This window comes from Bombina bombina, chromosome 4 (genome assembly GCF_027579735.1).
Source record: "Bombina bombina isolate aBomBom1 chromosome 4, aBomBom1.pri, whole genome shotgun sequence".
NCBI lineage: Eukaryota > Metazoa > Chordata > Amphibia > Anura > Bombinatoridae > Bombina > Bombina bombina.
Window position 1 is genome coordinate 104103546 of NC_069502.1, and position 288358 is coordinate 104391903.

The following is a 288358-nucleotide window of genomic DNA, read 5'->3' on the forward strand; positions in this document are numbered from 1 at the left end:
TTATGAGTGTAACTGTACTTTTCAATGTATTTTTGATGTATTTTGTGACAATTTTTTGTTTTGCGAAACAGTTTACCAGAACTCTGAGGTTGCGCTATCCCAACGCGCGTTAACTTCAATTGTGCTCAAGTGATCGTGTTTACTTTCAACTTGTAATAAGAGCGCTATATCCGACACACACAAACAGCCGCGATAAGCCCAATATCGATTGCATGTAACTGTTAGCGTCTCGTAATCTGGCCCATAATGTATAAAATAAAATTGTTATTAGAAGTGATTAATTATATTAAATGTGTGTTTTTTATTGTTTACAAAACTTCCAATCTTAATCTCTGATACCCAGTTGTTAACACATTCTAATAGCGAGGCACAGCACACATGAGATATGGCTTAGGCGCCCTGGTAAATCCAACCGCAGGGGAAAAATCAACATCTGAAACACCTGGAGGAAGCTGAAATGTGAATTTTTGCAGCAGCCTTGTGAAAATCAGAAAGAGCTCTGTTTTGGCAAAATTTTCTCCAACGCATGATCTCCGACCTACAAAATAATAGTAAAAATAATAATAATAATAATATTGTGTTTATATCACTTTACCCTTCATGTTTTTATGCAAACATACGTTAAACAGACCGGAAAGTCAAAATGAAATTTTCATGATTCAGATAGAGCATGTAATTTTATATAACTTTCCTATTTTCTTCTATATCAAATTTGCATCGTTCTCTTTGTATCCTATGTTGAAAAGCATAACAAGGTAGGCTCAAAATCAACAATACACTACTGTAGGAAAGCTGTTTATTGGTGGCTGCGCATACAGTATATACCTCTTGTTATTCGCTCATCCAAAGTGTAAAGCTAGCTCCCTGTAATGCATTGCTGCACCTTCAACAAAGGATACTAAAAGAATGAAGAAAATTGGATAATTGTAAACCGGAAAGTTATTTAAAGCGATATGCTCTATCTGAATCATGAAAGAATAATGTTGGGTTGTACGTGCATTTAAGGGTTGTCAAATGAATATTTTGCTTTATATATAAATGAACCAAAGTCTATTAAAGAGTCATCAGTAAGAATGATTTTTTTTCTCTTTTATATATGTATGTTCAGGGGTGTTGCATCCCATGCTTTAAAAGAAAGAAGATGTAACATAGCTTATATACAAAGGTGTTATGGTAAGTTATTCAGACATGCTGTGAAATAATCACACATATTGCAGTATTCTGTTATAATTACATATTTTACATCAAAACTAAACTAAAAAAAAATCCTCATAGAATGTTTTATTAATTATAGTAAAATACTGTACAAGTGCAATGTACATGTAGAATGAAGTTTGAGTGCATACAGCTTACTTATATGCTGAAATCTGCAAATCTAGCCACATTATAAAGTAATTGCTTAGATCAGTGCAGGATTTGATTTATATCTGGTCCCTGATTTCCTATAGCAAAGGAAATGAGGCAAACATACACAACATGCTTGGTGGTTCACTAGTCTGCTCTTGGATTTTTATAATATAATTGTTATATAACTGTTTTACAAACATTTATTTTGTATAAAGACATTTTGTGATGTGTTGTTTAATTGCCAATATTACAAATATAAACATGACACAAATTGTATATACTTTTAACAGTCAATCCTCTGAATGGTCTAATCCGTCATTTTCTGAATTATGAGCAATATGGGTGTACCTTATTAAAAAATATATAGACATCAACATTTAAAGGAATAATTAATAGCTGAAATGTACCCTTTATACCTCCTAGGAAATATAGATATAAGTGAAGACAAGTCCTTGGTTTTTTTAACCTATTATTCCCAAGTTGATTATCTCACATGAAAATCCCATATATTTTGGTGGTGAACCCCTGGACAGAAGATCTGAGGTGAGAGATAATAATATAAGTCTTTGTTACAAGTTTGCTTGTTGGTGTTAGGTGACAGATATGTTTTTAGGTAATTTAGCTAGAGTGACATGTCATAAATAAATTTATATTGCTCTCCTTTTCTTTATTTGTGAGCTGTGTCATTGTTACTTGTAATAGCTGTCTACACTTAGCAGACATCTGTACCTGTTAAGGAGAAGTTAAAAATATATAATATATATATATAGTTCCTCACATATCTTTTTGAGGATTTTGAAGATAGTGGACACCGTGGGGTAGATTTATCAAATGTCCGCCTAACATTGCTAAATGTGAAAGCTGATGAAATGTTTGTGCAATGACGCCCCCTGCAGATGACCGCTGCTTCTTAACTTAAGTTTCAGGCATCCACCACATGATAAATCTATTGAGAATCTGTTTGCACGGCTTTACAATAAACAGGCAACAGACCATTACACACCTGCTTGAGTGTGTAGTGCCCCTCCTTTCTCTTGTGCGACCAATCGCATTAGAGAAGAGCCTGTTATTCACCCCAAGTGAGTGTTTTCGGGGTGATTTCAATCCGCATACTCAGTGGTGGGGGAGACCACTGCTTCTTACATTACGGTAGGGCCCAAAAGCAGTATATGCTGCTTAATACAGGTTGTTTTGCTGGAAGACAATGCATCCTCTAAGTCTAATAGCTCCATGACCATGATGCTGCAGTGTTTAGAAATAATCATAAGGATGACTAGAGAGTAGGGATGGGTGAATGTTTCTAAAAATTCAAAATTTAAAACAAATTTTTATACATTCGTTCGTTCAAATCAAATTTGAATGTTTATATAACATTCTAACATTCTATTTTCAAATTTTCAAATTTTTCATTAAAATTTGAAAATATTCATTAGAATAATAGAATGTTTAGCTATGTATTCATTCAATTTCAAAATGTAATATTCGAATTCGAATGTGACATTCAAATTCGAAATAGCATTTCTATTCTACAACTGTGTTTAATAAATGTAATATTCTAAATTGAATTTGACATTCAAATTCAAATGTGACATTTGAATTCAAAATAGTATTTCTAGTCTAATACTGTGTTTTTTAAATGTAATTTTCGAATTTGAATGTGACATTCAAAATTGAAATAGTATTTCTAGTTTACAACTGTGTTTAATAAATGTGATATTTGTTTCTAATGTGATATTCAATTTGAATGTGATATTCAATTCGAATGTGACATTCAAATTCAAAATAATATTTCTAGTCTAATACTGTGTTTTATAAATGTAATATTCAAATTCGAATGTGATATTCAATTCAAATGGGATATTCAATTTGAATGTGACATTCTAGTCTACAATTGTGTTTTATAAATGTAATATTCAAATTCGAAAGTGACATTCGAATTCGAATGTGACATTCGAATTTGAATGTGACATACGAAAACTGTAAATAATATTTTAAAATCAAATTTTTAAGAATATTTGTTCTTATCAATATTCTATTATGTAAATCGAATTTCTACAATAACATTTGTTCTAACATTCGAATTTGAATATAAACACATTCGCCCATCCCTACTAGAGAGAAGCTCATCATATTATTGTTGTGCAGTTGCAAACTAATCATTGACTGTAGCTTTGCTTTGCAGTTTGTGTGTTGTTCAAAATGTTATTGTAACATTATTGTGATCTCTTCAAATAAAGTTTGCTATCTTTAGAATGTGATATGTGATCATTAACTAGAGATCAAGTACTATGTTAAGCACACTGTCTAATTATTGCAAAATGTGTGTGATATTCTATTTCCCATGACTAACTTTTGCATAAATCTTTGTGTCTCTATTGACCAAGATGATGATTCCTCATAGGATATAAAAGAATTGTCTTTGTCAACGCATTTCATTAAAAAATATTTATATATAAGGATGGGCTACATACCTGCTGAAAAAGGTATAAATGCATCGTTTTTTACAAAATTTCCCTCAGAGTCAAGAAAGTGTTGAGGATAAAACTCGTCTGGCTTTTCAAAGTAATCCTTGTCTTTTAATGCGGATGTCAACATAAGAAGAACGTTAGTTCCCTATAAAAAAGAAATGACATAAATGAGCACGTAACAATGTTTTACTTTTTAATGTAATGAAAGATGATTGTCTGTTTTATAAATATATCAGCATGGCTGGACAAATATCTATACAGTTTTTGGGCCACGTTTAGAAAGATCAGGCAGGTAGGAGCCTTCATCTTCTAACCTAACTATGCGACATTACGTCTAGCGGGCAGCAATTTGCTGCCTGCATTTACCATTGCACACCATCGCAAGTGTTCAACCCGACCCCTGCTCATGCTCAGCCATTTGTGCGCGACCAGGGGCTGTCAATCTTGATGGTCGAAAATGTCCCGGGGGATCATCATAGCAATGTCTAAAGAAGCAGCGTTCTGATGATAGCTACTTAAAAAAAAACAAAATTTATGCTTACCTGATAAATTTATTTCTATTGTGGTGTATCCAGTCCACGGGTTCATCCATTACTTGTGGGATATTCTCCTTCCCAACAGGAAGCTGCAAGAGGACACCCACAGCAGAGCTGTCTATATAGCTCCTCCCCTAACTGCCACTCCCAGTCATTCGACCGAAGACAAGCAAGAAAAAGGAGAAACTATTGGGTGCAGTGGTGACTGTAGTTTAAAAATAAAAAACACCTGCCTTAAAGTGACAGGGCAGGCCGTGGACTGGATACACCACAAGAGAAAGAAATTTATCAGGTAAGCATAAATTTTGTTTTCTCTTGTAAGGTGTATCCAGTCCACGGGTTCATCCATTACTTGTGGGATACCAATACCAAAGCTTTAGGACACGGATGAAGGGAGGGACAAGGCAGGCACTTAAACGGAAGGCACCACTGCCTGCAAGACCTTTCTCCCAAAAATAGCCTCCGAGGAAGCAAAAGTATCAAATTTGTAGAATTTAGAAAAAGTATGAAGCGAAGACCAAGTCGCCGCCTTACAAATCTGTTCAACAGAGGCCTCATGTTTAAAAGCCCATGTGGAAGCTACGCCTCTAGTAGAATGAGTTTTGAGGAGGCTGCTGGCCAGCAGTCTCATAAGCTAAATGGATTATGCTTCTCAGCCAAAAAGAAAGAGAAGTTGCCGAAGCCTTTTGGCCTATCCTCTTTCCAGAGTAGACGACAAACAATGCAGATGTTTGACGAAAATCCTTAGTAGCTTGCAAATACAACTTTAAAGCACGAACCACGTCAAGATTGTGTAAAAGACGTTCCTTCTTTGAAGAAGGATTAGGACACAGTTTCCTGATTGATATTCCTATTACATACTACCTTAGGAAGAAACCCAGGTTTGGTACGCAAAACTACCTTTTCTGCATGGAAGATCAGATAAGGGGAATCACACTGCAAGGCAGATAACTCTGAAACTCTTCGAGCTGAAGAGATAGCTACTAAAAACAGAACTTTCCAAGATAAAAGCTTGATATCTATGGAATGCAAAGGTTCAAACGGAACCCCTTGAAGAACTTTAAGAACTAAATTTAAACTCCATGGTGGAGCAACAGGTTTAAACACAGGCCTGATTCTAACCAAAGCCTGACAAAACGCCTGAACATCTGGAACATCAGCCAGGCGCTTGTGCAAAAGAATAGACAGAGCAGAAATCTGTCCCTTTAAGGAACTAGCCGATAATCCCTTTTCCAATGCTTCTTGGAGAAAAGATATTATCCTAGGAATCCTGACCTTACTTCACGAGTAACCCTTGGATTCACACCAATGAAGATATTTACACCATATCTTATGATAGATTTTCCTGGTGACAGGCTTTCAAGTCTGAATCAAGGTATCAATGACCGACTCGGAGAAACCATGTTTTGATAAAATCAAGCGTTCAATCTCCAAGCAGTCAGATGCAGAGAAATTAGATTTGGATGTTTGAATGGACCTTGGAGTAGAAGGTCCTGCCTCAGAGGCAGAGTCCATGGTGGAGAGGATGACATGTCCACCAGATCCGCACACCAAGTCCTGCGTGGCCACGCAGGCGCTATCAAAATCACTGAAGCTCTCTCCTACTTGATCTTGGCAATCAGACGAGGGAGGAGAGGAAACGGTGGAAACACATAAGCCAGGTTGAAGGACCAGGGCACTGCTAGAGCATCTATCAGTGCTGCCTGGGGATCCCTTGACCCGTAACAAGGAAGCTTGGTGTTCTGACGAGACGCCATCAGATCCAGTTCTGGTTTGCCCCAAAGTTGAATCAGCTGGGCAAATACCTCCAGATGGAGCGCCCACTCCCCCGGATGGAAAATCCGCCTCCCAGTTCTCTACACTTGGGATATGGATAGCTGAGAGATGGCAAGAGTGAACCTCTGCCCATAGAATTATCTTGGAAACCTCCATCATTGCCAGGGGACTCCTTGTTCCCCCCTGATGGTTGATATAGGCTACAGTCGTGATATTGTCCGACTGAAATCTAATGAACTTGGCCGCAGCTAGTTGAGGCCAAGCCTGAAGAACATTGAATATCGCTCTTGGTTCCAGAATGTTTATCGGAAGGAGGGCTTCCTCCTGAGTCCACGAACACTGAGCCTTCAGGGAGTTCCAGACTGGCATCTGTCATCACTATAGTCCACTCTGGCCTGCAGAAACTCATTCCCCTGGACAGATGGACCCAAGATAACCACCAGAGAAGAGAATCCCTGGTCTCTTGATCCAGATTTAACAGAGGAGACAAATCTGTGTAGTCCCCATTCCACTGGTTGAGCATGCAAAGTTGCAGTGGTCTGAGATGTAGGCGGGCAAACGGAACTATGTCCATTGCCGCTACCATTAGGCCGATCATTTCCATACACTGAGCCACTGATGGCCGAGAAGTGGAATGAAGAGCACGGCAAGAAGTTAGAAGTTTTGATATCCTGACTTCTGTCAGATAAAATTTCATTTCTACTGAATCTATCAGAGTTCCTAGGAAGGAAACTCTTGTGAGAGGAGAGAGAGAACTCTTTTCTATGTTCACTTTCCACCCGTGAGACCTCAGAAAGGCCAGAACAATGTCCGTATGGGACTTGGCGATTTGAAAAGTTGACGCCTGAATCAGAATGTTGTCTAGGTAAGGGGCTACCGCTATGCCGCCAGAAGGGACCCTAGAACCTTCGTAAATATTCTTGGTGCCGTGGCTAACCAGAAGGGAAGAGCCACAAACTGATAATGCCTGTCTAGGAAGGCGAACCTGAGGAACTGATGATGATCTCTGTGAATCGGAATGTGGAGATAAGCATCCTTTAAGTCCACGGTAATCATATATTGACCCTCCTGGATCATAGGGAGGATGGTTCGGATTGTCTCCATCTTGAAGGATGGGACCCTGAGAAATTTGTTTAGGATCTTGAGACCCAAGATAGGTCTGAAAGTTCCCTATTTTTTGGGAACTATAAACAGGTTTGAATAAAAACCCAGCCCCTGTTCCTCTCTTGGAACTGGGTGGATCACTCCCATAACCAGTAGGTCTTGAACGCAACGTAAGAATGCCTCTCTTTTGATCTGGTTTACAGATAGTTGTGAGAGATGAAATCTCCCCTTTGGAGATGAACCTTTGAATTCCAGAAGATATCCCTGGGAAACAATCCTGGATGTCTCTTGCCCAAGCCTGGGCGAAGAGAGAAAGTCTGCCCCCTACTAGATCTGGTCCCGGATCGGGGGCTACTCCTTCATGCTGCCTTAGAGGCAGCTGCAGGTTTCTTGGCCTGCTTCCCCTTGTTCCAAGCCTGGTTAGGTCTCCAGACTGGTTTGGACTGGGCAAAATTTCCCTCTTGTTTTGCATTAGAGGAAACTGAGGCTGTGCCACTCTTGAAGTTTCGAAAGGAACGAAAATTATTCTGTTTGGTCCTCTTATTGGACCTATCCTGAGGAAGGGCATGACCTTTTCCTCCAGAAATATCAGAAATGATCTCCTTCAGACCGGGCCCGAATAGGGTCTGTCCCTTGAAGGGGATGTTAAGAAGCTTAGACTTTGAAGTAACATCTGCTGACCAGGACTTAAGCCATAGCGCCCTACGCGCCAAAATGGCAAAACCTGAATTCTTAGCCGTTACTTTGGTTAACTGAAAAACGGCATCAGAAATAAAGGAATTAGCTAACTTAAGAGCTTTAATCCTGTCTAGAATGTCGTCTAGCGGAGTCTCCACCTGCAGAGCCTCCTCAAGAGACTCGAACAAAAAGCCGCTGCAGCAGTAACTGGGGCTATGCATGCAAGAGGCTGGAAGGCTGGAGAATAAAACCTTGATGAATAAAAATTTTCTTAAGGAGACCCTCCAATTTTTTATCCATAGGATCTAGGAAAGCACAACTGTCCTCGATGGGGATAGTTGTACGCTTAGCTAGGGTAGAGACTGCTCCCTCCACCTTAGGGACCGTCTGCACTGCAAAGTATTTGTCCATTTTACACAATTTCTCTGGAACCACAATGGGGTCACAATCATCCAGAGTCGCTAAAACCTCCCTAAGCAATAAGCGGAGGTGTTCAAGCTTAAATTTAAATGCTGTCATTTCAGAATCAGACTGAAGCAACGCCTTCCCTGAGTCTGAAATGTCACCCACAGATAGAAGCTCACCTGCCTCGGCTTCTGAGTATTGTGAGGGTATATCGGACACAGGCATTAAAGCGTCAGAAAGCTCTGTATTAGTTCTAGCCCCAGAGCTGTCTCGCTTTCCTTGTAACCCTGGCAGTTTGGAAAATACCTCTGTGAGGGTAGCATTTATAACTGCCACCATGTCCTATAAGGTAAAAGTATTAGACGCGCTAGATGTACTTGGGGTCACTTGAGCGGGAGTTATAGGTTCTGACAAATGGGGAGAGCTAGATGGCATAATCTCCCTTTTTTCAGTCAGAGAATCCCCTGGAGATAAATCTTTAAGCGCCATAATATGGTCTTTATAGTTTATAGAAATTTCAGTACATTTGGTACACATTCTAAGAGGGGGTTCCACCATGGCTTCTAAACATATTGAACAAGGAGTTTCCTCTATGTCAGACATGTTTAACAGACTAGTAATGAGACAAGCAAGCTTGGAAAACACTTTAATGAAGGTGAAACAGCAATTAAACAAAAACGTTACTGTGCCTTTAAGAGACAAAAACTAACACTTAAACTGCAAAACAGTGTAAAAATATAGTAAAGTCTTTAAAATTTTTACAGTGTGTGTAAGGGACTAAAGCAACATTGCACCCACTTGCAAATGGATGATTAACCCCTTAGGCCCCAAACCGGATTTAAAAACATTAAAAAACTTTACAATACAGTTAAGCACCCTGCCACAGCTCTGCTGAGGCTCCTACCTGCCCTCAAGTACGATTTTGTGCAGAAATAAACCCCTTTATAATGGTCCTCAGGTGCCAGAGGACTCCTCTAGGGAAGCTGGATGTCTCAGTCTGAATTAAAACTGCGCATTTAGAGTGCTAAAATAGGCCCCTCCCACCATGTACTGGATGCCAGAGGGGCCTTAAGAAAATACTCCTAGGAGTATCTGATTAGCCATGTGGAAACTAGGCCCCAAATAAAGAGTTATCTCCCTCAGAGAAAAAACGTCCTATTTTTGAATTCATCTAAACGTTTAACTGTCACTAAGTAATAAGAGTATTACCCTGTTTTGTAAGCATGATCCTAGTTGCTGTTAAATCACTGCATCAGGCTTACCTCAAATACACAAGGCTCTGTCAGCATTTACTAGAACTCATTCCTCTCTCTAGAAATAAATATACTGAACATACCTCAAAGCAGGTACTCTGCAGACCGTTCCCCCAACTGAAGTTGTCCCATACTCTTCAGTTATGTGTGAGAACAGCAATGGACCTTAGTTATAAACCGCTAAGATCATCAACCTCCAGGCAGAACTCTTCTTCTAATTTCTGCCTGAGAGTAAAACAGTACAACGCTGGTACCGTTTAAAAACAACAAACTTTTGATCGAAGGTATAAGTCACCACATATCTCTTGATACTTCCTATCTTGTCGAGAGCTGCAAGACAATGACTGGGGGTGGCAGTTAGGGGAGGAGCTATATAGACAGCTCTGCTGTGGGTGTCCTCTTGCAGCTTCCTGTTGGGAAGGAGAATATCCCACAAGTAATGGATGAACCCGTGGACTGGATACACCTTACAAGAGAAAGACAGTCTAGTCAAAATTAAACTTTCATGATTCAGATAGGGTATGCAATTGTAAACAACTTTCCAATTTACTTTTATCATAAAATTTGCTTTGTTTATTTGGTATTCTTTGCTGCAAGCTAAACCTATGCAGACTCAAATTGATGTTTAAACTGTTAAAAACCACCTTTTATCTCAGTGCATTTTGACAGTTTTTCACAGTTAGATAGAGCTAGTTCATTTGTTTCATATATAGATAACATTGTGCTTACTCCCGTGGAGTTATTTAACAGTCAGCACTGATTGGTTAAAATGCATGTCTGTCAAAGGACTGAGATAAGGGGGAAGTCTGCAATGGCTTAGATACAAGGTAATCACAGAGGTAAAAATTGTATTAATATAAAAGTGTTGGTTGTGCAAAACTGGGGAATGGGTAATAAAGGGATTATCTATCTTTTTAAACAATAACAATTCTGGAGTAGACTGTCCCTTTAACTCTAGGCTCACTCTGGGCTCTGAAGAGCATTTGAGAGCTACATTAAGTAGAGCCCTTTGTTTGTTTACAGTATGTCTTTATATATTTATTTAGCCAGTAAGTAAGTGCCATAGCATATTTCATATTAAAACAACTATACATTTAGGGCCCGATTAAGTGGAGCAGTATTCAGTGATCCTGCTTTAGCGCTAATAACGCTTAAAAGAAACTTGTATACCATGCTCGTGTTACAAGTTAAAAGTAAAAAGTTAGGGAGCGAGAGAAAACTAACGTGTGCTAACTATAGGAGGCCCATTTATCAATCTCCAAATGAAGCTTGAAGGCCTTTGTTTCTGGCGAGTCTTCAGACTCGCCAGAAACAGCAGTTATGAAGTAGACCACTGCTTCACAACCCTGTCTGCCTGCTCAGAGCAGGCGGACAGGAATCGATACAATTCATCCCGATCAAGTATGATCGGGTTGATTGACACCTCCCTGCTAGCAGCCCATTGGCCGTGAGTCTGCAGGGGGCGGCGTTGCACCAGCAGCTCTTGTGAGCTGCTGGTGCAATGCTGAATACGGAGGACGTATTGCTCTCCGCATTCAGTGATGTCTGTTGGACCTGATCCGCACTGTCAGATCAGGTCCGCCAGACATATGATAAATAGGCCTCCATAACTTAAGATATCATGACCAAATTAAATTCTTCTTCCCATAAAGTTTAATGGAGAGAGCAACTTAACACTTATTGTGTAAAAAATGTTCTGCAAAATGGTAACTACAGATACAAATATAAAGAGCTAAATATTAAAAATGTAAACTATGCATAAAAAAGATACACAATGCTATAAACAGTTGTATATGTGTCATAAAGCCACTTACACATTGTTTCTTTTATGATTGTTGCTATTTTACACGTGTATTTGCAGTTTTGATTTATTACTGTGTTGCAATATATTAAAGTAATGGTTCTCTTGCTATCACTAGCACTCTCCCACCTTGAGGGAGATCTGGGGGCTCCCACCCACTCCTACCCTGGCGATCGGGCCTGTATAATGACAGGCTTTGCCAGTGCTTCACGTTTTGCATGGTGACGTCACGCGCAATGATGTGATGATATCAGCGCGCAACTTTATTTATACTTAACAATGTTAAGTATAGGAGGGAGCAGGGGCATGCTGATTAGAAGCCTGTATCTCAGACATCTAAGCAGCTACAGACCCCCAAGACCCACCATTGGAAAGGTAATCGCCTGAAAAAAAAAGTTAAATAAAATTTGTTCAAAAAATAAAAAAACCCTTAAGAAATCTTAGCACCCAGGTGGGAAAGTGCTTAGCACTCAAATGGTTAAAATTGCATGCTCTATCTGAATCATTTAATAAAAAATCTGGGTTTTTGTTTCCCTTTAAGTATCGGCTGCCTAATAGCTGATTTATGCTGCAAGTTTATAAAAACCATTGGAGATCCCCCCAACCTGCTCCTCTCCTTAACATGTTTCGCCGGATCCCCGGCTTTATTAAAAGGTGAGGAGCCGCGTCCACAACGGCTTTTTATGTCTTTTCCACGCCTCTTCATATTGTTTTTTGGCAAATCAAATATCATGAATAACGGCACCATCTGTTGTGTGACAGCTCTCATCTTTTTGTCATATTTTACCTTATTATTCAGAGGAATTTCTGTATTGATATTATCATCTATATATAGAAGTAAGCTGAAAAACTGTGCATATACAATAAGTAAGTTCTATAGAAGGCTTTGTACGCTTGATGACACTGATATTGGTTTGTTAATCTCTGATGAGATAAAACTATATTATTATTTTTATTATTTTCAAATTCAATATATTATCCACTAGAGCCAATTGCAGTTCTATATGAGTGATATTCATTATTTATATACAACAGTGTCTATTATTCATTTAATTATGATGAATAGTGAATCATAGTGATGTTTCCTATATAGCTTAAAAATAGTGATGCTAAAGATTTAAATATAATGTATAAATTATAAACCAGTGAAGCAACCATGTGCAAAAAATTATATGTGTGGAGTTAAAAGATAAATAATTGGAGTTCACAGTGTCTATATTGTGTGCAAGAGTGTCTTAGTGAATTGATCTAAATGGTCTTTACATATATATTTTATTGTCATGGCAGTAGTGAAGTGCAAGGATGTGTGTATAATTGTGAATTATATAGTATCTTAGTAATACATTTTAAGGGTAAGATTCCCAACTTCAACAAGGTTTGTGGGGTTACCATAACCATGGTGATCAGAAATGATTCATTTGTGCAGAAATAGTATATTGAATACGCTTGATAGCCCAGCACCACTGTCAGATGCAAGCCAAAAAAGGGTGCTGTAGTCCCTTGATAATTACACATCCACAAAAGGCACCTTGTAGCAAATAAAAGTCTTTATTTCCACATACTTGGGTTAAGACAGAGGCCTCTAGTTATCAAGCCGTCAACCGCAAATACGCTGGAATTCCGCAGCGTATTTGTGGGGAGGCTGATTCGCCGTAGTTATCAAGCCCTACAGCCCGGCAAAAGTAGAATCTAGTGATGTAACATACGATCCGCCGCACTTAGTCCGACACAGATCAATGGAAACGTCACTACAGATGTTCCGAACGCAAGTTCGGCACAATCTGACTACTTTTGGTAGTTATCAAATACCTACCAGGTACGCTCGCCACTATTCCGGGCCAGCGTACCTGGTTTTCAATCCAGGGCGGCGGATCCCATAGGAATCAATGGGAGTCTGACAGCAGTGAGAGCTTATGTTCACTGTTGCCCGATATCCCATTGATTCCTATGGGAAGTGTCTGCACCTAACACCCTAACATGTACCCCGAGTCTAAACACCCCTAATCTGCCCCCCTGACCTCGCCGCACCTAAATAAACTTATTACCCCCTAAACCGCCGTTCCCGGACCCCGCCGCCACTATAATAAACGTATTACCCCCCTAAACCGCCGCTCCCGGACCCCGCCGCCACTATAATAAACTTATTAACCCCTAAACTGCAGCTCCCGGACCCGCCGCCACTATAAAAAACGTATTAACCCCTAAACTGCCGCTCCCGGACCCCACCGCCACTATAATAAACTTATTAACCCCTAAACCGCCGCTCCCGGACCCCACCGCCACTATAATAAACTTATTAACCCTTAAACCGCCTCTCCCGGACCCCGCCGCCACTATAATAAACTTATTAACCCCTAAACTGCCGCTCCCGGACCCCGCCACCACCTACATTATACCTATTAACCCCTAATCTGCCATCCCCTATAACGCCACCACCTACATAAAGTTATTAACCCCTATCCTGCCTATTCCGGACCTCACCACAAATAAATTAATTGTTTAACCCCTAAACCGCCGCACCCGGAGCCCTCCACCACCTACATTACATTTATTAACCCCTATCCTGTCCCCCCTACACTGCCACCACCTTCAGTACATTTATTAACCCCTAATCTACCCCCCCCTACACTGCCACCACTAAATTAAATTAATTAACCCCAAAACCTAAGTCTAACCTAACCCTAACGCCCCCCTAACTTAAATATTATTTAAAGTTATCTATAAAAATATTCATATCATTAAATAAATTAATCCTATTTAAAACTAAATACTTACCTATAAAATAAACCCTAAGATAGCTACAATATAATTAATAATTACATTGTAGCTAATTTTAGGGTTTATTTTTATTTTACAGGCAACTTTGTATTTATTTTAACTAAGTACAATAGCTATTAAATATTTAATAACTATTTAATAGCTACCTAGTTAAATAATTACAGAATTACCTGTAAAATAAATCCTAACCTAAGTTACAAATACACCTAACACTACACTATCAATAAATTAATTAAATTAATAAACTACAATGATCTAAAATAAAATACAATTAAATAAACTAAACTATATTCCAAAAAAAACCCACTATATTACAAAAAAATATTACAAGAATTTTAATCTAATTACACCTAATCGAAGCCCCCTAATAAAATAAAAATGCCCCCCAAAAAAATAAAATTCCCTACCCTAAACTAAATTACAAAAGTAATCAGCTCTTTTACCAGCCCTTAAAAGGGCTTTTTGCGGGGCATTGCCCCAAAGTAATCAGCTCTTTTACCTGTAAAAAAAAAAGCAATACAATACCCCCCCAACATTACAACCCACCACCCACACACCCCTACTCTAAAACCCACCCGATCCCCCCTTAAAAAAAACTAACACTACCCCATTGAAGATCACCCTACCTTGAGCCGTGTTCACCCAGCCGGGCACCACTGGTCATCCGATGGGGCAGAAGAGGACATCCGGACCGGCAGAAGTCTTCATCCGATCGGGGCAGAAGAGGTCCTCCAAGCGGCAGATGTCTTCATCCAAGCGGCATCTTTTATCTTCAATCAACCGGAGCAGAGCCATCTTGAATCCAGCCGACGCGGAGCCATCCTCTTCTTCCGATGTCCTAACAGCGAATGAAGGTTCCTTTAAATGACGTCATCCAAGATGGCGTCCCTCGAATTCCGATTGGCTGATAGGATTCTATCAGCCAATCGGAATTAAGGTAGGAAAAATCCGATTGGCTGATATAATCAGCCAACCGGATTGAAGTTCAATCTGATTGGCTGATTGAATCAGCCAATAGAATTAATGTTGCATTTCCTAGTCTTATTGTTTTAATCCCAAAACAGGGAAATTCTGATGTTCTTGCTTGATGAAATTTGAGAAAATGTTAAGCCACAGTAGTAAGATTTTTCTTGTCTTTTAGATCTTTACAGTCATTTCTAATGTTACTCAGATGTTCTAGCATTCTCACTCTCAATTTCCTGGAAGTCATACCAATATAGAAAAGATTGCATTTGCATGATACTCCATAGATTATTGCCTCTGTTTCAATTCACATGGAATTCAATATTGTGTTATTTCCCAAATCTATCTGTTATTATTTTCATGGGTAGCATGTGTTTACAGATTGAGCAATTTCTGCATTTAAAATTACCAGATGATAACGAATTATGTATCTTTTTGTTTTTAACAAAGATTTTTTTGTCCTCCTGTATCCCACCTGTATTGTATCTCTAATAATCTTATTCAGAATTGGGTCAAATATTAAAATTCCTAAGTGCTTATTTAAAATAATTTAGTTTGAGGTGAGTACGTAAGGATCAATCTTGTTGCTCCATCTTTATTTTTTTTATTTTTTCTGTAGTAGTTTTTTCCTATCTGTATTTTTGCCCTCTGTTGTGCCTTTTTTATTATCCAATTACTGTATCCCCTTTGCTTCAGTTTGTTCTGAAGTTCATCAGCTCTTTTTTTATAGGTTTGGGTGTCTGTCCTCTATTGGTAATGATTTTAATGTATGTGGGGAGTGTGTGCTAGAGTAATGCAAAATACTGTTTGTGGCTGTCTTTTTTCTGTATATGTCTGAGTCAATTTCATCTTTAGAAACTCGGGATATCTTTATATCCAGGAACGTTACAGTATTTAGATCCATTTCCCATGTTAATTTTATGTTTAAGTTGTTGGTGTTTAGTATAGTAAGGAATTCTTCCAGTTGATTATTTGGGCCCTCCCATAGGAAAAATTCACCATTAAAGGGGCAGTATACACTCATTTTCAAATAACTGCATGTAATAGACACTACTATAAAGAATAAGATGCACAGAAACTGTTTAAAAACTTACTGAGAAGCTCTCATTTTAGCTCTGTTGAAAGGGTAGCTGGAAAGCCCACTGCAAGTGGGAAATAAGACACTCCACCCCTCCCCCTTCTTTTGTATATGAAAAGACCCTTTAAACAAACAGGAGCAAGCTGGAGAAGGTAGCTGACGGTATTCTCATAAAACTTTGGGGCTTGGTTAGAAGTCAAAAGAAAATCAGAGAAAATCAGAGCAAAGTTATTTAAAAATAAGCAAAAAATGAGTGTATAATGTCCCTTTAATATATTTAACCATAAGGGGATATGGTTAGTATATGTCACATTTTTGTTTGATAAGACTACCTGTTGTTCCCATCAACCTAGAAAGAGGTTGGCATACGTTGGGGCACAAGCTGTACCCATTGCTGTACTTCTTATCTAGAGGTAGAATTGCTGATCAAAGATGAAGTAGTTATGGTTGAGCACGAAGTTCAAAATTTTGATTATAAATCATCATGGAGCATATATTCCATTGAAGATGTTAATAGGGAAATTTTTCCTTCATTAGTTTTACATTTTCAAGTAGTATTTCCATTGTGTCTTTTATGAAAGTTGGTAATTGGTCACATATTCTTTGAGTCTAAATTCAATGGCCTCTATTTATCAAGCTGTCAACCGCAAATACACTGGAATTCCGCAGCGTGTTTGTGGCGAGCCTGATTCGCCGTAGTTATCAAACCCTACAGACCGGCAAAAGTAGAATATAGTGACGTAACATACGATCCGGCGGATTGAGTCTGACACAGATCGATGCTTACGTCACTACAGATGTTCTGAACGCAAGTTCGGCGCAATCTGACTACTTTTGGTAGTTATCAAAAAACTAGCAGGTACGCTCACCACTATTCCGGCCCAGCATACCTGGTTTGCGGCAGATGCCATAGGAATCAATGGGAGTCTGACAGCAGCGAAAGCTCATGATCGCTGCTGCCCGATATCCCATTGATTCCTATGGTAGTTTCTACACCTAACACTCTAACATCTACCCCGAGTCTAAACACCCCTAATCTGCCCCCCCTACACCGCCGCAACTAAATAAAGTGTTTAACCCCTAAACCCCCACTCCCAGAGCCCGCCGTCACCTACATTATACTTATTAACCCCTAATCTGCCCCCCCTATACCGCTGCAACTATAATAAATGTATTAACCCCTAAACCACAGCTCCCGGACCCCGCCGCCACCTACATTAAATTTATAAACCCCTAAACCTAAGTCTAACCCTAACCCTAACACCCCCTAACTTAAAGATAATTTAAATAAATCTAAATAAATATTCCTAGCATTAAATAAATTATTCCTATTTAAAACTAAATACTTACCTATAAAATAAACCCTAAGCTAGCTACAATATAACTGATAGTTACATTGTAGCTAGCTTAGGATTTATTTTTATTTTACAGGCAAGTTTGTAATTATTTTAACTAGGTAGAATAGTTATTAAATAGTTATTAACTATTTAATAACTACCTAGTTAAAATAAAGACAAAAGTACCTGTAAAATAAATCCTAACCTAAGTTACAATTAAACCTAACACTACACTATCATTAAATTAATTACCTAAATTAAAGGGACACTGAACCCAATTTGTTTTCTTTCGTGATTCAGATAGAGCAGGCAATTTTAAGCAACTTTCTAATTTACTCCTATTATCAATTTTTCTTCATTCTCTTGCTATCTTTATTTGAAAAAGAAGGCATCTAAGCTATATTTTTTTGGTTCAAAACTCTCGACAGCACTTTTTATTGGTGGATGAATTTATCCACTAATCAGCAAGGACAACCCAGGTTGTTCACCAAAAATGGGCTGGCATCTAAACTTAAATTCTTGCATTTCAAATAAAGATACCAAGAGAATAAAGAAAATTTGATAATAGGAGTAAATTAGAAAGTTGCTTAAAATTTCATGCTGTATCTGAATCACGAAAGAAAAAGTTTTTTATAATATTTACACCTAATCTAATCCCCCTAATAAAATAAAAAAGTCTCCCAAAATAATAAAAATCCCTACCCTATACTAAATTACAAATAGACCTTAAAAGGGCCTTTTGCGGGGCATTGCCCCAAAGTAATCAGCTCTATTACCTGTAAAAAAATACAACCCCCCCCAACATTACAACCCACAACCCACACACCCAACCCTACTCTAAAACCCACCCAATCCCCCCTTAATAAAAAATAACAATACCCCCTTGAAGATCACCCTACCTTGAGACGTCTTCATCCAGCCAGGCACAAGTGGTCCTCCAGAAGGGCAGAAGTCTTCATCCAGGCGGCATCTTCTATCTTCATCCATCTGGCGAGGAGCGGCTACATCTTGAAGACATCCGACGTGGAGCATCCATCCAGACCGACGACTACCGACGAATAAATATTCCTTTAAATGACATCATCCAAGATGGCGTCCCTTGAATTCTGATTGGCTGATAGAATTCTATCAGCCAATCGGAATTAAGGTAGGAAAAATCCTATTGGCTGATGCAATCAGCCAATAGGATTGAAGTTCAATCCTATTGGCTGATCCCATCAGCCAATAGGATTGAGCTCGCATTCTATTGGCTGATTGGAACAGCCAATAGAATGCAAGCTCTATCCTATTGGCTGATTGCATCAGCCAATAGAATTTTTCCTACCTTAATTCCGATTGGTTGATAGAATTCTATCAACCAATCAGAATTCAAGGGACGCCATCTTGGATGATGTCATTTAAAGGAATATTCATTTGTCGGGTAGTCGTCGGTCTGGATGGATGCTCCGCATCAGATGTCTTCAAGATGGAGCAGCTCCTCGCCGGATGGATGAAGATAGAGGGTGCCGCCTGGATGAAGACTTCTGCCCCTCTGGAGGTCCTCTTCTGCCCAGATCGGATAAAGACTTTTGCCCCTATGGAGGACCACTTGTGCCCAGCTGGGTGAAGACGTCTCACGGTAGGGTGATCTTCAAGGGGGTAGTGTTAGGTTTATTAAGGGGGGATTGGGTGGGTTTTAGAGTAGGGTTGGGTGTGTGGGTGGTGGGTTGTAATGTTGGGGGGTATTGTATTTTTTTTACAGGTAAAAGAGCTGATTACTTTGGGGCAATGCTCCGCAAAAGGCCCTTTTAAGGGCTATTTGTAATTTAGTATAGAGTAGGGATTTTTATTATTTTGGGGGCTTTTTATTTTATTAGGGGGATTAGATTAGGTGAATTAGTTTAAAATTCTTGTAATTATTTTATTATTTTCTGTAATTTAGTGTTTGTTTGTTTTTTGTACTTTATGTCAGTATATTTATAAGAATCTCAGTAGTGCTCTCCAAATAATATGTCAGTCTATGGCAGGGTTATAATATAATATATTTAATAATTATCCTTTAAAAATAAACCCTCAATCAATATGCATCTACTAGAAACCACAAAATTAATATAAATACCTGAATTCTTTTTATTAGTTAATATCTATGAACACATTGGAATATATTTGTATGGATCAGAATGTGAGTCAATATTATACAAGTTTAAAAACTGTTAAAATATGCTATGCAAAGTTCATACATGTTTACCTTTAGAACTTGCCTTATTCACAATAGGCTTTCATTCAGAGTTGCATTTATAATATCACAGTGAGACTTAAGATAACAGCTACTAATATTCAACAATACAATTAACAGTGCTAATAAACAATAGGACAATAGATATATACTCAGCTATTTAGCTGCAATTGATTCTAATACAATTCTAATTGGGACACTAAAAATTGATAGTTCAGTTACCAAAAAAACTCTTTGTTTCATCTCAGAAGACAGATAAGTAAATTTTTGCAATCAATGAGAAAAGGCAGTCAGCTTGCTCAGAATGATTGTATTTCGAAGTCCCAGCAGTAGTTATCACTCAAAGTTAGCAGCCTGTGTTCTTTCCCTCTCTTGCTTTTACTTATATAAGTTTTCACTTATTTATGAAACCATGTGGGTGCCCTACGGGAGCTGGCCATCCCATTGGTTACCTGGGAAGTCTATTTGGATTGGCCCTTGGCTTGGCATGGTCACCATGGAAACGCATATTTTAACATTTAAGTCCCTTGACTGTCATACTGGATTCTGGCCATCGGGTGGCAGCAGACAACAACACAGCAATACATTTACTATCCAACATTTTTAACAATTAATTATTTCTATGAAATGGTTATTCATTAGACCATAACTTACTGCATCAATCACTCACAATATTAATTATAGATGGGGAAGCATCATATAATTTCTCTGATTATTTCAATATGAAACATCATGTGTCCCCAACATCATGCTATATTAAAGCAAATTAATACTGCTAATTATTCTTAAAATAATTAAATTTATACATCTGTTATATATGTATTCACACAAATACAGCATGTTCTACATCTCCAACAAATTCTGCATGCATCAATCTTGTCTATGGTCCATCTGAAATAAAAATAAGTGTTATTAATCATTTCTTTTTAGGTCCACAAATATTCTTAAAAACATAGAGGCTAAGACGTTTTATGCTTTAAAAAAAAAAAAAAAAAATATATATATATATATATATATATATATATATATATATAGAGAGAGAGAGAGAGAGAGAGAGAGAGAGAGAGAGAGAGAGAGAGAGAGAGAGAGAGAGAGAGAGAGAGAGAGAATAACTCATTGTGTAAACCATTTACAAATCTAAACAAGTTGAGAAACAAACAAAGGTGAGTCATTGTAAACCTCATTTACATGTCTTACCCAGATTCCTTTGCTGCATTGGAAACAGTGTAGTCAGAGAGTTTCTGGGTTTAAAGCAAGTCTTCTGACTTGTTTAGATTTGTAAATGGTTTACACAATGAGTTATTTTCTCTATATTTTGTATTTAGTGGAGGATTTTAAACTCACTTTTCGCCTCCCCATAATTTTAATTGTTGTTGAATTTCCCCCAGAAATGAACTTTACCAAGCAGTGATTTAACCTACTCCCAGCTGATGAGTGGCAATAACCATGAAACAGCTGTCCTGGGATCGGTCTAAATCACTGTACTAACCCTAGCTAAGCATTAAAGCTGTGTAATGCAGCAGTGCTATGGCATAAAGGGAAGTCTGTCTTAAAAAGCAGGCTAAAAGTAAAAAGGTGAGTCATTGTGAACCTCATTTGCATGTCTTACCCAGATTCCTTTGCTGCATTGGAAACAGTGTATTCAGAGAGTTTCTGGTTTTAAAGCAAGTCTTCTGACGTGTTTAGATTTGTAAATGGTTTACACAATGAGTTATTTTCTCTATATTTTGTTGTATTTAGTGGAGGATTTTAAACTTACTTTTTGCCTCCCCATAATTTTAATTGTTGTTATATATATATATATATATATATATATATATATATATATATATATATATGTACACACATTAATTTCTATGCAGTATCTTATATATATATATATATATATATATATATATACATATATATATATATATATATATATATATATATATATTTCAAACATGGGATTATTACAGTTTCCATTCAATTTATTACAGGTTTGAATTTATTTTTCATATATATATATTCAATACAGCAATTACCCATTTTATATAATATGTCCCGGCTCAATATATACATATATGGGTTATTTGAATTATTTCAAACACACACATGAAAAATTTGCATCATTCCTTTTGCAAAAATTATATATTTTTATTTATGCTATACAGGGATGGTAAATGCTAATTTGTCTATTTTCTGCACCTGGATACTTCACAGGGGACAATTTACACATGGCTGTGAACAGTCATTTCTTCAACCAACACTGCTCATCCCTATAAATTTCATTAGGCCTGAAATAAAGTTTCCAGACACTTCGTCCTCACTCACCTCATGGGGCAAGGAGTGCTCTGAAGTTTGCACTTCCTAATTAAGGAGCAAATGTTTTAGTGTCAGAGGGAAACTTTAATTACAATCTGGTATGGGCTTCATTTTCACACCCTAGCTAGAAATGTCTCTTTTGAAATGATCTCTATGAGTGTCCTGTATAATTGAAAGAAGTGGGGGAGGACTGACTATGGGTTCTAAATCAATCCTTTACATCAAAATTGCTATTCTACAGCACATCTGATAAAATAGATGGCCTCATATATACACACATCTTTTTTATATTATTTTCATATATATATATATATATATATATATATATATTAGTATATATACATATATGTAATTGACCTGTACCCTGATATAATTTCCCCTTTCAAATTCAAATATATGTAGGACACATGTATTTGAATTGGATCAAAGTCAGTGGTAATCGGTGAGGATATTGGCCGTATACATCATAGACAGTCTCTTATGCAGAGAGTCCATCATTTTTGAGCCTTCATGCTTATCAGCTAGGCATCTTTAAACTACAGTATGTCTTTAGTGCATTTGGGGATATGACACTTCATTCTCCCTCTATGACATGTAGTTGGGACCTAGGATGACACGCTCGCAATTGATTGATATGAACCCATTTATCTATGAAACTTTCATTTTTGGGGATCCTTATTTTATAGGCCACTGGAGATACTTTGTCAGTAATGACAAAAGGACCTTTCCATGATGGAAGAAATTTCTTCTCTCTAACCTGATCTCTTCCAAAGTTATAAAGATAAACTTTAGCATTTATTTCGTATTGCTTTTTGGATGTTTTGAGATCATAATAGGTTTTAGTGGCAGTTGCGGCTGTTTCTAAATCCATTTGAGCAAATGCAAAGGCATATTGCAGGTGCTTTCTTAGGATCTCCACATATTGATGGGTATTGGCAGCATTTATCAAATTTTGGTCTGATGTACGGTACAGCAGATGCTGAGGTAGAACCATTCTTCTACCAGTCATCAGTTCAAAAGGTGACATCTTGGTAGCACTACTTGGAGTTGCTCTTAATGCCATTAAAACTAGAGGTAGTTTTACATCTCAGTCTTTACCCGTTTCACTCACAAACTTTTTGAGGATTTTAACAATGGATTGGTTGTAACACTCTACACCACCACTTGAGGCAGCTCTATAATCAATATGGAGCTTTCTTTTTACCCCTAATATTTTCCACATTTTGGACATCACTTCGCTAGTGAAGTGGGTTCCCCGATCTGATTCAATTCTTTGGGGTAAACAAAATCTGGAAAATACGTGGTTGATGAGCAATGCTGCACATGTTTCAGCACTATTGTTAGGTGCACTGATGCACTCTACCCATTTAGTGAACAGGCATGTCACGGTTAACATGTATTTGTTATCTCTTGATGACCTTGTTACTGGACCAATAAAATCAATTTGTATATCTGACCATGGCATTACCATCCCCCTTTTTTGGAATGGCGCTCTATGCGTTGGCGCAGTGGGTTGGAACTGTGGACAGATTAAACACCCTTGACAGTAGGTTTGAACATCTTTCAACATGTGTGGCCAAAAAGCGTAGTCACGCAATATTTCATACGTGAGTTTGGCACCACGATGACCAGATGTGGGAGCATCATGGGCATGTTGAAGCATTAGACCTCTGAACTTGGTGGATACTACCCATTGCTGGATGCCAGTTTTGGATGTTCTAATTAACAAACTATCCTGTAACTTGAATTGTGTTCTGGATTTCATTAAGATTCTAAGATCTTCTTTGCCAATACAATCATCTTTTGACATGGGGTTATTTTCAGGATCTTCTATGTGTTTATAGAAGGTGCCTACAACGGGGTCTTCTTTTTGATTAGTTATCAGGTCCTCACTAGGAGAATCCTGACTCCATTGTACCAAGTTAGGTTCACTCTGTTGTTTTGCCTGGTTTCTGGTAATGGCTTCTACCTGAATTGCACCCATTAAGTGGTCAATATTAAGGAGTTCTCCAGTTATGGCTCCTTGTTTGGCTAATGAATCCACAAGATCATTGCCTTCCTTATCTGGGCGTAGAACCCTAGAATGACCCTTGGTATTTTTCCATTGGATGTTTAAATCATTGGATACCACCAGATTATCAATCTCGCAGAACAACTTGCCATGCTTGACTGGTTTTTATTGCTTTTCTGCATGCCATTTCTTTTCCAAGTTGGGAGGTATTCAACAAAACTGTCACGCACATAATTTGAGCAAGTTATGATCACAAATTCATGAATATCATGTTCAATAGCCATTTCAATGGTTTTTAGAACAGCAGTGAGTTCTGCAACTTGACTGGATCTTGGTCCAATGTTGAAACCTATAGATATATTTGGGAATCCATTTGCGCAAGTTATACCAATGCCAGTGACTAGTCTGCGCTCATTATCAATAGTAGCATGGTAAGAACAACCATCAACATATACCCAAGGTAATGTTTGACAATGGTCCTAATTGTACATTTTATATGGGGAAAGCAATTGTTCCTCCAGGAAATCATCTTCTGGCAATTCTTCCCCAGGATCTTTAGCAGTACAGTCATGGAGCTCAGCAAGCCCCTGTGCGACTGGATTCTTTTTATTCTGCTTGTAGCAAATTTCTAAAGGCCAGCCTTGTAAGGAAAGAGTACACGCTGTTATGCGGCTATTTGACAAATTCCCATCTCTTATTCTCTCACTTTGCAAATATAGCAAAGGCTGGTGGGCCGTTTCTACAATAATTTTCTTGCCCTGTACATAGCTGCGGAAATTTTGTAGAGCCCATACAGTAGATAAGAGGGCTTTTTCGCAATCGCTAAATTTTATTTCTACTGGGGATAGAGTTTTGCTTGCATAAGCTATGGCTTTGCTTAAATTTTCATGCTTTTGGTATAAAACAGCACTCATGCTTACATCCGTGTAACCTGTCTCTAAGAAGAAAGGTTTACCACCTTAAGGGTATGCTGAGCAAGGTGCTTGTGTGAGTTTTCTCTTCAGCTCTTTGATGGCTGTCTCTTGAGACTCACTCCAGTGCCATTTCACATCCTTCTTTTGAAGAAGTAGTAGTGGTTTAGCTAACTCTGCATAATTATCAATGAATTTGCGAGAATAATTCGTCATACCCAGGAATGATCTCAATTCCTTTAAGTTAGTTGGGTTTTTAGAATTGACTATAGCTTCCACCTTTTTCTTCTGAGGATTTAGCCCTCCAGAAGTAACTTCATGTCCCAAGAAGTTTACACGAGTGCTGCACCATTGAGCTTTTTGTAGGGATAATTTGACACCTGCCCTTTTAAGTTGGCTGAGGATGTGTTTAAGCTCTGCAATGTGTTTTTCAAATTCTGTGCTTTGGATTAAAACATCATCAACATAAGATAAGGTCCCCCTTTCCAGTGCATCAGGCATAGCCTTATGCATGAATACAGCAAATTCATGTCCAGAATTTATGTATCCAAAAGGGAGTCTCTGAAATGCATATTGGACCTTTTGGAATGAGAATGCCAGCTTATACTGGCCATCCTCATGTACCTTTATGGTCCAATATCCTTGTGCACAATCAATGGCAGTGAATATTTTGTATCCCTGCATTTGTGCTAGGCACTGGTCAATATATGGCACAGGCCAGCCAGACATGTACACTCATTTGTTTAGCTGTCTTAAATCAGCACACAAACGCCATTGTCCATTGGGCTTAAGAACACCTAGAATAGGATTATTATAAGAGCTGTGCACCTGTCTGATAATACCTCTTTCTTCCAAGTTTCTTATGATTTCTGCAAGAGAATCATATGAGGCTAAAGGAAGTCTGTATTGTTTAACAAAGACAGGTGGCGCATTGGGATCTGTTTGGATTCTTGCAATGTGCAAGTCTGTAGTCCCACAGTCATAAGAATCCCTAGCAAAAATATCCTTGTACTTCATCAGGAGTTCTCACAGCTGTTGGCGTTCATCATTGCTTGGACAGCCATTAGCTAAGGATATTTGCTCTTAAACTATTTGCTGAAATCCTGGAAAGATTTCAGGCTGTCCTATTTCATAGACTTCTTCCAACCTAGAGGTGAGATCCCCTTGATTATAGTTTACATTACCCCCATGACTCTGGGTAATGGGGTAATCTTGCTGTTTGATCAGCTGATCAAATATTCGGGAGGCTTCTTCAATTTTACAGATGCCTTCCTCTGAGCTGAAGGGATAAATAGATTGAATTGTAAATAGACCCTCTGGCATAGATGCAAAGGATTGTTCTATTAATTGTTCTTCAGTTAAGTATCCTTCAGGTATTAGCCCAATTACATTATTTTGTATCCAAAAGTGTAATAACTTGATTCCAGTGCGTAGCCTATGGTAGTTCCCTTGGATAATGTTATATCCTGTGGGGTCATGTTATGCACAATAACATGTATTGGAATAGTTCCAATATTCACCAAAGGAGTGTAGGTCATTGTGACACCCAGATTTTGTATTCTATGGGATAGGCAAATTAGTCTTTCAGAAGTTTTTAATTTCTGACCTCTTTTTACCTGTAAGGGTAAAAGAAATTTATCAGCCCCGGCAGGAATTACAACATCATTAGACACCTGCATATTCACAGCATATGACAATTGCTGGTTTGATTTCAGGGCTGCATTTTCATCCTGAAATACTTCAGGGTCCCCCTTTAACCTGCTCCAGAGGCAAGAGTTAATCAAATCTATTTGTATGGTATATCTATGTAAGATATCATTGCCAATGTATATTTGATTATGGAGAGTAGTTAAAACTAAAAAACAGGTGCTTCACTGACTTATTACCTATAGAGACAGATAATAAGCACTTAGCTGTGATGTTATAGCTTTCAAACCTGTCATCCAGGCCATTGACACAGAGTTCTTGGGGAGAAAGATATTTAATCACTTTAGGTTCAGCTATCTGCGCTAATAAACCTTCGCTTATATAGCTAGCTTACTGTTTTAAGTTCAATTTGGCATTCTTGATTTTACCCAAGTCATGCACTTGTATAGGGATAAATAGATCCTCTTTAACTCTCTCAATTCCTGTGAGGTATTGAGCGTGGCCCCCTCCCTTAGGGATTCTATGAACCCCCTTGTGGAGAGATATGGTTAATACATCGCCATCTAAGGAAATATTCACTATCTTTCCAGGCAAAATTTTAAAAGTATTACCATCAGAGCCACTTAAAGGAGTCTGATCATCTATTTGTAAAATAGTGATTTCAGATACAGAGTTATTCCTGAAATGAATCTCCACAGCATCTGGTTTCTCTTCCACCACGTGAGAGTTATGTCGGGGGCGAGATATACCAGATTTCTCATAATTGATAGGCCTTTTAACTTGTGACCAAATTACATTATTTATGCAATCAATTATGGTGCTTAATCGCTTCAGGAGATCACTACCAATAATTAAACGATCAGTTGGCAGACCCACTATAATGACAGGGTGTCTTATGACCCTGTTCCCCAATTTAAATTTTAACCAGGCAGTACCGTAAACTTTTAGGGAGTCACCCCCAACTCCTATTAGAGAACCATCAAATTCTTTTTTTTTTAAGTTTGTGGGGTGTTAGCTCATTTAGCTGTGTGTAGTACCTGTGGGATAAAATAGTTGCCTGAGACCCAGTATCAATTAATCCCATGATAGGGTTGGAGACTGAATCTTGCAGCTCAGCTAATACATAATATCTCCCTGCAGTTTCTACCATTTCACACATAAAATTGGCATTATCATACATCTGTGGGTTTCGCCACGTTTTACCTGAATCCGCCATGTTTTCTATGACAGGGTCGGCTGGATTCTTGTGTACTGCATCTGTGGAAATAAGGTTAAGAGAACACTGCAAAGGAAAAGATTGGTTAATGTTTTCAGGCCGAGGTTGCTCGTCATCACAGCTAAACCGTCCGTTTCTGGTCTGTGGGGAGAGAACATGATTAGTACCATTGACATTTATCATTACATTTTGTATATCTCTCCCCTCCCTTTCAGGTGATACTGCAGTATTTATTACTGTGCCTGTGGTCCACTGCTGACCACTGGATGTACCCCTAAAAAAGTATTGTTCGGTTGCTGAGCTGTAGAAGGTTGACTCATATTAGCAAATTGTTCGCTCAACCGACTTTACTGGGTACAAAGCATATCTACCTGATCATACAAGTTACCTCTACTTCTGGGCCTATCTCTTGGTGCCCCATAATAATGATTCCTGGACCATTGGGTTCCCTCAGAATCAGGGCTGCCATTTCTATTTTGTTATGGTTGCCCCTGAGGTTCAGCTTGTTCAGCATAAGTACTTTGGGGAGCATTATATACTTGGGGTGTCTGGTTACCCTGAGAATATCTTCACCATCTATTGTATCTACCCTTGCGAGGATACAAATTATTTGGTGAGTACTCTCTTTGTGAGTAATTATTCACCTAATTATGTCCCCCACTTTGGTTATAGTCTCTCTGCGCCTCAGCCCGTGTTGGGGAAGGGGTAGAGTTAAACCTCTGTGGAGATGGCCTGTTTTGTCTGGCCACCTCCGCGTAGGTTTTCTTTTTAGACTCCAAATTGAGGAGGTGACACCCTAGTTTCTGCCACAATTTTGGGTTTTGATTCCTTTTTAACCCCCTGTTCACTGGACTGCTGAATAGAGTATAACTTTGTGCTCTCTTTGATCAGCCACTCCAATGAACAGTTCTCATCAAAATCTCTAGCTAAATTAATTTTGATAGGTGTAGGCAGTGCTTCTAAAAATAAATTTACAAATTCTGAGCATTCAAATATGGGATTATCTTCTAATTTTTAATACAGAAAGGAACTTGATGGGACTTTGATTCGCACAATATTTTAAACCATATACAGCTATTTTTGCCACAGTTTTAGTGCGATGTTGCCCAAATTCTTTTCTGCATTGTTGTTTTATTTCACTCCATGAATGAATATTCATATCCTTTAGTGAAGTAAAGAATTTGTGATGTTTACCGTCAAATACCCAGGGCAGAAGTTTAATTTTTAATTTCTCACTTGTAACATTCATTATAGGTAATGCATTTTCAAAGGCCTCTAAGTGATCAATTACAGAGTTTGTTCCCTTGTTGGAGAATACAGGTACGGCACCCTTTAGGAAAGTAATTATTTAATGGGAGTCATACACCTTATTAGACGTGCTTTGGGACTCCTTATTAGAGTTTCCCTCACCCGCACAAGCTGAGTTACAGCAGTTCCCTGGACTTACATCATGAGGTGATTGTCTATTTGGGAAATCTTTTTCTGACCCAATAGGGGTCATTTGTCTACACTCTACACATTTGTTAGCATTATCTGCATTATTCTCACTGTTAATATAGGGGTTTTCATTATGGTGATACGACCTTTTTAAATCACTTACGGCTAGATTTAGAGTTCTGCGGCCAAAGCGGTGCGTTAGCTACGCATGCTTTTTTTCCCCGCACCTTTTAAATACCGCTGGTATTTAGAGTTCACAGAAGGGCTGCGTTAGGCTCCAAAAAAGGAGCGTAAGGCATATTTACCGCAACTGCAACTCTCAATACCAGCGTTGCTTACGGACGCGGTCAGCTTCAAAAACGTGCTCGTGCACGATTCCCCCATAGGAAACAATGGGACAGTTTGAGTTGAAAAAAAACCTAACACCTGCAAAAAAGCAGCGTTCAGCTCCTAACGCAGCCCCATAGTTTTCTATGGTGAAACACTTCCTAAGTCTGCACCTAACACCCTAACATGTACCCCGAGTCTACACACCCCTAGCCTTACACTTATTAACCTCTAATCTGCCGCCCACGCTATCGCTGACCCCTGCATTACACAATTAACCCCTAATCTGCCGCTCCGTACACCGCCGCAACCTACATTATCCCTATGTACCCCTAATCTGCCCCCCACAACGTCGCTGCCAGCTACCTACAATAATTAATCCCTAATCTGCCGACCGGATCTCGCCGTTACTCTAATAAATGGATTAACCCCTAAAGCTAAGTCTAACCCTAACACTAACACCCCCCTAAATTAAATATAATTTAAATCTAACGAAATAAATTAACTCTTATTAAATAAATTATTCCTATTTAAAGCTAAATACTTACCTGTAAAATAAATCCTAATATAGCTACAATATAAATTGTAATTATATTGTAGGTATTTTAGGATTAATATTTATTTTACAGGCAACTTTGTATTTATTTTAACCAGTTACAATAGCTATTAAATAGTTATTAACTATTTAATAGCTGAAATAGTTAAAATAATTACAAAATTACCTGTAAAATAAATCCTAACCTAAGTTACAATTAAACCTAACACTACACTATCAATAAATAAATTAAATAAACTACCTACAATTATCTACAATTAAACCTAACACTACACTATCAATAAATTAATTAAATAAAATACCTACAAATAAATACAATTAAATAAACTAACTAAAGTACAAAAAATAAAAAAATATTTACAAACATTAGAAAAATATTACAACAATTTTAAACTAATTACACCTACTCTTAGCCCCCTAATAAAATAACAAAGACCCCCAAAATAAAAAAATGCCCTACCCTATTCTAAATTAAAAAAGTTCAAAGCTCTTTTACCTTACCAGCCCTGAAAAGGGCCATTTGAGGGGCATGCCCCAAATAATTCAGCTCTTTTGCCTGTAAAAAAAAACATACAATACCCCCCCCAACATTACAACCCACCACCCACATACCCCTAATCTAACCCAAACCCCCCTTATATAAACCTAACACTAAGCCCCTGAAGATCTTCCTACCTTAACTTCAGCATGCCAGGTTCACCGATCCGTCCACCGAAGTCTTGATCCAAGCCTCCAAAATCTTGATCAAAGCCCAAGCGGGGGCTGAAGAGTGACGTCCATCCTCCGGCTGAAGTCTTGATCCAAGCGGGCAGAAGAGGACATCCGGACCGGCAAACATCTTCATCCAAGTCGCATCTTCTATGTTCTTCAATCCGATGACGACCGGCTGAACTTCAAGACCTCCAGCGCGGATCCATCTTCACTGACGACTTCCCGACGAATGACGGTTCCTTTAAGGGACATCATCCAAGATGGCGTCCCTCGTATTCCGATTGGCTGATAGGATTCTATCAGCCAATCGGAATTAAGGTAGGAAAATTCTGATTGGCTGATGGAATCAGCCAATCAGATTCAAGTTCAATCCGATTGGCTGATCCAATCAGCCAATCAGATTGAGATCGCATTCTATTGGCTGTTCCGATCAGCCAATAGAATGCAAGCTCAATCTGATTGAATTTTCCTACCTTAATTCCGATTGGCAAATAGAATCCTATCAGGCAATCGGAATTCGAGGGACGCCATCTTGGATGACGTCCCTTAAAGGAACCGTCATTCGTTGGGAATTCGTCGGTAAAGATGGATTAATCTGCGCTGGAGGTCTTGAAGATCAGCCGGTCATCATCGGATTGAAGAACATAGAAGATGCGGCTTGGATGAAGATGTTTGCCAGTCCGGATGTCCTCTTCTGCCCGCTTGGATCAAGACTTCAGCCGGAAGATGGACGTCACTCTTCAGCCCCCGCTTGGGCTTGGATCAAGATTTCGGAGGCTTGGATCAAGACTTCGGTGGACGGATCGGTGAACCTGGCAGGGTGAAGATAAGGTAGGAAGATCTTCAGGGGCTTAGTGTTAGGTTTATTTAAAGGGGGTTTGGGTTAGATTAGGGGTATGTGGGTGGTGGGTTGTATGTTTTTTTTACAGGCAAAACAGCTGAATTCTTTGGGGCATGCCCCGCAAAGGGCCCTTTTCAGGGCTGGTAAGGTAAAAGAGCTTTTCTATTTTAATTTTAGAATATGGTAGGGCATTTTTTTATTTTGGGGGTCTTTGTTATTTTATTATGGGGCTTAGAGTAGGTGTAATTAGTTTAAAATTGTTGTAATATTTTTCTAATGTTTGTAAATATTTTTTATTTTTTGTAACTTAGTTCTTTTTTATTTTTTGTACTTTAGTTAGTTTATTTAAATGTATTTATTTGTAGGTATTGTATTTAATTAATTTATTGATAGTGTAGTGTTAGGTTTAATTGTAGATAATTGTAGGTAGTTTTTTTAATTTATTTATTGATAGTGTAGTGTTAGGTTTAATTGTAACTTAGGTTAGGATTTATTTTACAGGTAATTTGTAATTATTTTAACTAGGTAACTATTAAATAGTTATTAACTATTTAATAGCTATTGTACCTGGTTAAAATAAATAAAAAGTTGCCTGTAAAATAAATATTAATCCTAAAATAGCTACAATATATTTATAATTTATTTTGTAGCTATATTAGGGTTTATTTTACAGGTAAGTATTTAGCTTTAAATAGGAATAATTTATTTAATAAGAGTTAATTTATTTCATTAGAATAAAATTATATTTAATTTAGGGGGGACTTAGGGTTAGTGTTAGAATTAGCTTTAGGGGTTAAAAAATGTATTATAGTAGCGGTGAGCTCCGGTCGGCAGATTAGGGGTTAATACTTGAAGTTAGGTGCCGGCGATGTTAGGGAGGGCAGATTAGGGGTTAATATTATTCATTATAGGGTTATTGAGGCGGGAGTGAGGCGGATTAGGGGTTAATAACTTTATTATAGTAGCGGTGAGCTCCGGTCGGCAGAATAGGGGTTAATACTTGAAGTTAGGTGTCGGCGATGTTAGGGAGGGCAGATTAGGGGTTAATACTATTTATTATAGGGTTATTGAGGCGGGAGTGAGGCGGATTAGGGGTAATAACTTTATTATAGTAGCGGTGAGCTCCGGTCGGCAGATTAGGGGTTAATACTTGAAGTTAGGTGTCGGCGATGTTAGGGAGGGCAGATTAGGGGTTAATACTATTTATTATAGGGTTATTGAGGCGGGAGTGAGGCGGATTAGGCGTTAATAACTTTATTATAGTAGCGGTGAGCTCCGGTCGGCAGATTAGGGGTTAATAATCGTAGGTAGGTGGCGGCGACGTTGGGGGCGGCAGATTAGGGGTTAATAAATATAATATAGGGGTCGGCGGTGTTAGGGGCAGCAGATTAGGGGTTCATAGGGATAACGTAGGTGGCAGCGGTGTGCGGTCGGCAGATTAGGGGTTAAAAAATTTTAATAGAGTGGCGGCGATGTGGGGGGACCTCGGTTTAGGGGTACATAGGTAGTTTATGGGTGTTAGTGTACTTTAGAGCACAGTAGTTAAGAGCTTTATAAACCGGCGTTAGCCCAGAAAGCTCTTAACTACTGACTTTTTTCTGCGGCTGGAGTTTTGTCGTTAGATTTCTAACGCTCACTTCAGTCAAGACTCTAAATACCGGCGTTAGAAAGATCCCATTGAAAAGATAGGATACGCAAATGGCGTAGGGGGATCTGCGGTATGGAAAAGTCACGGCTGCAAAGTGAGCGTTAGACCCTTTCCTGACTGACTCCAAATACCAGCGGGCGGTAAAAACCAGCGTTAGGAGCCTCTAACGCTGGTTTTGACGGCTACAGCCCAACTCTAAATCTAGGCCTTAGTTCTCTCTGGCTTTGCGCAAGCTGTTTATTTAACTCTTGTATCTGTGTTAGTAAGTCTATGTTATGCTTATCTAAGGTGCTTAGGTTTTTGGCAAACTCATCCATTTTATTTTTGGCTATTTTTAAATCCTCTTCGCATCTGTGTGAGGAATGAATACTACTTTCTAGCTCCTGTATTTGCAATTCTTTGTCTATGACACAAAGCAGCATTTCGTCAATAACGCATATCACAAGGGGCCAAGATTTTAGTATTAGTTCGTCTCGCTTTTTGTGAGCCTTGCATTGATTAATCATTAATAATTCTTGGAATAATTAATTGTTTTCATACCACATATTATTATCAACGGTAATATTTTTAGCCCTAATTTCAAGCATATCCATAAAATCATTTAATTCACCCGCAATATTAAGTCTCTCTTTAATGTGGCCTATAATGTCCTTCTTCAGGACCTGACCTCGAGTAAGGGGTATTGTCAGGGGACCATTTTCAACGCTATGTACAGATTCACTTCTGGCTACAGACATTATCATTTTGGTTTAGTATTTAGTTAAATTAAAACACTAATACAATTTTTACCAATAAAAAGAGAGAGAGAAAAAAATATATATTTTAAAAAAAAATTAATATGAATTTTGAAATATGAAAAAATAATATTTTTATGAATTTTGAAATATGAAAAATTAATATTTTTATGAATTTTGAAATATGAAAAATTAATATTTTTATGAATTTTGAAATATGAAAAATTATTATTTTTATGAATTTTGAAATATGAAAAATTATTATTTTTGATTAATTTTGAAATATGAAAAATTTATATTTTTATTATTTTTTAAAAAAATTAATCTTTAACAATATTTCAAAATGTCAATATCAATCTCGAAATATGAACATCAATATTTCAATCTTTAAAATAAAAATTATATTTTCAAAATATTAATTTCGAAATATTAATTATTTTTTTTTCTCTTTTATAATAATTTCTATTTACTACAAATATATTATATCAATATGATAAATATTAATAATATCTCCTGCAAGTGCCTCCATATAATATGTCAGTATATTTATAAGAATTTCAGTAGTGCTCTCCAAATAATATGTAAGTTTATAGCAGGTTTATAATATAATATATTTAATGATTATCCTTTAAAAATAAACCCTCAATCAATATGCATCTACTAGAAACCACAAAATTAATATAAATACCTGAATTATTTTTATTAGTTAATATCTATGAACACATTGAAACATATTTGTATGGATCAGAATGCAGAGTTCATACACGTTTACCTTTAGAACTAGCCTATTCACAATAGCCTTTCATTCAGAGTTGCATTCATAATATCACAGTGAGATTTAAGATAACAACTACTAATATTCAACAATACAATTAACAATTCTAATACAATTCTAATTTGGACACTAAAAATACATATATTCTTACTGTAAACCGTTACTTTAAAATGTCTTTATTTAAACTGGAACAAATTCTTATTTACTTATAATTAAAACCAATTCTAAGATAGATATATATATATATATATATATATATATATATATATATATATATATATATATATATATTCTATATTTTGCACAGATGAATTATTTATGCATGCAAGATACAAATTTGACACTATACAGGATTATGGATACCAATTTTAAAACACAATTTATTTCTTTAAGCCTGCTACATACAGCAACAATGAATGTTTGTTTTAAATGTTTTGCATACAGAAAGACAAACTAAAAGCTATTCAAGACTATGAAACACAGTTTAAAATACTGAGTGCTCCTTTAAATCTTCTAATTATAATTTAAATATGGTCTTACCAATAACCTTTGTATACTTTATATATATATATATATATATATATATATATATATATATATATGTATACATATATATATATATATATATATATATATATATATATATATATATATATATATATACATTACCAAAATGACCAAAATTGATGGTTCAGTTACCAAAAAACTTGTTTCATCTCAGAATACAGATAAGTACATTTTTGCAATCAAGGAGAAAAGGCAGTCAGCTTGCTCATAATGACTGTATTTCGACGGCCCAGCAGTAGTTATCACTCAAAGTTATCAGCCTGTGTTCTTTACCTCTCTTGCTTTTACTTATATAAGTTTTCACTCATTTATGAAACCATGTGGGTGGCCCTACGGAGCTGACCATCCCATTGGTTACCTGGAAAGTCTATTTGGATTGGCCCTTGGCTTGGCATGGTCACCATGGAAACACATCTTTTAACATTTAAGTCCCTTGACTGTCATACTGGATTCTGGCCATCGGGTGGCAGCAGACAACAACACAGCAATACATTTTCTATCCAACATTTTTAACAATTCATTATTTCTATGAAATGGTTATTCATTAGACCTTAACTTCCTGCATCAATCACTCACAATATAAATTATAGATGGGGCAGCATCATATAATTTCTCTGATTATTTCAATATGAAACACCATGTGTCCCCAACATCATACTATATTAAAGCTAATTAATACTGCTAATTATTCTGAAATTAATTGCATTTATACATCTGTTATATATGTATTCACACAAATACAGCATGTTCTACATCTCCAACATATTCTGCATGCATGAATCTTATCTATGGTCCATCTGAAATAAAAATAAGTGTTATTAATCATTTCTTTTTAGGTCCACAAATATTCTTAAAAACATAGAGGCTAAGATGTTTTATGCTTTCAATATATATATATATATATATATATATATATATATATATATATATATATATATATATATATATATATATATATATATATATAATTTCTATGCAGTATCTTGTATTTATCATCTTTTAGCTCCATCTAGAAAAACAGAAAAACATGTTATTTATATATATATATATATATATATATATATATATATATATATATATATATCAACATGGGATTATTACAGTATTCATTTAATTTATTACAGGTTTGAATTTATTTTTCATATATATATTCAATACAACAATTACCCCTTTAATATAATATGTCCCGGCTCAATATATATACATATATGGGTTATTTGAATTATTTGAAACACACACATGAAAAATTTGCATCATTCCTTTTGCAAAAATTATATATTTTTATTTATGCTATACAGGGATGGTACATGCTAATTTGTCTATTTTCTGCACCTGGATACTTCACAGGGGACAATTTACACATGGCTGTGAACAGTCATTTCTTCAACCAACACTGCTCCTCCCCATAAATTTCATTAGGCCTGAAATAAAGTTTCCAGACACTTCGTCCTCACTCACCGCATGGGGCAAGGAGTGCTCTGAAGTTTGCACTTCCTATTTAAGGAGTAAATGTTTTAGTGTCAGAGGGAAACTTTAATTATAATCTGGTATGGGCTTCATTTTCACACGCTAGCTAGAAATGTCTCTTTTGAAATGATCTCTATGATTGTCCTGTATAATTGAAAGAAGTGGGGGAGGACTGACTATGGGTTCTAAATCAATCTTTTACATCAGAATTGCTATTCTACAGCACATCTGATAAAATAGACGGCCTCATATATACACACATCCTTTTTATATTATTTTCATATATATATATTAGTATATATACATATATGTCATTGACCTGTACCCTGACATTTAGTTAATTTTATTTAATTGTAATTCATTTATTTTAATTTAGGTAATTCATTTAATGATAGTGTAGTGTTAGGTTTAATTGTAACTTAGGTTAGGATTTATTTTACAGGTACTTTTGTATTTATTTTAGCTAGGTAGTAATTAAATAGTTAATAACTATTTAATAACTATTGTACCTAGTAAAAATAAATACAAAGTTGCCTGTAAAATAAAAATAAAATCCTAAAATAGCTGCAATGTAACTATTAGTTATATTGTAGCTATCTTAGGGTTTATTTTATAGGTAAGTATTTAGTTTTAATTAGGAATAATTTATTTAGATTCATTTAAATTATATTTAAGTTAGTGGGTGTTAGGGTTAGCGTTAGACTTAGGTTTAGGGGTTAATACATTTTATATAGTGGCGGCGACGTTGGGGGCGGGAGATTAGGACTTAATAAATTTAATATATGTGGCGGCAGTGTAGGGGGGTCAGATTAGGGGTTAATAAATTTTATGTAGATGGTGGCGGGGTCCGGGAGCAGCGGTTTAGGGGTTAATAACTTTATTATGTTGCGGTGGGCTCTGGGAGTGGCAGTTTAGAGGTTAATACATTTCTTAGAGTTGTGACGGGTCTGGGAGCGGCGGTATAGGGGGTAAAACAGTATAGTATAGTGTGGGTGCTTAGTGACAGGGTAGAAAGAAAGCTGCGAATAAGCCGATGAGCAGCGAGATCGATGACTGTTAGTTAACAACAGTCTGCTGCTCATCGCACCGTACTTGATGCGCAGCTTTTTGACAGCTTTCTTGATAATTTTGGCAAACGTATTCAGGTCTGCGACAGCGATGTTAGGCGATCTTAGGCAAGCGTATTGGTGCCAGCGAATGCTAGAAAGTCGACGGCTTGATAAGTAGGGCCAATGTATTGACTTGCCTTTTCCGTTAAGTTATCAATATCAGAGACTATCGGGTGTCCTAGAGGGATAGTTGGATTATTGTGAATCTTTGGCAATATGTAGAAGGTGGCTGCTTTGGGACAATGTAACAAATTGAGTAATTACCAGATAGTACAAGCACCTTAGGTTCTCTGAGCATGTGCTGTGTTTAAAATGCTGGTGCACGGTGCATACTTAAATACACTTTGAAACAGCTGTAGCTGTTATTAGAAGCATTTTTGCTAAGACATGTATATTACAAAAATGCTTCTATTCAAAACTGAAATGCATCCACATGGATTCCAATTCTACCTGGAGTGTACCTGTAATGGTCATTGTTTATGTTAATTGCTTTTCCCCATTTGTTACCATATTCAATTTGTAAATTGCTTTATTAAAAGGACATTAAACCCTTTGAGATAGTAATATAAAATGATTAATCATATATATAAAAAAGCCTGCAATATACTTTCATTACTTATTTTGTCTCCTTTTCGTGTAATTCAATTCTGAAATTATGAGCTTTTCAAGTCCTTTTAGAAATAGATGCACAGTTATGTTTCACACAGCAATTAGCTGCACACTCTAGTGACCTATATATAACTGTCACTTATTGGCCACAGTAGAGAGGTAACCAAAGTTACAGAATTGTTTTATAGACACTAAAGTTTACACTTATCTTGTCAATATTTAAACAGCTAAAGAAACTTTAAAAAATACATCTACTTGTTATTCTCAGACATATTTTCTTTAAATGCATCATTCTAATTAGTATTTTTTTAGGTCTAGATTACAAGTGGAGTGCTAAATTATCGTGGGGCCGCAGACGTCAAATTTACCCGTTTGCTGGCATTCTATAATTGACCAGCCATTACAAGTGGCTGGTTATTGCTACCGCAAGCTTGAGGTAGCAAATAGCGCTTATAAAATTAACCAGAGATCAGATCTCTAGTTAATTTTATAAATGTGCCCCAAATGCCCCCAAAATAATGATAGCAGCATCTTAATTTTTTAATAAAATAACTGCACTAGGCAATATTTTGGATCTAAAGTTGATGAGAGTAGGGTGTTAGAAAAGAAAAACCAGCACTGAAAAGTGCCTTTACATTGTTGTCTATGGGAACTGTGTGTTCCCAGTAAATATATATGTATATGCTTATATACTGTACATATATATGTATGTGTTTATATGTGTATATACACATATTAACACATACATATATACAGTATGTATACAATCATATACATATATATTTATATTTGCTGCCATCGCTTCTCTGTGCATCTGACAGCATCAGAACAAGGCTCTCATTGAATCCTATGGAAGCCCACTCTCGTGAGTGCAATTTTTCCCAACTCTGCGAACTCGAACTCGCTGACAGCTTTTAATACCAGCACACATTAGCCGCGCTGGTTTTACACAGTGGAGCACAAATATTGCTTTTATGAATCCGGTATTTAGCGCTCCACTTGTAATCTGGCCCTTAGTGTTTAATGCTCCTTTAAGCTTTCTAGAATTGTTCTCATATATTAATTCCTAATTTAGTAACGTGTATTTTGTAAGCTAATCAGTACATTTATACAAGCATACAATAAGAATACAGCTTTGCTTATGTTATTTCATAGATCAGCTATTTTAGCAAAAACATTTAAAAATATAGAAGAGATAACATTGTTACAAACCTTTGGTAGAAAATAACCTTTTAAAACAACATCATGAGTAATCTCACGTGGACTAGGGGTTGGTATAATGCTACTAAATCTTTGAATTTCGTGAATTACAGCGTCAGTATAAGGCATTTTTTTACGGTGTTCCATTTGAGGCTGGGCAGATCCAATCACTTTTTCAATTTCATTTTGTACATTTTCTGTAAGGATAAAATATATTTTGTCATTTTAAGCTATTTATTCAACTCTTTTAAGACAGTATGGGTAAAATAAAGTTTTTTTATAAATTAAAAATATTTGCAACATAAAAACATATTGCCTGAATGTTCTACTGTATGATAAACATGATTAATGGATATCCTTAGTTGTATCTTTGATATTCCCTTACATAATTTTATATTTTATATTTAACACATCTACCAAAAGGCTATTTCATAAATCAATTGCTCTTTCGCTAAAAAAAATATTCTCTTACGTAAAATAGTCATTAGTCGACAAAGAAAACAAGCTGCAACTGAGAAAAAGTTAAAAGTGGTCCACTTTATTGAAAAAATGTAAAAAGCACTATACAAAGGGCAAATCTGACGAGTTTCACGCTGCAACCAGGTGCTTTCTCATAGATAAAATTCAAACATAAGACATTGTGATTTAAAAACCAATTGCACCAATGAAATCCCGACATGTAAAAAAGCAGGTATCTATTGTCACCTTAAAGGTGTAGTTACACTTTATATAACACATGAACTATGCTAAATCCCATGTACAATTGAAGCAGAATAGCAAAACATTTGTGCTGCATCATTTGAAACATAGAAATAAGTTTAACATCAAAGAATATGTTATCTTAGAACAAAACAATCTTTCATTATGATAAAATTATTAATAACATGGAAATGAAAAATTCTACTGTCTGAGAATGCAATACATTTACAACATGAACAACCCTTTTGGCTCTAACATATTATTCTATATGAGGTTTATAGATGATTTGATCTTTATAGTGAAAGAGCCTTTTTCCTTTGAGGATTTCCTAGGTTATATTAATTGCAATGATGTTAATCTTAGATTTACAGGGTAATAAAAAGAAAATACCGTTAACTATTTGGATGTACAATGATCAGGCAATCTATCAACAGCTAGAATCCTGTCAAGCACTTTTTCGCAAAGAGACAGCAGGTAACACTATACTACATGCTGAATCCTGTCACCCCAGACACTTAGTTAGATCTATTCCTAAAATCCAATTCATGAGACTCCACCGTAATGTGAGTACAATACAGAGTTATGAGCAACAAGGTAATGATCTTATAGCTAGATTTACTGCTAGAGGTTATGATAATAAATATTTAATATAAACTTATGAAGAGATAAAACACTGGGAACCACATAAAAATCCCAAAAATGACAGTAAAAGAAAAACATTTTCTCCAGATACTATCGTATTTTCTACTGAATACTCATTGCAGTTTGACAAATTCTCGCCGCCTGGATGAGGACTTTGCCGCCTGGATGAAGATCATTCAAGCGGGACTTCAAAAACTGAAAGTGGATCGTCGGGGGTTAGTGTTAGGTTTTTTAAGGGTTTTTGGGTAGGTTTTTATTTTAGATTAGGGTTTGGGCACTCTTAAAAGAGCTGAATGCCCTTTATGGGCAGCAAAAGTGCTAAATTGTCCTTTTAAGGGCAATGCCAATACAAATGCCCTTTTCAGGGCAATGGGTAGATTAGGTTTTTTTAGTTAGATTTCTTTTATTTTGTGTGTTTGGGTGGGTGGGGGTTTGTAATGTTAAGGAGTGTTTGTTTTTATTTTTTTGCAAAAAAAGCTGTTTAACTTAGGGCAATGCCCTACAAAAGGCCATTTTCAGGGCTCTTGGTAGTTTATTATAGATTCGTTTTTTTGGGGGGGGGTGTTTTTAAAAAAAATGTGTTAGAATAGGAATAATTTTTTTATTTTGGATAATTTGTTTGTTATTTTGTGTAATGTTTTTTATTTCTTTTTGGGGTGGGTTTTTATATTAAGATTAGGGTTTGGGTACTCTTAAAAGAGTTGAATGCCCTTTTAAGGGCAATGCCCATACAAATGCCCTTTTCAGGGCAATGGGTAGATTAGGTTTAACTTTATTTTTATTTTGTGGGGTTGGGGTTTGTATACTGTTAGTGGGTGTTTGATTTTCTTTTTTAGCAAAAGGGCTGTTAACTTTAGGGCAATGCCCTACAAAAGACCCTTTTAAGGGCCCTTGGTAGTTAATTATAGATTAGAGTTTTATTTTGGGTTGGATTTTTTTTAAAACAGAGTATTAGAATAGGAATAATTTTTATTGTTTTGGATAATTTCGTTTGTTATTTCTTGTAATTTTAGTCGGCTAGATTGCAAGTTTTGCGGTAACAGGGGTGCGGTGCTAATGAGCAGTTTATGCTAACCACTCACTTACAGACAGCACTGGTATTATGGGTTTTTACAAACCCGGCGTTAACCGCAAAAAAGTGAGCGTAGAGTAAAATTTTGCTCCCCGTCTCACCTCAATACCAGCGCTGCTTAAGTCAGCGGTGAGCTGGTGTAACGTACTCGTGCACGATTTCCCCATAGGAATCAATGGGGTGACCCGGCTGAAAAAAAACCTAACACCTGCAAAAATGCAGCGTTTAGCTCAGTAATGCAGCCCCATTGATTCCTATGGGGAAATAAAATTTATGTCTACACCTAACACTCTAACATGAACCCTGAGTCTAAACACCCCTAATCTTACACTTATTAACCCCTAATCTGCCACCCCCGACATCGCCGACACCTGCATTATAATTATTAACCCCTAATCTGCCACTCCAGACATCGCCGCCACCTACATTATACTTATTAACCCCTAATCTGCTGCCCCCAACATCGCCACCGCCACCTACATTATATTTATTAACCCCTAATCTGCCGCCCCCAATGTCGCCGCAACCTACCAACATTTATTAACCACTAATCTGTGCCCCCAATATCGCTGCCACTATAATAAACATATTAACCCCTAAACCTAAGTCTAACCCTAACCCTAACAACCTCTAACTTAAATATAATTAAAATAAATCTAAATAAAATAACTATCATTATCTAAATAATTCCTATTTATAACTAAATACTTACCTATAAACCCTATGCTAGCTACAATAAAAACTAATAGTTACATTGTATCTAGCTTAGGTTTTATTTTTATTTTACAGGCAAGTTTGTATTTATTTTAACTAGGTAAAATAGTTACTAAATAGTTATTAACTATTTAATAAACTACCTAGCTAAAATAAATACAAAAGTACCTGTAAAATAAAACCTAACCTAAGTTAAAATTACACCTAACACTACACTATAATTAAATTAATTCCCTAAATTAAATACAATTAAATACAATTAAATAAAATGATCTAAAGTACAAAAAAAAACAAACACTAAATTACAGAAAATAATAAACAAATTACAAGAATTTTAAACTAATTACACCTAATCTAATCCCACTAACAAACTAAAAAAGCCCCCCCAAAATAAAAAGCCCTACCCTACACTAAATTACAAATAGCCCTTAAAAGGGCCTTTTGCGGGGCATTGCCCCAAAGTAATCAGGTCTTTTACCTGTAAAAAATATATAAAAATGCCCCCCCAACATTAAAACCCACCACCCACACAACCAACCCTATTCTAAAACCCACCCAATACTCCCTTAAAAAACCTAACACTAACCCCTTGAAGATCACCTTACCGGGAGAAGTCTTCACCCAACTGGGCTGAAGTCCTCCACGAAGCCGGGAGAAGTGGTCTTCTAGACAGGTAGAAGTGGTACTCCAGACGGGCAGAAGTCTTCATCCAGACGGCATCTTCTATCTTCATCCATCCAGCACGGAGCGGGTCCATCTTCAAGACATCTGACGCGGAGCATCCTCTTCCTTCCGACGGCTAACACTGAATGAATGTTCCTTTAAATGACGTCATCCAAGATGGCATCCCTTGGATTCCGATTGGCTGATAGAATTCTATCAGCCAATCGGAATTAAGGTAGAAAAAAATCCTATTGACTGAGGCAATCATCCAATAGGATTTAAGTTCAATCCTATTGTCTGATTGGATCAGCCAATAGGATTGAGCTGGCATTCTATTGGCTGATTGGAACAGCCAATAGAATGCCAGCTCAATCTATTGGCTGATTGGATCAGCCAATAAGATTGAACTTCAATCCTATTGGCTGATTGCATCAGCCAATAGGATTTTTTTTGCCTTTATTCCGATTGGCTGATTCTATCAGCCAATGGGAATTGAAGGGACTCCAATCTTGGATGATGTCATTTAAAGGAACATTTATTCAGTGTTGGCCGTCGGAAGGAAGAGGATGCTCCACGTCGGATGTCTTGAAGATGGACCCGCTCCACGCCGGATGGATGAAGATAGAAGATGCCGTCCGGATGAAGACTTCTGCCCGTCTGGAGGATCAATTCTCCAGGCTTCGTTGAGGAGTTCGGCCCGGTTGGGTGAAGCCTTCTCCCGGTAAGGTGATCTTCAAGGGGTTAGTGTTAGGTTTTTTTTAAGGGGGTATTGGGTGGGTTTTAGAGTAGGGTTGGTTGTGTGGGTGGTGGGTTTTAATGTTGGGGTGGGCATTTGTAATTTTATTTACAGGTAAAAGAGCTGATAACTTTGGGGCAATGCCCCGCAAAAGGCCCTTTTAAGGACTATTTGTAATTTAGTGTAGGGTAGGGCTTTTTTATTTTGGGGGGGGCTTTTTTATTTTGTTAGTGGGATTAGATTAGGTGTAATTAGTTTAAAAATCTTGTAATTTCTTTATTATTTTCTGTAATTTAGTGATTTTTTTTTTTTGTACTTTAGATCATTTTATTTAATTGTATTTAATTGTATTTCATTTAGAGAATTAATTTAATTATAGTGTAGTGTTAGGTGTAATTGTAACTTAGGTTAGGTTTTATTTTACAGGTACTTTGTATTTATTTTAACTAGGTAGTTTATTAAATAGTTAATAACTATTTAGTAACTATTCTACCTAGTTAAAATAAATACAAACTTGCCTGTAAAATAAAAATAAAACCTAAGCTAGATACAATGTAACTATTAGTTATATTGTAGCTAGCTTAGGGTTTATTTTATAGGTAAGTATTTAGTTTTAAATAGGAATTATTTAGTTAATGATAGTTATTTTATTTAGATTTATTTAAATTATATTTAAGTAAGGGGTGTTAGGGTTAGGGTTAGACTTAGATTTAGGGGTTAATAACTTTAATATAGTGGCGACAAATTAGGGGTTAATAAATGTAAATAGGTGTTGGTGATGTTAGGGTCGGCAGATTAGGGGTTAATAATTTTTAACTAGTGTTTGCCAGACGGGAGTGCGGCGGTTTAAGGGTTAATATATTTATTATAGTGGCGGCGATGTCCTGTTCGGCAGATTAGGGGTTAAAAATTTAATTTTAGTATTTGCGATGTGGGCCTCGGTTTAGGGGTTATTAGGTAGTTTATGGGTGTTAGTGTACTTTTTAGCACTTTAGTTAAGAGTTTTATGCTACGGCGTTGTGGTGTAAAACTCTTAACTACTGACTTTAAAATGCGGTACCAGGCTTGACAGGAGAGGGTGTATCGCTAACTCGTAATACCGGCGCCATGCAAGTCCCATTGAAAAAATAGGATACTCAATTGACGTAAGTGGATTTGCGGTATTTCCGAGTCTGGCCAAAAAAGTGAGCGGTACACCTGTACCTGCAAGACTCGTAATACCAGCGGGCATTAAAAAGCAGCGTTGGGACCGGTCAACGCTGCTTTTTCAGCTACCGCAAAGCTCTCAATCTAGCCGAGTGTTTGTTATTTTTTGTAATGGTAGTTTTTTTTATTTTTTGTAATTTTAGTATTTTTTTATTTTTGTAATGTTAGGTTTTAGTGTAAGGCCGCTTATCTTTTATTTCACAGGTAAGATTGTATTTATTTTAACTAGGTAGTTAGTAAAAAATAAATAACTATTTACTAACCAGTTTACCTAGTTAAAATAAATACAAACTTACCTGTGAAATAAAAACCTAACGCCTAGATTTAGAGTTTGGCGGTAGCCGTCAAAACCAGCGTTAGAGGCTCCTAACGCTGGTTTTTACCGCTCGCTGGTATTTACCGCTCGCTGGTATTTGGAGTCAGTCAGGAAAGGGTCTAACGCTCACTTTGCAGCCACGACTTTTCCATACCGCAGATCCCCCTACGCCAATTGCGTATCCTATCTTTTCAATGGGATCTTTCTAACGCTGGTATTTAGAGTCTTGGCTGAAGTGAGCGTTCGAAATCTAACGACAAAACTCCAGCCACAGAAAAAAGTCAGGAGTTAAGACCTTTTGGGCTAACGCCGGTTCATAAAGCTCTTAACTACTGTGCTCTAAAGTACACTAACACCAATAAACTACCTATGTACCCCTAAACCGAGGTCCCCCCACATCGCCGCCACTCGATTAAATTTTTTTAACCCCTAATCTGCCGACCGCACACTGCCGCCACCTACATTATAGTTATGTACCCCTAATCTGCTGCCCCTAACACCGCCGACCCCTATATTATATTTATTAACCCCTAATCTGCCCCCCTCAACGTCGCCGACACCTACCTACACTTATTAACCCCTAATCTGCCGACCGGACCTCACCGCTACTATAATAAATGTATTAACCCCTAAAGCTAAGTCTAACCCTAACACTAACACCCCCCTAAGTTAAATATAATTTAAATCTAACGAAATAAATTAACTCTTATTAAATAAATTATTCCTATTTAAAGCTAAATACTTACCTGTAAAATAAACCCTAATATAGCTACAATATCAATAATAATTATATTGTAGCTATTTTAGGATTTATATTTATTTTACAGGCAACTTTGTATTTATTTTAACCAGGTACAATAGCTATTAAATAGTTAATAACTATTTAATAGCTGCCTAGTTAAAATAATTACAAAATTACCTGTAAAATAAATCCTAACCTAAGTTACAATTAAACCTAACACTACACTATCAATAAATTAATTACATAAAATACCTACAAATAAATATAATTAAATAAACTAACTAAAGTACAAAAAATAAAAAAGCTAAGTTACAAAAAATAAAAAAATGAATTACAAACATAATAAAAATATTACAAAAATTTTAAGCTAATTACACCTACTCTAAGCCCCCTAATAAAATAACAAAGCCCCCAAAATAAAAAAATGCCCTACCCTATTCTAAAATTAAAATAAAAAAGCTCTTTTACCTTACCAGCCCTTAAAAGGGCCTTTTTGCGGGGCATGCCCCAAAGAATTCAGCTCTTTTGCCTGGAAAAAAAAACATACAATACCCCCCCCAACATTACAACCCACCACCCACATACCCCTAATCTAACCCAAACTCCCCTTAAATAAACCTAACACTAAGCCCCTGAAGATCTTCCTACCTTGTCTTCACCATGCCAGGTATCACCGAACGCTCCAGGCTCCGAAATCTTCATCCAAGCCCAAGTGGGGGCTGGAGATCCATCATCCGGCTGAAGTCTTCTATCAAGCGGCGGCTGAAGAGGTCCAGAAGAGGCTCCAAAGTCTTCATACTATCCACGCAGAAGAGGAGATCCGGACCGGCAACCATCTTCTTCCAAGCGGCATCTTCTATCATCCGATGACAAGCGGCTCCATCGTGAAGACCTCCGGCGCGGATTCATCCTCTTCTTCCGACGACTAGACGACGAATGAAGGTTCCTTTAAGGGACGTCATCCAAGATGGCGTCCCTCGAATTCCGATTGGCTGATAGGATTCTATCAGCCAATCGGAATTAAGGTAGGAAAATTCTGATTGGCTGATGGGATCAGCCAATCAGATTCAAGTTCAATCCGATTGGCTGATCCAATCAGCCAATCAGATTGAGCTCGCATTCTATTGGCTGTTCTGATCAGCCAATAGAATGCGAGCTCAATCTGATTGGCTGATCGGATCAGCCAATTGGATTGAACTTGAATCTGATTGGCTGATTCCATCAGCCAATCAGAATTTTCCTACCTTAATTCCGATTGACTGATAGAAGAGGATGGATCCGAGCCGGAGGTCTTCACGATGGAGCCGCTTGTCATCGGATGATAGAAGATGCCGCTTGGAAGAAGATGGTTGCCGGTCCTGATCTCCTCTTCTGCGCAGATAGGATGAAGACTTTGGAGCCTCTTCTGGACCTCTTCAGCCACCGCTTGATAGAAGACTTCAGCCGGATGATGGATCTCCAGCCCCCCGCTTGGGCTTGGATGAAGTCTTTGGAGCCTGGAGCGATCGGTGATACCTGGCATGGTGGAGACAAGGTAGGAAGATCTTCAGGGGCTTAGTGTTAGGTTTATTTAAGGGGGGTTTGGGTTAGATTAGGGGTATGTGGGTGGTGAGTTGTAATGTTGGGGGGGTATTGTATGTTTTTTTTTACAGGCAAAAGAGTTGAATTATTTGGGGCATGCCCCACAAAAAGGCCCTTTTAAGGGCTGGTGAGGTAAAAGAGCTTTTCTATATTAATTTTAGAATAGGGTAGGGCATTTTTTTATTTTGGGGGGCTTTGTTATCTTATTAGGGGGCTAAGAGTAGGTGTAATTAGCTTAAAATTGTTGTAATATTTTTATTATGTTTGTAATTAATTTTTTTATTTTTTGTAACTTAGCTTTTTTATTTTTTTGTACTTTAGTTAGTTTATTTAATTGTATTTATTTGTAGGTATTTTATGGAATTAATTTATTGATAGTGTAGTATTAGGTTTAATTGTAGATAATTGTAGGTATTTTATTTCATTAATTTATTGATAGTGTAGTGTTAGGTTTAATTGTAACTTAGGTTAGGATTTATTTTACAGTTAATTTTGTAATTATTTTAACTAGGTAGCTATTAAATAGTTATTAACTATTTAATAGCTATTGTACCTGGTTAAATAAAATACAAAGTTGCCTGTAAAATAAATATAAATCCTAAATTAGCTACAATATAATTTTTATTTATATTGTAGCTATATTAGGATTTATTTTACAGGTAAGTATTTATCTTTAAATAGGAATAATTTATTTAATAAGAGTTAATTTATTTCGTTAGATTTAAATTATATTTAACTTAGGGGGGTGTTAGGGTTAGGGTTAGACTTAGCTTTAGGGGTTAATACATTTATTATAGTAGCGGCGAGGTCCGGTCGGCAGATTAGGGGTTAATACTTGAAGTTAGGTGTCAGCGATGTTAGGGAGGGCAGATTAGGGGTTAATACTATTTATTATAGGGTTAGTGAGGCGGATTAGGGGTTAATACATTTATTATAGTAGCGGTGAGGTCCGGTCGGCAGATTAGGGGTAAATTATTGTAGGTAGCTGGTGGCGACATTGTGGGGGGCAGATTAGGGGTTAATAAATATAATATAGGGAACGGCGGTGTTAGGGGCAGCAGATTAGGGGTACATAGGTATAATGTAGGTTGCGGTGGTGTACGGAGCGGCAGATTAGGGGTTAATAATAATATGCAGGGGTCAGTGATAGCGGGGGCGGCAGATTAGGGGTTAATAAGTGTAAGGTTAGGGGTGTTTAGACTCGGGGTTCATGTTAGGGTGTTAGGTGCAGACTTAGGAAGTGTTTCCCCATAGGAAACAATGGGGCTGCGTTAGGAGCTGAACGCTGCTTTTTTGCAGGTGTTAGGTTTTTTTTCAGCTCAAACGGCCCCATTGTTTTCTATGGGGGAATCGTGCACAAGCACGTTTTTGAAGCTGGCCGCGTCCGTAAGCACCGCTGGTATTGAGAGTTGCAGTGGCGGTAAATTATGCTCTACGCTCCCTTTTGCGAGCCTAACGCACTGAAAACCCAGCCATTCTGTGAACTCTAAATACCAGCAGTATTTAAAAGGTGCGGGGAAAAAAAAGCCAGAGTTAGCTACGTGGGTCGTTACCGACAAAACTCTAAATCTAGCCGTAAGCTAGCTACAATATAATTATAGTTATATTGTAGCTAGCTTAGGTTTTTATTTAATTTCACAGGTAAGTATTTAGTTTTAAATAGGTCTTATTTAATTAAGAAATTGTAACTTTAATTTAGGTCCATTTTAATTATTTTAAAGTTAGGGGGTGTTAGGGTTAGGGTTAGATTTAGCGGTTAATAGTTTAATAGTTATAATTTAGTGTTTTGCGATGTGGGGAGCTGTCGGTTTAGGGGTTAATAGGTTTATTTAGTGTTAGTGATGTCGGAGGCCAGAGATTTAGAGGTTAATACCTTTATCTAGTGGCGGAGATGTCGGGGAACGGCGGAATAGGAGTTAATAACTTTAATATAATGGTGGCGATATTGGAAGCGGCAGATTAGGGGTTAATACCTTTATTTCTGTGGCGGCGATATCGGGAGAGATTAGGGGTTAATAACATTATGTAGGTGTCGGCGATGTTGGGGCGGCAGATTAGGGGTTAATAACATTTTGTAGGTGTTGGCGATGTCGGGGGCAGCAGAGGGGTGTTTAGACGGGGGGTTTATGTTAGGGTGTTAGGTTTAAACTTAGCTTTTTTTTCCCCATAGACATCAATGGGGCTGCGTTACAGAGCTTATCATTCAGAGATCGCAGGTGTTAGGTTTTTTTCTAACACTTAGTCCCCATTCATGTCTATGGGGAAAGCGTGCACGAGCACGTCAAAACAGCGCTTGTTTTTTATGAGGTATGGAGCTTAAAAGCTGCATATCGCATGCACAAGCCGGCTGTTTTAAAACTTGTAATGGCTGCACTATGGAGGGTTATATAATGCAACTTTTGTTGTGTTCATTAAAAACCCTCTAGCGTGCATAACTTGTAATCTACCTGAAAGTGCGCAAATAAAAAGACTCTGTCCATTTTGATTATAGACGTGAATTGGAAAGTTGTTAAATATTGTGCGCTATATCTGAACCTTGAAAGATAATTTTTTACTTTAATGTCCCTTTAACCTGCTATGCCAACTCTAAAGTGACATTCGTCAATCCCCCAGGCTTCTCAGCAGCTTGTGCAATGATAAATGCAGGCAGCGTATTGCTTCCCGCCAGCTGAGATGCTGGACAGACAGGGGCAAGATGTCCGTCCTTGTCCGTCAGGCGATTAGTAAATGTAGCCTAATAACTTTATATCATAATAAATAATTGTTTTGCTCTAATCTGGATTTATTAAATATATATAAAAAAAAAAAACTTAAAGGTAACATAATTTTTTTTCTTACTTTGTATTTCTGAGTATTTCATCATAATCAGAAAACCCCAGCGCAGAGTCGTGGATGTTGTCTCCATTCCAGCAAAAAATAAATCACTCACAAGATGCACCAGATTTTCATTGCTGAAAATTTTTCCATGAACCTTGTCTTCCTAAATTTTATATATAAAAAAAATGAAAATGAAACAAATATGCAACACATATTTAAAATATATTTCAGTTAAACAAAACTATCTGCACTTTATTTAAATCCCATAAGGCTTAGATTACAAATATGATTGAACCGATAGTGCAGGGAGCATTGTCTTTAGTGCAACCTTGTGCAAAGAATAACACACCATCTGGTATTATAAATGGATTATTAAATATTTAAAGGGACAGTCTAGTCAAAATTAAACTGTCATGATTCAGATAGGGCATGTAATTTTAAAAAACTTTACAATATACTTTTATCAACAAATTTGCTTTCTTCTCTTGGTATTCTTTGTTGAAAGTTACACTTAGATTCATATGCTAATTTCTAAGCCCTTGAAGGCCGCCTCTTATCTCAGTGCATAGTGACAGTGTTTCTTAGTTAGACAGTGCTTATTCATGTATGTCATATAAATAACATTGTGCTCACTCCTGTGGAGTTATTTATGAGTCAGCACCGATTGGCTTAAATGCAAGTCTGTCAAAATAACTGAGTTAAGAGGGCAGTCTGCAGAGACTTAGATTACAGAGGTAATAAGTATATTAATATAACTGTGTTGGTTATTCAAAACTGGTGAATGAATAATAAAAGGAGTATCTATCTTTTTAAACAATAACAATTATGGAGCATACTGCCCCTTTAACCCCTTAGTGACCAGAGCACTTTTCCATTTTCTGTCCGTTTGGGACCAAGGCTATTTTTACATTTCTGCAGTGTTTGTGTTTAGCTGAAATTTTCCTCTTACTCATTTACTGTACCCACACATATTATATACCGTTTTTCTCGCCATTAAATGGACTTTCTAAAAATACCATTATTTTCATCATATCTTATCATTTACTATAAAAAAAATTATAAAATATGAGGAAAAATGGAAAAAAACACACTTTTTCTAACTTTGAACCCCAAAATCTGTTACATATCTACAACCACCAAAAAACACCCATGCTAAATAGTTTCTAAATTTTGTCCTGAGTTTAGAAATACCCAATGTTTACATCTTCTTTGCTTTTTTTGTAACTTATAGGGCCATAAATACAAGTAGCACTTTGCTATTTTCAAAACATATTTTTTTCAAAATTAGCGCTAGTTACATTGGGACACTGATATCTTTCAGGAATCCCTGAATATCCATTGACATATATATATTTTTTTTTAGAAGACATCCCAAAGTATTGATCTAGGCCCATTTTGGTATATTTCATGCCACCATTTCACCGCCAAATGCGATCAAATACAAAAAATTGTTCACTTTTTCACAAATTTTTTCACAAACTTTCAGTTTCTCACTGAAATTATTTACAAACTGCTTGTGCAATTATGGCATAAATGGTTGTAAATTCTTCTCTGGGATCCCCTTTGTTCAGAAATAGCAGACATATATGGCTTTGGCATTGCTTTTTGGTAATTAGAAGGCCGCTAAATGCCACTGCGCACCACACGTGTATTATGCCCAGCAGTGAAGGGGTTAATTAGGGAGCATGTAAGGAGCTTTTTGGGGTATTTTTAGCTTTAGTGTAGTGTAGTAGACAACCCCAAGTATTGATCTAGGCCCATTTTGGTATATTTCATGCCACCATTTCACCGCCAAATGCGATCAAATTAAAAAAAACATTACATTTTTCACAATTTTAGGTTTGTCACTGAAATCATTTACAAACAGCTTGTGCAATTATGGCACAAATGGTTGTAAATGCTTCTCTGGGATCCCCTTTGTTCAGAAATAGCAGACATATATGACTTTGGCGTTGCTTTTTGGTAATTAGAATGCTGCTAAATGGCGCTGCGCATCACACGTGTATTATGGCTAGCAGTGAAGGGGTTAATTAGGTAGCTTGTAGGGAGCTTGCAGGGTTAATTTTAGCTTTAGTGTAGAGATCAGCCTCCCACCTGAAACATCAGACCCCCTGATCCCTCCCAAACATCTCTCTTCCCTCCCCTACCCCACAAATGTCCCCGCCATCTTAAGTACTGGCAGAAACTCTGCCAGTACTAAAATAAAAGGAAAATTTGTGCATTTTTGTGCATTTTGTTTTAGCATATTTACATATGCTTCTGTGTAGGATCCCCCTTAGCCCCCAACCTCACTGATCCCCCACCCAACAGCTCTCTAACCCTCCCCCTCTGACTTAATGTGCGCCATCTTGGGTACTGGCAGCTGTCTGCCAGTACCCATTTTAGTGAAAATATGTGTTTTTATTAAAAAAAATTCCTTTTTCTGTAGTGTAGCTTCCCCCCCCCCCAATACCAACCCCCCACCCCTTCCAGATCGCTTAAATGCTTTTTTTTTTAAAATGTTTATTTAATTTTTTAATACCCTTTACTCTTTACTTTTTTTCTGTAGTGTAGCGGTTCCCACCCGCTCCCGCCCCGTGCACGCGCCCTCCCGCCACCCACCGTGCACGCGCGCGCGCCCGTGCGCGCCCCCGAAGGCTCCGCCCCCGATCCCGCCCCCCTCCACCTTCCAGATCACACCGATGGCCGCCCACCCGCCTCCCAAGTCGGCTCCCACCCACCAACGATACCGGCCATCGATGTCCGGTGCAGAGAGGGCCACAGAGTGGCTCTCTCTGCATTGGATGGCCAGAAAGTGTTATTGCAGGATGCCTCGATGTCGAGGCATCACTGCAATAACCGGAAAGCAGCTGGAAGCGAGCACCATGCACGGCACATTTGTCAACTTGTCCAATTTCAATGCCGCCACCAAATTACTTCCATTGTCAGAAACCACTTTGCCAATCTCCAGTTGGTGCGGAGTCAGCCACTGATCCACCTGTGCGTTCAGGGCGGACAGAAGTGCTGAACCGGTGTGACTCTCTGCTTTCAGGCAAGTCAACCCCAAGACGGCGTGACACTGCCGTATCCGGGATGTGGAATAGTACCTGCGGAGCTGGGGGGGGTGCCGTTGATGTGGAGCAAAATGCAGCAACAGAAGAGGACTCAGCCGAGGAGGTTATGGAAGAGGATGGAGTAGGAGGAGTAGAGGAGGTGGCAGCAGGCCTGCCTGCAAGTCGTGGCAGGCCTGCTGCCACCTCCTCTACTCCTCCTACTTCCATAACTTGGCAGCCATTAGCAGGTTACCCAATGCACAGTGTTGGTGATATACCTGCCCTGACCATGCTTTGCAGACTAGCTATCAGTGGTCATATGACCCTTGCCCCAATACTGTGTGCCAGACATGCCATTACTTCCTTTCGAGCACAATCGAGTACAGGTTGGGGATTGCCTTTTGTGAAATGAAATTTCGGCCGGGTACCTTCCACTTCAGTGTCCCAATAGCTAAAAAATTTTTGAATGCCTCAGACTCCACCAGCTTGTATGGTTAAAGCTGGCGGGCTAAGAGTTCAGACAAGCCAGCTGTCAGACACCGGGCAAAGGGGTGACTTTGTGACATTGGCTTCTTACGCTCAAACATGTCCTTGACAGACACCTGACTGTGGGCAGATGAGCAGGAAATGCTCTGGAAGAGAGACGGAGTGGCGGATGGTTGAGAGGGGGCAAGGAGGAAAGCAGTGGTTGACGTGACTGAAGATGCTGGACCAGGAGGAGGATGGCAGCTTTGAGTTTGTGTGCTGCTTGTACTCATGTGTTGATCTCATAGGTGTTTGTGATGTGCGATCATGTGCCTTCGCAAAGCAGTTGTACCTAGGTGGGTATTGCACTTCCTACGACTCAGTTTCTTTTGGCACAGGTTGCAAATGGCATCGCTGTTGTCAGAGGCAGACACACACAAAAAATGCCACACTGCTGAGCTCTGCGATGACAGCATTCTGGTGGTGGCAACAGCATGCGTTGATTGGCGTGCTGTCTGGCTGACCCCGGGTGCATGCTGTCTGACTGTGCCACTAGCTCCTTGCGATGACCTCCCTCTGCTTCCAACTCTTCTCCTCCTCCTCCTCTCTGTCTCCCCATCTGAACTTTCCCCCTGTTCTTCTTCTCTTCTAGTGGGTACCCACGTGACATCCACGGACGCATCGTCATCATCAACCACTTCACTTGTATCTGACAAATCAACAAAGGAAGCAGCAGCAGGTACAACATCATCATCATCACACTGTACGTCCATGTCTGTAATGCTGCCTGACTGAGACATATCACTGTTATCTACATCCTCTGTCAATGATGGTTGCGCATCACTCATTTCTTCCAACTGATGTGCAAAAAACTCCTTTGACAGATCAAGTGAAGCGGCTGTGGTGCTAGTGTTGGTGGTGGCGGCAGGCGGGTGAGTGGTGGTAACTTGAGAGGTGCCCAAAGATAGCTGGAGGAGGATGGTGCATAAAGGTTCGGAGTGGAAGCTATAGAAGATTGAGTGTCCTGTGTTAAAAAGTCAACTAAGTCCTCCTCAGAACTTTTTGAGTTCATGGGACGTGGCCTCTGAAAACTGGGCATTATTCTATGGCCAAAGGGAATCACAGCACCACGACTGCACCTGCGGGGTGGCCTGCATCTGCCTTTTTTTTTAAATGTACACTTACACTACTATTAAACAAGATATGAGTGGTGGCACTGGGCAAGTGGGAACAGTATACGCTGTGAGCCTGGCACACACGCTGGCAGGCAGGCAACTGCAATTAGATTACACAAGCAGACTGATGTTTCACAGTCAAAAAAGTTTTTTTTTTTATTATTTACACTACTGTTACACCAGATATGAGTGGTGGCACTGGTCAAGTGGGCCTGGCTGGCACACACGCTAGCAGGCAGGCAACTGCAATTAGATTACACTAGCAGACTGATGTTTCACAGTCAATTTTTTTTTTTTTTTATTATTTACACTACTGTTACACCAGATATGAGTGGTGGCACTGGGCAAGTGGGTCTGGCACACATGCTAGCAGGCAGGCAACTGCAATTAGATTACACTAGCAGACTGATGTTTCACAGTCAAAAAAGTTTTTTTTTTTTTAAATTATTTACACTACTGTTACACCAGATATGAGTGGTGGCACTGGGCAAGTGGGCCGGGCATACACATTGGCAGGCAGGCAACTGCAATTAGATTACACTAGCAGAGTGATGTTTCACAGTCAAAAAAGTTTTTTATTTTTAAATTATTTACACTACTGTTACACCAGATATGAGTGGTGGCACTGGGCAAGTGGGCCGGGCACACACGTTGGCAGACAGGCAACTGCAATTAGATTACACTAGCAGACTGATGTTTCACAGTCAAAAAAGTTTTTTATTTTTAAATTATTTACACTACTTTTACACAAGATATGAGTGGTGGCACTGGGCAAGTGGGCCTGGCACACACGCTAGCAGGCAAGCAACTGCAATTAGATTACACTAGCAGACTGATGTTTCACATTCAAAAAAGTTTTTTTTTTTTTTAATTATTTACACTACTGTTACACCAGATATGAGTGGTGGCACTGGACAAGTGGGCCTGGCACACACGCTGGCAGGCAGGCAACTGCAATTAGATTACACTAGCAGACTGATGTTTCACAGTCAAAAAAGTTTTTTTTTAAATTATTTACACTACTGTTACACCAGATATGAGGGGTGGCACTGGGCAAGTGGGTCTGGCACACACGCTAGCAGGCAGGCAACTGCAATTAGATTACACTAGCAGACTGATGTTTCACAGTCAAAAAGTTTTTTTTTTTATTATTATTTACACTACTGTTACACCAGATATGAGTGGTGGCACTGGGCAAGTGGGTCTGGCCCATACTCTAGCAGGCAGGCAACTGCAATTAGATTACACTAGCAGACGGATGTTTCACAGTCAAAAAGTTTTGTTTTTTTAAATTATTTACACTACTGTTACACCAGATATGAATGGTGGCACTGGGCAAGTGGGCCGGGCATACACATTGGCAGGCAGGCAACTGCTATTAGATTACACTAGCAGACTGATGTTTCACAGTCAAAAAAGTTTTTTATTTTTAAATTATTTACACTAATTTTACACAAGATATGAGTGGTGGCACTGGGCAAGTGGGCCTGGCACACACGCTAGCAGGCAAGCAACTGCAATTAGATTACACTAGCAGACTGATGTTTCACATTCAAAAAAGTTTTTTTTTTTTTTTTAATTATTTACACTACTGTTACACCAGATATGAGTGGTGGCACTGGACAAGTGGGCCTTGCACACACGCTGGCAGGCAGGCAACTGCAATTAGATTACACTAGCAGACTGATGTTTCACAGTCAAAAAAGTTTTTTTTTTAATTATTTACACTACTGTTACACCAGATATGAGGGGTGGCACTGGGCAAGTGGGTCTGGCACACACGCTAGCAGGCAGGCAACTGCAATTAGATTACACTAGCAGACTGATGTTTCACAGTCAAAAAGTTTTTTTTTTATTATTATTTACACTACTGTTACACCAGATATGAGTGGTGGCACTGGGCAAGTGGGTCTGGCACACATGTTAGCAGGCAGGCAACTGCAATTAGATTACACTAGCAGACTGATGTTTCACAGTCAAAAAAGTTTTTTTTTTTTAATTATTTACACTACTGTTACACCAGATATGAGTGGTGGCACTGGGCAAGTGGGCCTGGCCCACACTCTAGCAGGCAGGCAACTGCAATTAGATTACACTAGCAGACGGATGTTTCACAGTCAAAAAGTTTTGTTTTTTTAAATTATTTACACTACTGTTACACCAGATATGAGTGGTGGCACTGGGCAAGTGGGCCGGGCATACACATTGGCAGGCAGGCAACTGCTATTAGATTACACTAGCAGACTGATGTTTCACAGTCAAAAAAGTTTTTTATTTTTAAATTATTTACACTACTGTTACACCAGATATGAGTGGTGGCACTGGGCAAGTGGGCCTGGCACACACGCTAGCAGGCAAGCAACTGCAATTAGATTACACTAGCAGACTGATGTTTCACAGTCAAAAAAGTTTTTTTTTTTAATTATTTACACTACTGTTACACCAGATATGAGTGGTGGCACTGGACAAGTGGGCCTGGCACACACACTGGCAGGCAGGCAGGCAACTGCAATTAGATTACACTAGCAGACTGATGTTTCACAGTCAAAAAAGTTTTTTTTTTAAATTATTTACACTACTGTTACACCAGATATGAGTGGTGGCACCGGGCAAGTGGGCCTGGCACACATGCTAGCAGGCAGGCAACTGCAATTAGATTACAGTAGCAGACTGTTGTTTCACAGTCAAAAAGTTTTTTTTTTTAAATTATTTACACTACTGTTACACCAGATATGAGTGGTGGCACTGGGCAAGTGGGCCGGGCACACACATTGGCAGGCAGGCAACTGCAATTAGAATTACACTAGCAGACTGATGTTTCACAGTCAAAAAACTTTTTTTTAAAATTATTTACACTACTGTTACACCAGATATGAGTGGTGGCACTGGGCAAGTGGGCCTAGCACACACGCTAGCAGGCAGGCAACTGCAATTAGATTACACTAGCAGACTGATGTTTCACAGTCAAAAAAGTTTTTTTTTAAAAATTATTTACACTACTGTTACACCAGATATAAGTGGTGGTACTGGGCAAGTGGGCCGGGCACACACGTTGGCAGGCAGGCAACTGCAATTAGAATTAGACTAGCAGACTGATGTTTCACAGTCAAAAAAGTAATTTTTTTAAAATTTACACTACTGTTACAACAGATATGAGTGGTGGCACTAGTTGGCAAGTGGGCCTGGCACACACGCTGGCAGGCAGGCAATTACAATTAGATTACAATAGCAGACTGATGTTTCACAGTCTAAAACGTTTTTTTTAAAAAAAATTCACACTACTTTTACAACAGATATGAGTGGTGGCATTATTTGGCAAGTGAGCCTGGCACACACGCTGGCAGGCAGGCAACTGCAATTAGATTACACTAGCAGACTGATGTTTCACAGTCAAAAAAGTTTTTTTTTTTTAAATTTACACTACTGTTACAACAGATATGAGTGGTGGCACTAGTTGGCAAGTGTGCCTGGCACACACGCTGGCAGGCAGGCACACACACGCTGGCAGGCAGGCAACTGCAATTAGATTACACTAGCAGACTGATGTTTCACAGTCAAAAAAGTTATTATTTTTTTAAATTTACACTACTGTTACAACAGATATGAGTGGTGGCACTAGTTGGCAAGTGGGCCTGGCACACACAATGGCAGGCAGGCAACTGCAATTAGATTACACTAGCAGACTGATGTTTCACAGTCAAAAAAGTTTTTTTTTTTTTAAATTTACACTACTGTTACAACAGATATGAGTGGTGGCACTAGTTGGCAAGTGGGCCTGGCACACACGCTGGCAGGCAGGCAACTGCAATTAGATTACACTAGCAGACTGATGTTTCACAGTCAAAAAAGTTTTTTTTTTAAAAAATTTCACTACTGTTACAACAGATATGAGTGGTGGCACTAGTTGGCAAGTGGGCCTGGCACACACGCTGGCAGGCAGGCAACTGCTATTAGATTACACTAGCAGACTGATGTTTCACAGTCAAAAAAGTTTTTTTTTTTTTTTAATTTACACTACTGTTACAACAGATATGAGTGGTGGCACTGCAAGTAGGCAACTGCAATTAGATTACACTAGCAGACTGATGTTTCACAGGCAAAATTACACAGGCAAAAAAAAAAAAAAGACTGATGTTCTAGCCCTAAAAAGGGCTTTTTGGGGTGCTGTCCTTACAGCAGAGATCAGATGAGTCCTTCAGGACTGTAGTGGACACTGAATACACTAGCCTAGCTATCAATTTCCCTATAAAATCAGCAGCATCTACACTATCCCTCCTCTCACTAAGAATGCAGGATCAGAAAGAATCTAAAATGGCTGCTGTCCAGGAGCTGGGAGGGTCTGGGATGGAGTGTCTGCTGCTGATTGGCTGAAATGTGTCTGCAGACTGTGAGATACAGGGTCAAAGTTTACTCAATGATGATGAATAGGGGCGGATCGAACATTGCATATGTTTGCCCGCCTTGACGAACGCGAACAAGCTATGTTCGCCGGGAACTATTCGCCGGTGAACTATTTGCGACATCACTATTAATATGTGTATATACACATATAAACACATAAATATATATGTATATATTCATATAAATATATAATTTTATTTTGCTGCCGAATGCTGTGCAATATGCCCTCTGCGCTGCACTAGGTGGATTGCTGTGTCTGATGGCATAAGAAAGAGGCTCCCATTGGAGCCTATGGAAGTGCGCTCTCGTAAGCGATTGGCTCCCAGGCAACGTGAATTCAAGGTCGCATTTGCGTTGTGACTAACTTGTAATACCAGCACACATTTACGTGCGCTGCTATTACTGAGTGGAGCGCCAATATCGTGGTTGAGAAAGCACAATATTATACTTCACTCATAATCTAGGCCTGTATAATTAGTGCTTAGATTTATTTTTTTCTAAAAATAGAATTCAAGGTTAAAATGGCTTGTGTTATATAGGTAGATTTTTTTTCTTTATCACTGCCTGTTTACTTGAGAGTTTATTATTATTATTAATATTTGTAGTAGTAGTATTAAATCAGATGTTAAAGAGAAACAGTGCACTTTGAACTCAATAGGCTTTCTCTTCTATTAGCTGCATCTATGATAAACTACCATAAGATCTATTACAGTCACAAGATAAATTTAAAGGATGGATCATGGTATTTAAAAAACAAAGAACAAAAGGACCAGGCTTTCTATGATTTCTAGTACAACAATAGATTAATAGTCTAGATTAAAAGGACAGTCTACACCAGAATTGTTATTGTTTAAAAAGATAGATAATCCCCTTATTGCTCATTCCTCAATTTTGCATAACCAACACAGTTATATTAATATACTTTTTACCTCTGTGATCAGGGCCGGATTGGGCAGCCGGGATACCGGGAAAAATCCCGGTGGGCCGCCGGCCGACAGCTCAGCTGGGCTGGCTCAGCTGCTGCAGAGACTGAGAGCAGCACATTTTTGATGTGGGCGGCTAATTGATTTTTTTTTGTCCTGATCAGACAGTGCGGCTGTTAGGCTGCCACTAGTTTCCTTTGCTCTGCAGCCCACCACACTGGTTCAAAGTCAAACAAACAAAATATATATATTTTTTTATTTTATTATTTTTTTTTGTGCGCAATTTTTTTTTAAATTATTTCCCGCAATTTTTTACCCGCCCGGCACAGGTGAGTGAGTGACAGGCAGGCAGTGACGTCAGCACCCGCCGTCACGTGACCCACTTGCCACTTATTCTGAGCGTTACACGAGTCGCGACCACAGCCTTCACACACGCGGCTGCAGCACTCACAGTCCAACCAGCCCGCCGCGCCGGCGACACTAAACTCTGCAGAGAGGCTGTCTGAGTCAGATCGCACTGAGTCTGCAGATGGGTGGTAAGTAAGCAGGGTTTGTGCACACAATGCATTGCTTACCACCAGTTACCACTCAGTGACCGCTCACATGTTCCACTCACTATAAACTACCCCGGCATCCTGAGTCCATACTCTGTTACAGTACAGAGTATGGAGGATGCAGCACAGGGGTAGTTTATAGTGAGTGGAACATATCATATACCCTCCAGTTACACCATAAAATACGTGGATGGGAATATCCAGGCAGTAGTGTGTCATGACATTGCGCCTGAGTTGGGGGCATCATGTTTTCTGGGGGGCATGCATAATTTTATTGCAGGGGGGATCTGAGGCATCATTTTATTGCTGGGGGCATCGTTTTTTGCAGGGGGGCTGGGGGCATCATTTTATTGCAGGGGGACTGGGCATCATTTTATTGCTGGGGGCATAATTTTATTGCAGTGGGGCTGGGGGCATCATTTTACTGCAGTGGGGCTGGAGCATCATTTTATTGCAGGGGGGATAGGGGCTTCATTTTATTGCTGGGGGCATCATTTATTGCAGTTGGGATGGGGCATCATTTTATTGCAGGGGGACTGGGGGTTTAATTTTATAGCTGGGGGCATCATTGCAGTGGGGCTGGGGGAATCATTTATTGCTGGGGGCATCATATTTTTGTTGGGGGCATCATTTTATTTCTGTGGGGATGGGGCATTATTTTATTGCTGTGGGGATGGGGCATCATTTTATTGCTGTGGGGATGGGGCATCATTTTATTGCTGGGGGATGGGGCATCATTTTATTGCTGTGGGGATGGGGCATCATTTTATTGCAGGGGGGATGGGGCATCATATTTTTGCTGGGGGCATCATTTTATTGCAGGGGCATCATCTTTGTGCTGGGGAGATGGGGCAATATTTTTGTGCTGGGGGCATCATATTTTTTTATTGTAGGGGGGCTTCATTTTATTGCTAGGGGCATCATTTATTGCAGTGGGGCTGGGGGAATCATTTTATTCCAGTGGGGCTGGGCCTGGGGGCATCATTTTATTTCAGGGGAGATGGTGCATAATTTTTGTGCTGGGGGCATCATATTTTTGTTGGGGGCATCATTTTATTGCAGGGGAGATGGGGCTTCATTTTATTGCAGTGGGAATGGGGGCATCATTTTATTGCACTTTCAGTGTCTGTCAGTCAGTGTGCACTGTGCAGTGAGTGAAATCTGAAGCTGGGACGTCTGGGTGCTGCTGCTGCTACAGCATCAAAGCAAGGGGGGGTACTCTGTGAGTGACCCATACATATGGCATCAAGTCACAGTGTCAAAAGAGGTCAATGTTTTGCTTTTCTAGGCATTTTAATTAGCCACCTAAAAATGCTATACTCTGTGGTGTGTGTATGTTTTGTGCCTGCATGTATGTGTCGGTTTGAATGTGTAGGTTTTGTGTCTGCATGTATGTGTATGTTGTGGTGTGCATCTGTATGCAAGTGTATATAGTGTGTCTGCATGTATGTGTAAGTATGTCTGCAAGTATTTCATTTGTGTATAAACTGCCTGCTTAACTCACAATATTTGTATTTTTTATTATATATATATATATATATCTATATGAGTTGAAGGGGAAAGGTTGGCTGGCTTGGAGGGGGCGTGACTATGTTAGATGGGCGTGGCTATGTTGGAGGGGGCGGGGTTGGGCCTGTCTATACAAATTTCCAGGGCTGGTCTGATTTCCCAGCCCGGCCCTGCCTGTGATTGCCTTGTTTCTAAGCCTCTGCAGATTGCCCCCTTATTTCAGTTCTTTTGACATACTTGCATTTTAGCCAATCAGTGCTAGGTAACTCCACGTGTGTGAGCACAATGTTATCTATATAGTACACATGAACTAACACCCTCTAGTTGTGAAAAACTGTCAAAATGAATTCAGATAAGAGGCGGCCTTCAAGGGCTAATAATGATGATAAAGATGATAAAAGTACATTGGAAAAGTTGTTTAAAATTACATGTCCTATCTGATTCATTAAATTTTATTTTTGACTTGATTGTCCCTTTAAGGACAGACAACTGGTGGCTTGTTGACCACCCATAGCTCTCTGCCCTAGTGTTTGTGACCCCAAAATAAAAGCAGAACTTTGAATATGTGCCAGTTTGTTTGTTTTTTACCACAGAGAAAAGCAGAACTGAAAATGTAGGCTTTGGGGACATCTGTTAGGTGGGTGAACAAGGCATTCACAAAGCAGTTCTCCCACACTTTACCATGTGCAGTATTATTCGGGAAAATTTTTATTTTTTGTTTTGGTTTCATAGCCATAAATGTATATATGGTGCTGTTTAACACTTCTAAATTAGGCTATCACTGGTCTGGACAATTTATGAGTGTATCAAAATCAGCTCAGAAATAGAGCCTTAAAGATTCATTAAAAATAAACTGTTCTATAAAGTCAAAGGTAAAACCCCAATCTGGTTTTAAAAAATCCTGATGGCTGACTTAACCCATTTAATGCAAACTCATACACAATAACAAAGTTACTTGAAGTAGAACAAATAACTAAAAAAAAAACAATAAAATAATTCTCATCACAAATCATCACTAGCTGGACAGATAAAATGAGCAGCGCCTTGAGACCCTTACAGGTGATTAGCCGCGCTTTACAAGTACGCAATAAATGCTACATAGATTTTCACTAAATGTTATTTTCATTTATACTCTCACAGTTATCTCATTTATTTGACCAAATCTAGATTTTTTTTTAAAAATGTGAATCTATGACCTATGACTGCTAACCTAAACCATGCAATAAAATGAAGCTAGAGGTTGCTTGTATGTGATGGTTGTTATTACTATGATGATCGCATAAAAGCGATAAGTTCATTACGTTTTTTTTTACTTGAATGTAGGGACCGGCTTCTTTTAAATATGATGGGTACAATAAGGGATTCTTTAAACTGTCAGAACCCTGAAATAGGTCCAGAGTGAAATAAGGCCCGTGCTGTGAAGTGTTTGCTATACAATACAACAGCAGATGGACAGACACATGACAGCAGGCAATGCCTTTTTTTTTTTAAGTAAGGGGTCTTGTACTGGAGATACCATCTTGCTATGCAGTAGATATATTTAGGGCCAGTTTACAAGTGGAGCGATAAAAGTTCCGCGTGAACGAAAAGGTTTTTTTTGTGGGTGTTTGCACGTGTTGGATTTTTCACTCGTATTACAAGTCCTCAGAGCTCTGGTTAACTGTTTCGTGAAACCAAAAAGTGTCAGAAAACACATCAAAAATACATTTAATAGAACAGTTACCCTCATAATAAAACTATCTAATAAAATATATATATATATATATATATATATATATATTGTACAAAAATAGTTATAAGGGCTCAAAGATATGAGGTCTCAGGTAATTAAGAAAAAAGGTGCCGTTACTCAATGATTTTTGATTGATATATTCTGCTCAGTAACTTTGAGAAAAGCAAATGGACAAGATTATTTACAATGCTTGATGTATTTTGCAGCCACCTCTTGAAAAAAATAGGCTATTTACATGATGATTACAAATATTACCTCTGAGTTGGCAGAGGGTCGGTACTCAGTACCGGTGAGTATCCCCACAAAAAACCCCTGTATATGTATATATATATATATAAATATATATATATATATATATATATACACACATGTATATATAAATAGATAGATAGATAGATAGATAGATATATAGATAGATAGACAGAGAGACAGACAGATAGATAGATATGTTTATATGTGTGTAAATATGTATAGATGTATTTGTAGATATATATATATATATATATATATATATATATATATATAAATATAAACACATGAATACATATGTACACACACACAAACATATATATATATATATATATATATATATATATATATATATATACACATAAATTAGTGCATTGGAGCCCTTTGAAGTTAAGTATTAAAACATGTAAAAATGGAGGTGGAGCTAACCACGGTACTGAGTGGACGCAGCACAACAGAGCTCTCCCTTAACAACGGTGATAATCTGCCCAATATAATGTAAAAATTTAAATTTTCTTAATTATTTTGCCCCCACTGGTCTTCTATGTCTAACTAACACGCTATTTTCACCTGGAGCATTTTTGTCTGCTACAAAGTGACTATACATATGGATCTGGGGCAGTCGAGTGAGACCCGTCCCCCTGGCAGAGAAAGCAGCCCGCATCTGCACCCGAAACTGATTCCGACTCCAGATTCCTCCTTCCCTTCGCTGAAAGAAAGAGCCTCTGAAAGCATCTGAAAATGCGTGAAAATCCGCTATTTTAACTGGCCACCGATACACGGAACTTTGTGCAGAGAGCAGTGCATCACAGACTAATCTTCGGTCCCTACATAGTATATATCCAAGGTACATCTGTTGACTAACACCCTGCTCTGTTGCCAAATTAAAGTTTCTACTGTAGTGTGTCATTTGGAGAGGTAGCATCTTGACAGGAGCCCACATCTAGCATACTAACCCCAGAGATGCTTAACATAAGTACACATGCTACCGGACAGTATTATCGCTCAGGAGGCACTTCTCGAGTATGAACTCAGTCATTAAAATCAGAATAAGGCTCCATTTCTCAGCACTCTCACCCCTAGTCATATCCAGACAACTCAAAAAGAGTGGGCTAATTTAATAGTTGCTTACACCCTATGATCCCAACTAATTCAGGGCAATCTTACACTTAAAGCAACTTTTATTATCTCATATTTTAAGGGGTTGTGATCTGTTTCAAATACCCATACAAAACTCTAGAACACTGATACTCCCTCCCATTTAAGAGCACACCACATCAAGCTCTTAAGTTGATTTGATTTTTAGTCCTTCTCACAATTCAGGCAAATAAAATTATAGTGCTGCACATACCCAAAAGCACTGTTCACAGCGCTTGAAGACCCCCTACTATACCCTTACAAATAATAATCATGGAATCTCTATAAAGTGATCACTCAATCTAGGACTTAGTCAGTCCACTTACTTGTTGGGTTAGACCCTCCTCCTCCCTTTCCCGTGGGCCCATTACCCATGGATCATACCCCTTCTCCTTTTCCCCACTTCGCCGACATGAGGCATCTCCCCAGGAGGGGGACTATACTCTGGAGACCCCATCAGCTAACTACTTGAAGATCATAAGGGGATAACTAATACCACTACCTCCTGCTTATACAGTAGAGATATAAACCGGACTCACCCTAACTCAACCAGCTCAGTCTCCTCTTTGACTGTCAGGTCTGGTTATGCTGTGCTAATCCTCTGGGAAAGGGGTACAGGACATACTCTCCACAGTTTCCATACGCACCAGGGAAACTACAAGTCATCTCTGCTACATCTATATCCCTATTTCAACACAAAGAGATTCCTCTGTGAGAAGATGGCTCATGCCATGAAGAAAAAGCCGAAACACCAAGAAAACCCTAAAAGAACCCTGGCTGATCACTTCAACAGGAAAAATAACTTTGATCCTGAGATTTCAGATGAAGTCTCTAGAGAATCCATCACTTCCTCCAAAGAATAACACAAAGTGGACTATCCACACCCAGATAGATCTCACAATCTTCTATGCTGGACTCCATTAATGCTTTATCAGATAAAATGGACATTCACTACACCTCCCTTAAGCAAGATCTCAAACTATCAGTCAGTGAACTCAAATGAGATATCTCAGCTCTGGGAGAGCGGACAGAAACTCTGAAAAAGAAGCATTAGGATCTGAATGTGGATCACGTGAATCTCCTATCACACACAAGGTCTATCAGAAATTATCTCAGACCTGGAATCCTAACTGGCGGACCTGGAGAACAGGTCACATCGTAACAACATCAGGATCCGTGGTATGCCTGAGGACATTGGCTCTTCAGACCTACCTTAATACATCACTGGCCTTTTCAAAGAACTATTAGGTACTCTATCAGACCTGGAGTTGCTAATTGATAGAACCCATAGGGCTCTCCGTCCCAGGAACAACTCATCAGATAACCCAAGGGACGTTATCATTAGGCTTCATTACTGTACCTTTAAGGAAATAATCCTCAGGGTCTTTTTTGCCAACAAAAATTTGAAGGAGCCCTACCACACGGTCCAAATATTTCCAGACCTCTCCCCCCACACACTAGCCAAGAGAAGGACATTCCAACAATTCACCCAAACTTTGTGCCAACATAGCGTGAAATATAGGTGGGATTTCCGGTAAAGATCTTCTGTCAATATGGTGATCACTCATACGTCATCTCCTCACTGGACCAGGGGATGAAACTCTTTCAATCTTTTGGACTACTTCAATCATCGGACGCACCCAACAAACCTGCTGAGAACCTCAAATCACTTAACACTCAAGCCCCGGAGTGGGATCCACTCCCCAGAAGATCAGCTCTACAATCTAAAAGAAAAGAAGCCATACACCCCAGGGAACAACCCTGAATCCATGCCATTCCACTTTTACTAACTAGGGATTTCGAACTTCACTCTGGACTACTCAGGTTCTCTTCCTGAGTACATGTCATGATGAACATGGTCACTTATCTAAGTCTAAATGTATCCTTTGCATTACAAATATCATTTCTAGTTGGGTTTATAACCTGAGTTACAAATATTTAAAGTTCTTGTTTTGTTAAAGCTTTACTTCTCTATAGGGTCACTTCAGGTACGGCTCATATCACATCTCAGATTTCCCTGGCCTTAATACTAGATCCCCAATATTTGCTAGTACACAACCTGACAAGCTGATAATTAGATATACCCAACCATTCTGTCTCAAATTAGCTATGGGTACCTAGACCCTGGAATCTGCTCACTCTACTGAAAGTGAGGACTTAGACCCAGTTTCAATTATATCCTATTTCCTAGAGTTTGAGACACTGGAAGGATTTTCCTTTTTTTTTTTTCTTTGAAACCTTAATTGTTTCAGACTCATCATTTCCTCAGAGTTTAGAGTGTCAAGACGTTTATTATATTGTTCGTTAGTTCTAAGCCTCATGCTGGTCTGAAACCCATGGTTTAATATACTCTAAAATATTCTTAACGCACTGTTATTTCTATGCTAATATACATTTATATACACATGGAACTTAAGTTTAGTTGAACACGATTCTTTTCGGACTCCTTTCTGCAACTTCACATCCCCCTTGGGCCCCAAGACCTACTCTGATCTAGGTAACATCAGCACAACAGCATACTACTCAGCTCCAAGCATAAATGTTTCTTATAACTCAGGTCTGGGGGCACAGGGATCATAGTTTAAAATCGTTATGATTGTAGACCCATCACTATTTCAGAGTTAATAGGCTTGTGTAATGTATTATGTAGTTTCTTTTGTCTGAGAATTAAGATTTTTATGAGGTTCATGGTCTATTTTAAAAATGTTCAGTAATATTTGTTATTCCAGTGCTAACATTAATGTCCTTACATACGTGATGTAAATGCGGTTGAATCTGTTATATCTTGGTCCCCCATATACCATTATACATCCCTCACGAGAACCTCCCCTATCTCGGCCACACTCCTCCTACAGATAATTGTATACCTGATAACTTAGCCCATCTATCATAATATCTTATATTGATAGAAAAATTGTGTAAATGCGCATAAACAGCACGGGGAAGATTGTAAATATGTTATTTAGGCAAACCGGATTGGTTTAGTATAGTTCTTCTAAATTGGATATAAAGCTGATTTTAGCTATAGTGATCAATACAGACTAAGCATATTGTGTATAAATATAAAATGCTATTTTGAATGGAAATAAAGATAAAAGTCTAAATAGGATAAAAATCAAAAAATAAAAATCAGAATGGCGTTACTTTTGTGGTAAGCAAAATGTTTTTATCAAGACTTGAATGGGTGATTGGAACTAAAAAGTCCTGCGTATCTATAATTCGAGTTCAAACTGGATCCTAAATAGTGATACGTTGTAACATAAAAAGTATCATGCACTATGTAATTATAGGCTGGATTAAATACGGTGTAGCTGTATCAATGGATGTATACTTATCATACTTTCTAATTAAAATATAAACTTTAAAATGATACAGGGTGGAAAATAAACACAATCTTGAGCAAATATATTAATACAATTTATTGCACATATACTCTGAGGACATATAAATAAAACACTATGGTAACCGGTCACTAAGTAAAAAAGTGTGTGGTTAAAAAATCTATAAAAATCTTGGAACAATCTAGTATCCTGGTACGGACACTTCAGGCTAAAACATAAAAATAATATAAAAGATCTAAGATATTGGGGGATATGTAAAATTAAAAAACCATGGCGAGGTGGCGACTATGAACGTCTACTATTAAGAAAAGAAGCTGAATGCATATATGAAATGCAGACGCTATACCCAAAAGGTCTAAATTCAGAGCTAGACCTAGGTCCATTCATTTTAGATTAAAATATCCTGGTCCTGAAAGTTGAAATTATCAACTGGATTATGTTATAAGATAATAAGGAATATTATTTAGGACCAATAACAATTTAACAACCAAGTTGTATAATTTTTGATCCTTTAAATACATGAACCATATCCCAGAAATCACTATACTAATAATATTACTGGTATCAGTCCTCTCTATTACACATAATCAACATTATGTATTATTATGTGTTTCAAAAACAGTTGCACAGAATACAGGCACATGGAGTATCAATTTATAAAATCTTTATATAGATAGCGTTTAGATTTACCTTTACCATTAAGAAATTACAATATTAAATTTGAGAATACTTTAGATAAATGTCGGAGTTAAAAATGTTAAAAATGTTAAAATTGTTAAATATAGACTGTTGCACATTAAACACATCGTAGTTTCATAATTAATAATTTATGCGCAAATTTTCTTTAGTTAAGAGAATGACATTAATTTGCATGCTATCCTTAAAGATGTGGACTATGAGGAAGAATAAACAATGATAATTCCACCTTAAGAGTCACCTATAAATTCCACCTTTAATAAAGAGAAGTTGAAAGTGAGGCTTTTTTCACTGACCAATGAAAATCTACCAATGCATTTATAAAGAAGTAATCTATCATAACTAAACCATCTTGATAAAGCCACCAAGAGTGGCGAAACGCGTTGATGGTGATACAAGAGAAAGAATAACAAATATTTCCAGTTTTTAATACCAACGGGTACGGAGGATTGCGAAGGATACAAGTGGGACTACTTCCACAAGCTGAGCACTCTGCGCAGAGTTAAGAAGCAAGAAGCAAGGATATCGGACGGATCTACTTCATCTAACCTCAGACGTAGCGTGTGATGTCACCAACTAGCCGCAAGCTGTAGAGACACTAGTGCTACCGCAGTAAGTCAGAACCAAAGAACAGGTAAGCACTCCAGAGTGTATCAGCCCGGCAGTGTGGTTAGACTAACACGGTCTGAAAATCAGACTTTTAATTATTTCAAGAAATCGAATGCTCATCACGATTTTGAAAGAACTGGGCACATATAGAAAGAAAAAAGTCTCACCAAAGTTCTACGATAACTTTATCAAACAGAAACGGAAGTTTACTTCCTGTAAAACCTAAAACTTCTCTCATTGGAACATTTATAGGAATTAAACATATAGGTCCCAGAAGGAATTTTATCCAAGATTATTCCAAGATTTTTATAGATTTTTTAACCACACACTTTTTTACTTAGTGACCGGTCACCATAGTGTTTTATTTATATGTCCTCAGAGTATATGTGCAATAAATTGTATTAATATATTTGCTCAAGATTGTGTTTATTTTCCACTCTGTATCATTTTAAAGTTTATATTTTAATTAGAAAGTATGATAAGTATACATCCATTGATACAGCTACACCGTATTTAATCCAGCCTATAATTACATAGTGCATGATACTTTTTATGTTACAACGTATCACTATTTAGGATCCAGTTTGAACTCGAATCATAGATACGCAGGACTTTTTAGTTTTTTACTTTTTGGGAACAGAGTAGTGTTTATGCAGGGGTAAGATTTGCGCACCAATACCCTTTTTTACAATTAAACCTATCATAATATCTTACCCTGGACCCACTTGTCAAACATTTCTCACTCACAACCCCAACATACACCCTCTGTTCAGAGGGTTGGGATTTAAATGCACTTCTCTATCCATATCACCACTTCAACTATAACTGGGGAGACATCCCTCCTCTGGTACCCCTCCCCCACACCCCTTTAACCCATCCACCATCTACGATACTCTCCTTACCCCCCAGTGGTAACCTCCTCCCTATAACCCAAACAAGAATAATCTTAGCATGGCTTAGGCCCACACTTCACCTTAAGTTACCCACTCTATTAATATTCCTACAACTTCACCCAGACACCATATCCCTAGTCTACCTACACCAGCCAGTCCACTCGCCCCGTCTCTGTATAGCACACATAGTCTCTTTAGAGGCTATGCAACTATAATCTCCAGCTCTCTCACCCTCCCCCCTTTTTTTATAAGTGGCTCTTGACCACTTATATACCCCAATTATAACCCCAAAATAGAAGTTTCAACATACCTACTCACACTCCTTGCCCCCACTAAAAACAGGTGCACATACTTAGCAACTATTTTCTAAAACCCACTCAAAATAAAATCAGAGCCTTCTTCACTCCACTTTCATGCCCCTCTTCATCTCTTCCTCTATACAAACAAGGAGAGAAAAAGGGAAAGGAAAAAAATATCTCCGCTTTTTTTTCTTCTCTCCTCTCTCTCTTCTTAGGATGGAAGGTCTCCGCGTGGTCACCCTCAATGCCCAAGGTCTCAACTATCCTACAAAACACAGTCTCTTACTGACCTACTTGCACAAGTCTAAAACAGATATTGGTTTCCTCCAAGAGACCCACTGGATTCTCTCCCCAGGTACCACACACACATACAAAAAGTACGGTAGTGGAAGCTTCTTTTGCATCTAAGTCTAGAGGGGTAGCCATACTTATCAACACGAATGTTAAATATGACCCTATTTATGTGGAATGTGACCCCCAAGTCAGATACATCATACTGATTTGCAAACTTAACAAAACCCTATAAACCTTAGTTAATGCATTTTCACCTAACTCCAAACAATTATGATTCATCAGTAAGTTACTAGGGTCAGTGTCAGCAGTGAAACAAGGGGAACTAATCTTAGGTGGGGATTTCAAACTCATCTGGGATCCCGCCTTGGACAGGACAGACCCCAAGGTATCAGCACCAGAAAGGTAAACTCATTACCTCTCTAGGGCATTTCAGAAACTCTTTACTCAATATGATCTATATGATACGTGGAGAGCATTCCACCCACAAGATAAGGAGTTCACCTTTTATTCATCACCACACAAATCATACACCCGTATTGATTATTTCTTTTCAAGCAGCAGAGCCTTAAACCACATATCCTACACTAAAATCTCCCCAATCTCTTGGTCTGATCATGACACCTTGTCACTATTCCCAGGCCCTCATAGAGGTAACTACTCTCCTCCCCTATGGTGCCTTAAAGATTGTCTAATTGTAAACCCAATGGACAAACTTGAAAGACAAAATGCTTGATTTCAAAAATTTTAATGATAACTCTCAAGCTTCAGTTGAGGTTCTTTGGGCCTCATTGAAGGAGTTTATAAGAGGACACTATATATAGAAAAAGATGCACTCACATGGAAAGCCCAGGGAGCCCCTCTCTCATCTCTCACCTTGCAACTGAGAACGCTGACAACAACTCAATTTAACATACTCCAGTTCTATTAATGATAATATTATAAGCATCACAAAACAAATCCAGACTTCAGAATTCCAAAAAGTACAATCAATGCTAGAGAAATGTAAACTAATCTACAATTATCAAGGCAATAAGGACTCCTCTTTACTTGCAGCGAAACTTAGACACCGGACTGCCAAGTCTAGAATCTATTTCATCAGAAAACAGAATAACCGCGGGTCATCAGGGATTTGAAGTTGGGTAGATTTCTGCGCCCAGATGGCTACACTGCCAGATTCTATAAAACTTTACAACCCTTGATCACCCCTCTCCTATGTAAAGTCTTCAACAAAATAATTTGAAGGGGCTCTTCCCATAAATAATTCTTAGAAGCCTCAATTATTACAATACTAAAACCAGACAAGAACCCAGAAGAATGCGGAAGTTATGGCCCCATTTCCCTTATTAATATAGACACAAAACTGTACGCTAAAATACTTGCTAGGAGACTATCTAGTCTCAATTCCTCCCTGGTCCACCCAGACCAGGTAGGTTTTATCCCACATAGAGAGGGCCCTGATGCTACTAGGCACATCTCGAACATCCTCTCAGCTGCCTCTATTGACAGAGTCCCCCTTATTGCCCTGTCCCTTGATGCCTAAAAGGCTGTTGACATGGTGAGATGGAGTACTTATGGGAGGTCATGAGTGCATTTAATCTCCCTATGAAGTTTATAAATGCAGTCCAAGCCCTCTACACTTGCCCCACCGCAAAGAGCAGAGGAGTAGACTTTCAATCTAACACGCTCAACATATCTAATGGCACTAGACAAAGATGCCCCCTCTCGCCTCTTCTATTTACCTTAGCAATATAACCAATAGCTCAAGTCATTATAATTAACCCCAACATCTCTGGATTCCCTCTGGGAAACTCCCAACAATAAATGTTGCTATATGCGTACAACATCACTCTCTTTCAGACATTTTGGTTTATTGAGTTATTACAAACTCAATATCTCCAAAATGGAAGCCCTGCCACTTAATATAAACCGTTGAGTCTTAGTTCGCTTACAGCATTCCCATAGATTCATATGGAACTCTCAGTCCATCAAAATGAGTCATGACCCTTCTATCACTTTATCGAAAAATTACTCGGACAGACTTTCTGAATTTTAAAGCTTATAAAACTCTTGGGAATTTAAATAAATATCCTGGACGGTGAGAAACAAATGACCCAGAACTTCCAGACAAACTTTAAAAAGTCCTCTATTCCCAATATTATCACATACTACAATGCCGTCTGACTTTCAAACATCCTAAGGGGGAGCACCTCAGAGCGAGTCCCAGCCTGGCATGTACTGGAAATCTCGCTTTTGCCCTCTGGTTTAGGTCTCTCAGACTTACCATGGATACCCTCACATCACTGGAAAGATTTAGGCAGAACTCAACCTATAATCCGTGATGCCTTTCAATTTTGGGACCAGATTAGAGACAATCCTGAGATCGCACCTCATCCCTCCTCAGCCCACACATTAGCCAGTGCCCTTTATTGTCTTGTATTGGCGGACTCTTCCAATCACACATGCCATGGACTTTTATGAATCTGTTGTTTGGATTCTCCATCCCCAATTCTGTACGAAATATCGAGTCCCCCCCCAGTATTCACTTTGAGGCATTCCGACTGAGCTCTATTCTGAGATCATGAAGGGTACCCTAAACACAATCTCAGACCACCAACGAGTTGGGAACTAAAGTGGTCTCAAACTCATTTGGCCAAATGGGCCCTTTCTTATCACTACAGACTCCTTCTTGAACCATATAGCCTACACAAAAGATTTATGGAACTCAATCCCCCATGTGTTGGAGAGATTGTAAACTGATAGGCACTACTTTCCACATTTGATGGTCCTGCCCTAAAATTCACACGACTTGGCAGAAAATACGCAAACTCCTTGATCAACTTCATCTCACTTTACCATACTCTCTTGAAGTATTTTTATTACACATGAACTTAACAAATTTAAGCCCGGCGAGTAAAGTACTAGTAATTTACATATGTATGGCTACCAAACTAGCAATAGCAAGATATTGGAAAACCAAAGATCCCCTATCCTTCACTCAATTCCTCACCACAATACAATATATCAGGCAAATAGAACTCTATCCCCATAGAGTTCTGACAAACTAGACTTCTACCTCGATACATGGGCACCTTGGATGTTGGAGTTCCCGGACTAAACCAGCATTTGGGGTGGAGACGAGAGGAGAGAATGAACATTCTGTTTTTTTTTTTTGTTTGTTTGTTTTTTCCATTCTCCATTCCCCACCTGATCCACCTACCTTCCTATACTTCCTTGCCATGCTCCTAACAAAAGCTATCCCCACACTGCGGGCACTTCAAAACGTGTCACCAAAAACTAACTCAACTACTATTCATTGATTTTTTTACTTATAAGGTAATTTGTTTGGATAAATAAAATGAGGTATCATGTCTCATATCTCATCAAATCCACTTAGATCTTTAACCCAGATCTGCCATTTTAATGGTTTTATGTAACAGAATGTCTTTGTCCAATGTGAATTTCAAATTCATCTGTGAATGTAACTATACTGCATACTTGTGATGGGACACCCTTGCCATTATGCAGTTATTTCATACCTCAAAAAAAACAAAAAACATGTACAAGCATATTTTTAATAAAGTGTTATACTGTGTATTTACTGTAAATATTTCAAATTTTAACGTTCTGCACATAGCAGAATATGTTCAATGTTTTTTCAAGTAAATATATTCCTGTATATATATATATCTGTATATATCTCTACCTGTATATAATCATGTACATATATATATATATATATATATATATATATATATATATACTGTATGTATATATATATATATATATATATTATTATTATTATTATTATTATTATTATTATACTTTATTTATTAAGCGCCAACATATTCCGCAGCGCTGTCCATGGATACAATTCAACAAAAAAAAAAACTTTCACTCTCTGGTCTTTTTAAGAAGAATCTTTTACAGTGAAAAGTAGTGACATTTCGGACATCCCTGAAACATCACTACTTTTCACAGTAAAATAATTTTCTTAAAAAGACCAGAGAGTGCAAGTTTTTTGTTCAGCTGTATTTAAACCTTACTAGCACCCTGGCAGTTGTTGGACTGAGTAAGAGTGTTCTCCTTTGTTATTGTATATATAGAAATATGTATTTATGAATAAATAGAAAATGTTCTTCTATGTGAAGAACATTGGAATGTAAAATATTCCATTAGAGGAACTATAGACTTTGCCTAGACTACATACGGCTTTTCAACAGTTGTTTTCCACTTACTGTGGATACTACGGCTTATACTACAGCTTATGCTGACTGCAAACATCGCGCTCCATATCATACTACTTGAGGAGTTTTTACCTATACTTGTACTTTGCTAAAGACTGTGTCCAAATAAGGGATATATGCTTATTGTGGATTGTTAAGATTAGGCTACAAAGTAACATCCTTATTGTGGATCATCACAAAGGTGCTCATTTTTTGAATAAGTGCTATATACACCCATTGAAGACTTTATTAGGAGTTACATATGACTTTATTAGGAATTACATATATATATATATTTTATTTGAGTTGTGGCCACAACATGCATGTGTGTATTGTGTGATTGACTTTTAATATTATTATTATTATTATTATATTTTTTGAGCCTATTAAATAACTTATATTTATATCTAGCTGCATTTCTGATTTTTTTTATTTATTCATTTTTATTATCATTATTTAGCAGCATGGTACAAAAGGATGTCATTGTTGATACAAAAGTTTAAACAGAAACAAAAGAGGGAGAAACCATCAGTCTCCAAAAGAAAGGAGAACAAACTCCCATATAGTAAAATGAAATAGTAGAGCTAGACTGTTCGTGATAAGTCCATTTGAAAACAGTAGCCCCACTCCATATAAATGCATGGTGATTGACAATGACACCAATGTACAAAACATAACTCAAACAACAACAAAACTATGCCGAAATTTCTTAATTTAAGATCACTTTGTATATATTCTACACATCTAGTGGTATCCCTCGACTTTGTATTTAACTATCAACCTTTGAGAGAAGTGCTAAGCTAAAGAGGTCATTATTAGAGTATTAGGCAGGGGTGGGACCACGTCAGCCATACCTCTCTAAGATAACACTAGGCCTGTCATTCCTCCTAGGTCACTCCTGTAACTTGTGTAAAGCTCCCCCCTTCTATCCTCAGATCATTTTGGATTTCATCCCAGATGAATTTCAAATCATGGAAGAATTCTAACCTATTCGTTTTAAAGAAACCGTATTCTTCCATTCTCAAGGTATCTGTCATGTGAGAGTGCCAGTCCTTTAGGGTCGGGCAGATTTGAAATTTCCAGAGCCTAGCGACTAAGGACCTAGCAGAATTCAATGCCAACTGAATTAGTCGTGTTCTTAATTTACATTTACATTTAGGTAACAGATTCAGTAGGGCCGTTGTTGGGTCTAGCTGATAGGAATCCCCCCGCCCCATTATGACTTGTAGGATATTCTGTATGCCCTGCCAAAAAGGTGACAATTTAGGACATGCCCACCATATGTGTGTCATCGTCCCCCTTTCCCCACAACCCCTCCAACAAAGGTCTGACGAGGCAGGGAAAATGCATTTAAGTCTGGTAGGTGTCAAGTACCACCTAGTCAGGAGTTTGCAATTTGTCTCTAAAAATCTAGCTGAGGATGAAGATTTGTATTATTAAAAATTTTAACCCACTCTGCTTCTGTGATAGTCTTATTCAATTCCCTATGCCAGCTTTCTATATAATCAGGAAGTTTCGAGCTCTGTGCATTAACTAGGAGTCTCTTAGCCCATGATAAGGTGTGATGTGCTGAACTTGTCATAGCGCATGTCTGTTCAAAGGGTGTGAGATTTCTTGTAAGTGACTGTTTGAGAGGGTGGGTATGGAGAAAATGGTGAACTTGGTTATATTTTAGCCACCTAACAAAAACTCCACCTAGGATGTCTGTAAGGTCTAACCTGTTTTTGAGTTTGCCCTCACTGAGTAAATTAAATAGGGGAACCGTGTAACCCATCTCCCAATTATTCAGGTTATTCCTGTCAAACATTACCCCCCCCTAATAGCTCAGCATTCGGGGAAATTGGGGACATGGGTGATCTGAGTGTTGATATTCCTGGGAATCTCTTTATCAAAGTGTCCCATAATTCGAACACATGGTGTAAAAGTGGGTATGCCTTCAACCATGGGGGTCGATTCTGCCCTGCTATCCAACATAAAGCTCCCGGAGAGGGGGAGTGAAGTATATGTGAATTTATTGGAATCCAAGCCTTAGCGTCCCTATTTCTGTGCCACTCTATGATTCTCTGTAAGCCCGTGGCATGATAATAGGTTTCTATCTTAGGCAGACCCAACCCTCCCTCTCTGGCTGACCTGTACATAGTTGCCTTCTTAACTCTGGGTTTTATGCTACCCCAAACGAAGGAATCTAAGACATGTTGTATCTGAGTAAGGAGGCCCTGTGGTAGGGTGATAGGGACAGCTTGAATCGTGTACAGCAATCTAGGGAGTACATTCATTTTCAAAATTTGGAGTCTACCCCACCATGAAAAGGGACGGTCCTTCCAAGTCTTTAAATCTGTCGATATAGTATTAAGTAGATTAGTGAAGTTAAGCTCCCGGAGGGCTTTCATGTTTGGAGCAATATACATCCCCAAATATTTGATCGCTTGTGGTTGGTGTTTAAGAGTGCAGGACTGTAACAGGGTCTGAAATTCTTGAGGTGGGAGGGAGATATTTAAGATTTCTGACTTTTGTTCATTAATCCTGAAATTGGAAAAGTCACCAAATTGTTTGAGAACTTTCAGGACCTCAGGGACAGATGTCTGGGGTGATGATAACGTGAACAGGACATTGTCTGCGTATAGCGAGAGTTTACAATCTAAAGGGCCTACTTTAATGCCGGAAACCAGCGGATTATTTCTTATTTTCTGTGCTAAGACTTCCATGCTGATTATGAATAAGATAGGGGAAAGCGGACAACCCTGCCTTGTGCCATTGTGGATAATGAAGGGATCGGACATCATATTATTTACTCTAACCTTTGCTGATGGTGCATGATAAAGGCTCTGAATTCTACGAAGCATACCCTCCCCCAGACCCACCTCCCTAAGTGTAGCAAATAAAAAATCCCAGTTTAGGCGATCAAACGCTTTCTCAGCGTCTGTGGAAATAACCACCATATCCGTGTTTGTATGTTTAGCGTGATCTATTAATTGAAGTGATCTGATGGTGTTATCCCTGGCCTCTCGACCAGGCATAAAGCCAGCCTGATCAGAGTGGATAATCTGTGGGAGTATTCGGTTCAACCTATTAGCCAGTATTTTTGTAAAGATTTTTAAATCAGTGTTCAATAAAGAGATGGGCCTGTAATTACCGGGATGCGTGGGGGGTTTACCTGGTTTGGGAATAACTGAAATCTGGGCTTCTAAGTATTCCGGGGGGAGATGTCCTTCCTTATCTATATACCTATATAAATCTAATAGATGTGGCGCTAAGATATCCTTATATGTTTTGTAATATTTGTTTGAAAACCCGTCTGGTCCAGGACTTTTATGTGATGGAAGGTCATTAATAACTTTCAGTATTTCATGTAGTTTGATCGGTTCGTCTAAGCTCTCTTTGTCCTCTCTTTGAATCTTACTCAAATCTGCACTTTGAATATAAGTGTCTAAAAATTCTGCTTGCGTTACCCGCTCATTACAGGGGAGATTGTAAAGATTCCCATAGTAGGTCATGAATGATTTAGCTATCAGATTTGAGTCCGACGTTTCCGTGTCGTCTGCTGTTATATTGAGAATGTAGTTGTGTAATGTTTTGGCTTTAAGGCCCTAGGGAGCAGGGTACCAGATTTGTTACCTCCATGGAAGTATATCTTCCTAAGATATAAAGCCTTTACGCATGCCTCCTTATGTAAGTAGTTTTTTAGCTGGGATCGTGATGTGGCTAGCGCCTGCAAAAGATCCTGTCTCTGGGGATTACTTTTATGTGAATTTTCGTCAATTTGTACTTTCTGTAGTAGTGTTTTGTATTGTGCTAGCGAAGAACGCTTTTTAATAGCTTTCTGTTTCAGCAACGACCCCCTGAGAACAGCCTTATGTGCGAACCAAGTCATTGGAGTGTACGTCGTGGAGTTGCAGTTTAGCTGAAAGTACTCTGTCAAAGCTTGCTGGGTTTGTTGTACAACTAGTGGGTCATGTAGCATAGCCTCATCCAGTCTCCAGTGAAACGGGTGTATTGGTACCGAGGGCCAGGTCAGAGTCAACGATATTGAGGAGTGGTCAGACCATGTTATTGGAGAAATATCAGCGTCTGTAACTAATGGCATATTACTATGGTTAATAAACCAATAGTCTATGCGTGAGTATGATTTGGCTGGATTAGAATAAAATGAATAGTTGCGTGCGGTGGGGTGACGTGTGCGCCAGGTGTCCAAAAGGGTGAGGCCCCTTAATGTGTTAAGAATTAGATTTCTAGTTTTAGACGTAGTGATACTTGTGAACAATCTAAAGTCGGGAACAATGCTACATTTAGATCTCCCCCTAACAGGAGTGTGCCTTTTTGGATCTCTAGGAGTTTGTTACTGACTGTCGTCAAAAAGTGAGCTTGTCCTGTGTTGGGTGCGTATACGTTAGCCAGGGTAATTGGTCTATTAAACAACATACCCACTAGTATTATATAGCGACCTTCCCTATCCACCAATTTCTCCAACAGCTGGAAGTGTGTATTTTTATTGAATAATATTCCCACCCCATTCTTTTTCTCTGTGTTAGAGTGAAGGTACGAAGTGGGGAAGTCTCTAGATTTGAATGTAGGTTCTTTGTTGGTGACAAAATGGGTTTCTTGAACAAAAATAATGTTAGCTTTTTCTTTTCTCCCCCAATTAAGCGCTATGGATCAACTCGGGTCTAGATCTGCTGATGATGTTTTGATGCGTCATCTCTAGATCTTTTCTTTGCCGCTTTCGTCCATTGAGGTTTTGGCGCTGCTGAATTTCTTTGTGAGTCAGAAATATCCGAAGGTTCCAATGAAGGGAGGGTAGGTTTTGGTATGCCCAGTGTTTGGCAAAAGTGGTCCAGATCTTCTAGTGTCCTGTATGTTGCAAGTTTGTTGTTCTTCAGTACTCTCAAACTGAAGGGGAATCCCCATCTGTAGGGTAGACCGTGATCTCTCAGATGAAGCGTGAGGAATCTTATTTCTTTGCGGTTTTGTAAGGTGATAGGGCTGAGGTCTGCGTAAAATTGAAGCGTGTCACCATCCAAAGTGAAGGATTGTTGTTTTCTTGTAGCATTTAATATTGCTTCTTTATCGGTGTATCTGTGAAACCTCAGGATTATATCCCTTGGAGGCTCTCCATCCCGTGGCTTGGGTCTTAAAGCTCTGTGCGCCCTGTCAATCGCTACATCAGGTAGCTGCTGATTATTCAATAGTTGTTTGAAGATGTTTTGTAGATGTGAGGGGAGAGTGTCGCTCGTGATTTTTTCAGAGACACCCCGAATGCGTAGATTTTGTCTCCTACCCCTGTTGTCGAGGTCTTCTAGCTTGGATTGGAGATATTCAATGTATGATTCCTGGGTCTCCATTTTCCTGTTGATTAGGTCCATGTTGGATGTAGTCTCTTCCTCTAATTCTTCCAAATAGGCCACTCTGCCTCCCAGATCCGCAACTTCTTTCTTTATTTCTGTTAAACCCTCTTTCAGCATCTTGCTGACCTTTTTAAAAAAAGAGGAGAGGTCTGCTTTGGTCGGGAGATCCTTAAGGTCAGCTTTAGTTATAGGTGATTCTCTGTCAGGAGGAATTGGATCCTGTTGCTCTTCTTGAGACATTTGTGAATTATCATCTTCCTCCACAGTTGGAGAGTGTATAGCTTTAAAGAATGTGTTCATCTTTGAACTAGAAGTAGCATGTGGCTTTGTACCCTTGTCCACCCTGGGGACTCTCCTGGATGCCATAGTGTGATGCAGATAAACAGTAGCTATACCAGGTTATAGAGAGAGGTGTGGAGTTCAGTCAGGGCATATATATAGTATGATGTTGCAGACTTTAAATTGCAATGAGATTAATGCAAAAAAAACACACAAAATACAAAAAACGATTCAGGTAATAATCCCCTATCAAATGACAGTCTCTGTGTTTATAAGCAGATTCTTCCTGTTGCTGAGATTATCTATGCTGTGCTTCAAATGGGGTTTCTGATACAGTCATGCAGGGGCCCAGTAAGTGTGCTTATTAAGTTGTTAAATGCAGCAAACACCAAGCCTTTTAACACATCAGTTAGGGTTTCTATACACCAATATTTGATCTTCTGTAGCTAAACAGGATTGTAAGGGCCTGAGGCTGTAAATTTAGGCAGGGCCTTAATAGCTACAGGGTTTCCCTGGCAATTCAGCAGGGGCCCGTTTTTAAAGGCTTTTATTTCAGCTTTTTATCCCCCCCCAAAAAAAAAACAATTCAGGTAATAATCCCCTATCAACTGACAGTCTCTGTGTTTATAAGCAGATTCCTCCTGTTGCTGAGATTATCTATGCTGTGCTTCAAATGGGGTTTCTGATACAGTCATGCAGGGGCCCAGTAAGTGTGCTTATTAAGGTGTTAAATGCAGCAAACACCAAGCCTTTTAACACATCAGTTAGGGTTTCTATACACCAATCTTTGATTTTCTGTAGCTAAACAGGATTGTAAGGGCCTGAGGCTGTAAATTTAGGCAGGGCCTTAATAGCTACAGGGTTTCCCTGGCAATTCAGCAGGGGCCCGTTTTTAAAAGGCTTTTATTTCAGCTTTTTATCCCTTAAACATATGTTCATGTCCTCTGTCTACCTGTAAATGACCTCTGCTGGCTCTTCTGCCCCTCTGATGGCTGCTCTGATCATTAGATAGTCCAGTTAGTTGTGATGTTAAGAATAGCTGGTATGGGGTTTACAGGCAAAACAGCAGGGGTGCATCATGATAGAAGGCTCTAACTCAGTCAAAACAGCTCCTTTCTGCATAAAAAATATGCAATCTTGTTAACCATTCTCTCCCCTTACTTCTCACTTGGTTCTGTCAGTCCAAACATGTCTGGACCAGCGATAATCTCCCTCAATGCCAGGTCAAATGTGGAGCTTCAGCAGGAAACATCCATGTCAGTTCATGGCTAGCTCCGCCTCTTTCGCATTTCTGATTTTTTATAGAATTGTGTATTGATAAACTAATTTCCCTTTTTAGCTTTTATTAGCGCCACTCTCCCTTTCTTTTTATTTTATATTTTAGCCTAACCGTGTTTGGGAGAATCACGGTCTATTTTTGAGTGTGCATAAAGGGTGTATAAGAGTCCAGGATAGCACCCCCTTTTCTGCTATTTAGTAGATGTGTTCCAATTAAATATTAATTTTGGAACCATATTTTACTAGTGATACTCAACTGATGTAAGAGGTACATTTCTATATTATTGAGAATGATTATAATGATAGTGATGATATGATGAAGAACAAAAACTCAATGACTATAGCATAGTGTTTAGTATAATTCTATTTTACTAATATAATGTGATAATGTCTTATTAAGAGAATATTGGGTTGAAATTAAGAGATTTTCTATGTAATTCTCTATACTACAAGATGTCACTAAATGTGAAAATATGTTTCTCTTTGTATTATTTAAAAACATTTAAGAAATAGGTGTTATTTCTTATACTAATAATGTATATAGTTCAATGTATCCATAATGGTACATATACCCATTTACCTAATTGTGTTTAAATATGTGGGGGAAAAGAGACTTTATAAATAAGGGAAGACAATAATAATAATGTTTTTAGAACTTAATTAAAGAAAATAAGTGATAAATAAATGCTCAAGAATGGTTGATAATCCCTAAGTAATTCTATCCTATATGTCTATAATAACTCCCCAAGTTATCCGGAACAAAAAATGTAAAAATATGATGTGGTATTTCAAACTGCAATAAGGAGATGAATGTGATGTTATAAAAAAGCTAATTGATACACCACTTATATAAATCTGACCACAATGCTATACAAAACAATTATATCTGTAAAAATAGAGATGTTGCTATATAAGCCATCCTCCAAGTCATTTATAAAAAAATATTAAAAAAGAATAGGGCCCAGTGCTGAGCCTTGGGGGACTCCACTGATTACTTTTGTTCAAACTGATTATGTGCCATCTACTACTACTTGTTGCTCCCTGTCTTTTATCCACTTATGTATCCATGAGTAGGGTGACCATATTGCCGCTTTAAAAAGGGACATATATGAAAAATACATATGTCAGGGTTCTTATACAAAACATTTATTTAAACAGCCCTGAAAACAGCCCTGCCATATGTATTTTTCATATGTGTCCCTTTTTAAAGTGGCAATATGGTCACCCTATCCATGAGCTAACATTTCCAGCTATTCCCAGTTTCTTTAACTTTGGTGTATTCCATCTGTCCCCTAATTAAAAAGAAGAATTTCTCCTTTTTCTAATAAGGAGTCTCATCTTCTACTGAGAAAAAACAGAGGGGGGGTAATAACCAACTTTCTCTACATTAACACCTTTTGCTTATTTTTGGGTTATTATTTTGTCCCACAAAACCTGGGCTAGATTACAAGTGGCACTCTAAAGTTAGCACAGGTCGCAATAAGCAATATTGTGACTATATTAACTTGCACATATATTACAAGTTAAATGAAAACACGTTCGTTCAAACACAAAATAAATTTGCACTCTTCGGTTTAGCGCAACTGAAGACTTTGTGCAAAGGGTAGGGGTTAAAAAAACATAATTTATGTAAGAACTTACCTGATAAATTCATTTCTTTCATATTAGCAAGAGTCCATGAGCTAGTGACGTATGGGATATACATTCCTACCAGGAGGGGCAAAGTTTCCCAAACCTCAAAATGCCTATAAATACACCCCTCACCACACCCACAAATCAGTTTAACGCATAGCCAAGAAGTGGGGTGATAAGACAAAAGTGCGAAAGCATAAAAAATAAGGAATTGGAACAATTGTGCTTTATACAAAAAAATCATAACCACCACAAAAAAGGGTGGGCCTCATGGACTCTTGCTAATATGAAAGAAATTAATTTATCAGGTAAGTTCTTACATAAATTATGTTTTCTTTCATGTAATTAGCAAGACTCCATGAGCTAGTGACGTATGGGATAATGAATACCCAAGATGTGGATCTTCCACGCAAGAGTCACTAGAGAGGGTGGGATAAAATAAAGACAGCCAATTCCGCTGAAAATAATCCACACCCAAAATAAAGTTTAAATCTTATAATGAAAAAAACTGAAATTATAAGCAGAAGAATCAAACTGAAACAGCTGCCTGAAGTACTTTTCTACCAAAAACTGCTTCAGAAGAAGAAAACACATCAAAAATGGTAGAATTTAGTAAAAGTATGCAAAGACCAAGTTGCTGCTTTGCAAATCTGATCAACCGAAGCTTCATTCCTAAACGCCCAGGAAGTAGAAACTGACCTAGTTGAATGAGCTGTAATCCTTTGAGGCGGAGTTTTACCCGACTCGACATAAGCATGATGAATCAAAGACTTTAACCAAGACGCCAAAGAAATGGCAGAGGCCTTCTGACCTTTCCTAGAACCGGAAAAGATAACAAATAGACTAGAAGTCTTTCGGAAATTTTTAGTAGCTTCAACATAATATTTCAAAGCTCTAACTACATCCAAAGAATGCAACGAATTCTTAGGATTAGGACACAATGAAGGAACCACAATTTCTCTACTAATGTTGTTAGAATTCACAACCTTAGGTAAAAATTAAAAGAAGTTCGCAACACCGCCTTATCCTGATGAAAAATCAGAAAAGGAGACTCACAAGAAAGAGCAGATAAATCAGAAACTCTTCTAGCAGAAGAGATGGCCAAAAGAAACAAAACTTTCCAAGAAAGTAATTTAATGTCCAGCGAATGCATAGGTTCAAACGGAGGAGCTTGAAGAGCCCCCAGAACCAAATTCAAACTCCAAGGAGGAGAAATTGACTTTGTAACAGGTTTTATACGAACCAAAGCTTGTACAAAACAATGAATATCAGGAAGACTAGCAATCTTTCTGTGAAAAAGAACAGAAAGAGCAGAGATTTGTCCTTTCAAGGAACTTGCAGACAAACCTTTATCCAAACCATCCTGAAGAAACTGTAAAATTCTAGGAATTCTAAAAGAATGCCAAGAAAAATGATGAGAAAAACACCAAGAAATGTAAATCTTCCAGACTCGATAATATATCTTCCTAGATACAGATTTACGAGCCTGTAACATAGTATTAATCAGAGAGTCAGAGAAACCTCTATGACTGAGAATCAAGCGTTCAATCTCCATACCTTCAAATTTAAGGATTTGAGATCCTGATGGAAAAAAAGGACCTTGTGATAGAAGGTCTGGTCTTAACGGAAGAGTCCACGGTTGGCAAGTGGCCATCCGGACAAGAACCGCATACCAAAACCTGTGAGGCCATGCTGGAGCCACCAGCAGAACAAACGAGCACTCCTTTAGAATCTTGGAAATTACTCTTGGAAGAAGAACTAGAGGCGGAAAGATATAGGCAGGATGATACTTCCAAGGAAGTGACAATGCATCCACTGCCTCCGCCTGAGGATCCCTGGATCTGGACAGATACCTGGGAAGCTTCTTGTTTATATGAGAAGCCATCAGATCTATTTCTGGAAGTCCCCACATTTGAACAATCTGAAGAAATACCTCTGGGTGAAGAGACCATTCGCCCGGATGTAACGTTTGGCGACTGAGATAATACGCTTCCCAATTGTCTATACCTGGGATATGAACTGCAGAAATTAGACAAGAGCTGGATTCCGCCCATACCAGAATTACGAGACACTTCTTTCATAGCCAGAGGACTGTGAGTCCCTCCTTGATGATTGACATATGCCACAGTTGTGACATTGTCCGTCTGAAAACAAATGAAGAGGCCATGACTGAAGAGCTCTGAAAATTGCACGGAGTTCCAAAATATTGATTGGTAATCTCACCTCCTGAGATTCCCAAACCCCTTGTGCTGTCAGAGACCCCCAAACAGCTCCCCAACCTGTCAGACTTGCATCTGTTGAAATCACAGTCCAGGTTGGAAGAACAAAAAGAAGCCCCCTGAACTAAACGATGGTGGTCTGTCCACCACGTCAGAGAGTGTCGTACAATCGGTTTCAAAGATATTAATTGAGATATCTTTGTATAATCCCTGCACCACTGGTTCAGCATACAGAGCTGAAGAAGTCGCATGTGAAAACGAGCAAAGGGGACCGCGTCCAATGCAGCAGTCATAAGACCTAGAATTTCCATGCATAAGGCTACCGAAGGGAAAGTTTGAGACTGAAGGTTTCGACAAGCTGAAACCAATTTCAAACGTCTCTTGTCTGTCAGAGACAGAGTCAAGGACACTGAATCTATCAGGAAACCTAAAAAGGTTACCCTTGTCTGAGGAATCAACAAACTTTTTGGTAAATTGATCCTCCAACCATGTTCTAGAAGAAAACAACACTCATAAAAGACTGGAAAGGTTCTTTCTAGTAAAAATGAGCAAAGGGAATTGAATCCAATGCTGAGGCCATAAAACCTAAAACTTCTGTGCATATATAGAATTTGAAGGAAATAATAGAGACTAAAGGTACCGACAGATGGAACCCAATAGAATTATCCCTTTGTCTGATAGAGACAAAGACAGTGACACAAACTATCTGGAAACCTAAAAAAGGTGACCCTTGTTTGAGGAATCAAGAGCTTTCGAAAAAAAGATCCTCTAACTATGTCCTGAAGAACAAGTGAATCATATGAGATTCCGCATTATCAGAAAATAATCTGAATGAAAACAGAAAAATGATAATATGCATTTATTGTATCTAAGGAAAACAAATAATGCTATCAATGACCATAAAAAGGCATAATAGTTTGAATAAAACTCCAAACCCGGTTCCTAAAAAAGGAACTGGAAGAAATACCCCAGAAGATTCCAGGTCTGAGCAGCGCTTGAACCCCATGGGTGCCTAGCCATGCTTCAACAGTATCCAAAATATATTGGACAGAAACACACTTAAAGAAAGTGTTAGCCTTACTGGAATAAAATCAAAGAAATTTGGACAAAATAGAACCAAATAAATTTCAAAGAAGTCTTAACCTGCCCCTTACCAGCCAAGCTGGAATACGGCATGTACATTGCAATATTAGGGAGCTGATTTTGAACCCCAATTAAAAACATGTTACTTGGGAAAGAACTCAGGAATTCGTTCCTTAATAAGAACAACCAAACTAGTATAAGCTTAAAGTTTTAGTCTTAGAACTCAATCTTGAAGCCCAGAGTAACAGTTAAGAATTTAATCCAATTATAAAACAAATAATTGATTATCTTAGAACAAAAGAAATATGGATTTTTTAAAAATCACAAAATTCTTCTAGCTAAAATAGCTAAAAACATAGATTAACCCTCATTTGCGAAAATATTCAATAAAATGAAGACACAAATGAAATTATTAGCATGATAGTCCAGTTAAAAGGACCAGTCAATCCAGTGGACTTGCATAATCAATAAATGCAAAACAACAAGACAAATGCAACAGCACCTAGTCTAGTAAATGTTGTCCCTTAACAATGCTAAAATAAATCATAATCTGATACTTGATCTTAAAGTAAACAGAAAAAATGAAGCAATTGCAATATCCAAATAAATTACAGGACCAAGAAAAGTACCTGAAACTAAATAATTTTCCATAAATAAGATACAACTATCTAAAGGAAAATAAATACTATTTTGCTATAGAAATAATAGCATAATTAGTAGAAGTAGAGATAGCCCCAATAAATTGGAGAACCCTCCAAATTGAATTTAACTGCTGGCAAAGAATATAGTTTAAAACCTTTGAAGAAGGAATAAAAGAAAATTCTCAGCCTATTCCATTCCCTAGAATGGGGAATTGGAAAGAAAAAACCTCTGAAAACACAGAAGAAATAAATAGGCAGAAATAGTGTCAGCTAGTCTTAAAGAACTAGTTACCTTAATATCCAAAATAATCAACACCTTTTCAACAAAGAACAAATGTACTTTAATAATATGTCAATATCTGATGAAGAAAATTTCTGAAAGAGAAAAAACATCATCAGAGAAGGATAAATCAGTATGTTGTTGGTCATTTGAAACTTCAATAATTAAAAAAGAAGTGAAAAAGACCTAAAATTTTTATTAGAAGGCACGAAGTCAGACAAAGCCTTTAAAATAGAATCAGAAAAATATTTCTTATAAATCTTCTAAATATTTCTTGTACATAAGATGTAAGAATGGAAATATATAAAGCATAAACACTAATGGATTCTGCATGTAAAAGTATATCATAATAACTTATTACAAACCATAGCTAAAGATAAACATTTATAACATTTAAAATAAATGAACTTAGCTTTGGTAGAACTGAAACTCAGTTAAGCGTTTTTCCAGAAGTGGCTTCTGATCCAGGGTCAATCTGAGACATCTTGCAATATGTAATAGAAAAAACAACATATAAAGCAAAAAAGATCAAATTCCTTAAATGACAGTTTCAGGAATTGGAAAAAAAATGCCAATGAACAAGCTTCTACCAACCAGAAGCAATAAATAATGAGACTTAAATATTGTGGAAACAACAATGACGCTCAAATTATTTAGCGCCAAAAAATCCGCCCACATTATTTGGCGCCTAAATGCTTTTGGCGCCAAAAATGGCGCCACATCCGGTAACGCCGACATTTTTGGCACAAAAAACGTCAAAAAAATCACGCAACTTCCGGCGACACGTATGATGCCGGAAATAACAAGAAAATTTTTGCGCCAAGAAAGTCCGCGCCAAGAATGACGCAATAAAATGAAGCATTTTCAGCCCCCGCGAGCCTAACAGCCCACAGGAAAAAAGTCAAATTTTAAGGTAAGAAAAAATTATTTATTCATATGCATTATCCCAAATATGAAACTGACTGTCTGAAATAAGGAACGTTGAACATCCTGAATCAAGGCAAATAAATGTTTAAACACATATATTTAGAACTTTATAAAAAAGTGCCCAACCATAGCTTAGAGTGTCACAGAAAATAAGACTTACTTACCCCAGGACATTCATCTACATATAGTAGAAAGCCAAACCAGTACTGAAACGAGAATCAGTAGAGGTAATGGTATATATAAGAGTATATCGTCGATCTGAAAAGGGAGGTAAGAGATGAATCTCTACGACCGATAACAGAGAACCTATGAAATAGACCCCGTAGAAGGAGATAATTGAATTCAAATAGGCAATACTCTCTTCACATCCCTCTGACATTCACTGCACGCTGAGAGGAAAACTGGGCTCCAACCTGTTGCAGAGCGCATATCAACGTAGAATCTAGCACAAACTTAGTTCACCACCTCCACAGGAGGCAAAGTTTGTAAAACTGATTTGTGGGTGTGGTGAGGGGTGTATTTATAGGCATTTTGAGGTTTGGGAAACTTTGCCCCTCCTGGTAGGAATGTATATCCCATACGTCACTAGCTCATGGACTCTTGCTAATTACATGAAAGAAACAACATGTACTATGTAAAGAACATTGGCATGTAAAATATTTATAAGTACCTTCGGGTTTAGCGCTGTAGGTCTAATGTGGTGTCAGGTAAGCGTTAGGTGTCCAGCTTGTAATACGAGTGCTAACCCGCCCTCGTTAAAAGTTTACTTCCAGTGTTGTTTGCGTGCACGCAAAAAATATATTTAGTGAACCATTTATAATCTGGCCCACAGTAAGTAAAAACATTTTTCTTGGGATACCCTTTATTTCTTAAGATTGGTAATGTAATGTTTTGGCTATCTATAGAGTGTTAAATACATCTACGTGAGCAAAACATAATTTTACTATACCTCTTGTTTAACAAGAAATACATCAACAAGGTTCCTCTGGTCATTAGCATCCAGTTGCTCCTTTTGTTTTGCAAAGGTCTCTCTAATAAAATTATGATACTCATTCATATTTTTCTTAATTGTTTTGTGAACTCCAGGTATCCAGCGAAACAGGGATGGGTATGTGTTGTATAACTGGAAATAAGCAAAAAGGAGAAACAATTAGAGGCATACTTAAAAACATTTGAATCATCCACATAACATTTTATTGTAAAACAAATCAATTATGCTGTTCTTAAAAAGTTGTTGTTTGGTAGCTATCCATCTCTCCCAGGGCCCGATAATCTAAAGCTATGGCGACATTATCGATGATGTCTCGCCATTACTCCAAGGTTCTTTTAAGAATTTAAGAAGACAGTTTTTACCTTGAGTGCTGTGTTTATATAGCTATGAAGGGCTCAAATAGAATGCTCAAAAAGATCATACATGATTTCCCTCCAGCCAGCAAGTTTTTGATAATCAAGCTCCCAGTCTGAGACTTGAATTTATTTATTTAGAAAAAGACAATTTAAAAAGTCACAAATACAGGAATACTCCGCTTTACAGCGCTTCACTACTGTAGTGCTAATACTGAGCTTAAAGGGACATGAAACCCATTTTTTTTCTTTCGTGATTTAGAAAGAGCATGTCATTTTAAACCACCTCCTAATTTACTTCTATTATCTAATTTGCTTCATTTTCTTGATATCACTTGCTGAAAAGCATATCTAGATATACTCAGTAGCTGCTGATTGGTTGCTGCACATAGAGGCCTTGTGTGATTGGCTCACACATGTGCATTGCTATTTCTTCAACAAAGGATATCTAAATAATTGAGCAAATTAGATAATAGAAGTAAATTGGAAAGTTGTTTAAAATTGCATGCCCTATCTGAATCATGAAAGTTTAATTTTGACTAGACTGTCCCTTTAAGTCCATCCTCCAAGCATTTTGAAACAGTATTGTACTCATAGTGAGATTGCAAGAAAGGAGACTGGCGCCATTTTGTTATGTGCAGTTTGGTCTGTTTACAGCATTACACTGCACTCTGTGGGGCCTATCTATCAAGCTCCGTATGGAGCTTGACTCCCCGTGCAGGCTCGCCAGAAACTCCAGTTATGAAGCAGCGGCTGCTCCATAACCCTGTCCGCCTGCTCTGATGAGGCAGACAGGAATCGTCGGAATTCAACCCGATCGAGTACGATCGGGTTGATTGACACCCCCTACTGGCGGCCGATTGGCCGCGAGTCTGCAGGGGCGGCGTTGCACCAGCAGCTCACAAGAGCTGCTGGTGCAATGCTGAATACGGAGGGCGTATTGCTCTCCGCATTCAGCGATGTCTGTCGGACCTGATCTGCACTGTCGGATCAGGTCTGACAGACATATGATGAATAGGCCTCTGTGTCTCAGTTTCATAGTCGGGCAAATTTTACTATAGTAATTATCACTGAATTTTGGATATTTTAATTTTTTTCATATTGTAATTGAGTGCTGTACTGTACTGTGCTAGAGTTAAACTAAACTTAGTGCTATTGCACAGAAAGAAGCAGAATGCTGCTATGATAAAACGTTCATTTTATTGGATATTATAAAACTTGATGCAAACATGCAGTAACAAGTGCTTAAAACAGCTGTTCATGTCATAAACAGGCCAGTCTGACGCGTTTCGGCTGTTTCGCCTTATTCATAGACTCAATATTCTGAATTTACCTATGGAGCTATATAAGCCCCCTCACAATCTCATTGGTTGCCTGTAGACATGAATAAACTCTCTCCTCCCCTTTAGCTCGTCCGTCATTGATTGTGTGTACTCCCATTTTCTACATATCCTCCCTATCTATTCGACTACAAGTGATGAATATAATGATACTATGACAGAATCAGTTCACTTTTATTGACATACATGACTAGTGACAAAAATATATTTAATTCATCTGTCTATGTGTGTGTGCACAAACCGGGGTCACGCCTCCTGTACTTAGGCTACTAAGGCTGTAAAAAGTCTACGCTGTGGACTAAATGCTGCTTCACGCAAAGTGTCCACTTACCCCCCATGAAATACACACACACACTCACACAGATCTCTTTGAAAGTATCTATTCATCGATCACATTCTAGAACATCATCTACTCATACTCATTATTTCAATAGCCATTGTCATCATAGAATACCACAGTGTCTCACTCTCATGATCTTGTTTGTCTACCAATGACTACTGTCTGAACTATGTATGTCAGTTCCATGTGCTATACTTAATTTATTAAACCATTTCACTTAATCATGATTGATATTTAGGCTATATTTGCCAACATCAATACTGCAGTATATTCAGGCATCTTAAATAGTATAATTTATCTACCCTCTGTGCTCAACTACACAATTTCTGTGGGGATCAACTATGATGCCTGCGGAATGTTTAAAAATATAAGTTTGGGATGTAGACTAAAGGCTGCTAAACTCAAGATAGGGGAAATTAATATTTCAATCATGTCACCCCCGAATATGATACTGATCTTCTGTCATTATATCTGGTTCTGAGTGTCCCTATATTTGTAAGTACTAATCGGGCATTATAGATATATCCTCACTTTTCCCAGAAATTAATGATATCATCTGTTATATTCATACCGGCTGGTCTTCGTGTATTGAGTGTAAAGATCCAATAAGCCTCCCTACGGAAGAGCTCTTGAACCCTATCATCCCCTCTCGGTTTTTTCTTGATTACGTCAATAATCATCCACCTGAAGGTGCTGACATTACCCTGATGATCAAAGAGAAAGTGTTTGGCAACCCCAGTAGTGGTCTTGTCTTTCTCTATGTCATTGAGGTGCTCCCGGATTCTAGCTCGGGCCTCTCTCGAGGTACACCCTACATACTGTAGATTACAATGGGTACATTGTACCATATAGATGACAAATTCTGTTCTGCAGTTTTTGCACATCTTACAATTATAGACCTTTTGTGTAGAAGCTGACTGAAATACCTTCGTAATAGATGTGTAGCTGCAAGCTGTGCAGCTTCTAGTGCCACACTTGTAGTGACCCTTACAGGTTAACCAACTGCTGTCTTTCTTGGGTTTATTTAGCATACTTGGAGAGATCATATTACCAATTGTAACATTTCTTCTCGATACAAATCTGCAACCTTTCTCAATGATATTTTTCAAGATATCATCTCCTCGTAGGATCTGCAGATTATTTTTAATGATATTACAGACCTTGTTATACTGGCTAGTATAAGTGGTTACAAATGTGATCTCACTTCTATCTTCCTTTCTAAGTGATTTAGGCTGCAGTAATGTTTCTCTGGGTATGCTTTCAACATCCCTTAAGGCCCTCACAATTGGGCCCTCCAGATAACCCCTTTCTCTCAATTTCTGAATCAGTATGTTACTCTCTTTTTCATAATCTGAAGTATCTGAGCAGTTGCGCTTAGCTCTAATGAGCTGTCCTTTCGCCACGCCATAATGCATATGGTGTGGATGGCAACTTCTAGCGTGGATCAAAGAATTCGCTGAAATGGGCTTGATAGAGCACTGTCTTTACGTTCCCAGCAATGGTGTCACCTATTAAGGTGACATCCAAAAAGTCCACCTTCTCTATATCAAAACAAAACGTAAATGACAGACCTACATCATTGCTGTTAAGGTATTTGACAAACTGTTCACTGGTTTCTCTACTCCCTGCCCAGACGAACAAAAGGTCGTCTATATAACGTTTATAACCCACTAACCACTCACCGAAGGGGTTCGTATCTGCAAAGATGTGGGATAGTTCCCACCAGCCCATGAACAAATTGGCATAGGCTGGTGCGAACTTGGCTCCCATCGCCGTCCCACGTCTCTGCAGATAGAAATGGTCCCCAAAGGTAAAGTAGTTGTGGTGCAGCAAGAATTCGATGACACGTAGAATGTAATACTTTAGCTCTGATGTATAATCACTCAGCAAATCAAGCATATATTTTACAGCATTTAAACCCTTATTGTGTGGGATGGCGGAATATAATCCTACCACATCTACTGTCAGCCAGCAATACTCTTGCTGCCAAGTGATTTCTCCCATACACTTTAACAAATGTTGGGTGTCCCGTAAGAAAGTTGGTAACTTCCATACTAAGGGTTGAAGCAAAGATTCAATCCAATTGGATACATTTTCGAAAAGGGAGCCGATCCCAGATACGATCGGTCTCCCCTTAACATTCTCAATGGACTTGTGCACCTTTGGTAAGTGATGAAAAATGGGTATCACTGGTTCTTTAACATATAAGTACTCAAAGGTGCACAAGTCCATTACACCTTCCTCCAATCCGTCATCTAAAAGATCTCTAAGTTCTGATTGAAATCTTATCGTTGGATCACAGGGCAAGCTCAAATAAACCTCCATATCCCCCAGCTGTCTTTTTGCTTCTTGTATGTAATTCATTTCTGACATGACAACTATGGTGCCGCCCTTGTCGGCATTTTTAATGACTATGCCCTGTCTGTCTTTCAATCTCTGCAGTCCTATCTGTTCTGCATGTGTGAGATTATGTCTTTGCTTGCCACTTTCTGATTTTAATTTAATAAGATCCTCCTCCACCCTTTTGTGGAAGCTCTCCAATGCCTCACCTCTGAAATGGGAGGGATAAAATTTGGATCTAGTTTTAAAACCAGTGTGGCTACCTTTCTCTGTAATGGTGTCCCTACTTTCTTTCTCCAATTGGCTTAATGTCAGTAAATCAATTGCGTCTTTATATAAAAACAGTCATTCATGATGTGTCTTTCATTGGACTTCAGGGCATTATCACTCCCTGGGCTCTCTTCAGAAAAATAGAATTTCTTTAACGTTAGTGAACGAACAAATTTATTCACATCCATGAGAGTGTCAAATACCCTGAAGTCCGCTGATGGAACAAAATGAAGTCCCAGTTCTAAGACCTTTGTTTCTTCTGTGGTCAACTCAATACTTGCAAGATTAATTACCCTCATATGTTGTATTTGTTTCTTTTCCCTCTCCTCAGTGTGTATTGTTTGCGTCTGACTTGAGGATCTTTGCCTCTTCCTCTTCCCCTTCCTGCTCCTGCTGTCCCTCCCCCTTGTCCCCTGTCCTCTGCCTCGCAAAAAACCTGAGCCTCCACGGGTATTGAGGTTGGTGTGGGTTGTGAGTCTAGGGCTTTGGAGTACCTGTTCAATCTATTCCCTCCTCTACCCCTGTTCTTAAGGATTCCCACAGTCCCAACCGGGTTAGGGTAAAGGGAGCTGTCACTGGCACTCACAGTAATGGATGGCAAACTCTCATTAAATGTACCAGAGGGGCTTTCTTCCTCAGATGAGCCCCCACTGGTTGCATAGTCAATAAAGTCTCTAATCTCATTTTCTTCACTTGAGTCGGTATCCACAAAAGTCACTTGTTTCTTGCCTACTTCTGGTAACTGCCCTTTCTTGTTGTTGTATCTCCTGAATAGTCTCATCCTCCTTGGGTTTTGTGAATTCCATTGATACACTCGGTTATTAGTATAGTCCTCTGTGTCTCTGACAAACTTGCGGTATTTCTGTCTGTCTATATCTTTCTTGAAATTGTCTATTGTCTGTCTGAGTATTGAGTCAAGTTGTTCATACTTCTCATGATCAATGAATTTATTTAAATCCCTCTGTATGTCCTTTATCTGACTCCTAGTTTCTTCTAACTTGTAAGTCAAGTTGTTCATACTTCTCATGATCAATGAATTTATTTAAATCCCTCTGTATGTCCTTTATCTGAAGTCAAGTTGTTCATACTTCTCATGATCACCACAGAGGACTATACTAATAACCGGGTGTATCAATGGAATTCACAAAACCCAAGGAGGATGAGACTATTCAGGAGATACAACAACAAGAAAGGGAATACACCTGGAGCAAAAGGGCAGTTACCAGAAGTAGGCAAGAAACAAGTGACTTTTGTGGATACCGACTCAAGTGAAGAAAATGAGATTAGAGACTTTATTGACTATGCAACCAGTGGGGGCTCATCTGAGGAAGAAAGCCCCTCTGGTACATTTAATGAGAGTTTGCCATCCATTACTGTGAGTGCCAGTGACAGCTCCCTTTACGCTAACCCGGTTGGGACTGTGGGAATCCTTAAGAACAGGGGTAGAGGAGGGAATAGATTGAACAGGTACTCCAATGCCCTAGACTCACAACCCACACCAACCTCAATACCCGTGGAGGCTCAGGTTTTTTGCGAGGCAGAGGACAGGGGACAAGGGGGAGGGACAGCAGGAGCAGGAAGGGGAAGAGGAAGAGGCAAAGATCCTCAAGTCAGACGCGAACAATACACACTGAGGAGAGGGAAAAGAAACAAATACAACATATGAGGGTAATTAATCTTGCAAGTATTGAGTTGACCACAGATGAAACAAAGGTCTTAGAACTGGGACTTAATTTTGTTCCATCAGCGGACTTCAGGGTATTTGACACTCTCATGGATGTGAATAAATTTGTTCGTTCACTAACGTTAAAGAAATTCTATTTTTCTGAAGAGAGCCCAGGGAGTGATAATGCCCTGAAGTCCAATGAAAGACACATCATGAATGACTGTTTTTTATATAAAGACGCAATTGATTTACTGACATTAAGCCAATTGGAGAAAGAAAGTAGGGACACCATTACAGAGAAAGGTAGCCACACTGGTTTTAAAACTAGATCCAAATTTTATCCCACCCATTTCAGAGGTGAGGCATTGGAGAGCTTCCACAAAAGGGTGGAGGAGGATCTTATTAAATTAAAATCAGAAAGTGGCAAGCAAAGACATAATCTCACACATGCAGAACAGATAGGACTGCAGAGATTGAAAGACAGACAGGGCATAGTCATTAAAAATGCCGACAAGGGCGGCACCATAGTTGTCATGTCAGAAATGAATTACATACAAGAAGCAAAAAGACAGCTGGGGGATATGGAGGTTTATTTGAGCTTGCCCTGTGATCCAACGATAAGATTTCAATCAAAACTTAGAGATCTTTTAGATGACGGATTGGAGGAAGGTGTAATGGACTTGTGCACCTTTGAGTACTTATATGTTAAAGAACCAGTGATACCCATTTTTCATCACTTACCAAAGGTGCACAAGTCCATTGAGAATGTTAAGGGGAGACCGATCGTATCTGGGATCGGCTCCCTTTTTGAAAATGTATCCAATTGGATTGAATCTTTGCTTCAACCCTTAGTATGGAAGTTACCAACTTTCTTACGGGACACCCAACATTTGTTAAAGTGTATGGGAGAAATCAGTTGGCAGCAAGAGTATTGCTGGCTGACAGTAGATGTGGTAGGATTATATTCCGCCATCCCACACAATAAGGGTTAAAAATGCTGTAAAATATATGCTTGATTTGCTGAGTGATTATACATCAGAGCTAAAGAATTACATTCTACGTGTCATCGAATTCTTGCTGAACCACAACTACTTTACCTTTGGGGACCATTTCTATCTGCAGAGACGTGGGACGGCGATGGGAGCCAAGTTCGCACCAGCCTATGCCAATTTGTTCATGGGCTGGTGGGAACTATCCCACGTCTTTGCAGATACGAACCCCTTCGGTGAGTGGTTAGTGGGTTATAAACGTTATATAGACGACCTTTTGTTCGTCTGGGCAGGGAGTAGAGAAACCAGTGAACAGTTTGTCAAATACCTTAACAGCAATGATGTAGGTCTGTCATCTACGTTTTGTTTTGATATAGAGAAGGTGGACTTTTTGGATGTCACCTTAATAGGTGACACCATTGCTGGGAACGTAAAGACAGTGCTCTACACCAAGCCCATTTCAGCGAATTCTTTGATCCACGCTAGAAGTTGCCATCCACACCATATGCATTATGGCGTGGCAAATGGACAGCTCATTACAGCTAAGCGCAACTGCTCAGATACTTCAGATTATGAAAAAGAGAGTAACATACTGATTCAGAAATTGAGAGAAAGGGGTTAACCGGAGGGCCCAATTGTGAGGGCCTTAAGGGATGTTGAAAGCATACCCAGAGAAACATTACTACAGCCTAAATCACTTAGAAAGGAAGATAGAAGTGAGATCACATTTGTAACCACTTATACTAGCCAGTATAACAAGGTCTGTAATATCATTAAAAAGAATCTGCAGATTCTACGAGGAGATGATATCTTGAAAAATATCATTGAGAAAGGTTGCAGATTTGTATCGAGAAGAAATGTTACAATTGGTAATATGATCTCTCCAAGTATGCTAAAGAAACCCAAGAAAGACAGCAGTTGGTTAACCTGTAAGGGTCACTACAAGTGTGGCACTAGAAGCTGCACAGCTTGCAGCTACACATCTATTACGAAGGTATTTCAGTCAGCTTCTACACAAAAGGTCTATAATTGTAAGATGTGCACAAACTGCAGAACAGAATTTGTCATCTATATGGTACAATGTACCCATTGTAATCTACAGTATGTAGGGTGTACCTCGAGAGAGGCCCGAGCTAGAATCCGGGAGCACCTCAATGACATAGAGAAAGACAAGACCACTACTGGGGTTGCCAAACACTTTCTCTTTGATCATCAGGGTAATGTCAGAACCTTCAGGTAGATGATTATTGACGTAATCAAGAAAAAACCGAGAGGGGGTGATAGGGTTCAAGAGCTCTTCCATAGGGAAGCTTATTGGATCTTTACACTCAATACACGAAGACCAGCCGGTATGAATATAACAGATGATATCATTAATTTCTGGGAAAAGTGAGGATATATCTATAATGCCCGATTAGTACTTACAAATATAGGGACACTCAGAACCAGATATAATGACAGAAGATCAGTATCATATTCGGGGGTGACATGATTGAAATATTAATTTCCCCTATATTGAGTTTAGCAGCCTTTAGTCTACATCCCAAACTTATATTTTTTAAACATTCAGCAGGCATCATAGTTGATCCCCACAGAAATTGTGTAGTTGAGCACAGAGGGTAGATAAATTATACTATTTAAGATGCCTGAATATACTGCAGTATTGATGTTGGCAAATATAGCCTAAATATCAATCATGATTAAGTGAAATGGTTTAATAAATTAAGTATAGCACATGGAACTGACATACATAGTTCAGACAGTAGTCATTGGTAGACAAACAAGATCATGAGAGTGAGACACTGTGGTATTCTATGATGACAATGGCTATTGAAATAATGAGTATGAGTAGATTATGTTCTAGAATGTGATCGATGAATAGATACTTTCAAAGAGATCTGTGTGAGTGTGTGTGTATTTCATGGGGGGTAAGTGGACACTTTGCGTGAAGCAGCATTTAGTCCACAGCGTAGACTTTTTACAGCCTTAGTAGCCTAAGGAGGCGTGACCCCGGTTTGTGCACACACACATAGACAGATGAATTAAATATATTTTTGTCACTAGTCATGTATGTCAATAAAAGTGAACTGATTCTGTCATAGTATCATTATATTCATCACTTGTAGTCGAATAGATAGGGAGGATATGTAGAAAATATGAGTACACACAATCAATGACGGACGAGCTAAAGGGGAGGAGAGAATTTATTCATGTCTACAGGCAACCAATGAGATTGTGAGGGGGCTTATATAGCTCCACAGGTAAATTCAGAATATTGAGTCTATGAATAAGGCGAAACAGCCGAAACGCGTCAGACTGGCCTGTTTATGACATGAACAGCTGTTTTAAGCACTTGTTACTGCATGTTTGCATCAAGTTTTATAATATCCAATAAAATGAACGTTTTATCATAGCAGCATTCTGCTTCTTTCTGTACTACTAGGAGAGGGCCGTTGTCTGCTGCAATTGGGCTTGCAGCCCTTATCACCCATTGGAGCTCCGGAGGCCTTACACTTACTTTACTGCCAGGATCGGTGAGGGGATTTGAAGTTTTCACATAGCCGGCATTTGGTCCAACAGGTAAACCAAGTCTGTCTCACCATTGGTCAGACAAGTTCACTTGTCGAGTGACGTCAGACGCCATCGGAGGAATCCCACGCCCTGGAAGCGTGGTGTAGCGAAGAGCCGAGGCTAAGGACTGACCGCGAACAGACGGGTGAGACTTTGGAAACAGCCGGAGAAGGTGAGACCATTGCCTAATATTTGTTTACTCACCGTTAGCAGTTCGGATTGGGGAGTCAGCGGAGCACTACATACTTTGATTCATTAGTGCTATTGCACACCAAATATATGTTAGTTCAAATATGCTTTCCAGTTTTTAAAAACACTGGCAATTGAAAAGAAAGTGAAAATCGCCTTGCAGTTTTTGCTTTAGTTTTAAAAAATAACTAAGCAGCAACAATGTTACTAACAATCTCTAATGAACATTTCTTCCTGGAGCTTCACAGCTGCTTAAATGAAAAATCTCAAATTTAGCCATTTAGTATAATGATCAGACATAAGATAGATTGCTTAAAATTGCTTAAAATAGCTTGCTCTGTCTAAATCATGATAGTTTAATTTTGACCTAACTGTCCCTTTAAGTCCCAACTGCCCCTCTGTGCTTATTTATATGTACAATAAAAGATAAATGTACCTAACTAAATCACTTTGGGCTAGATGTCGAGCAACAGATTAACGCTTCCACTTGATTGTTAACTTCGGTTCAGAGGCTTTTTATATGCATTGGGTTGTGCTTGTATTAGTTAAAAGTAAAAAGTTTGCGCACAAACGCTAACCTGACGTGTGCAAAAAGTGGAACTTAGAATATTGTGACCATGTTAACGTATTCCCCCATAGACTTCATTAGAGTGTGAAAAGTGGAAAAGAACCTAACGCCCATGCTGGCGCGCAAAGCGATTGCGTTTGTGCTAAGCCAATTGTGCTAACCCAACATGAAATTTGAATATTTTGCATTCCAATGTTCTTTACATAGTAGAAAATGTTCTATTTATTCTTAAATAAATATTTCTATATATATAGCTGGTGTTTTTTTGTAAATATCTATCATATATCTATCTATCTATCTATATGGTTATATATTGGCTATATATTGGCATGTGAAATATTTACAGTACATACAGAGTATAACACTTTATTAAATATGAATATTGCATTGCATTTTTAGTTACTTGACTGCATAGGGCTACAATGCACGTATATATGTTTATATACAGTATGTATAAATATGTATTTGTGCATTTATATTTGTATACAGGGAGTGCAGAATTATTAGGCAAGTTGTATTTTTGAGGATTAATTTTATTATTGAACAACAACCATGTTCTCAATGAACCCAAAAAACTCATTAATATCAAAGCTGAATAGTTTTGGAAGTAGTTTTTAGTTTGTTTTTAGTTATAGCTATTTTAGGGGGATATCTGTGTGTGCAGGTGACTATTACTGTGCATAATTATTAGGCAACTTAACAAAAAACAAATATATACCCATTTCAATTATTTATTTTTACCAGTGAAACCAATATAACATCTCAACATTCACAAATATACATTTCTGACATTCAAAAACAAAACAAAAACAAATCAGTGACCAATATAGCCACCTTTCTTTGAAAGGACACTCAAAAGCCTGCCATCCATGGATTCTGTCAGTGTTTTGATCTGTTCACCATCAACATTGCGTGCAGCAGCAACCACAGCCTCCCAGACACTGTTCAGAGAGGTGTACTGTTTTCCCTCATTGTAAATCTCACATTTGATGATGGACCACAGGTTCTCAATGGGGTTCAGATCAGGTGAACAAGGAGGCCATGTCATTAGATTTTCTTCTTTTATACCCTTTCTTGCCAGCCACGCTGTGGAGTACTTGGATGCGTGTGATGGAGCATTGTCCTGCATGAAAATCATGTTTTTCTTGAAGGATGCAGACTTCTTCCTGTACCACTGCTTGAAGAAGGTGTCTTCCAGAAACTGTCAGTAGGACTGGGAGTTGAGCTTGACTCCATCCTCAACCCGAAAAGGCCCCACAAGCTCATCTTTGATGATACCAGCCCAAACCAGTACTCCACCTCCACCTTGCTGGCGTCTGAGTCGGACTGGAGCTCTCTGCCCTTTACCAATCCAGCCACGGGCCCATCCATCTGGCCCATCAAGACTCACTCTCATTTCATCAGTCCATAAAACCTTAGAAAAATCAGTCTTGAGATATTTCTTGGCCCAGTCTTGACGTTTCAGCTTGTGTGTCTTGTTCAGTGGTGGTCGTCTTTCAGCCTTTCTTACCTTGGCCATGTCTCTGAGTATTGCACACCTTGTGCTTTTGGGCACTCCAGTGATGTTGCAGCTCTGAAATATGGCCAAACTGGTGGCAAGTGGCATCTTGGCAGCTGCACGCTTGACTTTTCTCAGTTCATGGGCAGTTATTTTGCGCCTTGGTTTTTCCACACGCTTCTTGCGACCCTGTTGACTATTTTGAATGAAACGCTTGATTGTTCTATGATCAGGCTTCAGAAGCTTTGCAATTTTAAGAGTGCTGCATCCCTCTGCAAGATATCTCACTATTTTTTACTTTTCTGAGCCTGTCAAGTCCTTCTTTTCACCCATTTTGCCAAAGGAAAGGAAGTTGCCTAATAATTATGCACACCTGATATAGGGTGTTGATGTCATTAGACCACACCCCTTCTCATTACAGAGATGCACATCACCTAATATGCTTAATATGTAGTAGGCTTTCGAGCCTATACAGCTTGGAGTAAGACAACATGCATAAAGAGGATGATGTGGTCAAAATACTCATTTGCCTAATAATTCTGCACTCCCTGTATATCTCTGTAAATACATATATACACATATAAATACATAAGTAAACAAATAAAAACACATATATGTGCACACATTTTTTTTTTACATATTTAGACATCTATCTATGTTAAATCCCTTTTGTTTCTTCTAACACCTAAGATCTCATATCTTTGAGCCTTTATAACTTTTTATGCCATTTTTAAAAAAAATATTTTTTTAGATAGTGTTATCATGAGTGTAATTTCACTTTTAATTTTTATGTGTTTTATGCAACTTTTTAGTCTTGCGTAACAGTTAACCAGAGCTCTAAAGTTGCGCTATCACAACGTGCAAAAAATTCAATTGCGCTTCAACTTGTAATATGAACGCTACTTCCTACACGCAGAAAGAGCCGCAATAAACCCCTTTTCAACTTGCGTGCAACTGTTAGCACACCACTTTTACTCTAGCCCTATATAAGCTGTTTAAGGACCATAAGGTTCATAATTTATATTGAAATCACACCGGAAAAACAGACTACAGTAGAAATCGTAATAAAAATACATTGCACATGGAAAAAACAACTTATAATATGAAATTCAAAGCATATTATTATCCCTATTATGAAATTAGTTTCCCCATCTCTGCTAGTGGGCAGAACAAATAGTGATGTTGCGAACTGTTCGCCGGAGAACAGTTCACTGCGAACATAGCTTGTTCGCATTCGCCGCTGCGGGCGAACATATGCGATGTTCGATCCGCCCCCTATGTGTCATTATTGAGGAAACTTTGACCCTGTATGTCACAGCCTTCTGACACATTAGAGCCAATCAGCAGCAGACACTCCCTCACAGACCCTCCCAGCTCCTTGGCAGCAGCCATTTTAGACTCATTACGATCTTGCTTTCTTAGTGAGAGGAGCTTTTAGTGTTGCTGCTGCTGACATAATAGTGAAATAGATAGCTAGGCTAGTGTATTTAGTGTCCACTACAGTCCTGAAGGACTCATCTAATCTCTGCTGTAAGGACAGCACCCCAAAAAGCCCTTTTTAGGGCTATAACTTCAGTCGTTTTTTTTTTTTTCTTTGTATTTTTATTTGCATTTGACTGGCTTTCAGCCTGTGTGTGAGGCTCACAGCATATACTGTGATTAGTGCCACCACTGATATCTGCTTAACATTAGTTTAAATTTAACCAACAAAACTTTGAAATTATTTTGCTAGTGTAATCTAATTTAATTTTCTATCAGGCCTGTGTCTCAGGCTCACACAGCATATACTGTGGTTCATTGCTCTTTGCCAGCCACCACTCATATCTGCTTAACATTTTTTTAAATTTAAAAAAAAAAACCTTTAAATCATTTTGCTAGTGTAATCTAATTTCATTTTCTATCAGGCCTGTGTGTTTCTGACTTACAGAGCATACTGTGGTTAATTGCTGCCCTACATAGCAGCCACCACTCATATATGCTTAACATTATTTTAAATTTAAAATAAAAACATTTAAATCATTTTGCTAGTGTAATCTAATTTCATTTTCTATCAGGCCTGTGGGTTTCTGACTTACAGAGCATACTGTGGTTAATTGCTGCCCTACCTAGCAGCCACGACTCATATCTGCTTAACATTATTTTAAATTTTTCAAAAAAATCTTTAAATCATTTTGCTAGTGTAATCTAATTTCATTTTCTATCAGGCCTGTGTGTTTCTGACTTACAGAGCATACTGTGGTTAATTGCTGCCCTACCTAGCAGCCACCACTCATATCTACTTAACATTATTTTAAATTTAAAATAAAAATCTTTAAATCATTTTGCTAGTGTAATCTAATTTCATTTTCTATCAGGCCTGTGTGTTTCTGACTTACAGAGCATACTGTGGTTAATTGCTGCACTACCTAGCAGCCACCACTCATATCTGCTTAACATTATTTTAAATTTAAAATAAAAACCTTTAAATCATTTTGCTAGTGTAATCTAATTTCATTTTCTATCAGGCCTGTGTGTTTCTGACTTACACAGCATACTGTTGTTAATTGCTGCCCTACCTAGCAGCCACGACTCATATCTGCTTAACATTATTTTACATTTTTCAAAAAAAAAAGTTTAAATCATTTTGCTAGTGTAATCTAATTTCATTTTCTATCAGGCCTGTGTGTTTCTGGCTTACTCAGCATACTGTGGTTAATTGCTGTCCTAGAAGCAGCCAGCCACCACTCATATCTGCTTAACATTATTTTAAATTTTAAAAAAAAACTTTTTAATCATTTTGCTAGTCTAATCTAATTTCATTTTCTATCAGGCCTGTGTGTTTCTAACTTACAGAGCATACTGTGGTTAATTGCTGCCCTACCTAGCAGCCACGACTCATATCTGCTTAACATTTTTTTAAATTTAAGAAAAAAACCTTTAAATCATTTTGCTAGTGTAATCTAATTTCATTTTCTATCAGGCCTGTGTGTTTCTGACTTACACAGCATACTGTGATTAATTGCTGCCCTACCTAGCAGCCACCACTCATATCTGCTTAACATTATTTTAAATTTAAAATAAAAATGTTTAAATCATTTTGCTAGTGTAATCTAATTTCATTTTCTATCAGGCCTGTGTGTTTCTGACTTACAGAGCATACTGTGGTTAATTGCTGCCCTACCTAGCAGCCACCACTCATATCTGCTTAACATTATTTTAAATTTAAAATAAAAACTTTTAAATCATTTTGCTAGTGTAATCTAATTTCATTTTCTATCAGGCCTGTGTGTTTCTGACTTACAGAGCATACTGTGGTTAATTGCTGCCCTACATAGCAGCCACCACTCATATATGCTTAACATTATTTTAAATTTAAAATAAAAACATTTAAATCATTTTGCTAGTGTAATCTAATTTCATTTTCTATCAGGCCTGTGGGTTTCTGACTTACAGAGCATACTGTGGTTAATTGCTGCCCTACCTAGCAGCCACGACTCATATCTGCTTAACATTATTTTAAATTTAAAATAAAAACTTTTAAATCATTTTGCTAGTGTAATCTAATTTCATTTTTTATCAGGCCTGTGTGTTTCTGACTTACACAGCATACTGTTGTTAATTGCTGCCCTACCTAGCAGCCACGACTCATATCTGCTTAACATTATTTTAAATTTTTCAAAAAAATCTTTAAATCATTTTGCTAGTGTAATCTAATTTCATTTTCTATCAGGCCTGTGTGTTTCTGACTTACAGAGCATACTGTGGTTAATTGCTGCCCTACCTAGCAGCCACCACTCATATCTACTTAACATTATTTTAAATTTAAAATAAAAACCTTTAAATCATTTTGCTAGTGTAATCTAATTTCATTTTCTATCAGGCCTGTGTGTTTCTGACTTACACAGCATACTGTTGTTAATTGCTGCCCTACCTAGCAGCCACAACTCATATCTGCTTAACATTATTTTAAATTTTTTAAAAAAAATCTTTAAATCATTTTGCTAGTGTAATCTAATTTCATTTTCTATCAGGCCTGTGTGTTTCTGACTTACAGAGCATACTGTGGTTAATTGCTGCACTACCTAGCAGCCACCACTCATATCTGCTTAACATTATTTTAAATTTAAAATAAAAACCTTTAAATCATTTTGCTAGTGTAATCTAATTTCATTTTCTATCAGGCCTGTGTGTTTCTGACTTACACAGCATACTGTTGTTAATTGCTGCCCTACCTAGCAGCCACGACTCATATCTGCTTAACATTATTTTAAATTTTTTAAAAAAAAAAGTTTAAATCATTTTGCTAGTGTAATCTAATTTCATTTTCTATCAGGCCTGTGTGTTTCTGGCTTACTCAGCATACTGTGGTTAATTGCTGTCCTAGAAGCAGCCAGCCACCACTCATATCTGCTTAACATTATTTTAAATTAAAAAAAAAAACTTTTTAATCATTTTGCTAGTCTAATCTAATTTCATTTTCTATCAGGCCTGTGTGTTTCTGACTTACAGAGCATACTGTGGTTAATCGCTGCCCTACCTAGCAGCCACGACTCATATCTGCTTAACATTTTTTTAAATTTAAGAAAAAAACCTTTAAATCATTTTGCTAGTGTAATCTAATTTAATTTTCTATCAGGCCTGTGTGTTTCTGACTTACACAGCATACTGTGATTAATTGCTGCCCTACCTAGCAGCCACCACTCATATCTGCTTAACATTATTTTAAATTTAAAATAAAAATGTTTAAATCATTTTGCTAGTGTAATATAATTTCATTTTCTATCAGGCCTGTGTGTTTCTGACTTACAGAGCATACTGTGGTTAATTGCTGCCCTACCTAGCAGCCACCACTCATATCTGCTTAACATTATTTTAAATTTAAAATAAAAACTTTTAAATCATTTTGCTAGTGTAATCTAATTTCATTTTCTATCAGGCCTGTGTGTTTCTGACTTACAGAGCATACTATGGTTAATTGCTGCCCTACCTAGCAGCCACGACTCATATCTGCTTAACATTTTTTTAAATTTAAGAAAAAAACCTTTAAATCATTTTGCTAGTGTAATCTAATTTCATTTTCTATCAGGCCTGTGTGTTTCTGACTTACACAGCATACTGTGGTTAATTGCTGCCCTACCTAGCAGCCACGACACATATCTGCTTAACATTATTTTAAATTTTTTTAAAAAAACGTTTAAATCATTTTGCTTGTGTAATCTTATTTAATTTTCTATCAGGCCTGTGTGTTTCTGGCTTACTCAGCATACTGTGGTTAATTGCTGTCCTAGCAGCAGCCAGCCACCACTCATATCTGCTTAACATTATTTTAAATTTAAAAAAAAAACTTTTAAATCATTGTACTAGTGTAATCTAATTTCATTTTCTATCAGGCCTGTGTGTTTCTGATTTACAGAGCATACTGTGGTTAATTGCTGCCCTACCTAGCAACCACGACTCATATCTGCTTAACATTTTTTTAAATTTAAAAAAAAAAACCTTGAAATCATTTTGCTAGTGTAATCTAATTTCATTTTCTATCAGGCCTGTCTGTATCTGACTTACACAGCATACTGTGGTTAATTGCTGCCCTACCTAGCAGCCACCACTCATATCTGTTTAACATTATTTTAAATTTAAAATAAAAAAAATTTAAATCATTTTGCTAGTGTAATCTAATTTAATTTTCTATCAGGCCTGTGTGTTTCTGACTTACACAGCATACTGTGGTTAATCGGTGCCCTACCTAGCAGCCACAACTCATATTTGCTTAACATTATCTTAATTTTTTTTAAAAAAAAGTTTAAATCATTTTGCTAGTGTAATCTAATTTCATTTTCTATCAGGCCTGTGTGTTTCTGGTTTATTCAGCATACTGCAGTTAATTGCTGTCCTAGCAGCAGCCAGCCACCACTCATATCTGCTTAACATTATTTTAAATTTAATTTTTTTTTTTTTAAATCATTTTGCTAGTGTAATCTAATTTCATTTTCTATCAGGTCTGTGTGTTTCTGACTTACACAGCATACTGTGGTTAATTGCTGCCCTACCTAGCAGCCATGTTTTGTTATTATACTTTGTCAGGGTAATCATGCAGGCCATATAGACCTCCCTTGATAGGGGGAGTAACAGGGATTAAAGTGCTAAGAATAGTATTACTTAACACAACCTAGTTACCATGGGTCCCAGACCGCATGTTTAATTATTATACTTTGTTAGGATAATTATATATCTAACAAATCTATCTATTTATCTTCTATCGATTCTATCTAACTATCAATCTATGTATATCTATCTATCCTATCTATTTATCTTGTGTACGGACTGTTTTGAGACAGCCACTTGTGTTTTTTACAAATTTGAAGTAGGAGGACAGACCAATCACAGGGATTAAACTGCTAAGAATAGTACTACTTAAGAAAACCTAGTTATACCAGTACCACCATGGGTCCCAGACCGCAAGTTTAGTTGTTATACTTTGTCAGGGTAATCATGCAGGCCATATAGACCTCCCCCGATAGGGGGAGTTACAGGGATGAAAATGCTAAGAATAGTACTACTTAACACAACCTAGTTACCATGGGTCCCAGACCGCATGTTTTGTTGTTATACTTTGTCAGGGTAATCATGCAGGCCATATAGACCTCCCTTGATAGGGGGAGTAACAGGGATTAAAGTGCTAAGAATAGTACAACTTAACACAACCTAGTTAACATTAACAGTGGTTCCCAGACCGCATGTCTTGTTGTTATATTTTGTCAGGATAATCAGGCAGGCCATATAGACCTCACCCGATAGGGGGAATAACAGGGATTAAAGTGCTAAGAATAGTACTACTTAACACAACCTAGTTACCATGGGTCCCAGACTGCATGTTTCGTTATTATACTTTGTCAGGGTAATCATGCAGGCCATATAGACCTCCCTTGATAGGGAGAGTAACAGGGATTAAAGTGCTAAGAATAGTACAACTTAACACAAACTAGTTAACAGTGGTTCCCAGACCGCATGTCTTGTTGTTATATTTTGTCAGGATAATCAGGCAGGCCATATAGACCTCCCCCGATAGGGGGAGTAACAGGGATTAAAGTTCTAAGAATAGTACTACTTAACACAACCTAGTTACCATGGGTCCCACACCGCATGTTTTGTTGTTATACTTTGTCAGGGTAATCATGCAGGCCATATAGACCTCCCCCGATAGGGGGAGTAAGAGGGATTAAACTGCTAAGAACAGCACTACTTAACACAACCTAGTTACCATGGGTCCCAGACCGCCTGTCTTGTTGTTATACTTTGTCAGGGTAATCATGCAGGCCATATAGACCTCCCTTGATAGGGGGAGTAACAGGGATTAAAGTGCTAAGAATAGTATTACTTAACACAACCTAGTTACCATGGGTCCCAGACCGCATGTTTAATTATTATACTTTGTTAGGATAATTATATATCTAACAAATCTATCTATTTATCTTCTATCGATTCTATCTAACTATCAATCTATGTATATCTATCTATCCTATCTATTTATCTTGTGTACGGACTGTTTTGAGACAGCCACTTGTGTTTTTTACAAATTTGAATTAGGAGGACAGACCAATCACAGGGATTAAACTGCTAAGAATAGTACTACTTAAGAAAACCTAGTTATACCAGTACCACCATGGGTCCCAGACCGCAAGTTTGGTTGTTATACTTTGTCAGGGTAATCATGCAGGCCATATAGACCTCCCCCGATAGGGGGAGTTACAGGGATGAAAATGCTAAGAATAGTACTACTTAACACAACCTAGTTACCATGGGTCCCAGACCGCATGTTTTGTTGTTATACTTTGTCAGGGTAATCATGCAGGCCATATAGACCTCCCTTGATAGGGGGAGTAACAGGGATTAAAGTGCTAAGAATAGTACAACTTAACACAACCTAGTTAACATTAACAGTGGTTCCCAGACCGCATGTCTTGTTGTTATATTTTGTCAGGATAATCAGGCAGGCCATATAGACCTCACCCGATAGGGGGAATAACAGGGATTAAAGTGCTAAGAATAGTACTACTTAACACAACCTAGTTACCATGGGTCCCAGACTGCATGTTTCGTTATTATACTTTGTCAGGGTAATCATGCAGGCCATATAGACCTCCCTTGATAGGGAGAGTAACAGGGATTAAAGTGCTAAGAATAGTACAACTTAACACAAACTAGTTAACAGTGGTTCCCAGACCGCATGTCTTGTTGTTATATTTTGTCAGGATAATCAGGCAGGCCATATAGACCTCCCCCGATAGGGGGAGTAACAGGGATTAAAGTTCTAAGAATAGTACTACTTAACACAACCTAGTTACCATGGGTCCCACACCGCATGTTTTGTTGTTATACTTTGTCAGGGTAATCATGCAGGCCATATAGACCTCCCCCGATAGGGGGAGTAAGAGGGATTAAACTGCTAAGAACAGTACTACTTAACACAACCTAGTTACCATGGGTCCCAGACCGCCTGTCTTGTTGTTATACTTTGTCAGGGTAATCATGCAGGCCATATAGACCTCCCTTGATAGGGGGAGTAACAGGGATTAAAGTGCTAAGAATAGTATTACTTAACACAACCTAGTTACCATGGGTCCCAGACCGCATGTTTAATTATTATACTTTGTTAGGATAATTATATATCTAACAAATCTATCTATTTATCTTCTATCGATTCTATCTAACTATCAATCTATGTATATCTATCTATCCTATCTATTTATCTTGTGTACGGACTGTTTTGAGACAGCCACTTGTGTTTTTTACAAATTTGAATTAGGAGGACAGACCAATCACAGGGATTAAACTGCTAAGAATAGTACTACTTAAGAAAACCTAGTTATACCAGTACCACCATGGGTCCCAGACCGCAAGTTTGGTTGTTATACTTTGTCAGGGTAATCATGCAGGCCATATAGACCTCCCCCGATAGGGGGAGTTACAGGGATGAAAATGCTAAGAATAGTACTACTTAACACAACCTAGTTACCATGGGTCCCAGACCGCATGTTTTGTTGTTATACTTTGTCAGGGTAATCATGCAGGCCATATAGACCTCCCTTGATAGGGGGAGTAACAGGGATTAAAGTGCTAAGAATAGTACAACTTAACACAACCTAGTTAACATTAACAGTGGTTCCCAGACCGCATGTCTTGTTGTTATATTTTGTCAGGATAATCAGGCAGGCCATATAGACCTCACCCGATAGGGGGAATAACAGGGATTAAAGTGCTAAGAATAGTACTACTTAACACAACCTAGTTACCATGGGTCCCAGACTGCATGTTTCGTTATTATACTTTGTCAGGGTAATCATGCAGGCCATATAGACCTCCCTTGATAGGGAGAGTAACAGGGATTAAAGTGCTAAGAATAGTACAACTTAACACAAACTAGTTAACAGTGGTTCCCAGACCGCATGTCTTGTTGTTATATTTTGTCAGGATAATCAGGCTGGCCATATAGACCTCCCCCGATAGGGGGAGTAACAGGGATTAAAGTTCTAAGAATAGTACTACTTAACACAACCTAGTTACCATGGGTCCCACACCGCATGTTTTGTTGTTATACTTTGTCAGGGTAATCATGCAGGCCATATAGACCTCCCCCGATAGGGGGAGTAACAGGGATTAAACTGCTAAGAACAGCACTACTTAACACAACCTAGTTACCATGGGTCCCAGACCGCATGTCTTGTTGTTATATTTTGTCAGGGTAATCATGCAGGCCATATAGACCTCCCTTGATAGGGGGAGTAACAGGGATTAAAGTGCTAAGAATAGTATTACTTAACACAACCTAGTTACCATGGGTCCCAGACCGCATGTTTAATTATTATACTTTGTTAGGATAATTATATATCTAACAAATCTATCTATTTATCTTCTATCGATTCTATCTAACTATCAATCTATGTATATCTATCTATCCTATCTATTTATCTTGTGTACGGACTGTTTTGAGACAGCCACTTGTGTTTTTTACAAATTTGAATTAGGAGGACAGACCAATCACAGGGATTAAACTGCTAAGAATAGTACTACTTAAGAAAACCTAGTTATACCAGTACCACCATGGGTCCCAGACCGCAAGTTTGGTTGTTATACTTTGTCAGGGTAATCATGCAGGCCATATAGACCTCCCCCGATAGGGGGAGTTACAGGGATGAAAATGCTAAGAATAGTACTACTTAACACAACCTAGTTACCATGGGTCCCAGACCGCATGTTTTGTTGTTATACTTTGTCAGGGTAATCATGCAGGCCATATAGACCTCCCTTGATAGGGGGAGTAACAGGGATTAAAGTGCTAAGAATAGTACAACTTAACACAACCTAGTTAACATTAACAGTGGTTCCCAGACCGCATGTCTTGTTGTTATATTTTGTCAGGATAATCAGGCAGGCCATATAGACCTCACCCGATAGGGGGAATAACAGGGATTAAAGTGCTAAGAATAGTACTACTTAACACAACCTAGTTACCATGGGTCCCACACCGCATGTTTTGTTGTTATACTTTGTCAGGGTAATCATGCAGGCCATATAGACCTCCCCCGATAGGGGGAGTAAGAGGGATTAAACTGCTAAGAACAGCACTACTTAACACAACCTAGTTACCATGGGTCCCAGACCGCCTGTCTTGTTGTTATACTTTGTCAGGGTAATCATGCAGGCCATATAGACCTCCCTTGATAGGGGGAGTAACAGGGATTAAAGTGCTAAGAATAGTATTACTTAACACAACCTAGTTACCATGGGTCCCAGACCGCGTGTCTTGTTGTTATACTTTGTCATGGTAATCATGCAGGCCATATAGACCTCCCCCGATAGGAGGAGTTACAGGGATGAAAGTGCTAAGAATTGTACTACTTAACACAACCTAGTTACCATGGGTCCCAGACCGCATGTTTTGTTGTTATACTTTGTCAGGGTAATCATGCAGGCCATATAGACCTCCCCCGATAGGGGGAGTAAGAGGGATTAAACTGCTAAGAACAGCACTACTTAACACAACCTAGTTACCATGGGTCCCAGACCGCGTGTCTTGTTGTTATACTTTGTCAGGGTAATCATGCAGGCCATATAGACCTCCCCCGATAGGGGGAGTAACAGGGATTAAAGTGTTAAGAAAAGTACTACTTAACACAACCTAGTTACCATGGGTCCCAGACCGCGTGTCTTGTTGTTATACTTTGTCATGGTAATCATGCAGGCCATATAGACCTCCCCCGATAGGAGGAGTTACAGGGATGAAAGTGCTAAGAATAGTACTACTTAACACAACCTAGTTACCATGGGTCCCAGACCGCATGTTTAATTATTATACTTTGTCAGGGTAATTATATATCTATCAAATCTATCTATTTATCTTCTATCGATTCTATCTAACTATCAATCTATGTATATCTATCTATCAAATCTATCTATCTCGTGTCCGGACTGTTTTGAGACAGCCACTTGTGTTTTTGACAAATTTGAAGTAGGAGGACAGACCAATCATCTTCTTCCATCTCCCTGTTCCAAAAATGCAGGTAGCCCATTTGAACCTGACACATATTGCGATAAAAGTTGTGAACACCTGATTGCAACGTATTAATCGGAGGTGTGCATATGATGCAAGGAGTGTAAGAGGTTCACAGACAATTCAGTAACTGATTGTTGATACCGATCTGCTATGTTTATATCTTCTAACGGTTAGTGTTTTACAAGAAATTGATTCACAATACTTCAACGAGCACTTCTCTAGCACTGCTGGCTTATGATTGGTGTTTGAAACAGTTGTTAGATCCAATCATACCGCAACCGGCAATTACGCCCATCACATACCGCTTCACATTGGCTACTGACTGGGCGGTTTGTCATGCCGGACAGGGATTGGCTAAGAACTTACACACATGCACTACTTAAGAGGGTGGCACCCGGGCCTCGGCTTGAAGATCACATTGAGAAAGGCTGAATAATACAGCCGAAACGCGTTTGTGCTTGCAGTAAGCACTTTGTTGTGCACTATTTGTTGGTTTTAACACTGTCCCTAGTCCCTGACACCTGAAGCCGAGGGAGCTGCTATCGGCCAGGAAACAGGGGGGCTAGGTGTACAGTTTTAGTGTGGGTACTTTATCAAGGTTTATCCTTGTTTTTACTTTGGTCTTTATTAAAAATTGAATTTTTTAACCCTTACGTATTTAGGGAAGAGTGCTAATTAAACCCTAAACCTTTTTGGTTCTCTTACCAATTTCCCAGTGTATGTATATATATTTAGGGTCAGCATCGGATTACATATCTATCTATTCCTAATTCAACTATTTCTAGTGCCAGTTTCTTAATCTGTATAATTATCTATTGATCTATGTAATTTGCATCTATCAAATGTATATTGCATCTATTGATCTATGTAATTTGTATCGATCATATGTATATTGCATCGATTGAGCTATGTAATCTATGTATCTATCTATCAAATCTATCTATCTCGTGGTTGTGCAAATTGACTGTTTGCGGTTGTTTGTGGTGCGTTACACTTGGAGTTTGGTCTGTCACTGTGAAGCGGGCGTAACCCTTACACTACCTGATCGATACGACATCATAACTGATGTTTTAAAGCACGTTATTGCAAACAATTTATTAATGTTAGGTGATTTAGGCCATTTATGGGTTAAAAGCAGACTCTGCATCAACTATGTAATTTTCCATGGGAGTTTTGACATGGATCCCCCTCCAGCATGCCACAGTCCAGGCGTTAGTACCCTTGAAAAAACTTTTCCATCATTATTGTGGCCAGAAAGAGTCCTTGTGGGTTTTAAAGTTCGCCTGCCTATTTAAGTCAATGGCGGTTTGCCCGGTTCGCCCGTTCGCGAACATTTGCGGAAGTTCGCGACATCACTAAGAACAAATGCATTCCATGGATGTAGCTAAAATTTCTCTGTTAGGTCTATATCTTCCTCCTGCGGTTGTGCCAAAATACTCAAAACAATTATTACCCTAATTTAATTTAAAAACACACCCATAAGAAAAGAGAGGAGGTTGTGAGATAATATACAGTGAAAGCAGAATCATCTGAAACATATGTGCAATATACAGTACATGTATATTAAAATAAATGTTTCTATACAAAAACTGAAATGCATCCATGTGGAATCCATGTGGAATCCAGTTTTGGCTGTAATGTACCTTTAAAGTATGTATGAATGTTTTTGAATCTTTAAGAGAAGCATTTTTTGTAATATACTTTTATTAGCATTAGCAAACAATCGGCTAGATTACGAGTTTTGCGTTATGTCACATAACGCTGCTTTTTCACTACCACTGCTATTACGAGTCTTGCATGTATAGTTGTACCACACACTTTTTTGGCCGTAACGCAACGTAACTACCGCACCTTTCAAATGGGACTTCCATAGCACCGTTATTACGAGTTTTGCCTTGGAGGGCAAAAACTGAGCGGTACAGCCTATACTGACAAGATTCGTACCGCTATCTAAAGTCAATAGTTATGGGTTTTGCGCTACAAAGCTGTAGCATAACACTCATAACTAAAGTATTACAAAGTACACTAACACCTTTAAACTACCTATGAACCCCTAAACCAAGACCCTACCGCATCGCCGCCACTATAATAAACATATTAACCCCTAAACCGCAGCACTCCAGCATCGCAAACACTAGTTAAATATTATTAACCCCTAATCTGCCGCCCCCAACGTCACCGCCGTCACTATACTAAAGTTATTAACCCCTAAACCTAATCCTAAGTCTAACCCTAACCCTAACTTTAATATAAATTAATTAAATCTAAATACAACTTACTATCATTACCTAATAGTGATGTCGCGAATAGTTCGCCGGCGAATAGTTCGCCGGCGAACATAGCTTGTTCGCGTTCGCCGCGGCGGGTGAACATATGCGATGTTCGGTCCGCCCCCTATTCGTCATCATTTAGTAAACTTTGACCCTGTACCTCACAGTCAGTAGACACATTCCAGCCAATCAGCAGCAGACCCTCCCTCCCAGACCCTCCCACCTCCTGGACAGCATCCATTTTAGATTCATTTGGAAGCTGCATTCTTAGTGAGAGGAGGGACAGTGTAGCTGCTGCTGATTTAATAGGGAAATCAATAGCTAGGCTAGTGTATTCAGTGTCCACTACAGTCCTGAAGGACTCATCTGATCTCTGCTGTAAGGACAGCACCCCAAAAAGCCCTTTTTAGGGCTAGAACATCAGTCTGCTTTTTTTTTTTTCCTGTGTAATCTAATTGCAGTTGCCTGCCTGCCAGCGTGTGTGTCAGGCTCACAGCGTATACTGTGCCCACTTGCCCAGTGCCACCACTCATACCTGTTGTAACAGTAGTGTACATTTAAAAAAAAAAAACACTTTTTTGACTGTGAAATAATAGCAGTCAGTTTCCTTCACATGTGTGCATTTCAGTGACTGCCAGGGCACAGTGTCACACCAGTGCAACTCATATCTGGTGTAACAGTAGTGTACATTAACCCCTTAATGACCACAGCACTTTTCAATTTTCTGTCCGTTTGGGACCAGGGCTATTTTTACATTTCTGCAGTGTTTGTGTTTAGCTGTAATTTTCCTCTTACTCGTTTACTGTACCCACACATATTATATACAGTTTTTCTCGCCATTAAATGGACTTTTTAAAGATACCATTATTTTCATCATATCCTATGATTTACTATTAAAAAAATTATAAAATATGAGTAAAAAATGGAAAAAAAAACACTTTTTCTAACTTTGACCCCCAAAATCTGTTACTCATCTACAACCACCAAAAAACACCCATGCTAAATAGTTTATAAATTTTGTCCTGAGTTTAGAAATACCCAATTTTTACATGTTTTTTGCTTTTTTTGCAAGTTATAGGGCCATAAATACAAGTAGCACTTTGCTACTTTTTTCAAAATTAGCGCTAGTTACATTGGAACACTGATATCTGTCAGGAATCCCTGAATAGTCATTGACATGTATATATATTTTTTTAGAAGACATCCCAAAGTATTGATCTAGGCCCATTTTGGTATATTTCATGCCACCATTTCACCACCAAATGCGATCAAATAAAAAAAATTGTTCACTTTTTCACAAATTTTTTCACAAACTTTAGGTTTCTCACTGTAATTATTTACAAATAGCTTGTGCAATTATGGCATAAATGGTTGTACATTTTTCTCTGAGATCCCCTTTGTTCAGAAATAGCAGACATATATGGCTTTGACGTTGCTTTTTGATAATTAGAAGGCCGCTAAAGGCCACTGCGCACCACACGTGTATTATGTCCAGCAGTGAAGGGGTTAATTAGGGAGCATGTAGGGAGCTTTTTGGGGTAATTTTAGCTTTAGTGTAGTGTAGTAGACAACCCAAAGTATTGATCTAGGCCCATCTTGGTATATTTCATGCCACCATTTCACCGCCAAATGCGATCAAATTAAAAAAAAACGTTACATTTTTCCAAATTTTAGGTTTCTCACTGAAATCATTTACAAACATTTTGTGCAATTATGGCACAAATGGTTGTAAATGCTTCTCTGGGATCCCCTTTTTTCAAAAATAGCAGACATATATGGCTTTGGCATTGTTTTTTTGGTAATTAGAAGGCCTCTAAATGCCGCTGCGCACCACACGTGTATTATGCTCAGCAGTGCAGGGGTTAATTAGGGAGCTTGTAGGGTTAATTTTAGCTTTAGTGTAGTGTAGTAGACAACCCCAAGTATTGATCTAGGCCCATTTTGGTATATTTCATGCCACCATTTCACAGCCAAATGCGATCAAATTTAAAAAAATAGTCAACTTTTTCACAAACTTTAGGTTTCTCACTGAAATTATTTACAAACAGCTTGTGCAATTATGGCACAAATGGTTGTAAATGCTTCTCTGGGATCCCCTTTGTTCAGAAATAGAAGACATATATGGCTTTGGAGTTGCTTTTTGGTAGTTAAAAGGCCACTAAATGCAACTGCGCACAACACATTAATTATGCCCAGCAGTGAAGGGGTTAATTAGGTAGCTTTAGTGTAGAGATCAGCTTCCCACCTGACACATCAGACCCCCCCTCCCAAAGAGCTCTCTTCCCTCCCCCACCCCACAATTTTCCCCGCCATCTTAAGTACTGGCAGAAAGTCTGCCAGTACTAAAATAAAAGGTATCTTTTTTTATATATATATGTTTTTAGCATATTTACATATGCTGTTGTATAGGATCCCCCCTTAGCCCCCAACCTCCCTACAACCTCCCTAATCCCCCCCAAAACAGCTTCCTAACCCTCCCCCTCTGCCTTATTGGGGGCAATATTGTGTACTAGCAGCTGTCTGCCAGTACCCAGTTTGCAAATAAAATGTATTTTTTATTTTTTTTATTTCATTTTTCTGTAGTGTAGCTTCCCCCCCCCAAGACCAATCCCCCACCCGCTCCCAGATCACTTATAAAACCATTTTTTTCTGTAGTGTAGCGGTTCCCACCCGCTCCCTCCCCGTGCATGCGCCCGCCCGCCTCCTCCCGTGCACGCGCGCGCTTCTGTCACTGTGAATTGGGCGTAACCCTTACACTACCTGATCGATACATCATACCTGATGTTTTAAAGCACGTTATTCCAAACAATTTAGGAATGTTAGGTGATTTATGCCCTTTATGGATTAAAACCAGACTGCATCAACTATGTAATTTTCCATGGGAGTTTTGCCATGGATCCCCCTCCGGCATGCCACAGTCCAGGTGTTAGTCCCCTTGAAAAAACTTTTCCATCACTATTGTGGCCAGAAAGAGTCCCTGTGGGTTTTAAAATTTGCATGCCTATTGAAGTCAATGGCGGTTCGGCCGGTTCACCCGTTCGCAAACATTTGTGGAAGTTCGCGTTCGCAGTTCGCAAACCCAAATTTTTATGTTCGCGACATCACTATTACCTAACTAATTCCTATTTAAAATTAAATACTTCCCTGTGAAATAAACCCTAAGCTAGCTGCAATATAACTAATGGTTACATTATAGCTATCTTAGGTTTTATTTTTATTTCACAGCTAAGTTTGTATTTATTTTAACTGGGTAGACTAGTTAGTAAATCATTATTAACTATTTACTAACTATCTAGTTAAAATAAATAAAAATGTACCTGTAAATTAAAATCTAACCTGAGTTAAACTAACACCTAACATTAATTAAATACAATTAACTAAATTACAAAAAAAAAAATAAACACTAAATTACACAAAATAAAAAAGAAATGATCAAATATTTAAACTAATTACACCTAATCTAATAGCCCTATCAAAATATAAAAGCCCCCCAAAAATAAAAAAACCCTAGCCTAAACTAAACTGCCAATAGCCCTTAAAAGGGCCTTTTGCAGGGCATTGCCCCAAAGAAATCAGCTCTTTTACCTGTAAAAAACAAACAACCCCCCAACAGTAAAACCCACCAATCCACCACCCACACAATCAAACCCCCCCGAATAAAATCCTATCTAAAAAACCTAAGCTCCCCATTGCCCTTAAAAGGGCACATGGATGGGCATTGCCCTTAAAAGGGCATTTAGCTCTTTTTCATTTCCCAAAACCCTAATCTAAAAATAAAACCCACCCAATAAACCTTTAATAAAACCTAACACTAACCCCTGTAGATCCACTTACAGTTTTTGAAGACAGGACATCCATCCTCATGAAGCCGGGAGAAGTCTTCATCCAAGCGGGCAGATGTCCTCAACGAAGCCGGGAGAAGTCTTCATCCAAGCGGCAAGAAGTCATCCTCCAGGCGAGAAGAAGTCTTCATCCAGACGGTATCTTCTATCTTCATCCTTCTGACATGGAGCAGCTCCTTCTTCAAGACATCCGGCGTGGAGCATCCTCTTCTTTCGCTGGATCTTGAAGAATGAAGGTTCTTTTAAATGACGTCATCCAAGATGGCATTCTTGAATTCTGATTGGCTGATAGAATTCTATCAGCCAATCAGAATTAACCCTTTGAGTGCTAATGACGACTCTGAGCCGTCACAGAGTTTCCCAATTTGGTGCTAATGACTGCTCAGAGCCGTCACTAGCACTCTCCCACCTTGATTGAGATCTGGCGGCTCCCACCCGCTCCTACCCCGGTGATCGTGCCTGTAGAGTGACAGGCATTGCCGGGGTATCATGTTTTGCATGGTGACTTCACGCACAATGACGTGATGATGCCTCCGCGCAACTTTATTTATACTTAACAATGTTAAGTATGGGAGCAGGGGGCATGCTGCTTAGAAGCCTGTTTCTCAGGCATCTAAGCAGCTACAGACTCCCAAGACTCACCATTGGTAAGGTAATCAGGTGGGAAAGTGATTAGCACTCAAAGGGTTAAAGGGTAAAAAGTCCTATTGGCTGATGCAATCAGTCAATAGAATGTGAGCTCAATCCTATTCGCTGATTGGTTCGGCCAATAGGATTGAAGCTCAATCCTATTGGCTGATTGCATCAGCCAATAGGATGTTTTACCCTTTAATTCCGATTGGCTGAATTCTATCAGCCAATTGGAATTCAAGAGACGCCATCTTGGATGACGTCATTTAAATAAACCTTCATTCTTCAAGATACAGTGAAAGAAGAGGATGCTCCATGCCGGATGTCTTGAAGATGGAGCCGCTGAAGGATGAAGATAGAAGATGCCGTCTGGATGCCGACTTCGGCCCACCTGGAGGACGACTTCTTGCCACTTGGATGAAGACTTCTCCCGGCTTCGTTGAGAACATCTGCCCGCTTGGATGAAGACTTCTCCCGGCTTGATGAGGATGGGTGTCCGGTCTTCAAAAACTGTAAGTGGATCTTCGGGGGTTAGTGCTAGGTTTTATTAAGGGTTTATTGGGTGTGGTTTATTTTTAGATTAGGGTTTTGGGCACAGAAAAGAGCTAAATGCCCTTTTAAGGGCAATGCCCATCCAAATGCCCTTTTCAGGGCAATGGGGAGCTTAGGTTTTTTAGATAGGATTTTATTTGGGGGGTTTGGTTGTGTGGGTGGTGGGATTTACTGTTTGGGGGGTTGTTTGTATTTTTTTCACAGGTAAAAGAGCTGATTTATTTGGGGCAATGCCCCGCAAAAGGCCCTTTGAAGGGCTATTGGCAACTTAGTTTAGGCTAGGGTTTTTTATTTTGGGGGGGCTTTTTTATTTTGATAGGGCTATTAGATTAGGTGTAATTAGTTTAAACATTTGATAATTTCTTTTTCATTTTGTGTAATTTATTGTTTATTTTTTTTTGTAATTTAGTTAATTGTATTTAATTAATGTCATTTATTTAATTTTAGTGTAATGTTAGGTGTTAGTGTAGCTCAGGTTAGGCTTTATTTTACAGGTAAATTTGTATTTATTTTAACTAGATAGTTAGTAAATAGTTATTAACTATTTACTAACTAGTCTACCTAGTTAAAATAAATACAAACTTAGCTGTGAAATAAAAATAAAACCTAAGATAGCTACAATGTAACTTTTAGTTATATTGTAGCTAGCTTACACCTAGATTACGAGTTTTGTATTAGAGGCTGTGCAATGCTAACAAGCAGTTTATGCTCACTGCTCATTTACAGAAAGCGCTGGTATTACAGGTTTTTACAACCCAGACAAGAAGTGAGCGTTGAGTAAAATTTTGCTCCTTACCGCACTCCAATACCAGCGCTGACCCATTGATTCCTATGGGGAAATACATTTTATGTCTACACCTAACACCCTAACATGAACCCCGAGTCTAAACACCCCTAATCTTACACTTATTAACCCCTAATCTGCCACCCCTGACATCGCCGCAACCTACATTATATTATTAACACCTAATATGCCGCTCCGGACACTGCCACCACCTACATTATACTTATGAACCCCTAATCTGCTGCCCCCAACATCGCCGCCACCTACCTACATTTATTAACCCCTAATCTGCCGCCCCAAATGTCGCCGCCACTATATTAAAGTTATTAACCCCTAAACCTAAGTCTAACCCTAAATCTAACACCCCCTAACTTAAATACAATTTAAATAAATATAAATAAAATTACTATCATAAACTACATTATTCCTATTTAAAACTAAATACTTACCTATAAAATAAACCCTAAGCTAGCTACAATATAACTAATAGTTACATTTTATCTAGCTTAGGATTTATTTTTATTTTACAGGCAAGTTTGTATTTATTTTAACTAGGTACAATATTTATTAACTAGTTATTAACTATTTAATAACTACCTAGTAAAAAAAAATACAAAAGTACCTGTAAAATAAAACCTAACCTAAGTTGCAATTACACCTAACACTACACTACAATTAAATTATTTCCCTAAATTAAATACAATTAAATACAATTCAATTATCTAAAGTACAAAAAAACAAACATTAAATTACAGAAAATAATAAGCAAATTACAATATTTTTAAAGTATTTACACCTAATCGAATCCCCATAAATAAATAAAAAAGCCCCCCAAAATAAAAAAGCCCTACCCTACACTAAATTACAAATAGCCCTTAAAATGGCCTTTTGTGGGGCATTACCCCAAAGTAATTAGCTCTTTTACCTGTAAAAAAAAAGTACAAATCCCCCCCAACATTAAAACCCACCACCCACACAACCAACCCTACTCTAAAACCCACCCAATACCCCCTAAAAAAAACTAACACTAACCCCTTGAAGATCACCTTACCGGGAGAAGTCTTCATCCAACCGGGCCGAAGTCCTCAACGAAGCTGGGAGAAGTCTTCATCCAAGCCGGGCGAAGTGGTCCTCCAGACGGGCAGAAGTCTTCATCCAGACGGCATCTTCTATCTTCATCCATCCGGCGTGGAGCGGGTCAATCTTCAAGACATCCGACGCGGAGCATCCTCTTCAATCGACGGCTAACACAGAATGAAGGTACCTTAAAGTGACGTCATCCATGATGACTTCCCTTCAATTCCGATTGGCCAATCAGAATTAAGGTAGAAAAGGATGATGATGGCTTGGATGAAGACTTCTCCCGGCTTCCTTGAGGACTTCGGCCCGATTAGATGAAGGTGATCTTCAAGGGGTTAGTGTTAGGTTTTTTTAAGGGGGTATTGGGTGGGTTTTAGAGTAGGGTTGGTTGTGTGGGTGGTGGGTTTTAATGTTGGGGGGGATTTGTAAATCTTTTTACAGGTAAAAGAGCTGATTACTTTGGGGCAATGCCTCGCAAAAGGCCCTTTTAAGGGCTATTTGTAATTTAGTGTAGGGTAGGGCTTTTTTTATTTTGGGGGGCTTTTTTATTTTGTTACGGGGATTAGTATAGGTGTAATTAGTTTAAAAATATTGTAATTTGTTTATTATTTTCTGTAATTTAGTGTTTTTTTGTACTTTAGATAATTTAATTTAATTGTATTTACTTGTATTTAATTTTGGGAAATAATTTAATTGTAGTGTAGTGTTAGGTGTAATTGTAACTTTATTATTATATTTAAGTTAGTGGGTGTTGGGTTTAGGGTTAGACTTAGGTTTTGGGGTTAATAACTTTAATACAGTGGCGGCGACGTTGGGGGCTGCAGATTAGGGGTTAATAAATGTAGGTAGGTGGTGGCGATGTTATTGCCGGCAGATTAGGGGTTAATAATATTAAACTAATGTTTGCAATGCGGGAGTGCGGCGGTTTAGGGGTTAATATATTTATTATAGTGGCGGCGATGTCCGGTGGTTAAAATATTTAAATTTTAGTGTTTGCGATGTAGGGGGGCCTCGGTTTAGGGGTTAATAGGTAGTTTATGGGTGTTAGTGTACTTTTTAGCACTTTAGTTAAGAGTTTTATGCTACAGCTTTGTAGTGTAAAACTCTTAACTACTGACTTTAAAATGCAGTACCAGTGTTGACAGGAGAGGGTCTACCGCTCACTTTTTGGCAGACTCGTAATACCGGCGCTATGCAAGTCCCATTGAAAAAATAGGATAAGCAATTTACGTAAGTGTATTTGCAGTATTTCCAAGTCTGGCCAAAAAAGTGAGCGGTACACCTGTACCTTCAAGACTCGTAATACCAGCGGGTGCTAAAAAGCAGCGTTGGGACTGGCCAACGCTACTTTTTAAGCCTAACGCACAACTCGTAATCTAGCCGTTAGTGTTTATTTTACAGGTAATTATTTAGTTTTAAATAGGAATTAGTTAGGTAATGATAGTAAGTTTTATTTAGATTTGTTTTAATTATATTAAAGTTAGGGTTAGGGTTAGACTTAGGTTTAGGTTTAGGGGTTAATATATTTATTTAGTGTTAGCGATGTGGGAGGCCAGAGGTTTAGGGGTTAATAAGTATAATGTAGGTGTCGGCGATGTCAGGGGCAGCAGATTAGGGGTGTTTAGTCTCGGGGTTTATGTTAGGGTGTTAGGTTTAAACATTAATTTTCTTTCCTCTTAGGAATTAATGGGGCTGAGTTACAGAGCTTTACGCTCCTTTATTGCAGGTGCTAGGCTTTTTTTTAGCCAGCCCTCCCCCATTGATGTCTATGGGGAAATCGTGCACGAGCACGTAAAACCAGCTCAAAGCAGCACTGGTATTTGTGCAAGTTATTACTGAGCCGCTCATAACGCAAAACTTGTAATCTGGCCGAATGATTGTAGTAAGTTGTTACTGTTTTTCAGCGGCATATTCACATATGCTGTGAGTGCCCTGTGCACCTATACTTAAACATCACGCATGCTCAGAGAGCTGACAGTTTTGTGTATTTTGTGTGTGTCATGTAAGTCTCTGCTGACTCTCTCATAGTGTTTGAATGCTAGAGCATTATTGAAACATAGAAATAATGTTTACTAGAAGCCTGTTTGCTAAAGAATCTACATTGAAAAAAATGCTACTATACAAAACAGAACTGCACACATGCACATTTCAGTTTTGACTTTTCCATCCCTTTAATTTTTAAGTGTGCCACTGCTCCCTGTAACTTCTCTTTCTCCAGTAAAGTTTCCTTTTTCAACAATCCCCATTACATTTTATGGTAGACATCTCGCAACTTGTAGGGAAAACCTTTTTAGAGAATCCCCTGAGGGCAGACCCTTTGAATGTTCTCATAATTCCTTATATTTTTCATTATTCGAAGTCTGTATTATTGAACATAAGTATCAGATAGGCTTGAGAAAGACTAATATGATAAGGGTGGGATAATATGGGCAAAGGAACTGTAGGGATGCTTAGCAAAGTTCACTTTTTATTTCTCTGAGGTCTAAAACAGTAAATGTATAATAAAGAACTAGTTAGAAACCTGTTTGCTATCAGTATAAATACATTAACAAATTCAGTATGATTATATTCTCAATCAACAGAAAAAAATAAATGATCTCAAGAATGCATATTCTAATTATAATTTGATAAGGCAACAGACCTATCACAGTAAAGAATCAAGTTCAAAGCTTTAGAAAAAAAATGGATCGTGTGACGGAAGGGGCGGAGTCACAATTGGGTGAATTGTGTAGTGGCTCTCGTAGGATAGAGCACTGCCCTGTTTGAGATACCACGCTGCCAATATTTCCTTGGAGCCATTTTCGCTGAGGACGGCTTCCAGATCCTCTTGCTCCCAGCTGGAGCAGTTTGCTGGCAGCGCACCACAACTACTGGGGAAGCAGCTGTTGTTCCGGTCCCCCCATTGGAGTTTGAGGGCCTTTGACCCAGGCCAGTCTGGCTATCATCTGAGTCCCTCAGAGCTGGTAGACCAGCTAAGGTGGTACTACCAAACCCCAAGCAATAACCAGAATGCCTAGACCTACATTTACTGGTCCAGGCGGCCTGCCAAGCATAAAGACAACACGGAAAATATTGGCAGATGGAGGACAGCTAAGCCTGTAAGGCCAGAGCGTGACGAAACGTTGGACCGCCTAGGTGATGGGAGTCCCGAGGAAAAACGGAGGGCACGCAACTACGAGATCCATCTTTTTCACAGAGGACTGTGAGGGTGCATAGACGGAGCAACAAGGTGCGAGTATCTGGCGGGGTGATCTTCTGAAGCCGGCCATTAGACATATTCACAGCCACCTATAGGAAGCCTGCACGCAGCCACACTGGTAATTAACCTGGTCCAGGCCATTGAAAGACCGTGCTTGCAACCAGGGTGTACCACCTGCTCCATCACATATGGTAGAGCTGGAGATTCAGCAGCGGTAAGGCCCTTGAGGAAACAAGAGGGCTCCAGGCATCTCGACATCACATACATGTGTTTGTGTGCACAAGTTATTCCAGCACACACTTGTGGTCTTTGGTGCTTAAAGAAACATGCACGCTGATGCACGCAGATTCAAGGTACTTTTGATATCTTTTCCTAACAAAATATGTGAGATGGGAACCTGAAAAGGCTTTTTAGTGCACCTGTGTATTTTTGAGGCTATTACTCGCTAATTAAGAGGCTGAAACTATATATAGACAAACAACCTTTTTCTTTATATAAAGACGCCGCTCGTGGGGTACACAGAGGATGGCACAAGTCTTGTTCAAAGAGAAGGAAAACTTAATGATATATTTTTTGGCGGAGTGTGCAAATCTGGAGTAATTCAGGGTAAAAGGCCACACTCCTTTCTGGTATAGACTTGGTGGATAGTGATGTCGCGAACCTAAAAATTTAGGTTCGCGAACGGCGGACTCGAACTTCCACAAAAGTTTGCGAACCGGCGAACCGGGCAAACCGCCATTGACTTCAATAGGCAGGCGAACTATAAAACCCACAAGGACTCTTTCTGGCCACAATAGTGATGGAAAAGTTGTTTCAAGGGGACTAACACCTGGACTGGGGCATGCCGGAGGGGGATCCATGGCAAAACTCCCACTGAAAATTACATAGTTGATGCAGAGTCTGGTTTTAACCTATAAACGGCCTAAATCACCTAACATTCCTAAATTGTTTGGAATAATGTGCTTTAAAACATCAGGTATGATGTTGTATCGATCAGGTAGTGTAAGGGTTATGCCCGCTTCACAGTGACAGACCAAACTCCCCGTGTAACGCACCACAAACAACCGCAAACAGTCCATTTGCACAACCACAAGATAGATAGATTTGATAGATAGATACATTGAAGGCAACTTCAATTAAATTACACTAGCAGACTGATGTTTCTCAGTCAAAAAAGTTTTTATTTTAAATATTTACAATACTGTTATAACAAATATGATTGGTGGCACTAGTTGGCAAGTGGGCCTGGCACACACGCTGGCAGGCAGGCAACTGCAATTAGATTACACTAGATGACTGATGTTTCTCAGTCAAAAAAGTTTTTATTTTAAATATTTACAATACTGTTAGAACAAATATGATTGGTGGCACTAGTTGGCAAGTGGGCCTGGCACACACGCTGGCAGGCAGGCAACTACAATTCAATTGCACTAGCAGACTGATGATTCACAGTCAAAAAAGTTTTTATTTAAAATATTTACACTACTTTTATAACAAATATGATTTGTGGCACTAGTTGGAAAGTGGGCCCGGCAAACACGCTGGCAGACAGGTAACTGCAATTAAATAACAATAGCAGACTGATGTAAAAGTTTGTTTTTAAAAAAGTTACACTAATGTTACAACAGATAGGAGTTATGGCACTCAGGATAGAAGTAGGCACAGTATGTGCTGGCAGCCTGACACACAGGCTGGCACTAGTGGCAGGCTGGCCTGGCAACTAAAATTAAATAACACTAGAAGACTGATGTAAAAGTTTTTTTTTTTTTACAAAATTTAAACTAATGTTACACCAGATAGGAGTGGTGGACTGGCACTGAGGATGGAAGTAGGCACAGTATATGCTGGCAGCCTGACACACAGGCTGGCACTAATGGCAGCCAAGCTGGCCTGGCAACTAAAATTAAATAACACTAGAAGAGGGCTGATGTAAAAAAAAATATTTTTTTTTAAATTTACACTAATGTTACACCAGATATAAGTGGTGGAAAAAAGAGCTATTAATCACACTATATGATGTGGGCCTGACACACAGGCCTGATGGAAAATGAAATTAGATTACACTAGCAAAATTATTTAAAAGTTTAATGTTAAGCAGATATGAGTGGTGGCTGCTGGCACAGCAATTAACCAGGCCTGATAGAAAATTAAATTAGATTACACCAGCAAAATGATTTAAAAGTTTTGTTGTTTAAATTTACACTAATGTTAAGCAGATATGAGTGGTGGCTGGCACAGAGCAATTAACCACAGTATATGCTGTGTGAGCCTGAGACACAGGCCTGATAGAAAATGAAATTAGATTACACTAGCAAAATTATTTAAAAGTTTTGTTGGTTAAATTTACACTAATGTTAAGCAGATATCAGTGGTGGCACTAATCACAGTATATGCTGTGAGCCTCACACACAGGCTGAAAGCCAGGCAAATGCAAATAAAATTACAAATAAAAAAAAACAAAAAAAAAAACGACTGAAGTTATAGCCCTAAAAAGGGCTTTTTGGGGTGCTGTCCTTACAGCAGAGATTAGATCAGTCCTTCAGGACTGTAGTGGACACTAAATACACTAGCCTAGCTATCTATTTCCCTATAATATCAGCAGCAGCAACACTAAAGCTCCTCTCACTAAGAAAGCAAGATCGTAATGAATCTAAAATGGCTGTTGCCAAGGAGCTGGGATGGTCTGTGAGGGAGTGTCTGCTGCTGATTGGCTCAAATGTGTCAGAAGGCTGTGCGATACAGGGTCAAAGTTTCCTCAATGATGACACATAGAAGCGGATTGAACATCGCATATGTTCGACCGCAGTGGCAAACGCGAACAAGCTATGTTCGCCGGGAACTGTTCTCCGGCGAACAGTTCGCGACATCACTATTGGTGGATTATAATGCTGTATTAAGAAAGCAGGTTTTTGTTCTTCTGTAAGGTCAACATTCCTGAAGCTAGGGGCCTGTATGCAAGCCTAGCCACAGTGTCTGTAAACTAGATTACCAGAAGGGCCCTTTTTTATGGAGGACGGCTGAAATCCTTATGACTGAGGACTTATTTGTAATAGACATTTCGGGTGAATTGATGTATTTATTTTAATACTATCGCCTGTATAAGGTGTCCTGAGTTTATAAGTTGAAACAATATCTCCTAAAGAGTATTGTATAGATTCAGTCCATGTTGTTGTCTAAACTAGAAATTGGCCAGTAGCCAAACTGAGATGGGGGAAGGGTATAGGAAGTGAATTAAGCATAATATTCATAATACCTAAGACCTTCCCTGTTCTTTTGACCTCTCTCCTGGCTATTCTAGCTACTAAGTAAAAGCTCTTGTCTAAATGTGGATGCAGGTATAAGGTGTATAGAGTATATAAGTCAAAACTATATCTGGTAACCCATTTTGTCTAGTTAGCTACCCAGGAGAGTTGGTCTAAACTATAAATCTGGTAGCTAATTTGAGCTGTGAGAATTAGAGTAGAAATGAACCAAATGTCATAATAGCATAGCCAAGGTAATACCGGTAGTTGGTGTTTAGATTATAGAAGAAAAACTACACTTGTTAAAACTTAACTGTTTATGCAGTGTTTCAGACTATGGGTTCTATTTATCAAGCTGTCAACCACAAATATGCTGGAATTCTGCAGCGTATTTGTGGCGAGCCTGATTCGCCGTAGTTATCAAACCCTACAGACCTGCAAAAATAGAATATAGTGACGTAACATATGATCCGCCAGACTCAGCCCGACACAGATTGATGGTTACGTCACTACAGATGTTCCGAACGCAAGTTCGGCGCAATCTGACTACTTTTGGTAGTTATCAAAAAAATAGCATGTACGCTCGCCACTATTCCGGCCCAGCGTACCTGGTTTTCAATCCGCCGCACTGGAGGCAGCGGATGCCATAGGAATCAATGGGAGTCTGACAACAGCGAAAGCTTATGTTCACTGCTGCCCAATATCCCATTGATTCCTATGGGAATGTTTACACCTAACACCCTAACATGTACCCCGAGTCTAAACACCCCTAATCTGCCCCCCTACACCGCCGCCACCTACATTATATACTTTGTATTTATTTTAACTAGGTACAATAGTTATTAAATAGTTAAAAACTATTTAATAACTACCTAGCTAAAATAAATACAAAAGTACCTGTAAAATAAAACCTAACCTAAGTTACAATTACACCTAACACTACACTATAATTAAATTAATTACCGAAATTAACTACAATTCATTACAATTAAATTAAATTAACTAAAGAACAAAGAAAAACAAACACTAAATTACAGAAAATAATAAAATAATTATAAGAATTTTAAACTAATTACACCTAATCTAATCCCCCTAATAATATAAAAAAGCCCCCCAATATAATAAAAATCACTAACCTACACTAAATTACAAATAGCCCTTAAAAGGGCCTTTTGTGAGGCATTGCCCCAAAGTAATCAGCTCTTTTACCTCTAAAAAAAAATACAATACCCCCCCAACATTACAACCCACCACCCACACACCCAACCCTACTCTAAAACCCACCAAATCCCCCCTTAATAAAACCTAACACTAACCCCTTGAAGATCACCCTACCTTGAGACATCTTCACTCAACAGGGCAGAAATGGTCCTCCAGACGGCCAGTAGTCTTCATCCTATCCGGGCAGAAGAGGACCTCCAGGCGGACAGAAGTCTTCATCCAGGCCACATCTTCTATCTTCATTCATCCTGAGCGGAGCGGGTCCATCTTCAAGACATCCGACGCGGAGCATCCTTCCAGGCCAATGACTACCCGATTAATGAATATTCCTTTAAATGACGTCATCCAAGATGGCGTCCCTTAAATTCCGATTGGCTGATAGAATTCTATCAGCCAATCGGAATTAAGGTAGGAAAAATCCTATTGGCTGATGCAATCAGCCAATAGGATTGAGCTCGCATTCTATTGGTTGTTCCAATCAGCCAATAGAATGCAAGCTCAATCCTATTGGCTGATTGAATCAGCCAATAATATTGAACTTCAATCCTATTGGCTGATTGCATCAGCCAATAGGATTTTTCCTACCTTAATTCTGATTGGCTGATAGAATTCTATCAGCCAATCGGAATTCAAGGGATGCCATCTTGGATTACGTCATTTAAAGGAATATTCATTCGTCGGGTAGTCGTCGACCTGGAAGGATGCTCCACGTCGGATGTCTTGAAGATGGACTCGCTCCGCCCCAGATGGATGAAGATAGAAGATGCCGCCTGGATAAAGACTTCTTACCGTCTGGAGGTCCGCTTCTGCCCGGATAGGATGAAGACTTCTGGCCATCTGGAGGACCACTTCTGCCCGGTTGGGTGAAGACGTCTTAAGGTACGGTGATCTTCAAGGGGTTAGTGTTTGTTTTTTTTGGTACTTTAGATAATTTTATTTAATTTTATTTAATTGTATTTAATTATATTTAGTTTAGGTAATTAATTTAATTATAGTGTAGTGTTAGGTGTAATTGTAACTTAGGTTAGGTTTTATTTTACAGGTATATTTGTATTTATTTTAGCTAGGTAGTTTATTAAATAGTTAATAACTAATAACTATTGTACCTCGTTAAAATAAATACAAACTTGCCTGCAAAATAAAAATAAATCCTAAAATAGCTACAATGTAACTATTAGTTATATTGTAGCTATCTTAGGGTTTATTTTATAGGTAAGTATTTATTTTTAAATAGGAATAATTTATTTAATGATAGGAATATTTATTTAGATTCATTTAAATTATATTTAAGTTAGGGGGTGTTAGGGTTAGGGTTAGACTTAGGAATAGGGGTTAATAAATTTAATATAGTGGCGGCGGCATAGGGGGGGAGATTAGGGGTTAATAAATATAATGTAGGTGGCGGCAGGGTCTGTGAGTGGGGGTTTAGGGGTTAATACATATAATGTAGGTGGCGGCAGGGTCCGTGCGCAGCGGTTTAGGGATTAATACATATAATGTATGTGGCGGTGGTCTCCGGGAGCGGCAGTTTAGGGGTTAAACACTTTAATAGAGTTGTGGTGGGCTCCAGGAGCGGCGGTTTAGGGGTTAAACACTTTATTAGAGTTGCGGTGGGCTCCGGGAGTGGTGGTTTAGGGGTCAATAACTTTATTTAGGTGCGGCGGGTCCAGGAGTGGCGGTATAGGGGGTAAAACAGTGTAGTATAGTGTGGGTGCTTAGAAACAGGGTACCAAGGAAGCTGCGCATAAGCCGAAGAGCAGCGAGATCGATGACTGTTTGTTAACAACAGTCTGCTGCTCATCGCTCCGTACTTGGTGCGTGGCTTTTTGACAGCTTTCTTGATAATTTGGAGAACATATTCAGGTCTGCGGCAGCGATGCTAGGCGATCTTAGGCGAGCGTATTGGTGTCATTGAATGCAAGAAAGTCGACGGCTTGATAACTAGAGGTCAATATGTGAGCTCAGCAGTCAAGATGAATTAGGAGAGCAGTACACATAGTAAACAGAACGTAATAATTGCATAGCTAATGGCCCCTGTATTCTGTTTGAATACCCTTCTTGCCCATCTTCGGTAATGTAAAGTAAAGTATTTATTTAAAGGTTGATGTATAAACAATGGCCTAGATTATGAGTTTTGCGTTAGCCTTAAAAAGCAGCGTTGGCCAGTCCTAATGCTGCTTTTTAACGCCCGCTGGTATTACGAGTCTTGAAGTTACAGGTGTACTGCTCACTTTTTTGGACAGACTCATAAATACCGCAAATCCACTTACGTCAATTGCGTATCCTATATTTTCAATGGGACTTGCATAGCGCCGGTATTACGAGTCTTCCAAAAAGTGAGCAGTAGACCCTCTCCTGTTAAGCCTGGTACCGCATTTTAAAGTCAGTAGTTAATAGTTTTACACTGCAACGCCATAGCATAAAACTCTTAACTAAAGTGCTAAAAAGTACACTAACACCCATAAACTACCTATTAACCCCTAAACCGAGGCCCCCCTACATCGCAAACACTAAAATAAAATTTTAACCCCTAATCTGCCGAACCGGACATCGCCGTCACTATAATAAATATATTAACCCCTAAACCGCTGCACTCCCACATCGCAAACATTAGTTAAATATTATTAACCCCTAATCTGCCGTCCCTAACATCGCCGACACCTACCTACATTTATTAACTCCTAATCTGCCGTCCCCAACATCGGCCCCACTATATTAAAGTTATTAACCCCTAAATCTAAGTCTAACCCTAACACCCCCTAACTTAAATATAATTTAAATAAATATAAATAAAATTACTATCATTAACCCCTTAAGGACAAGGCCATTTTTCAATTTCTTTCCCTTAAGGACCAGGGCTATTTTTACATTTCTGCGCTGTTTGTGTTTAGCTGCAATTTTCCTCTTACTCATTTACTGTACCCACACATATTATATACCGTTTTTTTCGCAATTAAATGGACTTTATAAAGATACCATTATTTTTATCATATCTTAGAATTTACCTTAAAAAAATTATAAAATATAATGACAAAATGGAAAAAAACACACTTTTTCTAACTTTGACCCCCAAAATCTGTTACACATCTACAACCACCAAAAAACAACCATGCTAAATAGTTTATAAATGTTGTCATGAGTTTAGAAATACCCAATATTTACATGTTCTTTGCTTTTTTTGCAAGTTAAAGGGCAATAAGTACAAATAGCACTTTGCTATTTTCAAACCATTTTTTTTTCAAAATTAGCGCTAGATACATTGGAACACTGATATCTGTCTGGAATCCCTGAATACCCCTTGACATGTATATATTTTTTTAGTAGACATCCCAAAGTATTGATCTAGGCCCATTTTGGTATATTTCATGCCACCATTTCACCGCCAAATGCGATCAAATAAAAAAAAATCATTCACTTTTTCACAACCTTTTTCACAAATATTAGGTTTGTCACTGAAACTATTTACAAACAACTTGTGCAATTATGGCACAAATGGTTGTAAATGCTTCTCTGGGATCCCCTTTGTTCAGAAATAGCAGACATATATGGCTTTGGTGCTGCTTTTTGGTAATTAGAAGGCTGCTAAATGCCGCTGCGCACCACATTTGCATTAGGCCCAGCAGTGAAGGGGTTAATTAGGTAGCTTGTAGAGAGCTTGTAGGGTTATTTTTAGCTTTAGGGTAGTGTAGTAGAGAAACCAAAGTATTGATCTAGGCCAATTTTTATAAATTTCATGCCACCATTTCACCGCCAAATGCGGTCAAATAATTTTTTTTTTTAACTTTTTTACTAACTTTGGGTTTCTCACTGAAATTATTTACAAACAGCTTGTGTAATTATGGCACAAATGGTTGTTAATGCTTCTCTGGGATCCCCTTTGTTCAGAAATAGCAAACATATATGGCTTTGGTATTGCTTTTTGGTAATCAGAAGGCCGCTAAATGCCGCTGCGCACCAAACTTGTATTATGCCCAGCAGTGACGGGGTTAATTAGGTAGCTTGTAGGGAGCTTTAAGGGTTAATTTTAGCTTTAGTGTAGAAATCAGCCTCCACCTGACACATCCCATCCCCTGATCCCTACCAAACAGCTCTCTTCCCTCCCCCACCCCACAATTGTCCCCGCCATCTTAAGTACTGGCAGAAAGTCTGCCAGTACTAAAATAAAAGTTTTATTTAGTTTTTTTTTATTATTTAAAAAAAAAAATCATATTCTGCTGTGTAGGATCCCCCCACTAATAGTTACATTGTAGCTAGCTTAGTGTTTATTTTTATTTTACATGCAACTTTGTATTTATTTTAATTAGGTACAATAGTTAATAAATAGTTATTAACTATTTAATAACTACCTAGTTAAAATAAAGACAAATCTACCTGTAAACCTGTAAACCTAAGTTACAATTACACCCAACACTACACTACAATTAAACTACACTACAATTAAACTACACTACACTAAATTACAAATAGCCCTTAAAAGGCAGGGCAATGCCCCAAAGTAATCAGCTCTTTTACCTGAAAAAAAAATTAAAATCCCCCCCAACATTAAAACCCACCACCCACACAACCAACCCTACTCTAAAACCCACCCAATCCCCCCTTAAAAAACCTAACACTAACCCCCTGAAGATCACCTTACCGGGAGACTTCTTCACACAACCGGGTCGAAGTCCTCAACGAAGCCGGGAGAAGTCTTCATCCAAGTCGGGTGAAGTGGTCCTCCAGACGGGCAGAAGTCTTCATCCAGACGGCATCTTCTATCTTTATCCATCCAGCGCAGAGTGGGTCCATCTTCAAGACATCCGACGCGGAGCATCCTCTTCAAATGACGGCTAAACACAGAATGACGTCATCCAAGATGGCATCCCTTCAATTCTGATTAGCTGATAGAATTCTATCAGCCAATCAGAATTAAGGTAGAAAAAATCCTATTGGCTGATGCAATCAGCCAATAGGATTGAAGTTCAATCATATTGGCTAATCCAATCAGTCAATAGGATTGAGCTGGCATTCTAATGGCTGTTCCAATCAGCCAATAGAATGCTAGTTCAATCCTATTGGCTGATTGCATCAGCCAATATGATTTTTTCTATTGAAGGGACGCCATCTTGAATGACATCATTTAAAGGAACCTTCATTCTGTGTTTAGCCGTCGTTTGAAGAGGATGCTCCGCGTAAGATGTCTTGAAGGTGGACCTGCTCCACGCCGGATGGATGAAGATAGAAGATGCTGTCTGGATGAAGACTTCTGCCCGTCTAGAGGACCACTTCGTCCGGCTTGGATGAAGACTTGTCCCGGCTTCGTTGAGGACTTTGGCCCTGTTTGGTGAAGACATCTCCCAGTAAGGTGATATTCAGGGGGTTAGTGTTAGGTTTTTTTAAGGGGGGATTGGGTGGGTTTTAGAGTAGGGTTGGTTGTGTGGGTGGTGGGTTTTAATGTTGGGGGAGGGGAATGTAATTTTTTTTCAGGTAAAAGAGCTGGTAACTTTGGGGCAATGCCCCGGAAAAGGCCCTTTTAAGGGCTATTTGTAATTTAGTGTAGGGTAGGGCTTTTTTATTTTGGGGGGGCTTTTTTATTTTGTTATGGGGATTAGATTAGGTGTAATTAGTTTAAAAATCTTGTAATTTCTTTATTATTTTATGTAATTTAGTGGGGGGGTTTTGTACTTTAGATAATTTCATATAATTGTAATTAATTGCATTTAATTTAGGTAATTAATTTAATTGTATTGTAGTGTTAGGTGTAATTGTAACTTAGTTTAGGTTTTATTTTACATGTAAATTTGTCTTTATTTTAACTAGGTAGTTATTAAATAATTAATAACTATTTAATAACTATTGTACCTAGTTAAAATAAATACAAAGTTGCCTGTAAAATAAAAATAAACCCTAAGCTAGATACAATGTAACTATTAGTTATATTGTAGCTACCTTAGGGTTTATTTTATAGGTAAGTATTTCGTTTTAAATAGAAATTATTTAGTTAATTGTAGTAATTTTATTTAGATTTATTTAAATTATATTTAAGTTAGGGGGGTTAGGGTTAGACTTAGGTTTAGGGGTTCATAAGTATAATGTAAGTGGCGGCGGTGCCCAGAGCGGCAGATTAGGGGTTAATAAGTGTAAGATTAGGGGTGTTTAGACTCGGGGTTCATGTTAGGGGGTTAGGTGTAGACATAACTTTTATTTCCTCATAGGAATCAATCAGGCTGCGTTAGGAGCTTTACGCTGCTTTATTGCAGGTGTAAGGTTTTTTTTTTAGACGGCTTTCCCCCATTGATTCCTATGGGGAAATCGTGCATTAGCACGTTTAGCCAGCTCACCGCTAACGTAAGCAGCGCTGGTATTGAGGCGAGATGTGGAGCAAAATTTTGCTCTTCGCTCACTTTTTTGCGGTTAACACCGGGTTTCTAAAAACCCATAATACCAGCACTGTCTGTAAGTGAGCGGTGAGCATAAACTGTTTGTTAGCACCGCACAGCTTCTAACGCAAAACTCGTAATCTAAGTGAATGTGTCTAGATTAAATAAACTGAAAACACACGTGTATAAACTTTTTGTATAGGCAAGTTTTTAGACTAATCTTGCAATCTGGCCCAGTAAATCTGGCAAAATGGCCCAGTACACAACTTGAAACTGGAGATTCCTTTAAGATGAGTTGTGTTTAACAAGTGCAAAGTTAAAGATTTTCCTCTCTATTGGACACAGCTACTTTAGCTATTAATTAAGGCGCCTGTTTAAAGAATGCTGCCTGCATATTGTGTCTGGATCATACAAGCTGATACTATGGGGGATAGTTATCAAGCCGTCAACCTGAAATACGCTGGAATTCCGCAGTGTAATTGTGGCAAGCTTGATTCGACCTAGTTATCAAAGCCTACAGACCGGCAAAAGTTTAAATCTGTGACATAACATACGATCCGCCGGTCTCAATCCAAAACAGATCGATGCTTGCGTCATTACAGATGTTCCGAATACACATTCAACACCATTTGACAATTTTCAAAAGTTATCAAATAGTTAACCGGTATGGTCGCGGCTATTCCGGCCCAGCGTACCTGCTTTTCAATCCGCCACCCTGGAGGCCGCAGATGCCATAGGAATCAATGGGAGTCTGAAAGCAGTGAAAGCTTATGTTCACTGCTGCCAGATATCCCATTGATTTATATGGTAGAAAACCAGTAACGTTTACACCTAACACCCTAACATAAATCCCAAGTCTAAACACCCCTAATCTGCCGCCCCGACATCGCCGTCACTAAATAAAATGCATTAAACCCTATCCCTCCGCTCCCAGACCCCCCCGCAACTAAATAAAAGTATTAACAACTATACTGACGCTCCCAGACCCCACCACAACTAAATAAAGTATTAACAACTAAACCCTAGGCCTCCCACATCATTACCACTAACTAAACCTATTAACCCCTAAACCGCCAGCCCCCATATCGCCATTAACTAAATTAAGCTATTAACCCCTTAACCTAACAACCCGCTAACTTTACATTAAAATTACAACATCACTATCATAATAAATTTAAACTTACCTTTAGAATTAAAAGAAACTATATAAAATTATTAATTAACCTACCTTTACTATTATCCTACAATTAAATTAAACTATTTTAAACTATAAATTAACCTTACCTAACTATTATACTACAAATACATTAAACTACCAATTAAATTAACTATATTACATATTTAAAAACCTAACCCTAATCAAATTATTTAAAACTACAATTAAAAATGTCTAAATTACAAAAAATAAATAAACACAGTCAGCTAGATTACGAGTTTTGCGTTATGGCTGGCTCGGTAATAACTTGTACGTTATTGTCACCGCTCACCTTTAATAGCGCTGCTATTACAGGTTTGCAAAAACCCGGCAATATGGCTGCATTGAGCTCCATACCACACACAAATACCAGCACTGCTTTGAGCTGCTGTTATGTGCTGGTGCACGATTTCCCCATAGACATCAATGGGGAGAGCCAGCTAAAAAAAAGCCTAACACCTGCAATAACAGAGCGTAAAGCTCCGTAACGCAGCCCCATTGATGTCTATGGGGAAACAAAATCTATGTTTACACCTAACACCCTAACATAAACCCCAAGTCTAAACACCCCTAATCTGCCGCTCCCGGCATCGCGACACCTACATTATACTTATTAACCCCTAATCTGCCACCCCTAATGTTGCCGCCCCCTACCTACACTTATTAAACCCTAATTTGCCACCCCCAATGTCGCCGCCACCTATATAAATTTATTAACCCCTAATCTGCTGCCCCAACGTTGCCGCTGCCACTATACTAAAGTCATTAACCCCTAAACCTCTGGCCTCCAACATCACTAACACTAAATAAATATATTAACCCCTAAACCTAACCCTAAGTCTAACCCTAACCCTAAAACCCCTAACTTTAATATAATTAAAATAAATCTAAATAAAACTTACTATCATTACCTAAATAATTCCTATTTAAAACAAAATACTTACCTATAAAATAAACCCTAAGCTAGCTACAATATAACTAATAGTTAAATTGTAGCTATCTTAGGTTTTATTTTTATTTCACAGGTAAGTTTTTATTTACTAACTACCTAGTTAAAATAAATACAAATTTACCTGTAAAATAAAACCTAACCAGAGTTCACTAAAACCTAACATTACAATAAAATTAAATAAATTAAATTACAAAAAATAATAAACACTAAATTGCACAAAATAAAAAAAGAAATTATAAAAAATAAAAACAAATTACTCCTAATCTAATAGCCCTATCAAAATAAAAAAGCCCCCCAAAATAAAAAAAAAACAGCCTACACTAAACTGCCAATAGCCCTTAAAAGGGCCTTTTTTGTGGGGCATTGCCCCAAAGAAATGAGCTCTTTTACCTGTTAAAAAAAAATACAAACAACCCCCCAACAGTAAAACCCACCACCCACACAACCAAACCCCCCAAATAAAATCTAAATAAACCTAAGCTTCCCATTCCCCTGAAAAAAGGGCATTTGGATGGGCATTGCCCTTAAAAGGGCATTTAGCTCTTTTACGGTGCCCAAAGTCCCTAATCTAAAAATAAAACCCACCCAATAAACCCTTAATAAAACCTAACACTAACACCCAAATATCCACTTACAGTTTTTTAAGACCGGACATCCATCCTCATCCAGCCGGGAGAAGTCTTCATCCAAGCGGGCAGAAGTCCTCAATGAAGCCGGCAGAAGTCTTCATCCAAGCGGCAAGAAGTCGTCCTCCAGGCGGGCATTAGTCTTCTTCCAGACGGCATCTTCTATCTTCATCCTTCCGACGTGGAGCGGCTCCATCTTCAAGACATCCAGTGCGGAGCATCCTCTTCGTACGGTCCCAGCCGTACACTTAAGTTCCCTTTAAGGGAAGTCATCCAAGATGGAGTCCCTTGAATTCCGATTGGTTGATAGAATTCTACTTGCCAATCGTAATTAAAAGGTAAAAAATCAGCCAATAGGATTGAGCTTGCATTCTACTGGCTGTCCCAATCAGTAATCACTAAGTAATAAGTAATAAATATTTACTAACTAATCAACATAGTTAAAATAAATGCAAACTTACCTGTGAAATAAAAATAAAACATAAGATAGATACAATATAACTATTAGTTATATTGTAGCTAGCTTAGGTTTTATTTTACGGGTATTTATTTAGTTTTAAATAGGAATAATTTAGGTATTAATTGTAATTTTGATTTTGAATTATTTTAATTAGGTTAAAGTTACTGGTATTAGGGTTATGTTAGGGTTAGACTTAGGGTTAGGTTTAGGGGTTAATAAGTTTATTATAGTGGCAACTATAATTTTATTTTAGTGTTTGCGATGCGGGAGGGCCTCGGTTTAAGGGTTATTAGGTAGTTTATGGGTGTTAGTGTACTTTGTAACACTTTAGTTATGAGTTTTATGCTACAGCTTTGTAGCGTAAAACCCATAACTACTGACTTTCAGGTGGCGGTACAGATTTTGTAGTTATGGGCTGTACCGCTCACTTTTTGTCCGGACAGGCAAAACTTGTAATACCGGCGCTATGGAAGTCCCATTGAAAAATGACTTTTTGAAAGGTGCGTTAGTTACGTTGGGTTAGAGCTGCTCAAATCCTATTGGCTGATTGGAACAGCCAATAGGATTTTAGCAGTTCTAATCCTATTGGCTGATTGGAACCTTTCAGTCAATAGGAATGCAAGGGATGCAATCTTGAATGACGTCACTTGCATTCAAGATCCAGTTTACGGCGGAGACCATATTGAAAAGGAGCTCCTCTTCGGATGTCTTCAGGATGGACCCGCTGTGGGCCAGATGTCTTCAGGATGGACCCGCTCCTCGCCGGATGGATGAAGATATAAGAGGCCGCATGGATGAAGACTTTGCCGGCTGGATGAAGATGGAAGAGGCTGCCCGGATGAAGACTTGCCGGCTGGATGGATCCTTTAAGCGGAACTTCAAAAACTGTAAGTGGATCGTCGGTTGTGTTAGATTTTTTTAAGGGTTTTTTGGGTGGGTTTTATTTTTAGAGTAGGTTCAGTAAAAGAGCTAAAGGCCCTTTTAAGGGCAATGCCCATACAAATGCCCTTTTCCTGGCAATGGGGAGCTTTGTTTTTTTAGATAGGGTTTTTATTTGGGGGGTTGGTTGCGTGGGTGGTGGGTTTTACTGTTGGGGGGTGTTTGTATTTTTTTTTTACAGGTAAAAGAGCTGATTTCTTTGGGGCAATGCCCCACAAAAGGCCTTTTTAAGGGCTATTGGTAGTTTATTGTAGTCTAGGGTTTTTTATATTTTGGGGGGGATTTTTTATTTTGATAGGGCTATTAGATTAGGTGTAATTCTTTTTTATTTTTTATACTGTTTTTTATTATTTGTAACTTAGTGTTTTTTATTTTTTGTAACTTAGTGTTTATTTTTTTGTAATTAAAAATGTTTTAATTGTAGATTTAAATAATTTGAGTAGGTTTAGGTTTTTAAATATGTAATAAAGTTAATTTAATTGGTAGTTTAATGTCTTTTTAGTAAAATAGTTAGGGTAGGTTCATTAATAGTTTAATATAGTTTAATTTAATAGTAGGATAATAGGGTAGGTTAATGAATAGTTTAATATAGTTTCTTTTAATTCTAAAGGTAAGTTTTAATTTATTATAAGATAGGGATGTTGTAATTTTAATGTAAAGTTAGCGAGTTGTTAGGTTAAGGGGTTAATAGCTTAATTTAGTTTATGGTGATGCTGGGGCTGGTGGTTTAGGGGTTAATAGGTTTAGTTAGTGGTAGTGATGTGGGAGGCCAGGGGTTATAGGGGTAATACTTTTATTTCATTGCGGTGGGGTCTGGGAGCGGCGGGATAGGGGTTAATACTTTTATTTAGCTGCGGTGGGGTCCGGGAGCGGCGGGATAGGGGTTAATACTTTTATTTAGTTGCAGCAGGGCCCGGGAGTAGCGGGATAGGGGTTAATACTTTTATTTAGTTGCGGCAGGGTCCAGGATCAGCGGGATAGGGGTTAAAGATTTTAGTATAGTGACGGTGTTTAGTGACAGGGTATAAATAAAGTTGGTAAAAAGCCGAATAGCAGCAAGATCGATGACTGCTAGTTAACAACAGTCCGCTGCTCATCGCCCCGTACTTGGTGTGCGGCTTTTTGACATTTTTTTTATAAATATGGAGATCGGATTAAGGTCCGCGGTCACGATGTTAGGCGATGTTAGGTGAGCGTATTGGTGCCATCGAAAGCAAGAAAGTTGACGGCTTGATAGATCAAATATTCTACATAAGTATTTAATTAAGGCTGTCAGGAACCATTTTTTATATATATTTTTTTTTATAAGATAGAACAACTGCATAGCTAAGAGATTCTCATTTCCTTTTTACTTGTCTTTTTATCACCAGCTAGTAATTTAGGTGTAATTTTGGAATTTTCACGATATTGAGTTTTTTTCTTTTTTGTTACTGCACTTTTAGATTTTCACTTATTCACCTTTTTTTTCCACTTTGACTTCTTCCCTCTGACCTAGGACACAGGGAAATAGACCTCCATTTTCCACCAGAGGCACCACGGGGTCCAGAGTGGCTTTTGCACTGACACAGCCAGTTAGTGGCTCCTTACCAACTTCATTGGATTTACCCTCACATGCACATCCCATACACACATTGTATGGATAGATGTATCACTAATTTGAAACCTAAATCTCCATTTATGTTGCCCAAAATTAGAGACAGGAAAAACAGGAAAAACAGGAATAGTACTGATAATGTTTCTAATCTTTCTCCTTTAGTTATACCTTTAGAGACACCTACACTAGAGTCACACAAGATAGTCAAACAAATCACAGACCTCATGCTACTACAGTTCGACCAGATTAAAACTGACATACTGAATCTCACGCTAGAAATCAAGCAATTTACATACAGACTCAATGAGGTAGAACAGTGTGTCTCTGATTTAGAGGACGAAAACATTCAACAAGAGTTGATTAATAAAGAACAAACCAAACTTATAGCTGACATGCAATCCAAACTTAATGAGATTGAAGACCGAGCATGACGTAGTAATGTGAGATATATAGGTATTCCAGAAACTAACGAACACCAGGACCTACTCAAATTTATATCTCTTATATTACTACAAAGCCTAGGGATAGAACCTTCTTTGGTCCATCGTATTGGTATACAATTTTTTTTCCCTAATGGTGCAGTCAAAGTTAGACCTGTAATTGCAAAATTCCTCAATTTCCAGGATAAGCTCAAGATCTTGCATCACTATAAACAAAAAATCCCAATTTTAATTGGAGACAACAAAAATTGTAATATTTCAGGATTTTTCGAACGAGACATCATTAAGAAGGATCTGGCTATGGCGAGTTTTGTGGCCATGAAGATGTAGATTGTGAGGGCTTCACTGGATGGGTTTAGGTTAGCCATCTGCATATGAAGTAGAGATACTTCTAGAGTATATTGTGGGGCGATTCCTAGTGTGTGTAGGAGATTATAAACTTTTCGCCAAAGTGGTTGAATAACTGTGCAGGACCACCAGATGTGTAATGCCATTAGAGCCGCATTTTCTCCAGCACTCAGGGGATTGTGTTTTATGAATCTTATGCAGGACAGTCGGTACAAGATGCCAGCGGACTAAAATTATATAGTGCAATTCCCATAGGGTAGCGCAATGTAGTATAATTTTGGTTGCCATAATCCTAGAGTGCCAGGTGTCAATGTCAGCGGTAAAGTTCAGGTCTCTCTCCCATGCACAATGTTGCGAGATTTTATGTGGGGTGTGTGAGTTAGTCAGGAGATTATAATGAAAGGAGAGGAGATGTCTAATGTTATGAACTTGTTGCCAAGCATTCTCCCAGGGCGACATTGTTCTGAGTGAGTTTTTAGGGTAACCCCATGTGCGTAGTCTCATGCTCAGTCGGAATGCTTCAAAGTTGAGGTTTGTAGGGAGTCGGAATTTCGTACAGAGATCAGGATGAGAGAGCAATGTGTCTTGTTCATAGAAATCTGTCACTAGGGAAATCTGTAATTGACGCCATGTGTCGGGATGGGAATCAGGTAAGCATAAGAGTGCACCAGAAATGGTAAGTGCTGGGGAAGGATGGGGGGAAATGGCTGGATTATGTCTTATCTGATCCCAGAATTGGAAGGCATGTTTGAATATTGGATGTGTAGTACTTAGTTCTTGTCTATGGTGAGCAGGGATCCAGAGGAGGTCAGAGAGAGTAATAGAAGGGGGCAGCATCGAGGATTCAACTATGAACCATCCTGGACGGCGTTCAGTGTTGTTCCATCTTATTAAGTGTGAGAGTCTGGCGGAATTATGGTATGAAATAAGATTTGGCAAAGCCAGGCCACCCTGTGTAATTGGTCTCTCGAGAGTTCGTTCAGAAGTTCTGGGTCTCTTATCTCTCCAAAGGTAATTAGTGACCAGGCACTGTAGTCTGTTTAAGATAGGTCTAGGGACATTATATGGAATAGATCTAAAAAGATACGAGATCTTCGGAAGGAAGGACATCTTGATCGCAGCAATACAACCTGTCCAGGAGATTTCTCTAAATTCCCAAGATTCAAGCAGTTTCTTAAACTCTAAGAGTCTATTTGTTTAGTTTAATGTTATCGTGGTAGAGGGGTCTGGGCTAAGGGAAACCCCCAGTACCTTAATGGAGGTCTCGTTCCATTGAAAGTGGTACATTCTCTTTAGGGAGGCAAGGCCGTTGGGTGTTATATTTATAGGGAGAGCTTCTGTCTTTGAAATGTTGAGTTTATAAAAACTAATTTTACCGAAGTTCTCTAGGGTTGTGAAAACTGCAGATAAGGATTCTTTGGGTGACGTGAGGAAAAGAGTGATATCATCTGCATATAATGAGATTTTATGTGAGTGAGTCCCTACTGAGAGGCCTGAGGTTCATGGATCATGTCTGATATAGTGGGCTAAGGGTTTGATCGCTAAAGCAAACAGGAGAGGCGACAGTGGGCATCCCTGCCTGGTACCATTGGTTATGCTGAATGGAGGTGACTGGAATCCAACTCCTCGTACTCTAGCCATGGGAGATGTATAGAGGGCCTTAACTGCCAGGATGAAGGAATTAGGTATTTGAAGAGCTCTCATAGTCTCCCATAAATAGTCCCATCTGACCCTGTCAAATGCCTTTTCGGCATCAAGTGACAGGGCCAGCAGGGCAATTCCTCTACTTGAGGCAATGTTAAGAAGATTAAGTGTTCTCCTTATCGCATCTGTTCCTTCTCGGTATGGGATAAATCCGACCTGTTCATCTCCTATCAGGGGAGAGATAATTCTTGAAAATCTGTTGGCTAAGAACTTTGCGTAAATTTTGGTATCAAGATTGAGTAATGAAATTGGGCGGTAACTGCTGCATAGGTCTGAAGGTTTACCTGGTTTTAAGATTGTGATTACCGTGGCCTCTAAGAATTCTGTGCTAAGGTTGCTTCTAGAGATAGTCTCCTGACAGAATCTACAAAGAATAGGAGCCAGGAGATTCTGAAAAGTTTTATAGAATCTAGCTGTGAAGCCGTCTGGGCCAGGAGATTTCCCTAATTTTATGTTTGCTATGATCTTCCTAATTTCTTCTACTGTCACTAGAGCTGTGAGTATAGGGACATCATCTGGATTGAGTGTGGGTAGACCAAATGAGGTCAGTAAGGTGGAGATTTCCTCCACGGTACAAGGGGGCAAATTCAGACCTACTTCAATGTTATACAGGGTTTGGTAATACTTCTTAAATGTTTCCCCAACATCAGCAGGAGCATAGACTGACTTCCCAGTATCATTTTGAATGGACATTATGCGGAATTGAGCTGTACGGTGTTTAAGTTTCAATGCCAATAGTGTGGAGGCTTTGTTGCCCTGGTGGTAGAAGATGCTCTTAAATCTTTCTAGCATGTTATGAATTTTTTTTAATTTCTAGTGCTTGAATTTGTTTAGTGGGTTCAAGCATTTCGTCATTCACTGAGGTAGAATATGAAAGGCTGAGTTCGGTTTTTAATTTTCTTAATTGGATAACCAGGACAGATAGTGTAGTTCCGCTTCAGATTCTATCTGAATAAGGTGGCCCCTCACCATGGCCTTGAGGGTGGCCCACAAATGTTGTATTGTGGTCTGATTGTCGTCATTTAGGCTGATGAAGTCAGTGATCTTAGTTTGAAGTTCAGACTTAAATGTGGGATCTGTGATAGTCCAGTCTTGTAAGTGCCACACGAAAGGTGAAGTAAATGTTAGATAGGGACCTAGGCGAAGGTGCAAAGCATCATGGTCAGACCAAGTAACCGGGTGATTTTGGTATAGGAAATGTTGTCTAATAGTTTGGCACTTTTAAAGAAATAGTCAATGCGAGTATGTGATTTATGTGGGGAGGACTAAAATGTGAAATCTCTCTCCTGGGGGTGGAGCGCTCACCAGGCATCATATAAATCATGTTGGGCGATAAGTAATTGAAATGCTTTGGAGAACGAGTGAGTGGCTCTGTCTGGCTGTGAAAGTGTAGGTCCTATTCTGTCTAGATTTATGTCCCAGATTAAATTACAGTCTCCTCCCAGAATTAGTTCCCCTTGTTTCACTACTGTTACTAGGGTGAGAAGTGTCCTAAGAAATTTTATCTCTCTGGAGTTGGGAGCGTAGAGATTAATTAGTGTGATTACGCGTTTATTGAGCTTGCATACTATAACCTAGCTTGGGGATCTCTTTCTATATATACGGGGTCATAGGAGACATTTTTGCCAATGTAGATGGCTACACCTCTGGATTTGGAGGGGAACGTGGCTTCGATCAACATGGGGAACCAGCGAAAGCTGCGTGTGAGCGCAGGGGTAGGAGTCCAATGGGTCTATTGGACAAGGGCAACATCTGTTTTACTTTTACGCAAGTAGGCGAAGAGAAGACTCCGCTTGGTAGGGGAATTAAGTCCCTGAACATTCAAAGTGAGGAAATGTAGGTTTTCCATAATTTAGTGAGAGGAAGAGGGGAAGGAAAAAAAAAAAGGGGGGGATAGGGTAGGGTAGGGGATGTTAGAGGAGAGGAGGGTCTCTCCTGGGTCACTAGATTATGAAGAATATGGTCTGAAGAAGCTGTTCAGAGAAAGATTTCTAGTGGTATTGAGGTATAACTAAATTGTGTATATTGCAAGGGGTAATAGGTATTCAGCGGTCAGGATCCGCTTCGATTAGGGAAGGGGAAAAACAGGGAGGAGGGCAGGGGAGTAGGGGATGAGAAGAATGAGGGTCCGAAAGGCCCAAGTGTGTTAATAGATAAAGCGGGGATGGGGAAGGTTAGGAGAGGGGGGAAGGGGGGGAGAAGGAGTAATATGTATTAGTCTGTGACAGGCTAAACGTTTTAATATATGTTTGAGCGGTCTGGCAGGAGGGTATCTATAAAATTTAAATTTAAAAGTAAGGGCTTGTGGAAGTGTGGAGAAGGACCAGGAGCAAAAGGGGGGAGAAGGGAGAGGCGTTCAGACAAGAAACGCCCCCCAGTTAGTTAGGTGGGGTGAGTGGTTTAGGAAGATAAGGGATTTAAGGATTCCAAAAGAGTTGGTAGAAAGTACAATATAGTATGGGATCATGTTTGGTGTTCCCCATCAGTCGTTGAGAAGAGGAGAAGGACAATGACAGAGTTTTGTGCTGTTACTGATATGTCTACATAGGGGGTGGACTAGGTGGTGTGTGGAGGATTGGTCATAGGGGTAGTTCTAGGCGGGGTAGAAGCTCCTGGATGTAAAATAAGCCATCTTTGGAACAGAAATGAGTGGTTCCCAGAAGGATTAGACCAGGTCCCTGAGGATCCAAGTTAGGGAGCTGGGTGAAAAGACAAAACATTTGCAAAATCAAGATAACAATATGATAGGTAAATAATGTGTGCATAAAACCAAGGTTAACAAAATATAGCATGACATTTTTGAAGTTATAGCTACAAACTTGTGTAACCAATGTCTTCTGGACATATCTTCTTTATGTGCTGTAATTGAAGTCAATTCAATATCTAGTGTACTGGTCTACTATCTCAATTAGCAAAGGAAATGAAGATGCATCTCCAGATGAGCATATGTAATAGATAATGTCAGCTTATCAACATAGAGATAAAGTGTAAAGGAGAAGGCGAAGGGGAGCCAAGAGCTGAGAAAGGGTAAGTGATGTACCCATGTGTGAGCTCGGGGCTTACCTTGATGATGTTCTTCTGGTGAGGAGGTCTTCGGCATAAGGACCAGTGACTAAAGAGCCATTTAAGAGTAAGATATGTACCGGTATGTGTGCTCAGCAAGGTCCCTATGCGGGGCTGGAAATCCTACTCTAGGATGTGGAGAGTTCCAGAACTGCAGGTTCCCAGAGAGTTCTGAGCAATGAACTGTGATCTGTGTTAGACTTCGTCTTAATAGGGGGATACAGTGTTCAGAGGGTGCCAGTCCGGGGCTGCCGAATTAAGCTCTTTGGGTTTTTCTCGACTTCTACTAGTAGGGTCTGAAGGGACGGTTAGTCTTAGGGTATGGAGTAGTTTCAGACCTTGATCCGTAGATGATATTACATATGACTGTTCGTCATTCTGCAGGAAGATCTTCACTGGGAACCCCCACCTGTATTTTACTTTATGATGTCTCAGAGCCTGTGTAAACTGCTGCAATTTTCTTCATTTCTCCTTTGTAGTATAGAAGTGAAGACATAAAATGACATCTCTCGGAGTGTCAGTTGAGGAATTACGCGGCCGTACCGCCCTATGAGCTCTGTCAACTAAGAGGTCTTGTTCTTTTACTATGCCCAAGAGATCCCTAAAAAGGGCAGCCAGATAGTTATGTAGGTCCGCTGGGGTTACCTCCTCAGAGATTCCCTTGATCCGAAGATTATTTTGGTGGGATCTATCTTCTAAATCCGCCAACTTGGACTCCAAGTCAGAGATTTGCTCTGCGAGATTCTGGGAGTAGGAGAGTAGGTTGGAGTGATCAATTGCTAGATCCTTGTGTTTCCTCTCAAGTGTCTCTGTTCGTTCTCCCAATGAGGAAATGTTGCGCTTGAGTTCACTGAATCACTGACAGATTGACGGAGATCTTGCCGTAAGGATGTGTAATGAATATCCATCTTTACAGATTATGTTTTAATGGTATCCAGAAAAGTAGATTGTGAGAGCACAGCTCTATCTTTTCCAGGGTTATCTGGTCTTGGATTTCTAGCGTTGAAAACAGAAGAATCTCTAGAGTCCTCTTCCGAGAGGTCAGGGTCAGAGATGTTTTTGCTATTAAAATGATCTGTCAGAGTCCTTTTGGGGAGCTCATGATGTTTTGATTTTCTCTACCCAGCGTGTGCCATATTTAGGAGAGTGTCTCTCAGAATCTTCAGAAACAAATAGAGTAAATTACTTCCTTGTTAGGGTTGAAAACTGGGGGGGGGGGGGAGCAAGCCGGCGCCTCTGCCACTCTGGCCTTAGCCCATCATTATCACTTCTGGCTGTTAGGGGAAAATAGTTGGACCAGAGTGGGAACTAATATGGTCAGGTTTCCACTACTCAAGTTATATCACATAAGGAGTACTTATGGGTCAGGTACACTATATGATTTTTCTGGAACGTGAGGCGCTGTAGTGAAGTCCCTCTCAGGGAATATACCACCACTGGGTGAAGCCGGGAAAAGGAGAGCGGATATGACCCGCAGACCACAGGGGCTGCGATAAAGGGAGGAGAGGGATCTCCAAGAAGTAAGTGCTGTGCTGTGGAGGTTCAAAGCATCAGTTGGGAAAGTATATTCGGGATTGGGTAATTGCAAGACCCAGTGGTAGGCTCCCCAATATAGGCAGATTTGGAGTGGGTTGTATGTCCCTGTTAGAGAAGTTGAGGGGATGTATAGTTGGGCGTAATCTGCCTCTTGGTATAAGGGCCAGAATAGTGTGTTAGCTTCTTTAAATGTCCTGTTGGCTCTTTTGTGTAGTATAAACTTTCTGGAGTAATACTGCTGCTGTAAACTCCTAGTGGTAGAAGGTGGGAGGGAGTTAAATTAATGAACCGGAATGCAAGGGAGCTATGTTGTTTTTACTTTTATCCTTATTTTCCCTCTCTGTTACTTTTCTTTTGTTCTTTCTCTTTCCCTCCCTGTTTTCTTCTTTTTTCTTCTTCTTTCCAATTGCCCCTCTTTTCTTATTTCCTTCTATTTTATGTTGTTTTCCTGTCCCTCCACATCCCCACTCCCTTTAGGTGCAATTTCCCATTTGTAAATTCCCCAGGGTTTTTGGGAAATAAAATATGGGGTGCAATTGTTGTGTTCTGCTTAGGTTATGGTATTGTGGTGGGTGGCGTAGCAGTGCTTACTCCTATATGTTTGGGTCCTCAGTTTCAGAGGAATCTCCGGAGCTCAGACACAATGAAGGCCTCAAAATGGCGGCCGTTGGTGCCAGAAGTGTCTGTTCCGGTCATCAATGCACTCCAGATGCACCGCTCGCCCCAGGTCCCTCCACAGATTGCGGGATGGCAATCTTAATTCAGATGAGTGACAGGAGGCTTCTTACATAGGTGGGAGGGCTGTAAGAGGTTGCGTGTGGCTCCTTGTTCAGTGTCGGCTGTCTGAGTTGACGGGGTCTGTCCCGAGGAGAGCGGCTGCACCGGACCTGCTCAGAGGGCTAACAGATAATATCGGGTAGGCTCCTAGACCCGGGGGTAGATAGTTAGGAGGGCTTGTTTACTCCGGATGAGTGATTGCGTCGCCAGAGCAGGTAGCTGTATAGCAGTTTAATGGGACTGTGTGTCCACTACTAAGGCTACACAGACAGGCAATTTGTCCTGGGTAGGATAAAGGGGATCTGGAGAGGGTGTAATCCACAAAGTAATTCCTAAAGGAAAGGGAAATAATGACTTTAATGGGTTTTGGAGGAGAGAGCTCCTGCCTTATGCGACCGCTCAGTGTGGCTGTAGGCTACGCTCCAGGCTTGATTATTTTTTAATATCTAATAAACTAGTAATTTATGAACTGGTCGCGGATATCAAGGAAATCATAATCTCAGATCATGCCATTATTACCCTAAATATTAAAGTTAGAAATAATCAGGCATCAGGCAACAGGTTTTTCTTTCCTAGTTATCTTGCTAATAATGTCCAATTTAAAGCTTGAATGAAATTAAAATGGAATGACTTTTATCAGTTGAATTATACCCCAGAAATGCGAACTGAAATCTTATGGGAAACTATTAAAGCAGTAATAAGAGGTGAGATTAAGGCATATCTAGTAATTAAAAAATGTAAAATGGTTGCTAGGGATCCGCAATTGTCGAACCAATTACGTAATGCATACAACTCATACATTAGTGACCCTGCACCAAAAATGTGGGAAATTTATCAAGAAAAAAAAAAAGAGAAAGAGAAGTTTTTATAACACAAAAAATGGCACAGGAAGAACTTAGGACTAGGTTCTCTTTTTATAGGCATGGGGGTAAACCTGGTAAATTCCTTGCAAATATAATTAAAACTAAAAAAAAAAAAATATTTGATAGAATCTCTCAAAAACCCACAGGGCAGGATCACTAATATTAACGAAATTAATGAGTATATTTTACAATATTTCCAGAAATTATACTCGACTAATATAATAGATTGTCAAGTTAAGGAGAATTTTTGGAAAAGTACACAAACTCCAAAGTTAGCAAAAAGCAAATTAGATAAATTAAATACACCTATTTCCCATAAATAGTAAATACAGTGGGACCTCGGTTTACGAATTTAATTCGTTCTCCGGGACGTTTCTTATTGCGAAAAATTCGTAAACCGAAACACGGTTTCCCATAGGAATGCATTGAAAACCAATTAATGCGTTCCGGAGGTGAGAGAAAAAGTCAAATAAAGTCTACAAAACCTGCTGCAAAAGGCTCCAATGGCTCCAAAAGGCTCCAAAATTTGCTGCAAATGGCTCCAATGGCTCCAAAAGGCTCCACAACTTGCTGCAAATGGCTCCAAAGGGCTCAACAACTTGCTGCAAATGGCTCCAAAAGGCTCAACAACTTGCTGCAAATGGCTCCAAAACCTCTCCAACTGCTACCCACACTTCAGTATGCAGGGGCAAACCAGGACACTTGTTAAGTATTGCGAAAAAAATTCGTAAACCGAGAGGCAAACCGGAACATTTGTTTCGTATTGCGAAAAAAATTCTTAAACCGAGACAAGATTTTGAATTCGTAAACCGAAATTTCGTATACCGAGTCGTTTGTAAACCGAGGTCCCACTGTATTGCCATTAGGAGAGCAGCGGCTAATAAAGCCACTGGACCAGATCAGATACCGGTGGAACTTTATAAATGTCGTTCAGAAGATATTACACCAACATTGGTTAAATTATTTAATAATTATTACATGGAGGGTAGAGCTTGTTACAGATACTTTATGGCATCTTTACTATCTTTTATTCCAAAAAAAAGGTAAAGATTGAGAAGAGATCAGTTTGTATAGGCCAATTTTGTTATTCTACAAGTATTCTTACAAGTATTATAGCAACTAGGCTTAAATCTTGTATTGGACCCCTTATTCATAAAGACCAAGTAGGTTTTATGCCAGGTAGAAACTCTTCATGTAACATAAGAAAATTTCAATTGATACTGAACAGCTTCCAGGCTAACTCGCAGAAAAGGAACCCTTTAAAGGGACCAGATGCAGCAATAGTCTCAATAGATGCAGAGAAGGCCTTCAACTCCTTTACTTGGGATCACTTGTTCACAGTGCTTTCTAGGTTTGGAGACGAGGGCCCTTTCTTTAATTTCATTCATTTAATTTATAAACATCCTAATGCCGCTATTATTATTAATGACCGACCTTCACCTAGATTCCAGTTACAAAGAGGATCAAGGCAAGGTTGCCCTCTATCCCCTTATTTATTTAACCTGACCCTTGAGCCCCAAGCTATTTGTTTAAGAATATAGATTGAAGGGATCAAAATGAGCACAAGAAAGGTTACATCATTGCTATATGCGGAAAACTTATTAGTTTTAATGTCGAATACTGGAAGAAATATCCCTTTATTAATCCAACTACTACAGGAGTTTAGGGCCTTTCCGGGCTATAAAGTCAACACAGCTAAAACAGATTTTTTTGGGTAAAGAAACAAAAAAATCATATTAAGGTTCTCAGTTTGTAGAAGCAAAAGAAGCATTTATATATCTAGGTATCACATTAGCTAAAGATAGCAATGAATGGTACAGGCTTAATTATCCCGCATTGTTTGCTAAAATAAATTCTGATTTGGAAAATTAGGCTAAATTTAAACTAACCCTAACAGGTAAAGTAAATTTGATAAAGATGGTAATATTCCCCAAACTCTTCTAATTAATGCATAATTTACCAATCATGATAAACAGGAATGACCCAGGTGTATTTAAACCGAGATGTCTCTAATTCCTGTGGGGGGGGGGAGTAGAGAGCCATTGCCTTTAAAAATATTTCATTATTTAGTGCTGATGGTGGCCTGGCCTTACCAGACATTGAAATATATAATCTAGTGGCTATCACAAAGATAGCATTAGATTGGCTAACTGGAAGTGATTACTATGTATTTTACAATACTGATGAGGGCACATGGTGCATCCTAGACCCAGTACTGAATCTGTTCAGAGCAGGTAAATATTCTATTTCATTGTTAAATAGAATAACCATGAGCTTTTTTGGTCAATTAAAGGTGCATAAAATAGCACAGGCATTGAAAGTTACACCCGAGGTGGTCCAGAAAAGCTTTAAACTAGTAGATGCTGCAATACTCTCCTCTTCATGGAGAGAATCACACACCAAATTGGTAAACAGAATATATATTACTCCAAAAATGTTTGAGACAAGTCAGGCTTGCATTGCCTCAAATGCAAGGCATTAGATGCAGATATATATCATTGTTTTTGGGGCTACCATAAAATAAAGACATTTTGGTATAAAATAAACTATTGATCAAATAAAATTAATCAAAATCATTTAAAAATAAGACAATTACGTTTTTTTAACAGATGGCCAAAAAGAAACTCATATTAAAAATGTCCACCAAATTAATGCTATAATTATGGTAGGTAGACTATTGATCTTGAAATATTGGAAATCGAATAAAGCCCCTAATTTGACAGAATTCCAACAGAAACTTAAAAATCAAATCATCATGGAACAAATGGATACCTCAATAAACTCAGAAACTCAAATTAAGTGCTTCTTTTACAAATGGAAAAGCTTAATTATTAGCTTCCCCAAGGAGATACAAAGGCAGCTGAGGTACCATGTTTCTTGAGTTGGCCATTGTGATAATTAATTTTTGGAGCCCTAGATAAGAGGGGGAGGGGACGGGGAAGTGAGGTGAGGAGTCGAGGGCTAGCCTGGTCGCAGCCTTTCCCCTAAGGTGTTTCTTTTTCCTTCTTTTTTTTTGTGTGTCTTTGTTTTTGTTTTTATTTTTACATGTCTAGTTATGACAACTAGGTATGAAAACCCAATTCAAAAAAAGTTTGAAGTGCCCTTTGAATGAGTTAATTGTAGAATATAACCTATGTTTAAGGCATTTTGTAGAACTGGAGCTCTTTTTATGAGAAAACATTGTGTTGACATTAACAATGCTTGACAACCAATTTTTGATTTATTTTGTATTGTTTTCATTTACTGCCTATCTCTGATGATTGATTGTAGACTTGTATTATGAATTGAATAAAAATTAAAAAAAAAAAGAATCAAGTTTAATGCAATAACTTACTGCAATTTGTGGATGACCCAAAAGCTTCACAACTTCATTTATTATTTTCATAAATCTGAGAAATACAGGATCCTCATAATCATATCGATGATCAAGTAATATAGATACAATTATGTTGGCAACAGCAGCATTTATGTTCACGGTGTTCTCAAATGGTTGTCCTATTAATGAAAATAAATATGTAAATTACCAATTGCATACTGCTTTAGAGTATTTTACTGTTATTTCCCTGCATATCTTAACTTATATAAAGAACAAAATATAAATCAAACATCAGAATTTTATATTGGTTTAGAATGTTAAAAGATTAACTTAAAACTTTTTATCTGAATATTGTCATGTGCAAAAAATGGTTGCAAAGTATATCGAATCTGAAATATTGTGTCTGATATTCTTTTATTAACTTAATGAATAAATGTACAAATACAAAGTTCATTCAGACAAAACATTTAAAATTAATTATTCGTTTGGAAATGAATAAGCAAAAAACTAATTTTTGCTCATGTAAAATACATTTAAAAATATAGACATTGGGACATTGGGCGCCCTAAATATTTTTATTGCTCTCACGCTAACTGTGCTCAAAGTTTTACATTTTAACATACCTGGGCTTGCGTACATATTAAAAGTTGAAAGTAAAAATTTAGAGCACAAGCGAAAGGTCAGGCGTGATAGCTTCAGGACTTCAGATATCGTGACTGCGCTAACTTCTTCCCATAGACTTTAATGGGACAGGCTACTAAAAAAAATAACATTTATCGATTGTGAACTAACCCAACTCTGCACTAGACCAACAGAGCTAAACCCGAAGAATGTAAGAAATACTTTAGATTCCTTCACATATAAGGAAACATTATTTTTTTTAATAGATATTTTTCTCGCTCTATATATATGATTATTTTTTTGTAAAATATCTATGCACATGTAAAGATATATATTAGCACTTTCCAGTCGAACACCTTGTCACCTACCATATCCCCTTTAACCCTTATTATTTTTTTTATTAATATTTAATTGATATTTTTTTAGGTAAATAACTATTTTATTTATGAGTGTAATACTTTATTTAAATATGTTTTGGATGTGTTTTGAACACTTTTTTTATTACCACTAAAATTATTGACAGTTTATGATCTAATTAATTATCTCTTTATGTTGGTGTCTAATTATCTTAGAATTAAATTATTATTTTTTACCTAAGTGAGAATGTGATTATGGTGAACATTTTTGCACCCCTCATAATCTAAAAGTACATTCAGGTTTTATCATAGTACAATTGTTTAATCCAAAAGTCAAACTGTAACTGAAAAATGCCTATGTTTCCAAACAAGTAAACAAATGAGTGAATAGACTCATTTATTGTACATAATTATTGCCATAAACTATTTGACATTCAAATGATTCAGTTAGAATAGAAATTGGTGTTTCGGAATTACAAATTATATCCTGTTCAAACATCTTGTAAAATGTGTAAACAAAGATGAAAATGTACTGACCACTAAAAGATTCAATCTTCTGAATTAATAAATCACTTTCTTTATTAACTTTTTCTACCAGAGATTGCTTTCCCATTCCAAAATCTCGTAATGTTGAAAGAGTAAATCTCCTCATGACTTTCCAATTCTCCCCATTGGTAAAAGCAAGACCTGAAATAAAATAAAAATATAATGAATTGGAATAGTGACTGATTACATTTACAAATCAATGGCAGTGCTATTTATGTGCAATATCCACACAAACTATACCTTATTCTATTTAGAAAAATAACTACAGATTGCAGAAATATCTACATAAGCAAAATTAAAAAATCATATAAAAAAAACAAACAAACACATTTTTGTGATAATTTTGTTTTAATATCCGGACTTTTCTTTCCTATATATATATATATATATATATGTTAAGACAATGCATGCATACTCATTATCCATGTCCAAACTTACCTAGCTTAGCAAAAAAATAAAAAAAATAATCAGAAAATACAAAAAAATACATCCTATATAGAATTGCACAATATGAAATATTTACGCTAATTTCCTATTTAGTTTTATTAGTTTAGAGAAATACAATATCTATGACCTTATGCAATTAACACATAGGTGATTGCTATTATTGTGACGGCATTCATTATTCATTAGAGAAACGAATGCCAAATATGACTGGGGGCTGCAGAATTCAACTATTTTTAATGCAGGATTTTTATTAGTCCAAAAGTGTCCCACTACAAATAAATATCTGTTTAAATTCAGATATTTTTGTATTTCACGTTTACATTTAGCAGTCTGGCACCGAAAATAGTTGAATTCTGCAGCCTGCAGCCATATTCGCCATTCATTTCTATAATGAACAGGGAATGCTAAACTTTTATTATTGCCTAGTGATGATCAAATAGTGGGAGAATCCTTTTTCTAATGAGGTGTCACGCACTGCTCTGCATCTCAAATGACGAGAGACCTCAAGTCCTTTTTCATTACCCAACTGCAGGTAAGTGAAACTGCTTTGTACAAGTGTATCTTTCTTTGCATGGGGTAAATAATGCAGAGGAGACAGTAATGAACTTGATCATTTAATGTAAAGTGTTAAACGTTTTCAGGAACTAATCTATGAAATAAACTAAGGGATAAATTTCTTGTTTTTTCCCCTGTGTAAATAATTTATGTAGTAGCATATGCGAGCCTGCTTCCCGCAATGTAGGTGGCGAGGGAAAATCACAGAGAGCTCGCTCGCTCTCTGTGATTGACAGCCCCTTCAGTCGCGTGATTGGTCGCACGAATGAAGGGGTGGGCATTACACACTCCGATGAGTGTGTAATGATACATATGGGCAAACGAATCAACAGATCCGCTGCCCGTGTGTAGCGAAGGTGGGCGGACAGCTTCACGAGTTGAGAAGCTGTCCATCCGCCACTTAGTACATGGAGCCCATGCTGTGAGTATAAGCCCTCCACATGGACAACCTTCAGTAATTGCAGCAGCTCAGTCTATTGCACAAAAAGTGAAGATCAGTTGATCTTGGTAAATAAATAATCCCTATAATCACAGAAAAAGCAGCACTCCTTAGGATAAAAAGACCTTTATTGTACATAGTGGGTCACCAGTAAAAAGCAGCACTCCTTAGGATAAAAGACCTTTATTGTACATAGTGGGTCACCAGTAAAAAGCAGCACTCCTTAGGATAAAAAGACCTTTATTGTACAAAGTGGGTCACCAGTAAAAAGCAGCACTCCTTAGGATAAAAAGACCTTTATTGTACATAGTGGGTCACCAGTAAAAAGCAGCACTCCTTAGGATAAAAAGACCTTTATTGTACATAGTGGGTCACCAGTAAAAAGCAGCACTCCTTAGGATAAAAAGACCTTTATTGTACATAGTGGGTCACCAGTAAAAAGCAGCACTCCTTAGGATAAAAAGACCTTTATTGTACATAGTGGGTCACCAGTAAAAAGCAGCACTCCTTAGGATAAAAAGACCTTTATTGTACATAGTGGGTCACCAGTAAAAAGCAGCACTCCTTAGGATAAAAAGACCTTTATTGTACATAGTGGGTCACCAGTAAAAAGCAGCACTCCTTAGGATAAAAAGACCTTTATTGTACATAGTGGGTCACCAGTAAAAAGCAGCACTCCTTAGGATAAAAAGACCTTTATTGTATATAGTGGGTCACCAGTAAAAAGCAGCACTCCTTAGGATAAAAAGACCTTTATTGTACATAGTGGGTCACCAGTAAAAAGCAGCACTCCTTAGGATAAAAAGACCTTTATTGTACAAAGTGGGTCACCAGTAAAAAGCATGCACTGTTAACCCACTATGTACAATAAAGGTCTTTTTATCCTAAGTAAATACTCCCTGCCTATGTCACATGCACAACTGGTGGTGCTCTATTACTCGTGATTTGCTCCTTTTATTGATTGCTTCTTCTCTATGGAAGACGTTATTACTCTATGTGGTGCCTCTTCTCTTTTGTTCCTGTTTCTCAGTATGCAGTGATTCCAGGACTGGTTAAGAGAGCTGCCTGAGTGATTGCAGAAAATCCTACTCAGTTAATCATTTGCTGAATATCGTTGGGACTTTTATGGGTCTTTCCCCTACATATATTGTCTGTATATATACATAAAAAAAATAATTTATTTTTTCTTTTTTTGGCTATTGTGTGCATTTAAGCGCCACCTTAGTTACGTTATCTTGTGTAGAACTTAAATAATACTTATTTTATCACATTTTCTTTGTTCTCTTGTTATCTTTTGTTGTAAGCTCAGGAGCGTGCATGTGTCGGAAGCACTATGTTGCAGCAGTTTTTTAAGAATACAAAAACACAAGATGGCAGGACTATATCATGTAGTGCTCCAGAAACCTACCTAAGTATCTCTTCAACAAAACACAACATGAATAACAAATGAGAACAAAGCAAGTTTGATAATAGAAGTAAACTGGAAGCTTTTATAAAATGATAAGTTCTGTTTGAATCATGAAATAATCTTTTGGGGTTTAGTATCCCTTTAAATAATAATAAAGGCATAATGCTGCCTTCTAAAGGCTCTTTAACTTAGTAAACCCTTTGAACTGGCTTTAAATTGTGTTGTAAAAAAAAGAAGGCATTGCATTAGCATATTAATATCTAACAGTCTACTGCTTACTCAGACTGGATTGACTGAATTGCTATTTATGGCTCCTGGGTTATCTCCTCTAGACTGAGGCTTTTTGCATGTGTTGGGTAGCGCGTATGTTACCATTCGAAAGTAAAAAGTTATCGCACAAGCACTAGCCCAGCACGTGCAAAAACCCGAAGTCTGAATATCGCAACCACTTTAATGTATTCCCCTGAAGTGCACTTACTAGACATGAAATACGAATATTTTACATTCCAGTGTTTTTGACATACAGGGAGTGCAGAATTATTAGGCAAATGAGTATTTTGACCACATCATCCTCTTTATGCATGTTGTCTTACTCCAAGCTGTATAGGCTCGAAAGCCTACTACCAATTAAGCATATTAGGTGATGTGCATCTCTGTAATGAGAAGGGGTGTGGTCTAATGACATCAACACCCTATATCAGGTGTGCATAATTATTAGGCAACTTCCTTTCCTTTGGCAAAATGGGTCAAAAGAAGGACTTGACAGGCTCAGAAAAGTAAAAAATAGTGAGATATCTTGCAGAGGGATGCAGCACTCTTAAAATTGCAAAGCTTCTGAAGCCTGATCATAGAACAATCAAGCGTTTCATTCAAAATAGTCAACAGGGTCGCAAGAAGCGTGTGGAAAAACCAAGGCGCAAAATAACTGCCCATGAACTGAGAAAAGTCAAGCGTGCAGCTGCCAAGATGCCACTTGCCACCAGTTTGGCCATATTTCAGAGCTGCAACATCACTGGAGTGCCCAAAAGCACAAGGTGTGCAATACTCAGAGACATGGCCAAGGTAAGAAAGGCTGAAAGACGACCACCACTGAACAAGACACACAAGCTGAAACGTCAAGACTGGGCCAAGAAATATCTCAAGACTGATTTTTCTAAGGTTTTATGGACTGATGAAATGAGAGTGAGTCTTGATGGGCCAGATGGATGGGCCCGTGGCTGGATTGGTAAAGGGCAGAGAGCTCCAGTCCGACTCAGACGCCAGCAAGGTGGAGGTGGAGTACTGGTTTGGGCTGGTATCATCAAAGATGAGCTTGTGGGGCCTTTTCGGGTTGAGGATGGAGTCAAGCTCAACTCCCAGTCCTACTGCCAGTTTCTGGAAGACACCTTCTTCAAGCAGTGGTACAGGAAGAAGTCTGCATCCTTCAAGAAAAACATGATTTTCATGCAGGACAATGCTCCATCACACGCATCCAAGTACTCCACAGCGTGGCTGGCAAGAAAGGGTATAAAAGAAGAAAATCTAATGACATGGCCTCCTTGTTCACCTGATCTGAACCCCATTGAGAACCTGTGGTCCATCATCAAATGTGAGATTTACAAGGAGGGAAAACAGTACACCTCTCTGAACAGTGTCTGGGAGGCTGTGGTTGCTGCTGCACGCAATGTTGATGGTGAACAGATCAAAACACTGACAGAATCCATGGATGGCAGGCTTTTGAGTGTCCTTGCAAAGAAAGGTGGCTATATTGGTCACTGATTTGTTTTTGTTTTGTTTTTGAATGTCAGAAATGTATATTTGTGAATGTTGAGATGTTATATTGGTTTCACTGGTAAAAATAAATAATTGAAATGGGTATATATTTGTTTTTTGTTAAGTTGCCTAATAATTATGCACAGTAATAGTCACCTGCACACACAGATATCCCCCTAAAATAGCTATAACTAAAAACAAACTAAAAACTACTTCCAAAACTATTCAGCTTTGATATTAATGAGTTTTTTGGGTTCATTGAGAACATGGTTGTTGTTCAATAATAAAATTAATCCTCAAAAATACAACTTGCCTAATAATTCTGCACTCCCTGTATAGAAGTGCATTGGAGCATTGTACAGTTAAAGGGACATTCTACACGGGTTTGCAAGCACCTTGTTTGGGATTGTTGGGCTGCGGGCACCCTACACCATCCTGTGCCACCTCATGCAGGGCAAAGGACAAAAGTATTTTAAAAAATAATTTCCCATTTGGCCGTTGTTGCATGGCAGCAAACTCTTCCAAGAGAATCCTTTGGTGCTTCTATTGTGTAGCAGCATCCAATAATCAGGCTTTCACTTGTAAAATGAATGACGCGTGCTGTAGTTCTGCGCATGTGCAATGTGTCTGCCCGAGTGTCTCAGTCCATTTACACACACTGCTGGGTGCAATTTGTAACAAACCCACAAGAAGGAGGAAGAAGAAGGGAGGAGGAGTTTGGCAGCCATATTAGGTCTGCTGAATAAAGAAATTAACTTTTGCCCTGCATGAGGTGGCACAGGACGGCGTGGGGTGCCCGCAGCACAACAATCCCAAACAAGGTGCTTGCAAACCTATGTAGACTGTCCCTTTAAGTAGATGAAAACATGTAAAATTATATTTATGCAATATTCATGTTTAACTATGTATTTAATGCAAATATTTCACATTTCAATGTTCTTCACAAAGATAAATGGATATCCTCTATCTATCTATCTATCTATCTATCTATCTATCTATCTAGGTATAGACATATATATTACTAAAAAAACAGAATATATAGAAATTTGTCATTATGAATAAATAGAACATATTCTTCTATGTAAAGTACATTGGAATGTGAAATATTAATATATTCATGTCAGGTTAGCGCACTTGAGAAAATGTGATAGGTTTGCATGCGAGTAGGGTGTTTTTTTCACTTTTTGCCCTACATTGACTTTGGGGCAATGCGTTATTGATGTCTTGATATTCGAAGTTTGACTTTTTGCAAACATCGGCTAGCGCACGAGCGGAAACGTTTTACTTTAAACTTTTAATATGCGCAATACCCAAATTACTTCTAGTGGAGTTAGTGAGCAAGCAGGAGCGATAAATAATGTTCTACTCGTAACCTAGTCTTATATCTGTTGTTTTTTGGTAAAATATATAACTATACATATGTGTGTATATATATATATATATATATATATATATTCCAAACAGTGGTGTAAGTGCAAGACAAAAAGTGATGAGCTGCACCAGGGTACTTGTTAAAAAACTTTTATTGCAGGTCACAGAAAACTCCCCTCAAGAAGTATTGTTACACAACAACAAAGGACATCGTGGTGTGTGTAGAAATCGCCCAAAGAGCTTATCGCTGACGCGTTTCAGCCTTACTGGCCGTAATCGTAGCATAATGCTCATAATCCCAATCCACCTTTAAATACATTGTGCTAAATTGTGATTGGATAAAAGAATTATCCTGGGCGTTTTCTAAAAACACACCTCTTATATATATTCACCAATATGAAACATTGTTCCTGAATGTTTAATAAATAATAATAAGTAACGTAAACATTATGCAATTGCTTATTTTCAGATGAACTCTTGGTAAGGACTTGCAGTAGACTTAAAGCTAGAATAGTATATTTCTAGACTTTACGATTTCAAAACTTCTTTTGTCTTAATTACATAGTTTGCCAACATATCCCTGTCATTCTTTAAGCTCTAAACTACTCTAACTTAATGTTTGCTTTTGCTTTTAAATCCCTTTCCAAGCTGTTTTAATAATTGAGTCATTTGAAAACTGAAGAAGCCACACAACTTTGCAAAGAATTATAAAAAACATTTTGCAGAAAATTATTTTCTTATCTCTTTGCTAAAGACTATTGTTGCCAAAAATTAATTATTTAATTAAATAAACTTTTTCATTGTGCTTTAGATATATTTTGAATGTATTTTAAATGCATATTAAATTCTAGCCAGACTCAGGGGATGCCCCCGGGTGCACAGATCCAAGAACTATTACTCCCCAAAATTGATTATATCAAATTCTGAATTTAAACCTGTGGGGATTCTAGTCCTGAGTCTGTGTATCCAGAAGGCCTCCCTTTTGGCTAGAAGTTTGTCCCTGTCTCCACCCCTTGCCTTACAAGTTACTTGTTCAATGATTGTCCACCTCAGTGTTTCTGCATTTTTATTATGTGTCATTTTAAAATGTTGTACTAATGGCGTTGTCAATTTCCCTGCTTTGATATTATTTACATGTTCTCGTATTCTGTCCCGCGTTTCTCTGGATGTGAGTCCTATGTATTGAACCCCACATTGTACACAGGTCAGCAGGTAAACCACATAAGTGGCTCGACAGTTCAGGCATGAATAGTGCCTGAATTGTTCCCCTGTTACTGAGCTTGAAAAACCTTCCCCACACTGTAGGAATCCACAGGCTATACATGATGTGTAGCTACATTTAAAGACTCCTTTAAATCTTAACCATGATGATTGATCAGGTTTTGTGGTGCTTATTTGTGTGGGAGCTAAAATATTAGCCAATGTTTTTCCTTTTTTGAAAGCATACCTGCATCCCTTAGATACAATATCACTAAGATCATCATCAGCTGATAACATACGGAAATGCTTCCGTATGATGTTGCAGACCTGGTGGTACTGGTTACTATACCTAGTGATAAAGGAAACACCTTCAAATGCATCCTGTTTTCCAGGCTTCTCTGACTTGAGAAATTGAGACCTACTTCTTTTGGCTATATCCAATCTAGAAATAGACACCTCCTTCCTTTTATAACCTCTTTGACATAAGCGGTCCTCTAATTCTGAAGCCTGCTTATCAAATTCCTCTTGTGTTGTACAATTACGTTTCAAGCATATAAACTGCCCTTTTGTAACAGATCGAAAGACCCTTTTTGGGTGATTGCTTTTCGTGTGGAGCAGTGTATTTCCTGAGATCGGTTTTCTAAACACCTTTGTGAACACTTTGTTTTCTCTACTCATAAGTGTTACATCTAGATAGTTGAGTTGCGTAACATTAAACTCATGTGTTAGTTTAATCCCCGCCGCATTATTATTAAGGTGCCTTAAGAAGTCCTTAGCCTCTAATTCACTTCCTTCCCAGATGATCAGAAGATCATCTATATATCTCCTGTAGTAATTGATCTTAGCTTTCCAGGGTCCACTATCTCCATAGATGTGGGACAGCTCCCACCAACCCATGAACAGGTTGGCATAGGAGGGGGCAAACTTGGCCCCCATCGCTGTCCCACATCTCTAGAGGTAGTGGTCTCCCTCAAACATGAGTTAATAAAAACTCTGTAACTCTTAAGATATAGCTGCAAAACTGGGGACTATACTCAGTCATTCTTTTCAGAAAAAATGATATTGCTTCTAGACCTTTGTCATGAGGTATGGATGAGTACAAGGAGGTTACATCTATAGAAAGCCAACCAAAGTTGCTTTGCCAAAAGACAGATTCAAGTTCTATCAAAAGTTGCTTAGTGTCTCTCAATTAACTAGACAACTTAGATACCATTGGCTGTAAGATGGAATCTAACCATTGTGACATAGGCTCTAATATAGAGCCTATGCCGCTGATGATGGGACGGCCCTTAACATCTGTTAAGGACTTGTGTACTTTGGGAAGGAAATTGAAAACAGGCTTTACCGTAGAACCTACTGTCAAAAATTCACTTGTTTTCTCATCAAGGAAGCCTGCTTCCTTTCCATCGTCAATCAGATGCAATAATTCACGCTTAAATCTTGCTGTGGGATCATGCGACAAAAGTGTATACTGGAATGGGTCTGATAGTTGTCGTAGTGCTTCTTGAATAAAGAAACTTTTGTCCATGACAACAACAGACCCACCCTTGTCTGCTGATCTTATAACCAAATCTTTATCTCCTTTGAGACTTTTAAGGGCTGAAAGCTCTTCTTTATTTAAATTTGGATGCACGTTTTGTTTGGCAACATAAGCTAAATTCGATAAATCCCTCTCCACTCTTTTCTGGAATTGTTCCAGAACATTTCCTCTTATATGTAAGGGAAAAAATTTGGAGGCGCTTGAAAACAAAGGGCCACTTGATACTATATTTGTATCTACATGTATTTCACTGTTGCCACTTTCAAAGTACAAATTTTCCAGCGCCTCCAAATCACATGCCTCTTGAAATGTGAATGTTGTGTTTGAAAGGGATTTATTTTCAGTTTTGTCATGACTCATCTCTGTACCACCTCTAGCAAAATATTTCTTCACTGTAAGGTTCCTGATCAGTCTATTCATGTCCACTAAGGTTTGGAACAAATTAAATGTGTCAGCTGGCACAAAACTTAAGCCATAATTTAAAACCTTAGTTTCAATGACACTTAGTGGACGCGAAGATAGATTAATCACTGAATTTACTGGTACTTGGTTTTTGATCTGCCCCTCCTGGGGGTTGTCGTTGTTGTAAGGGGATCCCTTTTAGAATCCCTTTCCCTTTTGTAACGCTTCCCCCCCCACTTCGAATCCTTCTGGAACCTTTGAAAAAACCTGCGCTATATCTGATCTCTCTTCTTCCCTCTGGGTCCCAGGCCTTATTTCATTCTCATAATTTGGCTGATATCTAGAAGTTTTCATTTCTATATTGGTCCTAGTTGTGGGGGCTAATGTGCTGTCTGAGTTACAAGTTATAACCTTATTACTTTCTGTGTCCTCCTCTTCACCTGAAGTGGAGCAATCCCCAGAGGACTCAGCCTCACTTTCATTAAAGGTTACCTTTTTGGATTTAAAAGCTTGTTTATTCTGTTTCTTGCCTGATTTTTTACCTTTGGGGAACCTTTTTTGATCATTTTCTCTTTTATAGTTTGTTCTTTGTTTTCTGTTCCAAATATAGATTTTATTATTTTCGTAATCACTTAAATCTCTTAGATACTTGTCGTGCTTAATCTCCATAATTAATGCTTTTGATTCTGCCAGTGTAACCTGCAGTATTGAATCAAATTTCTTAAATTGTAACTCTTTGCTACGCACATTTAATTCAATTTGCAAAACATTAATTTCTTTCGATACAGTAACTAACAGCTTAGATTTAAACTCTATTAACATTCCCATCAGTTTAAGTGAACAGTCTGATAGCACCCCATTCCAGACCCTTATGAACTCTTCATCTTCCACCACAAAAGTGGGAAACTTGTTGACCCTCAGGCCCCTGGGTATCATACCCTGATTCAGATATTTTTGCAGTGTCCAAATGTCCCATTTGAGTCTTATTTCTTTTTCTAGGAGAGACTCCATATGCTCAAATAGTTTGCTAAGTGTATAGGTGGAAAAATCAGAGGAAAATACATTCTCAATCTCTAACGTATTCTCCAAACGTTCATCTGAACTTCGCAATGAATAAAATTGAATTACTTCAATGTCCCTCATTTCTTGTTCCATGTTGTGTACTTCTATGTGACTTGTGCCCCATACACGCCAGAAACGTTATTAGTGCTCAACCACAATTAACAGGAAACAAACTGTGTAATGATCAAAAGTCATAAGTTGTGTGAGCACCTAATGTAACTGCCCAGTCTTTTTACTTGTTAAAATAGGCAATCCCAATCTTGTAATACACCAAGGTAGAGATGTCTTGTAAGTAGACTCACCCCTGCTTGGAGAATGTTCCCGGGTTCTTGACGCTTTCCGCTACTCGCAGAGTCTGGCCCGTCCACAGAGAGCTTACTCGTACTCCCGGGGCAATGGGATGGTATCAATCAGAGCCCCTCTTTCTGCCTCCGGCTTATCCTCCGCTCTCCTCCTGGGCCCCTCTCCACTCGCGGTAACTTGGCGTCTGACGTCACTGGAATCTCCACATCCGGCTTCCTTCTCCTCAGCTGTTCGATCAGCTGTCAGATCTGTCCGATGGGTGCTGGCTGGATTGATAGCGGATACAAACTACCACTGTGCACGCTCCGTTTCAGTTAATTCCAAGACAAAAAGTGATGAGCTGCACCAGGGTACTTGTTAAAAAACTTTTATTGCAGGTCACAGAAAACTCCCCTCAAGAAGTATTGTTACACAACAACAAAGGACATCGTGGTGTGTGTAGAAATCGCCCAAAGAGCTTATCGCTGACGTGTTTCAGCCTTACTGGCCGTAATCGTAGCATAATGCTCATAATCCCAAACCACCTTTAAATACATTGTGCTAAATTGTGATTGGATAAAAGAATTATCCTGGGCGTTTTCTAAAAACACACCTCTTATATATATTCACCAATATGAAACATTGTTCCTGAATGTTTAATAAATAATAATAAGTAATGTAAACATTATGCAATTGCTTATTTTCAGATGAACTCTTGGTAAGGACTTGCAGTAGACTTAAAGCTAGAATAGTATATTTCTAGACTTTACGATTTCAAAACTTCTTTTGTCTTAATTACATAGTTTGCCAACATATCCCTGTCATTCTTTAAGCTCTAAACTACTCTAATTTAATGTTTGCTTTTGCTTTTAAATCCCTTTCCAAGCTGTTTTAATAATTGAGTCATTTGAAAACTGAAGAAGCCACACAACTTTGCAAAGAATTATAAAAAACATTTTGCAGAAAATTCTTTTCTTATCTCTTTGCTAAAGACTATTGTTGCCAAAAATTAATTATTTAATTAAATAAACTTTTTCATTGTGCTTTAGATATATTTTGAATGTATTTTAAATGCATATTAAATTCTAGCCAGACTCAGGGGATGCCCCCGGGTGCACAGATCCAAGAACTATTATTCCCAAAAATTGATTATATCAAATTCTGAATTTAAACCTGTGGGGATTCTAGTCCTGAGTCTGTGTATCCAGAAGGCCTCCCTTTTGGCTAGAAGTTTGTCCCTGTCTCCACCCCTTGCCTTACAAGTTACTTGTTCAATGATTGTCCACCTCAGTGTTTCTGCATTTTTATTATGTGTCATTTTAAAATGTTGTACTAATGGCGTTGTCAATTTCCCTGCTTTGATATTATTTACATGTTCTCGTATTCTGTCCCGCGTTTCTCTGGATGTGAGTCCTATGTATTGAACCCCACATTGTACACAGGTCAGCAGGTAAACCACATAAGTGGCTCGACAGTTCAGGCATGAATAGTGCCTGAATTGTTCCCCTGTTACTGAGCTTGAAAAACCTTCCCCACACTGTAGGAATCCACAGGCTATACATGATGTGTAGCTACATTTAAAGACTCCTTTAAATCTTAACCATGATGATTGATCAGGTTTTGTGGTGCTTATTTGTGTGGGAGCTAAAATATTAGCCAATGTTTTTCCTTTTTTGAAAGCATACCTGCATCCCTTAGATACAATATCACTAAGATCATCATCAGCTGATAACATACGGAAATGCTTCCGTATGATGTTGCAGACCTGGTGGTACTGGTTACTATACCTAGTGATAAAGGAAACACCTTGCAGTAGACTTAAAGCTAGAATAGTATATTTCTAGACTTTACGATTTCAAAACTTCTTTTGTCTTAATTACATAGTTTGCCAACATATCCCTGTCATTCTTTAAGCTCTAAACTACTCTAATTTAATGTTTGCTTTTGCTTTTAAATCCCTTTCCAAGCTGTTTTAATAATTGAGTCACTTCAATTGAAAACTGAAGAAGCCACACAACTTTGCAAAGAATTATAAAAAACTTTTTCATTGTGCTTTAGATATATTTTGAATGTATTTTAAATGCATATTAAATTCTAGCCAGACTCAGGGGATGCCCCCGGGTGCACAGATCCAAGAACTATTACTCCCAAAAATTGATTATATCAAATTCTCATCAAATGCAGGAAAGTTTTCTTCTGTGAAAAGCACACTGGTCTAAAAGAGGCTGCTTCCGGGTGGTAAATCGCCATAGAACAAGCCACTGAGCTGTTGTTCGTTCCTGGTAGAGCGCTTCTCTCTTTGTATGCAAATTATTATGACCCTGGGGAAGTCTCCCTATGGGTGATGGGGGAACCCAGACGTGGACTCCTTGCCCAGTGTGCTTAGAGGAATGTGGCTGCACCTCACTGACGAGGCCCATAGGAGGCCGAAACGATCGTCTGGGGTTGTCATGTTCCTTGTTCAGAGGAGAATTGCCTGGTATTTCGGGGCTGGACTGACCTTAATTGGCGGGATCAGACTGATATACTTCAGGAAAGTTTTCTTCTGTGAAAAGCACACTGGTCTAAAAGAGGCTGCTTCCGGGTGGTAAATCGCCATAGAACAAGCCACTGAGCTGTTGTTCGTTCCTGGTAGAGCGCTTCTCTCTTTGTATGCAAATTATTATGACCCTGGGGAAGTCTCCCTATGGGTGATGGGGGAAACCAGACGTGGACTCCTTGCCCAGTGTGCTTAGAGGAATGTGGCTGCACCTCACTGACGAGGCCCATAGGAGGCCGAAACGATCGTCTGGGGTTGTCATGTTCCTTGTTCAGAGGAGAATTGCCTGGTATTTCGGGGCTGGACTGACCTTACTTGGCGGGATCAGACTGATATACTTCAGGAAAGTTTTCTTCTGTGAAAAGCACACTGGTCTAAAAGAGGCTGCTTCCGGGTGGTAAATCGCCATAGAACAAGCCACTGAGCTGTTGTTCGTTCCTGGTAGAGCGCTTCTCTCTTTGTATGCAAATTATTATGACCCTGGGGAAGTCTCCCTATGGGTGATGGGGGAAACCAGACGTGGACTCCTTGCCCAGTGTGCTTAGAGGAATGTGGCTGCACCTCACTGACGAGGCCCATAGGAGGCCGAAACGATCGTCTGGGGTTGTCATGTTCCTTGTTCAGAGGAGAATTACCTGGTATTTCGGGGCTGGACTGACCTTACTTGGCGGGATCAGACTGATATACTTCAGGAAAGTTTTCTTCTGTGAAAAGCACACTGGTCTAAAAGAGGCTGCTTCCGGGTGGTAAATCGCCATAGAACAAGCCACTGAGCTGTTGTTCGTTCCTGGTAGAGCGCTTCTCTCTTTGTATGCAAATTATTATGACCCTGGGGAAGTCTCCCTATGGGTGATGGGGGAAACCAGACGTGGACTCCTTGCCCAGTGTGCTTAGAGGAATGTGGCTGCACCTCACTGACGAGGCCCATAGGAGGCCGAAACGATCGTCTGGGGTTGTCATGTTCCTTGTTCAGAGGAGAATTGCCTGGTATTTCGGGGCTGGACTGACCTTACTTGGCGGGATCAGACTGATATACTTCAGGAAAGTTTTCTTCTGTGAAAAGCACACTGGTCTAAAAGAGGCTGCTTCCGGGTGGTAAATCGCCATAGAACAAGCCACTGAGCTGTTGTTCGTTCCTGGTAGAGCGCTTCTCTCTTTGTATGCAAATTATTATGACCCTGGGGAAGTCTCCCTATGGGTGATGGGGGAAACCAGACGTGGACTCCTTGCCCAGTGTGCTTAGAGGAATGTGGCTGCACCTCACTGACGAGGCCCATAGGAGGCCGAAACGATCGTCTGGGGTTGTCATGTTCCTTGTTCAGAGGAGAATTGCCTGGTATTTCGGGGCTGGACTGACCTTACTTGGCGGGATCAGACTGATATACTTCAGGAAAGTTTTCTTCTGTGAAAAGCACACTGGTCTAAAAGAGGCTGCTTCCGGGTGGTAAATCGCCATAGAACAAGCCACTGAGCTGTTGTTCGTTCCTGGTAGAGCGCTTCTCTCTTTGTATGCAAATTATTATGACCCTGGGGAAGTCTCCCTATGGGTGATGGGGGAAACCAGACGTGGACTCCTTGCCCAGTGTGCTTAGAGGAATGTGGCTGCACCTCACTGACGAGGCCCATAGGAGGCCGAAACGATCGTCTGGGGTTGTCATGTTCCTTGTTCAGAGGAGAATTGCCTGGTATTTCGGGGCTGGACTGACCTTACTTGGCGGGATCAGACTGATATACTTCAGGAAAGTTTTCTTCTGTGAAAAGCACACTGGTCTAAAAGAGGCTGCTTCCGGGTGGTAAATCGCCATAGAACAAGCCACTGAGCTGTTGTTCGTTCCTGGTAGAGCGCTTCTCTCTTTGTATGCAAATTATTATGACCCTGGGGAAGTCTCCCTATGGGTGATGGGGGAAACCAGACGTGGACTCCTTGCCCAGTGTGCTTAGAGGAATGTGGCTGCACCTCACTGACGAGGCCCATAGGAGGCCGAAACGATCATCTGGGGTTGTCATGTTCCTTGTTCAGAGGAGAATTGCCTGGTATTTCGGGGCTGGACTGACCTTACTTGGCGGGATCAGACTGATATACTTCAGGAAAGTTTTCTTCTGTGAAAAGCACACTGGTCTAAAAGAGGCTGCTTCCGGGTGGTAAATCACCATAGAACAAGCCACTGAGCTGTTGTTCGTTCCTGGTAGAGCGCTTCTCTCTTTGTATGCAAATTATTATGACCCTGGGGAAGTCTCCCTATGGGTGATGGGGGAAACCAGACGTGGACTCCTTGCCCAGTGTGCTTAGAGGAATGTGGCTGCACCTCACTGACGAGGCCCATAGGAGGCCGAAACGATCGTCTGGGGTTGTCATGTTCCTTGTTCAGAGGAGAATTGCCTGGTATTTCGGGGCTGGACTGACCTTACTTGGCGGGATCAGACTGATATACTTCAGGAAAGTTTTCTTCTGTGAAAAGCACACTGGTCTAAAAGAGGCTGCTTCCGGGTGGTAAATCGCCATAGAACAAGCCACTGAGCTGTTGTTCGTTCCTGGTAGAGCGCTTCTCTCTTTGTATGCAAATTATTATGACCCTGGGGAAGTCTCCCTATGGGTGATGGGGGAAACCAGACGTGGACTCCTTGCCCAGTGTGCTTAGAGGAATGTGGCTGCACCTCACTGACGAGGCCCTTCGGAGGCCGAAACGATCGTCTGGGGTTGTCATGTTCCTTGTTCAGAGGAGAATTGCCTGGTATTTCGGGGCTGGACTGACCTTACTTGGCGGGATCAGACTGATATACTTCAGGAAAGTTTTCTTCTGTGAAAAGCACACTGGTCTAAAAGAGGCTGCTTCCGGGTGGTAAATCGCCATAGAACAAGCCACTGAGCTGTTGTTCGTTCCTGGTAGAGTGCTTCTCTCTTTGTATGCAAATTATTATGACCCTGGGGAAGTCTCCCTATGGGTGATGGGGGAAACCAGACGTGGACTCCTTGCCCAGTGTGCTTAGAGGAATGTGGCTGCACCTCACTGACGAGGCCCATAGGAGGCCGAAACGATCGTCTGGGGTTGTCATGTTCCTTGTTCAGAGGAGAATTGCCTGGTATTTCGGGGCTGGACTGACCTTACTTGGCGGGATCAGACTGATATACTTCAGGAAAGTTTTCTTCTGTGAAAAGCACACTGGTCTAAAAGAGGCTGCTTCTGGGTGGTAAATCGCCATAGAACAAGCCACTGAGCTGTTGTTCGTTCCTGGTAGAGCGCTTCTCTCTTTGTATGCATTTGATGAGAACACAGCCTGTGTTAGGTGAGAACACAGCTACAAACAGTTGAGTGTTAACGGTATGAATTTGATTGGTGTGCTTATCAGTGACAGTACGACACGTAGACTCGGTTAACACTAGGCAATGTTTTGATACGCCCATATGGGGGCGGTCCTACTAACGATTGGATAGTTCTCGGCATTGTATTTACCTTTGGTAGGATGGCTGTAGCAGAAGGACCAAGTGCGGCACTAACAGGGCTTACATATTTGTGCTAATCTGCTTGTATAGAGTGACGACGCTGATACTGTAAGACACTGATTGTCCGTTATCTGTGCTGCTTGAGATGCTTGAGATGGTAGATCTAACACAAATACAGATCAGTTTCGGCCATTTATTTAGAGTTAACACTGGTGATCTAAGGGCAGCCTCATAGTGTTTTTTATCATAGACATGCAGCGGTCTGGGGAGCGCTATATTTGAGAGTATAATAAATGGGATATTTTAGTTTTTTGAGGCAATATGCGTCCCTAGTGACAGGTGGGCGTAGTTTGAAAGCATTTAGCTATGACGTATCTAGCACTGAGTGCCATGACGCCGCTGATTGGTGTTATTATGATCTCCAGGAGTCAGAACACTGCTGGTTGGTGGTATTACGACCTCCATGAGCCAGGGCGATAATGATTGGTTGAATTACAATCCCCCTCTTTCACTGTTCATTTACTGTCTTGTTTATATATTTAATGATATTTAGCTGACTTTTATGTTTGGTTGGAGTGAGATTGCCCCCTTTTTATTAGCAATACGGAGTTTCATGTTTAAATTACTTTACTACTATTCACTTGAATCACTATATACATTAGTTTTGTATCATTGATAGCTATTGGTCACTATGTAAGGTGTGTCATGTAACTTTGGCCATGATTGGTCAATCACTAGGGGAGGGTAGTTTTGTGCCTATTTAAGGCCTGCATTTTCACATTGTTAATTTGTCAGAGGAAGGGACTGTTGCTGTCCCGAAACGTCACTCGTTTGAATTAAAACTTTTTGTCACAGTTGGAACTGTTCAGTGAGTGCTTCTTTGCTACATTCTATATATATATATATATATATATATATATATATACATACGTATCTATTTAAAAATAAATAGAACATATTCCCTTAAGTGAAGAAAATTGGAATGTGAAATGTTAACAGTAAATACACAGTATAGCACTTAATTAAATATGAATATTGCATAAATATGATTTGTTTTCAGCTACTTGACTACAAAGGTCTCCAATACATACACACACACACATATATATATATATATATATATATATATATATATATATATATATATAAACTTGAAAAGAAGTTAATTTCCAGAGCGAAGTACAAAACAAAGTCGTTTATTACATTCCACTTATGGCAAAAACAGACATGGGAGTACCATAAGCACTTAAAAGTTTAAACACACGAAAGCATCAGGCTGACATGTTTCGGCCTTACGCAGTAATCGTAGCTGACATTGTGCTAGCGTGTCATAGATTTAAAGGGGTATCTGTTCTCTGATAGGTTTACAATTTACCAATCACATTGAATAACTTCTAGTGCTAAAATTAACCTCTTAAATACTTATTTGCCATTGACACAAAATTCTAATATAAACACATATTATTTGTGTACACTCCATTAATACAGAAGAAATAATTATATATTGTCAATTACAGTAGGACACAAATAGTCTATTAGGGGAAGAGTTGAGATAGAGCTAGCCAAGTGAAAAATAACATTTATGATATAGTGCTATATACAGATAGGAATAAACATGACGGTAATCTGCCAAAATATGATGACCAACCAAACAGGTAGCAAGCATTACTAAATATAAAGGCAGCCCATAAGCATTCTATAATGATGTAAATACTACATTATAAATATAGAACATTCAATTCAATTATAAAGTCTATAAGCTTCTTTGGGCGCAACAAAATCTAACAAAATTGTTGTTAAGTACAAATGGACTCTGCATAAGGGAATATAGATAAATAGTATGCTATGGGATTACATTTAATGTCTGAAATGGAGTATATATAGAAACATGCCAAAATATAATGACCAACCGAACAGATAGCAAGCATTACTAAATATAATAGCAGCCCATAAGCATTCCATAATGATGTAAATACAACATTATAGATATAGAACATTCAATTATAAAGTCTATAAGCTTCCTTTTGGCGCAACAAAAATGTAACAAAATTGTTGTTAAATACAAATGGACTCTGCATAAGGGAATACAGATAAATAGTATGCTATGGGATTAAATAGAATGTCTGAAGTGGAGTATATATAGAGACATTGACGCTACAAATACCTTCCACAGGTGGCGTAAAGAATAAACGTGGAATAAAATAAATATTCTATCACACGATGTCCATAAGAATCAATTATGAACCTCAGACACGCCTACTAGGGTATATCCAACGTCAATGTCACCACAGATAGCACTACACATAGTATACAGAAACACAGACATTTATCATCAGCTGTTAAAGAGGCTGACAGAGGCAGTGTCACACTCATAGGAAGGGTTTGTCAACTCAGGGCATGACTCAATGTGATAAATAGCCCTGGTTATAAGGCTGAGAGTTTACTTCCAATAATTAATCAAGTCATACTCTGAGTTGAGACCTAGAGGGACCCGTGTCTGTAATCTGAATATCCAGAACATCTCGCGTTTACCTAGGGCCTTGTCTCTGTCCCGACCTCTGGGGGGATGTTTAACCCATTCAATGGCTTGCCATTTTAAGGTATCATTTCTTTTGTCATGCATATTTTTAAAATGTTTGACTAGTGGTGTAGTTGCCTCCGCAATCTTGATAGAGGATAGGTGGTTCATTATCCTAGTATTGACATCATTGGTGGTAAGGCCCACGTATTGAAGATGGCACTCAACACAAGTCAAAACATAGACGACATAGGATGATGTACAGTTAAGGCAAGAGCCAATTTTGAATTCTTCGCCAGTCACTTCAGAGTGAAATTTGTTAGAAAAAATGCCAAATTTGCATGGTCTACATCTGGTCTTGCCACATCTGTACATCCCCCTATGTCTGAGCCAAGAGCCCTGTAAAGATGGAGCCAAAGTGGGTAGTTCAGAAGGGGAGAGATAATTCCCTAGAGTCCTGATCTTCCTGTAGGAACAGCGTAAGCCATTGTCTACACATTCAGTTAGTTTATCATCAGCTGCTAGCAGCTTAAAATGCTTTTAAGCTTATATTCTTCACTATATTCAGTGACAAAGGTGACCTGGTCACATTGGCTAAAAGTATCCTTTTGGGCTTTACCTGCATTTTTAGAATGATGTAAGAGTGAGTGTCTATCCAATCAATCTACGTGTGTTTATGCTCTGTCCAGAACATGTTTAGGGTTCCCCCTCTGTTGCAGTCTCTCTTTCATCTCTGTTTTTTGTTTGATGTAAGTTTTTTCTTCAGTACAGTTTCTCTTTATTCTAATAAATTGTCCCTTAGCAAACGGTACATGCTTAGGGTGACAATTCTTACCATGTAAAATGGTGTTTTTAGTAATCGGTTTTCTATAGAGGTCACTTACTATCTCTAAGTAATTAATGGTGGTCTAATTTTTTTAAAAGTGAATTTTAAACCTATAGAATTCTTATTCAAGTCCTCTATCCTTGCCAGATGAAAATCAGGTGGTTGATATAGCGCCTGTAAAAGGTGATGTTATCTTTATAAACATTTCCATCTCCCTAGATGTGGGAGAGCTCCCACCATCCCATGAATAGGTTCGCTTAGGAGGGGGCAAACTTTGCCCCCATTGCTGTACCACATCTGTGGAGGTAGAATCTGCCTTCGAACCTGAAAAAATTATGAGTTAGGAGGAAACTCGCAACTCTCAGTATATAGTCCACAAACTCAGTGGTGAAATTAGAATAGTTGTTGAGGAAGAATGTTAGGGCTTGTAAACCTTGTTCATGTGGAATGGACGAATAAAGTGCAGTGACGTCCACTGTTACCCAGACATTCTTCCTGTCCCAACGTAATGATTCAATCAAATTGATAAGATCTTTAGTGTCTTTAAGATAACTCTGTAAAGAGATCACAAAGGGATGTAATATGGCATCAAGCCACTGAGAGAGGTGTTCGAACATAGAGCCAATTCCACTCACTATTGGTTGACCTTGGACATTAGTCAGTGTTTTATGGAAGATGGTGGAAGATGGGCACCACTGGATGTTGAATGTACAAAAATTCATACATAGATTGATCTAGGTGCCCATCCTCCAAACCATCATCCAAAAGCGACAATAAATCTTTCTGAAAAGAGTTAGTTGGGTCACAAGTTAGAGGTACATAGTTGTGTATATACAATATGTACGATACAATTTAAGTAAAAGTAAAAAAGATGCAGTCCTTGAGTTACGAGAGAATCAAGATATTGTGATCCATTCAGCAGACAAGGGACGAGGGTCTGTAGTCGTTATGGACAGTGTAAGCTACATTGAGGAATAGTGATTTCGCAAACATAAAATTTTCCGTTGGCGAACACGAACTTCCGCAAATGTTCGCGAACGGGCGAACCGGGCAAACCGCCATAGACTTCAATAGGCAGGCGAATTTTAAAACCCACAGGGACTCTTTCTGGCCACAATAGTGATGGAAAAGTTGTTTCAAGGGGACTAACACCTGGACTGTGGCATGCCGGAGGGGGATCCATGTCAAAACTCCCATGGAAAATTACATAGTTGATGCAGAGTCTGGTTTTAATCCATAAAGGGTAGAAATCACCTAACATTCCTAAATTGTTTGGAATAACGTGCTTTAAAACATCAGGTATGATGTTGTATCGATCAGATAGTGTAAGGGTTACGCCCGCTTCACAGTGACAGACCAAACTCCCCGTTTAACGCACCGCAAACAACCGTAAACAGTCCATTTGCACAACCGCAAACTCCCCATTTGCACAAGGTTGGATACCAAGCTAGCCATGTCCCGTTCCTTGTCCTCACTGATGACATTGAAGATCTCTTCCTCCACCCAGCCACGTACAACACCAAGGGTCCCCGAAAGGTGACAACAAGCCCCCTGGGACACCTGCTTTGTTTGGTCTTCCACCTCCTCAAAGCCACCTTCCTCCTCTGACTCCTCTTCTTCAGATTCCTCTCTCTGCGTTGCCTCTCTCTGTGTTATTATAAGGTGTGTTAAGTAGTACTATTCCTATCAGTTTAATCCCTGTTATGTGCCTTTTTTTGTTTGGTTTTTGAAGCCACAGTGCAGCACCAGAGGCCAGAAAAATTAGGCATGTATACATGCCTGAAAAATGAGGTATTGTTGCAGCCACTGCTGTAGCAGCGGACAGAAAAATTGATGTTTGTTTCCCAGGCAGAAAGTGCCCTAAAACATTGCGGCTTGAACCCTAGTTGGTGGCGGATAAGTCACGCAAGTCATCCGGCATTCAGAGAAAAATACAGCAGCGTGTGGACCATTTTTAGCCCAAGGCAGCTCATCTCATCAGGCCTTTTTTAGTCGAATGTATAGCCCACTGTCAGTCCCTTCGGGATCCATCCCTCATTCATCTTAATAAAGGTGAGGTAATCTAGACTTTTTTTTACCTAGGGACTTCTCTTCTCAGTGACAATATCTCCTGCTGCACTGAAGGTCCTTTCTGACAGGACACTTGAAGCGGGGCAGGCCAGAAGTTCTATCGCAAATTGGGATAGCTCAGGCCACAGGTCAAGCCTGCACACCCAGTAGTCAAGGGGTTCATCGCTCCTCAGAGTGTCGATATCTGCAGTTAAGGCGAGGTAGTCTGCTACCAGTCGGTTGAGTCGTTCTCTGAGGGTGGACCCCGAAGGGCTGTGGCGATGCGTAGGACATAAAAAGTTCTGCATGTCCTCCATCAACAACATGTCTGTAAAGCGTCCTGTCCTTGCCGGCATGGTCGTGGGAGGAGGAGGATTACTTTCACCTCTTCCCCTGTTAGATTCCCGTTGTGCTGTGACATCACCCTTATATGCTGTGTAAAGCATACTTTTTAATTTATTTTGGAACTGCTGCATCCTTTCCAACTTGCAGTAATTCAGTAACATTTCAGGCACTTTCTGCTTATACCGGGGGTCTAGTAGCGTGGACACCCAGTACAGGTCGTTCTCCTTCAGCCTTTTTATACGAGGGTCCCTCAACAGGCACGACAGCATGAAAGACCCCATTTGCACAAGGTTGGATGCCGAGCTACTCATGTCCCGTTCCTCGTCCTCAGTGATCTCAATGAAGGCATTTTCTTCCCCCCAGCCACGTACAACACCACGGGTACCAGATAGGTGACAACGAGCACCCTGGGATGCCTGTTGTGGTTGGTCTTCCTCCTCCTCCTCCTCCTCAAAGCCACATTCCTCCTCTGACTCCTCTTCCTCACAATCCTCTTCCAGCGTTGCTGCAGGTCAAGCAAGCGATGCTGATACGGCTGTTTCTGGTGGGGATGGTGACAACAACTCTTTCTCTTCACGCTCATCTACGGCATGATCCAGCACTCTTCGCAGGGCACGCTCCAGGAAGAAAACAAATGGTATGATGTCGCTGATGGTGCCTTTGGTGTGACTGACTAGGTTTTTCACCTCCTCAAAAGGAACCATGAGCCTACAGGCATTGCGCATGAGCGTCCAGTAACATGGCAAAAAAATTCCCAGCTCTGCAGAGGCTTTTCTAGCACCCCGGTCATACAAATAGTCGTTAATGGATTTTTCTTGTTGGAGCAGGTGGTCGAACATTAGGAGTTTTGAATTCCAACGTGTCGGGCTGTCGCAAATCAAGTGCCTCACTGGCATGTTGTTTCGCTGCTGGATATCTGAAAAGTGCGCCATGGCCATGTAGGAATGCTTGAAATGGCCACACATCTTCCTGGCCTGCTTCAGGATGTCCTGTAAGCCTGAGTACTTATGCACAAAGCATTGTACGATCAGATTACACACATGTGCCATGCACGGCACATGTGTCAACTTGCTCAAATTCAATTCCGTTGTCACAAACCACTTTGCCGATCTCCAGTTGGTGCGGAGTCAGCCACTGATCCACCTGTGCGTTCAGGGCAGACAGGAGTGCTGGTCCGGTGTGACTCTCTGCTTTCAGACAAGTCAACCCCAAGACGGCATTACACTGCTGTATCCGGGATGTGGAATAGTACCTGGGGAGCTGGGGGGTTGCCGTTGATGTGGAGCAAGACGCAGCAGCAGAAGAGGACATAGCTGAGGAGGTTATGGAAGAGGATGGAGTAGGAGGAGTAGAGGAGGTGGCAGCAGGCCTGCCTGCAAGTCGTGGCTGTGTCAACAACTCCTCCTCTGCAGAGCCATGCATTCCATGCTTGGCAGCCTTCAGCAGGTTTACCCAATGCGCAGTGTAGGTGATATACCTGCCCTGACGATGCTTTGCAGACCAGGTATCAGTGGTAAGATGGACCCTTGCCCCAACACTGTGTGCCAGACATGCCATTACTTCCTTTTGCACAATCAAGTACAGGTTGGGGATTGCCTTTTGTGCAAAGAAATTTCGGCCGGGTACCTTCCACTGCGGTGTCCCAATAGCTACAAATTTTTGGAATGCCTCAGACTCCACCAGCTTGTATGGTAAAAGCTGGCGGGCTAAGAGTTCAGACAAGCCAGCTGTCAGATGCCGGGCAAGGGGGTGACTTTGTGACATTGGCTTCTTACGCTCAAACATGTCCTTGACAGACACCTGACTGTGGGCAGATGAGCAGGAAGTGCTCAAGGCGAGAGACGGAGTGGCGGATGGTTGAGAGGGGGCAAGGAGGACAGCAGTGGTTGACGTGGGGCTGAAGATGCTGGACCAGGAGGAGGATGGCGGCTTTGAGTTTGTGTGCTGCTTGTACTCATGTGTTGATCCCATAGGCGTTTGTGATGTGCGATCATGTGCCTTCGCAAAGCAGTTGTACCTAGGTGGGTGTTGGACTTCCCACGACTCAGTTTCTTTTGGCACAGGTTGCAAATGGCATCGCTGTTGTCAGAGGCAGACACACCAAAAAAATGCCACACTGCTGAGCTCTGCAATGACGGCATTCTGGTGGTGGCAACAGCATGCGTTGATTGGCGTTCTGTCTGGCTGACCCCGGGTGCCGATGCATGCTGTCTGACTGTGCCACTAGCTCATTGCGACGACCTCCCCCTGCTTCCAACTAGTCTCCTCCTCCTCTCTTTCTCCCCATCTGAACTTTCCCCCTGTTCTTCTTCTCTTCTAGCGGGCACCCACGTGACATCCACGGATGCATCGTCATCATCAACCACTTCACTTGTATCTGACAACTCAGCAAAGAAAGCAGCAGCGGGTACAACATCATCACAACGTACGTCCATGTGTGTAATGCTGCCTGACTGAGACATATCCCTGCTATCTACATCCTCTGGCAATAATGGTTGCGCATCACTCATTTCTTCCAACTGATAAGATCAAGTGAAGCGGCTGTGGTGCTAGTGTTGGTGGTGGCGGCAGGCGGGCAAGTGGTTACTGGAAAGGTGCCCGAAGCTAAGCTGGAGGAGGATGGTGCGTCAAGGTTCCGAGCGGAAGCTGTAGAAGATTGGGTGTCCTGTGTTAGCCAGTCAACTATGTCCTCAGAACTTTTCGAGTTCAGGGTATGTGGCCTCTGAACACTGGGCATTATTCTAGGGCCAAAGGGAATCACAGCACCATGACCACTACGGCCCCTGCGGGGTGGCCAGCTTCTAACTGTCATTTTTTTTTCAATTAGTGGTACTATGCGTGCAAGCTACTGTGACAACAGATATAAGTGGCACTGTGCACTGGCAGAAGTTGGCAGAGTAGACACTGTAGGCCTGACACACACGCTTGCAGACAACTAACTGCTATTCAATCTATTACAGTCAATTTTTTTTTATTTTTTTATTGTACACTACTGTTACACCAGATAAGAGTTGCACTGGTGTGACACTGTGCCCTGGCAGGCCCTGAAACGCACACGTGTGAAGGAAACTGACTACTATTATTTCACAGTCAAATTTCTAGTTTTTTTTTTTTAATGTACACTACTGTTACACCAGATATGAGTTGCACTGGTGTGACACTGTGCCCTGGCAGGCCCTGAAACGCACACGTGTGAAGGAAACTGACTGCTATTATTTCACAGTCAAATTTCTAGTATTTTTTTAATGTAAACTACTTTTACACCAGATATGAGTTGCACTGGTGTGACACTGTGCCCTGGCAGGCCTTGAAAAGCACACGCGTGAAGGAAACTGACTGCTATTATTTCACAGTCAAATTTTTAGTTTTTTTTTTTAATGTATACTACTGTTACACCAGATATGAGTTGCACTTGTGTGACATAGTGATGTCGCGAACTGTTCGCCGGAGAACAGTTCCCGGCGAACATAGCTTGTTCGCGTTCGCCGCTGCGGGCGAACATATGCGATGTTTGATCCGCCCCCTATTTGTCATCATTGAGGAAACTTTGACCCTGTATCTCACAGCCTTCTGACACATTTGAGCCAATCAGCATCAGACACTCCTTCACAGACCCTCCCAGGTCCTTGGCAGCAGCCATTTTAGATTCATTATGATCTTGCTTTTTTAGTGAGAGGAGCTTTAGTGTTGCTGCTGCTGACATTATAGGGAAAAAGATAGCTAGGCTAGTGTATTTAGTGTCCACTACAGTCCTGAAAGACTTATCTAATCTCTGCTGTAAGGACAGCAACCCAAAAAGCCCTTTTTAGGGCTAAAACTTCAGTCGTTTTTTTATTGTTTTTATTTGTAATTTTATTTGCATTTGCCAGGCTTTCAGCATGTGTGTGAGGCTCACAGCATATACTGTGATTAGTGCCACCACTGATATCTGTTTAACATTAAGTGTAAATTTAAACAACAAAACTTTTAAATCATTTTGCTAGTGTAATCTAATTTCATTTTCTATCAGGCCTGTGTGTCAGGCTTACAAAGCATACACTGTGGTTAATTGCTGTGCCAGCAGCCACCACTCATATCTGCTTAACAATATTTTAAATAAAAAAAAAAAAAAAAAATCATTTTGCTAGTGTATTCTAATTTCATTTTCTATCAGGCTTACACAGCATACACTGTGGTTAATTGCTGTGCCAGCAGCCACCACTCATATCTGCTTAACATTATTTTAAATTAAAAAAAAAAACAACTTTAAAATAATTTTGCTAGTGTAATCTAATTTCATTTTCTATCAGGCCTGTGTGTCAGGCTTACACAGCATACACTGTGGTTAATTGCTGTGCCAGCAGCCACCACTCATATCTGCTTAACATTATTTTAAATTTAAAACACAAAACTTTCAAATCATTTTGCTAGTGTAATCTAATTTAATTTTCTATCAGGCTTGTATGTCAGGCTTACACAGCATACACTGTGGTTAATTGCTGTGCCAGCAGCCACCACTCATATCTGCTTAACATTATTTTAAATAAAAAAAAAAACGTTTAAATCATTTTGCTAGTGTAATCTAATTTCATTTTCTATCAGGCCTGTGTGTCAGGCTTACACAGCATACACTGTGGTTAATTGCTGTGCCAGCAGCCACCACTCATATCTGCTTAACATTATTTTAAATTTAAAAAAACAAAACTTTCAAATCATTTTGCTAGTGTAATCTAATTTCATTTACTATCAGGCCTGTGTGTCAGGCTTACACAGCATACACTGTGGTTAATTGCTGTGCCCGCAGCCACCACTCACATCTGCTTAACATTATTTTAAATAAAAAAAAACAACTTTTAAATCATTTTGCTAGTGTAATCTAATTTTAATTTCTTTCAGGCCTGTGTCTCAGACTCACACAGCATATACTGTGGTTAATTGCTCTGTGAATATGATAGTGAAAGACAGCACCTATTTTCCTTGTGGGGCACGGGAAAAGGGTTAGCCAGACCCCAATGTATATCCAAGAAGAAGTGTTTTTCCAGCCACCAGTTGAATTTTAAAAAAGACCTTTATTCATTTCTTACAGGGTCCATCATATCAACAACGTTTCAAACCTATGCCAGGTTCTTAATCATGTCTACTGAATAGTATACAGGTGTGTCTTTTATACCTGTCCAATTTCTATCAGATTGCACAATAGTGCCATCTTGTGGTTAAAATTTAAAATTGCATGTGACAAATTCTCTAAAGAAATTTACTATAAATTCTTATGTTTTGAGTTAGTATCTTCATTGTTTATGTATGTTTGTCACATGAAAATTTAAAACCAAATTTATATACATATAATTAAAATTAAAACCTATACACATTATAATATCAGAATCAAATTTGCTACTACAGGTATATGCTATCATAGTCAAAAAAATAATGACCATTCAAAATCTTTGTTTAAGCCTTCAGGTATCATTGTGTTTAATCTATTTATCCAAAACATCTCCCTTCTTTTGAGCATCTGGTCTCTGTCACCTCCCCTCCTGGGTCTGTCAACTTGTTCAATAACTTGAAATCTAAGTTGACTGATGTTGTGACCCATGGAGAGGAAGTGACAGGAAACAGGAGCCTCCATATTTTTGTTTCTAATGTTGGATTTGTGTTCAGTGATTCTTGTTCTTACCTCCCTGCTCGTTTCTCCTATATAAATCCTGGCACATGGACATTTGATGAGATAAATAGCATATGTGCTTCTACATGTTAGATATTTCTTTATAGGGTATTTGGTTCCCTTAATGGGGTGAAGAAAATCTTTCCCTTTAATTATTGAACTGCAGTGACTGCAATGAAGGCAGGGATAACACCCTTTATTATCAGACCCCAATGTTGTTTGTAAAGACTTCCTATTGCTACCTATATCTGCTCTTACTAGTTCATCTCTCAAATTTTTGGTCTTTTTGTAAGCTACCATAGGAATATTTTTGAAGTCCTCCACTTGGGGATTACAGTCTCTCAATATATGCCAGTGTCTATTTATGATGTGTGATATTTTTGTTCCTAGGGAGTTGTATTGGGTAACAAATATCATTCTGTTTTCTTTGGTTTTTTTAGTGTTATTAGTTTCCTTATTTTTAAAGTATTCCAACTGTTTTGTAATTAGATCTTCTGGGTACCCTCTTCTTTTAAATTTATCTGCCATTTCATTTAGTCTTATGTCACATCTCTTTTCGTCAGTCACTATTCTTTTTACTCTTTTAAATTGACCTTGGGGTATTGCTTCTATTGTTTTTTTTGAATGGAAACTGTTATATTGTAATACTTTATTTTTGTCTGTGGGTTTCACATATAAGTCAGTTTTTAAGAAGCCTTGTTCTTTATATACAAAAGTGTCTAAGAATGCAACTCCTGTTTCTTCCATGTTGAGTGTAAATTTGAGACCAGCTACTGATGTATTAAGATGTTGAACAAATTGCAGTAGGCTACCAGTGTCTCCCCACCATATGCCAAATATGTCATCCACAAATCTCCACCATGCTGCGCCATATTTTAAAAATAATGGATGTGAATATATGAATTTCTCTTCTATGTGGGACATAAAAATATTGGCATATGTTGGGGCTACACTGGAGCCCATTGCAGTGCCTTGCTTTTGTAGAAAAAAAGTGTCTTGAAATAAAAAATAATTGTGGTATAATATGACCGATAATAGATCTATAAGGAATTGTATTTCATCTTCGTTGTATTTGTTATTGGTTTTCAATGTATTAGTTACTGCTTCAATGCCACTGGTGTGTTTAATTGATGTATATAAGCTAGTGACGTCTAATGTATACAATATGCATTTGTCTCCAATTTGTCCAATGTCTTTTAGTTTAGCAAGAAAGTCATTAGTGTCTTTCAAATATGAGGAAGTGTCTAATAGATGGGGCTGTAATACTTTGTCTAAAAATATTGCAATTTTTGAAAAAATAGAATTAACTCCTGCCACTATTGGGCGTCCTGGTGGTTGATATTTATCTTTGTGTATTTTTGGTGAAATGTATATGACTGGTCTTATTGGGTTTTTTTCAATGAGACATTCTTTGAATTCATTTGTGATAATACCATTTTTGACTGCTGCATTGGTGATACGTTCTATTTCTTTCCCTATTTGAATTGTGGGATCTCTAATCAAGGCTTCATATATTGTGGTGTCATTTAGTTGTCTCTGTATCTCTTTCACATAATCAGTTTTATTTAATAGCACCACTGCTCCGCCCTTATCTGCTTCCTTTATTATGATTTCATTGTTATTTTTTAACTTGTTAATGGTATCTTGTTGCTTCCTATCAATGTGCACTAGTTCTTTCTTTTTGTTTCTTTTTAAGAGATTTTTTACTTCTTTTTGGACTAATTTTGCAAATGTAGCTACACTATGTTGTGTTGGTGGATTGAATTTACTTTTACCTTTAATACCAAATGTTTTAGGATCATTGAACTTAATGTCCTTTTTCTTAGCATCATTCTTGCTTATTACTGGTGTCTCTGTCATGTCTTTTAGTGTAGAGAAATGAACTTTAAGTTTCAATTTCCTAAAAAATCTCTCTAAATCTTGTTCTATGATGAATTCATCATGTGTATTAGGTAGGCAGTATGATAAACCTTTATTCAGTATGTTGTGTTCTGTTTCTGATAGGGTATAATTGGAGATATTGTGGACTAAATCATCTTCTATGTTTTCTGTATTACAATGCAATTCAGTGATTTTGCTTATCAAGGTATTAGAATTAGTATGTATTTCATTGGATTGGTAGTGATTAGTTTTATGTATGGTGTTTGTTGTTGATTTGCTTTCTTTTAAACTCAAGTTGGTGATATTTTCTTTATTTAAAGTGCTAGTGTGATTCACTAAAGTGCTATTTGTTTCTAAAGTGCATGTGTTTGTGGCACTGTTTCTTTTGTAAGTGTCCTCATAAATCATCATAGTGTCCGATTGTAAAGTGTCTAGGTGTTCAACATTTAAAGTGCTTTCTTTATTTGATTCTAAAGTGCATGTGTTATCTACTTCATTACTTCCCAAAGTGCTATAGTTTACAATATTCATTTCATTACTTTCCAAAGTGCTATAGTTTGCAGTGCTTATTTCATTATTGACATTCAAGGGGAAATTTAACATTTTAGTGCCCTTATTACTACTACTAGTTTTTAAAAATGTACAATACTGTGAATTTTTAGTGACATTGTCCATTTCGTTATTTTGTCCATCATCTCTCTGGTAAATTGTACCTTTTGAAAGTCTATGCATAGTCTGTTTAAGTACATTTACTTTACCCAGATTTGCTGCTTCATCTTGTGTTCTGTTAGTGCTGTGTCCTATTTGTTGTTTATCCATGGGTAACGTAAAAGGTCTTCGATTTTCGGATCCCGTTTCTCCACCATTGTTATGCTGTCTTGCGAGTTCATCTTGCTCTTTTTCTTCGTCCTCTTTCTCTGATGTGTTGTGTGGCTCCACTCCGCTCAATGGCGGTAATGCCCCCGCTGGTATCCTCCCGTTCGTCGGGCTCTCTGGCGCTCTGGTTGTGACGTCGAATGACGTGCGCCTCTTCCGATGCTTGCGCCCGGCGCGGTGTGATCTACGTCTGAATCCTCGGTTAAAAAACCGGCAGACGATTCTGAACCACTACCGCTGATGTCATCCTGAGCCGGGCGTTTCCTTGACTCTCTCCTCCGATCTTTGATCTCTACGTTAGGGGGTCTTTGGCTGCTGTTTCTCTGTCGCCATTTGTACACATTACCGGAAGAATAATCCTGCTCATCTCGTATAAATTTTGTTCTCTTGCGGATCTCCAGATGTTTACGGTACTCTTGTGTCGATTTTTCCACTTCTTTGATTAATTTGTTATATTCATCCAGTGAGATGTTGTGAATTAGTTGTTCTTTCTGTTCATTTATAATCTCTTTATATTTGTTTATTTCTCTTTGAGCATATTCTACAGTCCATGTTATTATATCGTATGAGCATTTGTTGAGAATATTTTCAAATTTTTCACAATAATCTTTTCTGTCTGAAAATAGTGTTGGACAGGTGGACATCCTCAATCCTCTGGGTATCCTTTGTACTTTATGATATTCGCTCAATGTTATGGCATGTAGTTCCAAAATCATTTTTCTCTTGTTATTTTTTTCAAAGTTCCTGCTTGTTGCTTCCCCAGATGATATTTGTAAAAAGTCTCTATTACCTGATACCGTAGCATATACCTGTTGAGCTGATTCCTCATCGTATGCAAATGTTTTAGGAACCACTTCACTTGTCTTTTCAGCATTTTTTTCAGCCATTTTGTTTGATTGATTCTCTGTAAGTGCAGGTACTTTCTAGGCTCCAAAGTCTAGTGAATATGATAGTGAAAGACAGCACCTATTTTCCTTGTGGGGCACGGGAAAAGGGTTAGCCAGACCCCAATGTATATCCAAGAAGAAGTGTTTTTCCAGCCACCAGTTGAATTTTAAAAAAGACCTTTATTCATTTCTTACAGGGTCCATCATATCAACAACGTTTCAAACCTATGCCAGGTTCTTAATCATGTCTACTGAATAGTATACAGGTGTGTCTTTTATACCTGTCCAATTTCTATCAGATTGCACAATAGTGCCATCTTGTGGTTAAAATTTAAAATTGCATGTGACAAATTCTCTAAAGAAATTTACTATAAATTCTTATGTTTTGAGTTAGTATCTTCATTGTTTATGTATGTTTGTCACATGAAAATTTAAAACCAAATTTATATACATATAATTAAAATTAAAACCTATACACATTATAATATCAGAATCAAATTTGCTACTACAGGTATATGCTATCATAGTCAAAAAAATAATGACCATTCAAAATCTTTGTTTAAGCCTTCAGGTATCATTGTGTTTAATCTATTTATCCAAAACATCTCCCTGTATAGGTTTTAATTTTAATTATATGTATATAAATTTGGTTTTAAATTTTCATGTGACAAACATACATAAACAATGAAGATACTAACTCAAAACATAAGAATTTATAGTAAATTTCTTTAGAGAATTTGTCACATGCAATTTTAAATTTTAACCACAAGATGGCACTATTGTGCAATCTGATAGAAATTGGACAGGTATAAAAGACACACCTGTATACTATTCAGTAGACATGATTAAGAACCTGGCATAGGTTTGAAACGTTGTTGATATGATGGACCCTGTAAGAAATGAATAAAGGTCTTTTTTAAAATTCAACTGGTGGCTGGAAAAACACTTCTTCTTGGATATACATTGGGGTCTGGCTAACCCTTTTCCCGTGCCCCACAAGGAAAATAGGTGCTGTCTTTCACTATCATATTCACTAGACTTTGGAGCCTAGAAAGTACCTGCACTTACAGAGAATCAATCAAACAAAATGGCTGAAAAAAATGCTGAAAAGACAAGTGAAGTGGTTCCTAAAACATTTGCATACGATGAGGAATCAGCTCAACAGGTATATGCTACGGTATCAGGTAATAGAGACTTTTTACAAATATCATCTGGGGAAGCAACAAGCAGGAACTTTGAAAAAAATAACAAGAGAAAAATGATTTTGGAACTACATGCCATAACATTGAGCGAATATCATAAAGTACAAAGGATACCCAGAGGATTGAGGATGTCCACCTGTCCAACACTATTTTCAGACAGAAAAGATTATTGTGAAAAATTTGAAAATATTCTCAACAAATGCTCATACGATATAATAACATGGACTGTAGAATATGCTCAAAGAGAAATAAACAAATATAAAGAGATTATAAATGAACAGAAAGAACAACTAATTCACAACATCTCACTGGATGAATATAACAAATTAATCAAAGAAGTGGAAAAATCGACACAAGAGTACCGTAAACATCTGGAGATCCGCAAGAGAACAAAATTTATACGAGATGAGCAGGATTATTCTTCCGGTAATGTGTACAAATGGCGACAGAGAAACAGCAGCCAAAGACCCCCTAACGTAGAGATCAAAGATCGGAGAAGAGAGTCAAGGAAACGCCCGGCTCAGGATGACATCAGCGGTAGTGGTTCAGAATCGTCTGCCGGTTTTTTAACCGAGGATTCAGACGTAGATCACACCGCGCCGGGCGCAAGCATCGGAAGAGGCGCACGTCATTCGACGTCACAACCAGAGCGCCAGAGAGCCCGACGAACGGGAGGATACCAGCGGGGGCATTACCGCCATTGAGCGGAGTGGAGCCACACAACACATCAGAGAAAGAGGACGAAGAAAAAGAGCAAGATGAACTCGCAAGACAGCATAACAATGGTGGAGAAACGGGATCCGAAAATCGAAGACCTTTTACGTTACCCATGGATAAACAACAAATAGGACACAGCACTAACAGAACACAAGATGAAGCAGCAAATCTGGGTAAAGTAAATGTACTTAAACAGACTATGCATAGACTTTCAAAAGGTACAATTTACCAGAGAGATGATGGACAAAATAACGAAATGGACAATGTCACTAAAAATTCACAGTATTGTACATTTTTAAAAACTAGTAGTAGTAATAAGGGCACTAAAATGTTAAATTTCCCCTTGAATGTCAATAATGAAATAAGCACTGCAAACTATAGCACTTTGGAAAGTAATGAAATGAATATTGTAAACTATAGCACTTTGGGAAGTAATGAAGTAGATAACACATGCACTTTAGAATCAAATAAAGAAAGCACTTTAAATGTTGAACACCTAGACACTTTACAATCGGACACTATGATGATTTATGAGGACACTTACAAAAGAAACAGTGCCACAAACACATGCACTTTAGAAACAAATAGCACTTTAGTGAATCACACTAGCACTTTAAATAAAGAAAATATCACCAACTTGAGTTTAAAAGAAAGCAAATCAACAACAAACACCATACATAAAACTAATCACTACCAATCCAATGAAATACATACTAATTCTAATACCTTGATAAGCAAAATCACTGAATTGCATTGTAATACAGAAAACATAGAAGATGATTTAGTCCACAATATCTCCAATTATACCCTATCAGAAACAGAACACAACATACTGAATAAAGGTTTATCATACTGCCTACCTAATACACATGATGAATTCATCATAGAACAAGATTTAGAGAGATTTTTTAGGAAATTGAAACTTAAAGTTCATTTCTCTACACTAAAAGACATGACAGAGACACCAGTAATAAGCAAGAATGATGCTAAGAAAAAGGACATTAAGTTCAATGATCCTAAAACATTTGGTATTAAAGGTAAAAGTAAATTCAATCCACCAACACAACATAGTGTAGCTACATTTGCAAAATTAGTCCAAAAAGAAGTAAAAAATCTCTTAAAAAGAAACAAAAAGAAAGAACTAGTGCACATTGATAGGAAGCAACAAGATACCATTAACAAGTTAAAAAATAACAATGAAATCATAATAAAGGAAGCAGATAAGGGCGGAGCAGTGGTGCTATTAAATAAAACTGATTATGTGAAAGAGATACAGAGACAACTAAATGACACCACAATATATGAAGCCTTGATTAGAGATCCCACAATTCAAATAGGGAAAGAAATAGAACGTATCACCAATGCAGCAGTCAAAAATGGTATTATCACAAATGAATTCAAAGAATGTCTCATTGAAAAAAACCCAATAAGACCAGTCATATACATTTCACCAAAAATACACAAAGATAAATATCAACCACCAGGACGCCCAATAGTGGCAGGAGTTAATTCTATTTTTTCAAAAATTGCAATATTTTTAGACAAAGTATTACAGCCCCATCTATTAGACACTTCCTCATATTTGAAAGACACTAATGACTTTCTTGCTAAACTAAAAGACATTGGACAAATTGGAGACAAATGCATATTGTATACATTAGACGTCACTAGCTTATATACATCAATTAAACACACCAGTGGCATTGAAGCAGTAACTAATACATTGAAAACCAATAACAAATACAACGAAGATGAAATACAATTCCTTATAGATCTATTATCGGTCATATTATACCACAATTATTTTTTATTTCAAGACACTTTTTTTCTACAAAAGCAAGGCACTGCAATGGGCTCCAGTGTAGCCCCAACATATGCCAATATTTTTATGTCCCACATAGAAGAGAAATTCATATATTCACATCCATTATTTTTAAAATATGGCGCAGCATGGTGGAGATTTGTGGATGACATATTTGGCATATGGTGGGGAGACACTGGTAGCCTACTGCAATTTGTTCAACATCTTAATACATCAGTAGCTGGTCTCAAATTTACACTCAACATGGAAGAAACAGGAGTTGCATTCTTAGACACTTTTGTATATAAAGAACAAGGCTTCTTAAAAACTGACTTATATGTGAAACCCACAGACAAAAATAAAGTATTACAATATAACAGTTTCCATTCAAAAAAAACAATAGAAGCAATACCCCAAGGTCAATTTAAAAGAGTAAAAAGAATAGTGACTGACGAAAAGAGATGTGACATAAGACTAAATGAAATGGCAGATAAATTTAAAAGAAGAGGGTACCCAGAAGATCTAATTACAAAACAGTTGGAATACTTTAAAAATAAGGAAACTAATAACACTAAAAAAACCAAAGAAAACAGAATGATATTTGTTACCCAATACAACTCCCTAGGAACAAAAATATCACACATCATAAATAGACACTGGCATATATTGAGAGACTGTAATCCCCAAGTGGAGGACTTCAAAAATATTCCTATGGTAGCTTACAAAAAGACCAAAAATTTGAGAGATGAACTAGTAAGAGCAGATATAGGTAGCAATAGGAAGTCTTTACAAACAACATTGGGGTCTGATAATAAAGGGTGTTATCCCTGCCTTCATTGCAGTCACTGCAGTTCAATAATTAAAGGGAAAGATTTTCTTCACCCCATTAAGGGAACCAAATACCCTATAAAGAAATATCTAACATGTAGAAGCACATATGCTATTTATCTCATCAAATGTCCATGTGCCAGGATTTATATAGGAGAAACGAGCAGGGAGGTAAGAACAAGAATCACTGAACACAAATCCAACATTAGAAACAAAAATATGGAGGCTCCTGTTTCCTGTCACTTCCTCTCCATGGGTCACAACATCAGTCAACTTAGATTTCAAGTTATTGAACAAGTTGACAGACCCAGGAGGGGAGGTGACAGAGACCAGATGCTCAAAAGAAGGGAGATGTTTTGGATAAATAGATTAAACACAATGATACCTGAAGGCTTAAACAAAGATTTTGAATGGTCATTATTTTTTTGACTATGATAGCATATACCTGTAGTAGCAAATTTGATTCTGATATTATAATGTGTATAGGTTTTAATTTTAATTATATGTATATAAATTTGGTTTTAAATTTTCATGTGACAAACATACATAAACAATGAAGATACTAACTCAAAACATAAGAATTTATAGTAAATTTCTTTAGAGAATTTGTCACATGCAATTTTAAATTTTAACCACAAGATGGCACTATTGTGCAATCTGATAGAAATTGGACAGGTATAAAAGACACACCTGTATACTATTCAGTAGACATGATTAAGAACCTGGCATAGGTTTGAAACGTTGTTGATATGATGGACCCTGTAAGAAATGAATAAAGGTCTTTTTTAAAATTCAACTGGTGGCTGGAAAAACACTTCTTCTTGGTTAATTGCTCTGTGCCAGCAGCCACCACTCATATCTGCTTAACATTAGTGCAAATTTAAACAACCAAACTTTTAAATAATTTTGCTAGTGTAATCTAATTTCATTTTCTATAAGGCCTGTGTGTCAGACTTACACAGCATATACTGTGGTTAATTGCTGTGCCAGCAGCCACCACTCATATCTTCTTAACATTACTGTAAATTTTTTTAAAAAAACTTTTAAATCATTTTGCTAGTGTAATCTAATTTGATTTTCTATCAGGCCTGTGTCTCAGGCTCACACAGCATATACTGTGGTTAATTGCTCTGTGCCAGCCAGGCAGCCACCGCTCATATCTGCTTAACATTAGTGTAAATTTAAACAACCAAACTTTTAAATCATTTTGCTAGTGTAATCTAATTTCATTTTCTATCAGGCCTGTGTGTCAGGCTTCTGTGGTTAATTGCTGTGCCAGCAGCCACCACTCATATCTGCTTAACATTACTGTAAATTTTTTAAAAAAACTTTTAAATCATTTTGCTAGTGTAATCTAATTTCATTTTCTATCAGGCCTGTGTCTCAGGCTCACACAGCATATACTGTGGTTAATTGCTCTGTGCCAGCCAGGCAGCCACCGCTCATATCTGCTTAACATTAGTGCAAATCTAAACAACCAAACTTTTAAATCATTTTGCTAGTGTAATCTAATTTCATTTTCTATAAGGCCTGTGTGTGAGGCCCACATCATATAGTGTGATTAATAGCTCTTTTTTTTTCCACCACTTATATCTGGTGTAAAATTAGTGTAAATTTTTAAAACTTTTTTTTTTTTACATCAGTCCTTTTATAGTGTTATTTAATATGAGTTGCCAGGCCAGCCTGGCTGCCATTAGTGCCAGCCTGTGTGTCAGGCTGCCAGCATATACTGTACCTACTTCCATCCTCAGTGCCAGTCTACCACTCCTATCTGGTGTAACATTAGTTTAAATTTTGTAAAAAAAAAAAAAAAAAATACATCAGTCTTCTAGTGTTATTTAATTTTAGTTACCACGCCAGCCTGCCACTAGTGCCAGCCTGTGTGTCAGGCTGCCAGCACATACTGTGCCTACTTCTATCCTGAGTACCATCACTCCTATCTGTTGTAACATTATTGCAACTTTTTTAAAAACAAACTTTTACATCAGTCTGCTATTGTTATTTAATTGCAGTTGACTGTCTGCCAGCATGTGTGCCAGTCTCACTTTCCAACTAGTGCCACAAATCATATTTGTTATAACAGCAGTGTAAATATTTAAAATAAAAACTTTTTTTGACTGAGAAACATCAGTCATCTAGTGTAATCTAATTGCAGTTGCCTTCCTCCCAGCGTGTGAGCCAGGCCCACTTGCCAACTAGTGCCACCAATCATATTTGTTATAACAGTAGTGTAAATATTTAAAAAAAAAAAAAATTTGACTGTGAAAGACCAGTCTGCTAGTGTAATCTAATTGAAGTTGCCTGCCTGCCAGCGTGTGTGCCAGGCCCACTTGCTGCAAACTTTTGCCACCAATCATATTTGTTATAACAGCTTTGAAAATATTTAAAATCAAAACTTTTTTGACCGTGAATCATCAGTCTGCTAGTGCAAATGAATTGCAGTTTCCTGCATGCCAACGTGTGTGCCAGGCCCACTAGCCAACTAGTGCCACCAATCATATTTTTTGTAACAGTATTGTAAATATTTTTTAAAAAAACTTTTTGGACTGTGAAGCATCAGTCAACTAGTATAATCTAATTGCAGTTGCCTTCCTCCCAGTGTGTGTGCCAGCCAGGCCCACTTTCCAACTAGTGCCACCAATCATATTTGTTGTCACAGTACTTTTAATATTTAAAAAATAAAGATTTTTGACTTTGAAACATCAGTCTGTTTTATTGTGTCAGGCTCACAGCGTATACTGTGCCCACTTGCCCAGTGCCACCACTCATAATTTGTTTAATAGTATTGTAAGTGTACATTTTAAAAAAAAAATGACAGGCAGAGGCAGGCCAACCCGCAGGTGCCGTCATGGTCGTGGTGCTGTGATTCCTTTAGACCCTACAAATATGCACATTGTTCAGAGGCCAGGTGCCAGGGGGGACGCGAAACGTTCTGAGGAGGACCTAGTTGAATGGCTAACAAAGGACACCCAATCTTCTACACTCGCCCGCCTGTCGCCACCACCAACACTAGCACCACAGCCGCTTCACTTGATCTGTCAGAGGAGTTATTGACACATTAGTTGGAATAAATGAGTGATGCGTAACCATCATTGACAGAGGATGTAGATAACAGTGATATGTCTCAGTCAGGCAGCATTACAGACATGGAGGTACGGTGTGATGATGATGATGTTGTACCCACTGCTGCTTCCTTTGTGGAAGTGTCAGATACAAGTGAAGTGGGGAATGATGATGTGTCGGTGGATGTCACGTGGGTGCCTGCTAGAAGAGAAGAAGAAGAGGGGGAAAGTTCAGATGGGGAGACAGAGAGGAGGAGATGAGTTGGAAGCAGGGGGAGGTCATCGCAAGGAGCTAGTGGCACAGTCAGGCAGCATGCATCGGCACCTGGGGTCCGCCAGACAGCACGCCGACACCAATCAACGCATGCTGTTGCCACCACCAGAATGCCGTCATCGCAGAGCTCAGCAGTGTGGCATTTTTTTTGTGTGTCTGCCTCTGACAACAGCGATGCCATTTGCAACCTGTGCCAAAAGAAACTGAGTCGTGGGAAGTCCAACACCCACCTAGGTACAACTGCTTTGCGAAGGCACATGGTCTCACATCACAAACACAGATGGGAAGAACACATGAGTAGAGGCAGCACACAAACTCAAATTCCGCTCTCCTCCTCCTGGTCCAGCATCTTCAGCCATGTCAACCACTGCTGTCCTCCTTGCCCCCTCTCAACCATCCTCCACTGAGTTTCTCTTACGTAGCAGTTCCTGGCATCTGCCCACAGTGTCTGTCAAGGACAAATTTCTAGTTTTTTTTTAATGTATACTACTCTTACACCAGATATGAGTTGCACTGGTGTGACATAGTGATGTTGCGAACTGTTTGCTGGAGAACAGTTCCCGGCGAATATAGCTTGTTCGCGTTCGCCGCTGCGGGCAAACATATGCGATGTTTGATCCGCCCCCTATTTGTCATCATTGAGGAAACTTTGACCCTGTATCTCACAGCCTTCTGACACATTTGAGCCAATCAGCAGCAGACACTCCCCCACAGACCCACGCAGCTCCTTGGCAGCAGCCATTTTAGATTCATTACGATCCTGTTTTCTTAGTGAGAGGAGCTTTAGTGTTGCTGCTGCTGCTGACATTATATGGAAAAAGATAGCTAGGCTAGTGTATTTAGTGTCCACTACAGTCCTGAAAGATTTATCTAATCTCTGCTGTAAGGACAGCAACCCAAAAAGCCCTTTTTAGGGTTAGACCTTCAGTCATTTTTTTTTTTATATATTTGTAATTTTATTTGCATTTGCCAGGCTTTCAGCCTGTGTGTGAGGCTCACAGCATATACTGTGATTAGTGCCACCACTGATATCTGCTTAACATTAGTGTAAATTTAAACAACAAAACTTTTAAATCATTTTGCTAGTGTAATATTATTTCATTTTCTATCAGGCCTGTGTGTCAGGCTTACACAGCATACACTGTGGTTAATTACTGCGCCAGCAGTCACCACTCATATCTGCTTAACATTATTTTAAATTAAAAAAAAAAACTTTTAAATCATTTTGCTAGTGTAATCTAATTTCATTTTCTATCAGGCCTGTGTGTCAGGCTTACACAGCATACACTGTGGTTAATTGCTGTTCCAGCAGCCACCACTCATATCTGCTTAACATTATTTTAAATTTATAAAAAAAAAACTTTAAATCATTTTGCTAGTGTAATCTAATTTCATTTTCTATCAGACCTGTGTGTCAGGCTTACACAGCATATACTGTGGTTAATTGCTGTGCCAGCAGCCACCACTCATATCTGCTTAACATTATTTTAAATTTAAAAAACAAAACTTTTAAATCATTTTGCTAGTGTAATCTAATTTCATTTTCTATCAGGCCTGTGTGCGAGGCTTACACAGCATACACTGTGGTTAATTGCTGTGCCAGCAGCCACCACTCATATCTGCTTAACATATTTTTAAATTTAAAAAAAAAAAACTTTTAAATCATTTTGCTATTGTAATCTAATTTTATTTTCTATCAGGCTTGTGTCTCAGGCTCACACAGCATATACTGTGGTTAATTGCTCTGTGCCAGCAGCCACCACTCATATCTGCTTAACATTAGTTTAAATTTAAACAACCAAACTTTTAAATAATTTTGCTAGTGTAATCTAATTTCATTTTCTATAAGGCCTGTTTGTCAGGCTTACACAGCATATACTGTGGCTAATTGCTGAGCCAGCAGCCACCACTCATATCTGCTTAACATTACTGTAATTTTTTTAAAAACAACTTTTAAATCATTTTGCTAGTGCAATCTAATTTAATTTTCTATCAGGCCTGTGTCTCAGGCTCACACAGCATATACTGTGGTTAATTGCTCTGTGCCAGCCAGGAAGCCACCACTCATATCTGCTTAACATTAGTTTAAATTTAAACAACCAAACTTTTAAATCATTTTGCTAGTGTAATCTAATTTCATTTTCTATCAGGCCTGTGTGTCAGGCTTCTGTGGTTAATTGCTGTGCCAGCAGCCACTACTCATATCTGCTTAACATTATTGTAAATTAAAAAAAAAACTTTTAAATCATTTTGCTAGTGTAATCTAATTTAATTTTCTATCAGACCTGTGTCTCAGGCTCACACAGCATACACTGTGGTTAATTGCTCTGTGCCAGCAGCCACCACTCATATCTGCTTAACATTAGTGTAAATTTAAACAACCAAACTTTTAAATCATTTTTCTAGTGTAATCTAATTTCATTTTCTATAAGGCCTGTGTGTCATGCTTACACAGCATATACTGTGGCTAATTGCTGTGCCAGCAGCCACCACTCATATCTGCTTAACATTACTGTAATTTTTTTAAAAACAACTTTTAGAGGGGGCGGAGCTAGCCAGCCGTGGAGCAAGACGTGTTTAGATGAAGCTCCTGAATCTATATTCTTTCTAACAGAAGTTATTCCTGAAAATCATCACCAAAGTTATGAGATTTAGCGTCTCAGACGGAATAACAGCAGTTATTAAAATAAAGAAGGGCTGGAAGACATACAGTTTAAGGGGGATCCCACTTTCGTGCCGAGGATCAGCCATGCGACAATGCTTATTACAGAATGGAGAGTTAATGAATAATATGGCTCATCTATTGCAGTATACTTGTCGATAAGAATTTATATGGTTAGATGCGACAATAATACTTGACATTCTAGCCCACAGAGATAACTTTGCAAAAGACCTATTAAGCTATAATAGAGCTGAACCTTTCTCAAGATGGCGATCGTCATTCTCTTATTGCAACAGCTGGAAACAAAGCTGGATTTCTACTCCCTCGAGCTGCAAGAAGCACTTACTACAGAAGGGGGTATAAACGGAGAGATAGACAGACCCCACGCTAGGAAGCTACAGTATGTGGCTAACTCATCAGCCGTTTCTCCCTCCCCCCCCACCACAAATGGAAAATGGCGCTTGCCATTCATACGTAGCCGATCACCAACCTAATACTTCAGCGGATACTACCCGGTCTCCACAGAAGGCACGGATTCGCGCGGTGAACCCGATCTCCAGCACCAACACTGACAGACATTTTTCAGAGAGAGAGAGGGAGACTGCTAACCTGTTGATTCAAGATGGCGACGGGAACGCTTTGACCGTTCCCTCAGCTGTTGGAGATAGAGCCTTAAAGATCAGGTTGTATTTGGTGGGGAACATTGCTACCGGAGACCATTGGTTCATTAGCCCAACAAAACCACAGAGCAATCTTCAGTTGAGGGTTAAGCTTCTAATCTTACTGATGGCTGTACGGATGGTATTGCAGTCCGAGGGAGATGGCCATAGCTTTATGGAGGACTCAGGTATAGAACCGCTGACAGAGATGCCTCATAGACTGGGAATTGGATAAGTGACTTTTGCGTCCTTAAGGTTGGGGGGCATCTACCTCTCAGAAGACCTAGAGACCCAAGATTTGTCTCCATATAAACTGAATACTGTTTCAGGCCCTGGTACATAACTTGTTCCCGCATATTCCCATATATACACAGCCAATTTCTAGATGGAACTATTCCTTGCACTGTAATTATGCACGTTATTAGTGTATATGTCATTATTCTGGATGTTGCTTATGACCTAATGCTCTCCTTTATTTTCAGTGTATTCTAGTGACAAGTGTGTCAACGTAGTGATGTAAAAGTTATTTTAGTTAATATATTACTCTGCACTGATATGTTTCTGTTATGGGTGAAAAATGTCCTTTACTTGTTTACAATTTACTCTAGATCCTGATTAATTTTAAAAAGTGGAATTTTGTGATGAGTATTGCAATGGTACCATTGCTTAGTTTTATTGTCCTAACACTCCAGGGTATTATCGTTATTATGGTAGGAATGGCGCTGTTAGAGGGCAGTGAAATACCAGTCACATTGCAATAGCCTGTTTTAGGTTTCCCATAAAAATATCAAATAGCACTAGATTATCTGTACCCTACTAAATCTGTTATAATCAGAAAACCTTAAGAATCAGGGTTATATAGGTACACCTTCATAGTTATTTGTCAGAGTATATGTGTGGTTGCCATTTTTAGTTTCCCTAAGTCCACACTTAGCCTATACAGAGGTGCCTCCGTAATCTTCATGCACAGATTTTGCACCTTTATCTTATATTTTAGGAGATAGAACTTTAATATTTCCCCCCTGGACTCAACTAACAATGCCCAATTCATGGTAATGTTATTCCTATTTCCCACCTCTTTAGTTTGTCAGAGGTGCTATAATGGTCCAAGATAGTACTACAATCTGTTTAGAGTTCAACAAACCTGATAACCCAGATATGCTGCTTAGACCTATGTTTTATGTCTATATATAAATACTTGTGCAGGGGTATTGAAGACTGAGTTAGTCTTATATTAAGTTTGTTTTTTATGGATTGATTCTTATTTTTATGAAAATGCCGGTGTTGTAGACCCTTGCTCATATAACCTATATCTAGATCTTTCCTAAGAACTCCCTAGCTACATAGATGCAATTCTGGTTTATACTTTCAAATCATTCTAAGTTAGAAAGTTCACTATAGACACACTAATTGTATGTCAGGATGTTACAGTGTATATGGATAATGTATGTTTACTTAGAGGGGTTCTGTATGCTAATCTAAGCTTGTTCTGCTGGTTGCGGCCGGGCCAGTGGAATTGGCATTATACATAAAAAATACAGAAGGGACTCCTCTCCTCCCTTTCCCGCCGGTACTTGTTGACTGCGGGTCATATCCCTACTCCCTTTTCCCTTGTCGCCGGTAGATGGCATCTCCCCAGGAGAGGAGTTCCCCTAGAAGCCCTTTATATCTCGTTCTATACCATGTATCATATTATTTATCTTATATCTCATATTACATACATCCTGATACTCTGCTATGAGAATAATTGTTCCAGAATGTAATATGATCCATATTATACATAAAAGCCCAGGGTCTCCGGGCAGGTTTCTACTTAAGCATATGTATAGAGTTCAGCTATAATGATGACAGCCTGGAAAGTTTGTAAACTTCAATAGAATCGATAGCTCCGTCCCCCGCCCTCATAGCTATTGTCCACTCTTATTTTAGGTGGACAAATAAGCGGTATTAACCCGCCACAGATATCGCCTTGTCATAAGTTGCTCTTAGTCTTCTGTCTATCAAGAAAATGAGGCACTTTGCCCCCCGTTCACGTATATCTAATAGGAGCAACTTGTTATGACTCCCTATAATTTGTCAATCTTCAAATAATAAATACACCTATTTTATAATTAATATACCATTCTATAGGAAGTATAATTTTCTCAGGATGTTTAAATTCTATCATTTTATTATGTATCTACATAGGAAACAAAAGGAAAAAAGAGGTAATGCTTGATTTTATGTATTTGATTTCGTATATGCATACAGTGTTTTCTATTTTTTTTTTGTGTTCGATTGGTGAGATACATATATAATACTTGAATTAAGATCTCTTTATTCTCTTATATGTAAAGGTTTCAGTATCCAATGGATAAACAATGTTTTGTATGCAAAAATTACCAAAGTAATGCAAAATGTACATTGTATTCATGTTCTTTCTTTTTCTTGGATTGCCTCAATAAAAATCTTTGATTTAAAAAAAAAAAACAACAACTTTTAAATCATTTTGCTAGTGTAATCTAATTTAATTTTCTATCAGGCCTGTGTCTCAGGCTCACACAGCATATACTGTGGTTAATTGCTCTGTGCCAGCCAGGCAGCCACCACTCATATCTGCTTAACATTAGTGTAAATTTAAACAACCAAACTTTTAAATCATTTTGCTAGTGTAATCTAATTTTGTTTTCTATCAGGCCTGTGTCTCAGGCTCACACAGCATATACTGTGGTTAATTGCTCTGTGCCAGCCAGGCAGCCACCACTCATATCTGCTTAACATTAGTGTAAATTTAAACAACCAAACTTTTAAATCATTTTGCTAGTGTAATCTAATTTCATTTTCTATCAGGCCTGTGTGTCAGGCTTCTGTGGTTAATTGCTGTGCCAGCAGCCACCACTCATATCTGCTTAACATTATTGTAAATTTAAAAAAAAAAAAACTTTTAAATCATTTTGCTAGTGTAATCTAATTTCATTTTCCATCAGGCCTGTGTCTAAGGCTCACACAGCATACACTGTGGTTAATTGCTCTGTGCCAGCAGCCACCAGTCATATCTGCTTAACATTAGTGTAAATTTAAACAACAAAACTTTTATCATTTTGCTAGTGTAATCTAATTTCATTTTCTATCAGGCCTGTGTGTCACGCTTACACAGCATATACTGTGGTTAATTGCTGTTCCTGCAGCCACCACTCATATCTGCTTAACATTATTGTAAATTAAAAAAAAAATTAAATCATTTTGCTAGTGTAATCTAATTTTGTTTTCTATCAGGCCTGTGTCTCAGGCTCACACAGCATATACTGTGGTTAATTGTTCTGTGCCAGCCAGGCAGCCACCACTCATATCTGCTTAACATTAGTGTAAATTTAAACAACCAAACTTTTAAATCATTTTGCTAGTGTAATCTAATTTCATTTTCTATCAGGCCTGTGTGTCAGGCTTCTGTGGTTAATTGCTGTGCCAGAAGCCACTACTCATATCTGCTTAACATTATTGTAAATTTAAAAAAAAAAAAAACCTTTTAAATCATTTTGCTAGTGTAATCTAATTTCATTTTCTATCAGGCCTGTGTCTAAGGCTCACACAGCGCACACTGTGGTTAATTGCTCTGTGCCAGCAGCCACCAGTCATATCTGCTTAACATTAGTGTAAATTTAAACAACCAAACTTTTAAATCATTTTGCTAGTGTAATCTAATTTCATTTTCTATCAGGCCTGTGTGTCACGCTTACACAGCATATACTGTGGTTAATTGCTGTGCCAGCAGCCACCACTCATATCTGCTTAACATTATTGTAAATTAAAAAAAAAATTAAATCATTTTGCTAGTGTAATCTAATTTTGTTTTCTATCAGGCCTGTGTCTCAGGCTCACACAGCATATACTGTGGTTAATTGTTCTGTGCCAGCCAGGCAGCCCCCACTCATATCTGCTTAACATTAGTGTAAATTTAAACAACCAAACTTTTAAATCATTTTGCTAGTGTAATCTAATTTCATTTTCTATCAGGCCTGTGTGTCAGGCTTCTGTGGTTAATTGCTGTACCAGCAGCCACTACTCATATCTGCTTAACATTATTGTAAATTTAAAAAAAAAAACCTTTTAAATCATTTTGCTAGTGTAATCTAATTTCATATTCTATCAGGCCTGTGTCTAAGGCTCACACAGCGCACACTGTGGTTAATTGCTCTGTGCCAGCAGCCACCAGTCATATCTGCTTAACATTAGTGTAAATTTAAAAAACAAAAGTTTTAAATCATTTTGCTAGTGTAATCTAATTTCATTTTCTATCAGGCCTGTGTGTTACGCTTACACAGCATATACTGTGGTTAATTGCTGTGCCAGCAGCCACCACTCATATCTGCTTAACATTATTGTATATTAAAAAAAAAATTAAATCATTTTGCTAGTGTAATCTAATTTTGTTTTCTATCAGGCCTGTGTCTCAGGCTCACACAGCATATACTGTGGTTAATTGCTCTGTGCCAGCCAGGCAGCCACCACTCATATCTGCTTAACATTAGTGTAAATTTAAACAACCAAACTTTTAAATCATTTTGCTAGTGTAATCTAATTTCATTTTCTATCAGGCCTGTGTGTCAGGCTTCTGTGGTTAATTGCTGTGCCAGCCACCACTCATATCTGCTTAACATTATTGTAAATTTTAAAAAAAAAAAACTTTTAAATCATTTTGCTAGTGTAATCTAATATCAGGCCTGTGTCTAAGGCTCACACAGCATACACTGTGGTTAATTGCTCTGTGCCAGCAGCCACCAGTCATATCTGCTTAACATTAGTGTAAATTTAAACAACAAAACTTTTATCATTTTGCTAGTGTAATCTAATTTCATTTTCTATCAGGCCTGTGTGTCACGCTTACACAGCATATACTGTGGTTAATTGCTGTGCCAGCAGCCACCACTCATATCTGCTTAACATTATTGTAAATTAAAAAAAAAATTAAATCATTTTGCTAGTGTAATCTAATTTTGTTTTCTATCAGGCCTGTGTCTCAGGCTCACACAGCATATACTGTGGTTAATTGTTCTGTGCCAGCCAGGCAGCCACCACTCATATCTGCTTAACATTAGTGTAAATTTAAACAACCAAACTTTTAAATCATTTTGCTAGTGTAATCTAATTTCATTTTCTATCAGGCCTGTGTGTCAGGCTTCTGTGGTTAATTGCTGTACCAGCAGCCACTACTCATATCTGCTTAACATTATTGTAAATTTAAAAAAAAAAAACCTTTTAAATCATTTTGCTAGTGTAATCTAATTTCATTTTCTATCAGGCCTGTGTCTAAGGCTCACACAGCGCACACTGTGGTTAATTGCTCTGTGCCAGCAGCCACCAGTCATATCTGCTTAACATTAGTGTAAATTTAAAAAACAAAACTTTTAAATCATTTTGCTAGTGTAATCTAATTTCATTTTCTATCAGGCCTGTGTGTCACGCTTACACAGCATATACTGTGGTTAATTGCTGTGCCAGCAGCCACCACTCATATCTGCTTAACATTATTGTATATTAAAAAAAAAATTAAATCATTTTGCTAGTGTAATCTAATTTTGTTTTCTATCAGGCCTGTGTCTCAGGCTCACACAGCATATACTGTGGTTAATTGCTCTGTGCCAGCCAGGCAGCCACCACTCATATCTGCTTAACATTAGTGTAAATTTAAACAACCAAACTTTTAAATCATTTTGCTAGTGTAATCTAATTTCATTTTCTATCAGGACTGTGTGTCAGGCTTCTGTGGTTAATTGCTGTGCCAGCCACCACTCATATCTGCTTAACATTATTGTAAATTAAAAAAAAACAAACTTTTAAATCATTTTGCTAGTGTAATCTAATTTAATTTTCTATCAGCCCTGTGTCTCAGGCTCACACAGCATATACTGTGGATAATTGCTCTGTGCCAGCAGCCACCACTCATATCTGCTTAACATAAGTGTAAATTTAAACAACAAAACTTTGAAATCATTTTGCTAGTGTAATCTAATTTCATTTTCTATCAGGCCTGTGTGTCAGGCTTACACAGCATATACTGTGGTTAATTGCTGTGCCAGCAGCCACCACTCATATCTGCTTAACATTAGTGTAAATTTAAACAACCAAACTTTTAAATCATTTTGCTAGTGTAATCTAATTTCATTTTCTATCAGGACTGTGTGTCAGGCTTCTGTGGTTAATTGCTGTGCCAGCCACCACTCATATCTGCTTAACATTATTGTAAATTAAAAAAAAAAACTTTTAAATCATTTTGCTAGTGTAATCTAATTTCATTTTCTATCAGGCCTGTGTGTCACGCTTACACAGCATATACTGTGGTTAATTGCTGTGCCAGCAGCCACCACTCATATCTGCTTAACATTATTGTAAATTAAAAAAAAAAATTAAATCTTTTTGCTAGTGTAATCTAATTTTGTTTTCTATCAGGCCTGTGTCTCAGGCTCACACAGCATATACTGTGGTTAATTGCTGTGCCAGCAGCCACCACTCATATCTGCTTAACATTAGTGTAAATTTAAACAACCAAACTTTTAAATCATTTTGCTAGTGTAATCTAATTTCATTTTCTATCAGGACTGTGTGTCAGGCTTCTGTGGTTAATTGCTGTGCCAGCCACCACTCATATCTGCTTAACATTATTGTAAATTAAAAAAAAAAAAACTTTTAAATCATTTTGCTAGTGTAATCTAATTTAATTTTCTATCAGGCCTGTGTCTCAGGCTCACACAGCATATACTGTGGATAATTGCTCTGTGCCAGCAGCCACCACTCATATCTGCTTAACATTAGTGTAAATTTAAACAACAAAACTTTTAAATCATTTTGCTAGTGTAATCTAATTTCATTTTCTATCAGGCCTGTGTGTCACGCTTACACAGCATATACTGTGGTTAATTGCTGTGCCAGCAGCCACCACTCATATCTGCTTAACATTATTGTATATTAAAAAAAAAATTAAATCATTTTGCTAGTGTAATCTAATTTTGTTTTCTATCAGGCCTGTGTCTCAGGCTCACACAGCATATACTGTGGTTAATTGCTCTGTGCCAGCCAGGCAGCCACCACTCATATCTGCTTAACATTAGTGTAAATTTAAACAACCAAACTTTTAAATCATTTTGCTAGTGTAATCTAATTTCATTTTCTATCAGGCCTGTGTGTCAGGCTTACACAGCATATACTGTGGTTAATTGCTGTGCCAGCAGCCACCACTCATATCTGCTTAACATTATTGTAAATTTTAAAAAAAACTTTTAAATCATTTTGCTAGTGTAATCTAATTTCATTTTCTATCAGGCCTGTGTCTCAGGCTCACACAGCATATACTGTGGTTAATTGCTGTGCCAGCCACCACTCATAAACATTATTGCAAATTAAAAAAAAAAAAAAAAAATCATTTTGCTAGTGTAATCTAATTTCATTTTCAATCAGGCCTGTGTGTCAGGCCCACATCATATAGTGTGATTAATAGTTCTTTTTTTCCACCACTTATATCTGGTGTAAAATTAGTGTAATTTTTTTTTTTTTTTTTTTTTTTTACATCAGTCCTTTTATAGTGTTATTTAATATGAGTTGCCAGGCCAGCCTGGCTTCCATTAATGCCAGCCTGTGTGTCAGGCTGCCAGCATATACTGTGCCTACTTCAATCCTCAGTGCCAGTCTACCACTCCTATCTGGTGTAACATTAGTTTAAATTTTGTAAAAAAAAAAAAATTTACATCAGTCTTCTAGTGTTATTTAATTTTATTTGCCAGGCCAGCCTGCCACTAGTGCCAGCCTGTGTGTCAGGCTGCCAGCACATACTGTGCCTACTTCTATCCTGAGTACCATCACTCCTATCTGTTGTAACATTATTGTAACTTTTTTAAAAACAAACTTTTACATCAGTCTGCTATTGTTATTTAATTGCAGTTGCCTGTCTGCCAGCATGTGTGCCAGTCCCACTTTCCAACTAGTGCCACGAATCATATTTGTTATAATAGTAGTGTAAATATTTAAAATAAAATCTTTTTTTGACTGAGAAACATCAGTCATCTAGTGTAATCTAATTGCAGTTGCCTTCCTCCCAGCGTGTGAGCCAGGCCCACTTGCCAACTAGTGCCACCAATCATATTTGTTATAACAGTAGTGTAAATATTTAAAAAAAAAAATTTGACTGTGAAAGATCAGTCTGCTAGTGTAATCTAATTGAAGTTGCCTGCCTGCCAGCATGTGTGCCAGGCCCACTTGCTGCAAACTATTGCCACCAATCATATTTGTTATAACAGTTTTGAAAATATTTAAAATCAAAACTTTTTTGACCGTGAATCATCAGTCTGCTAGTGCAATTGAATTGTAGTTGCCTGCCTGCCAGCGTGTTTGCCAGGCCCACTTGCCAACTAGTGCCACCAATCATATTTGTTCTAACAGTATCGTAAATATTTAAAATAAAAAAAAATAGACTGTGAATCATCAGTCTGCTAGTGTAAATGAATTGCAGTTTCCTGCCTGCCAGCATGTGTGCCAGGCCCACTAGCCAACTAGTGCCACCAATCATATTTTTTGTAACAGTATTGTAAATATTTAAAATAAAAACTTTTTTTACTGTGAATCATCAGTCTGCTAGTGCCATTGAATTACAGTTGCCTGCCTGCCAGCGTGTGTGCCAGGCCCATTTGCTGCCAACTACTGCCACCAATCATATTTGTTATAACAGTATTGTAAATATTTAAAATAAAAACTTTTTTGACTGTGAAACATAAGTCATCTAGTGTAATCTAATTGCAGTTGCCTTCCCCCCAGCGTGTGTGCCAGGCCCACTTGCCGAGCCAACTAGTGCCACCAATCATATTTGTTCTAACAGGTTTGAAAATATTTAAAATAAAAACTTTTTTGACTGTGAATCATCAGTCTGCTAGTGCAATTGAATTGCAGTTGCCTGCCTGCCAGCGTGTGTGCCAGGTCCACTTGCCATTTCCAACTAGTGCCACCAATCATATTTGTTCTAACAGTATTGTAAATATTTTTTAAAAAAACTTTTTGGACTGTGAAGCATCAGTCAACTAGTATAATCTAATTGCAGTTGCCTTCCTCCCAGCGTGTGTGCCAGCCAGGCCCACTTTCCAACTAGTGCCACCAATCATATTTGTTGGCACAGTACTTTTAATATTTAAAAAATAAAGATTTTTGACTTTGAAACATCAGTCTGTTTTTTTGTGTCAGGCTCACAGCGTATACTGTGCCCACTTGCCCAGTGCCATCACTCATAATTTGTTTAATAGTATTGTAAGTGTACATTTTTAAAAAAAATGACAGGCAGAGGCAGGCCACCCCGCAGGTGCCGTCGTGGTCGTGGTGCTGTGATTCCTTTAGACCCTACAAATATGCACATTGTTCAGAGGCCAGGTGCCAGGGGGGACGCGAAACGTTCTGAGGAGGACCTAGTTGAATGTCTAACACAGGACACCCAATCTTCTACAGCTTCCGCTCCTAGTCCTCCTAACCTTGATGCACCATCCACCTCCAGCTATGCTTTGGGCACCTCTCAAGTGACAAGTGCCACTCGCCTGCCTGTCACCACCACCAACACTAGCACCACAGCCGCTTTACTTGATCTGTCAGAGGAGTTATTGACACATCAGTTGGAAGAAATGAGTGATGCACAACCATCATTGACAGAGGATGTAGATAACAGTGATATGTCTCAGTCAGGCAGCATTACAGACATGGAGGTACAGTGTGATGATGATGATGTTGTACCCACTGCTGCTTCCTTTGTTGATGTGTCGGATACAAGTGAAGCGGTTGATGATGATGTGTCGGTGGATGTCACGTGGGTGCCTGCTAGAAGAGAAGAAGAAGAGGGGGTAAGTTCAGATGGGGAGACAGAGAGGAGGAGATGAGTTGGATGCAGGGGGAGGTCGTCGCAAGGAGCTAGTGGCACAGTCAGGCAGCATGCATCGGCACCTGGGGTCAGCCAGACAGCACGCCAATGCCAATCAACGCATGCTGTTGCCACCACCAGAATGCCGTCATCGCAGAGCTCAGCAGTGTGGCATTTTTTGTGTGTGTCTGCCTCTGACAACAGCGATGCCATTTGCAACCTGTGCCAAAAGAAACTGAGTCGTGGGAAGTCCAACACCCACCTAGGTACAACTGCTTTGCGAAGGCACATGGTCTCACATCACAAACACTGATGGGAAGAACACATGAGTACACTACTGTTACACCAGATATGAGTTGCACTGGTGTGACACTGTGCCCTGGCAGACCCTGAAATGCACACGTGTGAAGGAAACTGACTGCTATTATTTCACAGTAAAAAAAGTTTTTTTTTTTTTTAAATGTACACTACTGTTACACCAGATATGAATTGCACTGGTGTGACACTGTGTCCTGGCAGGCCCTGAAATGCACACGTGTGAAGGAAACTGACCGCTATTATTTCACAGTCAAAAAAGTGTTGCTCTGGTGTGACACTGTGCCCTGGCAGGCCCTGAAACGCACACGTGTGAAGGAAACTGACTTCTATTATTTCACAGTCAAATTTCTATTTTTTTTTTAATGTACACTACTGTTACACCAGATATGAGTTGCACTGGTGTGACACTGTGCCCTGGCAGGCCCTGAAACGCACACTTGTGAAGGAAACTGACTGCTATTATTTCACAGTCAAATTTCTATTTTTTTTTTTTTAATGTACACTACTGTTACACCAGATATGAGTTGCACTGGTGTGACACTGTACCCTGGCAGGCCCTGAAATGCACACGTGTGAAGGAAACTGACTGCTATTATTTCACAGTCAAAATTTTTTTTTTAACCCCTTAATGACCACAGCACTTTTCCATTTTCTGTCCGTTTGGGACCAAGGCTATTTTTACATTTCTGCGGTGTTTGTATTTAGCTGTAATTTTCCTCTTACTCATTTACTGTACCCACACATATTATATACCATTTTTCTCGCCATTAAATGGACTTTTTAAAGATACCATTATTTTCTTCATATCTTATAATTTACTATAAAAAAAATTATAAAATTTGAGGAAAAAATGGAAATAAACACACTTTTTTAACTTTGACCCACAAAATCTGTTATATATCTACAACCACCAAAAAACACTGATGCTAAATAGTTTCTAAATTTTGTCCTGAGTTTATAAATACCCAATGTTTACATCTTCTTTGCTTTTTTTGCAAGTTATAGGGCCATAAATACAAATAGCACTTTGCTATTTCCAAACCACTTTTTTTCAAAATTAGCGCTAGTTACATTGGAACACTGATATCTGTCAGGAATCCCTGAATATCCATTGACATGTATATTTTTTTTTTTTAGAAGACATCCCAAAGTATTGATTTAGGCCCATTATGGTATATTTCATGCCACCATTTCACCACTAAATGCGATCAAATAAAAACAATTGTTCACTTTTTCACAATTTTTTTCACAAACTTTAGGTTTCTCACTGAAATTATTTACAAGCAGCTTGTGCAATTATGGCATATTTGGTTGTAATTTTTTCTCTGGGATCCCCTTTGTTCAGAAATAGCAGACATATATGGCTTTGGCGTTGCTTTTTGGTAATTAGAAGGCCGCTAAATTCCGTTGCGCACCACACGTGTATTACGCTCAGCAGTGCAGGGGTTAATTAGGGATCTTGTAGGGTTAATTCTAGCTTTAGTGTAGTGTAGTAGACAACCCCAAGTATTGATCTTGGCCCTTTTTGGTATATTTCATGCCACCATTTCACCGCCAAATGCGATCAAATTTTAAAAAATAGTCAACGTTTTCACAAACTTTAGGTTTCTCACTGAAATTATTTACAAACAGCTTGTGCAATGATGGCACAAATGGTTGCAAATGCTTCTCTGGGATCCCCTTTGTTCAGAAATAGCAGACATATATGGCTTTGGTGTTGCTTTTTGGTAATTAGAAGGCTGCTAAATGCCACTGCGCACAACACGTGAATTATGCCCAGCAGTGAAGGGGTTAATTAGGTAGCTTGTAGGGAGCTTGCAGGGTTAATTTTAGCTTTAGTGTAGAGATCAGCTTCCCACCTCACACATCAGACCCTCTGATCCCTCCCAAAGAGCTCTCTTCCCTCCCCCACCCCACAATTGTCCCCGCCATCTTAAGTACTGGCAGAAAGTCTGCCAGTACTAAAAAAAAGGTATTTTTTTTTTTAATCTTTTTTTAGCATATTTACATATGCTGTTGTTTAGGATCCCCCCTTAGCCCCCAACCTCCAAGTTCCCCCCAAAACAGCTCTCTAACCCTCCCCCATCTGCCTTATTGGGGGCCATCTTGGGTACTGGCAGCTGTCTGCCAGAACCCAGTTTACAAATAAAATGTTTATTTTTATTTTTTTCCCTTTTTTCTGTAGTGTAGCTTCCCCCCCTCAAGACCAATCTCCCACTCGCTCCCAGATCCCTCAGATTTATTTTTTATACATATATTTACCCCCTTCTCCCACTTTAAAAAACAATTTTTCTGCAGTGTAGCAGTTCCCACCCGCTCACTCCCCGTGCACGCGCCCACCCGCCCGCCTCCTCCCGTGCATTTGCGCACCCCCGGCGATCCCGCCCCTCTCTCTCACTTAGACCTCATTGATGGCCGCCCACCCGCCTCCCACTTCAGCTCCCACCCACCAACAAATGCTGCCATTGATGTCCGGTGCAGAGAGGGCCACAGAGTGGCTCTCTCTGCACCGGAAGGATAAAATTTGTTATTGCAGGATGCCTCGATATAGAGGCATCCTGCAATAACTGGAAAGCAGCTGGAAGTGATCAGGATTGCATCCAGCAGCTTTCCAGACCAAGGACGTGCAGGGTACGTCCTTGGTCGTTAAAGGACTTTTTTAGAGGACGTACCCTGCACATCCTCGGTCGTTAAGGGGTTAAATGTACACTACTGTTACACCAGATATGAGTTGCACTGGTGTGACACTGTGCCCTGGCAGGCCCTGAAACTCACACATGTGAAGGAAACTGACTGATATTATTTCACAGTCAAAAAAGTGTTGTTTTTTTAAATGTACACTACTGTTACACCAGATATGAGTTGCACTGGTGTGACACTGTGCCCTGGCAGGCCCTGAAACGCACACGTGTGAAGGAAACTGACTGCTATTATTTCACAGTCAAAAAAGTTTTTTTTTTTTAAATGTACACTACTGTTACACCAGATATGAGTGGTGGCACTGGGCAAGTGGGCACAGTATACGCTGTGAGCCTGACACACATGCTGGCAGGCAGGCAACTGCAATTAGATTACAGAGAGAAAAAAAAAAGCAGACTGATGTTCTAGCCCTAAAAAGGGCTTTTTGGGGTGCTGTCCTTACAGCAGAGATCAGATGAGTCCTTCAGGACTGTAGTGGACACTGAATACACTAGCCTAGCTATCGATTTCCCTATTAAATCAGCAGCAGCTACACTGTCCCTCCTCTCACTAAGAATGGAGCTTCCGAATGAATCTAAAATGGATGCTGTCCAGGAGGTGGGAGGGTCTGGGAGGGAGGGTCTGCTGCTGATTGGCTGGAATGTGTCTGCTGACTGTGAGGTACAGGGTCAAAGTTTACTCAATGATGACGAATAGGGGGCAGACCGAACATCGCATATGTTCGCCTGCCACGGCGAACACGAACAAGCTATGTTTGCCAGTGAACTATTTGCGACATCACTATTGAGGAAGCACACAGACAGCTCCATGATATACACAACTATGTACCTCTAACTTGTGACCCAACTAACTCTTTTCAGAAAGATTTATTGTCACTTTTGGATGATGGTTTGGAGGATGGGCACCTAGATCAATCTACATATGAATTTTTGTACATTCAACATCCAGTGGTGCCCATCTTCCACCATGTTCCAAAGGTGCATAAAACACTGACTATTGTCCAAGGTCGACCAATAGTGAGTGGAATTGGCTCTATGTTCGAACACCTCTCTCAGTGGCTTGATGCCATATTACATCCCCTTGTGATATCTCTACAGAGTTATCTTAAAGACACTAAAGATCTTGTCAATTTGATTGAATCGTTACGTTGGGACAGGAAGAATGTCTGGGTAACAGTGGACATCACTGCACTTTATTCGTCCATTCCACATGAACAAGGTTTTCAAGCCCTAACATTCTTCCTCAACAACTATTCTAATTTCACCACTGAGTTTGTGGAATATATACTGAGGGTTGCGAGTTTCCTCCTAACTCATAATTTTTTCAGGTCCGAAGGCAGATTCTACCACCAGAGATGTGGGACAGCGATGGGGGCAAAGTTTCCTAATATTTGTTTATATTAGAATTGTGTGTCAATGGCAAATAAGTATTTAAGAGGTTAATTTTAGCACTAGAAGTTATTCAATGTGATTGGTAAATTGTAAACCTATCAGAGAACAGATACCCTTTAAAATCAATGACATGCTAGCACAATGTCAGCTACGATTATGGCAAAAGGCCGAAACATGTCAACCTGATGCTTTCGTGTGTTTAAACTTTTAAGTGCGTATGGTACTCCCATTTCTGTTTTTACCATAAGTGGAATTTAATAAAGGACTTTGTTTTATACTTCGCTCTGGACATTATCATCTTTTCAAGTTTGCATGCCATCCAGGACATCCAAGAGCGAAGGGAGACTCGCAAACTCTGCACTCTGTGCCCTGCAGCGGTACATCCAACCCTGGAATGAAATTACCCGGTTGTGACTGAGACAGGCGTTGGTTGGCTGGTGGAGACTACGCGGGGAGACACGCCTCCCGGCGTCTCAGCGGAATGCCCCAATCTGTGTGTATGGCCAGGAGGAGATACCAGTTACGTTGAGTTGAAGGAGACACGAAGGAAGCGGTGAGTGGGCGCAGCAAAAGGCTGTGTTGGGCACGGGCTGTCCTTTAAGGTCCCACTTTAGTACCGCCAAAGTTGAACAGACTGACACCGGTGATGTATGGCTGTTTACTGAGTGAGTTCAGCAGTGGTTCGCTGTCAGCACATTGGGACTCTGTGGGAACTGCAGAGGGAAGAGACTTTCATGTAGAGTGTTTGCTTTATTTTGTTGTGCAGTTGTGTGAATCCTTCTTCTTTTGACTGATATATATATATATATATATATATATATATATATATATGCAAATTCAAAATAAGGTGCACTCCATTAAGCCCAGTCCAATTGCCATGGTGCTGCATAAATAGTACATATCCTTTCCAGCTCTCCTTATTAATAGAAGAAATGCTGCACTCACCGGTCTTGTTGTAACAAGTTTCTTTATTGCAAACAAATGACAATATCGATCACATAAATACCCCAGACGTTTCGGTGCGCCTCTGGCACCTTTCTCAATGGGCTTGCTTTCCAATCCTCTGACAAAACAATCTCAGATTGGGTATTTATGTGATCAATATTGTCATTTGTTTGCAATAAAGAAACTTGTTACAACAAGACCGGTGAGTGCAGCATTTCTTCTATTAATAAGGAGAGCTGGAAAGGATATATATATATATATATATATATATATATATATACAGGCCCATTTATCAAAGGGCTTGCGGACCTGATCCGACACTGCGGATCAGGTCCGCAAGACCTCGCTAAATGCGGAGAGCAATACGCTCTCCGCATTTAACATTGCACCAGCAGCTCACAAGAGCTGCTGGTGCAACGCCGCCCCCTGCTGACTCGCGGCCAATCGGCCGCCAGCAGGGAGCTGTCAATCAACCCGATCGTATTCGATCGGGTTGATGTCCGGCGATTCCTGTCCGGCGGACAGGGTTATGGAGCAGCGGTCTTTAGACCGCTGCTTCATAACTTGTGTTTCTGGCGAGTCTGAAGACTCGCCAGAAACACGGCCCTTCAAGCTCCATACGGAGCTTGATAAATGGGCCTGATGGTGTATATATATGTGTATATGTCTGTTAATACATATATAAACATATACTGTAAATACATAAATACATTTATACGTATATATATATATATATATATATATATATATATACATACACATATTTATACTTGAATATGCATGTATCTCTATGTTAATGCCTTTTGTAGTCCATTTTTTCTAACACCTCAGACCGCATAGCTTTAAGCCCTTATAAGATTTCTATGCAATATTATTTTTAAATAATTTTTATTTAACAGTGTTATTATGAGTGTGACTGTACTTTTAAATGTATTTTTGAAGTATTTTGTTCCCCTTATTTGTCTTGAGTAACATTGAGCCAGAGCTCTGAAGTCCTGCTTTACCAACGTACGTTAAATTTAATAATGCTTAAGTAAACACGTTTATTTTATACTCCTAATACGAGTGCAACAGTTAGCGTGCCACTTGTTACCTAGCACACATTTGGGAAGACTTGATTTTGCAAATTTAAAGTTTTAAACTGATAACAAACTGAACTTAGTTTAACAGGTAGTGTTTTTTATTTTTATTTACCAATTAAAACATTTAAAATAATTTACATTTAAAAACAATACAAACTTTGGGTGGAGACAGCCGCATTTGCTGCTTGTTAAATCTAGCCCTTTGTGTACTAGAGAGACTGATATTTTATTGGGAGAAATCTCAATTAGAAATTTTCAGGTAGATTACGAGTTTGTGGCCATTTCAGCATTAAAATAGCAACGCAGCCATTAAAATTCAATATGTAGGTATATATATATATATATATATATATATATATACTGTATATATATATATATATATATATATATATATATATATATATATATATATATATATATATATATATATATATATACTGTATATATATATATATATATATATATATATATATATACAGTATATATTTATAAATACTTAGAACATATTCTGCTTTGTGTAGAAGACCCACTCAGCACATAATTAATTCTAACCAAATGGTTTTACTATATTTAAGGCAAGATTTTCATTGGTTTAAGCAAATTAACAAAACAATAAAATACTCACCGTGTCCCTTAGTAATTTCTTCGATAATTGGAATTGCAACTTTCCAGGAAAACTCATCAGCATTGTTCACTAGAGCTTTCTTCAGTGTTTCATATCCACATAGTACAACAAACCTTTTGGTTCCCAATTGGATGGTGAACACAGGCCCATACGTTTTAGATAGCTAGGGGAAAAAATGATGTGACAGTTTTTTTTATTTAAATTTAGCACTAGAAATGCAATAATATAATAACAATATTAAAGCCTTTTTAATCATGCTATGATTTACAAGACAGTTGTAAATAGATCTCCCCTGCTTTCATCTGCTTATATCCCAATTCATTTTATTGAAATGTTTAACTGTTTCAGCTCTGCTCAGCTCTGCCCAAACATGCACACATGGCCATCCAATCCCCTATGACCTGATTAACCTATCCACCAACCCCAGCAGCTCAGGCTCCCCTCCAAGCCATCCAGCTCTGGGTTATTATTTCAATTTGTTGGGAAAGTATGTAGAGAGAGAGACAGAGAATAAATAAACATTTTTAAAAAAAAACACCTAATAAACATATCAAATGTATGGTTATATATAAATGTGCACTGGCTGATAGGGATTATTCACACCCTCTTTTGGTGGAAAGGAGACATTTCTACAAGTCTGGCAAGAAAAAGGGTGTTTTTTTCAGTGCAAGAATTAAATAAATACAGCACTATGATACATTTGGAAATATGTTTCTCAAAATAAAATAAAAAAAATTTTGAAAGCTGTTCCCCTCAAGAATTAAAAAAAAATATAAATATCAAATTTGCTTTAGGTTGCCAAGTAAACAATTGTAATCATGAAAAATCATTCTTAAATCCATTGGCATGCAAAACATAAAATACTAACAAAAAGCAATAACAATAACCTAAGTCTAAACTACATATGGACAACTATTTCATTTCATTTTTAAATAACAAGTTATATCTGTAAAATATTACCTCTGTAATGTTTTTAAAGATTTCATACTTATTTATTAGATGCAAATGTCCAATAAATGGTAAAGGCTTTGGTCCAGGAGGAAATTTGTTGTAAACATTTCTATCCCAGCCATAAATAATGCTTATCAAACATAGACATAGAATAATGGTTAGGACTATTGAGACTGGATCAATGAAAACCATGTTTGTCATCAGCAGTACCTGCAAAAGAAAAGAACATCCTTAGATAAAAGCAAACAAAAAATATACTATTTATATATATATATATATATATATATATATATATATGTATATATATATCCTATATTATAAAGGCCAGGTATGTTTGTCCGAAGCTGTCATGTGCAGTAGAGACAGCAGAGAAAGTGGGCGGGTGCGGGTGTGGCGTTGGGTGTGACCGGGCGGGAGTGGCTGTGGTGGGGGCTTGGCCGGATGGGAGCGGGCGTGATGGTGGCATGGTCGGCTGAAAATGTGCGTGCCGGGCGTGGCCAGGGTGTGACCGGGCAGCAGTGCAGGCATGTGGGACCACTGCACTGCAGAAAATGTATATATTCAGGAAAGAAAACAGCACTTAAAGTGAAGGTAAACTTTGATGAATGAAAGCCCGGTTTTTAAAAATACTATTAAGAACAGGGGCACTGTCATTCATCAGCCAGAGCAGCTTCCCCCACACGGAGATCCTCTCTTCACACATCATCAATGACTAATCCAGCTTCCTCCAATCATGGCTTTCCCACAGGGAAGTCATTGCCTGAGGCCATGCTGTGATTGGAGGAAGTAATGCAAACGAAAAGAGAAAAGTGGACAGTGTCTTAGCACTCAAAAATGGATATACTATTGTATATATAGTAAAGGCAGGAAAAACCACCCAGAGGGGGATATGTTGTAATTAAAACTTAACGTTTATTATGTACCCAAATATGATAAAATCAAGACACTAACTGTGTAACTAAACTGTGCAACTTAACTTAAAACTTAGATTAAGAATCTAATATGAAAATGAGTTCCAGTTATACCAAAGATATACGAAAAAAAATGTCAAATAAAGACCGTAGCCGCATCTCAGCTCAGTACAAACCAAAACAGGCTCATGGACTGCACAGAAAATTAAATATAAAGGAGGATTGACCTCGCAAACATAATACCTATAAAGTGCAGTACTGGAGCGGTAACTGCCAGGGTCAAAACTCATAACTATTCCCACCTCAAATGGGCATGTAAAGCTAATATGTTGGACAAATAGAGAGGTATGACTGGCCTCATGAGTGCCAGTCATACCTCTCTATTTTTCCAACATATTAGCATTACTTCTATGTTAGGACAGTGAGCACCCCATCTTTATATTGTGTCTACAAAGGTAACTGTACCTCTTTAAAGAGTATCTACTCTTCACATTATAAGTACTAACTTTGTTTATGGGGTATCAATAAGATAAATATATATCGCTTTCCCCTTCTCCCTTGATTACATGTGGAGGAAGCTGGATTAGTCATTGATGACGTGTGAAGAGAGGATCTTCGTGTGGGGGAAGCTGCTCTGGCTGTGAAAAAAACAAAGGTAACGGCTGCTTTCTAAACTTTGATGAATGAAAGTGCCCCTGTTTTTAATAGTATTTTTTCAAAACGGGCTTCATTCATCAAAGTTTACCTTTACTTAAAGTGAAATATTAGAAAATATACAATTTTCAAGAACAAATCTTAATAAATATCTTTAGAAAATCTTAATAAAAACAGATTTATTTGGTTGCTTGACATATATTAGTCCAAGATACATTCAAGGTGTCCAAGCACACCAATATAGCAAGTTATTATATGCAAGTAAACATACTAAAATATTGTTTTGCAATAATGCAATGGTTTAAATATACATATGTTTACATAAAGTTTATAGTATAAAGTGGGTATTTGGCGACATGTAATATACAAAGGGGGTTGATGCACGGAGTCATATACCTAAAGTGCTAATGTGCACCAAATGGAACAAATTCAATTAAAAAACATTAAAAAGTGATAAACACAGCTACTGGTAAATATAAAATAAGAATACGGATGAGTCATAATGCACTTGCTTGCCTGGCCAAACAAAACTTGTATACTCATGAAGCGTTTCTGGGTCATGCTCCTTCATCAGGTGTGTTAGCTGTGCGCAATGACTCAACCTTAACTACCCTTAGATGGGTAATGCCCTCTTTATTATTAGTCGATGGACACACTTGCCCTTTTTTATTGACATCTCTTTAGGCTAGTGGGGCTCTGCCTGTTAGTTTTTATAAACAGAGCGGCTTGTTTTAATGCAACAAAGAGAGCGTTTCCTCTCTTTCTTTGTGGCAAACCCCAAGCAAAAGTTAAACCTGCCAAAAAACTGTCATAATCACTAATCTGTGTGTGGGACACTTCTGTCACAAGTTGCGAGTAAGCTATAAAATAGGATAATGTCATTAAAGAGAGCTGCAGGCACATGAGCAAATACAATTACATGGTGAGCAGTAATTATTCTGTAGTAGCTGAGCCAAGCAGTCTAATATTTCTTAAAGTATAAATAAATGTGTTTTTTTTTTAAAAAAAAAAAAGCTAAATAATTCCTTGGTTTATGTTTTCCAGCTCAGGTTCTAAAAAAGCTGTACATTGACCCCAGTTCAGGCCAAGGCAGAGTTAGATAGGGTAGCGGTTAGGTCAGTGTGAGGTGTATGTGGAGTGGTATAAATAAGAATGAGTCGGAAGTTGTGGCCTCTTCGTTTTAGGACCAGCAGGTGAGAAGAAACTTGGGTCTGGCAGCTTCTCGCGCTGATCCAGAACTGACAGCGTGTTACCTGTGATGGCTCAGATGCAGGAAGTGTTAGCTGCAGCAACAGCATTGGCGAGGGAGATAGGTACAGGCTGGCTGCTTGAGCAGTCATTATGTGCCGGTAAGGTAATCACATGGGGACACGAGATCTTGAGCTGAATTCACAGGTCGAGGGGAGTGAGGCAGAGGCACCAAGATTTGTGACAGGAATCGGGGGAGATCCCTGTCAGCGATAGCGGTGCATCCTTGAGTGGAAAAAGTGGCTGTTCCGCTGAGGCTGATTGAGGAATGGATTGCTCAACCCACATGGCGGGAGTAGGACGGCAACTCCATTGTCCTGGCGGGTGTCTTCAGTGATTTTGACTATGATGGGATGAGTGAAGGCACATCTACCAGACCTGTTGCGGCTGGCCAGGTGCAGAAGAAGAGAGGACAGCAGATCGGGAAACAAGTCAGAGATGTTACTGCTGGGATTGGGGAGCCGAGTGGGGGGCGGGGGCAGGGGATGGTGCAGGGGAGTCTGTTGTGTCTTTGCAGGAGAACAGGGGAATTCAGAGTTGGGGCCCTAGGAAAATGGGCGTGGACACCAGGACCAGGTGGGCAAGGTCACGCTTGCAGCTACCCAGGAGACAGGAGGTTGGAGCAAGATTATCACCTAGCTGGGCTCACTTGGATAGGTCACCTTATGGCAGGAGCAGGGAACGGAGGTGACAGAACGATAATAGGCATGCCCCTTCATGCAGGAGGAGATCCTGGGAGAGGGTTGAAAGCATGTTGGCGGCCGGCCCAGCTTAAACTATTCTGGGCGGGAGTGCTTGATGTGCCTGACAGAACAGGTGAGGTGCTTTTTGGGGGGGTGTCTGTGGTGGATTTTTGGTCCCGCCGGGACTAGGTCGCAGAGGGCAGCTGGTGTCTGGGGACAGAAGTTCATGGATGACTGTGTGTTGCAGCCAGAGGTTGGTTGGGATGGGATGGGGCAAATATGGAAACTTAAACCTCTTTTCACGCTCCCTAGACTTTTAATATTGGGAACCATAGGAGGGTCAGGTGTGACGGTAGGATCGGCAGGTGTTTTTTCAGTGGGTGCCATCGCACTGAGTGCCTTGGTAAGTGTAGGAGGGTTCAAGGTGATGGAAGAGGCATTTTGATGCCCTTGCCTGTGCTCCATTGGCCCATTGGGTTTGCACTTTACAGGAGAGGTGAAAGACAAAATACAGTTACAGTGTGTGTTTGAATTTATTGGGTTGGGAACATATTGCCTAAGTATGGGATCAAGGCAGTCCTGGATGAAGGAATAAGAGGGAAGGGCTTTTGACCCCATGGCAGGCCAAGGCAGAGTTAGATAGGGTAGTGGTTAGGTCAGTGGGAGGTGTAGGTGGAGTGGTATAAATAAGGAAGTGTAGGAATTGGTAGCCTCTTTACTTCCAGACCAGTAGGCAAGAAGAAGCTACCACCCTCCCTCCCTCCCTGTTATTATATCAACTGTGTGATTGTTTGGAAGTGTGCTTGCTGTTTGAGAAGGTGGTTGGTCAAAGTTGGTACCTGTCAGGGTTTCACCCTGCTTTGTTTGCTATTTTCTGCTGTCTGCTATTTTGCTTACCTCTCTCACTGAATCTGATGTAGAGTGTGTAACGCTGCTCTCTCATCTGGGTGCCCTCTTATGGCCAAACTGGTGAACATCATCAGTGTGAGACAGGTTGCATTACCAGGATTATGATGCCACATTTATTAATTAAAGGGCCAATGTTCAGTATGCTTTTGCCCCTGCATTGTTTAGACTTGTTAGTTCATGTGTTCCTGTTCCTGTGTATTACCTGGCTTGTCTGACATCCCTTCTGGTTCCTGATCCCTGGCTTTTTCCTGACTCTGCTGTTTTCCTAGTTCCTGATCCCGGGCTGTCTGACTACTCGCTTTGGCTCCTGATTCGGCTCGTCTGACTACCAGCTCTGGCTTTGACTCCTGGCTTGTCATTTGGCTTGTGGACTTTTTATTATTTTTTGTTATTAATAAAGGTGTGATTATTTTTGCACTTCACGTCTCAGTCTGATTCCTGGTACCCCAACATTATGAAAGGGCCATGAATCCTGATGGTGCTAATAATCCACCTTTACCCACCATCATTTCCAGGATGTATAAACAGGATCACTGCTTGGATCAATTGCACTATCCCTGCAAACCCTTATGACTCACACTGCACATTTGGATCAGAGTGTCTCATAAGTTATGGCTGATCCTGTTTATGCTGCTGCACCTAGTCTTACCAGGAGCATGTCCGGTTCTGCACCTCTACTTCAGTGATATGGAGGTGATCCTTACCAATGCAGAGGGTTTTTGAACCAGGTGGGCATTTATTTTGAGATGTTACCTCAGGTGTTTCCCTCTGACAGAGCTAAGGTGGGATTTCTCATCTCTTTACTCTCTGACATGGCTCTTGCTTTCGCTAATCTCTTGTGGGAGACTAATAAACCAGTTATTTCAAATTACCCTGAATTTGTGTCCTCCTTTCGAAAGGGTATTTGATGATCCGGCTCGCTCCTCCTCTGCTGCTAAATGACTCATGTCCATTCAGCAAGGTACAAGATCTGTTGCTCAGTATGCCATTGAGTTCCATATGCTTGCCGCAGAGGTAGGTTGGAACAATGAAGATCTTGTTGCCGCCTTCTTTCATGAGCTCTCTGATGCAATTAAAGATGAAGTTGCTGCCAGAGATTTATGAGAGGATCTTTTGGAATTGGTGTCTTTTTTAATCCTAATTGACATCAGTCTCAGAGAGAGGCCCTCTTTCAAGGAGCACTTGCGGAATTCTCCTGTTCCATTGTCTCGTACATGTTTGTTCCCACCCATGCCTCCCTCTCCTCCCATGCCTCCTGGTTCTGAGGCACCAGGTACTGCTGAGCAGATGGAGTTGGGATTCACGCATCTCTCTGTGGCAAAGAGGGCCTTTCAGAGGAGGGAGGGGCTCTGCCTCTAATGTAGGTTATAGGGCCACCTTTTAAAGTTTACGTGGCCGGGAAACACTCACACAAAAGTTCTGTCAGGGACGGTTGTCCTTTCCTGGGTGGACTCCCCCATAGTCACCCAGACTCTTGTTGACTCCAGTGCTTCAGGCTTTTTAATTGACAGTGCTTTTGTATCAAAGCACTCCATTCTTGTATTGTCTTGGTCCGCTCCGCTTGCTATTGAGGCCATTGATTGCAGGCCCCTTCAGCCCACACTCGTTACTCACGAAACTACTCCATTATCCATGGCTGTTGGGGCTCTGCATTATGAAACCCTCCAATTCCAGGTGACAAACTCTCCTCTATTTTGCCATCGTTATAGGTTATACCTGGCTCCAAAGCGCAATCCCAGTCTCGACTGGCACAGGTCCAAAATTTTGTTGTGGTCTCTGCAATGTATTTTAACTTGTCTTCAGAAACCAGTCAAAGTTTTGTGCACTTCTTTGGTATCTCAATTGCCAGAGGAGTACTGAGAGTTCCTAGATGTTTTTGACAAGTTGCTGTTGCAGTTACATTGCCTCCTGACCGGTCTTACGATTGTGCCATAGACCTGCAACCCGGAGCCTTTCCTCCTCGGGGCCGGGTTTGCCCTCTGTCTGTTGCAGAGAATTGGGCTATGGAGGAGTATGTTGCCAATGCTCGGTCACACGGAATCATCTACAAATTCTGCTCTCCTGCAGGGGCTATCTTCTTCTTTGTGAAGAAAAAGAGTTGCGAGTTAAGACCATGCATCGATTATATGGGTTTTTAGGGGTTTTTATAGGGGTCTTAATCATCTTACTATTAAGAATGCTTACCGCTCATTACGGAACTCTTTGACCACCTCAAGGGAGCTGCTGTCTTTTTTAAACTTGATTTGAGAGGAGAGTACAATCTTGTTAGGATTAAGGAGGGCCATGAATGGAAAACAGCATTTAACACCAGGAGCGGGCATTATGAATATATTGAAATGTGCTTTGGCCTATGTAATGCTCCTGCTGTTTTCCAAGAATTTATTAATCATGTCCTATGAGATATGTTTCAACAGTGTGTTGTGGTGTACTTTGATGTACTTAGGTGACATCCTCATACACTCACCCACACTTAAGGCTCATCGTTCTGATGTAGAACGGGCACTTCAGAGACTATATGAGAAGGGGCTGTTTTGTAAACTCGAGAAATGTGAGTTCCATGAGAATCAAGTAACATTCCAAGATAATGTAATTTCCGTTGCAGGGTTCTCCATGGATACTGACAAGTTGTCTGCAGTGGCCTCACCCAGTTGGTCTTCGGTCTATTATAATCTAATCTAATCTAATAACCCTATCAAAATAAAAAAAAATAAAAAAATAACCCCCCCCCCCAGCCTAAACTAAACTGCCAATAGCCCTTAAAAGGGCCGTTTGCAGGGCATTACCCCAAATAAATCAGCTCTTTTACCTGAAAAAAAAATACAAACAACTCCCCAAGAGTAAAACCCACCACCCACACAACCAACACCCCCCAAATAAAAACCTATCTAAAAAACCTAAGCTCCCCATTGCACTGAAAAGGGCATTTGTATGGGCATTGCCCTTAAAAGGGCATTTAGCTCTTTTTCCACCCAAACCCTAAACCCTAAACTCTAAAAATAAAACCCACCCAATAAACCCTTAAAAAACCTAACACTAACCCCCGAAGATCCACTTACAGTTTTTGAAGACCCGACATCCATCCTCAATAAAGCGGCAGAAGTCTTCATCCAAGCGGCAAGAAGTCCTCAACGAAGCCGGGAGAAGTCTTCATCCAAGCGGGCCAAAGTCTTCATCTAAGCCGTAGAAGTCTTCATCCAGACGGCATCTTCTATCTTCATCCATCCGGCGCGGAGTGGCTCCATCTTCAAGACATCCGACGCGGAGCATCCTCTTCTTTCCACCGCGACTGAAGAATGAAGGTTCCAATAGGATTGAGCTTGCATTCTAATGGCTGATTGGAACAGCCAATAGAGTGCAAGCTCAATCTTATTGGCTTATTGCATCAGCCAATAGGATTGAAGCTCATCTGCCAATAGGATTTATTCACCTTTAATTCCGATTGGCTGATAGAATTCTATCAGCCAATCGGAATTCAAGGGACGCCATCTTGGATGATGATGTCCCTTAAAGGAACCTTCATTCTTCAGTCGCAATGGAAAGAAGAGGATGCTACGCGCCAGATGTCTTGAAGATAGAGCCGCTCCGCGCTGGATGGATGAAGATAGGAGATGCCGCCTGGATGAAGACTTTTGCCAGCTTGAATGAAGACTTCGGCCTGCTTGGATGAAGACTTCTCCCAGCTTTGTTGAGGACTTCTTGCTGCTTGGATGAAGACTTCTGCCACTTCTAAGGGCAATGCCCATCCAATCCCTTTTAATGGGCAATGGGGATCTTAGGTTTATTTAGATAGGTTTCTATTTGGGGGGGTTGGTTGTGTGGGTGCGGGTGGTGGGTTTTACTGTTGGGGGTAGTTTGTATTATTTTTACAGGTAAAAGAGCTGATTTCTTTGGGGCAATCCCCTGCAAAAGGCCCTTTTAAGGGCTATTGGCAGTTTAGTTTAGGCTAGGTTTTTTTTTTTATTTTGGGGGGCTTTTTTATTTTGATAGGGCTATTAGATTAGGTGTAATTAGTTTAAATATTTGATAATTTCTTTTTTATTTTGTGTAATTTAGTGTTGTTTTTTTATAATTTAGTTAATTGTATTTAATTAATGTAATTTATTTAATTGTAGTGTAAGGTTAGGTTTTAGTGTAACTCAGGTTAGGTTTTATTTTACAGGAAAATTTGTATTTATTTTAACTAGGTAGTTAGTAAATAGCTAACTAGTCTACCTAGTTAAAATAAAGACAAACTTAGCTGTGAAATAAAAACAAAAAAAAAGATAGCTACAATGTAACTATTAGTTATATTGTAGCTATCTTAGGGTTTATTTTACAGGTAAGTATTTAGTTTTCAATAGGAATTATTTAATTAAGTTAGTAAGTTTTATTTAGATTTATTTTAATTATGTTCAAGTAAGTGGGTGTTAGGGTTACGTTACGGTTAGGGTTAGACAGGGTTAGGTTTAGGGGATAATAACTTTAGTACAGTAGCGGCGATGTTAGGGGCAGCAGATTAGGGGTTAATAAGTGTAGGTAGGTGGCGGAAATGCCGGGGGCGGCAGATTTGGGGTTAATAAGTGTATGTAGGTGGAGGCGACATTGGGGGCAGCAGATTAGGGGTTAATAAGTGTAGGTAGGTGGCGGCGACATTGGGGGCAGCAGATTAGGGGTTAATAAGTGTAGTTGGGTGGCAGCGACATTGGGGGCGGCATATTAGGAGTTACTTACTGTAATGTAGGTGTCGACGGTGTCAGGGGCGGCAGATTAGTGGTTAATAACTGTAATGTAGGTGGCGGCGACATTGGGTTTGGCAGATTAGGGGTTAATAAGTATAATGTAGGTGGCAGCGATGTTGGGGGCAGCAGATTAGGGGTGTTTAGACTCAGGGTTTATGTTAGGGTGTTAGGTGTAAACATAACTTTTTATTTCCCCATAGGAATCAATGGGTCTGCGTTACAGAACTTTACACTCCTTTATTGCAGGTGTTAGGCTTTTTTTCAGCCAGCTCTCCCCATTGATGCCTATGGGGAAATCATGCACGAGCACGTAAAACCAGCTCAAAGCAGTGCTGGTATTGGAGATATTGCCTGCTAACGCCGGGTTTATGAAAACCTGTGATAGCAGCGCTATAGGGAGGTGAGCGGTGACAATAACTTGCAAGTTAGCACCGCACTGCTCATAACGCAAAACTTGTAATCTAGCCAAAAGATAGTTACAATATTTAGATATGGCCCTAAAAAGTGCACAAATGCAACGTGTTTCTCATCGTCTATGCGCCGTTTCATCAGGCATAACATTTCCATTGACCAATCAAATCCTATACTTCCCATATTGTTTGTGACATCACATATCCAACAGGTGTAACCTTTCTACAACCAGGTCATTGAATGTAAATCAATTTCAATATGTGCAATTCATAATATTAGCGATCCTATATTATTACTCACTCACAGCACCGATACCACAAATCGCCGGCTCACTTGTTACATTTTAACCTTAATATTCAAGCGTACATAAAGGCCTGTTTCATTATTCTGTAAAATCCTATATGTCAATTTTAAATATGTTTCTCTTTTCTTAGTATTATAATCGAGATGTATCTCTCACTATAACTCACCTGTATTTCTGTAAAGTTATTTCTTTTAATATATCACAGTATAATTAGATAGTGATGTTGTGAACAGTTCGCCGGAGAACAGTTCCCGGTGAACATAGCTTGTTCGCGTTCGCAGCGGCGGGCGAACATATGCGATGTTCGATCCGCCCCCTATTCTTCATCATTGCCTAAACTTTGACCCTGTATCTCACAGTCAGCAGGCACATTCCAGCCAATCAGCAGCAGACCCTCCCTCCCAGACCCTTACACCTCATGGACAGCTGCCATTTTAGATTAATTCGGAAGCTGCATTGCTAGTGAGAGGAGGGACAGTGTAGCTGCTCCTAATTTAATAGGGAAATCGATAGCTAGGCTAGTGTATTCAGTGTCCACTACAGTCCTGAAGGACTCATCTGATCTCTGCTGTAAGGACAGCACCCCAAAAAGCCCTTTTTAGGGCTAGAACATCATTTTTTTTTAATTTTTTATTCTTTGTAATCTAAATGCATTTGCCTGCCTGTCAGCATGTGTCAGGCTCACAGCATATACTGTTCCTACTTGCTCACTGCCACCACTCATATCTGGTGTAACATTAGTGTAATTTATTTTTTTAAAAAACTTTTACATCAGTCTGCTACTGTAATCTAATTTCAGTTGCCAGCAAGCCAGCCTGCCACTGCCAGCCTGTGTGTCAGGCTCACAGCATATACTGTGCCTACTTGCTCAGTGCAAAAACCAGTCATATCTGGTGTAACATTAGTGTAAATTAAAAAAAAAAATTTTTTACATCAGTCTGCTAGTGTAATCTAATAGCAGTTGCTTGCCTGCCACTGCCAGCCTGTGTGTCAGGCTCACAGCACATACTGTGCCTACTTGCTCAGTGCCACCACTCATATCTGGTGTAACATTAGTGTAAATTTAAAAAAAAACTTTTACATCAGTCTGCTAGTGTAATCTAATTTCAGTTGCCAGCAGGCCAGCCTGCCACTGCCAGCCTGTGTGTCAGGCTCACAGCATATACTGTGCCTACTTGCTCAGTGCAAAAACCAGTCATATCTGGTGTAACATTAGTGTAAATTAAAAAAAAAACTTTTACATCAGTCTGCTAGTGTAATCTAATAGCAGTTGCTTGCCTGCCACTGCCAGCCTGTGTGTCAGGCTTACAGCATATACTGTGCCTACTCGCTCAGTGCCACCACTCATATCTGGTGAACATTAGTGTAAATTTAAAAAAAAAACTTTTACATCAGTCTGCTAGTGTAATCTAATTTCAGTTGCCAGCAGGCCAGCCTGCCACTGCCAGCCTGTGTGTCAGGCTCACAGAATATACTGTGCCTACTTGCTCAGTGCCACCACCAGTCATATCTGGTGTAACAGTAGTGTAAATTTAAAAAAAAAAAACTTTTACATCAGTCTGCTAGTGTAATCTAATAGCAGTTGCCTGCCTGCCACTGCCAGCCTGTGTGTCAGGCTCACAGCATATATTGTGCCTACTTGCTCAGTGCCACCACTCATATCTGGTGTAAGATTAGTGTAAATTTAAAAAACAACAACTTTTACATCAGTCTGCTAGTGTAATCTAATTTCAGTTGCCAGCAGGCCAGCCTGCCACTGCCAGCCTGTGTGTCAGGCTTACAGCATATACTCTGCCTACTTTCTCAGTGCCACTACCAGTCATATCTGGTGTAACAATAGTGTAAATTTAAAAAAAAAAAAAAACTTTTACATCAGTCTGCTAGTGTAATCTAATAGCAGTTGCTTGTCTGCCACTGCCAGCCTGTGTGTCAGGCTCACAGCATATACTGTGCCTACTCGCTCAAAAAACAACTTTTACTTCAGTCTGCTAGTGTAATCTAATTTCAGTTGGCAGGCCAGCCTGCCACTGCCAGCCTGTGTGTCAGGCTCACAGCATATACTGTGCCTACTTGCTCAGTGCCACCACCAGTCATATCTGGTGTAACATTAGTGTAAATTTAAAAAAAAAATTGACACCAGTCTGCTAGTGTAATCTTATTTCAGTTGCCAGGCCAGCCTGCCACTGCCAGCCTGTGTGTCAGGCTAACAGCATATACTGTGCCTACTTGCTCAGTGTCACCACTCATATCTGGTGTAATATTAGTGTAAATTAAAAAAAAACAACTTTTACATCAGTCTGCTAGTGTAATCTAATAGCAGTTGCCTGTCTGCCACTGCCAGCCTGTGTGTCAGGCTCACAGCATATACTGTGCCTACTCGCTCAAAAAACAACTTTTACTTCAGTCTGCTAGTGTAATCTAATTTCAGTTGGCAGGCCAGCCTGCCACTGCCAGCCTGTGTGTCAGGCTCACAGCATATACTGTGCCTACTTGCTCAGTGCCACCACCAGTCATATCTGGTGTAACATTAGTGTAAATTTTTAAAAAAAATTGACACCAGTCTGCTAGTGTAATCTAATTTCAGTTGCCAGGCCAGCCTTCCACTGCCAGCCTGTGTGTCAGGCTGACAGCATATACTATGCCTACTTGCTCAGTGCCACCACCAGTCTTATCTGGTGTAACATTAGTGTCAATTTAAAAAAAAAATTGACATCAGTCTGCTAGTGTAATCTAATAGCAGTTGCCTGCCTGCCACTGCCAGCCTGTGTGTCAGGCTCACAGCATATACTGTGCCTACTCGCTCAGTGCCACCACTCATATCTGGTGTAACATTAGTGTAAATTAAAAAAAAAAACTTTTACATCAGTCTGCTAGTGTAATCTAATTTCAGTTGCCAGGCCAGCCTTCCACTGCCAGCCTGTGTGTCAGGCTGACAGCATATACTATGCCTACTTGCTCAGTGCCACCACCAGTCTTATCTGGTGTAACATTAGTGTCAATTTAAAAAAAAATTGACATCAGTCTGCTAGTATAATCTAATAGCAGTTGCCTGCCTGCCACTGCCAGCCTGTGTGTCAGGCTCACAGCATATACTGTGCCTACTTGCTCAGTGCCACCACTCATATCTGGTGTAACATTAGTGTAATTTCTTTTTAAAAAAAACTTTTACATCAGTCTGCTAGTGTTATCTAATTTCAGTTGCCAGGCCAGCCTGTCACTGCCAGCCTGTGTGTCAGGCTCACAGCATATACTGTGCCTACTTCCTCAGTGCCACCACTCATATCTGGTGTAACATTAGTGTAAATTTAAAAAAAAAACTTTCACATCAGTCTGCTAGTGTAATCTAATTTCAGTTTCCAGGCCAGGCTGCCACTGCCAGCCTGTGTGTCAGGCTCACAGCATATACTGTGCCTACTCGCTTAGTGCCACCACCAGTCATATCTGGTGTAACAGTAGTGTAAATTTAAAAAAAAAAAACTTAAAAAGCATAACGATGCTTTTCCCTAACGCCGCTATTACAAGTCTTGTCAGAATATCTGTACCGCACACCTTTTTGGCCATCACGCAACGTCAGTACCGCACGTTTAAAAAAGACCTTTTTCAATGGGACTTCCATAACGCTGCTATTAGAGAGTTTTGCGGTGAGGCCAAAAAGTGAGCGATACAGCCTAAAATGACAAGATCTGCACCGCCATCTAAAGTCAGTAGTTATGAGTTTTATGTTACAAAGATGTAGCATAAAACTCATAACTAAACTGTCACAAAGTACACTAACACCCATAAACTACCTATTAACCCCTAAACCGAAGCCCTCCCGCATCACAAACACTAAAATAAAATTATTAATCCCTAATCTGCTGCTCCGGACATCGCCGCCACTTAAAAAATGTATTAACCCCTATTCCGCCACTCCCCAACAACACTGCCACTGTAATACACCTATTAACCCCTAAACTGCCAACCTCCCGCATAGCAAAAACTATTTAAATATTATTAACCCCTAATCTGCCATCCGCCCACACCACAGCTATAATAAACCTATTAAACACTAAACCGCAAGCCCCCCCACAAGGAAATATACAAAATTAAACTTTTAACCCCTAAACCTCTAGCCTCCCACATCACTACATAAATATATTAACCCCTAAACCTAACCCTAACGTAACCCTAACCCTAAGCATAACCCTAACCCTAACACCCCCTAAATTAAATATAATTACAATAAATCTAAATAAAACAATTATTACCTAAATAATTCCTATTTAAAACTAAATACAAACTTACCTGTGAAATAAAACCTAAGCTAGCTACAATATAACTAATAGTTACATTGTAGCTATCTTAGGTTTTAGTTTTATTTCACAGGTACTTTTGTATTTATTTTAACTAGGTAGACTAGTTATTAAATAGTTATTAACTATTTACTAGCTACCTAGTTAAAATAAATACAAATGTACCTATAAAATAAAACCTTACCTGCCTTACAATAAAACCTAACATTAATGTTAGGTTTTAATGTAAGGCAGGTAAAGTTTTATTTTAGGTTTAGATTAGGTATGTGGTACTGTATGTAGGTGGCGCCGATATCGGGAACGGCAGATTAGGGGTAAATAGTTTTATTTATGTGGCGGCAATGTTAAGAGCGGCATATTATGGGTTAATAAGATTATGTAGGTTGGAGCGATGTTGGGGCAGCAGATTAGGTGTGTTTAGACGTGGTTTTTATGTTAGGGTGTTAGTTTTAAACATAACTTTTTCTTTCCTCATAGACATCAATGGGGCTGCGATATGGAACTTTTATTTCCGCGATCACAGGTGTTAGGCTTTTTTTCTGCAGGCTCTCCCCATTGATGTCTATGGGGAAATTGTGCACGAGCACGTCAAAGCAGTGCTTGTATTTTGGTGAGGTATGGAGCTCAACGCCACCATATCGCCCGCGCAAGCCGGGTTTTTTCAAACCTGTATATAGCAGCGCTATGAAAGATGAGCGATGAAAATATTGTACACAAAATTAGCGAGCAGCCATAACGCCATCACTTGTAATCTAGCTGTATGTGCTAAGTGGAGCACAAACACATTGACGCTATTGTGTGTTATTGTGCTTCTATTTTTTTAACTGCTTGAACATTAGTCTAGGGCACATTAACATCTGCATGACTGATAGAGCAAGTGCACACAATTATTCACATAATATACTTCTAAGCAAGCATGCAGTAAAATTCAAGCTGAATATTACTCAAGCACTAAGCAAATTGTGCACATGTAGTGGAGTTCTACATTTTTTCTATGCTATATTTTTAATTATAATGGTTTACTTCCGGTTTTTAAAACCCCTCCCTGCCCTATCCATTAAAAGTAAAGGGAATGCAAAAAAAAAAGTTTTCACCAATTTAAAATGCTTTGGTTAATATATTTAGCTATACCATTTGTGGATTTCTTTTTGCTCAGGGTAGTACAAAAGATAATACACCCTGCATTTCTCAGGTTGTGAAGTGTCAAATCTGGAAGGGACCCAGAGACTGAGGCAGAGATTAAATAAAACTAACCAAGGGCTCTGGATACAATCCGAGAGTTGACTGACGATTCCAAAGTTAAGTGCTGATGACCTCAGTATGGAGACAAGAAGTAAGGACTCAGTAGTGAGGGAGAAGGCTCAGCAGTAAGAACCGCAGGATCAGAGAAGCTAGCTGAGGTTACTGGAAGGAGCAAAAAATCTAGGTGGGCAAACAGAATCAGGAGACCAGGAAGGATAATGAAAAGAGAAAGAAGGCTCAAAAATATTTTAACAGTTCCAAGTCAGCAAAAAATAGACAGCTGAATCAAATGAGGTATGTGTTGGGCAAAACAAGGGTAAATCCTTTAAACAGCTTCAAATCAGCAGCATTAGAAATAATAAGCCAGGTGAGGTATCAAATGATCAGGAAGAGGCAAAGTCATAAACAGTTACAAAGTCAACAATGTGAGGACAAATCTACAAGTGCACATAATGGAACTTCACAGATAACCAACTCACAGTCAATGCAGGAATTTTCACTTCAGAACTTAAAGATACAAAGTGGCTTCAATGATTTAATGACATAACGTGGCAAAAAATGATGCCAACAGATGTGATACGTCAAAAAATTAAGCAAATGGAAGTGACATGGTGAAAAATAATGCAAAAAACTTTGGGGAAAAAATTATATAATAATGTAAACAAACCCATAGTGTGACATTGCATCCCCTTCAAGGTCCTAGTGGTATTACCTAGGTTTAGATGGAAAAGAGGCATGAGAACACAAAACAAGATGTGGGACATGAAGATCCCAAAAGGAAATCGATGAGTGGCCAGTAAGGCAAGCTTGTAGTAAACCATGGTAAATAAGACCAATACATGTTGGACCCAACTCAGCTGAGGGTTGTTTGAGATTAATGTGGTGAGGAAATAAACCAACCTGTCTCCAACACAATAACTCTGATAAGGCAGTCTATGACTGTCAGCAAAACGTTTATAATGCTTAGAGGGAGGCCAACAAAACTGATTAAACAGAGTAAATCTTCTGCTAGTGATGGGAGAGTGCATTACAATGTTTGTCTGCAGCTGGAGGTATAGACTGCAAAGCAAAAAACATTTTTAGGAGAATTAACTAACGGCTAGATTACGAGTCTTGCGTTAGCCTTAAAAAGCAGCATTGAGAGGTCCCAACGCTGCTTTTTAACGCCCACTGGTATTACGAGTCTGGCAGGTACAGGTGTTCCGCGACTCGAGCTTACCGCAAATCCCCTTACGTAAATTGCGTATCCTATCTTTTCAATGGGACTTGCATAACACCGGTATTACGAGTCTTGGAGAAAGTGAGCGGTACACCCTCTCCTGTCAAGACTCCTACCGCATTTAAAAATCAGTAGTTAAGAGTTTTATGGGCTAACGCCATAACATAAAACTCTTAACTAAAGTGCTAAAAAGTACACTAACACCCATAAACTACCTATTAGCCCCTACCTATTAGGGGTTAATAGTTTAATTTAGTTTATGGCGATGTGGGGGGACGGCAGATTAGGGGTTAATAGGTTTAGTAAGTGCTAGTGATGTGGGAGGCCAGGGGTTTAGGGGTTAATACATTTATTTAGTTGTGGTGTCCTCTGGGAGCGGCGGGATAGGGGTTAATAACTTTATGTAAGTGGTGGTGGTGTCAGGACAGCAAATTAGGGGTTAATAAGTATAATGTAGGTGGTGGCAGTGTTGGGGCAGCAGATTAGGGGTTAATACGTATAATATAGATGGCGGCGGTGTCGGGGCAGCAGATTAGGGGTTAATAAGTATAATGTAGGTGTCGGCGGTGTCAGGGCGGCAGGTTAGGGGTTAATAAGTATAATGTAGGTGTCGGTGGTGTCGGGGCGGCAGATTAGGGGTGTTTAGACTTGGGGTACATGTTAGGGTGTTAGGTGTAAACATAACTTTTATTCTCCCATAGGAATCAATGAGCTTTCCCTGCTTTCAGACTCCTATTGATTCCTATGGCATCTGCCGCCTCCAGGGCAGCGGATTGAAAAGCAGGTACGCTGGGCCAGAATAGTGGCGAGCGTACCTGTTAGAACTTTGATAACTTGCAAAAGTAGTCAGATAGTGCCAAATTTGCATTCGGAACATCTGTAGTGACGTAAGCATCGATCTGTGTCAGATTGAGGCGGCATATCATATGTTATGTCACAGATTTCAACTTTTGCGGGTCTGTAGGCTTTGATAAATAAGGGGAATCAAGCTTGCAACAATTACGCTGTGGAATTCCAGCGTATTTGCGGTTGACGGCTTGATAAATAGGCCTCTTTAACTTTATCAAGAACAGGGAGAATATTAAAATTGTACAAATTTTCTGGGTGAAGAGATATGTAATTAACCAAATATTTGAAACAGTTGCCACTTTAAAAGGGATTTCCTTAATAGATTCTCTATTCCTCTTAATCCAGAAAATTTCAGATTTTGAGGTGTTAATCTTGTAACCAGAAAAGGACCCAAACTGCTCGATAGTGTTTAATATTCTTGGAAAATTTGTTTTAGTATTCGACACATATAAAAGAATATCATCTGCATATAGAGCTATTTTAAGTTCTTTATGTCCTACTTAAATGCCCTCCTGATATTGCCTAATCATAATAGCCAAGGGTTCAATTATAATATTAAAGAGAAAAGAAGACAAAGGACATCCTTGCTGTGTACCTCTGCTAAGCTGTATATATGGTGATAAATTACTTTTCACAACTAATTTTGTAGTAACATTGCTATACAAATTTTGAATAAATCTGACAAAATTTTCTTTGAATCCAAATTTATATAAAGAGTCAAACGCTTTTTCTGCATCTACTGAAATAATCGTTAAATCTTGTAAATGTATTTTCCCCTTTTCAGTGATTTCTTCTGATGCATTATAATAATCAATAGTTAAAAAGATTTCTCTTATCTTGGCTGCAGAGTTTCTCTTATGCATGAACCCTGCCTGGCTTGGATGGATAATATTTGGTAAAAGAGTTTGCAGACGACTTGCAAGAATGGAGGATAATATTTTGTAATCAGAATTAAGGAGTGCTATGGGTCTATAAGATTTGTTTTTTAAAGGATCCTTTCCTGGCTTCAAGATCAGCGTAGTTACTGACACTGAGAAATTCAATGGGATAGTATTATCCTCAGAATAATAAAAGTTAAACAGATTTTCTAGGTATGGGGTAATATCTTGACTTAAAATGTTATAAAACTCATTGGGGATTGCATCCGGGCATGGTGCCTTATCTAGTTGTAAGTTCTTAATACCTTTTTTAATTTTAAATTCTGACATAGAGAAGTTCAAATTTGCACTTTCATCAGAGGTCAAAGTAGGATTTTGAATCTTCTCCCAAAATATATCTCTATGTGATATATTTGATTTTTGCAGGCATATAAATTATCATAATATGTGGAGAAAACTTGCATCACTTTGTCCGGTGATGTTACCAGTTTTTTCTCATTTTGTATCCTATCAATTACTGGGGATTTATTGATATTTTTAACTAATGATGCTAATAACTTCCCGGTTTTGTTCACGTATTTATGAAACTTGACTTGGGACCTAATTTCAGATTGTGTTGTTTTATGTAATAAGGAATTATCTCTTTTAATTTTTTGGCTCTATTGTAAGTCTCCCAATTTTCCATAGATCTGTCTGCCAGATAGTGATTATACGATTTGGTTAAGAATTTTAGAACTTCCTGTTCATTCTTTAAAATATCTTTTACACTCTATTGATGTATATGCTATAATTTCTCCTCTCAAAACCACCTTTACTGTTTCCCAGAAAATCACCGGTTTAGTTATATAATCACCATTGAATTGTACAAATTCATTGAATTTCTTTTTAAGGAAATCCTTAAATTTAATATCAGTATACAGATACCTGGGGAAAAAAAACGTTTAGATGCTGGAGCGCAGCTAGAGATGGCAATCCGCAAATATATTGGTGCGTGGTCTGATATAGAGATAGGGTATATATCTGTTTTAACCTGGAGTTTGGCTGTTTTATTATCCACTAAAAACAGGTCAATCCTGAATAATGATGTATGATCTTTGGATAGGCATGTAAATTCTCTAACATCAGCATTTTGAGTCCTCCATATATCTCTAACTGCCAAATTTGAGAAAATCTTTTTGAACAACTTGGATTCTAAGGCATCTATTTTTGTCTTAAATAAAGGGGATATTTTCCTATTCCTATCCAATGGATATTGGGGGCCATATTGAAATCTCCTCCGATAATAAGGTAGCCCTCCGTACATTTCAAAATCTCTGTTAAAACCATATCCCAAAAGTCTGAGCTAATTATATTAGGTGCATATACATTACAGATTGTATAGATGAAATTCATTCATTTTAACTTTAGCAGAAGATACCTGCCCTCAGGATCTGCATATATTTGGAGTATCTGGTGATTGGTCTTCTTTCCTATTAGTATTGCCAATCCTCTCTTTCTATTCTTACCTGAAGTGGCCACTACCTCTCCAACCCAGGAAGACTTAAATTTGAGTGTTTCAAATAAATCTAAATGTGTTTCTTGTATAAAAGCTATATCGCGTTTTAATTTCTTGAGGTGTGTGAGAACTGCTTTCCGTCAGATTGGGGAAGTAACACCCCCTATATTCCAAGATACTATGTACTATGTTTAGATTATTGTGCTCAGCCATGTTCTAAACAAAACAAACAAACAAACAAACAAACAAGTAAACAAGCAGAAGAGGGAAAAAAAAGGAAGGGGAACCCTTCCCTCCCAATCTCCCCTCCCCCTCTCATCATAAAATCCAGTTTTAAACTTTTTTTCCACTTTTCATTTATATACATCCCGGGGGAACCCCCCCCCCCCCTTTTATTAAGTAACCACCAATCCTGAAAGTACAAATAGTACATAAACAGAAAGTAAAAGAAGAAAAAAGAAGACAGGAGTCATTTTTATACCTACGCAATTTGTGTTATTCCCTTTTCTGACATAAATTTCTCAGCCTCCTTAAGGTTGCCAAAGAAACTCGTTTGGCCATTAATTGTAATTCTTAATCTAGCTGGGTATACTAATGTAGCTTGAATTCCTAAATTAATGAGTTTTGTGCATAGCAGCGACATTTCCCTTCTCCTCATGGAAGTCTTTTAAGAGAAATCTTGGAATAGAGATATCTTCACCCCTCCTAATAGGACCGGTTGAGATTTCCGATAGTATTGCAGCAAGGTTACTTTATCTTGCAAATTAAGGAGTTTAGCTATAACCGGTCTTGGTCGCTGTTCCCTACTGGTATTAGCTATTTGTCCCCCCTACTCTATGAATCCGTTCCACCACAATAGTGGGGTATGAGGCAGGGATGCTCAGGAGATTAACTAGAGTTGTTGAAATAAAGATTTGAATTTGCTTTATTCTCTGGAAGTCCAATTATCCTAATGTTATTTCTGCGTGACCTATTCTCAAGGTCTTCTATTTTGTATTGCATTTTTTGAAGAGTAAGACTATTAGTTTCAAGTTTAGTTTGTAACAACACATTATTCTCTTCCAGATCAGATATCCTCAGCTCAGCCTCTTAAAGCTTTTTAGAAAATTGTCTGATTTCAGTAGTTAATATTAAAATATCTTGCTTAATTTCTGATCTGAGGGTATCCAAGTTAGGTGTTAAGACATTCATTATGGTCTCAACCAGAGCCTGCATATCAGTATATTCATTAATTCTTAAAGAGGCTGTACTTACAGGATGGATCTCAACTACAGTTTCTATAGTTGTTTTATTTTTTCTCTCTCTCGATTTGCCGGCCATTGCTTGAGGGGTTTGTTTGTGGTATGTTTTTGAATTAATAAATTTATCCATATAAAATAAAATAAACATAAATAAAAAAATAAACAAATAAATCAAGTGAACATGTGAAGATTAAGTGTGAAAAAAAATAAGAAGAAAAAACAGGGAGAATTTCTACAAAAAAGTGGTTTGTCTTCAATCAGCTATGCCAGAAAGAAGAAAAGAAAGGAAAAGGAGAAGAGAGAGAAATGGAAATATCCATCCAAGTAAATAACCAGATATAGGATTTTTTAAACACTTTTGTATGCCAAACCAATATAAAAAAACTTTTAACCCAAAGTGCCTGCTAGTTATAACAGAGACTTAAATGCTGCCATTTTATAAAAGATTCCTTATCATATTATTGTCCAGCTGTATAATTTAGCCAGCATTCAACCTATACATTATGTCCCTGAGACAAAAAGTTAAAAAAAAAAAAAAAAAAAATTAGGTTAGTTTTAGCATAACATAGAAATAAATGTTTATACAGAATTCTATTATATATTCAACCTTTCTAATATTTGCAAAGTATTAACTATGCCTGGGCTTATAAATAAAATGTTGGCTATAGCTTAATTTTATATCTCTTTAGACTCTTATGAGAATATGCTTTAGCCTTTTATATTAAGCTAAAAAAAAATCCCTTTTCTTTCATGTAATACGCTAGTGACGTATGGGATATATAATACTACCAGGAGGGGCAAAGTTTCCCAAACCTTAAAATGCCTATAAATACACCCCTCACCACACCCACAATTCAGTTTTACAAATTTTGCCTCCCTATGGAGGTGGTGAAGTAATTTTGTGCTTGATTTTCTTCTGTGATATGCGCTTCTCAGCATTTTGAAGCCCGATTCCTCTCAGAGTACAGTGAATGTCAGAGGGATGTGAAGGGAGTATTACCTATTGAATTCTATGTTTTCCTTGCAGGAAATCTTTTCATAGGTTCTCTGTTATCGGTCGTAGAGATTTATCTCCTACCTCCCTTTTCAGATTGACAATATACTCTCATATTCCATTACCTCTACTGATAACTGTTTCAGTACTGGTTTGGCTATCTGCTATATGTGGATGGGTGTCTTTCGGTAAGTATGTTTTCATTTCTTAAGACACTCTCAGCTATGGTTTGGCACTTTATGTATTAATGGAAAATTCTAAATATATGTATTGTACTTATATTTGCCATGAGCCAGGTTTATGTATATTTCCTTTTGCAGACTATCAGTTTCAAAATGAGGAAAACATATTTAGGAAGTTATTTTTCTTACCAAATATACTGTTTTAATTCATTTTGCTGACAAAATTAGGCTCACATGGCCGCAAAATGCTAATATTTATTGCGCCATTCTTGGCGTGATAATTTTTTTGGCGTTTGGTGATGCAAATTCACAATTTCCGGCATCTTAGTTGATGCCAGGTTCCTTGCACAAGGTTGCATCTGCCATGACGAAAGTTGCGTCATTTCCGGATGTTGTAACGCCCAAAATTTTCATTTTGGGTTGCGCATCATACTTGGCACCAAATAATTTTATTATTTAAACCCCACTTCCTGTTTGCCTCTTGCCTTTTTCTATGTTCAGAGGGCTATGCTGTTTGCATTTTTTTCCTATTCCTGAAACTGCCATATAAGGAAATTAATAATTTTGCTTTATATGTTGTTTTTTCAATTACATTTTCAAGATGTCTCAATTTGATCCTGTCTCAGAAACCACTGTTGGATTCTTGCTGCATGATAACAGTTCTACGAAAGATAAGTGTATCTGTTGTAAGTTAGCAGAGATTATATCTCCAGCGGTAGTATGTAACAGTTGTCATGATAAGCTTTTACATGCAGAGAATGTATCCATCAGTACTAGTACAATGCCTGTTGTTCCTTCAACAACTAATGTACATGATATCCCTGTGACTATAAAAGATTTTATTGCTAATGCGATTCAGAAGGCTTTGTCTGCTATTCCACCTTCTAATAAACATAAAAGGTCTTTTAAAACTTCTCATAAAGTTGATGAAATTTCAAATAGCCAACAACATACTGATTTATTTCTCTGATGAGGATCTATCTGATTCAGAAGATCCTACCTCAGGGGATATTGACACTGATAAATCTACTCTTTAAGATGGAGTATATTTGTTCCTTGTTAAAAGAGGCGTTGATTACTTTGGATATTGAGGAAACTAGTCCTCTTGATATTAAAACTAGTAAACGTTTAAATTATGTTTATAAACCACCTGTGGTTACTCCAGAGGTTTTTCCAGTTCCTGATGCTATTTCTGATACGATTTCAAAGGAATGGAATAGGCCTGGTACTTCTTTTATTCCTGCTGCTAGGTTGAAAAAGTTGTATTCTTTGCCAGCAATTAGATTGGAGTTTTGGGAAAAAATCCCCAAAGTTGATGGGGCTATCTCTACTCTTGCCAAACGTACTACTATCCCTATGGAAGTTAGTACTTCCATTAAGGACCCTTTAGAAAAGAAACTTGAATCGTATCTAAGGATAGCTAATTTATATTATGGCTATCTTCTCAGGCTTGCCATTTCTATAGCTGATGTTGCAACTGCATCAACTTTTTGGTTGGAAAGTTTAGCACAACAGGAAACAGATCCTGATTTGTCTAACATTGTTCTCTTGCTTCAACATGCTAACCATTTTTTCTGAGTTGCTATTTTTGATATCATCAGAATTGATGCTAAATCTATGTTGTTAGCTATTTTAGCTAGAAGAGCTTTGTGGCTCAAATATTTGAATACTGACATGGTATCTACGTCTAGATTACTATCTTTTTCTTTCCAAGGTAACAATTTATTTGGCTCTAAGTTGGATTCAATTATTTCAACTGTTACTGGGGGAAGGGAGTTTTTTTACCTCAGGATAAAAGATCTAATGGTAAATCTAAAGCTTCTAATCATTTTCGTTCTTTTCGACAGAATAAGGAACAGAAGGCCAATCCTTCCCCTAAAGAATCTGGTTCCAATTGGAAACCCTCTTCAAGTTGGAATATATTCAAGCCTTTTAAGAAACCAAAGCCAGCCCCCAAGTCTGCATGAAGGTGTGGCCCTCATTCCAGCTCGGCTGGTGGGGGGCAGATTAAAAAATTTCCAAAATATTTGGGCAGTTTCTGTCCAAAATCAATGGATTCAGAGCATTGTCTTTCAAGGGTATCGAATAGGATTCAGAGTAAGACCTCCTGTGAGAAGATTTTTTCTCTTGCGCGTTAAAGAAAATCCAGTGAAGGCTCAGGCTTTTCTGAAGTGTGTGTTCAGATCTAGAGCTTTCAGGGGTAATTATACCATTTCCTATTCCTGAAACTGCCATATAAGGAAATTAATAATTTTGCTTTATATGTTGTTTTTTCTATTACATTTTCAAGATGTCTCAATTTGATCCTGTCTCAGAAACCACTGTTGGATTCTTGCTGCATGATAACAGTTCTACGAAAGATAAGTGTATCTGTTGTAAGTTAGCAGAGATTATATCTCCAGCGGTAGTATGTAACAGTTGTCATGATAAGCTTTTACATGCAGATAATGTATCCATCAGTACTAGTACAATGCCTGTTGTTCCTTCAACAACTAATGTACATGATATCCCTGTGACTATAAAAGATTTTATTGCTAATGCGATTCAGAAGGCTTTGTCTGCTATTCCACCTTCTAATAAACATAAAAGGTCTTTTAAAACTTCTCATAAAGTTGATGAAATTTCAAATGACCAACAACATACTGATTTATTTCTCTGATGAGGATCTATCTGATTCAGAAGATCCTACCTCAGGGGATATTGACACTGATAAATCTACTCTTTAAGATGGAGTATATTCGTTCCTTGTTAAACTAGTAAACGTTTAAATTATGTTTATAAACCACCTGTGGTTACTCCAGAGGTTTTTCCAGTTCCTGATGCTATTTCTGATACGATTTCAAAGAAATGGAATAGGCCTGGTAATTCTTTTATTCCTGCTGCTAGGTTGAAAAAGTTGTATTCTTTGCCAGCAATTAGATTGGAGTTTTGGGAAAAAATCCCCAAAGTTGATGGGGCTATCTCTACTCTTGCCAAACGTACTACTATCCCTATGGAAGTTAGTACTTCCATTAAGGACCCTTTAGAAAAGAAACTTGAATCGTATCTAAGGATAGCTAATTTATATTATGGCTATCTTCTCAGGCTTGCCATTTCTATAGCTGATGTTGCAACTGCATCAACTTTTTGGTTGGAAAGTTTAGCACAACAGGAAACAGATCCTGATTTGTCTAACATTGTTCTCTTGCTTCAACATGCTAACCATTTTATCTGAGTTGCTATTTTTGATATCATCAGAATTGATGCTAAATCTATGTTAGCTATTTTAGCTAGAAGAGCTTTGTGGCTCAAATATTTGAATACTGACATGGTATCTACGTCTAGATTACTATCTTTTTCTTTCCAAGGTAACAATTTATTTGGCTCTAAGTTGGATTCAATTATTTCAACTGTTACTGGGGGAAGGGAGTTTTTTTACCTCAGGATAAAAGATCTAAGGGTAAATCTAAAGCTTCTAATCATTTTCGTTCTTTTCGACAGAATAAGGAACAGAAGGCCAATCCTTCCCCTAAAGAATCTGGTTCCAATTGGAAACCCTCTTCAAGTTGGAATATATTCAAGCCTTTTAAGAAACCAAAGCCAGCCCCCAAGTCTGCATGAAGGTGTGGCCCTCATTCCAGCTCGGCTGGTGGGGGGCAGATTAAAAAATTTCCAAAATATTTGGGCAGTTTCTGTCCAAAATCAATGGATTCAGAGCATTGTCTTTCAAGGGTATCGAATAGGATTCAGAGTAAGACCTCCTGTGAGAATTTTTTTTCTCTTGCACGATAAAGAAAATCCAGTGAAGGCTCAGGCTTTTCTGAAGTGTGTGTTCAGATCTAGAGCTTTCAGGGGTAATTATAACATTTCAGTTTCAGGAACAGAGTCTGGGGTTTTATTCAAATCTATTCATTGTCCCAAGGAAAGAAAATTCATACAGGCCAGTTCTGGATCTGAAAATTTTGAACCATTTTGTAAGAGTGCGAACTTTCAAAATGGTGACTATAAGGACTATTCTGCCTTTTGTTCAGCAAGGTCATTATCTGTCCACGATAGACTTACAGGATGCATATCTTCATATTCCGATTCATCCAGACCACTATCGGTTTCTGAGATTCTCTTTTCTAGACAAGCATTACCAATTTGTTGATCTTCTATTTGGCCTAGCGACAGCTCCGATAATTTTTTCAAAAGTTCTTGGTGCCCTACTCTCTGGAATCAGAGAACAGGGTATTGCGATTTTTCCTTATTTGGTCGATATCTTGGTTCTAGCTCAGTCTTTATGTTTTTCCGAATCTCACACGAATCAACTAGTGTTGTTTATTCAAAGACATGTTTGTAGGATCAATTTACCAAAAGGTTCCTTGATTTCTCAGACAAGGGTCACCTTTTTAGGTTTCCAGATAGATTCAGTTTCCATGACTCCATCTCTAACAGGAAAGAGTCAAATAAAATTGGTTTCAGACTGTCAGAACCTTCAGTCTCAATCATTCCCTTCAATGGCTATGTACATGGAGGTTTTAGGTCTCATGACTGCAGCATCGGACGCGATCCCCTTTGCTCATTTTCATATGAGACCTCTCCAGCTTTGTATGCTGAATCAATGGTGCAGGGATTATGCAAATATATCACAATTAATATCCATAAATCCCAATGTTCAACTTTCTCTGACTTGGTGGTTAAATCACCACTGTATAATTCAAGGGGCCTCTTTTGTTCATCCAACCTGGACTGTAATCACAACATATGCAAGTCTTTCAGGTTGGGGAGCTGTCTGAGGATCTCTGAAAGCACAAGGGGTTCGGAAATCTCAAGATGCGAAGTTACCAATCAATATTTTAGAACTCCATGCTATTTTCAGGTTTGGCCGCTGTTGAAGAGAGAACCATTCATTTGTTTTCAGACAGACAATATCACAACTGTGGGATATTTCAGTCATCAGGGTGGAACTCACATTCCCCTAGTTATGAAAGAAGTATCTCTGATACTTTTTTGGGTGGAATCCAGCTCTTGTCTAATTTCTGCAGTACATATCTCAGGCATAGACAATTGGGAAGCGGATTATCTTAACCGTCAGACTTTACATCCGGGGAGTGGTCTCTCCATCCAGATGTGGTTTTTCAGATTGTGGTCTTCCAGAAATAGATCTGCCGGCTTCCCATCTAAACAAGAAACTTCCCAGGTACCTGCCCATGTCCAGGGATCCTCAGATGGAGTCAGGGATGCGTTAGCAGTTCCTTGGTTTTACCAACCTGCTTATATCTTCCCGCCTCTAGTTCTTCTTTCAAGAGTGATCTCCAAGATCATCATGGAACATTCATTTGTCTTTCTGGTAGCACCAGCATGGCCTCACAGGTTCTAGTATGTAGACCTTGTCCGGATGTCCAGTTGTCAACTTTATCCACTTCCTTTAAGACCAGACCTTCTGCCTCAAGGACCATTTTTCCATCAGGATCTCAAATCATTGAATTTGAAGGTATAGAAATTGAATGCTTATTGCTTAGTCATAGAGGTTTCTCTGATTGATACTATGTTACAGGCTTGTAAATCTGTTTCTAGTAAGATTTATTATCGAGTTTGGAAGACATATTTCATGGTGTTCTCATAAATTCTCCTGACATCTTTTTAGAATTCCTAGAATTTTACGGTTTCTACAGGATGGTTTGGATAAAGGTTTGTCTGCAAGTTCCTTGAAGGGAAGAATCTCTGCTCTTTTTTTCTTATTTCACAGAAATATTGCTAAACTTCCTGATATTCACTGTTTTGTTCATGCTTTGGTCCGTATCAAGCCTGTCAGTAAATCAATCTCTCCTCTTTGGAGTCTTAATTTAGTTTTGAAAGCTTTACAGGCTCCTCCTTTTGAGCCTATGCATTCTTTGGATATTAAACTACTTTCTTGGAAAGGGTTGTTCCTTTTGGCTATCTCTTCTGCTAGAAGAGTTTCTGAATTATCTGCTCTTTCTTGTGAGTCACCTTTTCTAATTTTTCATCAAGATAAAGCAGTTTTGCAGACTTCATTTAAATTTTTACCTAAAGTAGTGAATTCTAACAACATTAATAGGGAAATTGTTGTCCCCTCTTTGTGTCCTAATCCTAAGAATTCTTTGGAGAGATCCTTACATTCTCTGGATGTTGTAAGAGCTTTGAAATGATATGTTGAAGCTACTAAAGATTTCAGGAAGACTTCAAGTCTATTTGTTGTCTTTTCCAGTTCTAGGAAAGGTCAGAAAGCTTCTGCCATTTCCTTGGCATCTTGGTTAAAGCTTTTGATTCATAAGGCTAATTTGAAATCGGGTCAGGCCCCACCTCAGAGAATTACAGCTCATTCTACTAGATCAGTCTCTACTTCGTGGGCTTTTAAGAATGCAGCTTCAGTTGATCAGATTTGCAAAGCAGCGACTTGGTCTTCTTTGCACACATTTACTAAATTCTACCGTTTTTATGTATTTGATTCTTCAGAAACAGTTTTTCTTCAGGCAGCTGTTTCATTTCGATTCCTCTGCTTATGTTTTAAGTTTTTTCTTTTCAATTATAAGAAAAACGTATTTTTTCGGTTGTGGATTTAATTTTTTCAGCGGAAAATGGCTGTTTTTATTTTATCCCTCTCTCTCTAGTGACTCTTCTGTGGAGTTCCACATCTTGGGTATTACTATCCCATGTGTCACTAGCTCATGGACTCTTGCCAAAAATTATGACTCTTGCCATAATTTTTGTAAGAACTTACCTGATAAATTCATTTCTTTCATATTGGCAATAGTCCATGAGACCCGCACCTTTTATGGTGGTTATGTTTTTTGTATAAAGCACAATTATATTTCCAGTTCCTTTTTTTAATGCTTTTTACTCCTTTTTCTATCACCCAACTACTGGGCTATTCATTAAACTGAATTGTGGGTGTGGTGAGGGGTGTATTTATAGTCATTTTGAGGTTTGGGAATCTTTGCCCCTCTTGGTAGGATTATATATCCCATACGTCACTAGCTCATGGACTCTTGACAATATGAAAGAATTGAATTTATCAGGTAAGTTCTTACATAAATGATGATTTTTCACTTAACAGATATGTATGACAGCCATTATAGAGACAGATTTTAACCAAAGACCTCTGCTCGTTATTTCAGAAACTTCAAAGATACTAGCTTATAGAGATTAAACAACATGTTAACCAGCATATACAGAATGGCCCTAGAGAGAAATAAATACATTTAAAGAGACACTGAATCCAAATGTTTTCTTTTGTGATTCAGATAGAGCATGACATTTTAAGCAACTTTCTAATTTACTCCAATTTTTCTTCATTCTCTTGGTATCTTTATTTGAAATGCAAGAATGTAAGTTTAGATGTCGGCCCATTTTTGGTGAACAACCTGGGTTGTCTTTGCTGATTGGTGGATACATTTATCCACCAATAAAAAAGTGCTATCCAGAGTTCTGAACCCAAAAAAAAAAGCTTAGATGCCTTATTTTTCAAATAAAGATAGCAAGAGAATGAAGAAAAATTGACAATCGGAGTAAATTAGAAAGTTGCTTGCTCTATCTGAATCACAAAAGAAAAAAACTGGGTTCAGTGTCCCTTTAATGCAGAACGGAGTATTAGGTCAGCTGTGTCTGAGCAAAGGAGTACATATTCGTATGGAAATTTGTTAAATAACCAGTTTTTTTAGCCAGTTTTTCCAATACAAAACACTGATTTTGAGCAGCTTTTATAAGCTTCAAATTCAATCAGGCATTTGCATAGGATCCCAGCTATTTGTGGTAAACAGTTAATTAATATCTTCAACCTCTGTTTTTAGTCAAAAAGCTAAGTAAGGCAGTGCAAATAAAAAGCAACTCTTGATAGTAGGCAGCTTCAGAGGTAATTTAACTGTATCAAAGCTTGAGATTTGTTGAGAAAATTCACAGCCTGCAAATTCACAATAGCTAACATTAAAGGTAATACAAATCAAACTTTAATATCTAAGGCATCTGCCTGCTGCCAATTTATAGAAAATTTGTGCCAAGCAAATAATAAGCAGGTTTGATCATTAATTCAGCAATATGTAGCACATTTAGCAGAAGCAGGTTTTCCTACTATATCAACCATGCCAAAGCAGAGATGTGGGGGTTAATATGAAACCTGTTAAGCAGCCAAGCACTTAGACAGTCCTCCAATATGTAATGTTTATCCACAAAGAGAGAGCATAACATTTTTAAGCAAGTTGTGCATACAAAGACAGTCATATTAGAGCAACTCTTAGCCCACACTGAGAGATCATATGTATCCAAGCAGAAGTAAGATATTTCCAGAACATTTTACATATATTTTAACAGTATACAACCTCTTTTCCAGTGTAACTTCTTTTGAATTACTTGCTCATTATTCTTTTCCCTGGCCCAAAATGTTGGTCAGCCACCGGGAACAAAGTTCCCCCAGCTATCAGCACCCCTCTGGTGTCTGAATCAAACTGTAGGTCCCTGGGGTTTCACGTAATCCACCCTATTCACAAGCCAGTGTGAGGGGTGTTGGCTTTTGCTAGCTAAACTGTGATCAGCTTTCCTTTCTGTGCCCTTTCCAAGACAGAGGAGTGTGGTATGAGAATTTACCGTAATCCGCAGTTGGTTTGTCCCCCTCACGCAGCACCGGTGGGAGGGGGCATTCCAGTCAGGGCGACCAGAACAGAATACTGTTTTCAGCTGTTAGATTCTTCTGTTCCTTAATGTAGCTTACGGTTTGGCGGTTATCTTCTTTGCTGAGATTTACAACGGCAGGCGCTAATATTTTTGCACCACCTTAGGATCTCCAGAAGGGTGAATATCTCTGCTGCACGTATTGCAGGGTCACAAGGCACCAGGTGCGAATCCTCCACCTAAGGCTCAGGTGCAGGGGCTTGGGGAGCAGTGCTTCATGACCTGCACTAAGCTCCTCCTCTTCCTCTTCCTCAAGAGCATGCGCTTTTAAGCAACTTTCTAATTTACTCCTATTATCAATGTTTCTTTGTTCTCTTGGTATAAAGGTAAGAATGTAAGCTTAGGAGCCAGCCCTTTTTTGGTTCAGCACCAAGGTAGTGCTTGCTGATTGGTGACTACATTTAGACACCAATCAGCAAGCACTAACCATGTGCTGAACCAAAAATGGTCTGGCTCCTAAACTTACATTCTTGCTTTTCAAATAAACATACCAAGAGAACGAAGAAAAATTGATAATGGGAGTAAATTAGAAAGTTGCTTAAAATTGCATGCTCTATCTGAATTGTGAGTTTAATTTTGACTAGACTATCCCTTTAAGGATAGAGTCACATAAAGAATATTAGGAGGTAGCTTGGAAGTTGACTGAATTTAAGATTGAACTTCGTATGGCCCAGATTACAAGTGGCATACTATTTTATTTATTTTTTTGCTTGATCTCTAACTGCATTCAAGTTAACATTTAGCTTGGCCCTGTTACAGCTGGTTTTACAGGTTAAATGTAAAACACTTGTGGGAGGGGCAGAGTTTGCAGGGGCTAAAATGGCCGTGTAACTCCAGCACTGTGCAAGTGGCAATTTTTTTTAAAACAAATAAGATGTGCCATCATTAAAACAGCACAATCACTGGACACCACTGTGCTGCTTACCACACCACCATTCAGGAGAACCCTCATTTATGAGGAACGGACAAAATTAACCACCTGTATTGCCGGAATACATAATCCAACTACGGAGCTGTGAGGCCTACAGACCGGGGAGACATGAAGATGTTGCAAAGATAGGTAAAGGGCAGCCTTAGGAAATTGCTTATTAGTGACTGCTACAACGGAGCAGCAACGAGCTCTGGCCAGGGTTAGAAAAGACTGTAATGGCCATTAAGATCTGATGTCTGGAGTTGGCCTAGAAAAATCCACAGCGTAAGTGCACAGTCTAGTTAAACTGGTGCGACAGAGCAGAGGCAGACAATAGCCGATAATATAAAGGAGACACAATATACAAAAATAGGCTAAAGCCGGATACTGGCAGAAAGGGGAGTTTTTATAAGGACTGCATATACCGCAACCCTTAACAGGAACAGAATCTATTTGCTACACAGCAGAGCATACAACAGACTTACTAAGATAATTAACTACAGGTAGCCCTCAGTTTACGCCGGGGTTAGGTTCCAGAAGGAATAGTTGTAAGTTGAAAACTGTTGTAAATTGAAACCCAGTTTATAATGTAAGTCAATGAGAAGTGAGGGAGCTAGGTTCCAGGCCCCTCTCAAAATTGACATAAGTAACACCTAATACATTATTTTTAAAGCTTTGAAATGAATACTTTAAATGCTAAATAAACAGTATCAAATAATCACACAACACAGAATATATAATTAAACTAAGTTAAATGAACAGAAACATTTGTTAACAGCACCTAATAAAATAATTACACAACAGACTGCATCATCATCAAACTAAGTTTAATAAACAAAAAACGTTTTTTTACTTGCATTTTTCTGCAATCAGTTCTCTGCATTGTTAGCATGTTAGAAAATATTGGGTCTGCACTTATTCTATGCATTTAAATCTGCAGTGATTAATAGGCAGTTAGGCACCCTCACCTCAAACTTCTGGACAGGAAGATAATAGGGAAGTGCCTGCTAGAACTTGTTGCTCGATAAGTCTGGTCTGAATTATGTACACAGATCAATTTCAGGCTGTAAAGCTTGCTTAACTTTGCTGAAACACAAGCAGACAGCTCCACCTACTGGCTATTTTAATTAGTGCAATATTTTTCAATGTATTTCAATAGCAGTCACATGACTGGAAAAAAAAAAGGTTGTTATTCTGAAACGGCGCAAATTGAACTGGCGTAAACCGAGGGCCACCTGTATATGATTGAAGTTGCTGAGAAGCACAGCAACTTTTCCACACATACAAGCAGCGCAGGTGATCTTGCTCAGAGCGTATATCACACTCTAATGTGGTCTCCAAAAGACCACAAAAATCAGATAAAAACAACAAACTTCAACCTAATAAAGGTCACAGGGTGACTTCTTATTTTATGGCAACTTATCAGTCTGATTCACTGACCAGCAGCCCCTCTGATGAGCCTCTAAATTCCTCATCTAACACCAAAGATCACTTTCAAGAAACAATGCAAGTGCCTGCAAGTGTATTGGCATCCCTTTCCTCAAAAGAGGTTATAGCACATATTGTTCAAACATGTGTCAGAGAAGAGCTGGCAGATTTGAGATAAGATGTACATACACTGGGTTTCAGAGTAGAGGCGCTGGAGGATGGTACAGACTCAATGAAAGAAGAATTCACTGAACAACATAAACAACTAGACTTGTATATAAACTCTTTAGACTCGCTTGCTGATAAGGTTGAAGACCTTGAAAATAGAAGCCGAAGAAAAAATATATATACGCATTAGAGGAGTACCCAAATCTATTCTACCCAAGGAACTACCCACATACCTACCAGCATTATTTTCCCATTTAAAAGGGACATCCACTGACACAGGTAAACAATGGGATAGGGCGCATAGATCCTTAAGTCCTAAACCAGGAGACTCGGCGCCCCCACGAGATATAATCATCAAATTTAAGAACTTTACAGAAAAAGAACTTATGGGTCGGTCAAGGAAGAATCAGTCAATCCTTTTTAGGGGCAATGTCATACAATTCTATGCAGACCTATCTCCCAGAACTCTTCAGAAGAGAAGGGAATTCAATCCACTCACACAACTTCTTAGGAATAAACAAATCCCTTATTGTTGGAGCTTCCCTACACAAATCATGGTGATACATGAAGATAAGAGATTCTTTTGCAAAGACTTTTCTGAAGTGTCATATTTTTGTAAAGCCCTAAATCTGAGATTCCCTGATATGCCAGCACTCTCATCACCCCACGGTGCAGAAGAACAAGATCACCCATTTAAGAAATCCGCAGAAAATTGGAAAAAGGTCACTATAACACAAAAGTCAAAACAACACCTGGGACACAACCTGGGCCCAAAAACTCCAGGAACAACCTCTCCACGTTCGCAAAAGGAATAACCCTGAAACCGGACAGCTAAGACTCTTAAGACTGCAGCTGATCACTAGGCAATAAAGGATTAAGTACTTAAAGACTTTTTATAGTCCCGCTTCGTGTTCCTAAAGACACTGGTACAGAAATCACCAACATCACTGACCAGGGATTATTAAGTTTATGTGTTTTTAAGTCCAGCTATGTTATGCATAACTGTTCATTATCTCTTGTTCTCTGTAATATATGTTGATGATGACTCAAAGGCCCCTATTTAAGAAAGTCTGGTGGACCTGATCCGATACGCTCGCTGTATTCAAGAGCTGCTGGTGCAACGCTGCCCCCGCAGACTCGCGGCCAATGGGCTGCCAGCAGGAGGGTGTCAATCAACCCGATCGTACTCGTATTTGTGACCGCTGCTTCATAACTGCTGTTTCTGGCAAGCCTGCAGGCTCGCCAGAAACACGGGGCATCAAGCTCCATTCAAAGCTTGATAGATAGGCCCCAAACTGTTTATCCAATACCTGCATAGAGTTGTAAAAGTAAATTCAGGTGTAACATTCTTCTAATTGCAGCCTGGCATTTAAAAATGAAAGACTATGTGCTTAAAAACCTCTTTGTAGTCCTGTCTACTTGTCTCGGGAACAAAAGAGAAAAAGAAATGCCTTAATCTGTTAATATACATATATATAGTTCATTGTTATATGTTCCTTCTGCATAATGATAACATAGTTAAACCTGCTATTAAATGCTAGCATAGAATATTAAAAGTCCATTCAGATAATCCTGAAAAGTTGGTATACTCCAACGGGATGTGCACACCACCTGTATATATTATAATAGAAAAACCTATACATTTCCATACACATGGCATAGTCCAATCAGCCATACAAACAATATTTTAATAAGAAATATGTACAGGAGGTCCAAAGTTTCTTAAATAGTCCATTTGATTCACCCAGGTATTGTTTCTTAAGTATAGGCATTGCAGTGTGCAGCCAAATACCCAGTTTGGGATGGATCTACATTGTATTACTTCTGGCAACTATGCCAGGTTCTGTTTTTTGCTATTGTTAATTTTACTTATGGTTCACTTTGCTGCATTATCATTTATCTTCACAGTGAATGTTATACTTGATTACAGGAAACAGACCCATTATGAAAAGGTATTGTACAGATTAACACTGAGAAAATACAAAGAACAAACAAAAAACTCTTTTCCTTTTAGAAACGGAGACTCACAATTCTAACAACCTTTGTATAATTAACTAAAACGTGAAGGGATTTAATTCCCAAGGTAAAAGGGCTAAATCTTTATCAGGCCTAAAAAAAAAGAGGAGCAGATGTTCTCTTCTTACAAGAGACACATTTTAAACGCCTCAGAGAACCGAAATACCTAGGTACCACATTCACCCAACATTTTTTTACAGTTTTGTGGATGTTAAAAAACATGGTGTCAGTATCCGGATTAAAAAATCCATACCTTTTGTTTCCAATCATATAGTGAGAGACCAAGATGGCTAATTTTTGGGTTTGACAGGCATAATGTATGGTAGGCAAGTGACATTCATAAATGAATATGCCCCAAACACCAAACACGTACCATTTCTAAAGACAATGTTTCAAAAACTCCTAGATATCTCTACTGGAGTGGAGTGGTGTGTCTGGGAGGTGATTTTATTATTCCATTCCAACCCTCACTTGACACGACTAACCCAACCCCCAACGCATAAAAAAAAAACACATCCTATCTATAGAAAGCTCTCAGAGATCACAACCTTTTTTTATGTCTGGAGGTTTTTACTACCTATACATTCTACTCACAACCCCCCTTTACCTATAGCAGAATTGACTATTTACTTACAAACCAAAGAGGCCTTACAACTATTTCTGAATCTTCCATAATGTCCACCTCCTGGTCTGATCATTCTGTAGTCTACACCTGGATACAATAGTATAATACTCCCTTTGGAATGTATACCTGGAAACTGGATGACACTCTCTTAAAAAAAAAATAGACATTGCGATACGTGAATATTTTCAATTAAATATAGATACTGTGTCAGACCCATTTACATTGTGGGAAGCACACAAGTGCACAATTTGAGGTGAACTTTTAAAGTTAGACTTACAAGGACTTAACTACCAAATTAACCCAATTAGAATATCAGTATAAACTTACTCCATCAAATAATACAACTTACAAAGAACTATTATCAGTCTGAAACCAACTTAATGACTATCTATCTATAGAATACCAAAAAACTTCACTTAGGGCTCATCAAAAATTTCACTTTGAAGGAAATAAAGCAGGAATGTTACTAGCCAGAGCCCTCAAACCCAAAATAAATAAGTTCTTTGTACATGAACTTAAATCCACTGATGGTAAACCAATAAAAACAACACCAGAAATCCTGAAACAATTCAATGAATACTACTCAAGCTTATATAACATCCCCAGTCCAGAAAACATAGACAATTACCATACCTCCATAGATTCTTACCTTGATAACTGTAAATTACCCCAATTGACAACTGAACAATCTAAAATACTAGATCAACCCATTATAGAAATAAATAATGCCATTAAAGATCTTAATACAGGAAAAAGCCTAGTAGCAGACGAATTTACAGTCAAATATTACCAAACTTTTACTACAACTCTAATCCTACACTTAGAGACCATATTCAATTCCATATCCTATGATGATCCTTTCCATTCTTCTATGCTAGAGGCACATGTGACAGTACTGCCAAAACCAGGCAAATCACCAGGTACCCCATCCCATTTCCGTCCAATATCACTGTTAAACGTGGATATAAAGATATATGCCAAAATTCTTGCATTTAGTATTAATAAGATACTCCCACAACTCATTCATACAAGCCATGCAGGATTTACACCCCACAGAGAGACCAGGGACAATACTATAAAAATAATCAATTTGATGGAATATTTGGTAAGGTTCAATCTCCCTTCCGTGTTTGTGTCTATGGATACAGAGAAAACCTTTGACAGGCTCAATTGGAGGTTTTTACACAAAACACTAGAAAAAATTTGGATTTGGTGACACAGTTATACATAAAATATTCACATTATATATAGACCCATGTGCAAAAGTCAAACTGAACAACTCAATTTCCCTCCCATTCACAATACAGAACGGTACATGACAGGGATGTCCTTTGTGCCCCCTGCTTTTTGTGTCGGCAATGGAGATCCTAGCGACGCGAATCAGACAAAATACTCACATAAACGGAATAGTTATAGGACAGAAATAATATAAAACTGTTACTATATGCAAATTATGTTTTTCTTACCCTAACAAACCCAGAATTATCACTAGCTGCACTTAAAACAGAACTAGACCAATATGGAATGCTCTCAAATTTTAAAATAAATGCTACTAAATCTGAATTTCTAGGTGTAGCAATCTCTGCAGATTGTATAAACCAAATAGAGAAGATTTATGAGTTTACTTATTGAAAGTACTCCATAAAGTATCTGGGAGTTTGTTTCTCCCCAGACCCTAATCTTTTATATAATCTAAACTATCCTCCGATACTACAAATTATCCAACGAGACTTACACTCATGGCACAAAAAAACTTTGACATGGATTGGAAGAATCAATGCGATAAAGATGTCTGTCTTGCCTAAGATTCGCTATCTATTTCAGACAATACCAATCTCACTCCCTGACTCTTTCATAAACAACTTGCAAAACACCTTAAATTCATTTATATGGCAATATAGACGACCAAGAATAGCAAAATCAACCATGTATCACCCAAAAAAACAAGGATGGCTAGGTGTTCCAAATGTAAATTATTATAGGTTTACAACCTTTATGACTCGAGTCATAGACTGGTGCCAAAATTCAACCCATAAGGAATGGATTACCCTAGAACAAACCCTAGCAGAATCCGCCAAGTTAGGCAGACAAAGCTGGCTGGTACCCATACAAAGAACACAGGGACCTCTTACAACATCTATCACAATAGAAAACTATAAAATATGGGATGAACACATATTAAAATTTAGAAACATCTCAACTATTCCCTCACCCATGACACCACTTCATTTTAACCCAAACCTACCAATTAATATAGTGCCAATATTGCCAACGGTTAATACACTGTTGCATGTTATACCATGTTGCCATGTATTCCAGGAAGGCAAACTCAAATCAAAAGATGAAATGCAGGCCACAGGAAAGTTTAAATTGTTAGCCACTGGTATAGGTACCTACAACTATCATATTTCTTAGCTGACCATACACATAAAATACTTTTCACCAGGTCTCTCACAGCTTGGGAAGTACTCTGTTATTCCGACCTCGAATACTTTCCTATAAACTTCTAATAATGCATCATTCAAGAAACCTTCCCTCATACACTAAAAGGTGGGAAGAAGAACTCAAAGAACCGATATTTGAGAAAGATTGGGCGACTATTTTTAAAAATATGAGCAAAACCAATTCTACCATTAAAATCAAAGAGATGAATATGAAACTAATGTGCCTTTGATAGTTAACACCCTCAAGGTTAGCTACAATATACCAAGGCACCTCTACTGAGTGCTGGAAAAACTTTAGGGAAAAATGAGACAATAGGGCCTATTTATCAAGCTCTGTATGGAGCTTGAAGCCCCCGTGTTTCTGGCTAGCCTTCAGGCTTGCCAGAAACACAAGTTATGGAGCAGCAATCTAAGGACCGCTGCTCCATAACCTGTCCGCCTGCTCTGAGGTGGCGAACAGACATCACCTAAAATCAACCCGATCCAATACGATCGGGTTGATTGACACCCCCTGCTGGTGGCCAATTGGCTGAGAATCTGCAGGGGGCGGTGTTGCACCAGCAGTTCACCAGAACTGCTTGTGCGATGCTGAATGCGGAGAGCGTAATTCTGTCCACATTCAGCGATGTCTGTTGGAGATGATCCGCTTATCGGATCATGTCGGACAGACATTTGATAAATCGGCCCCTATGTCCACATATGGTGGTCATGTGCAGAAATTCACTTATATTGGGTTAAGATTTTAACAGAAATAGAAAAGGTAATAGGAATACAGATAGAGTCAAACCCTGTGGTGGTACGTTTTAACAAATTTCCCAAAATACAAGGTAAACTTAGGAGGTACTTATTGTTTAATTAATAGTGCTAAATGCTTAATTCCAAAATATTGAAAGTGCTCCACAATACCCACTTTACAGGAATGGCGAAACTTTGTCACTTTCACACTACATCTAGATAAGTACCATTTTGTCCTTAATAAACAGATGGAAGACTATTATTCCATAACCTTCTTGTGGGAGGAATATATCTCTTCAATTTGAGTATGCCAATACAAACCAGAATACATTCATAATCAATGAACACTACCTTGTTATTACATCACTATACTATATAAACCATTTGATAATAAATCTTGCCCAGTGTGATCTGTGTAATTGTGAATACCAATGTGATAATATATTGATGTACCTGTAATAATGTATATGATGATATTTTGAAAACTGTTTCTCTTGATTTTAAATCAAGATTATATTTAATGTTTTGTATACCTTCACTGCAATTTTCTTTGTAACAACTTGAATTACTCAAAACATCTATTTTGAAAACCAAAAAAAAAAAAAAAAAGAGAGAGAGAGAGAGAGTAAAATGCTTGCAAATGAAAGACTCAGGTGTGCTTACTTCAGGACTCCCTCTCCCCATAGACTTTTGTGGGGTGCCCTACAAAAAAGCTTTTTCGCACTAATCTGACACTGCACTACATCAACTGCGATGCCTTAGGAATACTTTGCATTCCTATTTTATTCACATAGAAGAAAATTTTATTTTTATTTTTAATAAACACATTTACACATATGTACACATTTACAGACATGTATACATATACTTATTTAGACACATATATATTTACCTTTGTCAAACATCTTGCCATATAAAACTTTTTTAACCCTTTTAATAAAAACATCATTTTTTAATTTTCAACTGATATTTTTAATAAAATGTGTATATATGAGAGTAGTGCTTAATTTAATTATTTTTTTTTACTTCAGGTCTCAAGTTGCGCTGAACATTATAACCCTTGTTTCTTCTAGCATTCAAGCACAACCTATAACTTGTAATATGAGCACTATTTAGTACAGTCCCAATATCCAAAGAAATTATAGAAAGCTAGAGCGATGTCGACCGCATTAACTCTTTTCTGGTACCATGCACTTGTAAAATCCAGTGGCAAACTAATTTTAGCGGGGTGCAGTGATATTGCGCTATCATTAGCACACACCATTTGTAATCTAGCCATATATCAGTACATAGCTGGACTTTAAAATGGTGAGCTGGAGGAATAGGCAGATTGTGTAATTTATGAGGGATAAAAAGAAAACTACTAAGTTGTCTGTATTATTACTCTTTTATTGAGATGTTATTCAAGGCTCTATAATGAATGAAGGGTCATAGACCCCATCTTTTTTCTCCAAGAAGAAAAATCAAGCTCCTATTGGGAATGATGATGGGCTAATGATTTTGCTCAACATATTCCTCCTGTGCTTTGGTTTCAGACCTTGACAGGGAGTCCTTTCCCTTAGGAATACGGTTTCTCTGAGATAATTCAATTTTACAGTTGTAGTGACACCCCTTGTCCTCAAAGACATTTAAGAGATGAAGAGCAGTAAGACCCTTTGGCTCATGTTGAAGCTACTTGTGGAGCAGGGGCAGAAGGACTTCTGGATAAGGGTGATAAATGGATTGTAGGGTGAGAGAATACAGAGCAATGAACCTTTCTCTCTAAATGTCTTTCTTGAACTGGGTGTCCAGTCGGAGACTGAAATTTCCAAATTTAAAAAGATAATTACCTGAAATCATGTAATTCCTAGTAATGATACAAAAAGTAATAACTCAGTATCCAGGGAGAAGGCTCACCAGTAAGGACCACAGGATTAGAGAAGCAAAGTGTGGTTACTGCAAGGGGCAAACAAGCTCAAAGTCTTTATAACAGCTCTGGAATCAGTAAACCAGGAATGGTAATAAAAGGAGAAAGACGGCTCAATAAATAGTTCCAAGTCAGCAATAAATATATAGTTGAATCGAGAGGGATTAGGTGAGCAAAACAAGGGCAAATCTGTTATACAGTTAAGATCAGCAGTATTAGACAGAAGCCAGGTAAAGTACCAAAGAAGAATGAGAGGCAAATTCATAAACAAGAGCAAGGTCAGCAATGTGAGAACAAAAATACAAGTGCACCCAATGGAAAGTTAAAGACAACCAATTTGTTGGTAATGCAGGATATCACACATTAGAACTGAAGACAAAATGTGTGCCAAAGTCGATTGACAAGAGTTCATTCAACATGTCCAAAAATTAGGCAAACAGATGCAATGCAGCAAAAAGTTATTTAAACTGAAAAAAATCATAAAAAAAGACACAAAATAAAAAACCTACAGTATGACACAGTGCTATTGATTGCACTCCACTTGTAATCTAGCCTTATATAAATGTTAATAGCAGGAGCACAATAGCAGGAGCACCCACTGGCAATTCACTAGAAAAGATGGGTGAAATGAGCCTCAATTAATCTGAAACATGGTCTTACCTGAACAATGAGAACTCTCAAGAGGCTAATTACCCTCCATAAATCTAGGCCATTAAGAGTATTCAGGGGAAAAAAAGATTTTACAGAAAAGCCATGGGGAGTTTTTTTATGGCACATTAGTTGTCTCATTTGAAGTTGTTCTACTGTAATTCACTGACAAAGGGCTCCATGTACTAAGCCGTCAATTCATCCGTCATTGTAGACGCGGATAAACTCGCCGTTACTCGCCGCGGGCGAAATGGTGTCCGCTGTCGCTATGTACTAATATTCCCCCAATAAATAGACAAGTCTAGCCCGCCGCGAGCAGTTGCGGATTGTTGATAAATTTGACGCCTCGCTCGCCGCGACTAAGCTGATGGTACTTAACTTTCAGTTGAATTGTCTGGCCAATTATTAACACGTGACATGCAAGGTGTCACGAACATCATAGTAGTCGCGGGAATAGAATTTTGCTCCTATAAAAGTTCAACTTATCTAAACAACTTTATTATTGTTCAAAATTTTTTGAAGAGTGATAACAGAGCGTTATTTTTGTAATATTTATTTACAATTTGGATATGGCTTCATCTGGATCTGATAATATATAAATATTAATATAAAAATAATTATAAAGATTGACAACTAACAATACAAATTTAAATAGATTACTCTTTAATTACAGTCGACAAATTGGGCGCAATTTATGTACATGGAAATGAGAGACAAATTAGACGCCAGTTATGCTGTAAGTACAATGCTGATATTACTGCCTTTTATATATGTCTAGACTGGCGTCTAGATTGACTTTCCTATTGTTTTGTACCTTGCCCGCCACCTAAAAGGTGGCGAGGCAAAAATAGCGAGGTGGGAGTGGAAATTGTAGCGAGCGGACAAATAGATTTTTTAGTACATTCGTTTTTTGGCGAGTTGGTGGTCAAATGTGTCTAATTACAGTGAAAAATGGAGCGGTAGCGAGGTTTGGCGGATAAGTACGCTCGCAATTTTAAAGATGCGAGTTTTAACATAATTGACGGCTTTGTACATATCAGTTTGCGAGTTTTGACGCGAGATTTGTTGCGGGTAGCTCGCTGACTGCTTAGTACATGGAGCCCAAAAAATGCTTCTTAACAGATAGAATAACCTTTAGGTATATTTATGTCCAATTTAGCAAATGGCTTACTTGCTTCATTGCAGTGCTTCTTTTAGTAACATATTTAGTAGGGATGGGCGAATGTTTCGCAACATTCGCAAAAACGGCACAAATTTTAACACATTCGTTCATTCGAATCGAATTTCAAATGTTTACATAACATTCGATTTTCGAATGTTCGGTTTCGAATTTTACGATTACATTCGAAAATATTCTTTTCGAAAAATTCGAATTTAGATTGTAATAATATTTCTAATGCTTTTTCTTTAAATGTAATATTCGAATTATGCAATATTCGAATTCGAAAAATTCGAATTTAGATTGTAATAGTATTTCTAATGCTTTTTCTTTAAATGTAATATTCTAATTATGCAATATTCGAATTCGAAAAATTCGAATTTAGATTGTAGATTGTAATAGTATTTCTAATGCTTTTTCTTTAAATGTAATATTCGAATTATGCAATACGTGTATTCGAATTCGAAAAATTTGAATTTAGATTGTAATAGTATTTCTAATGCTTTTTCTTTAAATGTAATATTCGAATTATGCAATAATCAAATTCGAAAAATTCGAATTTATATTCGAATTTGAAAAATTCAAATTTATATGTTTGTAATAGTATTTCTAATGCTTTCTTTAAATGTAATATTCAAATTATGCAATATTCTATATGGAAACATTTGAAATGATATATTTGTATCTATTATGTATCAGTTTACTAGATTCCCGCCCTACCACATGAACTATTGAACTTCTGAATAGTATTTGTTAAATAGAATGTTAAATTCGAAATTTCGAATGTGGACATTCGATATAATTATAAACATTCAAATTCGAAAGTGACATTCGAAAACTGTAAATAACATTCGATTTTTGAATTTTTAAGAATATTCGTTCTTATCGACATTCGGATTTAGAATTCGAATTTCGGTAATAACATTCGTTCTACATTCGAAATTCGAAAATTTACACATTCGCCCATCCCTAATATTTAGGGACAACCCTATTTCAGCAATTACATTTCTGGGTTGAAATCCTGCAGCAACTAGAGTTTCATGTTTTTTTCAAGAAGGGACATTGTTCTAATCTTCAGAATATTTATCTTTACAGTGCTCCAAACTGATTCCACGGTGCAAACCTACTTGAGATAACTGTATCTGTTCACAAAATCTGTAGGTTAAATCAACTTCCATTTCAGAGATAACCTTGGTGGAAAATGTAGATAATTTTAATGAGTTCAAATGAGGTATGACATGTTCTGTAATTGTTTTAAATTTAACAAAGGGCCTCTGATTGGCTGTTGCAGCTGCAACTTATTCAGACTGCAAGAACATGGTAAGCTTTGGTTCAAATATGCATTACCAAATTATGTAAATAGGACTGGTAGAGTAACTGCAGGGACACAGTTTAGATCTGATGCATACACCAAAGGATATGCACTTACGCAGCCTCTTGTGCAAATATTAGCATGTATACTGTGAGCCTTCTTCTGTGGTGGAGAGGGCACACATAGGGCCAGATATAATGCAGGTTAGGTTTAGGCACCACAGGAATGCCATTAGTAACTAAGAAGGGGGTCTTAAAATGTGTGGTCCTGGTCTTAATTTAGACCTCTGAGATGCCTATAGTTATAAACATGGAAACCCAAAATTACTTTTTACAGATACACAAATGGTGAGAACACAAAAGGGCCTGCAATTAAGCACATATGGTACTTAATGGCAGACAAAAGGCAGACACTAGATGACAATACACATGCAGACTCAAAGAGCAATTATATTTTTATATAAGCATCAATAATCCTTGTATATTATTTATCCTACCCAGGTGATAGGCGGTCTGAACCTGTCATAGACCAATACTCCACTAAATGCAAATCCATCATCTTTTCAGGGAGTCATTTAGCAGCATATAAAGACAACCATATGAGGAATCAAGGCTACCATTTGTGGGTCCCTGGGCAAGACAAATTTGTGTTGCCCTCAGAACCCTTATTACCTTATACCATCCCTCCTATATGGCTCAACCCTATCCCAATATTCTGTGTGTCCTATATAAAGAATAACACTATATATTGCATATCTTGATACCATAAACATTTCTTCATAAAATAAACACGGAATGTACATTGGATCTTCTCATAGCGTCCCTCTTCACAGGACTCGGCCCCTAAAGAGCGAGTCCCAGGGGGGTTCCACTCTCCCCCTGCCCAATGAGCAGGTCTGTTAGAAAGATAATTTGATATAATGAAGGTGGTACCTGAGCCAGCTCATGAAACAGGATGGAGAGCTACTAAAAATATAAAATAATTTTCTCAATGGTCTGTAAAAATTGTTTAGGTGTGGTAGAAATATTATAACCAGAAAACATTTCTTGCTGGTAAACAAAGATTAAACTGTAAAAAAATCTATCAAGTGTACAAAAAATCAATTTTAAGCTGTTTAATTTTATTTTGAGACTCAACTGTTCTATTTGAGTATAAACGTTTTATATAATGTTTTATAAAATTTTTTTTTAAAGTTTATAAAAATAAAAAAAATTACCCCAAGGTACTACCTTACCCCTCCCAACCGCTGACTCCGTCGCCGCCATGTAATAAAGCAATGTCTGATGCAATCCATATTCCGCAATGAAGGGGAGGCTGTGAGCCGTTCAGCTGCCCCTCCATTACGCAACATGGATCATGTCCTCTTGCTAATTTTTGTATGAGCCGCTAGCGTCACCCAGCGGTGCAGCTCCTTGCGGCCTATACGCTCCCATAGAGAGGCTTTTCTCCAAGAAGCCTTGGGAGCCAATCAGGTCTCAATGCTCACTGCTCAACAGTGACATCACAAGTGGAGGAGGTGTTGAGTTCCTACTGCTAGCGGCCTTGCGCCAGAAAGAGTGAACGTGTGACTGTGACCGAGTGTGACAGACGGTGTTGGGGTGGACGAAGGAACTTACTGTGAACTGTGAAGAAGAGAGCCGCCCAAGCTGCTGAGAAGAAGGACCTGTCCTGCTCTGGATTCTGGACATTTGCTGCCCTTCTTTTGCCTCACTGGTTGAATGAGGGTATGTGTATGATTTGTGATATTTGGAATGAATATTGGATCACTGTCTCAAATAAGACATTTACCAGCATATTTCACTAAAAACAAAGGCTAAAAAATATCTGTTTGAAGAAAAATTGTTATATTATTTCTATAGAAATATCTGAGGAACAATTTAGCAAAATAAGCAAAAAAGTAAGATTTTCACTTAGCCCTAGAATGTGCAGTTACATGTTATACGTTATTGCATATTGCAGAACTGCCATCTTTGAAAAACATTTGATAGTCTGCACTCTGCAGCTGCACTTATGTTCATATGTCATGTCACATAAAGTTTCTTCACATAACAAAATCTACTGTAAAATATAAATATTTCTCTTATTGATTTTTTTTAACTTGAGCTTAATGGCAAATTATTAACAGTTTTTTTCAAACCTATAGATCAGTTTGTCAATAGAACATTCAATTGTTATTTTTTAAAGTATGTTAATTCTTATGTTTAACCCTTTAAAAACAAAACCAAAAGGGGTAGTATATGGAAATAATTAGCATCTGATGTATCATTAAATATATCAATGTATTGTACTTTTTAAACATAAAAATATTATAACTAACACAAAATCTGACTAATTTTAAAAGTTAAATATGATAAATGTGATTGTGATTATTCATAGTGTGATCTGAAGAACAGAACACAAATAGTGTTTCACTACGTGCCGACATAGGAGTCAGGTGATGCAGCTCCTCACCTGTCCTATGTGTGTATAAACATTTTTTATAATGTTTAAAAAAAAAATTACCCTAACGTACTAACCCATCCCCCCAACCGCCGACTTTGTCACCACCATGTAATAAAGCGATGTCTGATGCGATCCATATTCCGCAATGAAGGGGAGGATGTGAGCTGTTCAGCTGCCCCTCCATTATGCAACATGGATCATTTTTCTATGAGCTGCGATAGCTAGCGCCACCCAGCGGTACTGCTCCTCGCGGCCCATACACTCCCATAGAGAGGCTTTTCTCCAAGCACCCTTGGGAGCCAATCAGGTCTCAGTGCTCACTGCTCATCAGTGACATCACAAGTGGAGGAGGTGTTGAGTTCCTACTGCTGGCGGCCTTGCGCCGGGAAGAGTGAACTTAGAAGGGTCACGTGTGACTGTGACCGAGTGTGACAGACGGTGCTGTGGTGGAAGAAGGAACTTACTGTGAACTGTGAAGAAGAGAGCTGCCCAAGCTACTGAGAAGGACATGTCCTGCCCTGGACTTTGGACATTTGCTGCCCTTCTTTTGCCTCACAGTTTGAATGAGGGTATGTGAATGATTTGTGATATTTGAAATGAATATTGGATCACTGTCTCAAATAAGACATTTAACAGCATATTTCACTAGAAACAAAGGCTAGAAAATATCTGTTTGAAGAAAAAAATGTAAGATTTTCGCTTAGCCCTAGCATGTGTAGTTACAAGTTGCACTTTGCAGTATTTTGAACTGGCTGTTGGATGGCAGCCATATTGCAGAACTGCCAACTTTGAAAAACATGTGATAGTCTGCACTCTGCAGCTGCACTAATGTTTATATGTTATGTCACATAAAGTTTCTTCACATAACAAAATCTCTTATATAAATGTTACTCTTATTTAATTTTTTTAACTTGAACTTAATGGAAAATTATAAACAGTATTTTTTTCAAACCTATAGATCAGTTTGCCAATAGAACATCCAATTGTTGAATATTTTTGGAGTGACAATACTTTATTTTTAAAAGTAAATTCTTATGTTTAACCCCTTAAAAACTGAACCAAAAGGGGTAGTGTATCATTAAATATATTAATATATTGTACTTTTTAAATATAAAAATATTATAACTAACACAAAATCTGAAAAATGTAAAAGTTAAATATGATAAATGTGATTATTCATAGTGTGATCTGAAGAACAGAACACAAATAGTGTGTCACACTGGGTTAGTGTGATTTTACAACTCTGCTATTGATTTCCTATATAGGGTACATGCTTCTGCTGCTTGATGAAGACTGGATACCCATTAGTTTAATAAGATTGAAGGCCATTTTCCTTGAAACAATCTCCACTATAAATTACTTTCATGAGATCTCTTGTGAATTATGTGAAGTATAACAATTATTTACAATACAGAATAAACAAATAACAATAAGGGTAGATGGCGCTAAAAAGCAATTGGGTAACTAAATAGTGGTATATAGTGAGGGATAATTCTCAAACCTCTCTTCTAAATTTAGACTATATCTAGATAGTCACAATTTTCCAACAAACTGATTCCCAATCTTTAGTTCAATCAAATCTATAACAACTTTTATTATCAGTATTTTTGAACAATTTTGCTCTAATAGACCAACTTGTACAGTAAAATTTCTTCAAGCTTTCATAATGCAAATAAATCTAAAATCATATATATTAACTGACTGTCAGCTTTAAAACATCTTAAAAAACGTTTGATAGACACAATATCTCTAAAATTCTTGCTACAGTGACTGCTTCATTTCTATGCAGTTAGAAAATACAGCTCTAATGCTTCAAATGTAAAACATATTCACAGTGATAAATGACAGCGGTATCTCTTTAAATTTTTTTTTTTTTTTTTTTTTTTTTTTGCCTGCAGGCTGTAACGTTTTTTCAGATAGTACAGTCTTTCCTTTGTATGCTGTTTTCACAGACAATTGATGCAGGTGCTTTTAAGTTGCAAATTACAGTCTCTGCTTCTATTAGCAATTGGTGTGGGTGTATTTCTTTAAAAAACTTTGTGCTCTGAGACAAGGTGATTATACAGTTCAGAGTATAATAAAATATTGGTTCTTGTGATTTATGGGAGGTAGCTCCCTTACGCTTAATCTATTTCAGCCTCTTTGTGTTCAGATGATTTCTCACCTCTTTGGCTGCCGTCTGCAGGAAACTTTAGGTGTATATACACTCTCACCTGCTTTTGGCTTTTCCTTCCGGCTGGTCTTCTCCCGCTGAGACACGCTGTGCACTGCTCGCATACAATCCTTTCTACGCATTTCACCCTTTCACTCAGGGCTTTTTCAGATCTTGAAAAAGCCCTGAGTGAAAGGGTGAAATGCGTAGAAAGGATTGTATGCGAGCTGCTGTGAGAGGTAACAGAAAGACACTTTAAAGGAGAAACTCTGCGTACTTGTTACTTAAGAGCAGAGCAACTTTTGCATCTTCATTCCTTGGATGGGAGTCTGATTGTGGTAAGTAAGGCTTGCGCAAGTGAAGAACCACACAAAGTTTTCCAGCAGACTGAGACGCGCAGTGCACAGCGTGTCTCAGCGGGAGAAGACCAGCCGGAAGGAAAAGCCAAAAGCAGGTGAGAGTGTATATACACCTAAAGTTTCCTGCAGACGGCAGCCAAAGAGGTGAGAAATCATCTGAACACAAAGAGGCTGAAATAGATTAAGCGTAAGGGAGCTACCTCCCATAAATCACAAGAACCAATATTTTATTATACTCTGAACTGTATAATCACCTTGTCTCAGAGCACAAAGTTTTTTAAAGAAATACACCCACACCAATTGCTAATAGAAGCAGAGACTGTAATTTGCAACTTAAAAGCACCTGCATCAATTGTCTGTGAAAACAGCATACAACGGAAAGACTGTACTATCTGAAAAAACGTTACAGCCTGCAGGCAAAAAAAATAAAAAAAATAAAAAATAAAAAAAAATTTAAAGAGATACCGCCGTCATTTATCACTGTGAATATGTTTTACATTTGAAGCATTAGAGCTGTATTTTCTAACTGCATAGAAATGAAGCAGTCACTGTAGCAAGAATTTTAGAGATATTGTGTCTATCAAACGTTTTTTAAGATGTTTTAAAGCTGACAGTCAGTTAATATATATGATTTTAGATTTATTTGCATTATGAAAGCTTGAAGAAATTTTACTGTACAAGTTGGTCTATTAGAGCAAAATTGTTCAAAAATACTGATAATAAAAGTTGTTATAGATTTGATTGAACTACAGATTGGGAATCAGTTTGTTGGAAAATTGTGACTATCTAGATATAGTCTAAATTTAGAAGAGAGGTTTGAGAATTATCCCTCACTATATACCACTATTTAGTTACCCAATTGCTTTTTAGCGCCATCTACCCTTATTGTTATTTGTATACCATATTTGAACTATCTAGGAAGGAGGTAGTATATTAAGATTGGCTAGTTGGGAGAGCAAAGCGCATCACTTCACACTAAATCTATAAAATATAGAATAAACAAAAGGCTGTACTATTAGAGGGCATTAAAGTCATTATTTTTTCTGTGATGAATCTTAGAGGGGTTATTTTAAAATGTAATACATGTTTTGTATTTTCTTTTTGTAAAACACGTTTCTATACTGAGAAAATATATATATATATATATATATGTGTGTGTATGGCTGTGTGTGTATCAACCTATATTTATGGAAAACAGTATTTTAATACAATTACATTTTTATATGCATGATAGAAATGTTTAATTTAAAGGTTAGAGTAAACTTAAATATTTTCTTTTATGATTGAGACAGAACATGGAATTTTAAACAACTTTTTCCACTTTACTTCAATTATTTAATTTGCTTTGTTCTGTTGGAGTCATTTGTTGAATAGCATACTTAGATAGGCTCAAGAGCAGAAACGCACTACTGGAAGCTAGCTGCTGATTGGTGGTTGAATATATATGCCTCTTGCCATTGGTTCACCTCATGTCATCAGCGAGATCTCAATGGTGCATTGCTGCTCCTTCAACAAAGGATACCAAAAGAATGTAACAAATTTGATAAAATAAATAAATTGGAAAGTTGCTTAAATTTGTAGGCTCTATCAGAATCACAAAAGAAAAATGTTGAGTTTCATGTCCCTTTAAATTTCTAGATAACATAAGTAGGCATAGTCATGTCAAATAACAACAAGAGATGAACAGTCATGTACCTTGTAGTATACATTTCAGAAAATACACAATACAAAATGCATTATTAATTACAAACATTAATCTTAATGTCCTCAAAGGTGTTCTCTATATTATGTTTTAATTTTTAGAGCTTTGTTAATAGTTCCCCATTTGAGAATGGATCTAATTGTTTAAGCACTTTTTGCAGTAACACATGCAGTAGCACTATGATTTAGCTCTCAATATGCATCTAAAAAACTTAGGAGGGGTTTGTTGACAACATTACACATCTTGCCCTGGCTGATTCTTATCAAATGACCATAATAATGAAAACAAATGACATGCTCTAATTTGATAGGTCATCTAATTTTAACCCTAGAGACACCCTAACTCTATGGGGTCGATATATAAAGCAGCTGCTTCTGACCCACTGCGTCTCTGTTCCGCCTGAAGCGGAAGTTAAGAAGCAGCTGTCCTAAGACTGCTGCTCCTTAACTCGTCTGCCACCTCTGAAGTGGCGGACAGCAATTAGCCCGATCAAATACGATCGGGTTGATTGACACCCCTGCTAGAGGACGATTGGCCGGGAATCTGCAGGGGGCGTGTATTGCCCAATAAACACTCCGTATTGGTAAAAACAAGTGGTTTTATTAAACCATTCAATTAATAAGTTGTTAAGCGATACTTTATGTTACATACTATAAGCAGCAATTCAATTACTGAGTTGTTAAGCAATACTTTATGTTACATACTATAAGCAGCAATTCAATTACTGAGTTGTTAAGCAATACTTTATGTTACATACTATAAGCAGCAATTCAATTACTGAGTTGTTAAGCAATACTTTATGTTACATACTATAAGCAGCAATTCAATTACTGAGTTGTTAAGCAATACTTTATGTTACATACTATAAGCAGCAATTCAATTACTGAGTTGTTAAGCAATACTTTATGTTACATACTATAAGCAGCAATTCAATTACTGAGTTGTTAAGCAATACTTTATGTTACATACTATAAGCAGCAATTCAATTACTGAGTTGTTAAGCAATACTTTATGTTACATACTATAAGCAACACATAATATAAATTACTACATCACTGGATTTTGCATCATACTTTATGTGTTCCACTTTGGCTGGAGATTTCCGTCACTGCAGCCCAAACAATATAGGGATTCTGGGAGTTCACCTTGCCTGGTATCCGCACGGCGCCTTTGCCCATGTACAGAGAATCAGAAAAGAAGAATTTCCAGCTCTCCTTTACACTGTTGCTGAGATAACACTGCGTATATAGTTCCTCTTTTTATAGCTGTGTACGTGTCATTATGTGTGCTGAGAGTTAAGTTTATTCAGACAATGTTCTTGGCATCTTAATAGTGTACGTGTTTTTATGGTTTCCTGTTAGGCAAACTTAATTCTTGTCAGCAGTCAGCATTAATAATTATATAAGCATGGGGCATCATAACAACTAGTTAAGGTCTTCAACTAACATATAGATCAGTTAAAACATTGGTTAATCCAACAATTCACTCATGTATGGCCCTTGAATCAATATTCTACTGATCATATGAATATGACATGACTTTCAAAGGCCTGCAGAACATTAGATAAGCCATGTAGCAATTACATAAAGTTAACACACAAATTTTAATTGCTATCACCAGCACAGGGTGAATTATCCAATTTAGCATCTTAGTAGCTTAGTAAATATCCCATGAAAACATCATACCAATGATGTTGTGTAGCTGCCTCTATGTCTGATCCTATTTTTAACAATTTATTTCCTACAAATGTCGTGTATATCATTCTATGATTATTTGACATATTCAATATTTTATTATGTTCATGTACTAAACTTAATTTGCGCATTATATCTTCTAATAATGAAAAAGATAAATTCCAATTAGGGATCTGAATAGCTTCTGGAATCCAAGTGGAAGAAACATTAGTACGTACATCAGGGTGCAAGATATAAGTATGATTCAACCATTAAAATGTGGTTATATTTGATAAACACCCTGAAAAAGGAATATCCATTTAGGGTATAACCCTCTCATTAGTTACTATGCATTAAGGCCTCGTTTCCATTGAGTCGTTAAAAATGTAGCTGTAAGCTACCGAAGCGGCCGAAAGCTAAAAGTAATTTACGGCTCCATTTTAGTACCAGGTTTCCATTGAAATATTTTGCGGATAGCGTGCAGTCGCTCTTTTCATGTAGCTGTAAGTTAACGTTGTGTTAACGCTTCCATCTGATGTCGGATTTCTTGAAAATCAATTAGTTGCTAAGGTAACCCAACCTTACGCTATAGAATTTACGTTTAACGTCCGTGCTCCTTACCGGTGATCACCTCTCAAGAAAAATAAAGATACACTTATCCATATTTTTAATAATCAAATACTATTTTTTTTATATAATTATATTTACCACTTCATAAATATAAGTAATATGTATTGCTGCCCTAGGCATAGGTCTAGTTTGCATTCTGTAGATATGTTCTTGCATATATTATTATATTGGACAAAAGGATGAAGGTAGCACTCTCAGCAACTGGAAAACACCTTTAATAGGAGCAACATTTCGAGGCTACTTGCCTCTTTCTCAAGGTTTGAGCACCTATCTCCTGCAAATTCTGCAGTGTTACATATGGAGGGGATGACCCAGGAGTGCTGATCCTAACATTACTTTATCTATATGTTATTATATTTAAATATATACTGATATTTCTATTAGAATATAAGTTCAACTATTTCTATACATGAGACAACAATAAATATTACTTATAACAATTTATTTCTACATTAAAACACTTGCATTATTTGCAAGTTTTATAATTTCAATAGAAAATAGGTCTCAAAAAGCACAATTTTCCTCTTTTACACCTAGTTGAGCTGGGTGTAATATTTCTCAATGTATTGCTTTCATTGGAAGCCTGGTATAATTTATCGATTAACGGCTTCTATTACTTTCTATGGGACGCAAAGATTTTTTCGGAAGTCGGAGTCCAGCTGCCGATATTGAGGTATAACGCACCATTGGAAACAGTCGATAAACGATATTGCTTTCGACAGCATATTTAACGGTTTGCGAGTGCACGCAAACTGAATTACGACTCAATGGAAGCGAGCCCAAAGTCTGTGAAGGTATCTCTACTAACATATTCCATGTTATGGGCAATATATTTCATAAACAAATATTTACAGTATTACGTAATAAACAAGGTTCATATATTTCAGAGTGAAGTGTTCATATAGTACCTTCACTTAAATGTTCACATAAGGTTAAATAAGAGTCCTATTCTTACTATCTATACAGTATGTGTTCCTGTAAATTGTGGCATCCAATAAGCTTCATCAATGATTAATGGCATAGCAATAAATTTACACATAATATCAATATCGGTTACATTATATAATTGTACCTGTCCCACACATATGGTGTCATTACATTTAATTAACACAGCATCCATTTTAAGCCATATATTTGGAGAAGTAAGATTCAATAATTCCTGCCACAATTGCAAATTCCCTGTCATTAATTTTGTTTGTACAGCATCTTTCTGCTGCATTTGATTCAAAGTTTGTATACTACAAATAGTCCAATTGACAAATGCAGATATACTGGTCAACATTTCATTTTCCCATAAAGTTGTTTCATTAATAATATTTACTATTTCTAAAATTAAATTTGATTGTCACCTTTGTGTCGTAAATACAGTAGGCATCCAATTGGCTTGCCACTTTAGAGCCTTATTAAATCCTACACCACTATTATGTAATCTATTAGCAAGAGTCTCAATATCAAATCCATTTAAAGTTTCCGTTATTATTCCATACCCTCCTAATACATTGTCATACCATGCCCTTTTTCTTCTACCTTTACAATATTGGGAAGGAGGGAAATGTACTTCCAAATATAAGAATATTCTTTGTAAATATAAACCTACTTTTTGACATGTGGAAGGTATATGCTTAATTTTCCTCGGATCCAATACTGTCCTATTTCTATTAACCAGTATAATATATTGCACCCATATGGCATGATTAATAATTTCAGTGGTTTTATGACAAGCAAATACAGAAACATTAGTCATATTATATTCCAAAGCATTATTAATATATACATAAGGTAGATACTGAGTATCATTGTCCTGTAATTGAGTAATTATGTCTATTCGTTCTTTCACAGTTTTCCATATAAAGTGTAATGGCAAACTGCAACATTGAATCGCTGTTAGGTTAATTACCCTTAAGTTCCTTCTTCATTGTATAGACAATAATTTGGGCGATATTTTTGTCCAGATGGTGGCGTCCATATATGCCCTGGATGTACTGTCACGTTGGCTGTAACACATAATTGTGCTGATGGACAAGTAAAATTATCCTGTTGTCTCGTAATAGTCCTGTTTGTCCATCCTCATTGCACCATTTGGTTGTCTTTCTGGATTATTTGTTCTCCTGGTGTTACTGCTGACACTCCACACAGCCCTCCAAGGAGGCCAAAAGTAAGAATCATCACACATAACGGTATCTGTAAGAGGGAAAATATCACTTTATTCACGTAAGTAACATTTCTCCTCTGGTACATATTCCCATTGCTCCTTTCCTGGCCTCATTAAGGTATGGTCATTACCTACTGCAATCACCTCAGGCACATCAGGCGGTCCTTGGTTATTTTGTATCCATATCTTAGCACCTACATTTTTTATGTTACTGGATCCAAATCCTTTATCCCCTCTGATAGTTAGCATGGTTGGGGGCTCTCCTTCTTTCATTACAGCAGTTAATAAGGGAATTATTAATAACTGGACAATTCTCTCTCCATCCTGAATTTGCAAATGCTTCTTTCCACTATTCAATAATATTACTTTAATTTCCCCCTGATAATCTTAATCAATAACTCCTTCCATCACCACCACTCCCTTAAGCGTTAAACTAGATCTGGAAGCCAGCTGCCCATAATGTTCTGGGGGCAGCTGACAACCAACTCCAGTGCACATAGTATAAATTTCTCCTAGGGTTAAGCTAGTCCCTTCCAATGCATGTATGTCTATCTAACCCAGCTGAATCGGGAGATGCCCTAAAAGGTTCTTTTGCTCTAGGGTCCATCTTCCAATAAGTAAACTGTGTAGTATGTGAGAACATAATCTGAAGATTGGGTGTCAACATTCGCATTAATGGAGTAGTGGATACTCCTATGATTCAATTGTTAATAATCTGTAAAGCTTGTGACAAATTATCTCTTCATTGCCCATAACTCCCATAATTTAATTTCTTTTAACTTTGCTTCAATAATGCATTCATACGTTCCTGCAGCTTAGGGATAGTATAGGATATGATAAATCCATTCTATATTATTTTCGTTAGCATATGTCTTTACCTTCTGTCCAGTAAAATGACTTCCATTATCTGTTTGGATCTGCAAGGGCAATCTATAATATTGCACTATAAGATCCAGTGTTTTAATAGTACTCCATTGACTAGCAGATTTACAAGGGTGTGCCAATAAATAACCACTAAATGTGTCTACAGCAGTGAAAATATACTGACACCCTCTACTCTCAGGCAATGGGCCTATAAAATACATTTGCCAAATTTGACCTGGTAATCTACCTCATCCTATATGTCCCATTACTGTATGTGGTACTACCCATCCCTGTGTATGTTGACACATGGTACAGTTTAGGATTACAGTTTTAATTATATCCATAGTCAAAGGTAGACCTCTTTCCTGTGCCCACCTGTACGTGGCCTTTTCTTCAAGATGACCACTTTTTTGCTGTGCCCAAAGAGCTGTACCTTTGAGCCATTCTTCCACAACTTCATTCTCTGATTCTCGATCAGCCTTTTTTATTGCTGCTGCAGCATCTGTTTGTGAATAATACAAACATTCTAGTGAATCTAATGGTACATGAGCATCAACATGATATACTGTTACTTGAGTATTTAAAAACATGTCTGCTATATCTTTCCAGTTTTATTTTCCCCACACTTCTTTTGAATGTATTTTCCAAACCCTACTTTTCCACTGCATCATCCAAGTTGCCAATCCATTGGCAACAGACCATGAATCAGTGTATACATGACATTGATTATTCTGTGATTTTCTGATAGCTAAATATACTGCTTATAATTCAGCATATTGACTATTTTTCCCTTCCCCTTCGGCTTCTATCCTTTGTTGTGTTTTAGGGTTAAAGCTACTGCTTTCCACTTCCGCTTTCCTACTACATACTTAGCTGAACCATCAGTAAACCATGTATATTTCTGTTCATCTGTTAACTCCGCCTATCTTTTTCCCCATTTTACTGGAGATTCTTGTGGGGGATATATGTGTTGTATACCTTCTACTGGTATTCTAGCTACTTTTGCATGTAATAGAGTAGTCCCACTCTCACCGTGCTTTGCCCTGTCAGCAATGTACCACTTCCATTTAATTATACTCTGTTCCTGTGCATGTCCTATTCGATTATTCTTTGGGTTAGATAATACCCATTGCATTATGGGTATTCTAGGGCGTAATAGAACTATATGTCCTATTGTTAATTGTTCAGTATCTACCAATGCCCAATAGCATGCTAACAATTAGTATATTTATTTCCAGCCTCAGGTAGTTTCCTATTCCAAAATACCAAGGGAACTCTTTTCCCTCCCTGTTTGTGCCATAGTGACCAATTAGCATAATTTTGATCTTCAGACATCTGGAGTTCTACAGTTCCTTCTCATAACGGCCATAGGTCAACAACTTGTTGTATGGCTTCCTTGGCTAATTCAAATGCTACTTGCTGTTCTTCTCCTCAATGAAACGCATATTTTTTCCTAGTGACTTTATACAATGGAGCCAATATTTGCCCTAAATGAGGAAAAATCTGCCTCCAAAAATCAAATAATCCATTATAAGATTGCATTTCTACTTTACTTTTTGGGGTGGGAAAATGCAATGGGGGGTAGTTATCAAGCCATCAACCTCAAATACGCTGGAATTCCGCAGCATATTTGTGGTGAGGCTGATTCGCCTTAGTTATCAAGCCCTAGATACCGGCAAAAGTAGAATTTTGTGACGTAAGCTTCGATCCGCCAGACTCAGTCCGACACAGATCGATTCTTACGTCAGTACAGATGTTCCGCACACTTTTGCTAGTTATCAAAAAACTAGCAGGTACGCTCGGCACTTTTCCGGCCCAGCGTACCTGGTATTCAAACCACCGCCCTGGAGGCAGAGGATCCCATAGGAATCAATGGGAGTCTGACCATAGTGAAAGTTCATGTTCGCTGCTGCCCGACATCCCATTGATTCCTATGGGAGCTGTCTACACCTAACACCCTAACATGTACCCCGAGTCTAAACACCCCTAATCTGCCCCCCCTACACCGCTGCAAATAAATAAATTTATTACTCCCTAAACTGCCGCTCCCGAAGCCCACCGCCACTATAATAAATATGTTAACCCCTAAACCTCCACCCCCAGAGCCCACCGCAAGCTATAATAAATATGTTAACCCCTAAACTGCCGCTCCCGGTCCCCGCCGCAACTATAATAAATATGTTAACCCCTAAACCTCCGCTCCCGGACACCGCCGCCACCTACATTATACCTATTAACCCCTATCCTGCCCCCCCTATACCGTCGCCACCTATAATAAAGTTATTAACCCCTATCCTGCCAATCCCGGACCTCGCCGAAACTAAATAAATATTTTAACCCCTAAACCGCCACTCCTGGATCCCGCCACAGCCTATATTAAACTTATTAACCCCTAATCTGCCCCCCCTACACCGTCGCCACCTATAATAAATGTATTAACCTCTATCCTGCCCCCCACTACACTGCCGCCATTGATGGAACCGAAGAAGTCATCATCCAAGGGGCGCTGAAGAAATCTCAATCCGATGAAGTCATCATCCAAGCGGCGCTGAAGAAGTCTTCCATCCGGGGGATGTCATCTTCCAAGTGGCGTCTTCAATCTTTATCCATCCGGAGCGGAGCAATCTTCAGACGAGCCGACACGGAGCCATCCTCTTCTTCCCGACGACTACCGAAGAATGAAGGCTCCTTTAAGGGACGTCATTCAAGATGACGTCCCTTCAATTCCGATTGGCTGATAGGATTCTATCAGCCAATCGGAATTAAGATAGGAAAAATCTGATTGGCTGATTGAATCAGCCAATCAGATTGAAGTTCAATCCGATTGGCTGATCCAATCAGCCAATCAGATTGAGCTCACATTCTATTGGCTGTTCCGATCAGCCAATAGAATGTGAGCTCAATCTGATTGGCTGATTCAATCAGCCAATCAGATTTTTCCTACCTTAATTCCGATTGGCTGATAGAATCCTATCAGCCAATCGGAATTGAAGGGACGCCATCTTGGATGACGTCCCTTAAAGGAGCCTTCATTCGTGTTAGTCCGTCGGGGAAGAAGGATGTTCCGCGTCGGCGGAATGAAGATGGATCCTGAAGAAAGAAGATTAAAGACCCCGCTTGGAAGATGACATCGCCCGGATGGAAGACTTCTTCAGCGCTGCTTGGAAGATGACATCGCCCGGATGGAAGACTTCTTCAGTGCCGCCTGGATGATGACTTCATCGGATGGAAGACTTCTTCAGCGCCCCTTGGAGGATCACATCTGCCGCTCCGGATCTCCTCTTCGGTTCTATCGGTGGGTCGGCTGGCTGAAGACAACTCAAGGTAGGATGATATTCAGGGGGGTAGTGTTAGGTTTATTTAAGGGGGGTTTGGGTTAGATTAGGGGTATGTGGGTGGTGGGTTTTAATGTTGGGGGGGTTGTATTTTTCTTTTACTTGCAAAAGAGCAGTTTTCTTTGGGGCATGCCCCGCAAAAGGCCCTTTTAAGGGCTGGTAAGGTAAAAGAGCTTTGAACTTTTTTAATTTAGAATAGGGTAGGGCATTTTTTTTTGGGGGGGGGGCTTTGTTATTTTATTAGGGGGCTTAGATTAGGTGTAATTAGCTTAAAATTGTTGTAATATTTTTTAAATGTTTGTAACTTATTTTTTTATTTTTTTGTAACTTAGCTTTTTTATTTTTTGTACTTTAGTTAGTTTATGTAATTGTATTTAATTGTAGTTATTTGTAGTTAATTTATTTAATTAATTTAATGATAGTGTAGTGTTAGGTTTAATTGCAACTTAGGTTAGGATTTATTTTACAGGTAATTTTGTATTTCTTTTAGCTAGGTAGTTATTAAATAGTTAATAACTATGTATTAACTATTCTAACTAGCTAAAATAAAGAGAAATTTACTTGTAAAATAAATATAAATCCTAAAATAGCTACAATGTAATTATTAATTACATTGTAGCTATCTTAGGATTTATTTTAAAGGTAAGTATTTAGTTTTAAATAGGAATAATTTATTAAAGTATAGTGTAGTGTTAGTTGTAATTGTTACTTAGGTTGGTTTTTATTTTACAGGTAAATTTCTCTTTATTTTAGCTAGGTAGCTATTAAATAGTTAATAACTATTTAATAGCTATTGTACCTAGTTAAAATAAATTGATATTTGCCTGTAAAATAAAAATAAATCCTAAGATAGCTACAATATAATTATAATTTATATTGTAGCTATATTAGGGTTTATTTTAAAGGTAAGTATTTAGTTTTAAATAGGATTAATTTAGTTAATAATAGAAATATTATTTAGATTTATTTAATTAATATTTAAGTTAGGGGGGTGTTAGGGTGAGTGTTAGACTTAGGTTTAGGGGTTAATAATTTTATTACAGTGGCGGCGGTGTAGGGGGGGAGGATAGGGGTTAATAAATTTATTATCGGTGGCAACGGTGTAGGGGGGGCAGGATAGGGGTTAATAAGTTTAATATAGGTTGCGGCGGAGTCCGGGAGAGGCGGTTTAGGGGTTAAATTATTTATTTAGTTGCGGCGAGGTCCGGAATTGGCAGGATAGGGGTTAATAACTTTATTATAGAGGTATAGGGGGGGCAGGATAGGGGTTAATAGGTATCATGTAGATGTCGGCAGGGTCTGGGAGCGGCGGTTTAGGGGTTAACATATTTATTATAGTGGCGGTGGGCTCCGGGAGCGGCGGTTTAGGGGGTAAGAAATGTATTTAGTTGCGGCGGTGTAGGGGGGACAGATTAGGGGTGCTTAGACTCGGGGTACATGTTAGGGTGTTAGGTGTAGACAGCTCCCATAGGAATCAATGGGATGTCTGGCAGCAGCGAACATGAACTTTCACTATGGTCAGACTCCCATTGATTCCTATGGGATCCGCCACCTCCAGGGCGGCGGTTTGAAAACCAGGTACGCTGGGCCGGAAAAGTGCCGAGTGTACCTGCTAGTTTTATGATAACTAGCAAAAGTAGTCCGATTGTGCCGCACTTGTGTGTGGAACATCGGTAGCGACGTAAGAATCGATCTGTGTCGGACTGAGTCCGGCGGATCGAAGCTTACGTCACAAAATTCTACTTTTGCCGGTCTCTAGCCTTTGATAACTAAGGCGAATCAGCCTCGCCACAAATACGCTGCGGAATTCCAGCGTATTTGAGGTTGACGGCTTGATAACTACCCCCCTTAGTATTAATTGTATTATATAGATACTATGTTCGCGGTTTTATTTATTTGGATTTTATACATCCATCAATTTGTTTTTTATGTAAAATTTGCTGAGCATAACTTTTATCTAGGTAAATTATATCCATTTGGGAAAGTATTTCCGTTAACAATCCTCTCATAAGCGAATGTGGTAAAAAATAAGAGTAATCTCCTCTTACCGCATTGCCTCTTTTAAAATAAATTAATTATTTGCTATTTTTACATGTTTTGGACCATGGTTCTTCAGAGAGAATACAGACTATGTGTTAGGGTTGTCCGTATAATTATTAAGTAAAATTTCCTCTACGGCACAAACACATTGTTTATGGAAACAATCTCTTTCTTTGCCGATACATGTCACCTTAAAATGAAAATTATTAGCATAATTTTAAAGTTGCTAACAACAATGATTACCATTATTTTTTGTGCATCCTTTTATTAACACACAAAGTAACTTTTTTTGTAATAGATACAGTATGTTTGAAATTTTTCATATATTACTGTGTTTGCTGTTATTATTTAGATCGTATCTTTCAATCAAATTTCAATCGATTTAGAGTAATTCCTATTGTACATATCGTGTTTATCATTATATGATTTCAATGTATTGATCATTTGATTATGTTTACTTTTGTATATAGCAGTGTACGTTATATAAGGATGTTTTAGATATAAACAGTATACTGAAATACATGTAACGATCCCTAATCCAGGTTAACATATGTGCTTTTACACACCCCTCTCCTATGATTGGCTAATCAGCTCACACCTTTAATCTGATTGGCTGGTATGCCTTTAAAACAAATAGGCGCCATTTAAATCACATACAGCCTTTGAAAAAGCCCGACCGAAGTCGGGGGAAACGCGTCAGGCAATTCAATACAACTGCGGGAAAGCAGTAAAAAGACTGTTTGTACCAGCTTGACAAACACTTAGGCAGCAGGATCCGGAATACCACTGCCTAATTTGTTTGACTGGAATTGTGAGAAGGAGGACCATCTTTCCCTGGTGCAACAGAAGCTGCAAAATCCCAGGAGTGTTTCTCTTAATGCAGAACATTTGTTTTAATCTAGTAAGTGCAGTCATATTTGTGTGCTTTAATTTTGTAATAAACTTCTACACTTGAATCAAGCCCTGTGCGCCTGTTTTTTTCTTTTTCTATTTCATGTAACCACGTTTGAGCCAAGACCAGTGGGATTGCTGGCTGAAATTAGGCGGCACTTCAGTGGCACTACGATTGGAACATAATTGCTTCAGCTACATCTTGCTGAGGATACTCCTAATACAAACAAGGAACGATTACAAAGTATATAAGTGTTCATTGGATTCAGTCCATAAGGTACTGTTTTTCTGTTTACCTGGAATCTCTATTATGAGATTGGAACTTTTAAAGGACAAATAATAGCAAGAGTCTAAGCATTCTAGAATTGTAAATTAATAATCAAGCATTTTCCCTGATTTCATTCCACATCTGTTTTTTGTGTGTGCTAAAACATACATCTATTTTGCACAAGTCCCTAGCAGGTGCTAGTGGGATCTTTTATTTTTAATCCTTGAATTTATTATATGTCCATTTTAGTTTTAATTTTTTTTTACTCATATCATATATTGCAATTTTATCTTTGTACACAGACAATTTTAAAACAAATAGTATAATATATATGTAATATTAAAAACAATTTTTAAATAAGACAAACATATTAAGGTTTAGTATAATATTTATGGTCAGTACATAAGCGCATCAAATTTTGGTAGTACTTCTTTACCACTATGTCCGCCATCCCCAAAATATCGCAAATAAAAATAAAATTAATAACCCCTAATCCGAGAACCCCCCACATCACAATTTACCTAAGACACGCATTAACCACTAAACCACCAAATACACAAATCGCAATATATAATTTAAAAAATAAGTACTTATCCGCCTTTAAAATAAAATATAAATAAACTAATTTAATTATTAAAATTTAAACCGCAAGTAACCCACAATGCAAAATTCTAATTAAACAATTAACCTATAAGAAGCCCACCCACACTCAGAACGCAAACTATTTTTTCTAATAACTACCCCCCTAACCTTACACCCCCATAAATTAACTGTAATTAAATTTAAATTTTAAAATAATTTAAAATCTAATTTATTTAAAAAAAATATCTAAATTTACTAAAGCTAAAAAAAATCATAAAATTATAAAATATTTTACAAAACTAAGTTTAAAAAAAAGCTAAGATTGCAAAAAATAAAAAAGGCTAACATTACAGAAAATAAAAAACTAAATTACCAAAGTTTAAAAAATTAAACCTAATCCCTATGAAAATAAAAAAGCCCCCCCAAAATAAAAACACCCCCTAATCTAATGCTAAACTACCAATAGCCCTTAAAAGGGCTTTTTGTAGAGCATTGCCCCAAGTTAAACAGCTCTTTTACATTAAAAATAAACAAAGCCCCCCCTAACAGTAACCCCCCCATCAAACCCCCCAAAATGAAAAACCTAACACTAAAAAAACCTAAACTAGCCATTACCCTGAAAAGGGCATTTGGATGGACATTGCCCTTAAAAGGGCATTTAGCTATTTTACAAAGTGCCCAAAAAAGCCCTAAGTTAAAAAATAAAAAATAAACATAAAAAAAAAAACCTAACACTAAAGCCCCAAACAGATACTCACAGGTCCTGAAGTCCAGCGGAGAAGATCTTCTTCCATATGGGTCCATCATCTTCATCCACAGTGAAGGCGGCATGGAGTGGAGATGCAGAGCAGTGTTTCCAGATGTGAGGATCCTCAGAGGCGGCGATGGTCCTTGGCGGCAGTTTCCTGCGACGGTGCTCTTCGGAGGCGTGGAGGTTCCTCCTCATGCGATTGTCAGCTGCATACTGAAGATTAAATCCAAAGCAGCCCATATTTATAGGCGTACCTTGCATTCCTATTGGCCTTGCATTCCTATTGTTTAACAGCCAATAAGATGAGAGCAAGTAAAATCTTATTGGTTGGTGAACAGCCAATAGGAATGCAAGGCCAATAGGAATGCAAGGTACCCCTATAAATATGGGGTACCTTGCATTCCTATTGGCCTTGCATTCCTATTGTTCAACAGTATGAGAGCAAGTAAAATCTTATTGGCTGGTGAACAGCCAATAGGATGAGAGTAAGTGAAATCCTATTGGCTGTTCACCAGAAAACCTGAAACTTCTAGGGTAGACTGCAGCATCCACTGCATGATACATCTACCCTATGTATCAACTTTAGAACCTGTCTGCACAGCTTTACAATAAACATGCAACAGACATACTATTACACACCTGCTTGAGTGTGTAGTGCCATCCCTTTCTCTTGTGCGACCAATCGCATTAGAGAAGAGCCTGTCATTCACCCCAAGTGAGTGTTTTCAGGGTGATTTCAATCCACCTCCTCAGAGGTGGGGGAGACCACTGCTTCTTACATTACGGTAGGGCCCAAAAGCAGTAAATGCTGTTTAATGCACATTGTTTTGCTGGAAGACCATGCATTCTCTAAGTTTAATAGCTGCATGGCCATGATGCTGCAGTGTTTAAAATAATTCATAATAATGACTAGAGAGAAGCTCATCATATTATTGTTGTGTAGCTGCAAACTCATCATTGACTGTAGCTTTGCTTTGCAGTTGTGTGTTGTTTGAAATGTTATTGTAACATTATTGTGATCTCTTCAAATAAAGTTTGCGATCTTTAGAATGTGATATGTGATCATTAACTAGAGATAAAGTACCATGTTAAGCACACTGTCTAATTATTGCAAAATGTGTGTGATTTTCTATTTCCCATGACAAACTTTTGCATAAATCTTTGTGTCTCTATGTTTTTGACCTAAATGATGATTCCTCATATGATATCAAAGAATTGTCTTTGTCAACGCATTTCATTTAAAAAAATATATCTATAAGTATGGGCTACATACCTGCTAAAAAAGGTATAAATGCATTGTTTTTTTTTAAATTTCCCTCAGAGTCAAGAAAGTGTTGAGGATAAAACTTGTTTGGCTTTTCAAAGTAATCGTTGTCTTTTAATGCGGATGTCAACATAAGAAGAATGTTGGTTCCCTAGAGAAAAATAAATGAAATAAATGAGCAAGTAACAATGAATTACATTTTAATCGAAAAAAGATAACGGATCTCTTCATCAAATGATAAAACAAAAAAGCTTTATTGAAACATGATTAAAAGTTCCATAGCCACCAACACAAGAATGACATAGAACAGCTGGTCTGACTAGTTTTGGCGTCTTGCCGTAATCTTAGACCTGCTGGGTACTTGGAAATTGCAGTCTTAAAAGTACACCCATACACAGTCATTGGTTAGATAGAGAGCTCAAAAGACCTCCCATTTTGACCCCTAGCATTTCTGGAATAATAAATCAAAACTTATTTACATAAAAGGAGAAGTCTAAAAGGAAAAATACAATAAGCAAAATCTTCCAGCGCACCCGGCAGCAGTGAGACTTAATCACAAAAACACCAAGCAAAGTTGAAATAAATGAATATTTATACCTGTTTATTAGGAAAGTCCTTCACATATACAGTTAGGCATAATGTTGTCCCACAGGTAGGATTGAAAAACAGCAAAAGACAGGCAGCAAGGTAGAAAAATATAAAGACTGGTCAGACGCGTTTCCTTGTGTTACATCCTCAGTGACCATACTTACTACCCATGATACACTGCCTTAAATACAGGTGAGCTGTTAACTCACAGCAATCAATTAGTTAATTAAAGTGAACTTAATACTATAAGGCAGGTGAGCATGAGCAAAGTATGTGTTTTAAACTACAAATTTTTTGTCCTGTCATGAATACTCAAATTAACACACAAAAAATAAAATAAAAGACATAATAAACATCCTAAATGTAAAGATATGACATTATTAATTAAATACAAATGTAAGTATTAAACTGAGTGATAACAGTAATAAAAATAAAATTAATTATTAAATAATGTCTTTTAATCTGAAAAAATTATCAAAAATTACTAAAAATGTATTTCAACAATTATGTCGAAATAAGTGAACCCTGTAAAAATAAACTAAATTATACTATTGATCTACAAAAAGTTTTACATCCCAATCAAAGTTTAAACCTGCTGGCACCCTAGTGCCCAACTGAAAAATCCAGTAAACTTCTCTTTTACTGAGAGCAATACCTCTATTGCCACCTCTTGGGTGCCTAGGAATCAGTTGGATCGCCTGGAATGTCAGCAGTGAACTGTCAGAGTGGTGATGTTTTTTGAAATGCAGGGAAATAGGCGTAGTGGACTCTGGATCATCAATTGAGCGTAAATGCTCTAAAAAGCGATCTTTTAACGCACGAGTCGTTTGTCCTACATACTGCCTATAGCACCCCCTACAGGTCAAAAGGTATATAACGTAGCAGGAATTGCACGTCATATGTTCACGAATTTCAAATATCTTTTGATAATTCGTAGATGTAAAAGTAGTGCCAAAAGATGCAAAAGCACAAGACTTACACCTTTAACTTCCACATTTATAAAAACCAGGTTTAATAGAGAGCCAGTTTTTTTGAGTTTGTTGACGTGGTAACATAGAGGGAGACAGCATGTTCCCCAAGGTTTGTGCCTTACGGGACACAAAGCAAATACCCTCCCTAACAATATCTACCAAACTTTCATCAGTGGTCAATATGGGGAGAGCTTTCCTGATTATGTCACAAATCTTGCCATATTCCATACTGTAGGAAGTGATAAATTTTAATTTATTAAATTTGTCTGAAGCCTTAAATTTGCCTGACACAAATAAGTCTGTTCTGTCTAACTGATCAACATCACTTTTAGTTTGAAGTAAGGCTGTGCGTGAATAACCTCTCATGACTAATCTGTCGGTCAAATCACGACGATATTTTGTTGATTTGGAAAGGTCCTAGAGACCTCCTTGACCCGTTTCTCAAATACTTACAGAACAACTCACTTAATTTACAGTTCACCATGGAAATTAGTCCACATTCAATTCCTTTTTTGGATATTGAATTACATTCAAATGTTCAAAAATCCTGCATAGAAATTGAGTTGTTCAGAAAACCAATGGCTGGAAATACAATTTTGAATGCCAAATCATGTCATCCATATCATACTATCAATTCCATTCCCAAAAGTCAATACATGAGAATTAAACGTAACTGTACAAGCTCAACAAGTTATGAAAAACACTCTAGTGATTTGACCGACAGATTAGTCATGAGAGGTTATTCACGCACAGCCTTACTTCAAACTAAAAGTGATGTTGATCAGTTAGACAGAACAGACTTATTTGTGTCAGGCAAATTTAAGGCTTCAGACAAATTTAATAAATTAAAATTTATCACTTCCTACAGTATGGAATATGGCAAGATTTGTGACATAATCAGGAAAGCTCTCCCCATATTGACCACTGATGAAAGTTTGGTAGATATTGTTAGGGAGGGTATTTGCTTTGTGTCCCGTAAGGCACAAACCTTGGGGAACATGCTGTCTCCCTCTATGTTACCACGTCAACAAACTCAAAAAAACTGGCTCTCTATTAAACCTGGTTTTTATAAATGTGGAAGTAAAAGGTGTAAGTCTTGTGCTTTTGCATCTTTTGGCACTACTTTTACATCTACGAATTATCAAAAGATATTTGAAATTCGTGAACATATGACGTGCAATTCCTGCTACGTTATATACCTTTTGACCTGTAGGGGGTGCTATAGGCAGTATGTAGGACAAACGACTCGTGCGTTAAAAGATCGCTTTTTAGAGCATTTACGCTCAATTGATGATCCAGAGTCCACTACGCCTATTTCCCTGCATTTCAAAAAACATCACCACTCTGACAGTTCACTGCTGACATTCCAGGCGATCCAACTGATTCCTAGGCACCCAAGAGGTGGCAATAGAGGTATTGCTCTCAGTAAAAGAGAAGTTTACTGGATTTTTCAGTTGGGCACTAGGGTGCCAGCAGGTTTAAACTTTGATTGGGATGTAAAACTTTTTGTAGATCAATAGTATAATTTAGTTTATTTTTACAGGGTTCACTTATTTCGACATAATTGTTGAAATACATTTTTAGTAATTTTTGATAATTTTTTCAGATTAAAAGACATTATTTAATAATTAATTTTATTTTTATTACTGTTATCACTCAGTTTAATACTTACATTTGTATTTAATTAATAATGTCATATCTTTACATTTAGGATGTTTATTATGTCTTTTATTTTATTTTTTGTGTGTTAATTTGAGTATTCATGACAGGACAAAAAATTTGTAGTTTAAAACACATACTTTGCTCATGCTCACCTGCCTTATAGTATTAAGTTCACTTTAATTAACTAATTGATTGCTGTGAGTTAACAGCTCACCTGTATTTAAGGCAGTGTATCATGGGTAGTAAGTATGGTCACTGAGGATGTAACACAAGGAAACGCGTCTGACCAGTCTTTATATTTTTCTACCTTGCTGCCTGTCTTTTGCTGTTTTTCAATCCTACCTGTGGGACAACATTATGCCTAACTGTATATGTGAAGGACTTTCCTAATAAACAGGTATAAATATTCATTTATTTCAACTTTGCTTGGTGTTTTTGTGATTAAGTCTCACTGCTGCCGGGTGCGCTGGAAGATTTTGCTTATTGTATTGTCCTTTGAGCGTTGATGGAGCGCTCAGCTTCCCTTGCACCGGAGCATTGTGAGTGAAACAGGATACGTCATCGGACATCTAGTGTGTGTTTACTACGTGAAGAGCGTGAAGAGTGTCACGTGAGTGTGAACGGACACAGTTACAGTCTGAGCACTTTCCCAAGTTGAACGGATTTGGATCTCCATCACTTTTGAGGGGTAAGCTGCACGGATTTTACTGTGCTATTTTCTAAATGTCTGGTAATATATAACCAATAGCGCTTTAAGTCGTAGTACACACTGAAGAGGTGTTTACCCAAGAAATAGCTGCAGTACATATAGCAGTTTACGAGTGCCTTTGTACACTAATACAGACATTACAGCTTATAATCTCATGTGAGCTCATGCTATAAGTAACAACACACCATAAGAAGCATTTAAGTATACAAATACTAAGCAAATATATTTAGATATAAGGATTTATACAGCTAGATATGGCAGCAGGGGGATTTGTCTTGCAGCAATTTGCTGAAGAAATAAGTGACACTGAAGACCTTTTTAATTCTGACACTATGGAAAAGGAGGCAAATTCTAATCTGGACAGTCTTTTTTTCAAAATGGATTCTCTATTGAAAAATGACACAAGAATTGAGATGGATATTAAAAGCTTCCAGATGTATAAAAAAGCAATGCGAATACCACGTGGGCTTAGAATCAGAAAATTCCCCTCTTTCCAAGTGTCAGATCAAGGTTTCATTGATAAATGGAATAATATTCTTACAGAGTGTTCTTTAGCACTCATTGATCTACTCATAGAATATAAAAAATCTTTGCGTCAAGAATTGAGTGATGAAAAACAGAAATTACAGTCTTATTTGCGTCCACTTTCTGACAATCCAGATTTTGCAAAATATGATAATAAATTGCAACAGGTCATTTCTGATTTTAAGATTAACCTTTGGAATTTTAAAAAACAGAAAATAATGAGAGATAAACAGGACTATGAGTTAAATAAAGTATATAAATGGACAGTGACAAACATAAGAAGGAGATACAGAAGTTCCTATAAGGGCAGAGGTTCTGATAACAAAAAAGTGAGATTTGCAGATACTGACACTGAATATGACTATGACTCCTCTGACATTGAGACATCTGTTGAAGCCTCTACTGTTACGGAAGGACTATCATCTTTTGCATTAAATACAAGCAATGTATCACAGTCAAAAAACGGGAAGGGCCAACAGAAGTCCACTGCACGCCGAAAAAAATACGCAGAGGGGGACGAGGAAGGTCAGGGAAGTTCAAGTCAGGATCAGATACCCAAGCCCAGGCGTTACCCACAGAGGAGGAGAGCAACGCAGTTCCAGAAATATGCATGAATCTTAATAATGTTATTAATCTTTCTTCTTGTGTTTTAACTAAAAC

General features: G+C 38.5%; 1 protein-coding gene across 1 annotated transcript; it reads right to left on the reverse strand.

The window, feature by feature from the left end:
• Positions 1-356: 356 nt before the first annotated feature.
• LOC128655265 (cytochrome P450 2C5-like) lies at positions 357-218103 on the reverse strand. The gene is made up of 9 exons (XM_053708926.1): positions 217921-218103; positions 216961-217123; positions 157362-157511; positions 155866-156026; positions 91160-91333; positions 51019-51160; positions 39822-40006; positions 3819-3960; positions 357-538 (listed from the first exon to the last, which is right to left on the reverse strand). Exons 1-9 carry the CDS (start codon positions 218101-218103, stop codon positions 357-359), a joined length of 1482 nt encoding a protein of 493 aa, XP_053564901.1.
• Between the last annotated feature and the right edge of the window lie 70255 nt (positions 218104-288358).

What these genes read in the sequence shown, in the direction of transcription:
- LOC128655265 (XM_053708926.1), bottom strand. Translation starts at nt 218,103, where the DNA reads ATGGTTTTCATTGATCCAGTCTCAATAGTCCTAACCATTATTCTATGT. An exon ending in TCTTTAAAAACATTACAGAG is followed by an intron (nt 217,124 to 217,920) that starts GTAATATTTTAC and finishes TTTTTCCCCTAG; the next exon opens with CTATCTAAAACGTATGGGCC. An exon ending in AAGGTTATTTTCTACCAAAG is followed by an intron (nt 3,961 to 39,821) that starts GTTTGTAACAAT and finishes TCTTTTTTATAG; the next exon opens with GGAACTAACGTTCTTCTTAT.